The sequence below is a fragment of the Callithrix jacchus genome, chromosome 9 (genome assembly GCF_049354715.1).
Source record: "Callithrix jacchus isolate 240 chromosome 9, calJac240_pri, whole genome shotgun sequence".
Taxonomy (NCBI): Eukaryota; Metazoa; Chordata; class Mammalia; order Primates; family Cebidae; genus Callithrix; species Callithrix jacchus.
The window spans coordinates 113,267,548-113,495,526 of record NC_133510.1 but is presented as its reverse complement, the minus strand read 5'-3'; the positions used below and the strand labels follow the sequence as shown (position 1 = coordinate 113,495,526).

Sequence of the window (227,979 nt, the reverse complement as noted above, 5' to 3'; positions counted from 1 at the left end):
GTACAAACCTGTAGTTTCAACTCCTCTGGAAGCTGAGGCAGGAAAATCACTTGAACCCAGGTGGCAGAGGTTACAGTAAGCCAAGATCGTGCCACTGTACTCCGGCCTGGGCGACAGAGCAAGACCCCGACTCAAGAATAAAAAGGCTGGGCACAGCGGCTCATGCCTGTAATCCCAGCACTTTGGGAGGCCGAGGCAGGTGGATCACGAGGTCAAAAGATCAAGACCATCCTGGTCAACATAGCAAAACCTCATCTCTACTAAAAAATGCAAAAATTTGCTGATCATGGTGCCGCACACCTGTAGTCCCAGCTACTTGGGAGGCTGAGGCAGGAGAATTTCTTGAACCCAGGAGGCGGAGGTTGTGGTGAGCCAAGATCACGCCATTGCACTCTAGCCTGGGCAACAACAGCGAAACTCTGTCTCAAAAAAAAAAGAAGAAGAAAGAAAAGGTATAAAAAGGTTATATAAGAAAGGGTGAAGCTTTCCTTAATTGGAAAAACAAGATGAGGTTGATTAATTTTGCAGAAAGCGAAAAGAGAAAATAGGTGTTAAACTTGCATTGAAATTGACTGTATTGTCCTCAGGATTTAGCAATTCTGAATAATGCCATTTCACCTATTCCCTGCAGATGGCAGCCTTTGTCACCAAAACTTGGTTCCTCTCACAGGCTTGACCCTGAGGAGAGGAGACAATGCTATTCTTTCACTGGCTCTAGATCACTCAACAAATATTTATTGAGCACTTACTATGCACCCGAACCCAGAAACAGCAGTGGTCAAGCAGACACCAGCATTGCCCTCTCAGAACTTCCAACAGTTCTAGAGCTTCGTTCCAAGGAGCTGAGGGGTCCTCCCAAGAAAAGCTTCCATGAGAATGGGCTTCAATTACAGAAGACTTAACAAGAGTCAGAAACAGAATGCCTTCTCAAGCAAAAACGATGTTGCAAAGGACATCACTCATCACCAATTGCTTTCCAGGCCTACTTGCACTTAAAAAGAACCTTTCATAAGTTCTACCCTCAGAGAAAAGAGCTAGGATTTTTAAAAATTATTATTTATTTATTTTGAGGTGGAGTCTCATTCTATTCCCCTGGCTGCTGTGCAGTGGCACGATCTAGGCTCACTGAAACCTCTGCCTCCCGAGTTCAGGTGATTCTCGTGCCTCACCCTCCTAAGTAGCTGGGACTACAGGTGCCTGCCACCATGCCTAGCTAATTTTTGTATTTTTAGTAGAGAGGGGTATGCCATGTTGGCCAGGCTGGTCTTGAACTCCTGAGCTCAGGTGATCCACCCACCTCAGCCTCCCAAAGTTCTGGGATTACAGGTGTGAGCCACCATGCCTGGCTGAGAGCTGGGATATTTTATATGTGTGTGTGTGTGTATACATATATATATATATATATATATATATATATATATATACCTGAGCCCTGGAGTTGGAAGTGTGTGTGTGTGTATATATATGTATATGTATGTGTATATATGTGTATATATACATATACGCATATATACATATATGTGTGTGTGTGTGTGTATATATATATATATACACACTTCCAACTCCAGGAGGGTATATACCTGGAGTGCATATACACACACACACACACACACACACACACACGTGTGTGTGTGTAATTGAAGGCCCATTCTCATGGAAGCTTTTCTTGGGAGGACCCCTCAGCTCCTTGGAATGAAGCTCTAGAACTGTTGGAAGTTCTAAGAGCGCAATGCTAGTGCCTGTGTGTCTATATATATATATATATATATTCCTGTTAGATGGAGTTTTGCTCTTGTTGCCCAGGCTGGAGTGCAGTGGCACTATCTCGTCTCACTGCAACCTCCATCCCCTGGGTTCAAACAATTCTCCTGCCTCAGCCTCCTGAGTAGCTGGGATTACAGGCTTGTAATTACAGTGCTTGACAACTGCTGTTTCTGGGTCTAGACACACCTGCCACCACGCCCAGCTAATTTTTGTATTTTTGGTAGAGACGGGGTTTACCATATTGGCCAGGCTGGTCTCAAGCTCCTGAACTCAGGTGATCCACCTGTCTCAGCCTCCCAAAGTGCTGGAATTACAGGCGTGAGCCACCACACCCGGCCAGTGGGATATTTTAAATTAAATGATTCAAACTTAAAGCTCTTGGAACTTTCTTCTGAGCCTTGAGAGGAATGTGGTCACATAGTATGCGGTAGCAACTTCTGCTCTTTCCCGCACGTGATTATGACCCAGTAGGCAGGGCGCGGCGGCTCACACCTGCCATCCCAGAATTTTGGGAGGCTAAGGCGGGTGGATTACCTGAGGTCAGGAGCGAGCTGGAGACCAGCCTGGCCAATATGGCAAAACCTGGTTTCTACCAAAAATACAAAAATTAGCCTGGTGTAGTCATGGGCACCTGTAATCTAGCTACTCAGGAGGCTGAGGCAGAAGAATCGCTTGAACTCAGGAGGTGGGGGTTGCAGTGAGCCGAGATCATGCCACTGCACTCCAGCCTGGGCGATAGAGTGAGACTGTCTCAAAAAAAAGAAAAAAGAAAGAAATTACCCACTAGGACCAGAGATAAGACCCTCTAAGGACATTAATTCTCTTCACAGAATGCTAAAGCATCTTCCTTGAAATGTAGCGAGCTGTTTTAATCAAATCACTATAACATATGTAGGGACGTTATATGGAAAACATTGCAACTCAGCTGAAACTGTTTCCATCCATGTAAATGAAACCTTAGCTTCCCCCTGTTTCCAACACTGACCCCATTTCTTTGGAGTCTGTGTTTCCAGGTGACAGTCCTCAAGCCTTGCAGTGGAATAAACTCTATACTTAATCATATTTTCTGAATCTCGTTATTCAAGTTTGACAGATACTAAGAGGCATTGTCGCCAATGCAGAAAGAAGTGGCTGGGTTATGGGTGAGTGAACAGGAGGATTTAGGAAATACAGACCAGGGATAACAGTTCAAAATGCACCAGTTTTTAAGCCAAACATCCTTTTTAAGAAAAATTATCACAATTTTGGAAATAAGACCAAGAGAGGGCACTGTAGTCCTTTCAATGTCATCTAGGACTTTGTTTCACAAGCTCACCCAAAGATTACTTAATTCTCTAGCAGGGATCAGCAAACTCTGTAAAGGTCCAGATAGTAAATATTTCAGGCTTTGTGGGCTGTCTCCTATCTGTTGACTCTATCGGTCATCATGGTCCTGAATCTCTGTACAGCAAAAGCAGCCTCAGGTGATATAGAAATAATTGGGTGTGGCTGTGTTCCAATAAAACTTTATTACAGGCCAGGAGTGGTGGCTCACACCTGTAATCCCAGCACTTTGGGAGGCAGAGGCGGGAGGATTGCTTGAGGCCAATAGTTCAAAATCAACATAGTGAGACTCTATCTCTTATTTTTCTTTTCTTTTCTTTTCTTTTCTTTTCTTTTTTGAGGCAGGGTCTCGCTCTATTTGCCCAGGCTGGAGTGCAGTGGCACAATCTCGGCTCACTGCAACCTCTGCCTCCCGAGTTCAAGAGATTCTCCTGCCTCAGCCTCCTGAGTAGCTGAGATTATAGGCGCCTGCCACCATGACCGGCTAATTTTCGTACTTTAAGTAGAGACGGGTTTTCGCCATGTTGGCCAGGTTGATCTTGAACTCCTGACCTCATGATCTGCCTGCCTTGGCCTCCCAAAGTGCTAGGATTATAGGCCTGAGCCACTGCATCTGGCGTCTTATTTTTAAAAATAATAAAATAAAAAATCTTATTACAAACACAAGCAGCTAGGCTTGATGTGGCCCACCAGCACTCATATAGGCCAGGGAATGTTCATTTGTTTGCATAGGTATTGATTGATTAGAGGCCCAGATTTTTGTTCAGTAGAGTTTCTGGTTGTTTTTTGTTTGTTTGTTTTTCAGATGGAGTCTCACTCTGTTGCCTAGGCTAAAGTGCAGTGGTGTAATCTCAGCTTACAACAACTTCTACCTCCCAGGTTCAAGCAATTCTCCTGCCTCAGGCTCCTGAGTAGCTGGGACTACAGGCATCTTCCACCAGCTAATTTTTTAAAAATATTTTTGGTAAAGATGGGGTTTTACCATGTTGGCTAGACTGATTTTGAACTCCTGACCTCAAGTGATCTGCCTACCTCGGCCTCCCAAAATGCCGGTATTACAGGCATGAGTCATGGTGCCTGCCCTTGTCCAGTAGAGTTTTGAATTATTTCTCTAGGACAAAAGAGACTCCCATAGCTTATAGTTCTTATTACTCTGCAGAAGATTAACTAGTTTTGTATCTAAATTTCCCACTTCCTCAAGTACCTACTTCCTCAAACCATTCCCTGAACCAACTTCACTATCCGACTGTTTCCTCTTTGACAAGTTGAATACATTTCTGACATGTCTATTCCATATTTGTTTGTTTTGTTTTGCTTTTTGTTCTGTGTGAGATGGGGTCTTACTCTATAACCCAGGCTGGAGTTCATTGGCGCAATCTTGTCTCGCTGTGACCTCCACCTCTGGGCTCGTGCCATCTACACACCTCAGCCTCTCAAGTAGCTGGGACTACAGGCACACACCACCATGCCCTGCTAATTTTTGTATTTTTTGTAGAGACAGGGTTTCACCTTATTGCCCAGGCTGGTCTCGAACTCCAGGGCTCAAGCCATCTGCCTGCCTCAGCCTCCCAAAGTGTTGGGATTACAAACATGAGCCACCATTCTCAGCCCTCCATTCTGTATTTGAATGAGTCATGATTTATTTTTATTTTTTGAGGTGGAGTTTCGCTCTTGTTTCCCAGGATGGAGTGCAATGGCATGATTTCAGCTCACTGCAACCTCCACCTCCTGGGTTCAAGTGATTCTTGTGCCTCAGTCTTCCAAATAACTGAGATTACAGGTGCATGACATTATGCCCAGCTAATTTTTGTATTTCTAGTAGAAACAGGGTTTCACCATGTTGGCTAAACTGGTCTCAAGCTCCTGACCTTAGGCAACGCACCCACCTCTGCCTCCCGAAGTGCTGGGATTAGAGGCATGAGTCACTACGTCCGGCCCTCTGCCCACCTTTTTAACTTCATTTCCTACCTCCCCATCATTCCCTACACACTTTAGCCACACTGGCCCTTTTCCTACTCCTCTAACAACTCAAACTTTTTTTTAAAAAGTTAATTATGGTAAAATATATATAACATAAAATTTCAGAAACCATCTTGAGGTGTACAGTTCAGTGGTAGTAAGTACAGTTCACACTGTCGTGTAGCCATCAACACAGTCTCTAAAATGCTTTCCATCCTGCCAAACTGAAACTCTGTACCCATTAAATGATAATTTCCTATTCCTCTTCCCCACAACCCCTGGCAACCACCATTCTACTTTCTGTCTCTGAATTTGACTACCCTAGGTTTCTCCTATAAGTGGAATCATAAAGTGTTTGTCTACTTGTAACTGGCTTATTTCACTAAGCATTATATCCTTTAAGTAGGATATCCATGTTGTAGCCTGTGTCAAAATTTAAATTTGCTTTTTTTTTGCTCTGTCACCCTGGCTGGAGTGCAGTGGCACGATCTTGGCTCACTGCAACCTCTGCCTCCCGGGTTCAAGCAATTCTCCTGCCTCAGCCTCCCAAGTAGCTGGGATTATAGGCATGTGCCACCATGCCCAGCTACTTTTTTTTCCTTTTTTTTTTTTTTTTTTTTTTTTGCCAAGTCATTGAGCAAAAAGTCTCCTTTTTTTTATTTTTTTAACAGAGTTTTGCTCTTGTTGCCCAGGCTGGAGTACAATGGTGCAATCTCGGCTCACTGCAACCTCCGCCTCCCAGGTTCAAGCAATTCTGCTGCCTCTGCCTCCTGAGTAGCTGGGATTACAGGCACGCACCACCATGCCCAGCTAATTTTGTATTTTTTTAGTAGAGATGGGGTTTCTCCAGGTTGGGCAGGTTAGTCTCAAACTCCCGACCTCAGGTGATCCCCCCACCTTGGCCTCCCAAAGTGCTGGGATTACAGACATGAGTCACCACGCCTGGCAATTTTACTATTTTTAGTAGAGATGGGGTTTCACCATGTTGGCCAGGCTGGTCGCAAACTCCTGAACTCAAGTGATCCACTCACCTAGGTCTCCCAAAGTGCTAGGATTATAGACGTGAGCCCCTGTGCCCGCCCCCTCTTTTTTATTTTTGTTTTTAGAGACAGGGTGTCACTCTGTCACCCATTTTGGGGGGCAGTGGCACAATCATAGCTGACTATAATCTTGAACTCCTGGACTCAAGTGATCCTCCTACCTCAGCTTCCTGAGTAGCTGGGACTATAGGTACATACTGCTGTGTCAGGCTTTAAAAAAATTTTTTTTTGAGAGATGGGGTCCCTACACTTAGATCTCACCACTATAAAAATTTTAAAAAAGAGAGAGAGAGAGAGAGATGGGGTCTTGCTATATTGTCTAGGCTGGTCTCAAACTCTTAGGCTCAAATGATCCTCTTGTCTCACCCTCCCAAAGCGCTAGGATTATAAGCATGAGCAACAGCACCCAATCAGAACTTCCTTCCTTTTTAGGACTGAATAATATTTCACTGTATGGATGGACCATATTTTCCTCATCCATTCATCTGTCAAAGGACACTCAGGTTGCTTCCACGCCTTGGCTATTGCTAATAATGCTGCTACAAATATGGATGAACAAATATCGTTTGAGTCCCCAATTTTGTGTGTGTGCGTGTGTGTGTGTCTATGAGACAGTGTCACTGTTGCCCAGGCTGGAGTGCAATGGCACGTCTCAGCTCACTGCAACCTCTGTCTCCCAGGTTCAAGCCATCTACCCGCCTCAGCTTCCCAAAGTGCTGATATTACAGTTGTGCGCCACCACGCCTGTCTAATTTTTGTACTTTTAGTAAAGATGGGGTTTCACTATGGTGGCCAGGCTGGTCTCAAACTCCTGACCTTAAGTGATCTCCCAAACCATTCTGTTCATTGGCCTCCCAAAGTGCTAGGATTACAGACAAGCCACTGCACCCAGCCAAGTCCTTACTTTCAATTCCTTTGGGTATATACTCAGAAGTGGAATTGCTAAGTTATATTGTGATTCAATTTTTAACTTTTGAGGAGCCACCATACTGTTTTCCATAGTGAGACTGTACCATTTTACATTTCAACTAACAAAGCACAAGGGTTCCAATTTCTCCACATCTCACCAACACTTGTTACTTTCTGTTTTTAATGGATGTGAAGGGGTATCTCATTGTGATTTTGATTTGCATTTTCTTTCTTTTTTTTTTTTGAGACAGAGTTTCGCTCTTGTTTCTCAGGCTGGAGTGCAATGGCGCGATCTCGGCCCACTGCAACCTCCGCCTCCTGGGTTCAGGCAATTCTCCTGCCTCAGCTTCCTGAGTAGCTGGGATTACAGGCACGCGCCACCATGCCCAGCTAATTTTTTGTATTTTTAGTAGAGACAGGGTTTCACCATGTTGACCAGGATGGTCTCGATCTCTTGACCTTGTGATCCACCCACCTCGGCCTCCCAAAGTGCTGGGATTACAGGCGTGAGCCACCGCGCCCGGCCTGATTTGCATTTTCTTAATGACTAGTGATCTTGATCATCTTTTCATGTGCTCCTTGGCCATTTATATATCTTCCTTGGAGAAATGTCTATTCAAGTTATTTGCCTGTTTTTCAGTTGGGTTTTTTGTTGTTGAGATGTAAGAGTTCCTTATGTATTCTGTTTTTTAGTCTGTTTGTTTTTGTTTTGTAAAGACAAAGTCTCCTCTGTCTCCCAGGCTGGAATGCTGTGACGTGATCATGGCTAAATGCAGCCTCGTCCTCCCAGGCTCAAGCAATCCTTTCACCTCAGCCTCCCAAGTATCTGGGACTACAGGTGTGTGTCACGACTCCTGGATATATATTTTTTTATTTTTAATAGTGATAAGGTCTTGATAAGTTGTCCAGGCTAGTCTTGAACTCCTGAGCTCATGCGATCCTCTGTGCTCAGCCTCCCAAATTGCTGGGTTACGGGTGTGAGCTATATTATCTGGATATTAATCCTTTATCAAATATATGACTTGCAAATATTTTCCCTCATTCTGTTGGTTGCCTTTTCACTCTGTTGATTGTGTCTGATGCACAGAAGCTTTAAATTTTGATATAGTCCAACTGATTTATTTTTTCTTTTGTTGGCTGTGCTTTTGTCGTCATATCCAAGAAATCATGGTCAAATCCAATGTGATGAAGCTTTCTCCCTGTTTTTTTTCCTAAGAGTTTTATAGTTTTGGCTCTGACATATAGATCTTTGATACATTTTGAGGATTTTTTTTTTTTAAACAGGATCTCACTGTGTCACCCAGGGTGGAGCCTCAACCTCCTGGGCTCAAGCGATCCTCCCACCTCAGCCTCTCAAGTAGCTAGGTCTATAGGTGTGTGCCACCATGCCTGGCTAATTTTTGTATTTTAGTAGAGATGGGATTCTTACCACATTGGCCTGGCTGGTCTCAAACTCCTGGGCTCAAGCAGTCCGCCCACCTCAGCTTCCCAAAGTACAAGGATTACAGGTGTGAACCACTGCACCCAGCCAAACTGTTATCTTTTAATGTGGTCAAGTTGATCTAAATTTTCCTTAACAGCTTATGCACTTTTATATATTATTGAAGCTGTCATTTCTTTTCCCAATATTTTATGTTTTCTCCTAAGACTTCTCAACATTTCTTTTTGCTCTTGGAATTTTTTTTTTTTTTTTTTTTTGAGACAGTCTCACTCTGTTGCCTAGGCTGGAATACAGTGGCACCATCTTGGCTCACTGCAAACTCCACCTCCTGAGCTTAAGCAATTCTCCTGCCTCAGCCTCCCTAGTAGCTGGGACTAGAGATGTAAGCCACCACACCCAGTTAATTTTTGTATTTTTAGTAGAGATTGGATTTCGCTATGTTAGTCAGGCTGGTCTGGAACTCCTGGCTTCAAGTGATTTACCTGCCTCGGCCTCCCAAAATGCTGAGATTATAGGTGCGAGTCACCATGCCCAGCCCCCAATTTAATGTTTTAGAGTGATAACCAATGTTCTCATACCATTTAAAAAATAATTAATTTTTTTCTAAATACAAAAACAAAAATAATAATAATAATTTGTTTTTGGGACAGCCACGGTGGCTCACACCTGTAATTCCAGAACTTTGGGAGGCTGCAGCAGGTGGGTTGCCTGAGCTCAGGATTTCAAGACCAGTCTGGGCAACATGGTGAAATCTCGTCTGTTAAAAAAAAAAATGCACAAGTTAGCCAGGTTTGGGGGCACACACCTGTATTTCCTGTACTCAGGAGGCTGAAGTGGAGGATCACATGAGCCTGGGAAGTAGAGGCTGCAGTGAGGCGAGATTGCACCACTGCACTCCAGCCTGGGTGACAGAGTGAGACACTGTCTCAAAAACAATAAAAATAAATAAATGTCTGTGTGTGTGTGTATAATTTTTTCCACTAATTTATAATATTACTGCAGCTTCCTTTCAAGTTTTTATTTATTTGTGGATCTCTTCTCTTAATATCTACCTAGTAAGCACTCCAAAATTCATTTCCCTTTCACATCTGTTTGGCTTGTCTACTAAGATCACAGTTTACCTCTTTAAAAAAGATCCCAATACTTTGGCCGGGCGCAGTGGCTCACGCCTGTAATCCCAGCACTTTGGGATGCCAAGGCGGGTGGATCACGAGGTCAAAAGATGGAGACCATCCCGGTCAACATGGTGAAACCCCGTCTCTACTACAAATACAAAAAATTAGCTGGGCACAGTGGTGCGTGCCTGTAATCCCAGCTACTCAGGAGGCTGAGGCAGGAGAATTGCCTGAACCCAGGAGGCGGAGGTTGCAGTGAGCTGAGATCGCGCCATTGCACTCCAGCCTGAATAACAAGAGCAAAACTCCATCTCAAAAAAATAAATAAATAAAATAAAATAAAAAAGATCACTGTAATCTCAGCACTTTGGGAGGCTGAGGCAGGAGGATTGCTTGAGCCCAGGAGTTTGAGGTTGCAGGGAGCTATGATTGTGCCACTGCACTCTAGCCCAGGTGACAGAGTAAGATCATGTTTTTAAAAAAACAAATCTCTGCCTTCCTTCAGTTTGGTCAACAGATTTTCCTTTGTCTTTTACTCTTCTGCTGGTTCTGTCCTGGTAGCACAACAGAAGCATATTTTATTTTAATTAACTAATTTATTTATTTACTTACTTATTTTTAAGATGGAATCTCACTCTGTTGCCCAGGCCAGGCTGGCATGATCTCAGCTCACTGCAACTACCACCTCCCAGGTTCAAGGGATTCTCCTGTCTCAGCCTCACGAGTAGCTGGGATTACAGGCATGCACTACCATGCCCGGCTAATTTTTATATTTTTAGTTGAGACAGGGTTTCACCATGTTGGTGAGGCTGGTCTCAAACACCTGACCTGAGATAATCCACCCACCTTGGCCTCCCAAAGCACTGGGATTACAGACGTGAGCCACCAACCCCGGCTCAGAAGCATATTTTAAAACACAACCCAGGTCAGGTGTAGTGGCTCATGCCTGTAATCCCAGCACTTTGGGTAGCAGAGGCTGGCGGATCATTTGAGGTCAGGAGTTCCAGGCCAGCTTGGCCAACATGGTGAAACTCTGTCTCTACTAAAATACAAAAAAAAAAAAAATGGCTGGGTGTAGTGGCACACACCTATAATCCCAGCTACTCAGGAAGCTGAGGCATGAGAATTGCTTGAACCTGGGAGGCAGAGGTTGCAGTGAGCCAAGATTGCACCGCTGCACTCCAGCCCAGGTGACAGAGTGAGACTCCATCTCAAAAAAATAAATTAAAAAAAAAAAACCACAACCCAGGCCGGCCGTGGTGGCTCAGACCTATAATTCTAGCATTTTGGGAGGCTGAGGTGGGCGGATCATTTGAGCTCAGGAGTTCGAGACCAGCCTAGCCAATATGGCAAAACCCCATCTCTACAAAAAATAAAAAATTATCTAGGTGTTGGTGGCTTGTGCCTGTAGTCCCAGCCGCTTGAACCTGGGAGGTGGAAGCTGCAGTGAGCAGAGATCGCACCATGTTCTTTATACACTCCACCCTGGGCAACAGAGTGAGACCTTGGCAAAAAAAAAAAAAAAAAGGTCAGGTGTGGTGGCTCACACCTGTAATCCCAGCACTTTGGGAAGCCGAGGCGGGTGGATCACGAGGTCAAGAGATCGAGATCATCCTGGCCAACATGGTGAAACCCCATCTCTAAACAAATAAATAAATATATAAATATAAATAAAAAATTTTAAAAACCCAGGTTATTCTTGATTTCTGAAGAATACCTGTTTCTCAGAGAAAAAAGTTTCAAGGCATAAGCCTCACTGTTTTCTTACCTTATGGGTCTTATTCAGTTTCTCAAACTCTACCCCCAAAGAACCAAATCTCCTATACAATAAGGGCCCTATCCTTTTCATTTGTTTTCACTAATAGAATATACCCCCATTCCATGGGTAAAACCAGAGTCTGAGCTCTCCAAATGCAAAACCGTAATCAAGGTTCATGCAATTCACAAATCAAAGTCAACTTGCCCAGCCACGACTGTTGCTGAAAGAGGTGTCACAAGAAGCAAAAATCTACCACTGGAGCCTACAGGTTGGTAAACTAAAGTTCTGCTTTCTTTAAGGTAAGCCTTTTCTGGGACAGAAAGACTTTTCCCCCCATAATAGTATCCCTGTCCCAGCTGCCTGCTGTATTCACAATAGTTAGGTCAAGGCCTGCCCCAGAGGCCCTTGTACCCAGGCTCCAGCCAGTTAAAATCCTGTGGAACCACTGTAGCTGCCACAGACTGGCCCGGTCAAGAACACACTTGACCCATAATTACCTTTAAGCCTGGAGCCCTGACAAAACCAGAAATTTGATCTCCACAGGTTATTTTAGACCCCCAAATGTCAGTCCTTATTTGAGGACTGCCTCTTAAAGTTTTCTAAAGAGAAAACTTAACATGGTGGGGTTTAATGGGGCTGATAATTAATTGTACCCTTCTTAGCCTTTCCACATTCCAAACCCACTGAGAAGGAGATCTATGAATCGGGAAACTAAAACTCTAGAGTTTGTTTTCTGCATAAGGTTGATTGGAGAATGTGGCTTAGCGGTGCAAACAATTTCCCTCTGGATTAAACTAATTTACCCAGCCACAGGCTCGGTTTCTGCAAACGTCTTCCACAGGGACAGGCTCCCCACAGTGGAGGCAGAAAACAGGAGTGTCGAAAGATCAGGCCATAGCAAAAAGAAAAAAAGAGAAAGTGATTGGGCAGCAAGCTCAGCATCTTCTCCCAAACCCACCATTAGGCAAATCACTCCTCATCTTGTGGAGGTACCAAAGAAAGGGATCAGAAGTTTTCCTTCAATAGCTTCTCTATTGAAGAGTGGAAGTTCCCTCTCCCCTTATGTAAATAAATGGAGGATAAATTCCCTTCTAACATTTGCTTTTGGTTTCGAGACTTGTTTTTGATTCAATAACTGTAGTCATGGTACTTAGATCACATGATGTGTTTGTTAGGATTCATTGCATTACAAGGCAAAATCAAAGTGGCTAAAGCAACGTAGGAAACTCATATTAGTTCAGAGACTGATCTTCCCTCAGGCAAAGCTGCATTTGGGGTTTGATTGACATTTACCAGGCCTCTGTTTCTTACCATCTCTAAGCTCTGCTTCTTTCTGTATTGACTTCATTCTCAGGCTGGTTATTCTTAAGTAGCAGCAAAAATGGCCATCAGGCTGGGCACAGTGACTCATACCTATAATCCCAGAACTTTGGGAGGCTGAGGCGGGCTGATTACTTGAAGTTAGGAGTTCAAGACCAGCCTGGCCAACATGACAAAACCCTATCTCTACTAAAAATACAAAAATTAGCCAGATGTGGTGGCAGGTGCCTGTAATCCCAGCTACTTGGGAAACTGAGGCAGGAGAATTGCTTGAACCCGAGAGGCAGAGGTAGCAGTGAGCCAAGGTCGCACCACAGCACTCCAGCCTCTGTCCTGGGTGACAGAACAAGACTCCATGTCAACAACAACAACAAAAGAAAAGGGAAAAAAAAGGCCATTAGCAGCTCCAAGCTTGCCTTCTACCAGCTTAGAAACAAACCTTGGTGATAATTTCTCCTTCCTAACACTTTCAGCAAAATCCCATAATGAAGTTTCCTTGGTCTGGCTTGGGTCATGTGCCTTCTCTCTGTCCTAACCACTGCCAGCAACAGAATATAATGCTGTGATTGGCCAGACCTAGGCCACATGCCCATCCTTGGGGCCTTGGTCCAGTTCCACACAAATTGCATGAATCTGGGGGTGGTGTTGGATTATTCCTCCAAGGAAAATCAAAATACTATAATCAGAGAAGCAGAAGAATGGATTCCAGGTGGGAAAAACATGACCATCACACATGATGCAAAGCAAAATGAGTTAAATGGAAAGAAGATAGCTAGTGACTTCAAAAGGGCTTTGCAGTGAAGGCACTAAGTATCTCAGGGACACTTCTCCCGTTCAGCCCAGCTCTGCCTAATGAGATGAACATATCACCCCTTTCTTCAGGTTGTTGCTTGTTACATGTGATTTCCCAGGTTTTTGTATTCAACAGCATTTGCTTGTTGGGTTATTTATTTAGCACCTATTATATGCCAGACACTATTTTGGATACAAGATGAAGTCTTTTTGTTGTTGTTTTGAGATAAGGTCTAACTCTGTGGCCCAGCCTGGAGTGCAGTGGTGTGATCACAGCTCATGGCAACCTCCACATCCCCTGGCTAAAATGATCCTCCCATCTCAGCCTCTTGAGTAGCTGGGACTACAGGTATGTGCCACCGTGCCTGGCTAATTTTTTTTTTTTTTTTTGTACAGACAGGGTCTTGTTATATTGTCCAGGCTGGTCTTGAACTCCTGGCCTCAAGTGATCCTCCTGCCTCAGCCTCCCAAAATACTGGGATTACATATGTGAGCCACTGTACCTGACCTAAAGTCATGAATAAAATAGACAAAATTTCTTGCTCTCATGACATTTATCATTTAGTCAAGGAGGAGACAAATATTCAACAAAATAAATAAGTTCTATGTTTTATGAAGAAAAATGCAGATGCCACTGTTGGGTTGTTTAAATAGGTGATCAGAGGTGAGGATGGAGGCCACGTGCAGTGGCTCATGCCTGTAGTCTCAGCACTTTGGGAGGCTGAGGTGGGCAGATCACTTGAGGCCAGGAGTGTCTCAAAAGGAAAAAAGAGAGACAGAGGGAAGAGGATGCAGGCAAAACACATGGTACATGCTTAATCCATGGGCTCTACTGCTCTTATTCTTGTTACTATCACCACCACTATTTTATACACACACACACACACACACACACACACATATATATGTTTTGGTTTTTTTTTTTTGAGATGGAATCTCACTCTACCGCCTAGGCTGGAGTGCAGTGGCGTGATCTCAGCTCACTGAAACCTCCACCTCCCAGGTTCCAGTGATTCTCCTGCCTCAGCCTCCTGAGTAGTTGGGATTACAGGTGTGCGCCACCACACCCAGCTAATTTTTGTATTTTTAGTAGAGAAGGGGTTTCACCCTGTTGTCCAGGACGATCTCCATCTCCTGACCTCATGATTCACCTGCCTTGGTCCCACCGCACCCAGCCCATTACCACTATTATTATCTGGCATATGAAAGGCATTTGGTGACCCCTTGCTGTCTCCAGCATTAAGTACCCTCAGCTCAGCATATAAGACCCCCTGCATTAGGTCCTAAATAATAATAATAATAATAATTATTATTATTATTATTGAGACGGAGTTTCGCTCTTGTTACCCAGGCTGGAGTGCAATGGCAAGATCTTGACTCACTGCAACCTCCGCCTCCTTGGCTCAGGCAATTCTCCTGCCTCAGCATCCTGAGTAGCTGGGATTACAAGCACACGCCACTGTGCCCAGCTAATTTTTTGTATTTGTAGTAGAGACGGGGTTTCACCATGTTGACCGGGTTGGTCTCGATCTCTTGACCTCGTGATCCACCCGTCTCGGCCTTCCAAAGTGCTAGGATTACAGGCTTGAGCCACCGCGCCCCGCCCCTATTATTATTATTATTATTATTATTATTATTTAAGACCCCCTGCATTAGGTCCTAAATTATTATTATTATTATTATTATTATTTTTGAGACGGAGTTTCGCTCTTGTTACCCAGGCTGGAGTACAGTGGTGAGATCTTGTCTCACTGCAAACTCCGCCTCCCCGGTTCAAGCAATTCTCCTGCCTCAGTCTCCCGAGTAGCTGGAATTACAGGCGCCCGCCACCATATCCGGCTAATTTTTGGATTTTTAGTAGATATGGGGTTTCACCATGTTGTTCAGAGTGGTTTTGAACTCCTGGCCTCAAACGATCCTCCCACCTCAGCCTCTCAAGTAACTGGGACTATAGATATGCACCAGTATACTCAGCTAAATTTTTGATTTTTCGTAGAGAAGAGGTCTCACTATGTTGCCCAGGCTGGTCTTGAACTCCTGGTCTCAAGCAGTCCTCCTGCCTCCGCCTCCCAAAGTGCTGGGATTACAGGTGGGAGCCACCATGCCTGGCCATATTCACATTTTTGAAGTGTACAGTTCAGCAGTTATTCATATATTTGTAAACTTGTGCAACCGTCACCAATATCTAATTCCAGAATATTGTCATCACTCTGAAAAGAAACTCTGTACCCCTGAGCAGTCACTCCCCATTTGTCTCTCCCCCAAGTCCCTGACAACCACTAATCTACTTTCTGCCTCTATGGATTTGCCTATTCTGGATATTTCATATAAATGGAACCACAATATGTGGTCTTTTGTGTCTGACTTCTTAAAATATTGATTTTGTTTGTTTTAGAGATGGGGTCTCACTACATTATCCAGAGTGGAATGCAGTAGCAATTCACAGGCTTCATTGTGACACTCTATAGCCTTAGCCTCCCAAGTAGCTGGGACTACAGGCACCTGCTGCCTTGCCCAGCTCTTAGCCCACCATTTTTTTTTTTTTTTTTTTTGAGACAGGATCTCACTCTGTTGCCCAGACTGGAATGCAGTGGCATGATCTCGGCTCACTGCAACCTCCAACTCATAGGCTCAAGCGATTTTCCTGCCTCAGCCTCCTGAGTAGCTGGGATTACAGGCACAGGCCACTACTGCCCGGCTAATTTTTGTATTTTTAGTAGAGATGGGGTTTCACCATGTTGGCCAGGCTGGTCTTGAACCTCTGACCTCAAATGATCCATCCGCCTGGCCTCCCTACGTGTTGAAATTACAGGCATGAGCCACTGCACCCGGCCCAGCCCCACCATTTATTATTATTCCTTTTTCAAATCTTAATGTTGCATTGCTCTTCTCTAATCACATTCTTCATTCACTGAATATCCATTTCCTCCTCTTGAGCTGGTTATGCCCCTTCCTCAGACTCACAAATGTCATGTCTTCGTGAAGTGCCCTGGGTGTTTTCTAACCCCAGAGGGTCTCATTTTCCCTTCCCAACTCCTCCTTTATTTCAACTTACGGTGCTTCTTATTATTATTTTATTTATTTATTTATTTAGAACCAGAGTCTTGCTCTGTTGCCCCAGCTGGAGTGCAGTGGTGTAATCTCAGCGTATTGCAATCTCTACCTCCAGGGTTTAGGCAATTCTCCTGCCTCAGTCTCCCAACTAGTTGGGATCACAGGCATGTGCCACCATGCCCGGCTAATATTTGTATTTTTAGTAGAGACAGGGTTTCACCATGTTGGCCAGGCTGGTGTTGAACTTCTGACCTCAAGTGATCTACCTGCCTTGGCCTTCCAAAGTGCTGGGATTACAGGCATTAGCCACTGCACCCAGTCTATTATTATTTTTAATAGATTTACTTAATTTTAACCTTCTTACTGCACTGTGACTGCCACAAAGTCACCAAACTTTTTTTATCCTTAGACTAGAGCCTTGAACATAATAAGTCCTCTACAAATATTTGCTCATTTGCATGGCATTGCCGTAACACAGTGGTTCTAAGCCAGAGGGCAATTTTACCCCCCAGGGGACATTTGGCAATATCTAGAGACAGTTTTGGGTGTCCAGGGGGCATGGAGGTGGCATGCTTCTGACATCTAGTAGGTAGAGGCCAGGGATGCTGGTAAGCCCCCTCCAATGCATGCACAGGACAGCCTCACAGCAAAGAATCATCCTGCCCAAAATGTCAGTAGTGCCAAGCTTGAGAAACCTTGCCATAAGCTAATTAGTGCTCATTGTGAATGGGTTAGCAAAAAGAAACCCAGAGAGATCAACATACCAGTCTGTCAGAAAATCTCACTAGGAAATGGCATACCTTTTTTTTTCTTTTTTGTTTTTTTTTTTTTTAGGATTTGAGGGTGACTTTAGTGCAAAGCCCTTTCCTAATGTCATAGAGGTGCCCTGGGAGCCCAGATGGTATTTTCACCACACTTGTTCACCTTTGAGAGTGGCAACTGACCTCTCAGGAATCCTTGAAGTGCTAGGAATGTAACTCTGTTAAGGAAGAAAACCCAGGGCTTTTTAAGTCCAGCAAAATGTCAAATGTGAATTGTGCTCCTGGGTGAAGGAAGAGGAGGGGGGGGTGTTTGTAAAGTACCCTCTCCTGGCTTTCCCCCGGTGATGAAACTTCTGAGCTGGCTCTGGAATAAATGATTCAAGGGAACCTGAGGCCCTATCTCCTGTTCTTTTAAAACCTGCAAAGGAGCTTTGAGAAGCATTCTCTTCGCCGCATGCTTCTGTGAGCAACTGATTTGCAGGAAACTCATTTGCAGGAAATTCATTTGCCGGAAACTCAAGGCACTGGTGTCAATCGTGAATACAGCAGCCCCATCAGAGCAAAGTTACTGGCTTTAGAATCATATCTTAGGTTCCTACTCATCCCATCCAACCGGTTCTTGTGACTGATATGGAAATTAGGTAATATATGCCCTGAAAAGGAAAAGTAGGAGCAATCTGAAAGAGTTTGATGAGGCAAGAAATAGGGTTTACATGCTATTTTAAAAAGTTTGTCCTTGGGGTAGAGTTACCACCAGGCTGACTGGGATCTTGTAGTGGTGTGTGTGCTTTAAAGAACAATGTTTAGCACAGCTGGCAGAAATATAAATGCCAAGTAGAGGATTCCGAGAGGCACTACCCCCTCTTCTGGGCACTCTCCAATTTTGCCATAAAAAAAAAGCAAGGTGTGAATGCATTATTGTCATTGCTATACCATTTATCCAGTAAATGAACATTTTCCAGGTTCTGTATATTTGACAAAATGCCACTACATTAAGTCATTTCTTCAGTCCAATCTTGATGGAAGAAAGCCCTTAAAGATAGAAACATTTAGAGAGTACTTGGCACACTGTGAACTGCAAAAGTGTTTAATGATGATAGTAATTAGGATAACAGAATAATGTGTGTTGAGTTGATAGTTGGCAGCATTTTAAGTATATTAAGAAAGCATAAAAAAAGACCATTTAAGAACAAGATTGGAATCCCCAAAGAAACAATGGTCTTGTCAAAAGTGAACTGGAAAAGGAGTGCTGTTTCTGAGAAACATGTTTTAATAAAACTAAAAATTTTTCCAAATTGGATTACTTGCCCCAAAGCTCATTTTCTGTTGTTTGTGAACCCCATTCACTTAATCATTCCTGTATTCAACAAACATTATTTTCTTTTGTCATTTGTGGTTCTTATTCCATTATTCCTTTTTTTTTTTTTTTTTTTGCTTTTTTTTTTTTTAGATGGAGTCTAGCTCTGTCACCCAGGCTGGAATGCAGTGGTGCTATTTCAGCTCACTGCAATCTCTGCCTCCCAGGTTCAAAGGATTCTCCTGCCTCAGCCTCCTGAGTAGCTGGAATTACAGGTGTGCTCCACCAAGCCTAGCTAATTTTTTTTTTTCAGTAGAGATGGGGTTACACCATGTTGGCCAGGCTGCTGTCAAACTCCTAACCTCAAGTGATCTGCCTTCCTCAGCCTTCCAAAGTGCTGGGGTTACAGGTGTGAACCACCAGACCCAGCCCATTATTCCTTCTTTTATTCCACGTTTACATACTCTCCTACTGTGTGCCAGGCATTGCCTTAGATTCTAATAATACAGAAACAAATGATCCTTGTCCTGGGGAAACTTAGAATCTAGTGAAATATTTATTCATTGTTTCATTCATTTACATATTTACTGTGTGCTCACATGTTCTGGGGATACAGAAACAGAAAACACAGGACCCTCAGATAAACGAATTACATTCTAGAGGGAAGAAGGGAAAGCAAGGGCAAAGGTCGTGAGGCAGCTGTGAGCATGGCTAGAGGCCAGTTAGCAAAAGGGACATGACACCACCTGTGTCCCCTCCCACTCTGATAGAGACACATAACATTTCTTAATTCTACCTAAAAGACTGTACAAAAAGTCCCTTCTTTCCAGTATATTTCTTGGGAAGCTGTCACTAGATCTGTGTACCTCTGTTTCTCAATAGGTGACTCCATTCTGGTTTCTTGCAGGTTTTTGTTTAAAGGAATGGTGGCGTTATTTATTTAAAACAGGCTTTAAAAGATACCGTTAAAACAGGGGAGAAAACCCTCACGTAGCCCACCTGCAATTTCTATTAACTTAACCTAGGTCCCGCGTCTGGGGAACCCTTCAAGGTCCTAAATCTTTGGCAGTCAAGTCAAAAGTGACTACAACTATAGGACTACAATTCCCAGGAGACACTGTGTTCGCATCCTCTGCGCACGCTCAACCTTGGTGACGGCATAGGGCAGCGAGCCCGAGGGGCGGGCCTTGAGCCGAAGCCGCGAATCGGGGCGGGGCTAGGGGCAGGGCCACGGAGGGGGCGGTGCTGCCGGCGGGGCCCGGAACACGCTAGTGGAGCGGAAGATGGCGGCGGCAGCAGCGGCTGCAGCCGGGACCTCAGTTGGGCTGAGGCGGAGGAGCCGCCGGCTTTGACCTCGCTCTGGCTCCGGTTCGCGCGGCGGAGCGAGTGCGAGGCCCCGCGCGTCGGGCAGGGGCGGCGGCAGCCACTGCGCGCCGCCCTGAGGAGCGCCCCGGCGGCGGCGCGACTGCGGCTGAGGAGAGAGCCGGCTCCGGGCCTCCGCGTCCTCCTGCTCCCCCGGCCCCCCGCCTCCTCGGGGGGGCGGCGGCGGCGATGTTCTCGGTCCTCTCGTACGGGCGGCTGGTGGCCCGCGCCGTGCTCGGCGGCCTCTCGCAGACCGACCCCAGGGCCGGCGGCGGCGGCGGCGGCGACTACGGGCTGGTGACGGCCGGCTGCGGCTTCGGCAAGGACTTCCGTAAGGGCCTCCTCAAGAAGGGCGCGTGCTACGGGGACGACGCGTGCTTCGTGGCCCGACACCGCTCCGCGGACGTGCTCGGTGAGTCCCCGGCCCGGTCCCCCGCCCCAGCCTCGGATCCGCCTCCCGGGGACTCCCCTACGCGGGGCTTCCCCAGTTCCTCCCGGCGGCGAGAGGAGCCAGAGCACTCACATGGAGGGAGCGCTTACTATGCGCCAGGCGCCGTGCCAAGCGCTCCGAGGCGCGTTTTCCGCTTGAACGACCCCCGTTTTAGAGAGGAGGAAACTGAGGCGCAGAGCGGTCAAGCCGTGTGTTCAAGGTCACAACCCGAGAGTGTGACCGGTTTGTCCGAGTCCAGAGCCACCCTCTCGGTCTCATTCGGCTGTGCCAGCCCCGGGCGACCTCGTCCTCTCCCTGGGCGACACCTGCAGGCACCTAACCTCTCTCTGGTTCCGTTCCTCCGCGTGGCCCGGGGATCCCTGCCTCTTCGGGGGCTCCCGACACCACAGCCTGGCCCAGGCTGCGGGATCGCCGGCAGATGGGCAGTCCTGAGCCCCTAGACAACCTGGCCGTATTCTTTCGCCGCCTGGATCGTGACCAAATCTTCATCCTTTTCGAAGTCTGGCGGTGGGAGCTGCTGGCTTGGCGAAGAAACCCTCACAGCGTGTTCTCCCAAATTGATCTTGTCCACTTGCGGTCACTTGGGGGTTGGCGGAGTCTCTTTGATCCAAAATAGAATGGTCGAGCCTACTTGTACACTGCAGTCGGGAAAGCTTTGAGAATTGGTCATAGCCTTTTCAGGGCACAGGTGCTTCCTGAGGCCTATTCCAGTTACACGTTTGGAGGGTGGGAGACGGGGGAGAGAGCTTGCAGAAAGGGCTAAATATAATTCACAAGCAATCGGAAACTTTAACATAATGTACGCCTTTGGAGATTTTGTGTATGGCATGGGATAATGTGCTGTTAAAACTCTATCAATGAATAAAGCACTCACTTGGAAATTGAAGGACGAGTTGTCATTGAACTTGGGTTCAAATGTCACTTTGATTTCCCTTCCTAGGTGAGACTGAGTTTTTGGTTACTTTAAATTTCATAGGCCGAGGCAGAATGCGGCATTGGAACAAATGATTCTGTAACTTTTTTATGACTGTAATTATTTTTTAATCTGATCTTAGAATAATTGCCTAGTATCTTTGGTTCTGCCACAGTTAATGTTTGTGAATATGGGACTGGAAAGGCTGTTCTCATTTTAATTTATTAGTGACCCCATTACTTGGATTGGAAAAAAAAAAGCATTTAATGTTTAGGCAACGCTATTGATATTAACCTAAGAGGGAGACTTAGAAAGGTCCTGCAGCTTGCAGTTGAAATTGTACAAATCCACTCAGAAGTCAGCTGTTAGTAGCTATCTTTTCTCTGATACATTTAGAAGTGCTTCACTCAATGAGCTTGGACCTGTGCTGCATTTTAAAGTTGCGTTAGTGACGGAGGATAGGGGATAATGAACCTCTAAGGTTCACCTTATAAATCTGTATGTTGGCTTTTATGAAAAGGTCCATGACTTGATTGATGATTTGGGGAGTATTTAAATGTATCAAATCCTATATTGAACATTGATTTTAAAATTTTGGAAAGCTACTTTCTTAATGGAGTGGGATATTTACAAGAATTTGGGAGATTTTGGTCAAACACATTTTAAAAAAACTATAAACATAATTTTATGTCCTGACATCTGGTGGAAACCAGTGAACTTTGATGCTCAGCTTTGCCACTTGGTAGCTTTGTGATTTGTGGTCTTGTGCAGAGCCTCTTGAGTCTCCTTTTCTTTTCTTTTCTTTTTTTTTTTTTTGAGACGGAGTTTCGCTCTTGTTACCCAGGCTGGAGTGCAATGGCGTGATCTCGGCTCACCGCAACCTCCACCTCCTGTGTTCAGGCAATTCTCCTGCCTCAGCATCCTGAGTAGCTGGGATTACAGGCACGCACCACCATGCCCAGCTAATTTTTTGTATTTTTAGTAGAGAAGGGGTTTCATCATGTTGACCAGGATGGTCTTGATCTCTTAACCTCGTGATCCACCCGTCTCAGCCTCCCATAGTGCTGGGATTACAGGCTTGAGCCACTGCGCCCGGCCAGAGTCTCCTTTTCTTTATCTGGACTAGGGGATGAAGGGAATGGACGACCTGACCCTTAGTGACTATAGCTTCTGACCATCAGATCGTATTTTCTTCTTTTCTTTTTTGGGGGGTACTGAGGGGAACGGAGTTTCACTCTTGTTGCCCAGGCAGAAGTGGTTCTTAGCTTTCCTTGGTTCATAACCCCTGAGGATCTTTTGACTGTCCAAGAGCTCACTCCTCTGTACACTGCACAGAGACAAAATTTTACATAGGCTCTTAGGAACTTGGTTGACTCCATGACTCCTGATAACCACCTAGAGGTCCATGCATAGGAATCACATCAAGAACCCCAGCTCTGTACCTTTCTTGAAGAGAATGCCAGCAGGCACAGTCAGATAGTGGTTGCTGATGTGACCAAAGGGTGGTTGTTAGCCATATTTGACAGAGATCAAGCATGCACATGTGCAGGTGGTGAGGGATGGTGGCAGTGAAGGACAGGTTCACCAGGACTGTCCTGTTGTGGAAGACCTCTTCAGGACAGCAGTCTTTTGAGCCACCTGAAATAACTTCATGAGTTGGCCTCATTTGATCCTTGGCTGTTCTGAACCAGTTCATATGATGGTGACTTCTATTTTATTGATAGCGTAAAAGGTGATAACTTTTTTTTTCTTTCTGTGGGCTTGTGTCTAGAAAAGGGTGATGACTTTTATTTTTTGAGACAGAGTCTTGCTCTGTCGCCCAGGCTGCAGTACAGTGGCGCAATTTCGGTTTACTACAACCTCCGCCTCCTGGGTTCAGGTGATTCTTGGGCCTCAGCCTCCTGAGTAGCTGGGACTACAGGCATGTCCCACCACTCCCAGCCAGATGTTTGTTTGTTTGTTTGTTTGTTTGTTTTTGAGAGGGAGTCTCACTCTCTCACCAGGCTGGAGTGCAGTGGCGCAATCTCGGCTCACTGCAACCTTTGCCTCCCCAGTAGCTGGGACTACAGGCGTGTGCCACCATGCCCAGGTAGTTTTTGTTTTTAGTAAAGATGGAGTTTCACCATGTTGGCCAGGATGGTCTTGATCTCTTGATCTCATGATCTGCCCTCCTCGGCCCCGCAACGTGCTGGTATTACAGGCATGATTGTTTGTAATTTTTTTAGTAGAGACGAGCTTTCACCATATTGCCCAGGCTGGTGTCGAACTCCTGACCTTAATCCACCCGCCTTGGCCTCCCAAAGTACTAGGATTACATGCGTGAGCCATGGTGCGTCTGGCTAAGGTGATGACTTTCAGTGAGTAATACTGCTGTCTACTCTAGAGGTTGGAGTTTCAGACTGAGTTACATTAAAAGGCTATGTTGAGTAATAACGGTATGTTGAACTTAAGTGCTTTTGAACCTTTTAGTTCTGTAGATAATTCATTTTCTTTTAATTGACACCATATATATTACTCAGTATCCATGTAACAGATTATTTACTGTGGTCATCTAGGACTCCTTGACTGGAATGAAAGTTGTTTCTTTTTATACAAGAAAGAGAAAGCCCTTTTGTTTCTTTAATTTAAAATTGATCTGTCCTGTTAGTCATGCAATGACTAATAGTACTTGGTGCTTTACAACATTTTGTATATTCCCGGCTGGATTTCTTTTCGGAAAAACAAAGTATGGTGGGTGTGGTGAGACATAGGAACCACTCCTATCATTCTCTGGAAAATTGACAAAGGTGCTTTCTCTTTACTAGGTCCAACAGGAGTAAACCAGTACTAGTGGGAGCTATGTACACTTTTCTTGTTCCTTCTTCCCTGTGGCTAATTTGGAGTTCTCTTATTATTCTATATGGCATGGCTTCCTAGGTGCACAAAAATATGAGAGCTACATGGTGTGATCACTGGGCTTCCCACAGCCTTAAGCTACTTAACAATAGAATAAAAATTGTAAGACTCAAAAACCTTGGAGATTGGGTTTTTTCACCTCTCTGATGAGAAAACAGGCCTACAGAGTCAGATGACTTCCTCAAGGTTACTCTACTAGTTATTGGTGGAACTGAGGCTGACACCTATGTCAGTCTCCCAACTGAGACTCCACTTCCCAGCCCTCTCCCCGTTAGACTACTGGTCAGGTTTTCTTGATTTATGTGAATTAAGAACCAGTCAGTCTCCTGGTACTTTTGTCCTTTGAATGCTTTTCCTGGGTGTGTGTATGTGTGTGTGTGTTTATAACTTCTTAATTTGCTCTGACTCATAACTGAAGTGCAACAAAAAACTCCTCTGCATACTAAACCACAGTTTACAGAAACCACTTATTTAAAAAATGGCAGCCTGGTCTGTGCCATGTAAATTCTGACCTCTGAATATTGAGTTGTAAAGTATTTCTTATAAAATTGTGGGATGTTTATTTAAGCTTGTTTAAACTTGAAACCTAAAAATGAAATTAAAATAATTTAATATCCCAGCTTTTGGATCTGATTTTGATTGTGGTCAGGATTTTGGAGTGTTTTTGTGAGTAATGTCAGTCTTAAAAGTAGATGTCTTAAGGTATGAAGATCATGTGAACAAAATTAAGATCTAAATTATATTTAGGAAGTGAATGGATGAGGTAGAACTTGGTGTGCTCAAACAGTCATGGTAATTTTAATATACTTACAGAACCTCTATTCTGAAAGTGAATTGTCCGTTTGAAATAGTCACCTTGAGAGTGTGTGTGCCTGCTAATGGAATTTTTCTCGGCTAGATTTCAAGCCATGTCAGGACACCAGTCTCATTATTATATTACATAATTTTCTTTCTTTTCTAAATTTTAAGTTCCAGGGTACATGTGCAGGATGTGCCATAATTAAAGTCAGATTCCAGCTTTGTCTACCTGTTGATAGCAAATATGACCTTGTGAGTTTTTTGGTTTTTTTTTTTTTTTTTTTGAGACAGTCTCACCCTTGTGCCCAGGTTGGAGTGCAGTGGTACGATCTTGGCTCGTTGCAACCTTCTCTTCCCAGTTCAAGGAATTCTCTGGTCTCAGCCTCCCGAGTAGCTGGGAGTACAGGCGCTCACCATTATTCCTGGCTAATTTTTATATTTTTTGTAGAGACGAGGTTTCACGATGTTGGCCAGGCTAGTCTTGAACTCCTGACCTCAGGTGAACCACCTGCCTCAGCCTCCCAAAGTGTTGGGATTACAGGCATGAGCCTTGTCCCAGTCCCTTGAGTGAATTTTTCAAAAATTGAGATGTATAATTCACATTTCATAGCATTTATTCTTTAAAGTGTACAGTTAAGTAGTTTTTACATTCACAGAATTGTACAGCTACTGCCACTATCATTTGCATAATGTTTTTCATCACTCCACAGGAAACCCCCTACCCATTAGCAGTCATTCCCTACCCCCAGTTCCTGGCAACAGAAAGCAGATTCTGTCTGTGGATTTGTGTTTGAGACATTACATATAAATGGATTATGTAATATGTGGACTTTCCCTTAGCATGTTTTCATGTTGTCCCTTAGCATGTTTTCAGAGTTCTTCACGTTGGAGCATGTGTCAGTACTTCCTCCCTTTTTATGACTGAATAATGTTCCATTGTATGAATATACCACACTTTGTTGATCCATTCATTTGTTGGCCATTGGGTCCTTTCCACTTTTGGCTATTGTGAATAGTGCTATGCACATTTGTGTACAAACTTTTGTATGGACATATGTTTTTAATATATACCTCGGAATGGAATTGCTGGATCATATTTTGACCCTGTTTTAGCTGTTTTTTAATGTATCTGTATAGTTTTAATAGACATATTATTTTACATAAGGGAAGATATATTTTAAATTGCAACAATCAAATATACAAATGCTAAGATCAATCAGTACTTTAAATATGCCTGATTTCATAATGAGCTGTGTGCTTCCACAAGAAAATTGTGTGATGTTAATAAGGAAGTGTGTCTGTGGGTTTAGTAAAAGAGCCATCTACACCTAATGGAATAGCAGGGTTTAGGAAGCCACTGAGTAGTGGCTTTCTGACTATTCTGAGTGTTCTTTCATTCTAATAAATAAGTTTACAAGGTTGATGGATAGAGGAGGTTTGCTGTTTGCTTTTTAAACTTCTGTTCCTTGATATTTTTCTCATTTTGCTATATAGGTATATTGCAGGTTTATGAGGTACTTATAAGATACCTTTATTTTTGAAGTCATTTCCTCATTTGTTATAGTTTCAGAGCTACTTTTCCTTTGTTTACAGATCTTTTGAGATTTTCTAGCTTAGTTTAAAATTTTCTAACTTGCAGCTTCTCTCTCAATTTGTTAATAATCTCTTTAAAGGATTCTAGATGAATCCTTTTGTAGTGCAGGAAATTGAATTTTAGAAGCATAACTGTTTACTTTTTTTAAGTGCATTTTTTAAGGAGGTTTTAAATTGTAGCAGAAGGTAGTAGATTACAGGATGGAAGCTGTTGTGGAGGTTTTTTTGTTTTCGTTTTTGTTTTTTTTGAGGGGTGGTTGCTGGGTGGGAGGAGGCTGTACCCTGAACTTTAGCACTGCTTTGTGAAACTGGGCAATGCATAACCTGAATGGTTGCAACAGTAATGTGACACCAGAAGCACTACACCAGGTTAGAATGTGACCTACAGTCATGTCCTTTGAGTAGCCCAAATGCTTAAGTTCAAGCTAGATGTCAAATTCATTTTATGTAGGTTCCCATGCCTTTTAGAGAGAGGCCTTGCCTGGGGCTTTAGGTTTAGAAGTTTCAGGAAAATGCTTTGCAAAAATAAGTTAGCAGTATTTTATTTCTAAAGAAATTTGACTTTTCAAACAGCAAGTTTTGGTTCATTAAAAATAGCGGGACTTTGCCTTTCAAAATTAGTTGTTAACTTTTGGTCTCTTTAGGAAATGGTGTCCTGGATCCTAATTTTTGTTGTTAGTAATAAAAGTTATGAATTGATCTTGTTTGGGAGTTGCCATATATTTTAAAAATCTGATGGGGGCTGGGCACAATGGCTCACAACCTATACTCTAGCACTTTGGGAGGCCGAGGCAGATGGATCACTTGAGGTCAGAAATTCAAGACCAGCCTGGCCAACATGGCGAAACCTGGTCTCCACTAAACATTAAAAAAAAAAAAATTAGCCTGGCATGGTGGTGAGTGCCTATAATCCCAGAGGCTGGACACAAGAACCCAGAAGCAGAGGTTACAGTAAACCCAGATGGCACCACTGCACTCCATTCTGGACAACAGAGTGAGTCTCTTTCTCATTAATAATAATAATCTGATAGGGAGTTTTCTCTATCCCTGAGAACTAAAATCATTTGTTTCCAGCGGTTCACAAAATTGCATGTCATAAATCAAGACTTTTTGTAAAACCTGACTTACTGCGGAAGGCATTAGGCTAACACTCAACTTACTATTCAACTTGAGTTGACAACTGGCACAGCCCTTTCAATTTAGTTTAAAGTTTTTAAAGAAGAAAAAAGTTGCTAAATGCTTTTGAATAAAATCCCCAACAGGAAAAGTCCACAGCAGGATTGGGGATTGGGGATTGGGGAGTGGGGAGCGACAGAAGTTTTTCTTTAAGGAATAAAAATGATTCATTCTTTTTTTTTTCTAAGCCAGTTGTTTGATATCTAACACAAAACATGATTCTCTCATACTTCTGGTGCTTTATATAGTGCCTTAGAAGTTGCAAAGCATTGTTATGTTTTACCTTATTTAATCTTTGTAACTAGGAAGCTGCTGCTCTTATCAACACTTAATCTGAATCTGTTCCTTATCTAAAAGTTGACTCATCAAATAACGGTGGTATAGTTAGTATTATATTGGGACTTGAACCTAGGTCTCTTGCTTGCATATCTAATGCTTTTATTTATTTATTTTAATTATTGTAGTGACAGGGTCTCTCTGTGTTGCCCAAGCTGGTCTCAAATTCCTGGGCTCCAAAGATCCTCCTACCTCAACCTCCCAGAGTGCTGGGATTTTTTTTGTTTGTTTTTTGACACACAGTCTTGCTCTGTCACCAGGCTGGAGTGAACGGTGCTATCTCTTCTCACTGCAACCTCTGCCTCCTGGGTCAAGCCATTCCCCTGCCTCAGCCTCCCAAGTAGCTGGGACTACAGGTGCGTGCCACCACACCTGGCTAATTTTTTGTATTTTTAGTAGAGACGGGGTTTCACCACGTTGGCCAGGATGGTCTGGAGGTCCTGACCTCCTGATCCACCCGCCTGGGCCTCCCAAAGTGCTGGGATTACAGGCGTGAGCCACTGCACCCAGCTGAGTGCTGGGATTTAAGGCATGAACCACGTGCCCAACTTGTGTAGTGCTTTTATTTATTTATTTTTGAGATGGAGTTTCGCTTTTGTTGCCCAGGCTGGAGTGCAGTGGCACCATCTGAGCTCACCACAACCTCTGCCTTCCAGGTTCAAGCAATTCTTCTGCCTCAGCCTCTTAAGTAGCTGGGATTACAGGCATGTGCCACTATACCCGGCTAATTTTGTATTTTTAGTAGAGACAGGGTTTCTCAATGTTGGTCAGGCTTGTCTCAAACTCCTGACCTCAGGTGATCGAGCCACCTCAACCTCCTAAAGTGTTAGGATTACAGGCGTGAGGCACTGCGCCCAGTCTATGTAGTGCTTTTAAGTAAATGTCTGTTTAGTGCTTATAAAAGTAATACGTCTTCAAAAAAGCACCGTATAAAACACCTGTAACTCATAACTCAGCTATAGTCAACATGGTTCCCTCCAGCCTTGGTATGTATAACTGTATATATATTATTAAATAACATAGTATACACATTGGATTAATATGCATTCTACTCTGTAAAGCTTTTAGAAAGTTGCAACAATATGCAAATGAAGTTTGTAATAGTGTGTGACCCCAGAAGCATGTGTGAGTGCATGTTTTCATACTGGTAGGTGTAACTACATCATATTCTCCTGCATGTATAGCCCCCATCATTTGCTAAACCAGCCCTCTATTTGTAGTTATTTAGGTTGTTTCCAATTTTTTTTTTTTTTTTTGGAGACAGAGTCTCAGTCTGTCACCCAGGCTGGAGTGCAGTGGCGCGATCTTGGCTCACTGCAACCTCCCCTGCCCCAGGGTTCAAGCGATTTTCCTGCCTTAGCCTCCTGTGTAGCTGGGATTACAGGCACCTGCCACTGCGCCTGGCTAATTTTTGTACTTTTAGTAGAGATGGGGTTTCACCATCTTGACCACGCTGGTCTTGAACTTTTGACCTCATGATCTACCCGCCTCTGCCCCCTAAAGTACTGGGATTGCACGTGTGAGCCATCCTGCCTGGCCCAATTTTCTGTTATAAATAATACTTGAATGAGTATCTTTGCATCTAAATATTTCCTCAGGGTAAATTTCTTGAAGAGAAGTTCCTGGGTTAAAGCCTGTGAACATTTGCAAGGCCTTTGATATAAAGATTACCATAGGCCTGGGCGTGGTGGCTCATGCCTGTAATCCCAACACTTTGGGAGGCTGAGGTGGGCAATCACCTGAGTGAGGTCAGGAGTTAGAGACCAACCTGGCCAACATGGCGAAACCCCTTCTCTACTAAAAATACAAAAATTAGCTGGGCGTAGTGGTGGGCACCTGTAATCATCGCTACTCAGGAGGTTGAGGCAGGAGAATCACTTGAACCCGGGAGGTAGAGGTTGCAGTGAAAAAAAAAATTAAAATAAAAAAAAGATTACCATGGTTCCTCCAGAAAGGTCATATATTACTTTATACTTTCCCAACTGCTGTGAAATTGCTCTCAACAAGATTATTGTTGATCCTGAGTCTGTCTCACTTAAGAATTTATAAATTTACTAGGTTCCTAAATAGCTGTTTTTGAGGTGAATAAGTGTATAGGTGATGAACTGTTCTAGAATGGATTGAATTGTTGGTATGAATTTTAAGGACTACCAAATGACTGCAAAAACTTTGCCAGAGATTACAAAAGTGACTTCTACAAAGAGTGCTTTCTGTTGAAAGGCCCAGTACTGTTTTTACTTGGCTAATTCCAACACATTTTTGCACTAATTTTTCTCTTACCCATTAACAGACTATTTTGAAAAGAAAGGGAATTTCTTTTTGGACTACTCTGTATATTGTTATCTTTTTTTTTTTTCTCATTTTTATTTTGTTTTGTTTTGAGACAGAGTCTCACTCTGTCACCCAGGTTGAAATATAATGGCATGATCTTAGCTCACTGCAACCTCTGCCTTCAGGATTCGAGCGATTCTCCTGCCTCAGCCTCCCAAGTAGCTGGGACTACAGGCGCGTGCCACCGCACCCAGCTAATTTTTGTATTTTTAGTAGAGACGGGGTTTCAGTACGTTGGCCAAGCTGGTCTTGAACTCCTGACCTCGTGATCCGCCCGCCTAGGCCTCCCAAAGTGCTGGGATTACAGGTTTGAGCCACCATACCACATTGTTATTTTCAAGGATGCTGTTATGTAGCAAGTTTTTTGACTTACCCGAATTAGTCTATGCTATTATTTGAGGTAAATGCAAAAGTTTAGCAGTACTGAATGAAGCAAACAAAAAGTGCTTCTGTTTTCACATCTGCTGTGTTTGAATAGTAGTCTGGGGCAAAAAAAGTAAGATTTAAGGCTGGGCACGGTGGCTCACGCCTATAATCCCAGCACTTGGGGAGGCCGAGGCGGGGGGGATCATGAGGTCAAGAGATCGAGACCATCCTGGTCAACAAGATGAAACCCTGTCTCTACTAAAAATACAAAAATTAGCTGGGCATGGTGGTGTGCGCCTGTGGTCCCAGCTACTCGGGAGGCTGAGGCAGGAGAATTGCTTGAACCCAGGAGGCAGAGGTTGCGGTGAGCCGAGATCGTGCCATTGCACTCCAGCCTGGGTAACAAGAGTGAAACTCTGTCTCAAAAAAAAAAAAAAAAAAAAAAATTTTTTAAGCTATTTCCGTAAGGCTTAGAAAACTGTTTATGTCCTCTAGGTTGACCACTTATTGGTGATGGAATCAGTGTTTCTGTGAAATGGGAAAGTTTAAAGTATGTCTAATGTATGCATTGTTTTTAGAAATCCATTTCTCTTGGTTTTGAGAGATCGTTTTGATTCTGTCATTGTTTTTCCTTTTTTTTTTTTTTTTTTTTTTTTTTTTGCCAATCAGTTTGAGCTTATAAGGTTGCTCAGGTTAGCCTTGAACTCATGACCTCGCCTTCGCAAGTGCCACGACCTCCGGCGGGAGCCACTTTGGACCCCCATTGTTTTTCTTATTAATATACACAATTCACTGAATAATCAATGGTCTTTGAATAGCAAGATTTGTATGTTTTGTGGATGCCTGAAACTGCATTAATTATCAAACCCTATATACCCTATGTTTTTTTCTGCACGTACATACCTGTGATAAAGTTTATAAATTAGGTACAGAGGTGAGCAGCAGTAATTACTGTACAGTTCTATGCATGCATATTTATAGATCATTTGACTTCAGTGAAGTCAATTAATACTAATTTATAACTGTCTTTTTTTGTTGTTGTTCTAGGATCTTGTGCTTGGTCATCACCTTTTATTCTTTTGTTAGGATTTCAAATTGAAAAGTGGTTGAGCTGTTTGTTAGTGGCTTAAAAAAGAAAACCTTTACCAACATTTTTGTTAGGTGTTTAAAGTAAAAGGACAAGGGGCAGTGTTTTCGCTCTCTAAATTATTATTGAAATTTTACTGGAAATATCCATGTGGCAATGCAATAAAGACGAGATAAATTGGGAAGCCTGAAGTGGCGCCTTTGCTTCAAAACTAGTTTATGCAGTAAATGTAATAGTGTATGTGAAATGCAAAGTATAGCCCTATTTGTTTTGTTTTCTTTCCTAAGTATATGAAGACAAGATAACCCTATTTGTTAGTCTTTATTTTATAAAGAGTTTCTTAAACTGGCTCTTTTTTCTTGCAGTATGACTTAAAAGTCCTAGTCTTGGACCCAAAAGAGGAACTCTAGAGAGAATATGTCCTCCTGCCCCTCATTTCACGATAAAGAAACTAAAGCTTAGAGAAACAATTTGACTAGTGTCTTAGGTCCAGTTAGTGGCAAAGAAAGCTGGGAGCATTGTTATCTCCAGACTTTTTTAAAAGTGTTCTTTCCATCAGCTCAGACTTCTCACTCTTTTTTTAATTTTTATTTTTTGAGATGGAATCTCACTCTGTCACCCAGGCTGGAGTGCAGTGGCATCTTCTCCACTCACTGCAACCTCCGCCTCCCAGGTTCAAGCAATTCTGCTGCAGCCTCCTGAGTAGCGGGGATTACAGCTGCCCGCCACCACACCTGGCTAATTTTTGTATTTTTAGTAGAAACAGGGTTTCACCATGTTGGCCCGGGTGGTCTTGAACTCCTGACCTCAGGTGATTCGCCCACCTCAGCCACCCAAAGTGCTGGGATTACAGGCGTGAGCCACTGCACCCAGCTCTTTTAGGAGAGGGTCTTGCTCTGTTGTCCAGGCTGGAGTACAGTGGCTCTTCTCTACACAGGTGCAGTTGTAGTGCACTGCAACCTCAACCTCCTAGACCGAAGCCATCCTTCTGCTCCAGCCTCCCAAGTAGCTGAGACTGCAAGCTTGAGCCACCTTGCCTGGCAGCCTTCTCTTTGAATGGCCTGTTAGAAGAACATCTTATATCAAATTCTGACCCACAGAATGACACCTTGTGCAACGCTAGGATCCGCTAGAAGGTTCAATCCCTTTTTAGAGTTTTTGGCTGAAAGTTTGTATAACAGATGACTGGTGGTCTAACTTTTCAGCGTGGTCAGCTGAATTCATTGTTTATTGGTTGCTTCCTGTTAGTCATTGACAGGTGTTTTGAAGAAGACCAATGAGTGAAACAGACTTCAACCCTAATTTTTCATAGTCCTGTGGGGAAGGCAAACATATGCACAAGCCCAGTGTAAAAGAATACACATAAGATTGTAGGAGCAGAGTCAGACCTTAAGAGATGGCTTTTTCAGTCAGCTGAAAATGAGAAGCAAATGAGAAGAATGGGAATACTTCAGATTGAGGGCTCAGCAAAGGCAAAGTAGGTCTCAAACTACAGCTGTTTCATGGCCAGTAGGGTTGGCATAGAGGGGGCACTGTTGAGAATTGATGTTAGAGTGAGACCAAATTGTCATGTTAAGGAATTGGGTGTGTTTTCTTTGTTTGTTTGTTTCTTTAGTTTGGTTTGGTTTTTGGCAGGGAGGTGGGGAGGAAGCTATAGAAGTCGCTGCTTTTGAAGAGACAGCACATTCAAATGATACAGAATTTAAAAGGTGTTCAGAATTCAAGAGTGCACAGTGAAGTCTTTCCACCCTTGTCTCCAAGCTGCAAAGTCCTCTCAAGAGACCAGTGTTATTAGTTTTAGTGTATCCTTCTAAAGACTATTTCACATACACAAGCAAATAAATATATATACATGGAAGGTATTTGACTAGAGGAGTAACATGGACAAGGCCGGGCACGGTGGCTCATGCCTGTAATCCCAGCACTTTGGGAAGCCGAGGTGGGCGGGAGTTCAAGATCAGCCTGACCAACATGGAGAAACTCTGTCTCTACTAAAATTACAAAAGTAGCCAGGCGTGGTGGCACATGCCTATAATCCCAGCTACTCGGGAGGCTGAGGTAGGAGAATTGCTTAACCCCAGGAGTCAGAGGCTGCAGTGAGCTGAGATTGCTGCAGTGAGCTGAGATTGCACCACTGCATTCCAGCCTGGGCAACAAGAGTGAAACTCCGTCTCAAAAAAAAAAGGGGGGGTGGGAGGGTGGGGCGGGGGTAACATGGACATTGCAGTGTTGTAAAAAACAAACTGATACAGAGGGTGTAATGGGAGAACAGGAAGCCAAAGACCAGTTAGGAAGCTACTGAAATAGTCTGAGCTAGAAAGGGCTTTACCTAGGGCATTGGGAAGTAGTTGAGCTTCAGACAGACTCATTGTAGACTTGGTGATAATTGGTCAGAGGGGTGAAAGAGAAAGAGGAATGGAGATTGATTTAGAGGTTTTGCACTTGGAAGATAACTAAGGTTTCTAAACCTGGAAGTATGGGTAGCTGGGCTGCCATTAATTAGGCTGGGAAATGCAAAAGGAAGGATCAAGTTTGGGAACGGAAAATGGATTGCTTGGTACAAGGGGCATTTTATAAGCAGAACCATCAGGCTTGTGGAATGCTTCCATCCAGCTGGACCAGTGGTTCTCATTAGAATCACTTGTGCTGAGAGGCCCAGGCCCACCCTCGCCACACCGACTCAGGGAGTGGGGCTGGGGTTCCATAGGTAATCTCAGTGTGCAGCAAGGGTGGAGAAGCTTTGTGCCAGGTACTAGGCCAGCCAGTGTGGATGAAACGATGGTTAGCAGTATGAGAGACTCAGCCCTCTGCGGGCTCACAATATACAGGGGAAGAAAAGAGAATGGAAGATCATTATAAAGGCACTGGTATTAGTGTAGTAATGAAGAAAATGGTTAGGCTCATGTATGTATTCCTCATAGTTTTAGGGTTTCCCATGTAAAATGAGAAATCTCTGAGTTGGAATCCTGACACAGAAGAGGCAGCAGGCACTGAAGAGATACTTGTTAAATAAGGTTACTTCAGAATCATTCTAGGGAAAATACTCTTTTCAAAGTGGAGGTAAAGCCTTTTTTCCTTGTTATTTTTGGAGACAAATATATGTTTATTTCTTAGTACTTGAAAATTTTACTGTTGAATGTTTAATGGAATACCGAATGGTGGTGGATGTGTGACTGGAAGAGCTGAATGGACTACTCATCTTTTATGCATTATCTGAGTGGGCATTGTCTTTTGGTTGTGACCACAGATTAGTGTTTGTAGAGCAAGCAGCCTATAAACATGGGTCAAAGATTCTTTTGTTTTTTTTCTGATTGCTACAGTCTAGGCTGGTCTGTTTGCTGGCGGTTTTTTGTTTGTTTGTTTGACCCAGACTTTTGCTTTTATTACCCAGGCTGGAGTGCAGTGGTGCAATCTTGGCTCACTGCAACCTCCACTTCCCAGGTTCAAGCAATTCTCCTGCCTCAGCCTCCTGAGTAGCTGGGATTACAGGCCCCAGCCACCACGCCCAGCTAATTTTTTTTTTGTAATTTTAGTAGAGATGGGGTTTCACCATGTTGGCCAGGCTGGTCTTGAACTCCTGACCTCAGGTGATACACCCACCTCGGCCTCCCAAATTGCTGGGAGTACAGGCGTGAGCGACCGTGCCTAGCCGAGACCTTTCTTAAAGATAGGCATAACTCGGCCGGGTGCGGTGGCTCACGCCTGTAATCCCACACTTTGGGAGGCTGAGGCGGGTGGATCACGAGGTCAACAGATCGAGACCATCCTGGTCAACATGGTGAAACCCCGTCTCTACTAAAAATACAAAAATTAGCTGGGCGTGGTGGCGCATGCCTGTAATCCCAGCTGCTCAGGAGGCTGAGGCAGGAGAATCGCCTGAACCCAGGAGGTGGAGGTTGCGGTGAGCCGAGATCGCGCCATTGCACTCCAGCCTGGGTAACGAGTGAAACTCCGTCTCAAAAAAAAAAAAAAAGATAGGCATAACTCTCACTTACTACATGTCTGCTGTGAACTCTGAACAGGTTATCCTTGTTCCTCACACCAACCCTGTGAAATCGAGGAGATGACTCCTGTTCACAGGTGAAGCTGCTGAAGCTGCCCAAGGCCACACTTAGCACATCGTATTCTAGGTGGACTTTGAACCCAGATCTGCTTCCAGAGCCTGTGTCCTTGCTCAGTATCCCACACTGCCTTTCCAGTTAGAAATTATCTTTTTAGACTTTCTTTTAGGGAGGTGATTTTGACTGATTCTGAATTCTACTTAGTTATTACCTTTGTTTTAATTAAGGGGTTTTGTTCAACTCTTAACTGTTAGTTAAATAAAAGTTTCACAAGCCTTGTTGAATTTGGTAGCCTCAGGCCAGCCTTTCCTTCCAGGGACCTACTAAATGCCTTAAGCTCTGCACTGCCTTTTTTGTGCTGATTAATGGTGAGAGGTTCCTGGCATCAGTATAAAACACATTTACCTGAAGGTCAGGTTTCTCTGCTATTAGAAATCTCACCTGCTGTGACTTGTACTTTATTCGTGTAAGTCAGAATCCTACAGAATTGCTCAAAATGCCTGTCTCATCAACCTCCTCTCCTACAACTCATGTTTTCTTTTATCCTTCAAGGCTCATTTCAGACACTTCTTCATGAATCCTTTTGATTCCTTCAGCTATGCATAATATGACCTTCTTTGTTTTTGTTTTTATTGGTGCATGTTTTGCTTTATTATAGTCATATATCTTGAATCTCTTTAAACTGTCCTCCCGAACCAAAATCTTCACTTCATTTTAAGTTCCCATATGCAGGAAATATTTTATCACATGTAAGTCCATTTAGCTCCCTTTACCACAGTGTCTTACATATAGTACATGTTTGTTAAAATGTGTTGAACAGTTTTATTATTAAATGCAAATATGGAATGTAGTTTTAACCTGATTTACATAGTTCTTGTCATCCTTCCCATACAAGTAGCATTACTCATTATTCATTACTAAAAAATGGGAAAGTATAGGCCAGGCACAGTGGCTCATGCTTGTAATCCCAGGACTTTGGGAGGCTGAGGCGGGTGGATCCACGAGGTCAGGGGTTCAAGACCAGCCTGGCCAAGATGGTGAAACACCGTCTCTACTAAAAATGCAAACATTAGCCGAGCATGGTGGCAGGTACCTGTAATCCCAGCTACTTGGAAGGTCAAGGCAGAGAATTGCTTGAACCCGGGAGGCAGAAGTTGCAGTGAGCTGAGTTCGCTCCACTGCACTCCAACCTGGGCGACAAAGCAAGACTCCGTCTCAAAAAAAAAAAAAAAAGTATTAAAAAGAAAAACAAAAAAATTACTAATTGTCCTAATACTCAAAGATCATCACTTAATTGAACAATATATAGAGTAAAAATAAAAGCTGGGCACAGTGCCTCATGTCTGTAATCCTAGCACTTTGGGAGGATGAGGTATGTGGGTCACCTGAGGTCAGGAGTTTGAGACCAGCCTGGCCAACATGGTGAAACCCCATCTCTATTAAAAATACAAAAAAAATTAGCCAGGTGTGGTGGGGGGTGCCTGTAATCCCAGCTATCCAGGAGGCTGAGGCAGGAGAATCTCCTGAACTGGTGGAGGTTGCAGTGAGCCGAGATCACGCCATTGTATTATATCCTGGGCAACAAAAGCGAAACTCCATCTCAAAAATACATACATACATATATATTTATATATGTGTGTGTATATATATATAAATATATATATAGTTTGTGTTCAGAAATTAAGAGACAGTTCTCCACTTGGCAGGCTATTCAAAGGAATGATGTTTTCATTTAAAGAAAAAAAAAAAAAGGTACATTTGTGCCAGGCTGCATGTGACTGTAGACCTCTCCCAGAGGATTCCTGTTTTAGTCAAGGCCAGCCCTTATTTTTATAGCGGGTGAAGAAAGCAGTGGGTAAGTAGTATTTTCTTTGGGGTTACATCAAGGATATATGGCTTAATTGTCATAAATATCAGGTTGACCAGAATTCTAGATCTAATTTTGTAAATTGTAAACAGAAGGAAAATCTTTTCCTCAGCCTAAAGGGCCAATCCAAGTAGGCACATGTCAGATAGCTGGCCTTTAATTGCTCATTGCTTCCATACGTAAACTTTGAATTATTTGGTATTATGTAACATTTTCTAACACCTGAAACAAACTGAAGCCACAGCTGTAATAGAGGCTCTTAATTCTGTAACATACTTAGTGCCCTGCCTCTACTGTTTGTACCTTAATGATAAGTATGACCTCCCAGATGATTTGTTTGTTGCTTCCTCCTGTCCAGAAAGCATTGCTAACAGCGTTTGGCATTTGAGAAAGATACTGTTGTGAAGTGACCTTTTCAGTGACTTAACTTTTAACTTTGCAGTTTGTGGAAGGCAGGCCAGTGATTCATACCAAGTCTGTAAGTTGCACAAGTTCCTCAAGCCACAGTTGAGCCAGAATTGATAATTCCACATTAAGTGTTTGGTATTTAAACAGAATTATTAAAGTTAGAGGAAGAACATTTTTATTTTTAAAAGGTTGACTTTAAGTTTCCTTGCCTTCACACTATTGTTTCTTAATCCTCATGTCAGTGCTTTTCACTGCTTTTTAAGACAAGGCAACTGCCTAATAGTCTGGAAATTATCTTCTCTAGTTAATGAAGTATTCTAGACATAGCTGTAAGTGTATGTGGAGACTCATTAATTTGATTAATTATTAAGTAGTCTCGTATTTACTAAGCAAGGAATAGCTAACTTTGTTTGGAATTCTCAAACACAAAATGAACCACTGCTTCCAGCTTTGATTTGTTATTTGAGTTTTGCCTGTAGGTTCCATTTTTACACTTTTTTTTTTTTTGAGAGAGTCTCACTCTGCCACGAGGCTGGAGTGCAGTGAAACAATCTTCGCTCACTGCAATCTCTACCTCCTGTGTTCTAGCAATTCTCCTGCCTCTGCTTCCCGAGTAGCTGGGATTACAGGTGTGCGCCACCACACCCAACTAATTTTTATATTTTTAGTAGAGATGGGGTTTCTCCATGTTGTCCAGGATGGTCTAGATCTCCTGACCTTGTGTTTCACCCACCTTGGCCTCCCAAAGTGCTGGGATTATAGGCATGAGCCACCGTGCCTGGCCTTTATTTTTATTTATTTATTTTCATTTTCAGACAGTTTTGCTCTTGTTGCTCAGGCTGGAGTGCAATGGCACAATCTTGCCTCACTGCAACCTTTGCCTCCCAGGTTCAAGCGATTCTCCTGCCTCAGCTTTCTGAGTAGCTGGGATTACAGGCATGTGCCACCATGCCCTGCTAATTTTGTATTTTTAGTAGAGATGGGATTTCTCCATGTTGGTCAGGCTGATATCGAACTCTTGACCTCAGGGGATCTGCCCAACTTGGCCTCTCAAAGTGCTGGGATTATAGGCGTGAGCCACTGCACCCAGCCATTTTCACGTATTTACGATAGGGTTGAACCTTTCCATCCTTTGAGCTTTGTTACCTTCACTTTTGAATTAACTGTTCTGCTTAGAGATCTTAGAGATCTTGTTCTTAACGTTAGTCTTGGTCTCTGGAGAATCAAAAGATGCAGGTTTCATTGTGATTAACGCAGAATGGAAACTTCTATTTTTCTTTCTCTTCTTTTTTTTTTTTTTAAATGGAATCTTGCCCTTTGCCCAGGCTGGAGTGCAATGGCCTGATCCCTGTTCACTGCAACCCCTGCCTCCCAGGTTCAAGCAATTCTCTTGTCTTAGCCTCCGGAGTAGCTGGGACTGCTACATCACACACAGCTAATTTTTGTATGTTTAGTAGAGATAGTATGTTGGTTAGGCTGGTCTCGAACTCCTGACCTCAGGTGATCTGCCCACCTCGGCCTCCCAAAGTGCTGGGATTACAGGTATGAACCACCGTGCCCAGCCAGAAACTTCTTTCTTCTTTTTTTATTTCTTTATTTTTTTTCCCCCGAGACAGTCTCACTCTGTTGCCCAGGCTGGGGTGCAGTGGCACCATCATGGCTCACTCCAACCTCTGCTTCCCAGATTCCAGTGATTCTCCTGCCTCAGCCACCCAACTAGCTGGTATTACAGGTATTCGCCACCACGCCCAGCTAATATTTGTATTTTTAGTAGAGGTGCAGTTTCACCATGTTAGCCAGGCTGGTCTCAAACTGCTGACCTCAAGTGATTTGCCCACCTCGGCCTCCGAAAGTGCTGGGATCACAGGTGTGAGCCACTGTGCCAGGCTGGAAATTCTTGAAAAGGGAATATTTCACTTGCTTGTTAAAACAGGAAGTGCAGCATAATCTATGTAATTTTACCTTCATAGAAGTGAAAGGACTGTTGTTAGTCAAAAAGCAAATGGCATTTTTCTGTATAACTTGACAGAATACATTTGTTGAATTTTTTTTTTTTTTTGAGACGGAGTTTCGCTCTTGTTACCCAGTCTGGTGTGCAATGGCGCGATCTCGGCTCACCGCAACCTCCGCCTCCTGGGTTCAGGCAATTCTCCTGCCTCAGCCTCCCGAGTAGCTGGGATTACAGGCACGCGCCACCATGCCCAGCTAATTTTTTGTATTTTTAGTAGAGACGGGGTTTCACCATGTTGACCAGGATGGTCTCGATCTCTTGACCTCGTGATCCACCCGCTTTGGCCTCCCAAAGTGCTGGGATTACAGGCTTGAGCCACCGCACCCGGCTCCCTTTGGATTGTTTAAAAATTTATTTTAAAATAAAACAGTGTCTCACTCTTTCATCCAGGCTGTATTGAAGTAGCACAGTGATCACTCACTGCAGCCTCAGCCTCCTGGGCTCAAGCAACCCTTCCTTTGGGATAATTATTTACAGATACAACATTTCACAGTCCTGAATCACAGGGGAGTGTTTTTTGTTTTTTTGGGGGGAGTCTTTTTGAGATGTGTTTTGCTGTGTCATGCAGGCTGGAGTATAGTGACACGTTCACAGCTCCTAGCCTCAAGCAATCCTTCTACCCCAGCCCCCAAGCTGCTGGGACCACAGTGGTATGTCACTGTGCCTGGCTAATTTTTTGTATTTTCAGTAGAGATGGAGGTTTCACCATGTTGCCCAGGTTGCTCTCAAACTCCTGAACTCAAGTGATCTGCCTGCGTCAACCTCCCACAATCCTGGGATTATAGGCCTGAGCTACTGCACCTGGTTGGGAGTGTTCTTAAGTTCCCAAATAGTTGAGTTTTAAGAAATACTGATTAAAAAAAAAGAAAGAAATACTGATATAGGCCATATGTGGTGTCTCACGTCTGTAATACCAGCACTTTGGGAGGCCGAGGCGGTGAGGGGTGGTCACTTGAGGTCAGGAGTTTGAGACCAGTCTGGCCAACATGGCAAAACCCCACATCTCTACTACAAGTACAAAAATTAGCCAAGTGTGGTGGTGGGTGCCTGTAGTCCCAGCTACTCAGGAGGCTGAGTTAGGAGAGTCGCTTGAACCCAGGAGGCGGAGGTTGCAGTGAGCCAAGATTGCACCACTGCACTCTATCCTGGGCCACAGAGTGAGACTCCATCTCAAAAAAGAAAAGAAAAAAAAAAAGAGAAATGTTGATATAAATGTGATCTGTTCCATTTCATAGGAAATTGAGTTTCTACTCTGATCTCTTTTTTTTTTTTTTCTAGTTATAGTGCTTTGTGCTGTGACGTTTTTAGACAAATGAGGTTGGCTCTGAGAACACTATAGTCTTTGAAAAGCCTCAGCATCTGTAAAGAAGATGGCTGTCGTACTGCAATAAATACTGCTTAGCCCCCTTTCTCATTACATGGCTCCTTGCTGCAGAAAGTCTGTAAAAGCACATATCCTTATTCCTTAAAGTGCAGAGGGTCTCCTGATAATTTTGTTATTCAACTCTTGTGATCCTGCCGGATTCTTACTCAGTTTCTCCTCTAGAGTTTGAATTCACTATCAAGTACCCATCCTAATAGGCAGGAGATGTGTTTCACTGATGGAAAGACAATCCGTGTAGAACCAGTATGCATCTTTGGAATGTGAGGTTTGATGTAAGATGCCTTGAGGTCATCAAAGATGCAAGGAATAAAGCCATTACCTTTGGGTACAACTTAATATTTAATATTCTGCCAGAGTGTACGTTAAATACATTTTTGGGCAACATGAAATTGCTGTTTTTCTTCATTGATGTTTATATTAAAATTGAAATGTAGTATTCTTTAGGCATCACTTTCTTCTAGAAGACATTTGCTTTGTAGGTAACTACATGTCTGAAGATGAGTGCAGTAGGAGGGGTTTAAAATAATTGCAACATCATGCTGATGGCTGACAGTGGAGGATATAGTACTGGAGAGGCTCCTGCTGATTTTGACTGATTCAGAAGTCTTTCTTACAGTGAGCCTTTTGCAATTACACAATTAGGTGACTAATTGGGAAGATAGGATTTTTAAGATAGATAGCTATCATTTCGTTATAACTATCTTTTTCTTTATTTTGAGACAGGGTCTTGCTCTGTCCCTCAGGCTGAAGTGCAGGTAGTGTGATCATGGCTTATTGCAGCATTAACCTCCTGGACTCAAGCAATCCTCCCACCCTCAGCCTCCTGTTTAGCTGGGACCACAAGTGTGTGCCACCATGCCTGGCTGATTTTTAAATTTTTTTGTAGAGACGAGTTTTGCTATGTTGCCCAGGGTGGTCTAGAACTCCTAGGCTCAAACGATCCTCCTGCCTCAGCCTCCCAAAATGCTGGGATTACAGGTATGAGCTACCATGCCTGGTCATAACTACCATTTTACATGGTTATACCATTTTGGCAAAGACAAAAATGTGTTAATTAGAAAAATGAAAATTGCACCGGGCGCAGTGGCTCACGCCTGTAATCCCAGCACTTTGGGAGGCCAAAGCGGGTGGATCACGAGGTCAAGAGATCGAGACCATCCTGGTCAACATGGTGAAACCCCATCTCTACTAAAAATACAAAAATTAGCTGAGCATGGTGGCGCACACCTGTAATCCCAGCTACTCAGGAGGCTGAGGCAGGAGAATTGCCTGAACCCAGGAGGTGGAGGTGGAGGTTGCGGTGAGCTGAGATCGTGCCATTGCACTCCAGCCTGGGTAACAAGAGCAAAACTCCATCTCAAAAAAAAAAAAAAAAAAAATGAAAATTGCTAGGGTCAGGCATGGTGGCTCACACGTGTAATCACAGCACTTTGGGAGGCCAAAGTGGGCGGATTACCTTAGGTCAGGAATTCAAAACCAGCCTGACCAACATGGAGAAACCCTGTCTCTACTAAAAATACGAAATTAGCTGGGCATGGTGGCACATGCCTATAATCCCAGCTATTTGGGAGGCTGAGGCAGGAGAATCGCTTGAACCTGGGAGGTAGAGGTTGCAGTGAGCTGAGATCACACCATTGCACTCCAGCCTGGGCAACAGGAGTGAAACTCTGTCTCAAAAGAAAAAGAAAAGAAAAATGAAAATTGCTTAAGAATTTTCTTCTTGGCTGGTCTCAGTGGGCCATTCCTGTAATTCTAGCATTTGGGAGGCAGAAGCAGGAGGATCACTGGAGCCCAGGAGTTCAAGACCACCCTGAGCAACATGGCAAATTCCTCATCTCTACAAGAAATAAATGAGTATGGTGGCACGTTTCTGTAGTTCCAGCTATTCGGGAGGCTGAAATGGGAGAATCTCTTGAGCTCAGGAGTCTGAAGCTGCAATGAGCTATTACTGCACTACTGTATTCTAGTCTAAGGGACTGAGTGAGACCTCATTTCTTTTTTTTTCCTGAGGCGGAGTCTTACCCTATCACTCAGGCTGGAGTGCAGTGATGGCAATGTTGACTCACTGCAATCTCCATCTCCAGGTTTAAGCAATTCTCCTGCCTCAGCCTCCTAGGAAGCTGGGATTACAGGCGCATGCCACCATGCCTGTCTAATTTTTGTATTTTCAGTAGAGATGGGGTTTTACCATGTTGATCAGGCTGGACTTGAACTCCTGAGCTCAAGTGATCTACCCACCTCCGCCTCCCAAAGTGTTGGATTATAGGCATGAACCACTGCCCTGGGCCCAAGAACCCATTTCTTAAAAAAAAAAAAAAAAATTTTCTTCTAATAAAAAGATACACTTAATGATGGCAGACACCCAGAATTACACTTTTTGCGTCCCTTTTAACCCTTAACTGTAGAAAAAATCAGTCTTTGAGACCAGGCATGGTGATTTTTGCTTGTAATCCCAGCACTTTGGGAGACTAAAGCAGGAGGATCACTTGAGCCCAGAAGTTTGAGACCAGCCTGGGCAACACAATGAGCCCGCATTTCTACAAAAAATTTCTTTTAAAAATTAGTTGTGTGTGATGGTTCACTCCTATAGTCATAGCTACTCTGGAGGCTGAAGTGGGAGGATCTCTTGAACCCAGAAGTTCAAAGTTACAGTGAGCTGTGTTTACACTACTGCATTCCTGCCTGGGTGACAGAGCAAGATGCTATTAAAAAAAGAAAAAGAAAATAATATTAGTCTATGGAAAACCTAATAAAATACTTAGTAAAAACATGAATACTGTAACTATTTTCTAGTTGCTCAATTCAATTCTTAAAACTGACAATTCCATTGAAAAGATAAAGGATTTTTCTGTACCATATGGTCTTTTCTCAACCTTTTGCTCAGCTATTTCTGATATGTAATCATTATCTTAATCTAATAATGGTTTTAATTGGATTGTGGGTCAAAGGAAACACTTAAGCTAGATGTGTGCTCACAGAATGTTATTAATGGAGACATAAGATGATTACAGTGAATCAAAGGAAATAGCTTCTATATTCAGTGCAACCTCTTTATCGTGGCATTCAAGGCCTTTCTAGTTATTAATTCAGCCTACTTTTTAGCGTTACTTCTCTCTACCTCCATGGAGATTATATCATTCTGACAAAATGGATACCCTACCTGAGCGTCTCATTCACCACTAAGGTGTCAATTATCAGATTTTCCAGCCCCAACTGGCCTTGCCAGCTGCAGACTCATACTTCCTCACTTTATATACAACACTTCCACAAAAATGCCCTGCTGGCACCTAAAGTTTGACCTACCCAAGACAGAATTAAATGTCTTCTAAAGGCATTTACACACCCTTGCCAACTGTAGAATAATCTAATCAATACTTTCTCATTCCCCAAATCCAGAAACAGTAGTTCTCCCTTATTTGAGGTTTCAGTTACCCACTGATGTGGTTTGGCTGTGTCCCCGCCCAAATCTCAAATTGTATTTTCCATAAACCCCTATGCTGCTATCATTGTGATAGTGACTGAATTCTCATAAGGTCTGATGGTTTTGTAAGGGGCTTTTTCCCTTTTGCTCAGCACTTCTGTCTCCTGCCACCCTGTGAAGAAGGATGTGTTTGCTTCCCCTTCTGCCATGATTGTAAGTTTCCTGAGGTCTCTCCAGCCATGCAGACCTGTGAGTCAGTTAAACCTCCTTCCATTATAAATTACCAGTCTCAGGTATTTCTTCATAGCAGCGTGATGAGAATAGACTAATACACCCACAGTACCTAACAATAATATAGACAGAGACCACATTCACACAATATTTATTATAGTATATTGTTATAATCGTTCTATTTTATTATTGAGACGGAGTCTTGTTCTGTCACCCAGGCTGGAGTGCAGTGGCGTGATCTCTGCTCACTGCAACCTCCGCCTCTCGGGTTCAGGCGATTCTCCTGCCTCAGCCTCTCCAGTAGCTGGGACTGCAGTCATGCACCACCATGCCCAGCTAATCTTTGTATTTTTAGCAGAGACAGGGTTTCACCATGTTGGCCAGGATGATCTCGATGTCCTGACCTTGCAATCTGCCCGCCTCAGCCTCCCAAAGTCTGGGACTACAGGCATGAGCCACTGTGCCTGGCCAATTGTTGTTTTATTATTGTTGTTAACCTCTTAACTATGTCTAATATGTAAATTAAACTTGGCCAGATCCAGTGGCTCATGCCTATAAGCTCAGCACTTTGGGATGCCAAGTTGTGAGATCACTTGAGCCCAGAAGTTTGAGACCACCAGCCTGGGCAACATAGTGAGACCCTGTTTCTACAAAAACTTACAAAAAAAAATAGTTGGGTGTGTTGATGTGCACCTGTAATCCCAGCTACTAAGGAGGCTGAGGTGGATTACATGAGCTCAGGAGTTCAAGGCTGCAGTGAGCTATGATTAGGCCACCAGTCCAGCCTGGGCTACAGAGTGAGACCCCATCTCTTAAAGGAAAACAAAATTTAAGGCCAGGCGCTGTGGCTTACGCCTATAATCCCAGCACTTTGGGAAGCTGAGGCGGGTGGATCACGAGGTCAAGAGATCGAGACCATCCTGGTCAACAAGGTGAAACCCTGTCTCTACTAAAAATACAAAAATTAGCTGGACATGGTGGCGCGCGCCTGTAGTCCCAGCTACTCGGGAGGCTGAGGCAGGAGAATTGCTTGAACCCAGGAGGCGGAGGTTGCGGTGAGCCGAGATTGTGCCATTGCACTCCAGTTTGGGTAACAACAGCGAAACTCCGTGTCAAAAAAAAAAAAAAGAAAACAAAACTATTACTAAGTCATTTTACAGTTTTTCTGTTGTTGGTTCTAAGTTTTTGGAATCCAGAATGTATTTTACACTTCATAGCAAGCACTTCTCAATCCAAACAAAGCAACATTTTAGACTCAATAGCCACATGTGGCTAGTGGCTCCCATGTTAGACAGGGCAGGTCAGTAGCATAAAGAACTTCAGAGTTCTTGAACTGGGATTCTTGGTTTTCTATATCCTCTGCTACTGCCCTATGTTTTTTCAGCTTCTCCCTGCTCACCCAAGACCCAGCATCTAGTTGTCTGCCTTTCTTTTCCTCTTGTTATCCTTCCCTGGCCAGGAAATCTGGCTGACCCCCACAGGGCCTATCCGAATGCCACTTTCAGAGTAGGCTGGCACTGTTCTTGAGGCGCTTCCATTCTTGTGTCGGTAAGCACTACCCACTGTGGCTGTTGACCTTCCCACAGCAGCATTTATGGGAGCCATTTGTCTGGTTTCTCTGTGAGAAATCTATCTCCCTACTAGCAGGGGAGCTTCTCAGAGACTGGCTTTCTTTCTCTCAGTCCTCTTGTTTCCTAGCGCAGTGTGTACAATGTGGTGGTCACTATGTGACCTCCATTTGCTCCTACTATTTTGCTGTTTGATAGCTGTGTTCTTGACATCTTTGGGATCTTAAGCAATTTCTCCTTTAAACAGTTGTTTTCTTTACCATTGAAATGTATTCTGAATGAAATTTCCCTTTATATCTGGATCAGTTCTACTGTTTAAAAAGTATTTTGCTTTTTGTAGTCTGAAGCTATTGTTTATGCAATAGAGGACGTATTAATTTCTGTATAGAAACAACCACCTAATATCAATAAAATTAGGCTTCATATATATGTGTAGTGACTTACTCTATTTTTAGCCTGGATCTTATCCCAAATACAACTCTTCCCCTTACATAACTTGTTCTTTGTAAGTAAGTTATATGTATGTACTGTATTAAGGATTTTTTCCCTACAGCTTTATTGAAAAGTTTGTACGCTTTTTGAGTTTCTGTCTCCCCTAAAGAGATTCGGTCAGTGGTGTTTTGCCTGGCGTCCTGTGCCCGTGTTAAAAAGCAAACAGGTGCCTGAAAGATTTCGCTCTATTCTGGGAGAAATCTGATTAATGTTGAAGGGCTGTGTCAGGTCAGACTCAACCTGCTGACAGATTATTTAGTGAGTGCCAGGATCGACTCAACATTATCTTAGATTTTAATGGTTTTCTTGTGAAGGGCATTTGCAGATGAAACCAATTTGTATTTAAAGTTAATTGTAGTTGTTGAACCAGAGACTAGTTAAGAAGAAATTCTTCCCTGGAGCAGGCAGTGGTTTGCAAAGAATGATTCATCAGATAGTGTTGCAAGGCTTATAATTGTATGCTGTGTTTTAACATAAATTGTTGTGTTTTAAATTGTGATGAAATCTTACTCCTAGTAAACTAAGAATTTATCCAAAGAAGTTCCTATTTAAATGATAGGAAATTCTCTGAATATAAGTTGCCCAAATTTCCTCGCAACTCCTTGAAAAACTGAGTGAAATATGCTATTCCTTTTAAGATAGATCCCTAGTTAGCCCTACTGCTTATCTTTCACTCACCCTCACCCCTCAATCCACGTGTCCTGTTTCATAGATCCCAAATGTTTGCATGCCTCTAACCACACTGCCAGCACAGATCACTCAAACTTCTTCCGCTCTTGCTCTCCACACAGCAGGCAAAAGGGCCTTTTTTCTTTTTAAACTTATTATCATTGTTATTATTTAAATACTGTGTTATGAAAAATTTCAAATATATATCAAAGTAGAGAGATGGGTGTACTTCCTATTCAGCTTCAACAGCCATCCATTCATGGCCAGTCTTGTTTTATCTGTGCCTCTATCACTCCCCCTTTAACTCCTTAATTATTTTGAAACCAATCCCAGACTTTTTATCACTTTAATTAACTAATTTGGAATTGCCCTGTAGTGAAATTTGGCTTATTGGTTGGTCACATAGGTGGGGAAAGTTGCTGCCCCAGTGGTGATAAACTATTTGTCACCTTCCATTTCTGTTTCTTCTTACTTTTTCAGTATGTGTTCCCTTTCTGTTTGATAACTGCCATCCCCAGGGAAATAGAGTTTCGTGTGTCCAATTGATGTTAAGTCAGTTTTTCAGGGATGTATATATAGGCATATATATATATACAGCACGTATATATGGCAACCTCCTCCTCCTGGGTTCGAGTGATTCTCCTGCCTTAGCCTCCAGAGTAGCTGGGACTACAGGTGTACACCACAATACCCAGCTAATTTTTTTATTTTTAGTGGAGACAGGGTTTCACCATGTTAGCCAGGCTCGTCTTGAACTTCTCACCTCAGCCTCCCAAATTGCTGGGATTACTGGTGTGAGCCACTACGCCTGGCCTGTACCAAATACATTCTTAAAAGAAAGTTGAATGTATAAAAAAATGTGTATATGGGAAGGATGTTTCATGCTCAGAAAGTTTAAAAAATTATCAAATTCCTGTTTTAAAAAATCATATGATACATCCTCATGATAAAAATAAAATTAAGGCCGGTGCAGTGGCTCATGCCTGTAATCCCAGCAGTTTGAGAGGCTGAGGCAAGTGGATCACAAGGTCAGGAGTTCAAGATCAGCCTGGCCAAGATGGTGAAACCCCATCTCTACTAAAAATATAAAAATTAGCCGGGCATGGTGGCAGGCACCTGTAATCTCAGCTACCCACAAGGCTGAGGCACAGAATTGCTTGAACCTGGGAGGTGGAGGTTGAAGTGAGCCGAGATTGCATGACTGCACTCCAGCCTGGGTGGCAGAGCGAGACTCCATATCAAAATAAATAAATAAATAAAATTAAAACAATACAGAATGGTATGAAGTAAAAGGCAAAAATTTCCATTTTGTTCATGGATCATTTTTAGTTACTTATTTCTGAAGCATCCATTGTTAATATTTCTTACAGATCCTTCCAGAAAGGCTGTTTAAAGCCTTAATAATGTATGTTTTTGACATTTTCTCTCAGTGTCTTTGAATTTAGTAGATAGAAGTTAGTTTTAGTGTTGGAAAGGGTAGCTTGGTGTTTTGCAAGTTTGAGTAAAAGATTGTATGATGGCTTTGATATTTTAATTGACTTTCTTAAACACTAGTTTCCTCCTGATAAAGGAGTCTTAAGCAGACTGAACTCATCAGCACCTCTTTGGGCCTATGAAAATCTCTATACTAGTACTATCCAATAGAAATATAATGTGAGTCACATATGTAATTTTAAATTTCCTGGTATTCATGTTAACTAAAAATAAAAAGAGGCCAGGCATGGTGGCTCATACCTGTAATCCCAGCAGTTTGGGAGGCTGAGGCAGGAGTATCACTTGAGCCCCACAGTTCAAAACCAGCCTGGGCAATACAGTGAGATCCTGTCTCTGTATTGCCAGACAGACAAAAACTAGCTGGGTGTGGTGGCATGACCCTGTAGTCCTTGCTCCTCAGGAAGCTGAGGTAGGAGGATTACTTGAGCCTGGGAGTTCAAGACTGCAATAAGCTCTGATTGTACCACTATGCTCCAGTCTGGGCAAAAGACTAAAAATAATAATAGTTGTTTTTTTTAAGACAGGTGAAATTTGGCCAGATGCAGTGGTTCATGCCTATAATCCCAGCACTTTGGGAGGCCAAGGTAGGCAGATCACTTGAAGTCAGGAATTTGAGACCAGCCTGGCCAGTATGGCAAAACCCTGTCTCTACTAAAAATACAAAAATTAGTATGGGTGTGGTCCAGCACCTGTAGTCCTAGCTACTTAGGAGGCTGAAGCAGGAGAATCGGTTGAACTCAGGAGATGGAGGTTGCAGTGAGCTGAGATCACGCCACTGCTCTCCAGCCTAGGCGACAGGCTCAAAAAAGAAATAAGTAAATAAATAAAAGGGAAATCAGTCTTGATAATGCATTCTCTTTGGTGCATTATATCCTATATCCAAAATACTCTTTTTTTTTTCTTTTCCTACTTTTTTTTTTTTTTGAGACTGGGTTTTGCTCTGCTCCCATGCTGGAGTGCAGTAGTACAATCATGGCTCACTGTAGCCTCAACCACCTGGGCTCAAGCAGTCCTCCCACCTCAGCCTCCCGAGTAGGTGGGACTACAGGTGCACACCACTATGCCCGGCTAATTTTTTTTATTTGTAGTAGAGTCAGGGTCTCACTGTGTTGTCAGGTCTTGAATTCCTGAGCTCAAGTGATCCTCCCGCCTCGGCCTCCCAGAGTGCTGGGATTATTGGCATGAACCACCATGCCCCTCACCAATATGATTTCATTATGTAAGTAATGAATACAAAAATTAGAGATTCTACTTTTTTTAATACCAGTGTGTGTTTTATACTTAGAGCATGACTCAAGTTGGGCTAGCCACATATTAGGTGCTCAGTAGCCTCATGTGGAATGGCTGTTGTTGTATTGGACAGTGCTGCCCTGTACAGGGTAAAAGGAGAGGGGATGGGATATGTTCTCAATTTTGTTCTTTATTTCTCAGTGATTGACCAATGTTTGGAGTTAAAAGATTGCCACTTTTGATGTTCTTTGTGATCTCCAGTTCTGACTTAATTGTATCATCACTAGCATCAGCACTTTCTTTAAAATCAGTTTTCATTCTTATAAAAGACAGCAAAGTATTAACGACACAAATATATCTATACACAGATGCTAATCCTGCTGAAATTGAACTCTTGGCTGGTAGACAATGCCACCCTGTGGTAGCTCAAACATTTATTCGTCAATATATGAAAGACCAAATTCTAAGTAGAGAAAGTGGCTTATGAGTGATAGTGTAGAATACATTAAATGCAAGTGCTATTTATTCTGAATTTTGGTGTAAATAGATTTAGTGGCATGTAGTGAAATTAGCTGTTAGGAGAAAACAGAGGTAAGAATTCCTGCGAAGTTGGTAAGATTCTTCTTTGAATGTAATTTTTTTTTCTTCAGGGGTTGCAGACGGTGTAGGAGGCTGGAGAGACTATGGAGTTGATCCGTCTCAGTTCTCAGGGACTCTAATGCGGACGTGTGAACGTTTAGTAAAAGAAGGACGATTCGTACCTAGTAATCCCATTGGAATTCTCACCACAAGCTACTGTGAGTTGCTGCAAAATAAAGTACCTTTGCTCGGTAAGTGAATCTCCTGTGGGTTTTCCTCTAAAGAAGCCCCCTAGAGAGTTAAAAACAAAACCGAGAAAATCATTTATCAGCCCAGCTTTTTTCTGGGGCTCTTCCTACTAAACAGAGTGTGATAGAGAAACTATAGGCTAACCAGAATACTTAGTACTTCTTGGAGAGAATGTGGATAGGTACAGCCACTTTGAAAAACAATTTAGTGTTAAATACGAACACATAGTATGCCCTAGCAATTGCACTTCTAGGTGTTTACCCTAGACTAGAGAAACTCTTGCATGAGAGTGTTCTCAAAATGTTGCCAATAATAGCAGAAAACTGGGGACAACCTAAAAAGTCTGTCTGTTGCAGAAACATTGTGAAAAGAAACAACTTAAAGCTGCACGCCGTACTTAGAAACACGTTGTGAATGGAAGAGAGAAAATTGCAGAATTCCACCTAACAGTCTGATTCCATATATTTCAAGTTTAGAAACATAAAAAGTTAAAACTATATGAGGGATTTAAAATATTGTAAAAGAAGAAAGAAGAGCAAGAGGAAAGGAAGGAAGGATCTAGCCTGCAAACTCATCACAGTTGATTACCTGTGATGAGTTCAAGTTGTGTTTGGTCACCCCACACTGCTAACAGGTGATTAGCCTGGTGAAATAACTTGGCACAGATTAGATCCCCAATAATCCTGTATTTGAAAACTAAAAACCAAATACCTAGGATTTGTTTATCTGATAGGCTAATGGAGCATCCTTTGGCCAAACCTCTCCATTTGTTTGTTAAATGGTTTCCTAGGAACTTTTACCCAGCCTTCTAAGCAGACTCTCAGAAAGGGTATTATTAAGTTTCTGCTAATTGCCAACATCTTCCTGGTTACTAGAAGGCCTTCCTCCCAGTCACCATCCACATTTAAAATCAGTCCCTGTTCAGTGTTAATGGAGATCACCACAGTTGTAGAATTGCCTTCAGTTTAAGTCCTTTGTGAGAGTTCTTTTTATCACTCTGCAGTCTTCTGTCTTTGTGCTGTGATTAACTAACTTGTTTTCCTTCTAACTGCAGAGGGATCTTGTCTTACAGTTTCAGTATGTACTGTTTTGTCTTAATCCCCTGTTTGGACATGCAGTATGAAGCTTGCCTGGCACAGTGAGACAGTCTAGATTCTATTTCTAGCACCTCTCTGTCAACTTGCTGTGTGTCTTTGGGCAAGCCACTTAACCAGTGATCTTACTTCACACTTAAATGGAGAGAGAGCCCCTAGACACACATTCCAGGGACCCGCCTCCTGCATGTTCTCAAGAGTGGCTGTGCTGACCCCCGACCCCACATCATTTACTTTGACTTCAGATAACTGGTTAGAAAACATTAACTATCCTGATTTTACACTTTAAAAGCTTTGGGTTTTGCAACGTTTTTTTTCTTAGTCCTACTTTCCCTTTCTGCCTGTTCACCTTCATGTAACTGGGAGATATTAATAAAGTGCATTTAAATATTAGAGAAAATAATATTTTCTTACATTGAATATTGTGCTTCCTATTTCCTACTAAAAGGCAGCTGAAGTAATCCTTCACCATGTTTGACACACACCTCTTTTTCACAAAATGTACACATCCCTAGGCTGTTTATCATAAGGCTCAAGCATGTTTTGGCAAAGACAGGCTGCTGAGTTTTACTGAACTTCAGCTAGATATAATTGTAAATTGTGACAACTTTACAAGATTAGTTAGGTAATTTTTTTTTTTTTAATTCAGCAACTGCTGAAAAGCCTACAAAGCAATTCCAAAACAAAAGGAAGCTAGTAGCTGTAACCACTTATTTCTTTGATTTTCTAGCTGCATTTGGGTCTAAGGGCATTACAGGCTAGTTGTTGACATGTATTATTTCCTCAGAAACCCTTAAATGGATTGATAAGATCCTGTGCAGCTAGCATATCTTAACTTGGGTTTGTCCTAATAAGGTTATCCCTTTTCTGCCACACAAAAGGCTTAGTAGTAGTTTACAAAATAAGGAGCAGGGTGATAAAAAAACCATTTGAGCGTGAAGAACTCTCCTGGGTTCCTGTCTGTATGGGTCATTTGTCTGAACATCCAACACTGATTCTCAGCACCACTTTTCTTATTCATCTTTGCCTGCTTGGTCCTCTCCAAACACATGAGAATGATGAGCTCTTCTCCCAATGTTAGGCTGCCGGGGCCTGAGCCACATGCACACATCAGGAATTTGAGGAGGCAAAGGAGGAGGGTATATTCCAAGTCCATATGGTTCTGTAAGGCTGGGCTCATACTCGTTGGTGCTGCTTTGGATAGTGAAGCTCAGCCACTCCTCAGGACCATTTTAATTCCAACTCAGCGAGTTACTGCTACAGAGTAGCAAAGGATAGCCTGGCTTCATCATGAGTAATAATGAGTCACATGAGTCCTTCTTGCAGCAGAATTTTCAAGACTCTGCTACTCAGGTTGTTTTTCTTTCTCAGAATATCATCCTATGAGTTTTCAGAAAATGTTTTGGGTAGTGATCTATTCATGATAAATGGTTAGAGTTGATGTGCACTGAGTTAGGAAGGAAAAGGTAATGGACAATCTTTACTGTAAGCTGTGGAGCGGGTTATCTAGCAGCATACCAGTGAGTTACAGTTACTTTGCTTTTCATTGACACTTAGTAGCTAGCATAGAATGAGGTTAGTACTAATGCATATACTGTAGATAACAAGGAAATGGAATTTCTGAATATTAGCATGAGAAAGATATGTATATTTAAGTGTTTTTAAATTACTTTGTTGGGACAAACATTAATTAGCCATAATCCCACTAAAAAAACTATTAATGTTTGAGTGATTATGCTTTCAGATTTTTTTCTGTGTATGTTTGTGCATAGAATAATGGTAGCTTGAATTGAGTCTAGTGTGTGCTCACAGCAGCCCCATGAGGTACATAGGTACTTAATTGTATTTTCCTACAACTTTTTCTTTTTCTTTTTTTTTGAGACAGGGTCTCACACTGTTGCCTAGGCTGCAGTGCAGTGGCACAATCTCAGCTTACTGAAACCTCCTCCCGGGTTCAAATGATTCTTGTGCCTCAGCCTCCCAAGTAGCTTGGATTGCAGGCTTGTACCACCATGCCTGGCTAATTTTTTGTATTTTTGTAGAGAGGGGATTTCACCATGTTGGCCAGGCTTAGTCTCAAACTCCTGGCTTCTAGTGATCCACCCACCTCAGCCTTCCAAAGTGCTGGGATTACAGGCGTGAGCCACCAAGCCCTACCTATTCCCCCCATGCCTTTGTTTTTTTTGAGACAGAGTTTCCCTCTTGTCCAGGCTGGAGTGCAGTGGTGCCATCTTGGCTTACTGCAATCTCTGCCTCCTGGGTTTAAGCAATTCTCTTGCCTCAGCCTCCTGAGGAGCTGGGATTACAGGCACTCGCCACCACCATGCACAGCTAATTTTTTTTATTTTTAGTAGAGACAGGGTTTCACCACATTGGCCAGGCTGGTCTCAAACTCCTGACCTTAGGTAATCCACCCACCTCGGCCTTCCAAAGTGCTGGGATTATAGGTGTGAGCCACTGCACCCAGCCCTATTCCCCATTTTGTTAGGAAGAAACAAGTCTGGAGAGCATAAGTGACTTGCTATGGTCACATAACTGAAGAATGATGGCCCATTGGGATTTAACACAGCTGGTTCCATGGTCCACGTTGTTTTATTTTGATTTTTTTTTTTTTTTTTTTGAGATGGAGTCTTGGTCTGTCACCAGGCTGGAGTGCAGTGGCACAATCTTAGCTCACTGCAACTTTTACCTCTGGGTTCAAGTGATTCTTCTACCTCGCCCTCTCAAGTAGTTGGGACTACAGGCGCGTGCCACCACACCCAGCTAACTTTTCTATTTTTAGTAGAGATGGGGTTTCACCATGTTGACCATGATGGTCTTGATCTCTTGACTTCATGATCCACCTGCCTTGGCCTCCCATAGTGCTGGGATTACAGGCGTGAGCCACCACACCTGACCATGTTTTGCTTTTAATCATCATTTCAACAATTTAGACTTTGCCTATTGTTGCTTTTTTAAGAAAATTTACTTCTAGTAAACTTTTTTTTTTTTGAGACGGAGTTTCGCTGTTGCTACCCAGACTGGAGTGCAATGGCATGATCTCGGCTCACCACAACCTCTGCCTTCTGGGTTCAAGCAATTCTCCTGCCTCAGCCTCCCAAGCAGCTGGGACTACAGGCGCGCACCACCGTGCCCAGCTAATTTTTGCATTTTAGTAGAGACGGGGTTTCACCATGTTAACCAGGATGGTCTCGATCTCTTGACCTCGTGATCCACCCGCCTCGGCCTCCCAAAGTGCTGGGATTACAGGCTTGAGCCACCGTGCCTGGCCTTCTAGTAAACTTTTTTTAGTGTACAGTTCTTTTAAGTTTTGACATCATCTTTTTTTTTTGTTAAGGAAACTTTCATATAAGTTTGTAATCTACTTATTTTACTTAGTTATCACCTTTCCTTTCAAATACATTGCTTTAACATAATTTTAACGGCTGTCAAATAGCTAACACTATCTGTTATGGGTTTGACATGACTTAACTAATTTTAATCCTTAGAAACAATTCTATGAGGTACTTACTGTTATCCCTGTTTTTGTAGATGAGGAAACTGGGGCACAGAGAGGTTAAGTAGTTCACCCCAAGTCACAGAGGAGGGAAGTGGCAGAGCTAGGATTCAGACATGGGCAGGCTGACTCCAGAGCCTGTACTCCTGAGTCTTACATGATGGTATATCTTTACACTGTATCGATGTACTGTAATTTATTTAGCCAGTCCCTTATTTTAGATGTTTAGATTGTTTCTAGTTCTTCATCTTAAGCAGTGTTTTTGTATTTAAGTCTTGTTTGCCCCTCTAATTATTTTCTTAGCATAAATTCTCACAGATGGAATTGCTAGATCAATGGACATACAGTTTTCAGGGTTCTCTTGTCCTCCAGAAAAGTTGTTTACTTTTACTTTTCACTGCTGCAGAATGAATTTTCTGTGCAGTGGGTATGTTCCCTACACTTTGCCAACACCATGCATTACCTTCTTTTGACTCTTGTTAAACTAATAGGTGAAAAGGGTTACTAGTGAAGTGGTCATTTTTTCACACTTATTTCTTTGTCAACTGCCTATTTTTCTGTGTTGCCATTTTTCTGATGGAGGTAGGTATAGGTTTAACTGTTAGGACTCGAGAATAGTCTCTGCTAGTTGTGCTGTTAGCCTTTCAGTCTAGGGACAATTCTGTGGCCCATGCACAGCAAAGCAATGCAGAGCTCTTTGCTCAGAGTCTCTGTCAAATGAACAGGTTGATTCCACAAGCTGCCTGCAGAAATTTGGTCTTGTTACCTCATAGTGAGTAGGTCATTAGTCTCCAATGAAAGTTCTTCATGACCTCAGCAGATGGAAATCTGGTTTAAAATTGTGGTTATGTGCCCTGTCTTAAATGTTAGTGAATTTTGTGGAGAAGGTTTCCTGCCAATGACTAATAAGAAATGTTGGGAAAATGTAACATTTTCATTCTGGCATTTAATTATTAAAATTTAATGTCTCAACAACATGCTTTTGAGCATTTGGCATAGATGACAGTGCTGTTGAAATGAAATAGTGTGATTAAATACCAGTCATTATTGCTTTCTATATCTGCAAATGGAAGAATTCAGATCATCAGTGACCCAATTACTATGTATAATACAAATCCTTTTTCTTTCCCCACCATGTTAACCCTGATCAGGATATTACTGACATTCATAGAGGATGTGGAGCATAAGAAAGAAAGGTCCTGTTTAGGCAGGAGATTCAAATTATGGTGTGTGCCCTTTAGGGTTACGTGGTTAAAATGTGTGTGCAAAGTCAGCCTAGGAAGAAAAAATAAATGGAGATGATTTTTGTTTCTAGGTAGCAGCACTGCCTGCATTGTGGTGCTGGACAGAACCAGCCACCGCTTACACACGGCGAACCTGGGCGATTCAGGCTTCCTGGTTGTCAGGGGTGGTGAAGTTGTGCACCGATCAGATGAGCAGCAGCATTACTTCAACACTCCATTCCAGCTCTCAATCGCTCCCCCCGAAGCTGAGGGAGTCGTCTTGAGTGACAGGTAATCTCCCCTCTCAGCCATTAAGCGTGAGCAGGACGTGGCTCATTCATAGTCCCCTCCTGTCCCCCTTGAATGCAGTGGGGTAGACATGTCCATGAAAAGAAGACACTGAGAATGTTCTCATCAAGAGGACCTTTTAGTTTGACTTCGGAAGATATTTTGCTGGAACCAGATAATTTAGCCAAATGGAATTCTGATAAACACCCAGTAATTTGACAAGACTGTCAAAATACTATTTCAGGCTTACAGAATATCAGTTTTTCATATCAACACCACATGATACATACAGTACATTTATTGTGCTGGAGAAATGAGTCATTGTTCATACATGCCATTGCTTGTACAAGATTTTGCATACATTGTTAGGGAAGAGCACAAACAGACATCTGCATTATTTGTCAGAATACCTTCCTGATTCTCTAGACCTCTTATACATGCATCAAATAGAACTTTTAGGAAACAGAATCAAAATGGTCTTGAGTGGCTGGGTGCAGTGGCTCATCCTTATAATTGTAGCACTTTGGGAGGCTGAGGTGGGCGGATCACTTGAGGCCAGGAGTTCAAGACCATCCTGGCCAACATGGCGAAACCCCGTCTCTACTAAAAATGCAAAAATTAGCTGGATGTGGTGGCAGGTGCCTGTAGCCCCAGCTACTCAGGAGGCTAAGGCAAGAGAATTGCCCGAACCTTGGAGGTGGAGGTTGCAGTGAGCCAAGATCACGCCACTGCACTCCAGCCTGGTTGACAGAGTGAGACTCTGTCTCAAAAAAAACAAAAACAAAAAAACCAAGATGGTTTTGAGCTGGGCACAGTGATGCAGGCCTGTAGTCCGAGCTACTCAAGGGGCTGAGGCTTGAGAATTGATTAAGTCCAACCTGGGCAACATAGCGAAACCCTGTCTCTTAAAAAAAAAAAAAAAAAGTGGTCTTGGATATGTTCTTTGACAATGTTATTGAGGTGTTCTCTATTTCTTCCTCACATTCTTACTCAGTTCATTTTTAAATTGTCAAGAATCTTCCAATACAGTCCTTATTTTATTTTATTTTTTGAGACGGAGTCTTGCTCTTGTTGCCCAGGCTGGAGTACAATGGCACGATCTTGGCTCACTGCAGCCTCTGCCTCCTGGGTTCAAGTGATTCTCCTGCCTCAGCCTCCTGAGTAGCTGAGATTATAGATGCCCACCACTATGCCTGGCTAATTTTTATATTTTTAGTTGAGATAGAGTTTTGCCATGTGGGCCAGGCTTGTCTTGAACTCCTGACCTTGTGATCCGCCTGCCTTGGCCTCCCAAAGTGCTGGGATTACAGGTGTGAGCCACCATGCCCAGCCAAAATGGTGCTTTTTTGAGTTGACTTTTAGTTTATCTTTTCTTAGATGAGTGTCAGAAGAAGGCAAAGACAGCCTCAGATTTTAGTGTGTTTAAGTCTTACAGCTTTTAGGACCTGGCACAAACATCGATTTGTAGTTCATAAATGTCGATTAACGGACAATGAACCTTTTGTAAAAATAGAAGCATTCTAGCAAGTACTTGTCTCTACTTAATAACTCTCATTAAACCAGCTCTTAGGTCCAAACTAAGATAAAATGAATTATCAGTACCATCTTTTAAACCGGAATGAGCATGTTATATAATTAAATATTCAGTATTGCCCATCTAAAAAGTAACTTTAGCGGTAAAAGTAACTGTTACCAGTAAATATTCTTCCAATTATGGTCACCCACCTAAATCTGAAAGTAAAAAGTAAAAGTAGGTGGGTGACCATAATTGGAAAAGTAATTGATTCTAGGCCCTTCTTAAGTTGGCTGTAATCTACATTATTAGCCACACTGGAGTGGGGAGAACATTGAATGCCAAGGCCTCCGTAGAGACCAAGCTCAGATCACAGTTTTTGGAGACAGGTCCTATAATTTTTTCTTCATTTGATTCTTCTTGTTGGGCTTCCAAGGGCCGGAGCAGTCCTGCTGTATCTCACACGCTGTCTTTGGGACAGACAGGTCGGGGCAGCACTCTGCTGGCATGCCAGCAAGGTGGAGGTGGCCTCCCCTGGAGCCCAGAGACAGCTCGCTAGCATGTGATTTCAGCTCATGTTTCAATGCAGTCAAAAGTTTCCAGCAGCACAGTATGTTCAATCAAAATGGGCAAAACTGCAGCTGGCGGAACACCAAGCTCATGGGTGGGAGTGTTAGGAGAGGACGAACTGTCCAATGGGAGCAAGACTTTCACAGACAGAATAGCAAAGGACGCTCCTGGGGAAAGAAAAACCTCAGCATAAAACAGAGCTTCAGTGCCGGTCTGGTCATTAATCTACACTTCTAGAATCTGATTAGCTTTCAAAGGCCAAGCAGATGAGAGCATCTTGCATTGTTTTCTCTTTATTCCACAGAAAGAATTGACCTAATTTCCCTCAGTTTTACAGTCTTTTTTTTTTTTTCCGTGCTGCATGTGTCTCCTTAGTTACTGGTCCCTCTTATCTACAGAATATTATTTTAACTTCAACTTACAGGTTTTCCTTTAGTAGACGTTTTTACAAAATGTTGATTATCTAAATGTGTAAGTGAAAGTTGGTTTCCTGCAGCAGCACATGGCAGAACTTTACATGTGCCACCTTTTTTCCTCAGTCAAGTGAAGATGAACCAGAAATTTTCTGATTGCACTTAGTGTGAATCCCCTAGGCATGTGTGCTTTTGTTCATTTTTACACTCTTTCTTCACAAATCTTGTCACATTGCTTACACAAGTGTTGGGGTTTTTCCATCAAGCTCAGGGTGCTTTTGAGTTTGGTGCCTCCCTTCCAGGTCAGTATCTGATTTGTTTTCCTGGCTCTTATTCCTTAATTACAGGTTAAGGCAGATTATTAGATCTCACCTTTCCCTCCCCATGGAGGCCTGAAGCAGTGAAACTGGCCTTAAGAAGTCGCCAAGGATCAACCTCAGGAGGCCATGATCTCTGAATATATGATCTTTTCTCTCCACCCATTTTTATGTCTGTTTTCATCACGAATTGTCAGAAAAAAAGATCTCCCATCTGGTTTTGTTTTGTTTTTTAAGAGTTGTACACAAAAAAGTTTAGTGAGACATCTGCCTCCTGTTCCTGCCCTCACCACATACTCTCTCCTCAAAGGTAGCCGCTATGAGCAGTTTCTTTTTATTTTGGAGACAAGAGTCTTACTCTGCCACCCAGGCTATAGTGCCATAGTGCAATCTTGGCTCACTGCAACCTCTGCCTCCCAGGCTCAAATGATTCTCCTGCCTCAGCCTCCCAAGTAGCTGGGACTGCAGGTGTGCACCACCACGCTCTAAGTTTTTGTATTTTTTAGTAGATACAGGGTTTCACCATCTTGGCCAGGTGACCTCAAGTGATTCGCCTGCCTTGGCCTCCCAAAGTGCTCCCATAGCCACCACACATGGCCTGCTATGAGCAGTTTCTTTGATTTTCTCCAGATTTATTCTCTGCATATAGAAGCATCTCTGTGTCTTTCTGCCTTTTTAAAAAATGGAAATGGTTGCACATACTACACACCTAACACACCGTCTGCACTTTGTTTTCTTCAACAGTATATTGAAACGTTTTTTTCTCCAATTTGGAGAGTCATCTGTTTTGCTGCTTCACTCAGTTACACAACAGATATTCTTTCTTTCTTTGTTCCTTCCTTCTTTCTTTTTTCTTTTCTTTCTTTCTGAGATGGTGTCTCACTCTTTCGTCCAGGCTGGAGTGCAAGTGGCACCATCTCAGCTCACTGTAACCTCCACGTCTGGGGTTGAAGCAAGCAATTCTCCTGCATTAGCCTCCTGAGTAGCTGGTATTACAGACATGTGCCACCATGCTTGGCTAATTTTTGCATTTTTAGCAGAGATGGTGTTTCACCATGATAGCCAGGCTGGTCTTGAACTCCTGACCTCAAGTAATCCGCCTGCCTCTGCTTCCCAAAGTGCTGGGATTACAGGTGTGAGCCACTGTGCCCGGTTAAGATATCAAGATATTTTTTGAGGACCTGTTATGCCAGGCACACTAATAAATATCCATGCATGATGAGCATTTTGGGGCCTGAGGAGACACACAGTCCTTACTATGCCCGAACACGGTTGATATTTCAAGTGAATGAATTCTTATAGGATTGGCATGTCGTTCTCCATGGGTACTCATCATCGCACCCTCACTATGGCATGGGTCCCTGAGAGCCAGATTCAAACGTACAAGGAAACTGATGAGTGAAAAATGTGAATAAGAGAGGGTGGGCTAGTCCAGTGGCTCATACCTATAATCCCAGCACTTTGGGAGGCTGGGGCACACTGATCACCTGAGGTCACGAGTTTGAGACCAGCCTGGCCAATTCGGCAAAACCCTTTCTCTACTAAAAATGTTAAAAAATAATAATAATAAGCTGGGCATGTTGGTGCATACCTGTAATCCTAAAGGCACTATCTTACGTGCCTGTAATCCTAGCTACTTTGGAGGCTGAGACAGGAGAATTGCTTGAACCTGGGAAGCAGAAGTTGCAGTGAGCCAAGATCACACCATTGCACTCCAGCCTCGATGACAGAGTGAGACTTGTTTTCACAAAAAGAAAAAAAAAAAAAAGGAGAGAGTGGAATTTGGCTGTAAAGAATTAGGAATAAAGGCTCATTTCTGCTAGGATTTTAGAGGTATGTTAGATCTAACTCAGAAGAGAACCCTTCCCCCTTCTCAGCCACTTGTGACCAATTATCAGACTTGGTTTTACTTGGTAGTTTCAGTTAAGATTTTGAAACATTAATATTAGAGTTTTCAGTTAACTGTTTTCAGGGTTGGGAGTTTCAGAATGACTTTTTTAAAAAATTGACTCCATTGGGAGGCTGAGCCAGGAGAATTGCTTGAACCTGGGAGGCAGAGGTTGCAGTGAGCAGAGATTGCACCATTGCATTCTAGCCTGGGCAACAAGAGCAAAACTCTGTCTCAAAAAAAAAAAATTGACTCCATTATTATAAATCAGTTTTTCTTGCAGAAATCTTATTGCATTGGAAAATAATACCTGTAGGACATTTTGAACCCATCTCTAAAGGGCCTTCTTAACTTTGTCCTTCCTCTGTCCTTGCCACAGTCCGGATGCTGCTGATAGCACGTCTTTTGATGTTCAGTTAGGAGATATTATCCTGACGGCGACAGATGGACTCTTTGACAACATGCCTGATTATATGATCCTTCAGGAGCTAAAAAAATTAAAGGTAATTAACTCAAAGGTTAGCTCTTGGGAAGAGTGACCTTCTCTGGAGAGCTGAGGTTAATTGATTCAGTTGCATTAGCTCTTTATAGTTTTGGAAAGAACTATTTTGTGAATTCCAGGAAAATAATAATAGCTCTGGTCTTTCAAACAGTTGTAAATGGAAATACTCATAATTGGAGTAATTGGAAAAAGAAGCTTCCTACTCAGGTTTTTCATAGGCTGGTAAAAGTAGGAAAAGTCTAGATGAGGGCATTTCTTGTTTGTATCTTTATTTGTATTTTAATGGTGTCTAATGGTGTTGGGTCCTGGTTGTCTTTTTCTTCTTTTATTCTAACACACCAGCAGGTGTTCAATCAGGCAGATAAGAAATAGTCATGCCAGAGCCCACCAAGGGCAGTAGGCCGCTAGAAGCCTCAGTGTGACTTGAGCTGCCACCAGTAAGCAAATAGTTAGGCTTGTCCCATAGAGAGAGGAAGGAGGTGAAAACTAGGCTTTCCATTTTTTCCCGGCTTTGTGAAGTGGACCTCGTGTTCCCATTCCCATTTTGCAGATGAGGAAGTTGGAGCAGCAGGGATAAGGGTGTGGCCCAAGATTACATAGCTAGACGGGAATATCCTCATGATATAAAATTCTGAAGGTATCTTCACTAGAGCAATTGGCAACTCTTACTTGGAGAGCAAACTGGGGTTGGCCAGCATGTGTTCCTAAGCAGGGAGACTTTTGAGGTCATCCTTCAAAGGCTATCAGAAGCTTCCATTTCAATTCATCCTATTTTAGCAAGACTACCTTTAGAATTTCAAATGGGGAAAAAAGCAAAAATGAACATTCAAACTTTAGGGCTCAAGGCCACCATAGCAAAGGAGTTACTGATATCTTGTGTAGGCAGCACTGGTGTCTTGTTCATATTAGCCAGGGCATAATGTTTTAATGTCTTTTCTAACTAGAATAAAACTTAAATGATGGAAAAAGTGGTTAGATAAATGTTACTGTCTCGAGCATTATGGTAAAATAACTTCCTCATGCTTTATCTTAGAATTCAAATTATGAGAGTATACAACAGACTGCAAGAAGCATTGCTGAGCAAGCTCATGAGCTGGCCTATGACCCAAATTATATGTCACCTTTCGCACAGTTTGCATGTGACAATGGATTGAATGTGAGAGGTAAGCATTCTTTGGGAAGGTCATAGGGACTGGCTAGGGACATGGTGTCAGTAGAGTGGAGCATTGTGAGCTCTGTGTGAGACTGTGGAGGTGTTCTCTCCCAGCCAAGCTGTGCACTGGTGGCTTTCAGCAAGGTCAGGAGGGTGAGAGCAAGTGCATGTCGTCACGTCTTCCCCACACAGGATGCCCTTCAGAACCAAACCTCATTGGCTGCAGAGGAAGGTGGAACCTGAAGCCTTTTATTGCCACCACTGCAATGCTTGGACCTGAGCCCAAAAGGCCTCCAAGCTATGGCCAGAGTGCCTGGACATTCCTAACAGTTTAACATTCTGCCTTTCACGTGGCTGACATTTCACTTCTCCCTTCCTCTGGCTTTGTGGGACTCAACAGTATTTGCCTGCCAAATTGCCACAGCAAGATTTGAAGAGGGAAGCAATGTGAAACTGCCCTTGATTGAAGAGTTGTCCTATCTACTGCATGGTGTGTGACTTTGGGAGCAGGCCAGTGGCTCTGTCTTAGGGCTGGGATGACATGTTGGTGCTAGTGTATCAGAACTAGTAGAATTAGTTTCTTGTTGATAAAATTTTATGGTATGTAAAACATTTCTTAGCCCTCCAGGAAATGTTAAAATAGAAAAGTGCATGCCATAGCTGTTTGGCAGATTAGAATACAAGGCTATTCCTAGTTTCAAAACATTGGATATGTTTGTCTAAATTAGGACTGTGGGTAGAAGCATGTAACTTTCTCGTCAGATTCATTGTGATTGATGGGAACAGAGGGTGTGGTGGCCATTTGACAGAGGTCCTGTTGTAAAGGAGCAGGGAAGATTTTTTTTTTTAAGCTTCAGTTTCATGTAATTTCTTGGCATTTTGTTAAACTGCTTATCAAATATTTTTTTCTTTATTCTACTAGGGTATATTGACAAACCAAAACTGCCTGGAATGCAAACATTTGTCTCCCAGGACTTATTTAAGCCCACATTTTTAATTGACTTTTCCTTTGAAAATACACTAACAGGCTGGGCGTGGTGGCTCATGCCTGTAATCCTAGCACTTTGGGAGGCTGAGGTGGGTGGATGACCTGAGGTCAGGAGTTCAAGACCAGCCTGGCCATCATGGTGAAACCCTATCTTTTTTTTTTTTTTTTTTTTAATTTAAAAAGATAAAATAAAGGAAGAAAAAAAAATACATTAACAGGTTTTCATTTTCATTGTAGGTGGAAAGCCAGATGACATTACCGTCCTTCTTTCAATAGTGGCTGAGTATACAGACTGACTAGCTAAAGTGTCAAGTCCTGCCTTCCCTTTCATCGTCCCAGATTTTCCCTGCCATGTGTGCTGATCCTGCTGGCAGGACCACATTTCTTTGCCACTGATCTCAATGGCCAGTGATGTAAGTCTTTTGCCCGTCTTTTTGAGACCCGTTGAGATCTTTATTGAGAACCACTACTATCATTCACTAGCTCATATCTGCCGGCAGCAATTGAAGAGATCCAAGATTTGAAGATTGGCCTTCATTTCTCGATGTTCTTTCCATGATGGAGATGGAGGTGTTCAGCGCCACCATGGCTGTTACTTTTCAAAAGTAGTTGAAGTATTGGAAATTAGTCATGTTGGTAAAGTGTATTCAGAATCCTAGTGTGCTAAAGGGATCGTAAAAGTCCAACGCAAATTGTGCGAAATGATACATCTAGTAGAAACATACATTATTCATCAAAAGAAATGTTACACGTGTACTCCACAGGCATCGTCTTTGTTATGATGATTGGTGTGGCTTTGTTTCTGTTATAAACTCCTATTTTTCAGGGGCTTATAATTCTGCTCTAAAACATGCTCTGGGTTATACAGTTTTGATCCCAGAACTTTTTTGTTACAAATCGGGAGAAAAATCCATTTTAGTTCTATGGGTGCAAATATTTCATGCTTTTAAAAAGATGTTTAATTGTGTTCCTGTGGTTAAAGTTTGGCAGTTTCTTGATTACTCCACATCACAGGCTGAAGCCTGATCTCCAGGAGGGGTCGGGGAGACACTTTACCAATATTTTTTTATGGAAATACTATTTAAGATTGTAAAACCCCTCAAAGCCTAGAAATTTAATGTTATGGCCAAAATTGCTACCTAGTTGTCTGATAGGATGCCCCTGAATGAGAACTTTAGGCCCAACGCCTGAAGAGTTGAGAACAGACAGCTGTAACTTTGAATTTTGTTGGCTTTCAGTGGTTATGCTACCTACCCATACTCGTACTCTCAGACCTTTTGCTTTCTATAGAGCATGCACCAAATCCAGTGAGTCCATGTGGAGAGAGCACTGTGTGCAGCGGCAGCAGCACAGATGTCCATGAGGAAAACTCCCAGTGATGATCTGACATTTACAATTACCCCACACAGAAATTTAGGGGTTTCTGAATCAAGCTTAATGTTTACAGTTTCCGAATAGCCATTTTGCAGTGTATAGTTTCCTTACAAAACTACCCCGCATTCAGTTTTCCCATTATCTGCAAGTTCAAACTTATTTTTAAGGTTTGTGTACAAGTTGACTGCTGTAAAGATATATATTTTTGGGTCAGTTTTTTCCTTCATTAACTTGGTGGTAGAAAAAAATATATACTTAGAAATCCTTAAATTAAAGCCATGTTTTATATATAAGTCAGGTAACATTGGTGTATAGATGAGAATGCAATTAAACCTGATGAGAATCTACTTGAGGAGAATATAGAAAGTCTTTTTCTCTAAAGGAGATACTGACTCCCTGGTTTATTGCATTAAAATTTTATGTTTGAGGTTACCTCAACTTGTTTTAAAAGATTTTGTTTTGTGAATTTGTACTGTATATTTGAGTAACTGTCAAGCTTTTATTTAAAATTGTTTAACATGTACCATGTACATGTCATTACTATATTTCAATGCATCATGCTTGTAACAGGCATTTCATTTATAATAAGAATGAGTTATTCATTTGTAAGCCGTTCAGTAATTTATCTACTATTCCTAAATTGGCATAATGTTAGATAATCTATTTTGAATCACCTTTAATTACATGTCAGAATGCCTTAACTACCCTAACTTGACAAAACAGAATTCTTTGGTAGAGGAGGTGGGGGTGGGTGGGGGGCGTGGAGGAAGACTCTATTTAAGGAGAATCATCATGCTATGATAAAACACAGAAGCATGAGTGGCAAGTGGAAGAGTATTTATTTTGCACAAACTATTTGCAGTCTCTGTGTATTTAAGAAATAAAGTTGCATCCAGAAGGGTTTTGTTAGAAGGAACACATTTATATTAGGACTGACAACTTCAGCTCTTTTGTTTAGGTTTTCAATTATTTTTGGTAAGAGGTATGTAGCCTTATGATCTGGATATATTTTGCATTCATTTTCCAACGCCCACATTTAATTCCTGGTAAGAGCAGTGCTCGTCAAGTTTCTGGTTTTTCTCTGCTCTCATTTAACCTGTCAGACACAATCTCTGTAAAGCTAGATTGGTAGCATTTTATACAACTCATTTACTCAGCTTACCTTTTTGAGAAATGATTGTTAGAAACTGACACTGTGTTCCAGTGATACTGAAAGTAGTGAGGCAAGAATTGAGTTTCACAGTGGAACTGACTTTGGATCTGGCCTATAGATAGTGAAATAAAATATTTTCTCTATTTTCCCCTGTTCTTTTTGTGTTATGCACTTAATTTTATGACTGCCGGGGGCGGGAGGGGGGGTCAGTTGGAGCACTGCTTAACAAGTATCTCTCCTCTCAGTGGTCAGAGGCTGTGTTGGACCCATAGAAGAATTTTCTAGGTCACAGACCCAAGCCTCCCTGGGTTGTTACTGTGCTGTACCACTTGGTGGGTCTGATTCTGAACCTGATGTGTGTGTTAATGGTATTTTAAGTCAAGCAGCGTGCACACGCATGAATGTGCACACACACACACACACACTTGCCTCATGTATGGACTTTTATAACAAAAGATAAAATTTGGATTTCTAATTTACAAATGGCAAATTACTTACCCCTCTCTGGATGCACCAAAGACCAGTAAAGTTTATAGCTTTTCCATCTATATTTATAAAGCAATACTGTATTATAAAAATCAATATTTTTATCACATGCTTGAAATTTTTATTTTGTTCTGTTTTAAAATGTGCACTCTAAACATATCAGAACCTTATTTCTTCCTATGAACTTAAGCTGCCTGCGCACAAAAAAAAAAAAAAAATTTACCAAATGGAGATGCAGTAGAGTCCATAGGCTCTAAAAACTAAAAGAAGAAATGGGATGTGGGGGGAACAAGTTATTTGTCCTGAGTTACTGTAATTGCTTGACATGGTTGATGGGTACTAAATCACAAAAGAATCCATTCCAGGTGTGTATGTCTTGGGGTTGGGCCGTGTCTACATTAGAAACTTGGTTTCAAACTTTGCATGATGGGAGAGTGTCTTTTCCTATCAGCTGCGTGTGTTCTGGATGGGACAGTAGTCCCGAGACAGAAACCACCTTCAGTACCACTAGCCCACCACACCAAGTAACAAGGCAGGAATCGTGGGAATTTATTGAGTCAGCTTTGAGTGTTTGGGAGAATGTAAACAAGATTGGCTAGAACTGTAAACGTTTGTACTTTTGGACAAGTTCATGGTTCCTTGTCACCTTATACTAGCTGTCTTTGGTAGAAGCTACAGCGTTCAGTTTCTCTGGAAACTATCACATTTGTGCATTTAAAAAATTTTACAGTATCAAAAAAACCAAAATCTGCTTATAAAACAAAACATGAAGCAGAACATATTTGAATCCTATTTTTTTTTTAATTAGATTCTTTGCAAAATTGAACTTCTCAATTAAAAAGTGTCCGTGTCAAAATTTTAACTGTTAGGAGGTAGTTTGTGGCAAAGATGGCTAAATAATGAAGAAATTAGAATCTGTGTATACTAATGAGCTGCTTTTTTCTGTTGAGACTATCATTATTTGTCTTATTACCCAAGAGGCAATTACCTGAATTTGGATGTCTGAATTATAACTTATGCAGGAATAGTTCTGTAAATACATTTAAATAAACTGTAAAGATATTTAATAAATATAGTATTTATACTAATCTGTGTACTCCTTTTGGTTTTAGTAGTAACTGAGACACCAGCCCTTGACATTGAGTTTGTTGGTCTCTATCAAGTCCTCATTTCCAAGCCTCCTAGTCTTCCCAGCAGTGAATATGTACTACTACTTTAACTGCCTCCAACTGGTTCACTATTCACTACATCAGTTTAGCTTCCTCAAAAATTCATTAAGATGGACTGACAACTGAATGTAAAATATTAGAAGTTTTTCCAAGCTGAAGCTTTGCACCTTCCATATAGTATTGAGGGAAGCTACAAAAAAATTTTGGTGTACAATCGTGTTGTTTAACAACAGAGATGTTCTGACAGATGAATCCTTAGCAATTTCGTCGTTGTATACTGACGTCAACAAGCCTTGATGGTCTAGCCTACTACACATCTGGGCTATATAGATAGCCTGTTGCTCCTAGGCAACAAACCCGTATAGCATGTTACTGTACTGAAAACTGTAGGCAGTTGTAACACAACAGTATCTGTATATCTAAACAGAAATGGTTTAGCAAAACTAGTATGAAAGAAAAAAGGGTACACCTGTATAGGGCAGCTCCATTGTCTTATGGGACCACCACTGTCTTGTGTGGTCCGTCATTGACCAAAATGTTGGTATGCAGCACATGACTGTATTTCAACTTGGCACTCTGTATCCAAATTCCAAAATCCAAAGTGCCTGGCTAATTTTTGCATTTTTTGTAGAGATGGAATCTCGCCATGTTGCCCAGGCTGGTCTTGAACTGCTGGGCTTAAGTGGTCTGCTTGGCTGTGTGACTCCCAAAGTGCTGGGGTTACAGGTGTGAGCCACCACAACCTGCCAGTGTCACCCCTGTAATCCCAGCACTTTGGGAGGCCAAGGTGGGTGGATCACCTGAGGTCAGAAGTTCAAGACCAACCTGGCCAACAACGTAAAACCTCATCTCTTAAAAAAATTAAAAAATAAATAGTCCAATGCTGCATCCAGGCTATTACTGATGATGATGCTTTCAAGACCTAAACCCCTCTGATGAATGAATCAGAAACTTTATCCTCAACAAAGAGACCTACAGAGTTACTGTTGTGTATAAAAGCTCTCTTTGAGGCTGGGCAGTGTCTCACACCTATAATCCCAGCACTTTGGGAGGCCAAGGTAGGCAGATTGCCTGAGATCAGGAGTTTGAAACCAGCCTGGCCAATGTGGTGAAACCCCATCTCTTCTAAAAATGCAAAAATTAGCTGGGCATGGTGGTGAGCACCTATAATCCCAGCTACTTGACAGGCTGAGGTAGGAGAATTGCTTGAACCTGGGAGGTGGAGGTTGCAATGAGCCAAGTTGAGGTCGCTGCACTCCAACCTGGGCAACAGAGCAAGACTCCGTCTCAAAAAGAAAGAAAGCTGTCTGTGTAGGCATCTGCATCTGTTAGAAGTATCAGAAGTTTAGTGTTAATTCATCAGTGTAAGCATGAGATACATAAATCTTCAACCTACAATGTGAAGGACTTAGTTGAAACTATGTGGGCATTGCCAATTACCATAAAAAGCTTGGTTAACACTCATTTTCATTCACTAAGGAACATCTTGGGATGAACTTGAGTTTTTATTATGTTATTGTGGGTAGCTATGACTCATTACTAAGCTACAAGAGCCAAATTCATTCTGGTTTCAGTTAGAACCCTATTCACAGTGCTAAAGCATGCTAATCTACTCAGCCACCTTCATGAATTTCTCACAAAGTCTAAAGTACAATTGCTTGCCAGTTAACACTTCCTTAGGGTTTGAAGGTTGTAGAAAGAATTAACAAGATGTTACAAAAGTCTCGTTTGTCAGGTTATAATTGACTGTAAACAGGTTTGGAGGAGGGAGAGGCACATATCACAAGACATTACATAACAATGTTTTGTGCCAGATTTTTTAGTCCATTTGTACAGGTAAAAAGCTAACTCTTAAAGGGCCAAAGAACAGACATTTGTCTTCCACCTTATTCTACTCCAAACTCAGCTGTCTTGGCAGTGGAGGATACTGTTCTATGTCAGATAATACAGAAATATTTGGCATCACTTCCATTAAATTCTTTTCTGCATCACACTGCAAAATCAAAAATCACATCTGAAAATCAGAACAATTTGAGGTTAGGAAGTAAAATTTTACAATCTATAAAAACACTCAAGGCTGGGCACGGTGGTCAAGCCTGTAATCCTAGCACTTTGGGAGGCTGAGGTGGTGGATCACTTGAGGTCAGGAGTTCAAGACCAGCCTGGCCAACATGGCGAAACCCTGTACTAAAAAGACAAAAAATTAGCCAGGCATAGGGTGCACACCTGTAATCCCAGCTACATGGGAGGCTGAGGCAGGACAATCGCTTGGACCCAAGAGACAGACATTGCACTGAGCCGAGATTGTGTCACTGCACTTGAGCCTGAGTGACAGAGCAAGACTCATCTAAAAAAAAAGCGAAGGTAACCATGTAAAATTTTTGTTCTTGATCTTTTTTCCAGGGTTTATTCTACTTAAAGTCTTAAAATAAAAACAATGGACAAAAAAAAGGCCATGGTATTACATGAAAAAACTAAAATCCAAATGTTTGCAATCAAATACAAAAGATACCTGACGACAAATCACAAAATTCCATTTCAAGCCATCTTGATGCACTCCAAATGGCTGCCGAATAAAGTTTAAATACCTTTATAAAACTAGCAAAGATGTTAAAAGTGCTAGGGTGAAAGTACACTGAATTGAAGAACTCTAATGGGCATTTTTCTTTCATAGAAAACTTTTCTGCCTCCGAAGTAGCATAATGGATTTAAAGCAAGTTACATACACTTGACAAGCAGCTATTTCTAGATATGGTTGTTGTATAAGATGATGTGGTTCTGAAGCCCATCTCCATTCCAAGGAAGTCTGGAACAACCTCTTTAAGACACTAAACATGCAAACTCGTGCTTGAGGGGCAAGTGAGCCGGTCATTGGGCTGGGGGCCAGCTCAGCCATCATTAAGCATTAAGATAAAGAGAACCTGCCATTATTCATGTCCTCTTCACTGTCACTTGCTCTTGCCAGACTGTCGAAAGGGTGGTTGAAGTGTTCTTGCTGATCAGAAGAAACTGCTCCAAAGAACATGCAAGAAAACTGGAGGGAAAAAGGAACTGCAATGTTGATTCCAAAGAGAAAGTTTGCTCATTAAATGCTCCAGGCGACAGCCTCCCTCAGAAACCTGACCAGTGTTATATCCCTGTCTTTGCTACTGATGGTTCACAGAACACCCAGAACCTGCATTATTGGTCCAACAAGTCCTAAAACCAAACCCTTCCCTGACTTCAAAGGCACGCAACAATCCAGTTTGGGATCAGTGGTCTGCTGTTGACTCCCTTCCTGAGCCATCAAAGCTTCCCCCACGATGTGAGAGGCAGAGGTCAAGGAAGCCTCTATAGGCCACTGGATGAATTAATCCATCTTCCCTTCCCCTCCTGCTACTGCGGTAAGCCACATTTCCAGGTTAAAGCCAGTCCTTCCCTCCCTGTCTGCATCCCAGCCCCCTAGGATTATTAGCATTTCCAAATGCTCAAATGCCTCTCATCTCTACTTTTTTATTTGTGATCAGGTCTTGCCCTATTGCCCAGGCTTCAATTCAGTACACTTGTGTGATCATGGCACACTGCAGCCTCAAACTCCTGGGCAATCCTCCCACCTCAGCCTTTAGAGTAGCTTTAACTACAGGCACGCACCACCATGCACAGCTTTTTTTTTTTTTTAAAGATGGGGTCTTGCTATGTAGCCCAGGCTGGTCTCAAACTCCTAGCTTCAAGCAATCCTCCTGCCCTGGCCTCCCAAAATGCTAGAATTACAGGCATGAGCCACTGGGCCCAGTCTTCTTATCTTTAAAATACAGAAATAGCTGGGTGCAGTGGCTCACACCTGTAATCCCAGCCCTTTGGGAGGCTGAGACAGGTGGATTGCCTGAGGTCAGGAGTTCGAGACCACCTGGCCAGCATAGTGAAACCCCATCTCTACTGAAAATACAAAAAATTAGTTGAAGCCGGGCGCAGTGGCTCACGCCTGTAATCTCAGCACTTTGGGAGGCTGAGGCGTGTGGATCACAAGGTCAAGAGATCAAGACCATCCTGGTCAACATGGTGAAACCCCATCTCTACTAAAAATACAAAAAATTAGCTGGGCACGGTGGCGCGTGCCTGTAATCCCAGCTACGCAGGAGGCTAAGGCAGGAGAATTGCCTGAACCCAGGAGGCGGAGGTTGCGGTGAGCCGAGATCGCGCCATTGCACTCCAGCCTGGGTAACGAGCGAAACTCCATCTCCAAAAAAAGAAAAAAAAAATTAGTTGAGTACGGTGGTGGGTGCCTGTAATCCCAGCTACTAGGGAGGCTGAGGCAGGAGGATCGCTTGAACCCGGGAGGCAGAGGTTGCAGTGAACCGAGATTGTGCCATTGCACTCCAGCCTAGGCAACAAGAGCAAAACGCCATCTTAAAAATAAATAAATAAAACACAGAAATAGCCTAACTCATCCCGTTTCTCCCTTCAGTTACTGGTTTATCTCTACTGTAGAGTTGTCTAAACTCACTGTCTCCATTTTCTTATTATCTTACTCTTTAATTCTACTTAAAAGCTTCTCTAGGCCGGGAGCGGTGGCTCACGCCTGTAATCCCAGCACTTTGAGAGGCTGAGGCAGGTGGATCACCTGAGGTCAGGAGTTCAAGACCAGCCTGGCCAACATGGTGAAACCCTGTCTCTACTAAAATACAAAAAGTTAGCCAGTATGGTGGTGCATGCCTGTAATCCCAGCTACTTGGGAGGCTGAGGCGTAAGAATTGCTTGAACCTGGGAGGCAGAGGTTCCAGTGAGCCAAGAAAGCACCACTGCACTCCAGCCTGGGCGACAGAGTTAGACTCTGTCTCAAAAAAAAAAAAAAAAAAAATGCTGCTCCCTCACTGACCCCCATGTCACAGAAACTTATGGTCACCAGAATTTGCCACATCCTTAAAGTCAGGACCCATTTTCAATCTTCCCCACCTGATACTCATTCTCACACATCTTTCTCATGTTACACTCTACTGGCTGCTCTCAGCCAGCTCAGCCAGCTTGCCCTCTTCTAAGTAGCCTCTGAACTTAGGTTTCTTAACCTCAGCGCTGCTGCCATTTGAGGCCCTATGAGTCTTTGGTGCAGAGCTGTCCTGCAGGGAGGAAGATGGTGGGCGGCCCTGCAGGTCTTTACCCACTACATGCAAGTAGCACTCCCTTAACAGATCCAAAACATATTCATGATCTTACTAAGCCCTGAATCTACTTCTCCAAATCAAAGTCCTCCCCAGATACCTTTTTCCTTAACCCCCATAACTATCCATCACCAAGTCCTGCTAGTTTTGCCTCCTAAATGAACTATTTCAGCCGCCTCTCTCCATTTCTCATCTAAGGAATCACCATCTCTCAGATGCTACAATTGGGCAACTATTGCCTCACTGAAGCCCGTTTTTCACATAACACTAGCAGCTAGAGTCATCTGGTAAACATGCAGCTCTGGCAGCCCTCCCTGGTAAAGCCATTCAAATATTTTAAATACCCAGCTACTTTGGCTGCCTGCACAGCTTCCAGGACTCTCCAGTATGATCTGGCGCTTAACCTAGCCTCCCCTTATGCCATTGTCTCTCTCTGGCTCTGACTTCCAACCACAGTGCCCATCCCTCAGCCCTTTCAAGCCCCCAAGCTCCCTCCCCTGCCAGGGCCTTTGCACTAACGCCCTCCCTGAGCTCCACCCTCACCCCCACACCCTCATCCTTTCCAACTTAGCTCAAACACCAGTTTCAAGGGGAAGACTTTCTGACCTGGATTAGGGCAGTACATACCATTAAATCTGCAAGCACCCTGAACTTCTCCTTTATTGAATTAAACACAGTCTTTTAAAAATTATATATTTAGTCATGTAACTCTGTTATACCTATACCCTAGTCCCAATACCTGATACCTGCCCTAGTCTTTAAACGAGTTGAGGAAGCTTATTTTGTTCATTGTAGTATCCCTCAAATGAAATGGCTGGCTGTCTAGGACACAGCCCTCAAGAAATACTTGGAGCTGCACAGTACCACAAGAACAAATGAATGAGCCCTGTTCTTGGGTCATCGTCACATCTCAGAAGGTGAAAATGCCCTCTGCAAGGATTGCTTTGCAGCTGTTGAACGTGCACCCCAGATAGCTGTGATACTGGCTGTCGTAGGCAGGATAATGGCTCCCAAAGAGGTTGACATACTAAGCCCACGAACCTCTGAATATGTTATGTCACACCGCAAAGGGGAATTAAGGTAGCAGTTGGAATTAACGTTTCTAATTGCTGAAGTGGAATAGCCAGATAGGCCCAATATAATCACAAAGATCCTTAGAAGTGGAAGATGGAGAAGAGTTAAGGTCAGACCGTGGCTGTGTGAAAAAACCGGCCGTTGCTGATTTTGAAGATGGAAGGGAACTACAAGGCAAAGAATGCAAGTGGCCTCTAAAAGCTGGAAAGGGCAAGAAAACAATCTCCCCCAGTATCCTGAAGGGAACACAGCTCTGCTGACACCCTGATTTTAGCACAGTGAGACCCAATTAGGAATTCCAACCTTCAGAATTGTAAGACACTCAATGTAAATAGCATTTAAGCCAGTAGCAGATTCAGGGCAGCTCTCAAAGATTAAAGAAAACCTCAGCTTTCAAGTCTCATGTAGCACCATAAACATTATCAAGAGCTATTTGCATGTGATGATATACACTGAACAGCCACAGGTGCTATATTTAGGTCTTTTCTAGCCTTAGAATCTTGACCTTGGTGAAGACTAGACTCTTTTTTTTTTTTGAGACAGTCTTGCTCTGTTACCAGATCACTTGAGGTCAGGAGTTTGAGACTAGCCTGGGCAATACAGTAAAGCCCGTCTCTACCAAAAAATACAAAAATAAGCTGGGTATGGTGGCACATGCCTGTAATCCCAGCTACTTGGGAGGCTCTGACACAGGAGAATTGCTTGAACCCAGGAGGCAGAGGTTTCAGTGAGCCAAGATTGTAACCCTGCACTCCAGCCTGGGCAACAGAGTGAGATTCTGTCTCAGAAAAGGAAAAAAAAAATTCACAGTGGAAAAAGCCACTGGTTATTGTTTGAAATATAGTGATACCTATCGTAACTTAATTTTGATACATAGTATCAAAGTATCTCTCCATGAAATACTTACTAGTTCCTAACAGAAAAACAGTAACTTTATAGTAGAGAGCTGGCAGACACCACATTGACCACATGAGAAATTAACACCACCAATAAGGAGAAAAATCAATCTATTCCTCCAGATATGATGTCCAAAGAGAACTCAACATTATTACTCTGTTGAATTCTCATTAATACTCTGTTGAAATACACAGTCTAATTTTAATCATGAAGACAAATAAGAAAATCCCAAAGTTAGGACATTCTACTAAAATGTCAAGGTAAAGAAAGACAAAGCAGGCTGGGCATGGTGGCTCATATTTGTAATCCCAGCACTTTGGGAGGCCAAGGACGGTGGATCACCTGAGGTCAGGAGTTCGAGACCAGCCTGGCCAACATGGTGAAACCCCATCTCTACTAAAAATACGAGAATTTGCTGAGTGTGGGGGCAGATGCCTGTAATCCCAGATACTCAGGAGGCTGAGGCAGGAGAATCTCTTGAACCCAGGAGGCGGAGCTTGCAGCGAGCCAAGATCGCACCACTGCACTCCAGCCTGGGTGAAAGAGCAAAACTCTGTCTCAAAAAAAAAAAAAAACAAAAACAAAGGATAAGACAAAGCAAGACTTAGAAAATGTTCCAGATTAAAGGAGATGTTAACCTAAGATGTTAACATTTGAGGTATCTGGCTACTACGGGAATTCTTTGTACTATTTTCAACAAGTAAGTCCAATTAAAAATTTTTTAAATTAACATTTAATGTTCATGTAAATATATTTTTAATAAAAAAAGTCACTGGGCTTGGGGGCTCATGCCTGCAATCCCAATACTTTGGGAGGCCAAGGCAGGCCTATTGTTTGAGCCCAGGAGTTCAGAGATCAGCCTGACAACATGGTGAAAGCCCATCTCTACTAAAATTACAAAAAAAAATTAGCTAGGTGTGATGGCACGTGCCTGTAGTCCCAGCTACTTGGGAGGCTGAGGTGGAAGGATGGCTTGAGCCTGGAAGGCAGGGGTTGCAGTGACCCGAGACTGCACCACTACACTCCACCTGGATGACAGAGCGAGACCCTGTGTAAAAATATAATAAAAGAAGAAGAGACCAGTCTGGCCAACATGGTGAAACCCCATCTCTACTTAAAATACAAAAATTAGCCAGGTATGGTGGCAGGAGCCTGTAATCCCAGCTACTCAGGAGGCTGAGGCAGGAGAATCACTTGACCCTGGGAGGCAGAGGTTGTAGTGAGCCGAGATACTGCTATTGCACTCTAGCCTGGGCAACAAGAGTAAAACACCATCTCAAAAAAATAAACACACCAAAAAAAGGAGGAAAAAGTCTTAAAGGCAGAAAAAAAATCAAAATATTTGAAGCGATTATCTCTTACTTGTATATTCTGACTTTTGTTCAATGAAATGATCATTGTACTGTCGTATCAAATATTAAATGTGGAGGCCAGGCACGGTGGCTCATGCCTGTAATCCCAGCACTTTGGGAGGCCGAGGCGGGTCTTGAGGTCATAAGTTTGAGACCAGCCTGGCCAACATGGTGAAACCCTGTCTCTACCAATAATACAAAAATTAGCCAGATATGGTGGCATGAACCTATAATCCCAGCTACTCGGGAGGCTGAGATAGGAGAATCATCGCTTGAACCCAGGAGGTGGAGGTTGCAGTGAGCCAAGATCACTTCACTGCACTCCAGCCTGGGCAACAGAGCAAGACTCTATCTGAAAAAAAGAAAAAGGAATATTAAATGTGGAGAGTCTAGGAGAAGGGCATATAGAAATTCTTTGTACTATTTTTGCAGCTTTTTAAAAATCTGAACTTATTTTAAAAGGAAAAGTTAACAAACAAAATGATTACACAAATAGGGCAGGCCATATTAAAATAATGTTATTAGCATAATACAGCTATAGCTTTAGTCTAGATCATGGCAAACCCTGCTAATTGAACAGAGTCGGAGCTTTGGAGTCATTCTCAACTCAGCTTGCCCAGCCAAATGATTGGTGTGGTTACTAGAGATGAAATCTATCTGCCATTTTTGGCATAGGGAACATTTTGCATGGGGGAAGTGAAGATAAAAGGAGGAAGCCAGGCAAAGACTATATTAAATAGCCTAGTTCCTGCATGTCATTCTAGGGAGTTTAGGCTTAATCCTATGGGAGAAGCGTAACAATCTACGAGTTTTAAAAGCAAGAGAATGATATATAATAATAATAGTTTTTGAGTTTTTTTTTTTTTTTTTGAGACAGAGTCTTGCTCTGTTGCCCAGGCCAGAGTGCAGTGGTGTGATCTTGGCTCACTGCAACTTCTACCTCCCGGGTTCAAGCAATTCTCCTGCCGCAGCCGCCTGAGTAGCTAGGATTACAGGTGCCCACCACCACGCTCGGCTAATTTTTGTATTTTTAGTAGAGACAGGTTTCAATATGTTGGCCAGGCTGGTCTCAAACTCCTGACCTCATGATCTACCCACCTTAGCCTCCCAAAGTGCTGGGATTACAGGCATGAGCCACCACATCCGGTCAATAACTAACTTTTATCAAGCACTGACCATGTGCCTGTTACATCATAAGCTCAATTTTTACAATCCTATTTAGTGGGTATAATTATTACCCCATTTTACTAAGGAAACTGAGGGAAAAAGAAATAACTTGTCCAAGTCACACAGTTAAAACGTGGTGAGAGAGGTTTGAACCTCAGAATGTGAACTCTAGAGCCAGAGCTCTCAAACTCTGGGTCTCATTGTAGACCTAGGGTTTGAACAAAATCTATGAGTACACTGTGGAGGAGAAGCAGGGTGAAGGAGAATAGAGCATAGAGGCCAGCCAGAAGCCCATGGAAGTTCAGGTGGAACATGATAAGGGTTTACATCATTTATCCATAATGTAATTTCACCTTTGCAGGAGTTTGCCACATTAAAGCAAATAATTTCCTTTTAAAATAGAGCCTTCTTTCCAGAATTTAGCAACATAATAGGAAATTTGGAGTAGAGTGCTGCAATGGTGCTCATGGAGCTTAAAGTTCTAAATGTCATTTTATCTAGCAAAGAAACTGGCCATCTTAATGAATTTCAGGGGCATGAAGCAGCAGGAAAATGATTTATGTTGTTGCCTGTGAAAAAGTAAGTAGAATATGTGTGACCAGAAAAATAGGAGAGGACAATACTTTTGTACAATGAGAACACAGTAAAATCTGTGTTTTCACTTTATGGCCAACTTAGTAACATACAGGAAGAGAAAATTGCCCTAAGTATTGGGCATATAAATACTCAATAAATACCTATGGTATCAAATGGGTTACATCCAGTTTACTAATCAAATTCTGCCCTAAAAATCTTATACAATGTAATAGGGTGAATTTTTTTTTTTTTTTTGAGAGAAGGAAAGAAAAAAAAAAATAAGTAAAGGAGAGGAAGAAAGAGGAAGAGAAAGAGGGAGAGTAAATGGAAATATTGCTTTATTTTGAAAAAAATTGAGTATTAATAATGGCCAATCAATGTTTCATTTAAACTTATGGGTAGGTGTGATGTGGTATTGACAAGAATGTATATTTTGTGTATTTGAAGTGGAGAGCTCTATGAATATTTATTAAGTTTACTTGTTCCGGATCTGAGTTCGAGTCCTTGATATCCTTATTAATTTTCTGTCTCATTGAATCTAAGTCTCGTATCTGGGTGTTAGGATCGTTAGCTCTTGTTGTTGCATTGATCCTTTTACCACTATATCTTTGTTGCTTTAAAATCTATTTTATCCGATACGAGAATTGCAACTCCTGCTTTTTATTTATTTATTATTTATTTTTGCTCTCCATTTGGTTGGTAAATCTTTCTCCATCCCTTTGTTTTGAGTCTTTGTGTATCCTTGCATGTGAAACAGGTCTGGATGTAACATGCCATTGGGTTTTGGCTGTGTCTTTTGATTGGGGGATTTAGTCAATTTAAATTTAGGGTTACTGCCATTTGATGTTGACTGGCTGTTTTATCCATTCGTTGGTGTAAATTCTTCTTTATGTTGGTGCTCTTTACTTTTTGGTGTATTTTTAGAAAGGCTAATACTGGTTGTTTCTTTCTGTGTGTAATGCTTCTTTCAGAAGCTCTTGTAAAGCAGGCCTGGTGGTAATAAAATCTCTGAGTTCTTGCTTGTTCATAAAAGATTTTATTTTTCCTTCAGTTGTGAAGCTTAGTTTGGCTGGATATGAAATTCTGGGCTGAAGGTTCTGTTCTTTGAGAATGTTGAATATTGGCCCCCACTCTCTTCTGGCTTATAGAGTTTCTGCTGAGAGATCTGCTGTAAGTCTGATAAGCTTGCCTTTGTGGGTAACATGACCTTTCTCTCTGGCTGCCCTTAGTATTTTCTCCTTCGTTTCAACCCTGGTGAATCTAACGATTATGTGCCTTGGGGTTGCTCTTCTTGAGGAATATCTTTGTGGTGTTCTCTGTATTACCTGGGGTTGAATGTTGACCTGCTTTGCTAGTTTAGGAAAATTTTCCTGAATAATATCCTGAAGGGTATTTTCCAGCTTGGATTCATTCTCTCCGTCGCATTCAGGTACACCTATCAAACGTAAGTTTGGTCTTTTCACATAGTCCCACATTTCTTGGAGACTTTGCTCATTCCTTTTTATCCTTTTTTCTCTAATCTTTTCTTCACGTTTTATTTCATTAAGTTGGACTTTGACCTCTGATATCCCTTCTTCTGCTTGAACAATTCGAGTGTTTAAACCTGTGCATACTTCTCGGAGTTCCTGTATTGTATTCTTTAGTTCCATTAATTCACTCATACTCCGCTCTAAGTTGTCTATTCTCAATAGGATTTCATCAAACCTTTTTTCAAAGTTCCTAGTTTCTTTACGTTGGGCTACAACATGGTGTTTTAACTCACCGAAGTTTCTTATCATCCATTCCTTGAAGAGTGATTCTGTCATCGGGATGCGCTCGTTCTCCATCAAGCCTTGTTCCATTGTTGATGTGGAACTGTGATCATCTTTAGAGGGAGAGGCGTTCTGACTTTGAGTATTCTCAGCTTTTTTACGCTGGTTTCTTCCCGTCATTGTAAATTTATCCTCCTGTCTCTTTGAAATTACCAACTTTCAGATTAGGTCTCTTGAGTGGGCGTCCAGGTTGTTAGTTCCCAGGGCCAGAGCAGCGGCGTTAAAACTGATGGTGCTTTTCTGCCCAGGATTCTCCTGTCGGGCTTCCTTCTTGTGTCTGTAGTAGGCGACTCTGCCTTCCCGGGACTCCAAACCTTGGTCAGAAGGGAAACCGGTCCTGTTTACTCTGCGCCGAGCGCTCTCGCACCGAGGTGCCGTCACAGCGGCTGCACCGGGCTCTGGTGTCCTGCTGGGGACCCGTGCAGGTCCTCCGAACCTGTTTACTTTGCTCCGAGAGCTGCCGCGCCGAGGTACCGGCAGAACCGCTGCACCGGCCACAAGAGTCGCGCTGGCCACCCGTGTGTTTCCTCCACTGGGGGATCTCCTGCTCCGTGAGCGACCAGAATTTGTCTGAAAGTGTGGCGTCCTCTAGTTCTTCACGCCTTCCCTGAGAGCTGCAATCCCGGGATGTTAGCGATCGGCCATCTTGGATCATCTCCAATTTTTTTTTTTTTTAAGAGACAGGGCTTCACTCTATTGCCTGGGCTGGAGTCCAGTTGTGTGATCTTAGCTCACTACAGCCTTGAACTACTGGGCTCAAGAGATCTTCCCACTTCAAGCTCCTCAGCAGCTAGGACTACAGCCACCACATCTGGCTAATTTGAAAATATTCGTAGAGATGGGATCTCACTCTTGTTGCTCAGGCTGGTCTTGAACTCCTGGCCTCAAGAGATCTTTCCTCTTTGGCCTTCCAAAGGGCTGGGGTTAAAGGTGTGAGCCACTGTACCCAGCCAAGATGGTGATGGTGACTTTCAAAAATATTATTTCTACTTTCAAATGTCTAATTCTAACTAAGAAACTCATATTTCCAAACCAACAATAACAGCAAAACAAGCTTGAATAAAACATTAACAAGTACAATTAGAATTATCAATATTTGAGATACTTCAGTTTCTAATACATTGCTTACCTTTGGTTCAGTAGATTTCATAAGGTTTAACAGTACAGCATTTTGTGAAGCTTATCATCTATCTTATAGAATAAGATGTTATTAACTGGGACTCCATTATGAAGGAATTTGTAGTATTTGTTGGAATGAAATTTATATTTGTACTATTATGAATATAAGATTTACCAACCAAATTTGAAAAATAAAATTAGATGGAAACTTATTTTAGGAAATAAATTATTTATATGACTTCAGCATATTATTGTTATTCAAAGATAGAATATACTATAAACAATCATAATTTATTCTTGGAAACAAGGGTCCCAAATCTCTTTGTTTTTCTTTCTTCTTTTTTTTTTGCATGTAATGTGCCCTTCTGATGGGACCCAAATCTCTACTTGAATATGCTTTGTTAGAAATTACTGACTGAACAATTTAACTATTTTCTATTGATATTCTGTAAAAAAGACTTTTCTCTATCAGACTTTTCTTTATTCTGTAATTCAAACTAGTTTCACTTTTCCCTTATCAAAAAATAAGAAAATCACGCTGGGTGTAGTGGCTCACACCTATAATCCCAGCACTTTCGGAGGGTGAGGCGGGTGGATCATGCACAAGGTCAGGAGATCAAGACCATCCTGGCTAACATGGGGAAAACCTGTCTCTATTGAAAATACAAAAATATTCAGGAAAATTTGTGCTCAGTAAAAAAGTTTAAAAAAAGAGAAAAAAAAAATAGAAAAAAATTAGCCAGGCGTAGTGGCACGCACCTGTAGTCCCAGCTACTCAGGAGGCTGAGGCAGGAGAATCGCTTGAATCCGGGAGGTGGAGGTTGTGGTGAGCCAAGATCACACCATTGCACTCCAGCCCGGGCAACAAGAGGGAAACACCATCACAAAAAAAAAATCAATTTTCAGAACATGGCCAGGTGGGGATTTGAAAGGAAGACTGCACTGGAAGACAGATGAGAATTCTTGACTAAGATGTGGTTCAGTCTCAATGCTTTTCTTTTACCTTTCTGAGACACCGAGACCCCGGCACTTCCTCTGTGTTGCTGACACTGCTTTCTGATACTTCACTGATGTCTCCATTCGCTCTTTTCATTCCAGGGCTGCCACAGTTTTCCAGTGCAGAGATGTTTGTGAGAGTCTCCTTAGGATAAATCCTTCTTGGTGCTGCTTTTCTTGATATACATTCCAGGGTCTGGCCAGTTACATTTTTACCAGCCTTTTTTTTAATCAGATCTGACCTGAGGTATTAATAGACATTAAATGAATGAACTGTTTACTGTGAAATATATTTTTTATGTAACTAATAGACAATGTGAAATAACAGTGATGGCACTGGGTTAGGGAATATATTGAAATACATAGACTAAATTGTTGAATGTTAAAATTTATATATATGATCATTTATAAATTCTCTTGATAGGCAGACCTTTCAGCAAAGCAACTCTGCGTGCATAGAATATCTTGTGATACAGTGACAGAAGCAAGTTAGGGAAAAAGTCAAGTAAAGTACTATACATCTAGATGATAAAATTGTGTGCAGTCATTAATCATGTTTTTGGCCAAGCGCAGTGGCTCACGCTTGTAATCCCAACACTGTGGGAGTCCCAGGTGGGTGGATCATGAGATCAGGAGTTCAAGACTAGCCTGGTCAAGATGATGAAACCCCCTCTCCACTAAAAATACAAAAAAAATGGCCGGGCAAGGTGGCTCAAGCCTGTAATCCCAGCACTTTGGGAGGCTGAGGTGAGCACATCATGAGATCAGGAGTTCAAGACTAGCCTGGTCAACTCTACTAAAAATACAAAAAATTAGCCAGGCGTGGTGGCACGCACCTGTAGTCCCTGCTACTTGGGAGGCCGAGGCGGGAGAGTCACTTGAACCCAGGAAGCGGAGGTTCCAGTGAGCCAAGATTGCCCCACTGCACTCCAGCCTGGTCGGCAGAGCCAGACTCCTTCTTAAAAAAATAAAAATTAGCTGGGTGTGGTGGCGGGCGCCTGTAGGACCAACTACTCAGGAGTCTGAGGCAGGGAATTGGTTGAACCCAGAAGCTGGAGGTTGCAGTAAGCCAAAATCGAGACACTGAACTCCAACCTGGGTGACAGAGCAAGACCATCTCAAAAAAAAAAAAAAAATCACTTCAAATCATAATCAGTGACATTGAAACATGCACACAATACTAAAACTGCATACGCTATATGATCCCAATCTTGTTTTAAAATACAAGTATAGGCCAGGCGCAGTGGCTGACATCTATAATCCTAGCACTCTGGGAGGCCGAGGCAGGCAGATTGCTTGACCCCAGGAGTTAGAGACCAGCCTGGGCAACATGGTGAAACCCCATCTCTACAAAAAAACACAAAAATTAGCTGGCCAGAGTAGCAGGCACCTGTATTCCTAATTACTCAGGAGGCTGAGGTGGAAGGAAGACTTGAGCCTGGGAAGTCGAGACTATGGTGAGTCATGATTGTGCTACTGCACTCCAGCCTGGGTGACAGAGTGAGACCCTGTTTCAAAAAAAGTAATAATAAATAAAAATAAAGTATACATAAAATTGAAAAGTCCAAAAGAAAATCAGTGAGCCAGAATGTTAACAGTGGCTATCTCTGGGTGGTGTAATTATGAGTAAGTTTTATTTTCTTCTGTGTACTTTTCTCTATTTTACAAATTTCCCAAAATAACTTTTATAATAAAGCATGTTTCTTCCCCGAAAAGTTATTAAAGAAAATGAAAAGAAAGTAAACAATGGCTATCCCTATATCTGAGTAAAAATTCTAAGGAAGTGAATAGACTTACCTGTGAAAACACTGTACTACTCCTAAAAAAAATAAAAAATAAACAACTAAAGCCCCAATGTGGTGACTCACACCCGTAATCCCAGCACTTTGGAAGGCTGAGGCAGGCAGATGGCTTGAGCCCAGGAGTTTGAGACCAGCTTGGGCAACATGCCGAAACCCCATCTCTACAAAAAAAAAAGTACAAAAAAACTAGCCAGGTATGGTGGCACATGCCTACAATTCCAGCTACTTGGAAGGCTGAGGTGGGAGGATCACTTGAGCCGGGGAAATGGAAGCTTCAGTGAGTCAAGATTGTGCCACAGCACTCGAGCCTGGGCAATGGAAGTTAGAAGCTTTCTAAAACAACAATAACAAGAAACCCTAAAAATTGGAATTGAATTTTGGAAAACAACACAGATAAACCAGACAGTCAGTCTTGTTCAGTTCTAGTCGGAACAGAAAAAGCAAATATCCGACACAAGACTGATGATGTTTCTATGCTACAGGTAAGTTTCACTATAGCTCTTCCGTATTCAGTTAAAATTTCTGATCTAATATTTCACTCCTCAATTGTTTCCTAAGGGAATGCCAGTGAATTATTTCAGAATAAGATCATGATAGCTTGTCCCAATCAATAAAGAAGTTAAAGCACAGTCTTACCTTTTTCGTTTCTGTGAAAGACACAGTGACTGTGGTGAAGATGCTCTACTTGGCTCATCAGCTAATGTGGCCAAAATAAAGTTAGCTTCCACTAACATATCATCAATACTTAAAGCCAGAGGTCTAAAAAAGCAAAGTCAGAGCAACAGTGACACTTATGTTCTGATGGACATTAGGAACACAATAGAAATGATCCTTAATTTTGGAGTAAAAAGAAACAGTAGAAGTAAATGTTCTTTTTGTGTTTGCACAAATTGCCACAGTCCTGAGAGCTGAAAGTACCCTTAGAAATCATCAGATTCAATTTCATAAAACACAACCCAATCTCATTTGAAATTTTACTTCAGAAATATAATAAGTATCATAGTTTCCTAGAGATCTAACTTGTTTAGGCCATGTATAATTTTGTAATTAGGCAATATATTCAGTACCATGTCAAACTTACAAATGTTTCACTCTGTAGATGAATATATCTTTCTCAATCAAGTTACCAATTAAAAAATGCCATGTTAACCAGGTGTGATGGCTCACACCTAATCCCAGCACTTTGGGAGGCCAAGGTGGGCAGATCACTTGGGGTCAGGAGTTAAAGGCCAGCCTGGCCAACATGATGAAACCCTGCCTCTACCAAAAATATAAAAATTAGCCAGGCATGGTGGTAGGTGCCTGTAATCTCAGCTACTTGGGAGGCTGAGGCAGGAGAACTGCTTGAACCCAGGGGATGGAGATCACAGTGAGCCAAGATCGTGCCACTGCACTCCAGCCTGGAAGACAGAGTGAAACTCCGTCTAAAAAAACAAAAAATTAAATTAAAACATCATGTTCTAGCATCTTTCAAACTTTTAGTTTGATAAGTAGTAATAGTAAAGTTAAGGTATCCCTGAGGTATTAATTTCAAAGTGATCCAAAGGGTGTTGTTATTGATATAAAACAAAAGAAAAGAAACAAACTCAGAAAAATTCTCAAAGACCTACTTCCCGGGAAAATCAAAATAAATGGATATAGGAGCATGTGTCACTTCTGAAAATGTCAGTATTCCCTGAAAAAAGAAAAGGAGAAAAAAAACTTGGAATCCTTATATAAACTTTCAGTGAAAATTTCAATTTTAATTTGATACAAATCTTTATTTACCTTCAATTCTTTGAAGCAAAACGTTATCTCAGTGTTCATTCCAATTTGAAAGAAATCAAAGTCATCTGAGCCAACAAACATCTCACTGTACACAGCATTGCTCAAATCTGCTTAATATTATGGGAAAATAAAGAATAAAATTAGTTCCAGAGGTATTTGTTAAGTTTTAATACAAAAGTATAATTGGCTGGGCACTGTGGCTCACACCTGTCATCCCAGCACTTTGGGAGGCCAAGGTGGGCAGATTATTTGAGCCCAGTAGTTCAAGCCAGCCTGAGCAACATGTGAAACCCCATCTCTACAAAAAATATAAAATTAGCAGGGTGTGGTGGTATGTGCCTGTAATCCCAGCTACTCAGGAGGCTGAGACAGGAGAATAACTTGAACCCGGGAGGTGGAGGTTGCAGTGAGCCAAGATCACGCCATTGCACTCCAGCCTGGGCAACAAGAGTGAAACTCCATCTCAAAAAATAAATAAAATAAAATAAGAAATACAAAAATTAGCTGGATGTGGTGTCATGCACCTGTAGTCCATCTACTTGCAAGGCTGGGGTAGGAAGACTGCTTGAGCCCTGGAGGTTGAGCCTATACTGCAATGAGCTGTGATCACACCACTGCGCTTCAGCCTGAGCGACAACATAGGACTCTGTCTCAAAAAAAAAAAGTACCAAAAAACATAAGAAACAAAAGATAAACAGATAAGTTGGACTCAAAATTTTAAACTTTTCTGCTTCAAATGATGCCATCAAGAAAATAAAAAGATAACCCAAAGAATAGGATAAAATATTTGCAAATCACAGATCTGGTAAGGGGCTAGTATACAGAATAATCAAGGCAAATACTCAAGTGAAAAATGGGCAAGGCATTTGAACAGACAGTTCTCCAAAAAAGATATGCAAATAACCAATAAGCACAGAAAAAGATGCTCAGTATCATTAGTCATTAGAGAAATGCAAATCAAACAATGAGATACTACTTTATACCCACTAGGATGGATTTGATCTATCCAAAAGACAGATGATAGACACTGGAACCCTCATATACTGGTGTTAAGAATGTCAAATGGTGCAGCTTCCTTGGAAAACAGTTTAGCATTTTTTCAAAATGCTGAACATAGGGTTCCCATATGACTCAGCAATTTCATTCCTAGGTATATACCCAAGATAAATGAAAATATATGTCCACACAAAAACTTGTACATAAATGTTTATAGAGCATTATTCATATGAGCCAAAAAGTGAAACAATCCAGATATCCATCAAGTGAAGAATGGATACCTAAAATGTGTCATAACCATTCAAAGGAATTTATTTAGCAATAAAAAGAATGAAATACTTGACACATACTACAACATGAAACAAGCTTGAGAGACAGCCAGCCCCTGAACCAGCCACACCAACTGTGGCTGTCCCAGCACCAATAAACGTGCTGCTGTGTCAATGTCCCAGGAGACAACACTGGTCTGGAACTCCCGTCAGGCCACATGGAGTGGGGAGCTGCTGTAGGAAGGTTGTTTAGACGAATTATCTGGGCTATTCAAGAAGGAGGCAGACACAGGCCTGATTAGACCACTGGTACAACAGTGAAACAGAGCCAGAGAAATGAGTAATGCTCTGGTGATCTGCATTTTTTCAGTCTCCCAGCTTTAGCCTTGGTCTCAGCACTCAGCTTCCCAATGTTTCTATTTTTAGTAGAGACGGGATTTCACCATGTTGGGCGCTGGTCTCAAACACCAGACCTCAAGTAATCCACCCACCTCAGCCTCCCAAAGTGCTGGGATTATAGGTGTGAGCTACAGTGCCTGGCCCCATTTTCCTCATTTTAAAACCATATGAATTTCAAAGCTAAATATTTTAATTGCTGATTGTGTTAAACTTGTTGGATCTCTTAAAACTTTTTCCAACCTTTCTACATCTTACTGCTTTTTAGACAGGAATTATGCCACTGATATTTGCAGTATGATTAGTAATCAACAATGATAGGAAGTAATAATCCATCAAAACACCATTTCAGATATAATCCTTACCCATTGATTCCTCATTAGAACTCTTGAGGCAAAAATTCAATGGAGTAACAGCAAGAGTAACTTCCTCTTGACTTGATGTAAAAAGAACAATGGCATCAGCAAGCAATCTATGAAATATAAAAAACAGTATTAACATTATTTGAAAAACATAAAGAAAGACATACCTTATTAACTGGGACTCAAATCTCTAATCTGGAAATACATAATTTCTTGGCTTGGGTTTAGAAAAATTTACCCAAACTCATATCTTCTTTCTTATATATAGCTGCTATATTTTTAGTATATTTTTAAGTTATAACTTCATTTGAAGGCCAACAGAACAGCAAAATATATCCTTAGTAAAATACATGGAAGCTGTAGTACTAACAAAATTCTAGAATAAAATATCTTTAATTCTATGTTTTTGTAAGCCCAATCATTTTTTTTAAATTGGTCCTAGATCATACTGTGAAGGAAGATACTGGAAAATGAAGCTGTTAAAAAACAACTCAGGTAAATTATGCTGGAGACTCAGATGAGGGGACAGAGGTTTCTAAGCAGCCTGTTACCTATATTCTTTCCCTTTATTCCTTTCCTCGACTATTACCCATTGCTTTCAAGGTTCTCTTGACATCCCAAATGCCCTTTTATTCTGAGTTCTTTTTTCTCTTCTTTTTTTTTTTTTGAACTCTGTAGTTCAATCTGACTCCTTTTTTTCTAAACAACTTTATTGAGATATAATTGCCATATGACATAATTCACAGATTGAAAATTGTTGGATTTGCATTTCCCTAATGACTAATGATGCTGGGCATCTTTTCAAGTGCTTATTGCCATTTGTACATTTGCTTTGAAAAAATGACTATTAAAATCCTTTGCTTATTTATTATAGCTGGGTTATCTTTTTATTATTGTATTATAGGTTCTGTACTCCTTTTGACATTGAGGTATTATTAAGATAAAAACGAGGCCGAGCACCATGGCTCACGCCTGTAATCCCAGCACTTTGGGAAGTCAAGGCAGTTGGATCACCTGAGGCCAGGAGTTCAAGACCAGCCTGGCCAACATGGTGAAACCCTGTCTCTACTAAAAATACAAAAATTAGCCAGGCATGGTGGCGGGCACCTATAATCCCAGCTACTCGAGGTGCTGAGGCAGAAGAATTGCTCGAACACAGGAGGCGGAGGTTGCAGTGAGTCAAGATCCACCACAGTACTCCAGCCTGGGTGACAGAGCTCTGTCTCAAAAAAAAAAAAAAAAAAAAAAGATAAAAACGAAATTCTTAGAATTTATGTAATCATGGTGTTATCTGATGTTACACATTGGTTGAGCAGTGTTACTTGATATCAAAATGTCAGGAACACCTAAAAAATTCATTTGGGAACTTTTCCAGTGTTAAGCAGGGGCAGTTATACAAGATACCAAATAACTTGACACAGAAAAAATGACAATATGAATGTGCAATTCAAAAAGGAAAGAAGGAAGGGCCAGGTGTGGTAGCTCATGCCTGTAATCCCAGTACTTTGGGAGGCTGAGGCAGATGGATCACTTGAGCTCAGGATTTTGTCTCAATCAGCCTGAGCAACATGTCGAAACCCCATCTCTACAAAAAATATGAAAATTAGCTGGGCATGGTAGCTTGTACCTGTAGTGCTAGCTACTTGGGAGGCTGAGGTACAAGAATTGCTTGAACCCAGGAGGTGGAGATTGCAGTGGGCCAAGATCACATCACTGCACTCCAACCTGGGCCACAGAGGAAGACTTTGTCTCAAATAATAATACTAATCATAGTAATAATAATAAAACAATATGGATAAAATATCTTTGGGTCACAAAATAACGTTAATTAATGTTTAATGCTACAGCTTAATTGAAAACTGGATGCATTTCAAATAACAAGTTTCAAGTTTCAAATTTCAAGACAAATATGCCTCACTCATTATCTAGAGGAAACAAAAACTGTTAATACTTGGGGCCAAAATCATTTCACATAAAAAAATGTTAAAATTTCCTCAAGCTCCGTGTTCTAAGATTCAGACAGGTACCATATAAATGCAACTTGATATAAAAATCCACTGATGGGAGATTTTTAGAACTTTCTTGGGTCACTAAATTAGTATTGCTACCATTAGTTATTATCCACTATTATCTTTTTTCAAGGTTTCCTCTTGCCCCTGAAGGGTAATCTTTCCAAGTCAAATTTTAGCTTAAAAATATATATATATACTGACTGAAAAGCTCTAGGGCATTAATTCTTCACTCCCTGACCATACTATATCCAGGAGAAAAGAAATTGACAACAGAGAACTCATTACCTTGGTTGAATCATTAGTGTATTAGTACAAACATTCTTGTCAAAAATAACTTGCAAAGGCTGACTTTCTTCAAAACATATATTATGAGTTCTTTTAATACCTTAAAAGGAAAAAAGCCACCTCTTAATAACTTTAAGTACAAAATTAACAAATCAAATAAGTCTTTAAGTTTCACAGCCAAATTAAAATAATCAACTTAAAAGTAACATCTATTATCTGGGAAGTGCATACAGCTTGGAGCAGCACTATTCCTTAATGAAATGTGTTTATCGCTCCCTGGTGGACACCAAACAATATGTCACTGCCTTGACCAATCAGGCAGGAGAGTTCCCAAATTCCTTTGAAATACAGGCAGTTTCCTTTTTTTTGGTTAATATTTTTTTATTGATACATGCTATTTTAAAATATTTATGAGGTACATGCAGCTGGGCACGGTGGCTCACGCCTATGTAATCCCAGCACTTTGGGAGGCCACGGTGGGTGGATCACTTGAGGCCAGGAGTTCAAAACCAGCCTGGTCAACATGGCATAACCCTGTTACTACTAAAAATACAAAAATCAGCCAGGTGTGGTGGCACACACCTGTAATCCCAGCTACTCAAGGCTGAGGTATGAGAATTGCTTGAACCTGGGAGGCAGAGATTGCTGTGAGCCGATCATGCCACTTGTACACTCCAGCCTGGGTGACAGGGTGAGGCTGTCTCAAAAAAAAAATTATGGATTACATGTGATATTTTGTTACTTGCACAGACTGTGTATTTACCAAGCCAGAATATTTGGGGTGCCCATAACCTCAAAAATGTAACATTTCTTTGTGTTAAGAACATTTCAAGTCCTCTCTCCTAGCTACTTTGAAACATAGAATACATTGCTACCAACTACAGTCACTCTACTCTACCCAATGTTAAAATTTAGTCCTTCTACCTAATCATATGTTTGTACCCACTAAGCAACCTCTCTTCATATCACCCACATACCATTCCCAGCCTCTGGTATCTACCATTCTACTCTCTACCTCCATGAGATCAACTTTTTTAGCATCCACACTGTGAGTGAGAACATGATTTCTTTCCTTTCTTTCTTTTTTTTTGAGATGGAGTCTCACTCTGTTGCCCAGGCTAGAATGCAAGTTGCATGACCTCAGCTCACTACAACCTCTGCCTCCTGGGTTCAAACAATTCTCCTATCTCACCCTCCCAAGTAGCTAGAACTATAGGCATGCGCCACCATGCCCGGCTAATTTTGTGTTTTTAGTAGAGACAGGATCTCTCCTGTTGATCTCAAACTCCTGACTTCAGATGATCCACCCGCCTCGGCCTCCCAAAGTGCTGGGATTATAGGCATGAGCCATCACGCCAGGCCTGATTTCATTATTTTTATGGCCAAATAGTATTCCATTGTGTATATATACTACATTTTCTTTATCTATTAGTCCACTGATGGACACTTAGGTTGATTCCATAACTTTGCTATTATAAATGGTGCTGCAATAAACACAGGGGTGTAGGTATTTCTTTAATATACTGATTTATTTTCCTTTGGATAAACAGTAGTGAGATTGCTAGATCATATGGTAGGTCTATTTTTAGTTTTGTGAGAAATCTCCAAAATATGGGTAGTTTCTTTCTTTTTTTTTTTTTAATTTGAATTCATCTTGGGGGAAGTCATCTTTGACTAAGGTAGTTTCTTAAATTGTGTGTAAAATAGTGATTGTCATCAACAGATCATATTGCTATTACTCTGTTTTAGTACCTTCCATCAAGGACTGGTATTTATTTATTTATTTTTTTTTTTGAGGCGGCGTTTCGCTTTTGTCACTTAGGCTGGAGTGTAATGGCACAATCGCGGCTCACGGCAACCTTTGCCTCCCGGGTTCAAGCGATTCTCCTGCCTCAGCCTCCTGAGTAGCTGGGATTAGAGGCATGTGCCACCATGCCTGGCTAATTTTGTATTTTTAGTAGAGATGGGGTTTCTCCATGTTGGTCAGGCTGGTCTTGAACTCTCAACCCTGCCTGCCTTGGCCTCCCAAAGTGCTGGGATTATAGGCATGAGCCACCGCGCCTAGCTGCCTAGAGTTTTATTCATTTATTTTCTTGCTATCTCCCCTCTCTAAAATGTGAGTCCTGTGAAGACAGATTTTTGTCTGATTTGTTCTCCGCTAGTTCCAGCTCCTAAAATAGTCCCTTATGTGGTAGATCACACACATTTAAAAAAATGGTCAGGCTTGGGGCCCGGCGCGGTGGCTCAAGCCTGTAATCCCAGCACTTTGGGAGGTGGAGGCGGGTGGATCACGAGGTCAAGAGATCGAGACCATCCTGGTCGACATGGCGAAACCCCGTCTCTACTAAAAATACAAAAAATTAGCTGGGCATGGTGGCGCGTGCCTGTAATCCCAGCTACTCAGGAGGCTGAGGCAGGAGAATTGCCTGAACCCAGGAGGCGGAGGTTGCGGTGAGCTGAGATCGCACCATTGCACTCTAGCGTGGGTAACAAGAGCGAAACTCCGTCCCCAAAAAATAAAAAGTCCTGACCTCGTGATCCGCCCGCCTTAGCCTCCCAAAGTGCTGGGATGACAGACGTGAGCTGCCGTGCCTGGCCTCCTGTGACCTAATTTTGAATTTTCTGTTTACATGAACCAGTACTTCTCTTTATTCCTCAAGCTAGTTTGAGTTGGACCATCTGCTTTTATTTGTTACTTGTAAGCCAAAGCATCCTATCATATAACTACCCTACAAAAACTATTAAAAAATTAACCAATCACAAATACTTATTGGACATTATTCAAGCTATTTGAGAGCTACTTCTAGAAACTGAATACTTGGTTGTCTAAAATCTAGTTGGAGATAAGGGAAGAGGAAAATTATAGTAATAGCAGTCACTATCAAGTACTCCCTATGAAGCAGGAACTGTGGTATGTGCTTTACATGTGATCTCACTTCATCCTCACAATCACCCTATAACTTGAGGGTATACAAGATCATCCCCACTTTACAGTAGGGAAATGAAGATTCAGAGAGCTTATGCACTATCCCAAAGCTAGTAAGAACTGGAAGAGAATTTACACTGACATCTTTGTGATGTCAAGGCTTGCTATGCTTTCAATCATTCTCTTTGAATCATTTTGCTGTTAAATGAACAGAAGTTCAAAGAAGGAAAAAATAATGTTAAATTATTGGTATTTTATAGGAAACAATTCAAAGAATATAAATATATGCTGAAATAAAAATATAATAAATGTAAGATTAAATTAAGAAATACAGGTGGAGCTGGACCATCCTGGCCAACATGGTGAAACCCCGTCTCTACTATAAATACAAAAATTAACTGGGCGTGGTGGTGCGTGCCTGTAATCCCTGCTACTCAGGAGGCTGAGGCAGGATAACCACTTGAACCAGACAGAGAGTCAGAGGTTGCAGTGAGCCAAGATCATGCCACTGCACTCCAGCCTGGTGACAGAGCGATACTCCATCTTAAAATATATATATATATATGGCTGGGCACGGTGGCTCATACCTGTAATTTGGAAGGCTGAGGCAGGTGGATCCCCTGAGGTTGGGAGTTTAAGATCAGCCTGACCAACATGGAGAAACCCTGTCTCTACTAAAAATATAAAATTAGCCAGGCATGGTGGCACATGCATGTAATCCCAGCTACTCAGGAGGCTGAGGCAGGAGAATCACTTGAACCTGGGAAGTGGAGATTGGGGTGAGCTGAGATCACACCATTGCACTGCAGCCTGGGCAACAAGAGCAAAACTCTGTCTCAAAATAAATAAATAATAAATAGAAAAATAAATGCTGAAATAAAAATGTACTATAATAAATGTAAGATTAAATTAAGAAATCCAGCCAGGTGTGGTGGCTCACACCTGTAATCCCAGCACTTTGGGAGGCCAAGGCAGGCAGATCACCTGAGGTCAGGAGTTCAAGACCAGCCTGGCCAACATGATGAAACCCTGTTTCTACTAAAAATACAAAAAATTAGCAGGGCATGGTGGCGGGTGCCTGTAATCCCAGCTAGTCAGGAGGCTGAGGCAGAAGAATCGATTGAACCCAGGAGGCGGAGGTTGCGGTGAGCTGAGCTCACACCACTATACTCCAGTCTGGGCAATAAGAGTGAAACTCCATCTCAAATAAATAAATACAAAGATACATACATACATACAAGATAAATTACAACAGTAAGATAACCTTTCATAAAACCAGCCCACTACAAAAAAAAAAAAAAATTTGGACCAATATCACAAGATTTTTTTTTTTTGCTTCCTCAAATTTCAACTTCAAAATATACAACTTATCCCCATTTTACATATATTAGGAAAGTGAGGCACAGAGATGTACAATAATTTGCCCATGCTCTCACCATGGAAGGAGCAGAACCAGATTTTATCCTATTCCTTTTGGCCTTCAGGTTCCATGCTCCCTTTTTTTTTGAGACAGTTTCTCCCAGGTGGGAGTGTGCAGTGGTGCCATCACTGCAGCCTCCATCTTCTTGGCTCAGCCTCCAGAGTAACTGGGACTACAGGCATGCAACACCATGCCTGGCTAATTTTTTAATTTTTTGTGGAGACAGGGTCTCATATTTTTCCCAGGCTGGTCTCAAACAGAGATTAAGAGAGTCCCCGCTCTTGATCTCTATGCTATACATATTTAAGCATAGAAAAGTCCCGTTATTACATTTTTTTTTTTTTTTTTTGGAGACGAAGTTTCACTCTGTTGCCAGGCTGGAGGTGCAGTGGCACGATCTCAGCTCACTGCAACCTCCCACTCCTTGGTTCAAGGGATTCTTCTGCCTCAGCCTCCCAAGTAGCTGGGATTACAGGCACATGCCACCACACCAAGCTAATTTTTGTATTATTAATAGAGACGGGGTTTCACCATGTTGGCCACGATGATCTCCATCTCCTGACCTCATGATCCACCCGCCTCAGCCTCCCAAAGTACTGGGATTACAGGCATGTGCCACTGTGCCTGGTGATTATGACATTTTAATATCTAGCATGCATGGCTAAGAGTCAGGAAATCTGTTTTAGAGCTTGGTGTAGCAGAGAGAATGAATGTAGACTTTTGCTCCCACTCTCTTAGGCATGGACTCAAATCCAGGCTCTGCATCTTACTAGCTCAGTCACCTTAGGCCAGTCATTATGCTTCTTTCAGCCCCAGACAATATAAACTGCCTCCTAGACTGCTGTCAGTATAGGCAAGCATTATTCTTTTCTGTTCTTACCAAGGAGCATTTGTGGTTAAGTCAACACATATAAAACACTCTTTAAAAATATCAGCAAGCAGCTAGTAAATTTTAGAACAGTCAATCGTTTGAATTCACATAGATATTTCAAAAACTTAGGCTGTATGCTGGCAAAGCTTTTGCCACTGACAAGTCAAAAAAGGAAATAATTAATACCAATCATCTTAAAATAGTTCTGCAGTGACAGGTAAGGTAACACTTCAGGCTGGGTGTGGTAGCTCATGCGTGTAATCCCAGCACTTTGGGAGGCTGAGGCAGGCAGATCACCTGAGGTCAGGAGTTCGAGACCAGCCTGACCAATATGGTAAAACCCTCTCTCTACTAAAACTACAAAAATTAGCTGGGCATGATGGCAGGTGCCTATAACCCCAGCTACTAGGCAGGCTGAGGCAGGAGAATTGCTTGAACTCTTGAGGTGGAGGTTGCAGTGAGCTGAGATCACACCATTGCACTCCAGCCTGGGCAAACTGTCTCACAATAAATAAATAATACTTCAAACTGCCCTCCTGCTTAACTATCCACACTCTAAGCAATAATGTAATGAGAAGTCTTGACATGAAATCTGAATGTTCTAAACATGAAAACTATTGGGAAAAAAACACCACAATATTTTTAACCACCTTCAATTACACCTACCATGTCTGTAGAAGAATTGAATAACTACTTTGCATTTATCAGATCTGGTGAATATTTTGCACTTCTCTATATTTCTTTCAAGGGAATTCAGACATCTAAAGATGGGCAAAATTGACTGTAACACAAATATACATATTAAGCACATACTTAACATGGTCAATTCATTTTAAAAACAAAACTATATGCATTCATAAATGAACAGACTTGGCCAGGCATGGTGGCTCATGGCTGTAATCCCAGCACTTGGAATGACGAAGTGGGCATATCACCTGAGGTCAGGAGTTCAAGACCAGCTTGGCGAACATGGTGAAACCCCATCTCTACTAAAAATACAAAAATTAACTGGGCATGGTGGTGAATGCCTGTAATCCCAGCTACGTGGGAGGCTGAGGCACAAGATCACTTGAAACTAGGAGGTGGAGGTTGCAATGCCAAGATTACACTACTGCACTCTAGCCTGGGTAACAAAGCCAGACTCTGTCTCTAAATAAATAAATAAAAATAATAAATGAACAGACTTGTCCTGAATGCCATTTAAGCTATTAGGTATAGAATACAGGTTATGTTCTATATAATGAATATTTCTACAGAATAAGAGAAAACCAGAGCTACTCATATTTACCTTCATTCCCAATTTGCATTTTAAATTCAATGTTGTGTCATGTTCATTTTCATTCATTTTCACTAAAGTTGACCATTGGTAATGTTGAAAAAACACAGGGGAGAACAGAACACATCCATATGCTGACCGAGAAGAGTTCACAGATCTTAGAGCAAGCTAGAAAAATAAGATAAAAACTATTTAGAAGTTGGGCACAGTGGATCCCATCAACCTGAGCACTTTGGAAATCCAAGGCAGGAGGATGACTTGAAGCCAGGAGTCTGAGACCAGCCTAGGCGACATAACAAGACCCTACCTCTATTTTTTTATTTAAAAAAAAATTAGGGGAAAATAAACTTTCTTTAAATAATAGCTTGATTCAGGAAACTTCATTATGTTTAACAGTTAAATGTGTTCAAATAGGAACAAAGGATGTTAATTATGGACTGCCCTATACAGTCTGAATTGAATTTGCATATGTATATACATATGTGTACATATCTATTATATTGAATACATACATTTGTTAAATCTGAAAGTTTGCATGTTGAAAATATAAAATAGCAAATGCCTACAGGAGCCTTAACGTTCTTTTAATCTCCTTTTTACTTTTTTTTTTTAAACAGACTGTTAGCCAGGCTGGAGTACAGTGGTACCATCACAGCTCACTGCAGCCTCCAAACACCTTACCTCAACGGATCTTCCCTCCTCAGCCTCCCAAGTAGCTAGGATTACAGGCACACAACACCTCACCTGACTAATTTTTTTTTATTTTTTTGTAGAGACAGGCAGGGTCTTGTTTTGCTGCTCAGGCTGATCTCAAACTCCTGGGCTCAAGTGATCCTCCCGTCTCAGCCTCCCAAAGTGCAGAGATTACATTTGTGAACTACCATGTCCAGCCATGGGCCTTAACTCTAATGTGCAAAATGGCAGAAGGCAATATATAAGGGAGTTACAGTATATTGGTGGTCTCATACCATATATAAGTGGGGAAACCATTACTGTTTCAGCCAGCTACTTCCACTTGGGAATGAATGCAGGCCCAAAACTGTCAGGTCTTCTGAATTTTCAAGAGAAGCAGGAAAAATTGGACTCTCTCAATTTTAAATGCTAGAAATTACTTCAAATTGAAAAAAACAACACAGTGCAGCCCAATAAAACATTCCTGCAGACCATATCTAGTCTCTTGACTACCAGTTTGTGACTTCTGGTTTAAATTAATTAGGTTTATCTGCATATTTTCACTTTACTATGCTCTAAATGTATTCAGATATGTAAAATAAAGATAAACAGTGAAGGGGATAATTATAATTTCTAGATTTTCTAGTTAACATTCAATCTGGACTGGAATCTTTAAACATCTCCTCTTGCCTCAATACAGGGTCTATTAACTTTCTTACTTACACCTTTTCTAGATGGATCTAGCCATAGCTGGTCACTAATTCGTGATAGAGATTGAACTGCTTTCCCAAATACTATGGAGAAAAAGAAAGGTGATGCTTATATTCTTTCCTTCTAACAACAAATCACAAAACTAGTTCAGCATTCAGAGGACTCAAGATAAATTCATAAAGAACAATATCTTATAGACTCACTACATCACTTTAATACAGTATAACACCCTTGGCAAAATGCCAGACACATTGTAAGGCCTCAATAAATTTGCAGAGTGTCAAAAATGATAAAACTGAAATTCTTCCTTCTATATGTTTACAGTGTTGCATGGAGTTACTGTGGCAAACCAATTTCCATACTAATACATTTTACAAATTGATTTAGATAAATGTATTTGACCCCCCCCAAAATTATGAAAAGAGTATATGGAGAAGATGATTTGAAGTGGTTTTAACAGCTCGATAGACAGCGAAGTCACCACAAATCATGAGAGAAATTACGGATGTTTTAGGGTAGCCAGACTTCCCCACCACAAAACACATTTAGGGCTGGGAAACACACTAGTCTGATCCCATAGGACACTGTTTATGTTCTTTTTTTTTTTTTGAGACAGAGTCTCACTCTGTCACCAGGCTGCAGTGCAATGGCACAGTCTCGAGAAGCCTGAGCCAGACCGAGAGCCACCTCCTCTCCCAGTGTTGTCCCTGGAGGAATGCCTGCTGTTCTACCAATACCAGCCAGGAAGCCCACAAGGATGTTTCCTACCTACACAACTTCAACTGGAACCACTTCGGAGAGATGGCACCTGCCTGCAAACGGCATTTCATCCAGGACACCTGCCTCTATGAGTGCTCCCCCAGCTTGGGGCCCTGGATTCAGCAGGTGGATCAGAGCTGGCGTAAAGAGCGGGTACTGGACGTGCCCCTGTGCAAAGAGGACTGTGAACAATGGTGGAAACATTGTGGTACCTCCTATACCTGCAAGAGCAACTGGCACAAGGGCTGGAATTGGACCTCAGGGTCTAACAAGTGCCCGGTGGGAGCTGCCTGCCTACCTTTCCATTTCTACTTCCCCACACCCACTGCTCTGTGCAATGAAATCTTGAGTCCCTCCTTCAAGATCAGCAACTACAGCCAAGGGAGCGGCCGCTGCATCCAGATGTGATTCCACCCAGACCAGGGCAACACCAACGAGGAGGTGGCAAGGTTCTATGCTGCGGCCATGAGTGGGGCTGGGCCCTGGGCGGCCTGTCCTGTCCTGCTCAGCCTGGGCCTGCTCTGGCTGCTCAGCTGACCCCTCCGTTTACCTTCTGATACCTGGACATCCCTGTCCTGTTCAGCCCCATAGCTCCCAACTATTTGGTTTCTGCTCCATGGTTGGGCCTCTGACAGCTACTTTGAATAAACCAGACACTACACACACATACACACACACACACACACACACACACACGCAATCTCGGCTAACTGCAACCTTCGCCTCCTGTTTCAAGCGATTCTTCCGCCTCAGCCTACCGAGTAGCTGGGACAAGCATGCACCGCCACGCCCGGCTAATTTTTTTTTTTTTTTTTGAGACGGAGTTTCGCTCTTGTTACCCAGGCTGGAGTGCAATGGCGCGATCTGGGCTCACCGCAACCTCCGCCTCCTGGGTTCAGGCAATTCTCCTGCCTCAGCCTCCTGAGTAGCTGGGATTACAGGCATGCGCCATCATGCCCAGCTAATTTTTTGTATTTTTAGTAGAGACGGAATTTCGCCATGTTGGCCAGGATGGTTTCGATCATTTGACCTCATGATCCACCCGCCTTGGCCTCGCAAAGTGCTGAGATTTTAGCTGTGAGGTTTTTTTGTTTGTTTGTTTGTTTTTTAAATTTGAGACAGAGTCTCACTCTGACATCCAGGCTGGATGGAGTGCAGTGGCGCGAGCTCAGCTCACTGCAACCTCGACCTCCCGGGCTCAAGCGGATCCTCTCGCCTCAGTCTCCTTAGCAGCTGGAATTACAGGCGCCCACCACCGTGCCCGGCTAACTTTTGTATTTTTAGTAGAGACGGGGGTTCGTCATGTTGGCCAGGCTGGTCTCAACTGACCTCAGGTGATTCACCCGCCTTGGCCTCCCCAAGTGCTGGGATTCCAGGCGTGAGCCACTACACCCAGCCAAACTTCCACTTTGAACGCGCCGTTTACAATACTAATAGTTCTTGTTCATTCCATCTATTGCAGGGCTCTTTACATTTCCATTTCATTACCTCCAAACAAACTGTGACGAAGGTGCGATCATTACCCCCATTTCCATTTTGGAAACTAAGCCAAAAAGATTTAGTGACTTTTCCAAAAATGGTAGAATTTGGAAAAAAAAAAAAAAAAAAAAAAAAAAACAGGTAATGCTTTTCTCTCGGCACAAAAATACTTTACTGTCCAAGCACTATCTTTTTCTCCCAGCTCCTCCCCGTGCAGTCCTCAGGAACCTGAGTTTGTGGCCCAATGGTCCAACAGTATTTTCTGGACACCACCCATATTACATATACGTTTAAGTAACGGGAGATGGGCCCTCATCCTCCCCTTGGAAGCTAACAGGACCTTGAGTGAGTGGGGCTGTGGCCAGGGCATGTGTCCTCAGTCCTTGTGCATAAAGGCAAAGAGGAAAAATAAGACGATGGTGGGGACGACCTATTAACGTCTGCTTTTCTCTCTGCTACATGGGAAGACAACAAACGCCGACCCAACCTTTCGCTTGACTGCCGGTCATCACGCACTTCAGCATGGCTGCCAACCGACCTAAAAACCAGGCTCGGAAAGCGCGCCTCAGCTCGACGACCCAGGTGCCCGGATGTGGCCCGCGCTTTTCAAAGCTTCGCGATCTGGTCTCTCCACCGTACCACCCGCCTCCACGAGTTCCCAAAGCGCAGGTTCGCTTTACGGCGGGGAAGAGCCCTTACGAGCCCCCGTACGGCAGTTTCTGTCGACCTCTGCTCTCATTGGTTGCGGGCGAAGTGGGCGGGTCGCCGAAGAGTCTGAGGAAGAGGGCGGCGGCGGTTGTGGTGACTGAACGGAGCCTGGTGACAGGATGGTGAGGGCTGCAGCTGCGGCGACCGAGGCTTGGCTCTCGGCTGGAGTGCTGCGTTGTTGGGAGCTGCGGGTAGTCTCAGGGCGAGGGATTGGGAGATCCCGGAGGCCTCGGCGGCAGGGCCGAGGCGCTGGCCTGGGGAAGGCCCAGGAAGTGGGCTAGGGAAGAAAGGGAGCGGTCACCTCTGGGTGCGGCCGGCCTTGGTCTCATATGCCGGCCTCAAGGGGCCAGAGGCCATCCAAGGGCTAAAAAGATCCCTCTAAGCTGCCCGACATGTCACGAGACCCGCACGCCGGAGCCAGGGAAGGCCCTTGGCCCCGTACCTCGAGCATTCCGGGGATAGGGGCAACGTCCTCCTCGGTTTCCAGAGGTTTCCTACTCGTTTCCCGCAAAAAGTACCTCCCGCTGGTTGGGGTGTAGTGGTTACCACCCGCCATGTGGCGGAACCTGGCCTCTCGGATGCAGAACGGGAAGTAGCGAGCAGAATTCCTTACCCGTTTAAGTTTGCCATGTAGGGAAAGGGAATAAACGACCCTCTTCGCCCCTGAAATAACATGCAGCTGCCATTGAAAGGAGCAGGTGTGCTCTCAGAGGGCGGGATTTGGCGCTTGCAATTGCTGGAACTACTTCTTTCCACGGGTTGCTACACCCCTTTAGGGTAGGATTCCTTCATGATCTGTGAACTTGAAATTGTTGGGAAATTTTTATGAATATACACATTTTTTTGGAGGGAGTTCCGGTGTTGACTTTCCTAGTCTCCCCTAGCCACCTTCAAGCAATCACCCTTTCACCCACAGTAGGTTGCTACCCCTCAGACCTTCCTACCTAAAAAGTTGGGGCCTCCACTAGAAAGGACTCATATTTGTAATCTTTTTTTTTTTTTTAAATGGAGTCTCGCTTTGTCGTCCAGGCTGGAGTGCAGTGGCGCGATCTTGGCTCACTGCAACCTCCGCATCCCGTGTTCAAGCTCCAGCTCCTGCTTCAGCCTCCCGAGTACCTGAGATTACAAGCACCCGCCACCACACCTGGCTAAATTTTTGTATTTTTAGTAGAGACGGGGTTTCACCATGTTGGTCAGGCTGGTCTCGAACTCCTGACTTCAGGTGATCCATCCACCTCCGCCTCCTGAAGTGCTGGGATTACAGGTGTGAGCCACCGTGCCCGGCCTGTAATCGTATTTTCAAAGGTGCCTTTGACTAAAAAGGCAATTTCCATTTCACTTGTTGTATAAAATAAATGTAATCATATTTTCAAAGGTGCCTTTGACTCTAAAAGGCAATTTCCATTTCAGTTATTTGAAATGGATCTGTGATTATCTTGATATTTGTGTTGATGGAGGTTGGCTGTAGAGAGACGTTTATCTCTGATAAGCATTTATTGCATTCTTTTTTCTTTTTACAAGGAAACCAAAGAAGCCATGCATTTTTAAGATTATTACTATTGCATAACACACAGCCTTTTCAAGAGGAGACTTACAGATGTGGCAGCCAAAGATTATGGTGCATGCTTCTTTAAAATCTTTAATCTCACTTTTAACTTTTGCTTCTAAACAGACTCCAATTTAAAGTAATTCAGTTTACAGTAATTTTGAGACACCTATCCATGGGAGAAGACATAATTATTTGCCATGATTTCAAAATATTAATGTTTCTCAAGTTGTTTTGAGAGGTGAACCCTCTTATTTAGGGTAGTTGTACTGGACCATCATTTTTCATATGAAATAGAACTGGGAAAAAATTTAGCATTCGCCAATTCTTTTATGATTGAAAGCATTTTACTTGGCAAAGGATACAGATGTTCAACACTCAATACAGTGTCCAGAGTGTGGGCAGCAAATTCAGGTGTGGAAAGGTCCAGTTTTAACTGAATAAATGTGTTTGTTTTTATTATTTTGTCTTCACTTTTAGTTGATTTGCTCATCACTTGATAATGTATTCGTGGTGCTATGTTGCATCAGCTACAAAAAATCACCCAGCTGCAGTGTAATTTTCCAGCTACTAGAATTTTGAATGTAAGATAATTAAAATCCGTATACTTGAGGAATAATTAGACCCTAAGAATCCAGAAAATGTTAGCCTTTAAGCTATTACTGACATTTTCCGAAGTGTCTGTAGAAATCTAAATTCATTATTTTATAAAACCTTATAAAAATCTAAACAGAATGGAAAACAAAAGAGATGGAAGTCAATATACAGAACAAGATTAGGAAAAGTGGAAGAAATTGACAAGGCAAATTTATTAAAAAGTGTGCGTCACATTTAAAAATACAGCAAATGTTTCTTTTGGTATTGTTTTGAGCACAGCTGATTTTTAACATTTTCTTTCATAACACTCAGAAATCATTAACAATTGTTTGCTCATTCGGAATGGGTTTTTTGTTCTTTTTTGTTTGTTTCTTTTCGTTGCTTTCTTTTAACATTGGTCGTGTTTCACCCTTTTTTTTTCATCCCCCCCTGTCTGCAATCAACTTCTTCATTCCACTAAGGCTGGGCACAGAGTAAGTTTCTTCACTTAGCTCCTACTAACAATGGTGGTTGGGTGGCTGATTACTGACTGGATTTCTCACCCTTTTAAAGTCTGTTGAAAGGAAGTAACTGAATTTCCATGCTTTGATTGGGTTGGTTCTTTATTTGAATTTAATAAGACTGCCATTTCCAGGATCTTTTTTTTTTTTTTTTTTTTTTTGAAACGGAGTGTTGCTCTGTTGCCCAGGCTGGAATGCAATGGTACGATCTGGGCTCGCTGCAACCTTCACCTCCCGGGTTCAAGCGATTTCCCTGCCTCAGCTTCCTGAATAGCTGGGAGTACAGGCGCACACCACCATGCCTGGCTAATTTTTTATATTTTAGTAGAGATGGGGTTTCACCATTTTGGCCAGCATGGTCTCAATCTCCTGACCTCATGATGTGCCCACCTCGGCCTCCCAAAGTGCTGGGATTACAGGCATGAGCTACCGCACCCAGCTTTTTTTTTTTTTTTTTTTTTTTTTGAGACAGAGTCTTAGCCCACGGCAATCTGTAGCCCATACTGCAGTGCAGTGGTGCGATCTCGGCTCACTGCAACCTCTGCCTCCCGGGTTCAAGCAATTCTACCTCCTCAGCCTCCTGAGTAGCTGGGATTACAGGGTTGTGCCACCACGCCAGGCTAATTACGGGGTTTCACCATGTTGGTCAGGCTGATTCCAAACTCATAGCCTTGTGATCCTCCTGCCTTGGCCTCCCAAAGTGCTGGGTTTATAGGTGTGAGCCACCGTCCCTAGCCAGGATCTTTTGCTTTCTTAAAGGACTTTCTAATCTATGTCTATCCCCATTTGTCAAAGTGTGGAATTTGGGCAGGGACATGCTTCAAAGTATGATACATGTTTTGTGACACTACTTCCCCATAACTTTGTCATCAGCAGGAAACCAGAGGATTCTGTCCTAGTAAGGATCCCTACTAATTTGAAATCATTTCTGTGTGATCATTCCTACAATTGTATCTTTAGACTGCTGATAGTCTTGAATATACTTGGGGGAAATCCACAGTACTTTACAGAATTAGGTCATCAATCATTATAAAGTACCACGTCTTACTAATGTTCTTATTAATGTTCTTTCTGGTACATTCAGATTGAACAGTTCATTCATTATTAGTATCAACCATTTTCAACGTGTTGTAGACCTATACCCTTTTATGAGTTTGGGGTTGTTGTTGTTGTTCTCCTTTTTTTAAATATAGAAATCTATTATTTTACCTTTTTCTCAAACCCAGCTTCCCATACTAACTATGTACTTCAATCCATGTCAGAAGGAATCCCCCTCTAAAATGAAGATTGTTCTATATCCAGGTACTTTTATGTTGATTACCAGTGAGGGTGGAAACTTCATAGTGGTTTTTAGTTTTACAGAGGGTTTGTCCACTGAGATCTACATTGAAACAATATAGGCATAGAACAGATACCTGCCGAAACTTGTCTTTATGAAGAAGAATCTTACTTAACAATTTAAAGTTTGCTTATTTTATAACCTTGTGTTACTTTGAGATTACAAGCTATGTCCTGATAATTCTGTGTCCTGATAATAGTTCCTTTTCTTTGCAATAATTTTAATTTTGTTGCAAGATAAATCAAGCTTCTTTTGGTAATAATTTTAATTTCACACATTTTGGGTTTTTTTAAATTAATTTTCATTTACAGAGTCTGTGGTGGCAAAACTATTTTGTTTTATCCTATTAACTATTTAATGATTTCTTTGATAATAAAGAATAGACAACTTTTAAAAATAGTTGAAGGGCATGTAGATTTATGGGTGGAATGTCTGTAAAGGAAAACATCTTGTATAGAATGAAGGTGCTTATACTGATCAACATAAAGAAATTGATCACATTGTCCTTTGGAGGACAGATTTTTTTTTTTTATTTTTGAGACAGTCTTATTCTGTCGCCCAGGCTGGAGTGCCAGTAGCACCATCTCAGCTCACTGCAACCTCCACCTCCTGGGTTCAAGTGATTCTCCTGCCTCAGACTCCTGAGTAGCTGGGATAACAGGTGCCTGCCACCACACCTGGCTAACTTTTGAATTTCTTTTCTTTTCTTTTTTTTTTTTTTAAGTAAAAACAGGGTTTCACTATGCTGGCTAGGCTGGTCTCGAACTCCTAACCGCATGTGATCTGCCCACATCAGCCTCCCAATATGCTGGGATTACAGGTGTGAGCCACTGCGCTCGGTCAGACAGATACTATTTTTAAATGATATTTCTACTAGTACTCTGTTAAATGGCTAAATTACTGCTGTTTCTCAAATCTTGAAATTTTTAAAATAAAATTTTACAGGGTTGGGGTTTATATTCTTTTATATTTCATAGCAAAATTTCCTTTTGTCATCTGAGACTAATTTGCAACTCTAAATCACCTTATGCTAAATTTATCACTTATTTAGCTGATCTCTTTATTGTTTTAATGCTCTCATGTACATGAAAGATTATGAAAAGTTATTTAAGTTAGTGGGTAACTATACCAAGGGTACATGAGCAATTTAATCCAGACCATAAAAATATGACAGTGACGACTTCTAATAATGAAGGAAAGTAAAGATAATCAAAGATTATAATTCAAAAGCACACCTTTACCTAATGAAACTGAAACACAGGCTGTTTGTATATCTCTGCAATGTATACCTAATAGTTTGAAGTAACAAACATGCCAAATTTTCGCTATTATACTTCCAAATAGTTGTCAATCTAGTACACATAAATTACAGAAATAATTTTTTTCTCTATTAACAATTCCCTTCAATAATTTTTCTGGGATTAATCATTTTCATATTACAACTGCAGAAATAAGAATTACCATATCAGTCTTTTAAAATGCCACATTCCATAGGGCCCAGTAGTATACTTTTCATTTTATAATTTTTAAAATTCAGTGTATTCATAGGTCTCTAAATCACTTTAGAATGTTTGATTTCATTCTTGGTAAATAGAATGATTACCTGTATTATATATACACAACTGTTTATAACAAAATAAGATTGATTTAGAACAAAGTACATTACCATATGTATGTCTGTTTAAATTGTCATGATACAATCAATGATGAAACCTATCTGAAAGCTGATAACTTGAAGAAAAATATGTACAGATTCAGCTTCTGAGATTAAATAAATAGTCATGATAGGAACTTTATGAATAATTTGTTTTGTGGGATTTGGGATCTCTTATAAGACTTAAAAGGGAGCTTACAGTTGGAGACTATTTTGTTTTTACATTATGTTTAACATTATGCTTTATCTTACCTTGACACTTTAAAGTTGGTGTTGGTATTAGGAGATCTGCACATCCCACACCGGTGCAACAGTTTGCCGGCTAAATTCAAAAAACTCCTGGTGCCAGGAAAAATTCAGCACATTCTCTGCACAGGAAATCTTTGCACCAAAGAGAGTTATGACTATCTCAAGACTCTGGCTGGTGATGTTCATATTGTGAGAGGAGACTTCGATGAGGTGATGTATAATATATTTCCCTTTCTTTCCTCAAATATCTCCCATTCTTGATTCTTACTTACATAAGCTTTATCATTAGACCAAGATTTCTCAACTGGTAAGGTCTTTTTTTTTTTTTTTTTTTTTTTTTTTTTTCATTTTTCTTCTCCAAATGTAAAATTACTATTCATGCCCCTCCCTTACTATTTGGAAATCACTGATTTAGACTACCTAGTGAACATATTAAATACTTATTCTTACTAAATAGAGACTGCATAAAAGTGGCTTTGTTGCTGTTTTTGGCTGTCATTTAGTTTATAAAGTTTTTTTCTTTCGTTTTTTTTGAGATGGAGTCTTGCTCTGTCGCCCAGGCTGGAGTGCAGTGGCACAATCTCGGCTCACTGCAACCTCTGCCTCAGGTTCAAGTGATTCTCCTGCCTAACCTCCTGAGTAGCTGAGACTTATAGGTGCATGCCACCACGCCCAGCTAATTTTTTGTCGTTTTAGTAGAGATGGGGTTTTGCCATGTTGGCAAGGCTGGTCTCAAACTCTTGACCTCAGGTGATCTTCCCGCCTCAGCCTCCCAAAGTGCTGGGATTACAGACATGAACCACTGTGCCCAGCCAAGTTTATATAAAGTTTTTGTTAGGAACTTTTCTCTGCCATTACCTCTACTACTTTATTCCAAGCCACCGTATCATTTTCTTATATTTCAACTTTCTAATTCTACCCTTGCTCCTTACAGTTTATTCTCCAGCTAGCAACCAGAGTGATCCTTTTTAAGTGAAGTAAGATCACACTACTTTTCTGCTGGCAACCCTCCTGTGGCTATGTTTCTCAAGGGTTAACTTTATAGGGGATGAAGGAGTTTTGAAGGAGTGATAGAGCTGCTCTGTATCTTCTGTGTGGCACTGCTTATACAGCCATGTGCATTTGTCAAAACCCATCATACAATACATGAAAAAGTATGATTTGCCAGGCGTGGTGGCTCACACTTGTGATCCCAGCACTTTGGGAGGCCGAGGCAGGCAGATCACCTGAGGTTGGGAGTTCAAGACCAGCCTGACCAACATAGAGAAAGAAACCCCATCTCTACTAAAAATGCAAAATTAGCCAGGCATGGTGGTGCATGCCTGTTATCCCAGCTACTTGGGAGGTTGTTTGAACCTGGGAGGTGGAGGTTGCAGTGAGCCGAGATTGCACCATTGCACTCCTGCCTGGGCAACAAGAGCAAAATTTCGTCTCAAAAAAAAAAAAGAAAAAGAAAAAGTATGATTTTACTGTGTGTAAATTATGCCTCAATAAACCTGACTTTAAAGAAAAAAAGGAGGCTGGGCGTGGTGGCTCATGCCTATAATCCAAGCACTTTAGAGGCCAAGGCGGGCGGATCACCTGAGGTCGGGACTTCAAGACCAGCCTGACCAACATGGTGAAACCCCATCTTAGAAAAAAAGGAGCTCTGGAGTTCCCATTAATTAATAATAGAATTTTTGGCTTTCTGATCCTTAGTAAATATGGCTGAAATGGATGATTTATTTATTTTGAGGTGGAGTCTTGCTCTGTAGCCAGGTTGGAGTGCAGTGGCGCGATCTCTGCTCACTGCAACCTCTGCCTCCTGGGTTCAAGTGATTCTCCTGCTTCAGACTCCTGAGCAGCTGGGACTACAGGTGCACACCACCATGCCCAGCTAATTTTTCTATTTTTAGTAGAGTTGGGGTTTTACCATGTTGGCCAGCATGGTCTTGATCTTTTGACCTCGTGATCCACCTGCCTCGGCCTCCCAAAGTGCTGGGATTACAGACGTGAGCCACTGCACCTGGCCTGGAATGGATGATTTTTAAGACACCTGCCAGTGCCAACATTGTATGATGTCACATAATCCTGATTCTACTTTGAAAATTTTATTTTGTTTTTCTGGGAATATATAGAAGCTTTGCATAAATTAAACTTGGTTGGTGTTCTTTAATGGGGTTCTTTAAACCAAACTGAAGGAGCATACTGTTTTTGGATAAATTAAAGGTGACATGGAGGTGAAAGATGGGGGAGATAAAAGGAAAGGACAACCAACCTCTTTGTGCCTGTTTTGTCATCCATAAAGTGGGAATCATAATAGAACCTTCTAGGATTGTTTGTACTAAGTTGGTATTTGTAAAACCTCTACAGTAGTGCCTGCCTCATACTAAGTACTATGTACTTTATCAGTATTAGCTCTCATTATTTTAAGCCATCTATAAAACTATTAAACTATTAAGGCTATATTAAGCTATAATTTGAACACAACTTACATGCCTTAGGTAAAGGAAAATCACAAGTTTTCAGGGAATATTATTCTTTACAGCATGCACAAAAGAACCCATATTCTTTAGAAATAAACACAGTAAAGGGATTGCATGATAAATTCCAGTTTATATTAAGTAAGTTATGTTTTAAATATAGTTGCAGCTTTAGAGACTGAGAAGAAAAATATTTATAAATGTGGGCTGGGCACAGTGGCTCACACCTGTAATCCTAGAACTTTAGGAGGTCAAGGCAGGTGGATCACTGGAGGTCAGGAGTTCAAAACCAGCCTGGCCAACATGGTGAGACTCTGTCTCTACTAAAAATACAAAAAAATTAGCTGTGCGTGGTGGTGGGCGCCTGTAATCCCAGCTGCTTAGGAGGCTGACGCAGGAGAATTGCTTGAACCTGGGAGGTGGAGGTTGCAGTAAGCTGAGATCATGCTACTGCACTCCATCCTGGGAGACAGAGCAAGACTCCATCTCAAAAAAAAAAATTATAAATGTGTATGTCGTGGAGTACTACATCAAAACATATGAGATTGAATGTTTAAGCAAACTGACATTTAAAAAATACCAGCATCTCTAAAATACATATTTTCTTATGTCTCTCTCTTTCATTAGAATCTGAATTATCCAGAACAGAAAGTTGTAACTGTTGGACAGTTCAAAATTGGTCTGATCCATGGACATCAAGTTATTCCTTGGGGAGACATGGCCAGCTTAGCCCTGTTGCAGAGGCAGTTTGATGTGGACATTCTTATCTCGGGACACACACACAAATTTGAAGCATTTGAGCATGAAAATAAATTCTACATTAATCCAGGTTCTGCCACTGGGGCATATAATGCCTTGGAAACGTGAGTAGTATAGAATTTGGGAATTTGGGGGCTTTAGTAAAGTAATTGCATGTATGACATTTCATAAAAGAAATGTGTCTGGGCACAGTGGTTCATGCCTGTAATACCAGCACTTGAGAGGCTGGAGCAGATTGCTTGAGCCCAGGAGTTTGAGACCAGCCTAGACAATATGGTGAGACCCTGTCTCTACAAAAAAAAAATTTTAATTAGCTGGGTGTGGTGGTGCTTGCCTGTGATCCCGGCTACTCAGAAGACTGAGGTGGGATGATCACTTGAGCCCAGGAGGTTGAGACTGCAGTGAGCCACGTTGGAGGCTCTGTACTCCAGCCGGGGTGACTAAACGAGAAACTCAAAAAAAAAAAAAAAAAAAAAGGTAAAAATAAAGACAGAGTCTTGCTCTGTCACCTAGGCTGCAGTGCATTGGTACGATCTTGGCTCATGGCAACCTCTGTCTTCCAGATTCAGGTGATTCTCATGCCTCAGTCTCCCAAGTAGCTAATTCTTGTAATTTTGGTAGAGACAAGGTTTCACCATGTTAGCCAGACTGGTCTCGAACTCCTGACCTCAGGTGATCCTCCCACCTCGGCCTCCCAAAGTGCTGGGATTGCAGGCATGAGCCACTATTCCTGGCCACATGTGACTATTTAAATAAATCTAGCCATTTTGGTAGTCTTTTGATAACTGTTCATGTGACATATAACAGATTTCTCTTTGAATCCAAATTGTCATCTTAAATTTATGGGCTGCTGCTTTGTGATACAAAACACTGATATTATTTGTTTTTTCTTCTAGAAACATTATTCCATCATTTGTGTTGATGGATATCCAGGCTTCTACAGTGGTCACCTATGTGTATCAGCTAATTGGAGATGATGTGAAAGTAGAACGAATCGAATACAAAAAATCTTAAAGCCAGGCCTCTCTTGATGATTTTTTTTCATTGTCCTTTGAAATCAAGTAATTAAACATTTGTGAGCCACGAAACTGTATCACCTTTATAATATTTTGCAGTAAAATAAAATACCATCTTCTCTGTTAATACATAATTGCTCTAAGCTTCCTGTAAACTATAAGAATACGTTTAGTTTACAGTATGGATTCTATGAAAAAATGTCCATGACACAGTAACTGGTCACTTGTTAAGAAAAATTTATCCTTGTAAATATCTTCAAAGTTGATATTTGGAACTTTATTCCAAAAGTAGTGCATGTGGAGAAAGAATCTAGACTTTCTTGTATACACTTCTCTTCACCAGTAATAAACAATTACCTTTCATTTATACTTTCTTGATAACCTGATGTTTAATTTTAAGAAACATAAAAATGAGAAACCAAGTGAAACTACAGATGTAAATATTGAAGTAGATGAGATGACTTTTCAGAGCTCTTTTCTCTTACACTATGTCATAATGTTGAATTCAGATTTTATTTGCTAAATAATATACCATATCGACATTAAATGAGCAATGATTCTTCAAACTGTTGCTACTTCTATTTTTAAGGTTTTATAACATTTTTAAAAATACAAATTTAGGGGCCAGGCTCACATCCATAATCCCACCACTTTGGGAGGCCGAGACACACAGATCTCCTGAGGTCAGGAGTTCAAGACCAGCCTGGCCAACGTGGTGAAACCCTTTCTCTACTAAAAATACAAAATTAGCCATGGTAGCATGTGCCGGTAATCCCAGCTACTCGGGAGGCTGAGGCAGGATAATCCCTTGAACCCAGGAGGTGGAGGTCGCAGTGAGCAGAGATCACACCATTGCACTCTAGCCTGGGCAACAAGAGGGAAATTCTGTCTCAAAAAAAAAAACCAGAAGCTTATTAGCAAGGAAGCACACTGGAGTAATATATCATGTAAAGAATCCTCTTGTTAGTGTAAGTACTCCCAACTTAATACTGAGAGTCCAAGTATTTATGTGGCAATTTCATAATAGGGCAAATGTGTATTTACATTTTGAAGTTATATTCAAATAGCAAATATTTATTGAGCACCTATTTTGCAAGTCAGAGCATTGTCTCTGTCAAATGCTACTCTGTATCTGGATATTTCAAAGCTTTCCTTAGCCTCTCGCTCTATCACCAGGCTGGAGGGCAGTGTCGCAATCTCAGCTCACTGAAACCTCCGCCTCCCGGGTCTAAGCGATTCTTCTGCCTCAGCCTCCTAAGTAGGCAGCACCACCATGCCCAGCTGATTTTTGTCTTTTTAGTAGAGGTGGGATTTCACCATGTTGGCCAGGATGGTCTCAATCTCTTGACCTTGTGATCCACCCACCTCGACCTCCCAAAGTTCTGGGATTATAGGCGTGAGCCACTATGCCCCGCCCTTGTAAGATACTTCAATATTATTGTTTTAGGACTTACTGTGAACAGAGAAAGAAAAAATTACACAATGCATTTGTCAGATTTAAAGAAAAATAATTCAATGTTGAATGCAAGAAAAGTTTTAATTATATCTAGCTAGAAGTACAAGTATATTACATGTATATTTTCTTACATAAATGTCACTGGTACATGGAACTACATCAGACCAGTTACACTGTTGTAAAAATTTCTGAACAAAACAAAATTACTTAATGATTTAAGAAATAACAATACCAACTTAAACAGAGGACACAACTCACAACCCCTTACCCTCACCTTTGGCACGAATTCAATACACAAGACAAGACTGTCAAGTTAACATCAGATGTTCTCCCTGTTCTTCAATTGACATTGATTGCATAAATTTATTTAGTAAATCTTCTTCCTTTTTTTCTTCACTCATGTATGATTCAGAATCATTTGAAGAAACTGAAGGAAAAATACGAATTTTTAGTTGTCTGTTTTGGAAATAAAGCTCTATAAGATTCAAAATGACCTGGCTTATTAATAAGCCTGTAGTAAAGACAAATTGCCTGCAATTTTCTAGGCTCTTAGTCACCTCCCCTTTGCCCCAAATTTCTTACTCTTTAAGATACAAAGTACTGTATTCTACCCAAGTTACTGTATAGCAAATTCTGTTACTAAGTCCTATATTACCACTGATTTTCAGAATCTTTTTGTTGGGGGAAATTACAGTGGTCAGCTACATCTTCAGAATCTCTGCATTTACCTTTAGTTCCTTCTCATCTCTTCCCCCTACCTGGAGTTTCCTCTAACTGTTCCTTTTGGAACCTGACTTATCCTCTCTCCTGCCCTTTCCCTCATTGCTTGGATAGGCATGGTACAATATTTATAGCAGAGGTGGCTAACACTGTCATACAGTGAAGGGATATCAGTTCAGAAGGCCTAACTTCCCTACTTCTTTTTCTTTTTTTTTTTTTTGAGATGGGAGTTTTGCTCTTGTTGCCCAGACTGGAGTGCAATGGTGCAATCTCAGCTCACCACAACCTCTACCTCCTGTGTTCAAGTGATTCTCCTGGCTTAGCCTCCGGAGCAGCTGGGATAACAGGCATGCACCACCACACCCGGCTCATTTTGTATTTTTTAGTAGAGATGGGTTTCACCATGTTGGTCAGACTGGTCTTGAACTCCTGACCTCAGGCGATCTTGAGTCACTTGATCCCAAAGTGCTGGGATTACAGGCATGAGTGACCGCACCCAGCCAACTTCCCTATTTCTTACCCACCTCCCTACTTCACTATACTAATAACTAGGAAATTACTTAGTATGATTTAACATTATCAGTTCTGAGGAGCACTTCTGATCATTCGGTCTGTCTTTCCCTTTTTCATTTTGCAATATTTTGTACTTGTGGTAGAAGGATCCTTTATGTTGATCCTTCCAAAGTCTGGATTTGTCTAAGTTGCAGCTGTAAAATTTTGAGCTTGAATATCAAACAAAATGATATACACAGTCCCTTCTTTTTTTTTTTTTTTCCGGAGACGGAGTTACGCTCTTTCAGGCAATTCTCCCGCCTCAGCCTCCTGAGTAGCTGGGATTACATGCACGCACCACCATGCCCAGCTAATTTTTTGTATTTTTAGTAGAGACGGGGTTTCACTATGTTGATTGACCAGGTTGGTCTTGATCTCTTGACCTCATGATCCACCCGCCTCAGCCTCCCAAAGTGCTGGGATTACAGGCGTGAGCCACCGCGCCCAGCCCCCCACACAGTCCCTTCTTATTCACACTTTTGCTTTCCAAGGTTCAATATAAGCTATTTTGAGAGAGACCACATTCACGTTTTATTACGGTATATTATGTGTTCTATGTTATTTATTGTTAATCTCTTTATATGCCTGATTTATAAATTAAAACTTTATCATACATATGCATTTATAGGAAATAACAAAGTAGCTGGGTGCAGTGGCTCACACCTGTAACCCCAGCACTTTGGAAGGCCAAGGCGGGTGGATCACCTGAGGTCAGGAGTTCAAGACCAGCCTGGCCAACATGGAGAAACCCCGTCTCTAGTAAAAAATACAAAATTAGCCGGGCATGGTGGCAGATGCCTGTAATCCCACCTACTCAGGAGGCTGAGACAGGAGAATCGCTTGAACCCAGGAGGCGGAGGTTGCAGTGAGCCAAGATCGCACCATTGCACTCCAGCCTGGGCAACAAGAGCGAAACTCAGTCTCAAAACAAAAAAAAGGAAATAACAAAGTATATAAAGTATATATAGGGTTCAGTACTATCTAGGCTTTCAGCCATCCACTGGGGGTCTTGGAACATATTCCCTGTGGATAAAAAGGGCCTATTTAAGAGATACAGCTCTTTGCTATACTATACAAATTTGCTATACAAAATATGTTGTTCATCCAAAAATAGCACTACCTCATAAAAGAAGTGCTACTGGTTGAGAAAGTCATGTTTGTGGTTCTGGGTTCTAACAAATTCATTCTCTACTAGACCTTGGTATTAAAAATACCTTGAATCTCACTTCTTTGAGCAGTATTTTTTTTTTTTTTAATTTGAGACAGAGTCTCACTCTGTCACCTAGGCTGGAGTGTAGTGGCATGATCTTGGCTCACTGCAATCTCCACCTCCCGGGTTCAAGTAATTCTGCCTCAGCCTCTCAAGTAGCTAGGATTACAGGCACCTGCCACCACGCCTGGCTAACTTTTGTATTTTTAGGGAGTTTTGCCATGTTGGCCAGGCTGGTCTCAAACTCCTAACCTCAGGTGATCTGCTTGTCTCAGCCTCCCAAAGTGCTGAGATTACAGTCATGAGCCACTGCACCTAGCCCACTATGTTCTTTTAATTGCAAGCATAAACTATATTTTATGTTTGATTTTTTTTATTTGCAACAATAAAAGCAAATCATATTCTAAATTTGTTAATATCTGCCTAATGGAAATGAAATCATATTTGGTATAGTAGTTTTAAGCATAAGATTTTCAAAAATGCATATTTTTAAAATTTCACATTTACCTGGTTGCATGAACAGTTTCCTTGGTCTTCTAAAAATCTTCAGTGACTTACATCTTGTTTTAGATGCATACCTCGTTTTTATCCTATAAGAAAGGAAAGTATCTTAATTGGAGCCAGCTGCCTAGAGCATGTGGGAGACCACATAAATTCGTTTTATTAGCTGCATCATCACCAAAAACACACTTTCAGCACCCAGATTCTGTAATTTCTTAATCTTGACATGTAAAACTGCTACAGTGCAATTTCAGTACTCATGCTTCTTAATCTTTTTCCTCTCCCTGTTAGATAGTATTCCCCCGTGCAAAACCAACCATATGCTTCTCCCTTTGAAAGTGTTTGCATTATTTTGAGGTTGAGTGGGAATCACATTGAAAAGGGCAGTTATCCATATCTCTATCTGATGAAGAAATGTTTATAATTCTACAAAATACATTCTAAAAGAAGTGCAGTAAAGAGAAAGTATGATAATCTCTCTCTGCTTTTTAAAAGTCCAGCCTATTCTGAATTTAGCAAAGTGAACGTACTATGAAACACAAGTATTAATAACACTTAGCTACCCTTCAAAAGAGATGGGGAAGGCTGGGCACAGTAGCTCACGCCTGTAATCCCAGTGCTCTGGGAGGCAGAAGTGAGAGTAGCCTGGCCAACATAGACACTGTCTCTACAAAAATTTTTTTTAATTAGTAGGGCATGGTGATTTGTGCCTTTCGCCATAGCTGCTTGAGAGTGTAAGGTAGGAGCATTGCTTGAGCCCAGGAGTTTGAGGATACAGTTAACTGTATGACACTACTATATTCCAGCCTGGGTGACAGAATAAGACCCTGTGTCTCAGGAAAGAAAAAAAAATTTGAACTGAGATACATAGATACATTTTCTGCCTTTTACACACTCAGAAACAGACCCTTCTTTGTTTCTCACTGGTCGCCAAAGGGAATGTTGTAGGAGCATTTCAGGTGCAGATGCAGCTGCAGTATCAGAAGGCCCCAAGTCCTCTCTCTCCAGTTGGTGTCGCCATGTAGTGCAGGGGTAATGCTGTTTCTGTGAGTAACGAGAGCTAAGGCGGCTTCTGTGATGAGTGAGGACACCTGTCATACAAACCACCTCTGTTAAAACACCCTCTCAAAAAAAAAAAAAGAAAGAAAGAAAAAGACCCTCTCACTAATTGTAAAAAACTAGTGAAAAACCAACTGGAGGTGCACCTGCCTGGCTTTTGTGAGCTGCGCTGAATTACATGCATGTACTGCCTCTTCATTAACATCTTCAAATAGTTCGCATTATAGATTTTAGCAATGCTGCACAGATAACGCTTCTGGCCTGTGGTGAGGTCTGGATGCTAAAAGACAGAATAAGAGGATTTATAGTCTGCATTGTTAAAGAGAAGTTGGCAACATTCCTTATCTGAAGAGATGAATGTTCAGGAGAATTGTACAACTGTATTTTACTTAAGCAAATTCAACTATGTTAACTGGACCAAAAGAGAAAGAAATGGCCATTTAAACAGTGCAAGTGCCTCTGCTTGCCATTCCACTCAGGTGATTCAGATGCCCTATGAAGTTTGAGAACCCACTGCTCTAGATGAACAAGGAAGGAGTGAATCTGCTGTTCTGTCAAGTGTTACTTGCTGTGCACCTCTCAGTGTAGGCATCTTGCCTTCTCAAAATGATTTTTGAGCTATAACATGGTATCTAAAAGCAACCCAATTACTTAGTCTCAAATGAAGAAACATTCCTTTCCAGCACCAGAAGAATAACTGTCTGTGATAGACATTCTGAAGGACAGTATGCTGGTCTCTAAGTAATTTTGACTGAGATTTTCATTGTACTTGCTGATTTTAGAAATTAATGCTCACTTAAGATGTAAGATTCCACTATATATTACTTTACTGAATACATGGTAAATTCAAAGAAAAATCAAAATTAACCCTAATTCACATTGCTCTAGAGATACTTTTAGCAGTTATGATCATTAATGGGATACAGATACCACTGTAAAATCCTTATTGCCATTTCCTTTTATTTATTTTTCTTTTTTTAAAACCCTATTTGCAAGCTAATTACTGCAATTTTCTTTACCTGCTTTCTTCTTAATTTTGTAATCCTTGAGGTAAAATCTGTATGAAGTTGGGTTTCTGTTTCTAGGATAAAACTTTTCTTGAGTATCTCTATAATTGGGGCATTAAGCTTCCCGGCAGTAAGGATACATTAGATATGAAATATCATAAAATCCTGAAAAGAACTCTTATGACTAAGAATGTATAATCTTTACATTCATTCATGAGTTTACCCAAAGATATTTATTGACTCCTAGACAATATACTGCACATGACTTGTCATCTGCAGTACCTCACCCTCTAAGCAGCTGATTGTCAGTAAAAAGTTCGGCTCTGAATACAAAGAGTATTGGAATTTAAATATATCCCTGTTAACATACCTTGAGAAAGGATACATCCATCATTGATTTCGGGAAGTGGATTATTTGATTTTGAGGAGTTTTCCATAACTCTTGCAGTTTAGCTATGTGTGAGTTCACTTTGTATCCTTCTTTGATTCCATCTGTAGGCAAAAACATTATCGTGTGAATTTCAGAGGCAAAGATCAGTTCAAGAGCTAGATATTTACAGGTGTCAGTGATGATCCTGTAGTATTAAATATTTTAAGTCAGACTTAAATTTGAAGAGACTATATGCCATTTGGTGTTAGAGCACATAACATCTAAAATACTTCCATATAACTATTTTATATACAAAATTATACCTCATATGCATTATTTTGAACTGAGCTGAGATGTAAAGTGTTGACAGTAACTTTATCATGTCAGAAACATACCAAAAATATACACGATTTGTACTTTAAAGATTTACAGTAATATTTTATTATCATTTAACTTTAGTATATGGTTTTCTAAATCCTTTTTTAATAGATAGGATCTCACTCTGATGCCCAGGCTAGAGTGCAGTGGCATGATCACAGCTCACTGCAGCCTCAAACTCCTGGGCTCAAGCAATCCTCCCACCTCTGCCTCCTAAATAGCTGGGATTACAGGCGTGAGCCACTGCACCAGGCCTTAAAATTCTGTTCTGTATTAGACTAAAGTAATACAAATTTTATCCTTTGAAATGTAGTATTAACGTGAAAGACTGCAGAAATTTATCAAAATGTATTTGCACATGGTTTATTTCATTTTTTGTTGTATTCTATTTGTTTTTAGAGATGGAGTCTCACTCTAGCCCAGGCTGGAGTGCAGTGACACGACCTCAGCTCACTGCAACCTTTGCCTCTTGGGTTCAAGCGATTCTCCTGCCTCAGACCCACAAGTAGCTGGGATTGTAAGTGTACACTATCATGCCCAGCTAATTTTTGTATTTTTAGTAGAGATGGGGTTTCATCATGATGGCCAGGCTGGTTTCGAACTCCTGACCTCAGGTGATCTGCCTGCCTTGGCCTCCCAAAGTGCTGGGATTACCAGCATGAGCCACTGGGCCCAGCTTATTTCATTGTTTTAAAAACAGCTGTGGACAGAATAAAAGAATAACCTTTTAATAAAAATAAAAGTTGAAACATACTCCTGGAAGAACGGGAACTAGTTTTCATTTTCAGACATACTGAGACTAGCAAATTAGGGTATAAGCTTCATTAGCAACTTGGGGAAAAACAGTATCTGACAATTAAATCATGAAATGCCTCTTTTCATAATAATACATCTCTCCTCCCTACACACGCCCTTCTCCAGGCAACCACTGATGTCCTTTCTATTACTATAGATTCATTTGCATTTTCTTGAGTTTGATATAAATGGGAACACACAGTATTCAGTTTTTGTCGAGTTTCTTTCACTCAGCGAACGATTTTGAGATCCACTCAATGTCACATGTAACAAATAGTTAATTCATTTTTATTGTTGGGTTATCTTCCATTGTATACATGTTTATACCATTATTTGATTATCCATGTACCTGTTGATAGACGTTTGGGTTGTTTCCAGTTTTTGTCTCTTTCAAATAAAGCTGGAAGAACATTTATTTTTATTTTTATTTTTTGAGACAGCGTTTAGCTCGTTACCCAGGCTGGAGTGCAATGGCGCCATCTTGGCTCACTGCAACCTCCGCCTCCTGGGATCAGGCCATTCTCCTGCCTCAGCCTCCCGAGTAGCTGGGATTACAGGAGTGCGCCGCCATGCCCAGCTAATTTTTTGTATTTTTAGTAGAGACGGGGTTTCACCATGTTGACCAGGATGGTCTCGATCTCTTGACCTCGTGATCCACCCGCCTCGGCCTCCCAAAGTGCTGGGATTACAGGCATGAGCCACTGTGCCCCGCCGGGAGTTTGTGGTTTTTTGTTTTGTTTTTTAATTTTCTTTTTGAGACAAAAAAATTAAAATTAATTTTGTGTTGACCAGGCTGGTCTCAAACATCTGGGCTCCAGCGATCCTCCTGCCCTGGCATCCCAAAGTGCTGGGATTACAGGGATGAGCCACTGTGCCCACCTGGGAGTGTTTTATGGGTATGGAGTTTTAGTTTGGGAAGATAAAGACTTTCTGGACAGGGATGGTGGTGATGGGTGCACAACAGTGTGAATACACGTAATGCTACTGAAATGTATACTTAAAAATGATTAAAATGGCCGGGCACGGTGGCTCATGCCTGTAATCCCCGCATTTTGGGAGGCTGAGGCAGGTGGATCACCTGAGGTCAGGAGTTCAAGATGAGCCTGACCAACTCGGAGAAACCCCATCTCTACTGAAAAAAAAAAAAAAGATTAAAATGGGCTGCGTGCAGTGGCTCATGCCTATAATCCCAGCATTTTGGGAAGCTGAGGCAGGCAGATAGATCACTTGAGGTCAGGAGTTCACGACAAGCCTGGCCAACATGACAAAACCCCATCTCTAATAAAAATACAAAAAATTAGCTGGGTGTGGTGGTGCATGCCTGTAATCCAAGCTACTTGGAAGGCTGAGGCAGAAGGCTCGCTTGAACCTGGGAGGTGGAGGTTTTGGTGAGCTAAGATTGAGCCATTGTACTCCAGCCTGGGCAACAAAAGCAAAACTCCATCGCAAAAAAAAAATTAAAAGTGACAACTGAATATATACATAAACTTGGATTTCTTTTTAATTTTTGGCTATAAATAATATTATTGAAACAATAAACAGTATCTCCTCAATAAGGTCTATAGAAAATAGTATTTCAAATTTTTTAATTTTGATAATTATTTTGAGATAAATAAATGCAGTTAAAATAGGCCAGGTGTAGTGGCTCATACCTGTAATCCCAACACTTTGGGAAGCCAAGGTGTGAGGACTGTTTGAACCCAAGAGTTGGAGACCAGCCTGGGCAACTTGGCGAGACCCCCCCATCTCTACTAAAAATACAAAAATTAGCTGCATGTGGTGGCACACACCTGTGGTCTCAGCTACTCTGTAGGCTGAGATGGGAGGATCACTTGAGCCCAGGAAGTGGAGGCTGCAATGAGCCATGATTGCACCCCTGCACTCCAGCCTGGGGATACAGTAAAAAAAAAAATAGCTAAGGCTGGGTGCGGTGGCTCACGCCTGTAATCCCAGCATTTTGGGTGGCCAAGGCAGGTGGATCATGAGGTCAAGAGATTGGTACCATTCTGGCCAATGTGTCGAAACCCCATCTCTATTAAAAATACAAAAAATTAGCAAGATGCGATGGCATGAGCCTGTAGTCCCAACTACTCAGGAAGCTGAGGTAGAAGAATGGCTTGAACCTGGGAGACGAAGGTTGCAGTTAACTACATATATATATTTGTGTGTGTGCGTGCGTGTGCACGCGCACGCGTGCACACGCACGCACACGCACACACACACACACACACACACAGAGTTAAGATAAATACTCCCAATCCCAATTTTTTTTTTTGGCCAGATCGATGGCTCATGCCTGTAAGTCCCAGTTACTTGGGAGGCTGAGGCGAGAGGGTCACTTAAGCCAGGGAGGTTGAGGCTGCAGTTAGCCAAGATTGTGCCTCTGCACTCAAGCCTAGGCGACAAAGTGAAACCTTGTCTCAAAATAAATAAAGAAAATACATACTTGGTAGTATTTAAGAATAAAGAGGTCAAGGTGTGGTGGCTCATGCCTGCAATCCCAACACTTTGGGAGGCCAAGGGAGGAGGATCACCTGAGGTCAAGAGTTCAAGAAAAGCCTGGCCAACATGGTGAAACCCCGTCTCCACTAAAAACAGAAAAATTTGCCAGGTGTGGTGGTGGGTGTCTGTAGTCCCAGCCTCTGGAGTCTGAGGCAGGAGAATCACCTGAACCTGGGAGGTAGAGGCTGCAGTAAGGTATCATGCCATAGCATTCCACCCTGAGCAACAGAGCAAGACTCTCTCCCCCCAAAAATAAAAAGAATAAAGAGACAGTATTTCTGCAACTTACTCTTTTTTGAGACAGGGTATCACCCTGTTGCCCAGCCTGGAGGGCAGTGGCATGATCATGGCTCATTACAACCTCGACCTCCCAGGCTCAAGCAGTTCTCCAGCCTCAGCCTCCTGAGTCAATGGGACTACTGGCTCTTGCTGCCACACCCAGCTGATTTGTATCTTTTTGGTAGAGATGGGCTTTCACTATGTTGCCCACGCTGGTCTTGAACTCCTGGCCTCAAGTTATCTACTCACAATTGCCTCCCAAAGTACTGTGACTATAGGTGTGAGCCACTGTGCCTGGCCTCTATATACTATTTTCACAACTTTTCTGTAAGTCGGTAAACCAATTTTTTTTTAAGTTCAAGTTATTAAGCCAGGTATGGTGGCTCACGCCTGTAATCCCAACACTTTAGGAGGCCAAGGTGGGCAAATTATGAGGTAAAGAGTTTGAGACCATCCTAATCAACATAGTGAAACCCAGTATCCACTAAAAATACAAAAATTAGCCAGGTGTGATGGCATGCACCTATAGTCCCAGCTACTCAGAAGGCTGGGGCAGGAGGATTCTCCTGGAACCCGGGAGACTGAGGTTGCAGTGGGCCGAGATGGTACCACTGCACTACCACTGGGAAACAGAACAAGACTACGTCTCAAAAAAATAAAAGTTGGCCAGGCGCGGTGGCTCACGCCTATAATCCCAGCATTTTGGGAGGTCGAGGCGGGTGGATCACGAGGTCAAGAGATCAAGACCATCCTGGTCAACAAGGTGAAACCCTGTCTCTACTAAAAATACAAAAATTAGCTGGGCATGGTGGCGCGTGCCTGTAGTCCCAGCTACTCGGGAGGCTGAGGCAGGAGAATTGCTTGAACCTAGGAGGCGGAGGTTGCGGTGAGCCGAGATCATGCCATTGCACTCCAGCCTGGGTAACAACAGCAAAACTCCATCTCAAAAAAAAAATAATAATAATAATAAATAAAATAAAAGTTTAAGTTACTAATTTTTTGTTTGTTTTGAGATGGTGTCTCGCTCTGTCACCCAGGATGGAGTGCAGTGGCGCAATCTCAGCTCACTGCAACCTCTACCTCCTGCGTTCCAGTGATTCTCCTGCCTCAGCCTCCGAGTAGCTAGGACTATAGGCACACACCACAATGCCTGGCTTTTTTTTTTTTTTGAGATGGAGTTTCGCTCTTATTACCCAGGCTGGAGTGCAATGGCGTGATCTCGGCTCACTGCAACCTCCGCCTCCTGGGTTGAGGCAATTCTCCTGCCTCAGCCTCCTGAGTAGCTGGGATTACAGGCACGCGCCACCGTGCCCAGCTAATTTTTTGTATTTTTAGTAGAGATGGGTTTCACCATGTTGACCAGGATGGTCTCGATCTCTTGACCTCATGATCCACCCACCTCGGCCTCCCAAAGTGCTGGGATTACAGGTGTGAGCCACTGCGCCCAGCCCTAATTTTTGTATTTTTTAGTAGAGATCCGGTTTCACTATGTTGGCCAGGCTAGTCTCGAACTACTGACCTCGTGATCCACCCGCCTCCGCCTCCCAAAGTCCTGGGATTACAGGAGTGAGCCACCACACCCAGCCTGTCCTACACTGTTATAGAACTACAGTTTACTAATCAATTTTTGAAAAATGTGTTTTACTCTTTGCCTTGAAGGTTGTTAAATTACATTTATTTATTTTATTGAAATTTAGAATCTCACTCTGTCCCCCAGGCTGGAGTGCAATGGTGCAATCTCAACTCACTGCAACCCCCCGCTCCTGGGTCAAGCGATTCTCCTGCCTCAGCCTCCTGCGTAGCTGGGATTACAGGCGCACACCACCATGCCTGCCTAAGTTTGTCTTTTTAGTAGAGATGGCATTTCACCATGTTGGTCAGCCTGGTCTCAAATTGCTGACCTCAAGTGATCCACTTGACTCAGCCTCCCAAAATGCTGGGATCAGGTATGAGCCACTGTGCCCAGCTGAAGGCTGCAAAATTGTAGTTAGGGTAAACCATATTAAAAATACTATCTAGGCCAGGCGTGGTGGCTCATGCCTGTAATCCCAGCATTTTGGGAGGCCACGATGGGCAAATCACTTGAGGTCAGGAGTTCAAGACCAGCCTGGCTAACATGGTGAAATCTCATCTCTACTAAAAATACAAAAATTAGCTGGGCATGGTGGCACATGCCTGTAGTCCCACCTACTTGGGAGGCTGAGGCACAAGAATCGCTTAAAACTGGGAGACTGAGGTTGCAGTGAGCCGAGATGGCACCACAGCACTCCAGCCTGGGCAACAGAGTGAGATTCCATCTTTAAAATAATAATAATATCTAGAGTCACTGCCAGTATTTGGCTGTAGTGTTTATTTTAAATAATAGAATGAGTCCTCAAGTTCAAAATAGAGGAAGACAACCAAACACTTGCTGAATACTCGCCCTTTTCTTCTCCAATTATAAACAGCAATACACTACACATTGTTCACTGGAGATTGGTGAAGTAATCTAAACGTATAAAAAGAAAAAAAAGGCCAGGTGCGGTGGCTCACGCCTGTAATCCCAGCACTTTGGGAGGCCGAGGCAGGTGGATCATTGAGGTCAAGAGATTGAGACCATCCTGGTCAACAAGGTGAAACCCCGTCTCTACTAAAAATACAAAAATTAGCTGGGCACAGTGGTGCGCGCCTGTAGTCCCAGCTACTTGGGAGGCTGAGGCAGGAGAATTGCCTGAACCCAGGAGGCGGAGGTTGCGGTGAGCTGAGATTGCGCCATTGCACTCCAGACTGGGTAACAAGAGTGAAACTCCGTTTCAAAAAAAAAAAAAAAAAACCCTTTAATCTCACAATCTAGTAGTAATTTTTTTTTTTGAGATGGAGTCTCCCTCTGCTACCCAGACTAGAGTGCAGTGGCTCTATCTCAGCTTACCACAACCTCCACCTCCTGAGGTCAAGCGATTCTCCTGCCTCAGCCTCTCGAGTAGCTGGGACTACAAGCATGTACCACCACACATGGCTAATTTTTTAAATATTTTTAGTAGAGACAGGTTTTCACCATGTTTGTCAGACTTGTCTCAAACTCCTGACCTCAAGTGATCCACCTACCTCAGCCTCCCAAAAGTGCTGGGATTACCAGTGTCAGCCACTAAGACCCAGCCTTGTAGTAATTATTTTAAAAAACTTTGATATATTGCCTTTCAGAGATTTGTTTAGAAATATTTCTTTTATATAACTGAATCAATCTGTCTCTTACACTGATCATTGTTAATATTTCTTTTTTCCCCACTATATCTGGAATGTATTATTAATAATTATATTGTTTTGTGTTTCTTTTTTACAGTTAACTGTAATTCAGTAAGAATTCTGATGAGGAATCTAAATTAATGAACCCAGACTGAACACATTTTTTTTTTTTTGAGACAGTGTCTTGCTCTGTCACCAGGCTGGAGTGAAGTGGTGCCATCTCAGCTCAATGCAACCTCCCTCCACCTCCCAGGTTCAAACGATTCTCTTGCCTCAGCCTCCTGAGTAGCTGAGATTACAGGCATGTGCCACCATGCCCGGATAATTTTGCATTTTTAGTAGAGACAGGATTTCTCAAACTCCCAACCTCAGGTGATCCGCCCGCCTTGGCATCCCAAGGTGCTGGGATTACAGGCGTGATCTACTGCACCTGGCCTGCAACACATTTTTTAAATGACCACATTATTTATTTATATATGTATGTATGCACAGGTATATGTCTGAATATTTTTGTCCTAGGTAACTGTAGGGACTATATAAGTACCAAGGAAAAGCAAAGTAAACCCACATTTATACATCATTGAATTTAAATGAAACATTTAAAACCTACTGTAACTACTATACTTAAAATGTATACATACACACACACTCCTAAAGTCAGTTAATTCCAGCTCCAAGGGAAAAAAAGCAATTAGTGAGAGACCTTAGGGGCTTGTTTTACTCACTCTCTTAACTCTGGCAGAGAAGAGGTGTACTTTGAAAGCTCTATCCTTTCTTTCAAGTGAGAAGAAAACATCAGCACTGAGAAATATTTTCTATTCTTTGAAGCTATTCAATTTAGAATTTTTTTCTTCTATCCATGTATAAACCTCAGGCTGTGCTCTGTGCTTTTCAAACAACATCAGCTATAAATACAGTTCTTTTAGGATTCACTGCTAATTTTAAAAATGCTTGATGTAAAATATACTATACCAACAGACAAGAAAAAACCTTCCTGGTTGCTCTTTGAAATCTTAAAGACTAAGTTCACCAGAGATACTAATATAATCTATTTTAAAAACTTGTGGGCTAGGGACGGTAGCTCATGCCTGTCACCCCAGCATTTTGGGAGGCGGAGGTGGGCGGATCACATGAGGTCAGGAGTCCAAAACCAAAATGGCCAACATGGCAAAACCTTGTCTCTACTAAAAATATAAAAATTAGCCAGGCATGGTGGCACACACCTGTAGTCCCTACTACCCAGGAGGCTGAGACAGGAGAATCACTTGAACCCAGGAGGGAGAGGTTGCAGTGAGACGAGATTGTACCACTGCACTCCAGCCTGGGCAACAGAGAGAGACTCCGTCTCAAAAAAAAGAAAAAAAAAAACAACTCTATTTTGTAAGTAGTTACAGAAAAATTGGCTTCTCTGAACCATGTTACTTATAGGTATTATTTGCTTTATGTGTACTACTCACCAGAACCTTTGGAATTCTGGTAATAAGAATTTTCAGCTGATCTGTTGAAAAAAAAAAAAGCACATAAATATGTAATAATTACAACATTACAAGCAGTTAACAACATATTTCAATTTTTTTTTTTTTTTTGAGACAGGGTCTTGCTCTACTATCCAGGCTGGAGTGCAGAGGCATGATCTCGGCTCATTGCAACCTTTGCCTCCCGGGTTCAAGTGATTCTCCCACCTCAGCCTCCCATGTAGCTGGGACTAGCGCCGCTACGCCCAGCTAATTTTTGTATTTTTAGTAGAGACAGGGTTTCACCATGTTGGCCTGGCTGGTCTTGATCTTATCTCAGGTGATCTGCTTGCCTCGGCCTCCCAAAGTGCTGGGATTAAAGGCATGAGCCACTGTACCCAGACAACATATTTCAAATTTTAAAAAAGAATAGTATTGAATATGATTTTTACTTTTCATATTTCTATCAGAAATCATGTCTGGTAAATTTTTTCCTATAATTCTGGTTAAATCCTAATGACGCCAAGATTTTTCTTTTTTTAAAGAGGGGGTTTCACCATGTTTGTCAGGCTGGTCTTGAACCCCCGACCTCAGGTGATCTGCCTGCCTTGGCCTCCAAAGTGCTTGGATTACAAGCGTGAGCCACCATGCCCAGACAAGATTTTTCTTTTTTTCTGTTTTTAGAGATGGGGTCTCCCTCCTTCACCCAGGCTACAGTGCCGTGTCATGATCATAGCTCACTGCAGCCTCAAAATCCTGGGCTCAAACGATCCTCAGCCTCCCAAGTAGCTGGGACTATAGGCACTTGCCACAAAGCCTGGCTAATTTTTGTACAGCCCTGAGCCACCACGTCTGTCCTGGTCTTAATTTTATAGCTTCCTAATCTCATTCCTACAGTGAGCTCAATAAAGTAGTTGGGACTCCTGGGCTATCCATGATATTTTCTTATCTTTATTTTTAATGAACTGATTTGGGTGTTGAAAAGACTGTTCCTTGAATAGCAATTAAGGTGTGCTAGAACTGATAAGTTGGTCTGTAACGTTTCCAATTTCATACAAGTTCTTTTTTCTTTTCTAAACTTAAGACAAAACACCCTTCCTTTCCTCATCCTGCAATTCATTAAGTGACCAAGAGATCATGGGTCAGATGTGGTAGCTCACGCCTGTAATCCCAGAACTTCGGGAGGCCAAGGAAGCATATTACTTGAGTCCAGGAGTTCGAGACCAGCCTGGGCCAACATGGCCAAACATAAATACAAAATCTCTACTAAAAATACAAAAATTAGCTGAGCATGGTGGCACACACCTGTAGTCCCTGCTACTCAGGAGGCTGAAGCAAGAGAATTGCTTGAACTCGGGATGTGGGGGTTGCAGAGAGCTGAGATCACTCCACTGTACTCCAGCCTGGGTGACAGAGTGAGACCCAATCTCAAAAAAAAAAAAGAAAGAAAGAAAGAAAAAAAAAGTTCATGTGTCTCCTGATATACTAGGATCCAGCAGTCAGCCAAGGAGTTCAAAGAACAGAAAAGAAACCCACAGGCAGGGCGCGGCGGCTCACGCCTGTAATCCCAGCACTTTGGGAGGCCAAGGCGGCACGAGTTTGAGACCAGCCTGGCCAACATGGTGAAACCCCGTCTTTACTAAAAATACAACAAAAAGACCGGGCGCAGTGGCTCACGCCTGTTATCACGAGTTCGAGAACATGCTGGCTAACACTGTGAAACCCCCATCTCTACTAAAAATACAAAAAATTAGCCACGTGTGGTGGCACCCGCCTGTAGTCCCAGCTACTCGGGAGGCTGAGGCAGGAGAATCGCTTGAACCTGGGAGGAGGAGGTTGCGGTGAGCCAGGATCACGCCACTGCACTCCAGCCTGGGCAACAGAGAGAGACTCCCAAACAAACAAACAAATAAATAAGCAAGCCCAGCGTGGTGGTGGGCACCTGTAATCCCAGCTACTTGGGAGGCTGAGGCAAGGAGAATTGCTTGAATCTGGGAGGCAGAGGTTGCAGTGAGCCGAGATCACACCACTGCACTCCAGCCCGGGCGACAGTGCAGGACTCCATCTCAAGAAAGAAAAGAAAGAAGAAACCCAAGACTCCATCCCATCTTTAAGAAGTCTTCAACAGCACCAGATATAAAAAGGATGGCCATGCATGCAACAGGGGCCCTGACTATGGGTTGTTTTAAACGGTAAACACATCTCAGTTCTTGCTTTTAGGGAGAGGTAGAGCCCCCAGCAGTGACTTCAACAGCTTGTTGTCTTCACTACCTAGGAAACAGGTGTAAAACTCGGCTCAAAACGGAATGGATTTGCAGAAAAAGGAACTTGAGTGTGAAGAAAATGTCAAGATCAAAGCACTTTGGATAGTCATCCGTCTCACTGGCGTTTAGAAACCCTTGTTTCAGGTAGGGCGCAGTGGCTTACCGCGTAATCTCAGCACTTTGGGAGGCCGAAATGGGCCAATCACTTGAGGTCAGGGGTTTCAAACCAGCCTGGCCAACATGGTGAAACCCCATCTCGACCAAGAACACAAAAATGAGCCAGACGTGGTGGCAGGCGCCCGTAATCCCAGTTACTCGGGAGCCTGAGGCAGGAGAATCACTTGAACCTCGGAGGCGGAGGTTGCAGTGAGCCGACATTGCGCCACTGCACTCCAGCCTGGGCAACAGAGCGAGATTCCGTCTCAAAAAAGAAAGAAACCCCCGTTTGACAGGAAGGGGGCTCGCGTCACAAGCGGGAAGTAACTGGTTTACGGGCCTGGACGCCCCGGGTTGAACCGGGGACATCCTCCTCAGCCCCCGCCGCCTCGCCTTTTGGTGGACACATAGTCCTGTGCCAGACCGCAAACGTCCCAGCAGGGCTCGTAGCGCCCCCTCGGGGCAGAGAGATGCAGGCGAGCGACTGTCGCAGTCACCGCTTGGCCACTGCACCAAACGCTCCTCCGAAGCTTCCCTCAGAGGCAGTCCCTCAACCGCGAAACAGCCCTCCCCTCTTCCCTCCTGTCCACAACACAACTGCTCCCGGCCTCTCACTTGAGGGCACCGGGGCCAGGCCCCGAGACGCGGGGCAGGCCGGAGCCCTCCTCCACGGGGCTCACCACCGGAGGCGCCACACTGCCCCCCACCCCCACCCCGGGGCCCTCAACCTCACCCGCCGCCGCCGCCACCCTGGGTCCCGGCCACTGCGGGCGGCTCTGCAGAAGAGCTACGCTCCGTCCAGTCGGACCCCGGACCGTGGTCCGGCATTTCCGCGGCGCCGGGAAGCGCGAGCCGTGTGCGGGAGCAGCTGTCCACGCACCCCTCCCACGAGAGAACTCGTGAGTCAAGCGGCTGGTATCACTGAGAGGCGGCTCCAACGCCGGCTTCTCGCCCCTCCGAAGCCGTTCGGACACTGCCCGAAGAGCTTCGGGAGAGCGGGGCGGGCAGATCCGCGACCCTAGAGTTACGGTGGGGGAGGGGCGGGAGCGCTGCAGTCGCTGCGGGTTTACACCTCTTTCTGGAAGCGGTGCGTCACGGGAGGCAAATATACATGTTCCCCAAAAGAAGAGGTGCCTTGCACTTCAGTATTCCAGATCCTTAGCACATTTGCAAATCGCGAGGGTCATCAAGCAGGTCAAACATTTACACGCAAACCACGGACTGAAGCACGTGGCGCAAGGATGCGGCGCGTTATCCGTTATTACCTAGGCAACGAGGCTTAGGCAGCATCCGAAGATTTCCAGCAACTACTTCTGCGCACGCGCAAATTATCTCCGTTTTCCGCAGAACGTGTTTCTCACGGGATTTGGCCCGTGGGCTGCCCCGTAGTAGGAGGTGTGGTAGAACAGGAGTCGTAGAAAGAAAGTGGATTGCGATTGGTTCCTACTTCATTTTCCCGGAACTCAGTGGGCGTCGCGCCAGGGCTGCTGGAGTGTAGCAGGCGGCTGCCGTATCTCCGAAAGCCGGCATGCCTCGGTATGCGCAGCTGGTCATGGGCCCCGCTGGCAGCGGGAAGGTGAGGATCTAGGGGGACAGGGAGAGGAGAGAAAAGTAGGAGTTCGTGGCAGGCGGGAGGGTGGGTCCTGAGTGAGCCGGCGGGTGTACGTATTGGAAACCCTGAGACCCTACGCAACTCATTTCAGCTCTCTGGCTTCACGTTCTATTTTGTTGTTTTGAAAGGGAAATGATGGTAGTTGTTAATATCTATTGGATACTTACGCTCCAGGCAGCAGATTAAACGCCTCGCTTATTTCTACAACAGCCCTGTAAGAGAGATAGCATTATTCTCATTTTACGGAAAACGAGACACAGAAAGGTAAAGGTTGTTTGTTTGTTTTTTTTGCCCAGGATCGCACAGCTAGTAAGTTACAGCAAAAATTTAAATCTAGTTTTGTCTAAACTCTAGAATCCGGCCCTGTCTCGTTCCCAGGAGGGTAAAGTGGGGTCTCGTTAATTACTCTTTCTCAGAACTTGGGACGTGGACTTTTGGTATTTAGGGATTTAAAGGGCATTTAAGTGGTACATGGACCCAACATGAAGGAGCATCGGATCATTATTGAGGAAATTGTTCCTTTTTCATTTCTCTTTCAGTTCTTCACTTTGCATGTAGGAGAAATTGTGTTCAGTGCTAGTGTATCTTCAGCACTTTTTGGTCTTGAACTCTCGACCTCAGGTGATCCGCCCACCTTGGCCTCCAAAGTGCTTGGATTACAGGTGTGAGCCACCACGCCCAGCCATCTTCAGCACTTTTTAAAACTCCAAGTCTTTTCAGAAAGCAGTTCTTAGACTCAGAGCTTTTTTTTTTTAAATTGGCTGAGACGGGAGTCTGGCTCTGTAGCCCAGGCTGCAGTGCAGTGGCGCGATCTCGGCTCACTGCAATTGCCTCCGGTGTCCCCGGTTCAAGCAATTCTCCTACCTCAACCTCCCAAGTAGCTGGGATTACAGGTTTGAACCACCATGCCCAGCTAATTTTTGTATATTTTAGTAGAGATGGAGTTTCATCGTGTTGGCCAGTCTGATCTTGAACTTCTGACTTCCTGATTCTCCCGCCTCGGCCTCCCAAAGTGTTGGGATTACAGGCATGAGCCACCACGCCTGGCTTAATTTTAGCTAAAATTAAGAGCATTTAAAAGTTTTATATAATTTTATGTCTGACTTCACGTTATATCACATATAACTGGTTTTCAGTTTACAATAGGGATAAAATTTTTTCTTGTAAACAATACTAAGGGAATGTTAGCAACATTCAAATACAGTGGGAATGGTGAAGATATGGATCAAATAACATGTGTGGGAAACATAGCCAGGCGTAGTGGCTCACGCCTATAATTCTATCACTTTGGGAGGCAGATGTGGGCGGATCGCCTGAGCCCAGGAGTTTGGGACGAGCCTGGGCAACATGGCAAAACCCTGTCTCTACAAAAAAATGCAAAAATTAGCCAGACCTGATGGCAGTCACCTGAAGTACCAGCTTCTCAGGAGCCTGAGGTGGAAGGATCACTTGAACCCAGGAGTTTGAGGCTGTGGTGAGCTGTGATCCTGCCACTGCACTCCAGTCTGGGTGACAGAGTTACTGTCTCAAATATAAAAAAGAAGTGAGGGAAACACTAGAGTCTATGGAGGTGTCATGTGGCTGCAGTCTTTAACAAACACATTATTCTAAGCTGTTGCCTTATTCTGGGTAAAAGACATGTACATGTAACTAAGATGTGGCTTTCATCTTACCCAGAGTCTGTAGTCTTTTGGGGAAGACAAGTAAATAACCTGTCAATTAAGATACAGTGTGATGTGGCCAGGTGTGGTGGCTTAAGCCTGTAATCCTAGCACTTTAGGAGGCTGAGGCCAGGAGATCACTTGAACCCAGGAGTTCAAGACCAGCCTGGGCAACATGGTGAAACCCTATCTCTACCAAAAATACAAAAATTAACTGGGCGTGGTGGCGAGAGCCTGTAGTCCCAGCTACTCTGGAGGCTGAGGCTGGGGAATCACTTGAGCCTAGGAGGTCAAGGCTGCAGTGACCTATTCCAGACAGAGACAACAGTATTTGTAAAGGCACTAAGAGAACAGCCACCTCCAGACATTTTTTTTTTTTTTTTTTTGAGACAGAGTCTCGCTCTGTTGCCAGGCTGGAGTGCAATGGTGCAAACTTCGCTCATGGCAACCTCCGCCTCCTGGGTTCAAGCGATTCTCCTGCATCAGCCTCCTGAGTAGCTGGGACTACAGGTGCACACCACTACACCCAGCTAATTTTTGTATTTTTAGTAGAGACAGGGCTTCACTATGTTGACCAGGATGGTCTCGATCTCTTGACCTCATGATCTGCCCGCCTCGGGCTCCCAAAGTGCTTGGATTACAGACATGAGCCACTGTGCCTGGCCCAGACTATTTATTGACCTTGATGTTCCTTCATCTTGGAATGCTCTTTTCCCCTTGGGTTGACAAGCTCATTCTCATATACTCAGATATCCTCTACTCAGAGACATCATCCCTGACCATCCTACCTAAACCTTTGTTTGTACTGTATAAATCCTGGTAGAGATACTGTGTTAGGTATTATACTATGTAACCAGAAATCTTGCCTATAAATACCGGTTGTCACATGTTAGAGCAGTAAGGAGCCTTAGTGATTATGGAGGACATCCCAGTTAAAGACAAGAAAGTTGAGGGGCAGAGTGGAGAAGTAACTTCCCCAGAGTTACCCATGAGTCTAAGTCAGGTTTGTATCTGCAGCCCAGTCAGGTGTCTTTTCCCTTGTTTTCAGTCAGCCTCTTGGTTGTTTTGTTTGTTTGTTTGTTTTTTGTTCTCTTGGTTGTTGAAGGCATAGTTTTTACTTTAGTGGATAGTATTCCAGAGTATGGAGGGTAGTCCTACACTACCTATTGCTTTAACCTCTCACAATGCCTTGTATGTTACAGAGTACCTACTGTGCCACCATGGTCCAGCACTGTGAAGCCCTCAACCGCTCTGTTCAAGTTGTAAACCTGGATCCAGCAGCAGAACACTTCAACTACTCCGTGATGGCTGGTAAGTCCTGACTAGAGGCTTCTCACACCTTCAGGAACAGTAAGGACTGGGGAGGCAGTGAGTGAGTACTGGCTGCTTAGCACAGAAACTGAGAAATTACTTCTTATAGTCTGGATCCCTGGTTTTATGGTAAATAGCATGAGCTTGTCATTTGGTTATATCTGTTCATGGTGATGTGTGTGACAGTATCCTTTCTTGGTCTTTGACACAGATTTTAAAAGTAAATGGAAGCCTCCCTCATCACCCCTTCATTGTGTCCCTTTCATGCTTAGTCCTTTTGTAGTGAATCATGTGGTATATTGCTGATCTCTGTAAGTCAGGATCCTGGGTTTGTTTGTTTTTTCAGTTCTTTTAATTTGTTCATTTAAGTGTCTGTTGAATACCTGTTTTATGCCAGACACCAGAATTATAGCAGAGAATAAGACAGACACTATCCCTGCCCTCACCAACCCTTTAGTGGAGGAAATAGCCAATAAACAAAATGATAAACATGTTACAGAATGTGATGACTGCAGATAGGCTCATGAGAAGGACTCATTGGGAGAGGTTGCTTTAGCTAGGGTGGTCAGGGAGGATGATGACTCTGAGGAGGGGATTTTTTTTTTTTTTTTTTTAGAAATAATGTAATTTAAAAGAACTATTTATTGAACTCTACTAATTGTATTTTTTCCCATAGAGTATTGCCATATAAAGTTGAATTTTCAGACTTTGCTTTTTTTTCTTCTAGCCTTTTTATTTTTAATTGCATTTTAGATTTGGGGTTACATGTGAAGAACATGCAAGATTGTTGCATAGGTACACACATGGCAATGTGATTTGCTGCCTTCCTCCCCATCACCTATATCTGGCATTTCTCCCCATGCTATCTCTCTCCCCAACTCCCCACCTCCCGCTGTCCCTCCCCTGTTTTCCCCCAACAGACCCCAGTATGTGATGCTCCCTGAGGAGGGGATCTTTGAGCCTAGACCTGAAGGATGGTAATACGCTCCTCAGACTGGGAAAAGGCCTTCCAAAACGAGGGAACATTTAGATCAATAAATATGCTAAGCTGGTTATGGGAACATGTACCTATAGTCCTAGCTACTTGTAAGGCTGAAATGAGAGGATTGCTTGAGCCCAGGAGTTCAAGTCTAGCCTGGGCAACATTGCAAGATGCATCTCTGAAAAATAAAATACAAAAATAAATAGCCTGGGGTTAGAAAGGGTTTGGTATGCTCCAGGAAGGCCAAGATGTCAGTGAGCTGAAACATAATAACTGAAAGAAAGAAGTGGGTAGGGGCTAACAGGACATGAGAAGATGGGATTTTATCCTGTTGACAGTGGGCTGCCACTAGAGGGTTTTAAGCAGAGGAAAGGATTGACATCTGATACATGTTTTGGGGGTTTTTTGCCTTTTTTTGAGACAAGGTCCAGCTCTGTCACCCAGGCTGGAGTGCAGTGATGCAACTTCTGCCTCCTGAGCTGAAGCCATCTTCCCAGCTCAGCCTCCCAAGTAGCTGGGACTGTGGGCACATGCCACCATGCCTGGCTAATTTTTGTAAATTTTTTTTTTCTGGTAGAGATAGAGTTTCACCATGCTGCCTAGGCTGGTTTCAAACTCTTGAGCTCAAGCAGTCTGTCTGCCTTGACCTCCCAACGTGCTGGGATTAGAAGCATGAGCCACTGCACCCAGCCTTGGTTTTGTTTGTTTGTTTGTTTGTTTTCTTGAGACAAGGTCTCACTCTGTCACCAAGGCTATAGTAATCATAGCCCATTGCAGTCTCAACCTCCTGGGCTTAAGCAATACTTTTGCCTCAGCCTCCCAATCCCGAGTAGCTAGAACTATAGGCACATACTATCATGCCCACGTAATTTTTATATTTTTTGTAGAGGTGGGGTTTCACCATGTTTCCCAGGCTGGTCTGAAACACCTGGGCTCAAGCGACCTACCCACCTTGACTTCCCAAAGTGCTGGGGTAATAGGCGTCAGCCACCGCACTTGGGCTGATTTATGTTTTAAAAAGTAACTCAGAGATCCAAGATGGCTGATTACTAGCAGCTCAGGATGTAGCTCCCAGTGAAAGCGCAGAGAACCAGAGGACGCCACATTTTCAGACCAATTTTTGTTGCTCACGGACCAGGAGATTCCCAGCAGAGGAGCCCCATGGGTCGCCAGCATGACTCTTGTGGCTGGCGCGGCAATTCTTGGTGCAGATTAAATGGGACTGGGTCCCCTTTTGGTCAATGTTTGGAGCTCCAGGAAGGCAGAGTCACCTATTCAGCTGACTGAAAAAGGGACTCAAGAAGGAAGCCAGACTGGAGATTCCCCCGGCAGAAAAGCACATGAATCTTAACACCGCTGTTTTAGCCGGTGCAGTGGGTTGCTTAGACTCCGGCACTGAGAATGAACAAGTTGGACATCCACTCAGAGACCTAATTTGAAAGTTGGTAATTACAAAGACCACAGGTAGATAAATTTACAATGACGGGAAGAAACCAGCATAAAAAGGCTGAGAATACCCAAAATCAGAATGCCTCTCCCTCTACAGGGGATCACAGTTCCTCATCAACAAGGGAACAAGGCCTGATGGAGAATGAGTGTGTTCCATTAACAGAATTAGGCTTCAGAAGGTGGATAATAAGAAACTTCTGTGAGTTAAAAGAACATGTTCTAGCCCAATGTAAAGAAACTAAGAACCTTGAAAAAAGGTTTGATGAAATGCTAAAGAGAATAGATAATTTAGAGAGGAATATAAGTGAATTAATGAAACTGAAGAATACAATATGAGAACTCCACAAAGTATGCACAAGTTTTAACAGTCGAATTGATCAAGCAGAAGAAAGGATACCAGAGGTTGAAGACCAACTCAATGAAATGAAATGTGGAGATAAAACTAGAGAAGAAAGAGTTAAAAGCAAAGAGCAAAATATCCAAGAAATATGGGACTATGTGAAAAGACCTAATTTACGTTTGATAGGTGTACCTGAATGTCATGAAGAGAATGAATCCAAGCTGGAAAATATTCTTCAGGATATTATTCAGGAAAACTTTACTAACCTAGTAAGGCAGGACAATACTCAACTTCAGGTAATGCAGAGAACACCACAAAGATATTCCTCAAGTAGAGCAACCCCAAGACACATAATCATTAGATTCACCAGGATTGAAATAAAGGAGAAAATTCTAAGGGCAGCTAGAGAGAAAGGTCAGGTTACCCATAAAGGGAAGCCTATCAGACTCACAGCAGATCTCTCAGCAGAAACTCTACAAACTAGAAGAGGGTGGGGGTCAATATTCTATATCCCCAAAGAAAAGAATTTTCAACCCACAATCTCATATCCAGCCAAACTAAGCTTCATAAATGAAGGAAAAATAAAATTTTTCATGAACAAGCAAGCACTCAGAGATTTCATCACCACCAGGCCTGCTTTACAAGAGCTTCTGAAAGAAGCACTATACACAAAAAGGAACAACCAGTATCGGTCATCCCAAAAACTTACCAAAAGGTAAAGAGTATCTCCATAATGAAGAATCTATATCACCTAATGGGCAAAATAGCCAGCTAGCATTAAACAACAATATTAAACTCACAAATATCAATATTAATCATAAATTTAAATGGATTAAATGCCCCAATCAAAGACACAGGCAAATTGAATAAAAAGTCAAAACCCATTGATTCGCTAAATCCAGATCCATCTCATAAGCAAGGACACACAAAGACTCAAAGGGTTGGTGGAAGACTTACCAATCAAATGGAGAGAAAAAACAAAACAAAACAGGAGTTGTAACTTCCGTCTCTGACAAAATAGACTTTAATAGTAACAAAGACTAAAAGAAACAAAGAAGGACATTACATAATGGTAAAAGGATCAATGCAACAACAGGAGTCAATGATCATAAATATATATGCACCCAATATAAGAACACCCAGATACATAAGACAAGTTCTTAATGACTTAAAAAGGGACTTGGACTCCCACACAAAAATAATGGGAGACTTTGACACCACATTGTTAATATTCGATGGATCAACGAGATTGAAAATTAACAGGGACATCTATGATTTGAACTCAGACCTGGAACAAGTAAACTCAGTAAATATTTATAGAATTCTTCATCCGAGGTCCACAAAACATACATTTTTCTCTGTATCACATTACACCTATTTTGAAAATGACCACATAATTGGAAGTAAATCACTCTTCAGCATTTGCATAAGCATTTGCATGACTTAAGTGACATATTGGTTGGCTGTTTGTTTGTTATTTTCCTCCCTTATTCCTTCCTGTCTCCGCTGTTAAGCACAGTTATCAGCATAAAAGAGGTTTTTTGTTTTGTTTTGTTTTTTTTGAGATGGAGTTTTGCTGTTGTTACCCAGACTGGAGTGCAATGACACGATCACTGCAACCTCCACCTTCTGGGTTCAAGCACTTCTCCTGCCTCAGCCTCCCAAGTAGCTGGGACTACAGGCGCGCACCACCATGCCCAGCTAATTTTTGTATTTTTAGTAGAGACGGGGTTTCACCTTGTTGACCAGGATGGTCTCAATCTCTTGTGATCCACCCACCTTGGCCTCCCAAAGTGCTGGGATTATAGGCATGAGCCACCGCGCCCGGCCAAAAGAGGTTTTTTAATACCTATTTTTAGATTGCACTCCAACCTGGGCAATAGAGCAAGACTCCTGTTCTCTCTCCCCCTTTCTCTTTCTCTTTCTTTAAAAATAAATAAATAAAAAGTAACTCGTGCTCAGATGAAAAATGGACTGTAATGGGTCAAGAGTAGAAGTACAACCTGCACAACTGGGCGCAGTGGCTAACGCCTATGATCCCAGCACTTTGGGAGACTGAGGCAGGTGGATCACCTGAGGTCGGGAGGTTTTTTTTTTTTTCCCATATCTGTCAAATAGCCACTGCACAAATTTTTTTTTTTTTTTTGAGAAAAGAGAAAGAGAAAGAGGGAGAGAGAATGAGAATGTTGCTTTATTGCCCAGGCTAGAATGCAGTCTAAAGATGGGTATTGAAAACCTCTTTTATGCCAATAATTGTGCTTAACAATGGAGACAGGAAGGAATAAGGGAGGAAAATAACAAACAGCCAACCAATATTTCTTTTAAACCTGTGAAATGCTATGCAATTATTGAGGAGTGATTTACTTCTAATTATGTAGTTACTTTTAGAGTAGGTGTGATGTACTGATAAGAATGTATGTTTTGTGTATTTGGGGTGGAGAGTTCTATAAATGTTTACTAAGTTTACTTGTTCCGGGTCTGAGTTCAAGTCCTGGATATCCTTGTTAATTTTCTGTCTCGTTGATCTGTCTAATATTGACAATGTGATGTTAAAGTCTCCCACTATTATTGTATGGGAGTTGAAGTCTCTTTATAAAGTCACTAAGAACTTGTCTTATGTATCTGGGTGCTCCTGTATTGGGTCCGTATATATTTAGGATCGTTAGCTCTTCTTGTTGCATTGATCCTTTCACCATTATGTAATGTCCTTCTTTGCCTCTTTTGATCTTTGTTGCTTTAAAGTGTATTTTATCAGAGGCGAGAATTGCAACTCCTGCTTTTTATTTATTTATTTATTTATTTATTTTTGCTCTCCATTTGGTTGGTAAATCTTCCTCCATCCCTTTGTTTTGAGTCTTTGTGTATCCTTGCATGTGAGATGGGTCTGGATGCAGCATACCGATGGGTTTTGACTTTCCATCCAATCTGCCTGTCTGTGTCTTTTGATTGGGGGATTTAGTCAAATTTAGGATTAATAATAATATATGTGAGTTGAATACTGCCATTTGATGCTAGCTGGCTGTTTTGCCCATTAGTTGATGTAAATTCTTCATTATATTGATGCTCTTTATTTTTAGGTTTATTTTTGGAAAGGCTGATACTGGTCGTTCCTTTCTATGTGTAGTGCTTCTTTCAGAAGCTCTTGTAAAGCAGGCCTAGTGGTGATGAAATCTCTAAGTACTTGCTTGTTCACAAAAGATTTTATTTTTCCTTTGCTTGTGAAAATTAAGTTTGGCTGGATATTAAATTCTGGGTTGAAAGTTCTTTTCTTTAAGGATGTTGAATATTGGCCCCACTCTTCTGGCTTGTAGGGTTTCTGCTGAGAGATCTGCTGTGAGTCTGATAGGCTTCCCTTTGTGGGTAACCTGACCGTTCTCTCTGGCTGCCCTTAGCATTTTCTCCTTCATTTCAACCCTGGTGAACCTGATGATCATGTGCCTTGGGGTTGCTCTTCTTGAGGAATATCTTTGTGGTGTTCTCTGTATTCCCTGGAGTTGAATATTGTCCTGCTTTGCTAGGTTGGGAAAGTTTTCCTGAATAATATCCCGGAAAGTATTTTCCAGCTTGGATTCATTCTCTTCGTCACATTCAGGTACACCTATCAAACGTAGATTAGGTCTTTTCACATAGTCCCATGTTTCTTGGAGACTTTGTTCATTCCTTTTTATCCTTTTTTCTCTAATCTTGTCTTCTCGTCTTATTTCATTGAGTTGGTCTTTGACCTCTGATATCCTTTCTTCTGCTTGATCAATTTGACTGTTAAAACTTGTGCATACTTCACAAAGTTCTCGTGTTGTGTTTTTCAGCTCCATTAATTCACTTATATTCCTCTCTAAATTGTCTATACTCGTTAGCATTTCATCAAACCTTTTTTCAAGGTTCTTAGTTTCTTTGCATTGGGTTAGAACATACTCTTTTAGCTCACAGAAGTGTCTTATTATCCACCTTCTGAAGCCTGATTCTGACAATTGATCACACTCGTTCTCCATCAGGCCTTGTTCCTTTGCTGATGAGGAGCTACGATCCCCTCAAGGAGTAGAGGCATTCTGATTTTGGATGTTTTCAGCCTTTTTGCGCTGGTTTCTTCCCATCTTTTTGGATTTATCCACCTGTCCTCATTTTAATTGCTGACTGTTTCTTTGTTTTCCTTTGGTGGGCGCCCCTCCCCCACAGATCTGGACCTTCCCGGGTTCAGCTGTGCTTGCTGTGAAACTCTCAATCGTCAGTGTTTCCAATTGCTGTTTTTTTGTGGGGGTGGGACCAGCCGAACCTGATCACCTGGCTCCCGGCCTCGGAGCCCCCTTTTTTTCTTTTCCTAATTGAAAGGATGATTCTCTCCCAGGTGCCCCAGTTGTCCACCGAAAAGGCACCGGGATCTATGCAATTTCCCGTGTGGTGACCGCGCCAGCTGAAACAGCTGCGCTGAGATTTGTGGCGCTTTTCTGCCCAGGAGTCTCCTGGGCTGGCTCCCGGCTTCAGTCCCCCTCCCAATCAGCTGAATGGGTGACTGCCTTCTCGGAGCTCCAAACATCAACTAAAAGGGCACCCAGTCCCGCATACTCTGCACTGAGAACCACCGCACAGGGACGCCGGCAAAACAGCCACGCTGGTCAAAAGAGTCACGCTGGCGACCCGTGGGGCTCCTCCACTGGGAATCTCCTGGTCCGTAAGCAACAAAAATTCGTCTAAAAGTCTGGCGTCCACTTAGTCCCTGTGCCTTCACTGGGAGCTGCAACCCTGAGCTGCTGCTAGACAGCCATCTTGGATCTCTCTCCGAGGTCAGGAGTTTGAGACCAGCTTGACCAACATGGAGAAACCCCATCTCTACCAAAAATACAAAATTAGCTGGGTGTGGTGGCACATGCCTGTAATCCCAGCTACTCGGGAGGCTGAAGGAGGAGAACCGAACCCGGAGGCGGAGGTTGCGGTGAACTGAGATGGTACCATTGCACTCCAGCCTAGGCAACAAGAGCAAAACTCCATCTCAAAAATAAAAAAAAGTACAACCTCACTGGGGCTGTTGTAGTTAACTAGATATAAGGGTGGTCATGGTGAAGATATAAGTAAGCAGACGGATTCAGTATATTTGCAAGTTGAATTAACGGCATTTTTGTGGGGGATTGAACCAAAAAAGCATAGGAAAGTAAGGAATCAAGGATGATTCTTACAGCTCTGTTGAGCGTGTGAAAATCATTTCCTGTGGAGGGAGACCGGTCATTTTAGGTTTGAGGACGTTCTCTTTGCACTTACTAAGTGCAAAGAAGAGGCTTTTGATTTCTGTTAATGAGTGAGCAGGTTGCAGGGAGGCACGTTGAAGGGAGAGGAGGAGATGTGAAATGCCTATCTTTGAGGAAAAAAAAGCATTGTAATACTTTGCAACCTTTTGGTTGAAGCAAAGGGAAAGCACTCTAAGCTAGCTTAGTTAAAAAGAAGGTTTAGGATGAGCAGTGTGACTCACACCTGTAATCCCAGCACTTTGGGAGGCCAAGGCAGATGGATGGCTTGAGCCCAGGAGTTCAAGACCAGCCTAGCCAGCATGGTGAAACCCCACCTCTACAGGAAATACAAAAATTAGCTGGGTGTGGTGGCACCTGTATTCCCAGCTACTCAGGAGGCTGAGGTGGGAGAATCGTGTGAGCCTAGGAGGTCAAGGTTGAAGTGAGCATTGATTGTGCCACTGCACTCTAGCTTGGGCAGCAGAGTGAAACTATCTACAAAGAAAGCCAGATTTATTGTCCCAATTTGGATAAGTTAGTTATCGCTGGGGAGGAGTAGGAAGGTGTTATCATTATAAATGTGTCTATGAATGAAGCTCAGTCCTTTGTGAATGGAGAATGTAGGTTTAAGCACAGAAATAAATAAAAACATAAGGTAGAAAATTCTGTTTATTGATTCCCAAAAATTAATAAGAGAATCATACCGGGATTTGTTGAACCCCTCTTGTTAGTTTTTTTTTTTTTTTCTTCTTGAGACTGAGTCTCTCTGCTGCCCAGGCTGGAGTGCAGTAGCACCATCTCGTCTCACTGCAACCCCCGCCTCCTGGGTTCAAGCAGTTCTCGTGCCTCAGCCTCCTGAGTAGCTAGGATTACAGGCACATGATACCACACCTGGCTGATTTTTGTATTTTTAGTAGAGACAGGGTTTCACCATGTTGGCCAGGCTGGTCTTGATCTCCTGACCTCAAGTGATTTGCTTTCCTCAGCCTCCCAAAGTGCTGGGATTACAGCCGTGAGCCATCACGCCCAGCCCCTGTTGGTGATTTTGATACATTATCTCATAGTTCTCATCCTTCTACCCCAGGATGAGAAGGGTGAGACTCCGGGAGATGAAGTATCTTCCCTAGGGTCATTGTGGTAAGAAATTATAATTGATTTTTTTTTTTTTTTTTGGTTTTGTACTTTTTTGGAATAGGTAATACATATTAACATGGTTCATAACACAAAAGTACTGAAGAGTAAGTATACAGGAAAATATCTCCCTCTCAGCTCTGTGTCCCAGCAATCAGCTCCCCTCCATGAGGGCAGCCAGTGTTAACCAATTTCTGGTGTGTCCTTCCATAGCCTGTGCACATAAAATTCAAGAAGTATATGTATTGTCTATGTAGTGAATTTTTGTTTTTTATTAACACCAGTGATAACACTCTTACACAGTTCTGTACCTTGCATTTGTCACTAAACAATATGCCTAGGAGGTTGTATTATTATTAATACTTAAAGAGATTTCCCCCTTTTATGGCTGCATAGTATTCCATTGTCTGGCTGTACAATAATTTATTTGCTCAGTTCTCTATTAATGGACACTGCTACAGTGAAAAACCATGTACATAATTTCCTGCATATGAGTTTTTTATGTAATTGTTAACTTTTATGTTCTATTTCTAGTAAGGATAACAATTGTTGAAGGGACACATGTATAATGGGCCCTATCCATTCTTTTCAGACATTCGGGAACTGATTGAGGTGGATGATGTAATGGAGGATGATTCTCTGAGATTTGGTCCCAATGGAGGATTGGTATTTTGCATGGAGTACTTTGCCAATAATTTTGACTGGCTAGAGAACTGTCTTGGCCATGTAGAAGATGACTATATCCTTTTTGATTGCCCAGGTGAGTCAACAATTTGAATGCATTGTCTTCGTTAAAGTCTTGATAGTTCCATCCTTAGTAGGTGAGACAGGGTTTCACCATGTTGGCCTTGCTGGCCTTGCTGGTCTCGAACTCCTGACCTCAGGTGATTCCCAAAGTGAATCACCTGGGCCTCCCAAAGTGCCGGGATTATAGGTGTGAACTACCATGCCCAGCCCAAATTGTGAATTTTCAACTTGAGCCTAACCTGGCTTTGATCATTTATGACCCTCACTTTTTTCCCCTTGCTTTTAATTGACCTTATATATCCCCACAGAAAAGTATATGTATCATTAGCGTACAGCTTGATGAATGTTCCCAAACTATACTTATCTTTGTAGCACTTATTAATTTTTGTAGAGATAGGGTTTCACTGTATTGCCCAGGTTGGTCTCAAAGTCCTGGGCTCAAGCTATCCTTCCACCTTGGCCTCCCAGATTGCTGGGATTATAGCTGTGTGAGTCATGGCATCTGGCCAATAACACTCATTAATTGGCAGAAAACTAAAATGTGAAGAACCTTAATTTTTCTTTCCTTTTTTTTTTTCTTTTTGAAACAGAGTCTTGCTCTGCTGCCCAGACTGGAGTGCAGTGGTACGATCTCAGCTCACTGCAACCTCTACTTCCTGGGTTCAGGTGATTCTCTTGCCTCACCCTTCCAAGTAGCTGGGACTACAGGCACGTGCCACCACGCCCAGCTAATTTTTCGTATGGTTAGTAGAGGTGGGGTTTCACTATGTTAGCCAGGATGGTCTTCATCTCCTGACCTTGTGATCTGCCCACCTCGGCCTTCCAAAATGCTGGGATTACAGGCATGAGCCACAGTGCCCGGCCTTGTGGTTTTTTTTTTAGACATGGTCTTACTCTGTTGCCCAGGCTGGATTGCAGTGGTGTGATCTCAGCTCACTGCAACCTCCTCTTCCCGGGTTTAAGCAATTCTTGTGCCTCAGCGTCCCAAGGAGTAGCTGGGACTATGGGCGGACACCACCACATCTGGCTAATTTTTTTTTTTTTTTTTAATTTTAATTTCAATTTTTGTTGAGATGGAGTCTCACTCTGTCGCCCGGGCTGGAGTGCAATAAATGGCGCAGTCTTAGCTCACTGCAACTTCCGCCCCCCAGGTTCAAGCATTCTCCTGCTTTAGCCTCCCAATTAGCTGGGTTACAGGTACCCACCACCATGCCCAGCTGATTTTTGTATTTTTAGTAGAGAGAGGATTTCACCATTTTGGCCAGGCTGGTCTTGAAATTCTGATCTCATGATCCACCCACCTCCCCCTCCCAAAGTGCTGGGATTACAGGCGTGAGCCACCACGCCCAACCATTTTCCTGTGTTTTTAGTAGAGATGGGGTTTCACTATATTGGCCAGGCTGGTCTTGAACTCCTGGCCTCAAGTGATTTACCCACTTCAGCCTCCCAAAGTGCTGGGATTATGGGCATGAGCCACTCTGCCTAACCCATAGAACCTCATTTCCTACGTAAAACTGAATAGTTTGCTTGGGATTCCTATGGTGGCAGTACCTTAGGTTTTATGATTGCGTTGAGAGGCTGTGGGCTCCTTAAAAATGTGTTGGCTTTTATTTTTATCCATCTTATGGGGAAACTCTGTTACCTCTAACATATTTGCTGTTTCTTAAATTCTTGCAATACTCTTTATGTAGGTCAGATTGAGTTGTACACTCACCTGCCTGTGATGAAACAGCTGGTCCAGCAGCTCGAGCAGTGGGAATTCCGAGTCTGTGGAGTTTTTCTTGTTGATTCTCAGTTCATGGTGGAGTCATTCAAGGTCTGAACCTAATTCTCTTATAGATTTTTTTTTTTCTTTGAGACAGTCTTACTCCATTGCCCAGGCTAAGTGCAGTGGCATGTTCTCAGCTCACTGCAAACTCTGCCTCCCAGGTTCAAGTGATTCTAGTGCCTCAGCCTCTCAAGTAGCTGAGATTACAGGCATGCGCCATCATGCCTGGCTAATTTTTGTATTTTTAGTAGAGACAGTGTTTTACCATGTTGGCCAGGCTGGTCTCAAACTCCTACCCTCAAACCTCAAGTGAGCTGCGTTCCTCAACCTCCCAAAGCCTCTTACAGATTTTTTTTAACTATGAGTACAAGCAGATGACAATTTCCTTTAATTATTGTGTGATTATGGATATTTCACAAACAATTCCAGAATTACTTAGTATCCCTTTGTTATTAAATTATCATGATAATATGTTATAACTCAAAAGTAGTAAATTAAGGTATCGTAGAGATTTAGGAGGAACTAAGAGAAGATACTGAGGTGGCCAGGCACAGTGGCTCACACCTGTGATCCCAACACTTTGGGAGGTCAAAGTGGGAGGACTGCTTGAGCCTAGGAGTTCCAGTCCTGCCTGGGCAACAGTGAGACCCTGTCTTTACAAAAAAAATACAAAAATTAGCCAGGTGTTGTGGCTTGGGCCTGTAGTCCCAGCTACTTGGGAAGGAGGATTGCTTGAATACAGGAAGTGGGAGGATCGCTTGAGTACAGGAAGCAGAGGTTGCCATGACTGAGATGGCCAAGATAGCACCATTGCATGCCAGCCTGAGTGACAGAGCAAGAAAAAAACTGAAGCAGATAACTATTTAGCTATTTTATAAAAGTCTATTTTAATTTTCTGAGGACTTTTTGTCCAGTTTATGAACTATCTAGATCAAATTTTATTTTATTAGCTCTTAAGGAATATTAGATGGGAAAAGAAATTAAAATGCTGTCTAAATTGACATTTGTGATCACTGTATGTTATCTACATCTTCCCTCACCTTTGGGAACCAAGAGTCAAACACCTAATTAGGGAACATTTTTTTCTGTATGGCTAGCATTTCTTTTAATAAAGTACAAATAATTTTGCCTTTTCCACATGTTCTGAACTAGAATTTCTTTCTTTTTTTTTTTTTGAGACTGAGTTTCACTTTTTTTGCCCAGGCTGGAGTGCAGTAGCATGATCTTGGGCCACTGCAACCTTCACCTCCTAGGTTCAAATGATTCTTCTTCCTCAGCCTCCCGAGTAGCTGGGATTACAGGCACTTGCCATCACACCTGGCTAATTTTATATTTTTAGTAGAGACAGGGTTTTGCCATGTTGGCCTGGCCGGTCTTGAACTCCTGACCTCAGATGATTGCTCACCTCAGCCTCCCAAAGTGCTGGTATTAAAGGCATGAGCCACCATGCCCAGCCTGTATTTCTTTTATTTAGGCCAATTCTGTTTCAGTGAGGAATAGAAGCCTCTTTGTGCAAAGACCAGGTAACTTTGTTGGCAACAGTCAGTTCATCTTCCCTTTTCTGTTTCCTCCTTCAGTTTATTTCTGGCATCTTGGCAGCCCTGAGTGCCATGGTCTCTCTAGAAATTCCACAGGTCAACATCATGACAAAAATGGATCTGCTGAGTAAAAAAGCTAAAAAGGAAATTGAGAAGTGAGTTCACTGTTCTTCCATTATTATCAGATCTCAATTGCAGAGATGAACCTTCTGTTTTATTTAGATGGAAAATTTGGTTGGTTTATAAACCTAGTCTCCTAAATTCATCAGTCTTTCTATCTTTTAAAGGTTTTTAGATCCAGACATGTATTCTTTATTAGAAGATTCTACAAGTGACTTAAGAAGCAAAAAATTCAAGAAACTGACTAAAGCTATATGTGGACTGGTAAGCTTTTAAAGTTTGGATTTTTTGGCCAGGTACAGTGGCTCATGCCTGTAATCCTAGCACTTTGGCAGGTCAAGGCGGGAGGATTGAGTCTAGGAGTTCAAGACCAACCTGGGTAACATAGTAAGACCCTATCTCTTAAAAAAAAAAAAAATTAAAAATTAGGCCGGGTGCAGTGGCTCACGCCTGTAATCCTAGCACTTTGGAAGGCTGAGAAGGGTGGATCACCTGAGGCCAGGAGTTTGAGACCACCCTGGCCAACATGGTGAAACCCTGTCTCTACTAAAAATACAAAAAATATATACATATAGCTGGGTGTGGTGGTGCACACCTGTAATTACAGTACTCAGGAGGCTGAGGCAGGAGAATTGCTTGAACCCAGGAGGCAGTAGTTGCAATGAGTGGAGATCACACCACTGCACCCTTGGCAACAGAGAGAGACATTGTCTCAAAAAAAAAAAAAAAAAAAAAAGTCTGGGCTCAGTGACTCACCCCTGTAATACCAGTACTTTCGGAGTCTGTGGTAGGTGGATCACCTGAGGTCAGGAGTTCAAGACCAGCCTGGCCAACATGGTAAAACGCTGTTTCTACTAAAAAATATAAAAATTACCCAGGTGTGGTGGCAGGCACCTGTAATCTCAGCTACTCAGGAAACTGAGGCAGGAGAATTGCTGGAACCCAGGAAGCAGAGGTTGCAGTGAGCCGAGATCTTGCCAGTGCAATCCAGCCAGGGCTGACCACAAGACTCCATCTCAAAAAAAAAAAAAAAAAAAAAAATTAGCCAGGTATGGTGCCTGCACACCTGTAGTCCTAGCTACTCTGGAGGCTGAGGTGGGAGGATCCCTTGAGCCTGGGAGGTCAAGACTGTAGTGAGCCATGATCGTGCCACTGTGTTCTAGCCTGGGTGACAGAGAGACCCTATCTCATAAAAAGAAAAAAAAATTTTTTCCTAAACATCTGGTCGAGTGTTTGTTTGCCTGTGTCCAGTCATTAGCCACCTTTATAAAAAGCACAGTCCAACTCTATTTTCTACAAAGTGGAGGAGGGAAAAGGGCTGTGGGCTGGTCAGTCAGAAGTTTAATTTAGAAGTAGTTATTGGTGATGGCCAATAAATTAACTAACATGTCATTATTTCACATTATTTGGAGAGTTCAGGACTGTTTGTATACCTGTGAAATTTCCGGTGGTGGTTGAATTCAGATAAATACCCATAAAACAGTGTCTAGTTAAAGTAATAAGCTAACAAGTATTCTAGCAGATCAGAAGTCAAAAAAATCAGTGATTTACTGTGTCTAGCTGTCCCTCCTCTCCTTCCCCTAAACACATCACTGTTTTTAATTAGAAGTACAAATGGTTATAAAACTCAAATATAAGTTGAAAATTATGTATTTTGCCCAACTTCAGAATGGACTTTTCTTGAAATCCCCACCTTGTAGATTGATGACTACAGCATGGTTCGATTTTTACCTTACGATCAGTCAGATGAAGAAAGTATGAACATTGTGTTACAGCATATTGATTTTGCCATTCAGTACGGAGAAGACCTGGAATTTAAAGAACCAAAGGTAATTTCTGATTGGGGATGTTTGTTAGCTTTTGATAAAACTATTTGTCAGCACTCACTGGACTCTTGCATATACAAGTGACTCCTTAAATTAGTTTTTTGTCTTATTGATAGCAGTTACCTGGGCTTTTCTGGGTGATCTCTGAAATTGACACTGTCCTCTACAAGTGGTATCACGTTTACTCTACTTTTGTTGAGGCAGAATGATGAAACCTCTGTGTACCCAGACCTTGGGTGTATGTTTAAAGAGGAGGTGAAATTGGGCTGCCTTCACATAAGTCATTGAGAAGGCTAATGACAGTATCAGCAAAGCATTTTTGTTTCAGTTTTTTTCCTGACCACCAGGCTACCAGGGAGGTAAAGCACTCTCACGGCAAATTAGCCGAGAATCATTGTGAATGTAAATTCAAATGAGAAATGCTTCTTAGATAGAAGCACATTAATTTACTACATATCTGGAAAAACTGTCAGTCATGACTTTTCTTACTATTAATAGTTACCTATAAGCAACACCTGGAGCTGGTGCTGGATAATTAGTTCCACATAGGATATTACCTGAAAAATATTTAAACAACATACTAGTTCTAACTGAAGGGAAATTAATATATTTTCTATTTTGTGTTTCCATTGTGTCAGGAACGTGAAGATGAGTCTTCTATGTTTGACGAATATTTTCAAGAATGCCAGGGTGAATGAAGAGTTTACTACAAAGTAACCATCTATACATGAGGAGCTTGTGGCGAAACAAGCAGAACATTCTTCTCTTCAAAGGGTGCAAGAGTAGAAAGCTACCTATTTTAATGAAAAAAGTAATACTTCATTCTTTATCAGCTGCATGCCTGAATCAAGTTTTTAATTATCCTGAAACTGCTGCTGTTTAAAGTGGAATATTTTAGTAGTATTATAACAGCATCACTTGAGATTTTGTAAGTCAAAATTGAAATGAATGCACATAGATTTGTGTGTAATATAAATCTGCACCTGAACTAAGGGTAAGGCTAGTCTAACGTTTTCACTTTTTGTGTTGTTTTTGAGATGCAGGAATTACTGTAACAAAATATGTATGTCTGAAGGGGAAAAGTTGGAAGGATATACATAAGACATTGCTTATCTGTACCTTCCCATTTTCCTATATTGAAAATGTATAATATTTATATAACTTAAAAAGGAAAAGTAACTGTTTTGAGATACTTATGTATATATATATAAAAGAAACAAAGGTTTTTAATCATTCTTGGTCCTAGATAACAAGTACACCACAGTGTCTAACTTGATTCATTTTAATTAAAGAAGCAAAGTGTGACCAGGCGTGGTGTCTCACGCCTGTAATGCCAGCTCTTTGGGAGGCTGAGGTGGACGAATCACCTGAGGTCAGGAATTCAAGACCAACCTAGCCAATGTGGTGAAACTTCATCTCTACTAAAAATACAAAAAATTAGCTGGGCATGGTGGCTTATGCCTGTAATCCCAGCTACTTGAGAGGCTGAGGTGGGAGAATCGCTTGCACCCAGGAGGTGGAGGTTGCAGTGAGCCAGGGTCACACCATTCCACTCCAGACTGGACAACAGAGCAAGATTCCATCTCAAAAACAAACAACAAAAACGCAAAATGTAAGGACCAAGGACCTATAGGCATCAGTGGTAGCTTATGCCTGGGGGCCCAGGCTAGAGGGAAGGGCCAGGTGTCTACACCACTGCCCACTCAACGAGGAGCATGATGAGTGGGCAGCATGAGGATGTGCTGTGCTACTTGGGGACTTTCCTGTGACCCTTACAGGATGGAGAGTGGAAACAGCCTGATCTCCCAGGGTTGCTAATTCTTAGAAACTTAATTGTCACATGGAAGGGGAAGAAAGAAGAGGCAGCTTTTTAGTTGCCCTCTTCCTTGATCCTCCCTGGTTTAGCTTCTAGAGACTATGGTATGTGCCTATGGGGAAAAGTGAAGGGCCGATTCCAGTGCCTTCCCCACTGGACACTGGGGTTTCATAGATTAATCTGACAATTCCAGTCCTCAAGGATTTCACTATCTCATTGGCAGGGCTGACTTGATACACAAATTTACTGAACTTTGTGCATGCCAGGCACTGGGGATAGAATGGGGATCCACAGTGCAGGCAGGGCCTTGCTCACGTGGGGCTGCCATGCTGGCCTATGAGACTGTGAGGAAGGAAACCTTGGAGAGAGGATGGAAAGAAGAGCAGAAGTGAAATGGAGAGTGAGTATAGGGCTGCTTTGGACTGTTTGTCAAAAAAGGCCCTGCCTGAAAGGTGCTATTTGGCCAGTGACCTGAATGAGAAATCGATGTGGAAACAGGGCATTATTCCAGGCAGGGAACTGGCAGAAGAAATGGCTCTCAGGCAGCAATGAACTTGGCTTTTAACATAAGAAGCTTTTTAGTAATAAATAGGTTTGGCCGGGCAGGGTGGCAAGCCTGTAATCCCAGCACTTTGGGAGGCCGAGGCGGGTGGATCACGAGACCATCCTGGTCAACATGGTGAAACCCCGTCTCTACTAAAAATACAAAAAAGTAGCTGGGCATGGTGGCGCATGCCTGTAATCCCAGCTACTTAGGAGGCTGAGGCAGGAGAATTGCCTGAACCCAGGAGGCGGAGGTTGCGGTGAGCCGAGATCACGCCATTGCACTCCAGCCTGGGTAACGAGCGAAACTCCGTCTCAAAAATAAATAAATAGGTTAAAAACTCCTGGGCTTTCTGTATTCTCCAAGCTTGCAAGTTGTAAGCATTTTACATGTAATTCATTTCGTCCTTACAAAACTTTGAGGTAGATAGTGTTACTGCCATTTTCAGGTGAGGAACTGAGGCATAGAGAGGCCAGTTAACTTGCTCAAAATTACACAGCTAGTATGTATTGGAGCTGGGATTCAAACCTAGAGACCAGTGCCCTTCAGTTTCTCCGTTGTTAGGTGCAGTGCACTAGGTTCATTCACTCAAATACTTATTGATGCTTCCTACATACGATCACTGTTATAGGCGCAGGGGACAAAATGGATGAATTGCTGCCTTTTTGGCATTCACAGGGATAGGGAGACAATCACCAAGAGTAAAGTAAAGATGAGGGAAAAAGCGGGAGAGAAGGATAAGGCATGGGACTGGAGTCGGGTGAATTGAAAGTAGAATGACCCGCGAATGCTTCACAGGAAAGGTTTTTTGTTTGTTTTTTTTTTTGAGGCAGTCTCACTCTATTACCCAGGCTGGAGTGCAGCCGCGCGATCTCGGCTCACTGCAACCTCCACCTCCCAGGTTCAAGCGATTCTCCTGCCTCAGCCTCCCGAGTAGCTGGGATGCCACCATGCCCGGCTAATTTTTGTATTTTTAGTAGAGACGAGTTTTCACCTAACCTCAGGTGATTCGCCCGCCTCGCCCTCCCAAAGTGCTGTGATTACAGGCGTGAGCCACTACGACCGGCCCTGAAAAGGTGAAATTTGAAAAAAATACGAAAGGTGATTGATCTCTGGGATTCTAGAACCTCAAGCCAAGAGCCACTCTCAGGACCTCTGCCTAGTGCTCTGGCGCCCCCTTCAGATCCGCGCGGCCGCAGCAACCAGAGACGGAACAGGAAGGCCGGAAGCTCCTCGTCCTCCCCCTCCCTCGCCCGCCCCTTCCGGCTCGCTTCCGCCTACTCCACCCGGGCTGCCAGACCGGAAGCGCACCGCTGGAGCTAGATCCTGCTCCTCTGGGTTGAAACTCGGGCGCCGCCAAGATGCCGGTGAGGGTTCGATCCATGATGTGGGGAGACATCGGGGATTACTAAGAGCAGGGAAAAACCTTTGTGTGCTGAGAGAAGCGGGCGGCGGAAGGCAGGGAGGAAGCTGAGGCCCGAGAAGGAGAGAGGCGAGGGGTGGGGGCCGGTCGCTGAAGGATTGGGGAAGCCCGAAGGTGTCAGTCGTGGGAGGCGGAGGCGCGGCAGGAATGGGCCAGGGGTACAGCGTGTGTGAGGAGGCCCTCTTCTCTTGCCCCTTCTACTCCCTCCGACTGCGGCGGGGTTCCCAAAGCCTCACTAGAGCGCGAAGCCAAGGGATGTGCTTTTTATTTTTCATTTTTCAAGCCCAGAGTCTGGCTTCTCCTTTTTCTGTCAGGCCCACTTCCTCCTCCCCACCGGGGGCAGGTTCTCTCTGCTGTTTGTCATTTGCCAGAACCCACTTCCCGGCAGCGGCGGCCACCCCGGAGCCAGCTGGGTTTAGGGCCCTCACAGACTCGGTCGGCGCCTGACTTCCAAAGGTTTCCTTTTTCGTGTGCATCAGAGTGGGAGTAAAAGTTTATGACTGTCTGGTTGTACTTAATTTCTGGCGGCCCGTCTGTGGGGTAGATTTATCACCATCATGGTCTCCATTTTGCAGATTCAGGAAAAGATGGTTCAGTTATGTGATTGTGTGTCACACTTTTTTGAGACAAGATCTCCTTCTGTAGCCCAGGCTGGAGTACAGTGATGCGATATCAGCTCACTGCAGGCTCCGCCTCTCGGGTTCAAGCATTCCTTGTGCCTCAGCCTCCCGGGTAGCCGGGTTTACGGGTGCGTGCCACCAGCCTCAGCTAATTTTTTGTATTTTAGTAGAGACGGAGTTTCACCATGTTGGCCAGGCTGGTCTCAAACTCCAGACCTCAGGCGATCTGCCTTCCTCAGCCTCCCAAAGTGCTCGGATTGCAGGCATGAGTCACCGCACCCAGCCTGTTATTTTTAACAAACGTTACCCAGCACCTACTGCCTTCCAGGCTCTATTTACAGCAGCACATAAGTTCAACAAATCCCTAATCTTAAAGAGTATACATTCATATTGGTAGACGAGACAATAAGTGTGTAAACTTGGCCGGGCGCGGTGGCTCAAGCCTGTAATCCCAGCACTTTGGGAGGCCTAGGCGGGTGGATCCACAAGGTCAAGAGATCGAGACCATCCTGGTCAAATGGTGAAACCCCGTCTCTACTAAAAATACAAAAAATTAGCTGGGCATGGTGGCACGTGCCTGTAATCCCAGCTACTCAGGAGGCTGAGGCGGGAGAATTGCCTGAACCCAGGAGGCGGAGTTTGCGGTGAGCTGAGATCACACCATTGCACTCCAGATTGGGTAACAAGAGCGAAACTCCGTCTCAAAAAAAAAAAGTGTAAACTTAAAGGAGATACAGTAGTTTCAGGTAGTGACAAATGCTATAAAAAAGCTAGATGGAAGCAGAATTAAAAACAATAACAACAAGAAAGAAGCTAGATGGGTGGCGGGGCGCAGTGGCTCACACCTGTAATCCCAGCACTTTGGGAGGCAGAGGAGGCAGGGGCGGATTACGAGGTCAAGAGATAGAGACCATCCTGGCCAACTTAGTGAAACCCGTCTCAACTAAAAATACAAAAATTAGTTAGGTGTGGTGGCGCATGCCTGTAATTCCAGCTACTTGGGAGGCTGAGGCAGGAGCATCGCTTGAACCCAGGAGGCAGAGGTTGCCGTGAGCTGAGATCATGCCACTGCTTGAACCCGGGGTGGAGGTGGCAATGAGCCGAGAATGTGCTACTGCACTCCAGCCTAGCGACAGAGGGAGACTCTGTCTCAAAAAAAGAAAAGAAAAGAAAAGAAAAAGCTAGATGGGTAACAAGACAGTTACTGGTGAGAGGGAAGGTGGAGGCTGCTTTAGATAAAGGATACCTGTAATGAAAAGGAGCAAGCCATAGTTATAAATACACATGTGTATGTGTATATACATATATATATATATATATATATATATATATATATATATATATACACTTTTTTTTTGAGACAGGGTTGCACTCTGTCCCTCAGGCTATGTTTTTAATAGAGATGGGGTCTCACCATGTTTCCCAGCCTGGTCTCAAACTCCTGGGCTCAAGCAGTGCTCCTGCCTTGACCTCCCAAGTGTTGGGATTACAGGCATGAGCACCGTGCTAAACCCCACAAATACATATTTTATGAATCGCATAATTATCATTTGACTCCTGAGCTCTCGGGTTCACACTTTGTAAATTATCCTGTTTAATCATCATAATGACTCTATAAAGTGGGTGCCATGATTCCTATTTTACAGAAGAGGAAACGGAACATCAGAGAGGTTAATTTGGACAAGGTTGCATACTAATATACTAATGGTAAAGCCACATTTTAAGCCAGGACTCTAGGCTGGGTGCAGTGGCTTATGCCTGTAATCCCAACACTTTGGGAGGCCGAGACGGGAGGATCACTTGAGCCTAGGAGTTTGAGACCAGCCTGGGCAACATGAGACCGTGCCTATACAAAAAATAAAAATAAATTAGCTGGATGTGGTAGTGCACCTCCTCCCAGCTCAAGAAGCTGAGGTGGGATGATCACCTGGAGCCTGGAGTTTGAGGCTGCAGTGAGCTGTGATCATGCCACTGTATTCCAGCCCTGGTCAGAGAAGGAGACTCTGTCTTGAAGAAAAAAAAAAGGACTCTAAAGCCCTATGTTGGTTCCGATTTTATGTAGAGCAGCACCCTGGATTCGCCCTGTTTTTTTGGGGGGTTTTTTTGTTTGTTTGTTTTGAGATGGAGTCTTGCTCTGTCGCCCAGGCTGGAATGCAGTGGCATGATCTTGGCTCACTGAAACCTCTGCCTCCCAGGTTCAAGCAATTGTCCTGCCTCAGCCTCCAGAGTAGGTGGATTACAGGTGCCTGCTACCACACCTGGCTAATTTTCGTATTTTTAGTAGAGATGGGGTTTCACTTTATTGGTCAGGCTGGTCTTGAACTCCTGACCTCATAATCCACCTGCCCCTGCTCCTAAAATGCTGGGATTACAGGCGTGAGCCACCGCCCCTGGCCTTTTGTTTTTTTTTTTGAGACTGAGTCTTCCTCTGTCGCCAGGCTGGAGTGCAGTGGCACGTTCCTGGCTCACGGCCACCTCCACTCCTCATCCAAGCAGTGGCGTGATCTCAGCTCACAGCAACCTCTGCCTCCTAGGTTCAAGCGATTCTCCTTCCTCAGCCTCCCAAGTAGCTGGGATTACAGGCACATGCCACCATACCCAGCTAATTTTTGTATTTTTAGTAGAGATGAGGTTTCATTTTTGTATTTTTAGTAGAGATGAGGTTTCATCATGTTGACCAGGATGATCTCAATCTCTTGACCCTGTGATCCACCCACCTAGGCCTCTCAAAGTACCAGAATTACAGGCAGGAGCCACCAGGCTGGGCCCGGCCCACCCTGTTATTGTTTTATGTCTGCCTTCTCTACTCTTCAAGGACCAAAACTGTACTACTTTGTATATTACTTACTATATCAGTGTCTTGCACATAGAAGGTGCTTAGCAATCGTTTGCTGAATGAACGAATATGTGAATGGGACCCATGTTGTCTTATAAAAAGCCAGACGACTTATAAAAAGCAGAACTAAGAATCAGCATACAAAGTGCTCTTAGAAATGTGATTTTTTTCTCCCTTCCTTTAACTCACACCTACCCACTGAAGGCAATATATATCTTCTCATTTTACAAATTTGGAAACAAGCTAAGAGGAGAAAAATGATGTCTTGGTCAAAACCATAAAGCCAGGAAGTGGCAGAGCTGAAAAGATAGTGCTTGGGTCTTCATTTAACTTGGGGGTGGGGACCCTGATTTGTATGATGTTTGCCTTTCTGTAGTGGAAATACTTTTACCAGATACCAATATGATGTCACTGAACATAGAATGGGAAGAGTTGCACAGCAGCACCCCATTATCTAGTATTTCCTTAATAATAAACTTAAGAACATAGACAAAAGTAAAATGTAGTTTTTAAAAATTAGGAAGTAGGCTGGGCACAGTGGCTTATGCCTGTAATCCCAGCACTTTGGGAGGCCGAGGTGGGTGGATCACCTGAGGTCGAGAGTTTGAGACCAGCCTGACCAACGTGGAGAAACCCTATCTCTGCTAAAAATATAAAATTAGGTGGGTGTGGTGGCGCTTGCCTGTAATCCCAGCTACTCAGGAGGCCGAGGTAGGAGAATTGTTTGAGCCCAGGAGGCGGATGTTGCAATGAGCCAAGATCGCGCCATTGCACTCCAGCTTGGACAAGAGTGAAACCCTGTCTCAGGAAAAAAAATTAGAAAATCAGGCAAGGTGGCTCATGCCTGTAATCCTAGCCCTTTGGGAGGCCAGGGCAGGAGGATCACTTGACCTTAGGAGTTTGAGACCATCTTAGCCAACATAGAGTCTTTCTCAAAAAAAAAAAAAAAAAAAAAGATGAGTACTTAAGTGTCATTGTTATTAACATCATTTACTTAATTGTTTACATAATTTGATATTTGAGAACAGCTGTGTTTAACAACCAGCTTGCAAAATGCCTCAAAATTTAACAATTGGTTTTCTTGAGCGAGAAAGAACCAGCCCTAGCACCTTGATGCTGTCATCCCTTCTTCCTCCCCTACTCTTTTTTTTCCTTTAAGGGAAGGTGGTTTGCCCCAGTGACATTTGCTGTCTTTCTGCTTCTGTGTTGTTCCTGCGCTTGTCGCTATAGGCTTACCACTCTTCTCTCATGGATCCTGACACCAAACTCATTGGAAACATGGCACTGTTACCTATCAGAAGTCAATTCAAAGGACCTGCCCCCAGAGAGAGTAAGTCTAAACTCATTATTTTCATATTTTGGTATGAAATGATCAAATCAGGGAATCCTCTGAAATGATCAAATCAGGGAAATTCTTAGCTCAGTCTTCTCTCTCAAATTGCTCTTGTACTTTGCTTGGTAAATATTGTGGTCTAGACCTTTCAAGATAGTGGTTATATGTTGCATTTAATAGGATTATTATTTAATTGTATTATTGCTTTGGACTTCTCCAGGAAACTCTTTTGAGTAGAGAAAATATGCTTAATTCTGGACACTGTACCTGTAATCACTATCAGTTCTTTCAAATTAATCTAATGCTATTATGTCTAGAATGCCATGTCCCCATCCTTTCTCTGTCATCATCAACAACAACAAATATTTTAACCTCTTCCCCATCTAAATCTACTTCCTTTATTCATTCTTCAGGGTCTTCATTTTTAGCAATACCTTAACCTTATATCTTTTTTTTTTTTGGAGACTGTCTCTGTCACCAGGCTGGAGTGCAGTGGCACAATCTCAGCTCAGTGCAACCTCCACCTCCTGGGTTAAAGCAATTCTCGTGCCTCAGCCTCCCAAGTAGCTAATGTGCCACCATGTCTAACTAATTTTTGTAATTTTAGTAGAGACCAGGTTCATCATGTTGGCCAGGATGGTCTCTATCTCCAGACCTTGTGATCCACCTGCCTCGGCCTCCCAAAGTGCTGGGATTACAGGCATGAGCCACCATGCTGGCCAAGACCATGATTATAATTACCAATTTGGTACTGATCACATTCCCATGTCTCTGCCAGATTGTTTGAATTGACTTTTTTTAAACTTAATTTTGTTTTCAACACCATTTGAAAACTCAGTAAACTTAATATGTATGGTGAGTCACTACAGTCTCTACTTGATTCTGAGAAAAAGGAACAAGGAAGAAGATAGCCTGGGAAAGAAAAAAAATAACATAAAATCACAGGGCTGGACATGGTGGCTCATGGCTATAATCCCAGCACTTTGGGAGGTTGAAGCCAGTGGATCATTTGAGATCAACAGTTTTAGACCAGCCTGGCCAACATGGTGAAACCCCATCTCTACTAAAAATCCAAAAATTAGCTGAGCATGGTGGTATGCACCTGTGATCCCAGCTACTCAGAAGGCTGAGACAGGACAATCATTTGAATCCAGTGGGTAGAGGTTACAGTGAGTTGAGATTGAGCCACTACACCCCAGCCTAGGTAACAAATGAGACTTCATCTCAAAAAAAGATAAGAGAGAAAAAAGAAAAGAAAATTGCAATGCAAACAAAAAATAAGAATCAATGTTGGGGCCAGGCATGGTGGCTCACACCTGTAATCCCAACATTTTGAGAGGTTGTGGTGGGTGGATCACCTGAGATCAGGAGTTCGAGACCAGCCTGACCAACATCCAGAAACCCCATTGCTACTAAAAATACAAAAATTAGCCAAATGTGGTGGTGCATGCCCGTAATCCCAGCTACTTGGGAAGCTGAGAGAGTAGAATCACTTGAAGCTGGCAGGCAGAGGTTGCAGTGAGCCGAAATCCTGCCATTGCACTCCAGCCTGGGCAACAAAAGAGAAACTGCGTCTCACAGAAAAAAAAAAACAAAACTCAATAGTGGGGCCAGGTGAAGTGGCTCACACCCGTAATCCATAATCCCAAAACTTTGGAAACCTGAGGCAGGAGGATCATTTGAGCCCATTAGTTCAAGACCAGCCTGGACAACATATAGTGAGACCTCATCTCCTAAAAAAAATAAATTAACAAGGAAAAAGTGTAGAGACCAATGACAGAACAAGGTAAACAAAAGAAAAAAGTAGAAAAAAATACTCATGTTAGCCCAGATTCCTTGAGAAGAATACTTTTGAGTTGGTTACAAATATATGGTATATCAGAAAATATGATTGACTAAAGATGGAATAAATCCGTCACCTTTGCAATATTTGAGCCCTCAAAGGAGAATGAGACCCTAATAAACCAGATCTTTTGGATTCTGTAGAAAAGGAATGACCTTGTTGCTCCTCAGCAGGGGACTGAACTGGGGGGCTGGGTACGGTAGCTCATGCCTGTAATCCCAGCACTGCTGAGGCAGGCGGATCACAAGGTCAAGAGATTGAGACCAACCTGGCCAACGTGGTGAAACCCGATCTCTACTAAAAATACAAAAATTAGCCAGGTGTGGTGGCACACGCCTGTAATCCCAGCTACTCCAGAGACTGAAGCCAAAGAATCCCTTGAACCAGGGAGGCAGAGGTTGCAGTGAGCCAAAATTGCACCACTGCACTCCTGCCTGGTGACAGAGCGTGACTATATCTCCAAAAAAAAAAGAACTGGAATGGAAGCCTGTGCTGTGAGCTAAATGACAACGTTAATCATACTTTTCATTTATATTCAACAAATATCTGTAGAATGCCTTTTATGTGCCAAGTACTCTTCTAATTTCAGAATCCTGTGGCCTCTGCCCTCTTGTCATTGCATTGAGAAGAACTAGCTGGTTTTTGTAAACAATATTGAATCCTCCAGGAAAGTTTCCTTTCACAGATAAGAAAATCAATTGTGGCCGGGTGCAGTGGCTCATGCCTGTAATCCCAGCACTTTGGAACGCAGAAGCGGGTAGATTGCCTGAAGTCAGAAGTTCGAGACCAGTCGGGCCAACATGTCAAAACAATGTCTCTACTAAATATACAAAAATTAGCTGGGTATGGTGGTGGGCGCCTATAGTCCTAGCTACACAGGAGTCTGAGGCACAGGGAGAATCACTTGAACACAGCAGGTGAAGGTTGCAGTGGGCCTAGATCACGCCATTGCACTCTAGCCTGGGTGACAGAGTGAGACTCCATCTTAAAAATAAAATAAAATAGAAAATAGATTATAAGGAACACAAGTCTACAGTTAGAGTTCTGTTGAAATTCTTCCACAGGGCAATGAGCTGGGATAAAGACAACTGAATTGCAGAGTATGAAAGCTTCAGAATTACTTTGCATTTCTGCTGTGTGAGAAGGTTAACAGTCATGACAAGAAATATAAATAACTGTCTCAACACTGCTGAAACCAGCCTCCAGATATCAAGACCGTGGGATTTTGACCTTTTTAAAATAAAAGGAAAACAAAAAATTGCCAAGGAAATTGTGTCATGAGATCTGTCTGTGTCAAGACAGTATTTCTGGCTTTTCGCCATCTAGAGCCACCTAGAACAGCTTGTACAAGTATATTTTAAAGAAAGATGTGTATCTGAACTCCAACATGTCCTAAATAATTGAGTTTTTTCTTGAAACTACAGTATGTAAATTCAAATAAAATTATATCGAATACTTTCTATTTTTTTATTTTTTGAGATGGAGTCTCACTCTTGTGCATGCTTAAGTTCAATGGCACAATCTCAGCTCACTGCGATCTCTGCCACCTGGGTTCAAGCAATTCTCCTGCCTCAGCTGCCTGAGCAGCTGGGATTACTGGCACATACCACCATGGCCCACTAGTTTTTGTATTTTTAGTAGAGATAGGGTTTCTTCATGTTGGCCAGGCTGGGCTCAAACTCTTGACCTCGGGCGATCCACCTGCCTCAGCTTTCCAAAGTGCTGAGATTACAGGCATAAGCCAATGCACCCGGCCAAATACTTTTTAAGAAGTGCTTAGTCTATCTATGTCTCCGTCTTTTTTTATAAATACATTGAGAGAGGTCTTGAATGATGTACACCAAATGCTAATGGGAGTTATTTTTGGATAAGTGGGAATTAAGATGACAATTTTTTAAAGACTTTTTTTGGCCTGGAGCTGTGGCTTATGCCTGTAATCCTAGCTACTCAGGAGGCAGAAAGATCACTTCAGGCCAGGAGTTTGAGGCCAACCTAGGCAACACAGAGAGACTGCATCTCTAAAAATGCTTTTTTTTTCTTTGAGACAGAGTTTTGCTCTTATCACCCAGGCTGGAGTAGAGTGGTGCAATTTTGGCTCACTGCAACCTCCACCATTCAGGTTCAAGTGATTCTCCTGCCTCAGTCTCTTGAGTAGTGGAATTACAGGTGCCTGCCACTATGCTCATCTAATTTTTTGTATTTTTAGTAGAGACAGGGTTTCACCATGTTGGCCAGGATGGTCTCAATCTCTTGACCTCGTGATCCACCCACCTCGGCCGCCCAAAGTGCTGGGATTACAGGCGTGAGCCACTGTGCCGGCCTTGAATTTCATTTTCTTATGAGCATGTATAAGTTTTACAAAAACAATAAAGCCGTAAAAGTAAACCATGTACTATTTTTCTATAAATATTTTCTGAAAACTTTATATTTCAGTAGGCCCATTTTATTTTATTCAATTCCGTAACTGTTGACAGTTGAGCTTGTGTGTGTTTTCTCTTTGTAGCTTTTATAGGTGTTATGTTTTTTATTTGACTAATGTACTCTGTGCTCCTTCCCTTGTGTCCTGCTTAGCAAAAGATACAGATATTGTGGATGAAGCCATCTATTACTTCAAGGCCAATGTCTTCTTCAAGAACTATGAAATTAAGGTAAATTACAGAGCTTCTAATATTTAACTTAGTTTTCTGCTGGGGATAATACCAACCTTCCTATCCAGATTGCTGTGAGGAGAAAATAAAATGAAATCAGCATGTAATTTTTAAGTTCCAGAACAGTGCCTAATGTTAGCCTCTGTATAAATATTAGTTTCTTTTTTTTTTCCTCCAAATTCTATACCAGGAGTTGGCAAACTCTAACCTGAGGGCCACATTTGGCCTGCTGCCCCTTTTTGTAAATATACCTTTATTGGAACACAGCCACAACCATTTATTTCTATATTATCTATAGTTACTTTCCCACCACAACAGCAGAATTGAGTAGTTGTGACAAAGACTATATGGCCCACAAAACCTAAAAATACTGCCTGCCTTTTACCGAGAAAATCTGCCAACTCTTTGCTAGAAATATCTTTATTTGGGCTGGGCGCGGTGGCTCACGCCTTTAATCCCAGCACTTTGGGAGGCCGAGGCGGGTGGATCATGAGGTCAAGAAATCGAGACCATCCTGGTCAACATGGTGAAACCCCGTCTCTACTAAAAATACAAAAAAATTAGTTGCGCATGGTGGCGCGTGCCTGTAATCCAAGCTACTCAGGAGGCTGAGGCAGGAGAATTGCCTGAACCCAGGAGGCAGAGATTTCGATGAGCGGAGATCGTGCCATTGCACTCCAGCCTGGGTAACAAGAGCGAAACTCCATTTCAAAAAAAGAAATATCTTTATTTATTCATTAGTTAAGCAACACCTACTGTAATGTGTCAGTCCTGTGTTTTATTTTGTTTTAAGACAAGGTCTTGCTCTGTCACCCAGGCTGAGGCTGGAGTGCAGTGGCACAGTTACAGCTCACTATACCCTCAACCTCCTGGGCTCAGGCAATCCTCCCACCTCAGCCTCCTAGCTAGCTGGAACTACAGGCATGCACCACCACGCTTGGCTAATTTTTTGTAGAGACAGGGTTTCACCATGTTGCCCAGGCTCATCTCAAACTCACCGGCTTAAGCAATCTGCTCACCTCACCCTCCCAAAGTGCTAGGATTATAGGCATGACCCACTGCAGCCAGCTAAGCCCTGTGTATTTGTTTAGGACTAATCCACAACCAAAATGTCCTATGTGCTATGTTATTTTTTATGTACTTCTGTGTCCTGGACCTGAGAGAGAAATGAAGACAGTTGAATGACCTTGAATCTTCTCCAAACCACTCTCTCTCCTCTTCTGCTCTTAGTTCCTGTGAAGAGAGTGGTCAAGGGGAAGTAGAAGTGGGTGGCCGAAAGAAGATGGGAAAATGGGCTGGGCGTGGTGGCTCAAGCCTGTAATCCCAGCACTTTGGGAGGCCGAGGCGGGTGGATCACCAGGTCAAGAGATCGAGACCATCCTGGTCAACATGGTGAAACCCCGTCTCTACTAAAAATACAAAAAATTCGCTGGGCATTGTGGCGCGTGCCTGTAATCCCAGCTACTCAGGAGGCTGAGGCTGAGGAGAATTGCCTGAACCCAGGAGGTGGAGGTTGCGGTGAGCTGACATCGCACCATTGCACTCCAGCCTGGGTAACAAGAGCAAAACTCCATCTCAAAAAAAAAAAAAAAAAAAGGAGTGGGGTGGAATGAAAAACAAAAAATTCTCTGCACTCTCACTATGAGCAAAGTGACAAGGAATATCAGCAATTTCCTTGATGGTATTCTAAAATACGGAATTTCAACCCCTCCTTGCCAAACTCTGAACTTCCGGAATCAAACAGGGTGTGAATTCTTTATTTGTAGACTCTTTGGTTTATAAATTGTAGTCTGAACATTCTGTGATGTTAACAGAATGTTTTCTTTATCTAATGTGTGGGCTAAGTTTATAGTAGATATAAATGTTATAATTCTCTGGGCAGATTGCTTGAGTCCAGGAGTTTGAGACCAGCCTGGGCAACCTGGTGAATCCCCATCTCTACAGAAAATACAAAAATTAGTGCATGGTGGCTCATGCCTGTAAACCCAGCACTTTGGGAGGCCGAGGCGGGTGGATCATTGAGACCATTTTGGCTAACATGGTGAAACCCCATCTCTTAAAAAAAAAAAAAAAAAAAAAAAAACACTGACAGATTTCATTCTTTTCCAGATATTATATTGTTTTAAAAACTGGGAAATGTGTTGTTTGGGTACAGATTTTTTGTTTGTTTTGAGATGGAGTCTTACTCTGTCGCCAGGCTAGAATGTGCAGTGGTACAATCTCAGCTCACTGCAACCTCTGACTCTGGGGTTCAAACTATTCTCCCGAGTAGCTGGGAATACAGGCTTGTGCCACCACGCCTAGCTAATTTTTGTATTTTTTACTAGAGACAGGGTTTCACCATGTTGGCCAGGATCATCTCAATCTCCTGACCTCATGATCCACCCACCTGGGTTTCCCAAAGTGCTGGGATTACAGGTGTGAGCCACTGTGTCTGGCCTTTTTTTTCTTTCTTTCTTTCTTTTTTTTTTTTTTTTCTTAATTTGAGACAGAGTCTTGCTCTGTTGCCCACACTGGAGTGCAGTGCTGCAACCTTGACTCATTGCAACCTCCACCTCCTGGATTCAAGCGATTCTCCTGCCTCAGCCTCCCTAGCAGCTGGGATTACAGGCTCCCACCACCATGTCCAGCTAATTTTTGTATTTTTAGTAGAGACAGGGTTTTTCCATGTTGGCCAGGCTGGTTTCGAACTCCTGACCTCAAGTGATCCACCCGAATTGGCCTCCCAAAGTGCTGGGATTACAGTCCTGAGCCACCACGCCCGGCCTACGGCCAGTTTTTTTTACTATAGATAATTGTTTTAAAAAAATTTTTTTTGAGACAGGGTTTCATTCTGTCACCCAAGCTGGAATGCAGTGACACCATCATAGCTCACTGCAGCTTTGACCTCCCAGCTTACGCTATCCTTCCACCTCAGCCTCCTAAGTAGCTGGGATTACAGTTGTGCGCCATCATGCCCAGCTAACTTTTGTATTTTTTGTAGAGATGGTATTTCACCATGTTGCCCAGGCCGGTCTCAAACTCCTGGACCCAAGCGATCCATCCATCTCAGCCTCCCAAAGTGCTGGGATTATAGGCGTAAGCCAGTGCACCTGGCCTAAATATGTGTAAAATTTGACCCAAAGTCCTTGCCACATTTGATTAATATTCATTTGTCTTCTCCACATTTTCCTTTTGGTTGAGTCAAGACATTGAGATTATGGAGTTCTTTGGGAGCAAGTCAAATGTGAAATACTTGCTTCCTCCTTTAGAATAATGACTGTTTCTGTTCTTGGCAGAGACCCTGAAGTGAAAGGGTTTTTAAAAATTAGCCAGTCGGCTGGGCGCGGTGGCTCACACCTATAATCTCAGCACTTTGGGAGGCCGGGGGGGCAGATCACAAGATCATCCTGGCCAACATGGTGAAACCCCTTCTCTACTAAAAATATAAAAATTAACTGGGCATGGTAGCACGCACATGGAGTTCTAGCTACTCGGGAGGCTGAGGCAGGAGAATAGCTTGAATCCGGGAGGCAGAAGTTGCAGTGAGCTGAGATCGTGCCATTGCACTCCGTCCTGGGCCACAGAGTGAGACTCCATCTAAAAAAAAGAAAAAAAAATTAGCCAACCATATGGAGCAGCTCAGACTTTCCAGGCAGCTGTGATGCTTCTCCTTCCTAGACAGTGAGGGGCTGCTGACACAGACCCTTGGGAGCCCTGGGGCAAGGGGAGCCAAGAAAAACAAGAGAGAACAGCTGCACAGCCAGGCATGGTGGTTCATGCCTGTAAATCCAGCATTTTGGGAGACTAAGGTGGGCAGATCACTTGAGGTCTGGAGTTCAAGACCAGCCTGGCCAAAATGGTGAAACGCTGTCTCTACTAAGAATACAAAAATTAGCCAGGCATGGTGGCACATGCCTGTAATCCCAGCTGCTCAGGCGGCTGAGACAGGAGAAACCCTTGAACCCAGGAGGTAAAGGTTGCAGTGAGCTGAGATTGTGCCACTGCACTCCAGCCTGGGCAAAAGAGTAAGACTCTGTCTCAAAAAACAAAAGAGCAGCCACACAGCTCAGGGTGGGGCTTGTGCCTCCCTCCCAGGGGCAGATGGAAAAGGAGACTGACTGGACTGTGCATTTGGAGAAAGGGAATTTTGATGTGATAGTGGATATCCTACCACCACATTTAGTAGATAATCAAAAGACAAAGATGGAATTCATTCATTGCACATGATTGTTATGTTTTGATAACTGTTAGTTTTCTTTTTCTCCCTGTAGAATGAAGCTGATAGGACCTTGATATATATAACTCTCTACATTTCTGAGTGTCTGAAGAAACTCCAAAAGGTAATTAAACTTGGATGATTATATATCAGGAAAACAAATTGTTGAGAGGCATTTACCCTCCCAGTCATCTGGAATTTGTTGAGACTTTAAAGACAAGTAAAAAATATTTCCTCTGACTTACAGCATGGATTTAAGAGAAAAATTTGAATTTAGTTCTCTGAACTTGTAGTGAAATTGACTGACACAAAGATAAAAATTTGAATATAGGTGGTTCATGCCTATAATCCCAGCACTTTGGGAGGCCAAGGCGGGCAGATCACAAAGTCAAGAGATTGAGACCATCCTGGCCAACATGGTGAAACCCCATCTCTACTAAAATACAAAAATTAGCTGGGCGTGGTGGCACATGCCTGTAGTCCCAGCTACTCCGGAGGCTGAGGCAGGAGAATTGCTTGAACCCGGGAGGTGGAGATTGCAGTGACCCAAGATCACGCCACTGCACTCCAGCCTGGTGCCTGGTGACAGAGCAAGACTGTCTCAAAACAAAAAAAAAGCCAAGCGAAGTGGCTCACACCTGTAATCCCAGCCCTTTTGGAGGCCGAGGTGGGAGGATCATGAGGTCAGGAGTTCAAGACCAGCCTGGCCAACACAGTGAAACCCCGTCTCTACTAAAAATATAAAAATTAGCTGGGCGTGGTGGTGGGCACTTGTAATCCCAGCTAGCTACTTGGAAGGCTAAGGCAGTAGAATCGCTTGAACCCGAGAGGTGAAGGTTACAGTGAGCCGAGATTGCGCCACTGCACTCTAGCCTGGGTGGCAGAGCCAGAAATATATTTGAACAGAAATCTTGACAGAGAAATTCCTTTAAGCCCTTGGCTCAAGGGTTCTTAACCTGGAGTCCAAGGGTAAAATTCTTCTTTTCCCTATAAAATTGTGTGTGTGTGTGTGTGTGTGTGTGTGTGTGTGTGTGTGTGTGTATATATATTTTTTTTTTTTTTTTTTTTTTTCAGTGCAATTCCAAAAGCCAAGGTGAGAAAGAAATGTATACACTGGGAATCACTAATTTTCCCATTCCTGGAGAGCCTGGTTTTCCACTTAATGCGATTTACGCCAAACCTGCAAACAAACAGGAAGATGGTAAGAACAGGTTTCCATCCTCTCTCAATGGCGCAGGAAGATTTTCTCTATTTGACTTCCTACCACCCCTCCTTTTCTTGCCTTGATTCATGTACAGATGGAGAGTGAAATCATAGGAAGTACATTATCTTATTAGTCACTTTCACAAGTGATTCTCAGCAACAAGGATGACATGCAGAAAATCTTTTGAACCAAAACAAATGTTGTTATAAAACCATTTGGAATGTCATTTCTATTTTGTATCCTGTTCAAATGTATAAAAATGTATTGCCACAGCAAGAATGCAGACCTGCAACCAGTACATTTGGGATGTGTTTGCAAATACAGTTTTTTAAAATTGTTCTGTTTTAGAAGTGATGAGAGCCTATTTACAACAGCTAAGGCAAGAGACTGGACTGAGACTTTGTGAGAAAGTTTTCGACCCTCAGAATGATAAACCCAGCAAGGTAAGACCGTCTTCTTTGCCTGCTTAATTGGTAAATTACCTTTTATCCTGTAGCCACCATTGAACACACTTTAAGGTCTTCCATTGCAAGAATACTTTTAGTTTCTGTATTGCAGTGTTGCTTAACTTTGAGTATATGTCTAGTATGTAATGTAAGTTCACTGAATCACACTAAATAATGAATTGCAGGCCGGGTGCAGTGGCTCACGCCTGTAATCCCAGCACTTCGGGAGGCCGAGGTGGGTGGATCACTTGAGGTCAGGAGTTCAAGATCAGCCTGGCCAACATGGTGAAACCCCATCTCTACTGAAAATACCAAAAATTGGCCAGGCGCAGTGGCTCACGCCTGTAATCCCAGCACTTTGGGAGGCCAACATGGGTGGATCCTGAGGTCAGGAGTTCGAGATCATCCTGGCCAACATGGTGAAACCCTGTCTCTACTGAAAAATACAATTAGCTAGGCATGGTGGGTGCACACCTATAGTCCCAGCTACTCGGGAGGCTGAGGCAGGAGACTTACTTGAACCCAGGAATCGGAGGTTGCGGTGAGCCAAGATCGCGCCCTTGCACTCCATCCAGCCTGGCATCTGGCAACAGAACAAAACTCTGTCTCAAAAAAAAAAGAAAATACCAAAAATTATTGGCACTTATTATAAGGCATGGTGGCGCTTACCTGTGCTCCCAGCTGCTCAAGAGGCTCAGGCAGGAGAATTGCTTGAACCCAGGAGGTGGAGGTTGCAGTGAACCAAAATCATGCCATTGTACTTCAGCCTGGGCAACAGAGTAAGACTGTATCTAAAAAAAAAAAAAAAATGCATATAATAACATTTTAGTTGTGTTCTTATTTTGTGCATTGTAAATCCATAGAACAGGTTTTTTTGTGTGAGATATTTTTGATGTATTAAATTACTTTGTCATAATTTTGAGTGACCTGTGAGTCTAGAAAAGAAAGTTTTACATGTGCCTTCAAAGAGTTTATAAGAGATTCCAGACTAATACAAAATTTCATTATTAAGTAAATGTGGACCCTATTGTGATTTGACCCCCACTATTCATTCTGTGTTGTCTCCTCTTGTTAGTGGTGGACTTGCTTTGTGAAGAGACAGTTCATGAACAAGAGTCTTTCAGGACCTGGACAGTGAAGGGAGCTCGGGCAGCCACCATCTCCAGATTCCTGGGCAGCATTTTCCAGCAAGATATACACAATCTTTTGCCTTTATTTCATAAAGTTTTATACAGAAGAGAGAAGAGCATGTCTTTACTTGAGAAACTCTTGATCAAGAATTCGGGTAGGAGAAAAGAAAGTGTGTTATCAAGGGTGATTTGAAATTTTCTGCAGTATTAAGCTGGCGCTTAATAAGAATACATAATAATAAAGAAATTTCTAACATTCCATGTCAGAAAAACTTTATTGCCTGCCTTTGACATTCACTTACAATTCGTTTTGAGATAAAATTCACATTCCATAATACCCTTTTAAAGTGTACAGCTGGCCAGGCACGGTGGCTCAAGCCTGTTATCCCAGCACTTTAGGAGGCCGAGGCGGGTGGATCACAAGGTCAAGAGATCAAAACAATTCTGGTCAACAAGGTGAAACCCCGTCTCTACTAAAAATACAAAAAAATTAGCTGGGCATGGTGGCACATGCCTGTGATCCCAGCTACTCAGGAGGCTTAGGTCAGAGAATTGCTTGAACCCAGGAGGCAGAGGTTATAGTAAGCCGAGATCGTGCCATTGCACTCCAGTCTGGGTAATAACAGTGAAACTCCATCTCAAAAAATAAAAATAAAGTGTACAGTTAACTTTTTTTAGTATATATATAAAGTTATGCAACCATCACCACTAATTCCAGAGCATTTTCATCACTCCAGTACCTGCTCTCTAGCAGTCACCCTACCCCACATTCCTCCCTAAGCCCCTGTCCCTCCCACCCCTTTTTCCAGTATTAATCTATTGTCTCTTTCTGTGGATTTGCTTATTCTGGATAATTCATGTAAATTTAATTTTTTATGCAACATGTGGCCTTTATGTCCATTTTCTTTCACATAACATTTTCTGAGTTCATCCATGGTAAAGCATACATCAGGGCCGGGCATGGCAGCTGACGCCTGTAATCCCAGCACTTTGGGAGGCCAAAGTGGGCAGATCAAGAGATCGAGACCAGCCTGACCAACATGGTGAAACCCCATCTCTACTAAATATACAAAAATTAGCCAAGTGTGGTGGCTTGTGCCCATAGTCCCAGCTACTTGAGAGGCTGAGGCAGAATTGCTTGAACCTGGGAGGCAGAGGTTGCAGTGAGCCGAGATCATGCCACTGCACTCCAGCCTCACAACAGAGTGACTCTTCATCTCAAACAAAGAAAAAAGGATATCAGAGCCTTCTTTTCTCTTTTTCTTTTTTTGTTGCTGTGTATATGTATGCAATAAAATATATATAATATTTACCACCATATTACCCATTTTTTAAATTGTACAATTCAGCCCTTTAATTTCATATACCATATTGTACAACCATCACCACTATTTTTAAAAGTTTTTGTTGTTTTCTTTGAAAAAGGGAAGGGAAGGGTCAAAGCTTTTTAATTACACAAAATGGAAACGATAACATTTAAGTCTGGTAATTATAACCTCCAGCCTCTAGTAATCTCTGATTTACTTTCTGTCTGAATTTGTTCATTCTAGATACCTCATATAAGTGAAGAAAGACAATGTTTGTCCTATTGTTTCTGGTTTCTTCCACTTAGTATAAACAGAAACACGTTCACCATATTGTAGCAATGATCAGAACTGCATTCTTTTTTTGTGGCCAAATAATATTCTATTATGTGGATGCACCACAATTTGTTTATCCATTTTTCAATTGACAGACATTGAAGTTACTTCCATTTTTTTACTTAAGAACAGTATTGCCAAGAACATTCATGTACAAATTTTTGTGTGTACTTAAATTTTTCTTTTGGTATATACCTAGGAATGGAATTGGTGAGTCATAGGGTAACTGTTTAACTTGTCTAAGAACTGCCAGACTCTTCTGTAGCAGCTGCATTATTTTACATTCCCACCAACAATCTAGGATCTCATTTCCCCACATCCTCACCAGCACTTATTTTTTGCTATACTAGTGGGTGTGAAATGGAACCTCATTGTGGGTTTTGTGTTTTTGATTTGTTTCTCTAATGACTAATAATGTTGAACGTCTTTTTTTTTTTTCTCCAAGTCTTGTCCTGTCACCCAGGCTGAAGTACAATGGCTAGATCTCAGCTCACTGCAACCTTTGCCTCCCAGGTTCAAGTAATTGTCCATGCCACCACGCCCAGCTAATTTTTGAATTTTTAGTAGAGATGGGGTTTCACCATGTTGGCCAGTCTGGTCTTGAATTTCTGACCTCAAGTGATCTGCCCAATTCAGCCTCCCAAAGTGCTGGGATTACAGGCATGAGCCACTACATCTGGCCAGTGTTGAGCATCTTTTCATGTAGATATTGCCTATGTATATATCTTTGGAGAAATGTTCATTTAAATCATTTGCTCAGTTTTTACATGGCTTGTCTTTTTGTTGAATTGCAATTGTTCTTTATACATTCTAAATATTAGACCCTTATCAGATATGATTTAGAAAAGTTTTCTCCCATCCTGTGGGTGGTTTTTTTCACTTTCTTGATGGTGTCCTTTTAAGCACAAAGGTTTTTCATTTTGGCAATGTTCCATTTGTCTATTTTTTCTTTGGTTGCTCGTGCTTTTGGTGTCATATCTAAGAAACCATTGTATAATCCAGAAGTGTCAATTTATGCCTGTGGGTTTTGTTGTTGTTGTTGTTGTTGTTGTTGTTGTTGTTTTTGGAGACAGAGCCTTACTCTGTTGCCCAGGCTGGAATGCAGTGGTGTGATCTTGGTTCACTGCAACCTCCACCTCCTCAAGCAATTCTTCCATTGCAGCCTCGCAAATAGCTGGAATTATAGGTATGTGTCATAACACCCAGCTAATTTTTATATTTTTAGTAGAAACAGGGTTTCACCATGTTGGCCAGCCTGGTCTCGAACTCCTGACTTCAGGTGATCCACCTGTCTCATCCTCCCAAAGTGCTGGGATTACAGGCATGAGCCACTACACCCCGATGCCTACAGTTTTTTCTAAGCATTTTACACATGTAGCTTTGACGTTTAGGTTTTTGATCCATTTTGAGTTAATTTTTGTATAGGAAGTGACATGTACAAGGGCAGCTTCAATTTTTTTTTCCTTTTGGACAGTTTTTTTTTTTTTTTTTTTTTTTGACAGGCTTGCTGCAACCTCTGCACTTGAACTTGGGTTCAAGTGATTCTCCTGCCCCAACCTCCCTAGTAGCCGGTACTACAGGTGCGTGCCACCATGCCCGGCTAATTTTTTGTATTTTTAGTAGAGACTGGTTTCACCGTGTTAGCCAGGATGGTCTCGATCTGACTCCATGATCCGCCTGCCTCAGCTTCCCAAAGTGCTGGATTACAGGCATGAGCCATTGCATTGACTATGAATTTGTAATTTTAATAAATGCTCTTAAGCATTTATTTAAACACTTGAATTATGGGCTAGCTAAATACCACAGTTCACATAGCCAAAAGTATGAATATGTGAAAACTTACTCCATAGATAAACAAAAGGACAGTCCCGAAGCCAAAAGAGTGGTGGTGATGGGTTGTAAAGGTTTTATTTGTTTGTTTGTTTAATTAAAATTTGTTTGTTTGTTTTTGAAACAGGTTATCACTGTTGCCCAGGCTGGCGTGCAGTGGCATGAACATGGCCCACTGCAGCCTTGACCTCCTGGGCTCAAACAATCCTCCCACCTCAGCCTCCCCTGTAGCTGAGACTACATGCACACATTACCAGACCCAGCTAATTTTTGTATTTTTTGTAGAAACGGGTTATCTTTTTTTTTTTTTTTTGAGACAAAGTCTCACTCTACCTCCCAGGCTGGAGTGCTGTGGTGCAATCTGGGCTGACTTGAACCTCTGCCTTCAAGGTTGAAGCTATTTTCTTGCCTCAGCCTCCAGAGTAACTGGGATTATAGGCATGTGCCACCATGCACAGCTAATTTTGTATTTTTAGTAGAGATAGGATTTCACGATGTTGTCCAGGCTGGCCTCAAACTCCTGGACTCAAGTGATCTACCCACCTCAGCCTTCCAAATGTTGGGAGTACTAGCATGAGCCACTGTGCCCGTCCTAAATTAAAATTCTCTAACCCAGAATGAGAGTTTTGGTGTTTGGACTGCCACAGGGGTTAACAGACATGTCAGAAAGAAGGAGAGAAAGCCACGCTAATTTATTTCAAGATTACAGGTTTGGGGCCAGGCCTGGTGGTGAGAGGTCGAGGCTTCAGTGAACCATGATTGTACCACTGCACTCCAGCCTGGGCAACAGAGTGAGGCCCTGTCTCAGAAAAAGAAAAGTTCATTTCAATTTTTTTTTTTTTTTTTTTTTTGAGATGGAGTTTCGCTCTTGTTACCCAGGCTGGAGTGCAATGGCGTGATCTCGGCTCACTGCAACCTCCGCCTCCTGGATTCAGGCAATTCTCCTGCCTCAGCCTCCTGAGTAGCTGGGATTACAGGCACGCGCCACCATGCCCAGCTAATTTTTTGTATTTTTAGTAGAGATGGGGTTTCACCATGTTGACCAGGATGGTCTCGATCTCTTGACCTCGTGATCCACCCACCTCAGCCTCCCAAAGTGCTGGGATTACAGGTGTGAGCCACAGCACCTGGCCATTTTTTTTTTTTTTTTTTTTTTTTAATTGTGGAACCATCATGATAGGAACCCAGCTTACTCTGGGACCTGTTCCCAGTCCATTACTGCCAGCAGGGGGCACACGGGCCACAAACACTGGAAATGGCTTCTGGACCATTTCCCTTTGGGACTTTATGATGGTAGGTGTTTTGTTTTGTCATATTTTGTTTTAAAATATATGCAAGAGGACAATTTCCAAAGGATTTATAATAAATTGTACATAAAGTATAGTATGAATTTTTTTTTTGACAGTATTGCCCTGTCACCCCGGCTGGTGAGCAGTGGTGCATTCTCAGCTCACTGCAGCCTCCACTTCCTGGGTTGAAATGATTCTTCTGCCTCAGCCTCCCGAGTAGCTGGGATTGCAGGCACCCGCCACCCTGCTCAGCTAATTTTTGTGTTTTTAATAGAGACTGGGTTCACAATGTTGGCCAGGCTGGTCTCAAAATCCTGACCTCAGGTGATCTGCCCACCTAAGCCTTCCAAATTTCTGTGATCACAGGCATGAGCCACCATGCCCAGCCAGCAGTATGATTGATTGTTTAATTGATTGATTGATTTGAGATGGAGTCTGGCTCCATCACCTAGGCTGGAATGCAGTGGCACAACTCAGCTTATTGCAACCTCTGCATCCCACGTTCCAGCATTTCTCCTTCCTCAGCCTCCCTAGTAGCTGGGATTACAGGCATGCCTGGCTAATTTGTGTATTTTTAGTGGAGACAGGGTTTCACCATGTTGGCCAGGCTGGTCTCAAATTCCCGACCTCAGGTGATTTACCTGCCTCAGCCTCTCAAAGTGCTAGGATTACAGGTGTGAGCCACCACGCCCATTCCAGTAGTATGAATTTTAAAATACAGCTTTAATCAAAATGTGATTAAAGCAAAATACAATTTAATCAAAATGTGACATTAGAAACAATTATAAAGTATGACTTTTTAGACAAGGTAATTTAATAATAATTCTCAGATTTTTATTTTTATTTATTTTCTTCTCCTTTTTTTAAAAAACAAATAAAGATAGGGTCTCACCATGTTGCCTACACTGGTCTCGAACTCCAGGGCTCAAGTGATCCTCCTGCCTCAGCCTCCCAAAGTGCTAGGACTACAGGCATGAGCCACCACACTCAGCCTCCAGATTTCATTCTTTTTGATCGAGCAACTCAACTTCATATTGTTGAATGCTGGGGAAACACACACACACCCTGAAAATAGTTCAGCCATCTCTCAATAGGGACTTTGATAAATAAATTATGGTCCATCCATAAAATTAAATATGGTTCAGTCAGGTAAGCTCTATCTATCCTGTCATGGTAAGATATCTTAGGATACATTATTGAGTTTTAAAAAAAGGTGAAGACAGTATTATAGTATGATCCCAATACAATGTTTATTTCACTGTCTGTACTCCTCAAAAAAGTAAGAGCACATACAGCAAACTTAATGATTATCACCGGGCATGGTGGTTCATGCCTGTAATCCCAGCACTTTGGGAGGCTAAGGTGGGTGGATCACAGGGTCAGGAGATCAAGACCATCTGGCTAACAAGGTGAAACCCCATCACTACTAAAAATACAAAAAATTAGCCGGGCATGGTTGGCACATGCCTATAGTCCCAGCTATTCAGGAGGCTGAGGCAGGAGAATCATTTGAACCTGGGAGGTGGAGGTTGCAGCAAGCTGAGATTGAGTCACTGCACTCCAGTCTGGGAGACAGAGCAAGACTCTGTCTCAAAAAAACAAAACAAAAAAACAACAATTATCTTGGGGCAGGAGAGTACAAGACTTGTGCATTTGGAGTCGTATATATCTATAATTCAGTAAGATATGCATTCCCTTAATAACCAGGAGGAAAGAAACTACTTTTTAAAAAAAGACTGGTACAAAATCAAATCTTGGCTGGGTGCAGTGGCTCACGCCTACAATCCCAGCACTTTGGGAGGAGAATTGCTTGAACTCAGGAGGCGGAGGTTTCGGTGAGCCGAGATTACGCCATTGCACTCCAGCCTGGGTAACAAGCGAAACTCCATCTCAAAAAAAAAAAACAAAATCAAATCTTGGCTAGGTGCAGTAATCCCAGCACTTGGGGAGGCTGAGGCAGGCAGACTTGAGGTTAGGAATTCGAAACCAGCCTGGCCAACGTGGTGAAACCCTGTCTCTTCTAAAAATTCAAAAATTAGCCTGACATGGTGGGGCACACCAGTAATTCTAGCTACTTGGGAGGCCGAGGCAGAGGAATCACTTGAACCAAGAAGATGGAGGTTACAGTGAGCCAAGATTGTGCCTGCATTCCAGCCTGGGTGACAGAGGGAGACTCCCATCTCAAAAAAAAAAACAAAAAAACAGCCGGGCGCAGTGGCTCACGCCTATAATCCCAGCACTTTGGGAGGCCGAGGCAGGTGGATCACGAGGTCAAGAGATCGAGACCATCCTGGTCAACATGGTGAAACCCCGTCTCTACTAAAAATACAAAAATTAGCAGGGCATGATGGTGCACACCTGTAGTCCCAGCTACTTGCGAGGCTGAGGCAGGAGAATTGCTTGAACCCAGGAGGCAGAGGTTGTGGTGAGCCGTTGCACTCCAGCCTGGGTAACAAGCGAAACTCTGTTTCAAAAAAAAAGAAAATCTTTTATAAAATCATATTAGCCCAAAACTGTGTGAGGACAATGGTCACCTTGTTCTTTTTCCTTAAGCATCCTGTTTATATTCATCATTGCCATATGCCACTAATTACTGTCATGTGTGGAAAGATTACAGTATATGGAAATACATTAACAAGATCTATGTGAATTGTTTGATTTGACATTTTCCTTTTCCCAAAAGTATTAGTACTGAAGACCTTCATAAAAAGTTTGGAGCTGTGTCCAGAAAGGGATGTAATACTATTCCACCAAAAGCCATTTGGTTTGTTTCCTCCTTCATTTTTGTTTATAGATGTTTGGAAGACCATGCTATTAGGAAAGTGTAATTTTGGGGCCACATCTGCTCTGTGTTGATGTTGAGATAAATCATCCATCATGATTTTCCACTTTACTTCAACTCTGCAGCTCCAATTTATAGGTGATCTGGCAGTGTGCTATGCATTTTACAGTTTTAAATCCTATTTAACCCTAGCAAAAAAAAATTGTGGACCAGGTGCTATGGCTCACGCCTGTTATCCTAGCACTTTGGGAAGCCAAAGCGGGCGGATCACTTGAGGTCAGGAGTTTGAGACCAGGTTGGCCAATATGGCGAAACCTTGTTGCTACTAAAAATACAAAAATTTTTAGTAGCATGGGAGGCATGGTGGCTCACACATGTAATCCAGCACTTTGGGAGGCCGAGGTGGGCAGATCACCTGAGATCAGAAGACCGAGACCAGCCTGGCCAACATGGTGAAACTCTGTCTCTATTAAAAATAGAAAAATTAGCTGGGCCAGACCGGGCTCAGTGGTTCTGCTCAGACCTGTAATCCCAGCACTTTGGGAAGCATAGACAGTGGATCATCTGAGGTCGGGAGTTTGAGACTAGGGTGATCAACATGGAGAAACCCCGTCTCTACTAAAAATACAAAAAAAAAAAATTAGCCGAGTGTGCTGGCACATGCCTGTAATCCCAGCTACTAGGGAGACTGAGGCAGGAGAATCACTTGAACCTGGGAGGCAGAGGCTGCAGTGAGTCGAGATCATGCCATTGCACTCCAGCCTGGGCAACAAGAGCAAAAGTCCATCTCAAAAGAGAAAAAAAAATTAGCTGGGCCCTGTGGCAAGTACCTGTAATCCCAGCTACTCAGGAGGCTGAGGCAGGAGAATTTCTTGAACCCTAGAGGCAGAGTTTGCAGTGAGACAAGATTGCACCACTGCACCCCAGCCTGGGCGACAGAGCGAGACCCCATCTCAAAAAATAAAAATAAAATAATAGGATTTAAAAAACCAAAATTAGCTGGGTGTAATGACTCACACCTGTAGTCCCAGTTACTTGAGTGACTGAGACAGGAGAATCCCTTGAACCTGGGAGGCAGAGGTTGCAGTGAGCCAAGATCTTGCCACTGCACTCCAACCGGTGACAGAAGACTCTGTCACCAACACAAAAAAAAGGGCCAGGTGTGGTGGCTCATGCTTGTAATCCCAGCACTTTGGGAGGCCAAAGCAGGCAAATAATGAGGTCAGGAGTTCAAGACCAGCCTGTCCAATGTGGTGAAACTCCATCTCTCCTAAAAACACAAACATTAGCCAGATGCAGTGGCTCACGCCTGTAATCCCAGCACTTTGGGAGGCTGAGGCAGGTGGATCATGAGGTCAAGAGATTGAGACCACCCTGGCCAACGTGGTGTAACCCTGCCTCTACTAAAAATACAAAAATTAGCTGGGCATGGTGGCTTGAGCCTGCAGTCCCAGCTACTCTACAGTCCCTCCTTTGGGAGGCTGAGGGCAGGAGAATCGCTTGAATCTGGGAGGTGGAGGTTGCAGTGAGCCGAGATTGTGCCACTGCGCTCCAGCCAGGTGACAGAGCAAGATTCCGTCTCGAAAAAGGAAAAAAAATGTCAGATGCTGTGGCTCATGCCTGTAATCACAGCACTTTGGGAGGCTGAGGTGGGCAGATCACCTGAGGCCAGGAGTTCAAGACCAGCCTGGCCAACATGGTGAAACCCTGACTCTACTAAAAGTACAAAAAATTAGCTGGGCATGGTTGCAGGTAGCTGTAATCCCATCTATTTGGGAGGCTGAGGCAAAAGTATGGCTTGAATCTGGGAGGCAGAGGTTGTAGTGAGCTGAAGTCACACCACTGCACTTCAGCCTGGGCAACAGAGGAAGTCTCTGTTTCTTTTTTTTTTTTTTTTTTTTTGTGGGGGACAGAGACTGTCGCCCAGGCTAGAATGCAATGGTGATATCTCGGCTCACTGCAACCTCCACCTCCCGGGTTCAAGCAATTCTCCTGCCTCAGCGTCCCAAGTAGCTGAGATTACAGGTGCCTGCCACCGCACCTGGCTAATTTTTGTATTTTTAGTAGAGACTGGGTTTCACCATCTTGCCCACACTGGTCTTGAACTCCTGACCTCATGATCCATCCGCCTCGGCCTCCCAAAGGGCTGGGAATTACAGGTGTGAGCCACCGAGCCCAGCAGGAAGTCTCTGTTAAAAAAAAAACAAAAAAACAAAACCCGGCCGGGCATGGTGGCTCACACCTGTAATCCAAGCAGTTTGGGGGCCAAGGCAGGCAGATCACCTGAGGACCAACCCCGTCTTAAAAAAAAAAAAAAAAACCCTTTATGGCATATGGGAGATTATCCCCTTTTCCAGATGAAGAAGCTGAGGCTACAGAAATTAACTTGCTGAAACTCACACACCTGGAAGTTGGCTAAATTGGTAATTAAACCTAAATTTGTCAGAATCCAGAGCTGGCCCACACAGCCAAAAGGTGGTCACTTTGCAACAGTGTAATTTTCAGTAACCCATTCATGCAGCAGTATCAGTAGATTGCTCTGTTGGGTGCACTATGCCAAATATTGAAAGGATGCACAAGAGACGTCAGTGTGGTCTCTGCTCTCTAGGACCATATTGGTCTGATGGGAAATGTGTATAAGAAGATAGATATGAATAAACACTGCAAGGTTCACATGACTGCCCAGTTCTGTAGAAGCCCAGAGAAAAAGAGGCTTTGTTGAAGTCAATTGGAGAAGATTTAGCAAAGGTGGCTCTCAAACCAACTGAGCGCTGAAGTGAGCCAAATTGGGCAGACTAGATCCAAAAATGATATATATTGGGCCCAGGTAAATGACATGGTCAAGCCTGGCATGAAGGCAACCTTAGGGCCTAGAATATGATGGGGAGGAAGCTGCCCCAGCAGGAGGGAATGCCCTACATTTTTTTTTTTTCTTGAAAGCTAAGACTGATGCTGGGTGCGGTGGCTCAAGCCTATAATCCCAGCACTTTGGGAGGCTGAGGTGGGTGGATCACGAGGTCAAGAAATCGAGACCATCCTGGTCAACATGGTGAAACCCCGTCTCTACTAAAAATACAAAAATTAGCTGGGCATGGTGGCGTGTGCCTGTAATCCCAGCTACTCGGGAGGCTGAGGCAGGAGAATTGCCTGAACCCAGGAGGCGGAGGTTGCGGTGAGCCGAGACTGCGCCATTGAACTCCAGCCTGGGTAACAAGAGCAAAACTCTGTCTCAAAAAAAAAAAAAGAAAAGAAAGAAAGCTAAGACTGAGGGAATGCCTCACATTTTTGAGAACCAGAGTCAGACTAGGAATTTTAACTTTATTATGTCAACAGGGCAAAGGATATGACAGATTCTCCACACGGGCACCTTTCTACTTTTCCTACTTCTGAGAACCATTTGCCTGAGCCATCATCACTTTTTTTCTTTCCAAGCCATTCCACAGTTTCTGTGCTCAACTCTTGTGGGCTTTTTTAAAAACAGCTTTGTTGAAAAATAATTCACATACCAAATAGTTCACCCATATAAAAATGTTAAGTGGTGTTTAGTGTTTTGCACTACTTTCATATGTGACATAAACTTTGTCATTTTAACTATTTTAAGTGTAAAACCCAGTGACATTAATTCCATTCAAAATTTGTACAACCTACCTCTGTATAGTGCTAAAGCAAGAAAAGAGGAATAAAAAAAAAAAAGAAAATGTACAACCATCACCCCTATCTATTTTGAAAACTTTATCACCCCAATAGAAACTCTGTTCCCATTAAACCACTCCCCTGCTTCCATTCAGCCCCTGTAAACTCTAATCTACTTTCTGTCTGTATGCATTCACCTCTCCTGGATATTTCATATAAATGGAATCATATGAGCCAGATGCAGTGGCTCACACCTCTAATCCCAGCACTTTGGGAAACCGAGGCAGGCAGATCACTTGAAGTCAGGAGTTTAGACCAGTCTGGCCAACATAGCGAAATCCCATCTCTACCAAAAACACAAAAATTAGCCAGGCATGGTGGTGGGCAGCTGTAATCTCAGCCACTCAGGAGGCTGAGGCAGGAGAATCGCTTGAACCCAGGAGGCAGAGGTTGCAGTAAGTGAGCCAAGATTGTGCCACTGCATTCCAGCCTGGGTAACAGAGGGAGACTCTGTCTAAAAAAAAAAAAAAAAAAAAAAGACTGGACACAGTGGCTCATGCCTGTAATCCCAGCTCTTTGGAAGGCCAAGGCGGGCAGATCACCTGAGATTAGGAGTTCAAGACCAGCCTCACCAACATTGTGAAACCCCATCTCTACTAAAAATACAAAAATTAGCCAGGAGTGGTGGCCAGCACCTGTAATCCCAGCTGCTCAGGAGACTGAGGCAGGAGAATTGCTTGAACCTGGGAGGCAGAGGTTGCAGTGAGCTGAGATGGTGCCATTGCACTCCAGCCCGGGTGACAAGGGTTAAACTCTGTTTCCAAAAAAAAAAAAAAAAGAATCTTATGACATTTGTCCTTAAGGCTTTTTTCACTTAATGTAATGTTTTTGAGATTCAGTCATATTCATCCATGTTGTAGCATGTATCAGAACTCAGAACTTCATCTTTTTTTTTTTTTTTTTTTTTGAGACAGTCTCGCTCTGTCACCCAGGCCAGAGTGCAGTGGTATGATCTTGGCTCACTGCAACCTCCACCTCTCTGGTTCAAGCAATTCTCATGCCTCAGCCTCCTGAGTAGATGGAATTACAGGGTTTTACAGGTACACACCACCATGCCCCGCTAATTTTTTTTTTTTTTTTTTGGAGACAGAGTATTGCTCTGTCACCCAGGCTGAAGTGCAGTGGCGCTATCTTGGCTCACTGCAGCCTCCGCCTCCTGGGTTCAAGTGATTCTCCTGCCTCAGCCACCTGGGACTACAGGCATGCACCACCACGCCCAGCTAAGTTTTTGTATTTTTAGTAGAGACAGGGTTTCACCATGTTGGCCAGGATGGTCTTGATCTCCTGGCACACGTCTTGGTCTCCCAAAGTGCTGTGATTATAGGTGTGAGCCACCACACCCGGCCCATGCCCAGCTAATTTTTGTATTTTTAGTAGAGATGGGGTTTCACCATGTTGGCCAGGCTGGTCTCGAACTCCTGACCGTAGGTGATCCGCCTGCCTCAGCCTCTCAAAGTGCTGAGATTACAGGTGTGAGCCACCATGCCGAGCCCTTCATTCTATTTTATAGCTGAATAATATTTCCTTGTATGGACCACATTTTGCTTATCCATCTGTTCATGGACACTTGGGTTGTTTCCACCTTTTGTGAAGAATGCTGCAATAAACATGGTTATACAAGCTGAGTTCCTGCTTTTAGAGTGCTTTTAAAAATTCACCCACTGCTATTTTATCACAAGTCCCCTTGAGATTTATCTGTAAACCATTATCTGGCTGTTTTATAGTGCTATTTAAGGTTTTTTAACTTGTCTGACTATCTCATAAATAAAAATGCCCATCTGGACATCTTAGAACCCCCTTTACTGAAAAGAGGGAACATTGGTTGGGATGCTGGTGGTATTTATTCCCTCTGGTTGTTCAGGCAAATTCTTTGTCCTGATGTTACTTTTCTACTGAAAGGAAACCTGTCATTGCCAGGAGACACTTAGGGATGTTAAGTAATGTTTCCCTTAGAGCAATTTATAAGTGTTATGTTTTCCCCTTGTACAGAAGACAGATCTAAGAAAAATGTCTAATGCATCTGGGAAAGATTTTCATTCTTAGGAGGCTGCTGGACATTTAGAGATGAACTTAAGTGGAGCAAAACATTTATATTTATAAATTGCTTTTGACTCAACCCTCCACGTTATCCACGTCATTCTGCATCTGTTACGTGGCTGACCTAACGATTCACAGCCAATTACCATCCCAGTACTTCCATTTCCTCACATAAAATGAAGATAACCTCTAACATGCCCTCCAGCTCCAAAATTATCCTTTCTAAATATGACTCCATGAGGAAGAGGAGGCCTAGTCCCCTGGGACATATCTCCTGTATGCCCCAAGTTGTTTTAACACCATACATGCCCTTTGAATACTGTTGCAATCAGTACAATCTGGCCAAGCATGGTAGGTCATGCCTTTAATCCCAGCATTTTGGGAGGCCAAGACAGGTGGATCCCTTAAGCTCAGGAGTTCAAGACCAGCCTGGGCAACATGGTGAAACCCTATCTCTACCAAAAAAAAATTAGCCAGGTGTGGTGGCAGGCACCTATATTCCCAGCTTCTTGGAAGGCTGAGGTGGGATGACCACTTGGCCCAGAAGGTGGAGGTTGCAGTGAGCCATGACTGTGCCATTGCACTCCAGCCTGGGTGATAGAGTCAGACATTGTCTCAAAAAAACAAACCCAAACAAAATCAGTATGATCTGAATTACATCATATTAATGGGATCTAACCATAGAACCTATCTTCTCTTTGGTTAATTGATTTTCAAGGTGAATATTTTAAAATTTCCATATTAGCTGGGCATAGTACTGCATATCTGTAGTCCCAAGTACTCAGGAGGCAGAGGTGGGAGGATTGTCTGAGCCCAGGTCAAGGCTGCAGTGAGCTATAATTTCGCCACTGCATTCCAGCCTGGGTGACAGAGAAAGACCCATCTCTAAAGAAAAATAAAATTGGGCACAGTGGCTCACACCTGTAATCCAGCACTTTATGAGCCCAGGGTAGGAGGATTGCTTGAGCCCAGGAGTTTAAGACCAGCCTGGGCAACATAGCAAGACCCCATCTCTACACAAACAAAAAAATTTTTTTATTTAGCTTGGTGTGGTGGTGCATGCCTATAATCCCAGCTACTTGGGAGGCTGAGGTGGAAGGATCACTTTAGAGGCAGGTCCTCCTTTGCCTCTAAATTTTTCTCTATAAACATTTTTGCTTCATACATTCTTTGTGTGAGTTTATCAGTATCACAGGAGTGTTTTAGCTCTATTTCTTTATAGGAATTATCAACAGTCTCCCTCCGTCACCCAGGCTGGAATGCCATGGAGTGATCTTGGTTCACCGAACTCTCCACCTCCCAGATTCAAGTGATTCTCCTGCCTCAGCTACCCAAGTAGCTGGGATTATAGCTGTGAGCCACTGTGCCTGGCATGAATGTAAATTTCTGCTCCACTTTGCTGCGGGGGGCTGTTCTGTACATTACAGAATTTTTAGCAGCATCCCTAGTATCTATCTACCGATACCAGAAGCAACCCCCACCCCACCACATATGTCTGCAGATATTGCCAAATGTCCCCTAGGAACACAGTCATCACCCTGCCTCCACCACAGGCTGAGAACTTTCTCTGCAGCAAAAAGAATTATCATTTGGGCAAAGTGCCTCATGCCTGTAATCCCAACACCGTGGGAGGCCGAGGCAGGTGGATCACCTGAGGTCAGGCATTCAAGACCAGCCTGGCTAACATGGTGAAACCCATTTTGACTAAAAATACAAAAATTAGTGGGGCACAGTGGTGTACGCCTGTAATCCCAGCTACCGGGGAGGCTGAGGTGGGAGAATCGCTTGCACCCGGGAGGCGGAGGTTTCAGTGAGCCAAGATCGTGCCACTGCACTCCAGCCTGGGCGACAGAGCAAGACTCCATCTTAAAAAAGGCTGGGCGTGGTGGCTCATGCCTGTAATCTCGCACTTTGGGAGGCTGAGGCAGGCAGATCATGAGGTCAGCACGTTGAGACCATCCTGGCTAACACGGTGAAACCCTGTCTCTACTAAAAATACAAAAAATTAGCTGAGTGTGGTGGCATGCGCCTGTAGTCCCAGCTACTAGGGAGGCTGAGAAAGGATAATCGCTTGAACCCAGGAGGTGGAGGTTGCAGTGAGCTGAGATCACGCCGTTGCACTCCAGCTCCAGCTTGGGTGACAGAGTGAGACTCTGTCTCAAAAAAAAAAAAAAACAAAAAAAACAGAATTATCTATCTGCACTGTCTCACATTTGTCTCCTCCCACCTTCTCTTTACCAAACCGCCACTGAAAATGTTCTTGTCAAGATCCTCAATGACTTCCATTTTGCTAAATGCTATGGCTATTTCTCCATAGGAAGATGAATTTGTTTGTTTTGTTTACTGCTAAATCTCCATGGTCTAGAACAATTTGTGGCACACAGTAGGTGCAAAATAGACATGTTGAATGAATGTACAGTGAAGATGGAAGGAGAGTAAGGGGGAGAGAAGAGTCCAATTAACAATGAATATGCCATAATTGTGATTTATTCCGTTTATATAGTGCTTCATGATTTATAAACCATTTTATATATAATATGTCAAACCTTTTAATTAAATGAGCTATGACATAAGGTCATTGATTCATTCACCACACCCGGCCATAGATGTTTATATTTTAACAGTTTTATTGAGATATCATTTATTTTTTTGTCTTATCTTTATAAAAAAACTAATTCATGGCCAGGCGCAGTGGCTCACACTTATAATCCCAGCACTTTGGGAGGCCAAGGCGGGTGGATCACGAGGTCAAGAGATCGAGACCATCCTGGTCAACAAGGTGAAACCCTGTCTCTACTAAAAATACAAAAATTAGCTGGGCATGGTGGTGCCCACCTGTAGTCCCAGATACTGGGGAGGCTGAGGCAGGAGAATTGCTTGGACCCAGGAGGCAGAGGTTGTGGTGAGCCGAGATCATGCCATTGCACTCCAGTCTGGGTAAAAAAGAGACTGAGACTCCATCTCAAAAAAAAAAATTTTTAATTTATTTCGGCTGGGGGTGGTGGTTCACTCCTAAAATCCCAGCACTTTGGGAGGCTGAGGCAGGCAAATCACTTAAGGTCAGGAGTTCGAGACCAGCCTGGCCAACATGGTGAAACCCCATCTCTACTAAAAATACAAAAATTAGCTGGGCATGGTGGTGGGTGCCTATAATTCCAGCTACTCAGGAGCCTGAGGTGGGAGGGTTGCTTGAACCCGGGAGGAGGAGGTTGCAGTGAGCCAAGATAGCACCACTGCACTCCAGCCTGAGTGACAGAGCAAGACTCCATCTGAACAAAAAAAAAATAAATTTATTTATTGCAAAATTATACTTCTACCAAAGTAGAAGTATATTTTATGTAAAATCAACTTCCCCTATTTTATGCATACAATTCAATGATATTTAGCTGCCAATTTACAAAGTAATGCATTGATCATTACAATCCAGTTTTCAAACATTTCCATCACCTCCACAAAGACCCCTCCTATCCAATTGTAGACCCTCCCATTTCCATCCTTTACCCTGAGCAACAATTGATCTACTTTCTGTCTCTATCAGTTTGTCTTTTCCGGAAAGTTCATACAAATAGAGTCAGATTATGTAAACTTTTCTAGTCTGGCTTCTTTCGCCTAGCATAATTTTATTTTTAGCATATATTTGAGATTCATTCATGTTGTTTGTTTTTTTTAAAATGGTGTTCATTGTATGAATATGCCACATTTTGTTTATCTGTTCATCAATGAACATTTGAATTGTTTCCATTTTTGTGAACATAGATATGGTTTTAGAAAAAAAGTGTAATAGCAAACATTTGTACAGTGCTGCAAGGGAGCCAGAGATCACATCCAACCCCTCTTTTAGCTCTTAGTGGGTTCTTGAGCTGGATCTAGAAAACAAACTGACACCAGAAAGATTAACAAGAGAAAAGTGTACAAATTTTGTTCGTTTCACATGTACGGGGTGGCGGGGGGAGGTGCTACACAAGAATCTGAAATCTGAAGAAGTGGCCAAATGTGGGCGCGGTGGCAATCCCAGCACTTCCGGAGGCTCAGGTGGACGGATCACCTCAGGTCAGCCCACTGCTTCTTCCACGGAGGAATTCCAGACCCTAAATGAATTTAATACCAGTCTGGCCAATATGGTGAAACCCCATCTCTACTAAAAATGCAAAAATTAGCCAGGCTTGATGGCACATGCCTGTAATCTCAGCTACTCAGGAGGCTGAGGCAAGAGAATCTCTTGAACTTGAATCAGGGAGGCGAAAGTTGCAGTGAGCCAAAATCGCGTCACTGATCTCCAGCCTGGGTGATTGAGCGGGACTCCATCTTAAAAAAAAAAAAAAAAGTTTGGCCAGGCACGGTGGCTCACCCTGTAATCCCAGCACCTTGAGAGGCTGAGGCGGGCGGATCACCTGAGGTAGGGAGTTGGAGACCAGCCTGACCAACATGGAGAAACCTCTTCTCTACAAAAAATACAAAATTAGCTGCGGGTGGGGGCGCATGCCTGTAATCCCAGCTACTAGAGAGGCTGAGGCAGGAGTATCGCTGGAACCCGGGAGGCAGAGGTTGCGTTGAGCCAAGATTGGTCCATTGCAGTCTAGCCTTAGCAGCAAGAGCGAACCTCTGTCGCAAAAAAAAAAGTAAAAAAAATGATGCAGCTGGGCGCGGTGGCTCACGCCTGTGATCCCAGCACTTTGGGAGGCCGAGGCGGGCGGATCACAAGGTCAAAAGATCGAGACCATCTTGGTCAACATGGTGAAACCCCGTCTCTACTAAAAAAGATACAAGAATCAGCTGGTGCTCGCGCCTGCAGTCCCAGCTACTCAGGAGGCTGAGGCAGGAAAATTGCTTGAACCCAGGAGGCGGAGGTTGCAATGAGCCGAGATTGTGCCACTGCACTCCAGCCTGGCGCCTGGTGACAGAGAAGGCTCTGTCTCAAAAAAAAAAGATGTCCACCAAAAGCAAATTGAAGGTTACATCCAGGAAACGAGAGTAGGGGATGAGATGGGAAAAGGATCTGCAGAGCTTCGACTGTGACAAAATGTAAGAACTGAAAAAGTTGACTGGTGAAGATACACTGTGATTTTTTTTTATAGCATTTCTTTGCATGTTACTGTAAAAATCAAACGAAAACAAAATATAGACCAAAACGCCTGTCTCCTTCAAGAAAGGAGCAACAGGCTATATCTGAGAGGGTGATTGTGCAGAATATTCGGACTCTGCTTCATTCGCTGTTACCTCCTTGGTCCCTGTATACACTTGATTTTGCGATGCAACATATTTAACCACTCGATGGGATTCCAAGTCAACCATTTAACAACCTGAGCACAACATTTAAGCAGGCGGTTTCTTGCCCTGTGAGAAGGGAATGACAACTTCGACTTTATGGATTGGCTTGTGAACATCCAATAACTCGTGTAAAACTTCTGTAAAACGTTAACTGTGCTAGGCACATGCTGGTTTATAGGGGTATCAGCTCATTCCTGGATCCAGCCTTTATTTCCACGGATCTAGGGAGTCATTTCATAGGGTAAAATATGCCCCTCGAAACAAGGAGTTCACCCTAGGCGACAAGCCTGATTGTGACACAAAACATCTGAGGAGGGGCGCGGCGGCCCCTGCCTGGTGCGCATGCGCAACTGTAAAAGCCGTTAGGTCTGTCCCTGGCGCCCGATTAGAATATTTCATTCCAGTTGCAGCGTTTTTTTCCTCACCATTAATATATTTCTGGTACATGCCCACAGATTTTAATGTCTGAGAGGCACAAATTCCTCTCAGACGCATTCAAATTGACCGAGTAGTCTTATAAGGTTCCTTTTGCCTCATTGTAAATCCGCAGTAAAGTTTGCAGTTTAGGATGTGACGTAGTTTTTACGTAAAACTCACAACTCATTCCACCTGAAAGGAACCACGACGGGAGTAGAAATTCGAGTTTCTTTTTATACGGGCACTTCAGTAGTTACCTCTTACTTGGGGGAGGTGCCGCGTGTGGACCCGATGGACCCCGACGCCGCCGCCATTTTGGAGTTTTCCCTAAGGATCCTCTACCGGCTTTTCTAGTCACAGTTGCCGCCGCTGCCCGCGGCCTTGCAGGGCAGGATGAATGTGATAGACCACGTGCGGGACATGGCGGCCGCGGGGCTGCACTCGAACGTGCGGCTCCTCAGCAGCTTGTTACTTACAATGAGTAATAACAACCCGTGAGTTGAGGCGGGGAGCGGCCTGGGGCTGAGGAGAAAGCGGCGGCGGTCTGGGAGCGCGGGCTGAGGGCGCGTGGGAACAGGCGGGAAGGAGCGGCCGCCGGCGCCAGCGGAGGCTCCGGGGTCAGCGAAGGGCCTCGTGGAGCGGAGCGGACTTCGGAGCGCAAGTTGAGTTCATTGGGTGCCGGCGTTTTTGCAGGGCCCCGGCGTCAGCTCTCCGCGGGGATGTTGGCGAGCGGCGGCTTTGAGAAATGGAGGGCGGAGGCTCTGAGGACGACCCTGGCGAGGGTTTCCCGAGGCACCTGTCGCGGGGCAGCGCGACTGTCAAATCGCTAGGCTGAATCCTCCCTTCTTGGCTCCTTCCCGAAGAACTTTTTTTCTCGTTGCAACTCAGGGACCCAGCCTCCTGGTTTTGATGTCCTGGCCCCGCGTCTGATATTGGTACCCCCCGTTAAGTGTGTCAGGAGGATCTACTTTCTCGCCCTGGGAAACCCCTGAAAACGGGGCCTGGTGCGGTGGCTCACGCCTCTAATCCCAGTACTTTAGGAGGCCGAGGCGAGAGGATCGCTTGAGCCCAGGAGTTCAAGACCAGCCTGGGCAGCATAGGGAGACCCTGCCTCTACGAAAAACAAAAATTAAACAATTAGCCGGTGTGGTGCGCGTCTGCGGTCCCAGCCATTCGGGAGTCTGAGGCAGGAGGAGCGCTAGAGCCCAGGTAGTCGAGGCTGCAGTGAACTGTGATGGCATCACTGCTCCCTAGCGTGGGAAACACAACGACAGCCTGTCTTAATAAAAGGAAACAGGGCTGGGCGCGGGGGCTCACTCCTGTAATCCCAGCACTTTTGGAGGCCGAGAATCATGAGCTCAGGAATTCGAGACCAGCCTGGCCAACATGGTGAAAACCGTCTCTACTAAAAAAATACAAAAATTAGTCAGGTGTGGTGGGCGGGCGCCTGTAATCCCACCTACTCGGGAGTCTGACGCAGGAGAATCGCTTTAACCCAGGAGGCGGTTTGCAGTGAGCCAAGATAGTGCCACTGCACTCCAGCCTGGGGACAAGAGCAAGATTTGTGTCAAAAGTAAAATAAGAAACAAAGTGACGGGAGACTCCTTTGATGGGTGGGCGTGGCACCTTTTCGTATCCATGAAGCATGGGGCTGATTCCAGCCTCTGCATGTCCATCCTCTGCTTAAAATCCTTTGTTACACACATGAAAATTCTTTCCCGTGACCTCTGAAGGCAAACATCTGCCCTCCGCTCTCTGCAACTTCATCTCATTACTCTGTTCACTGTTCTTCAGCCTCCCTGGCTATTCTATTTTGTTTTTATTTATTTTTAGTTTTTTAGACAGATTTTCATCTCTCGCCCAGGTTGGAGTGCAGTGAGGCGATCTCAGCTTACTGCAGCCTCTGCCTCCCGGGTTCAAGTGATTCTCCTGCCTCAGCCTCCCGAGTAGCTGAAACTACAGGCCAGCGCCACCTTGCCCAGCTCGTTTTGTTAATTTTAGTAGAGACGGGGTTTCTCCATGTTGGTAAGGCTGGTCTCAAACTCCTGACCTCAAGTGATCCGCCCACTTCAGCCTCCCAAAGTACTTGGATTACAGGCGTGAGCCACCTAGCCTGGCCTCATTAGTGTGTTTTGTACCTCATTAGTGAGACCCATCATTTTGCCAACATCCACTTCATGTTGACAGGAGCCCTGGTCTAGGTCAGCCTTCTGTGTTTATCCCGGAGTCTTTCTCTTGGTTCTGAGTGATTTGTCAAACCATACAGTTTCCATGTTACTCTTAGTAGGCCCCAGTTACTCTTAGTTCTCAAAGATGTTACAGGATAGTTTGAAACAGTTTAATTTTCTGGCTAGACCAAGTTTAGCCCATGCTTTTTCATACTAGGTTAGATGGGCAGTTTCCTAGTTTCAGGACATGTTTAAGTTCTGACCTTCATAATTTATACTTTAAAATTTCTTGTGGAATAGTCAGTAGACACTTAAATTCAAACAGTGGAGAAGGGGCATGCAGATCAGAATCTTTCCCTGAGTCTTGAACCTCACCCCACCATTTCTCCAGAGGCAATAACTTTTTTTCTTTTTTTTGAGGCAGAGTCTCGCTGTGTCACCAGGCGCCAGGCTGGAATGCAGTGGCACAGTCTCACTGCAACCTCCACCTCCCAGGTTGAAGCAGTTTTCCTGCCTCAGCCTCCCGAGTAGCTGGGACTACAGGCGTGCACCACCACGCCCAGCTAAGTTTTGTATTTTTTAGTAGAGACAGGGTTTCACCGTGGTCTTGATCTCTTGACCTTCTGATTCACCTGCCTCAGCCTCCCAAAGTGCTGGGATTACAGATATGCGCCACCATGTCCAGCCGGTGCCTGTATTTTTTTTAAGAGGTGGGATTTCACTATGTTGACCAGACTTTAGGCTCAAGCAATCTTCACACCTCAGTGTCCTGAAGTGTTAGGATTACAGGTGTGAGCCACTGTGCCTAGCTTGTGGAGAAATTAACTATCTACAGAATTATTTGACTCACTTTGTTCTTTCATTATAAGCAGCTATAGTTTTTACTTGTCAAAGAAAAACAGTAAACTTCAGCCAGCTGTGATGGCTCACACCTATAATCCCAGCACTTTGGGAGGCCGAAGCAGGTGGATCATGAGGTCAAGAGAAATTAGCCAAACCTGGTGGCACACACCTATATTCGCAGCTACTTGGGAGACTGAGGCAGGGGAATTGCTTCAACCCCGAGGGCAGAGGTTGTAGTGAGCCAAGATCATGCCACAGCACCCTAGCCTGGCAACAGAATAAGACTCCGTCTCAAAAAAAAAAAAAAGAAAAACAGCAAACTACTTTCTTTTATTTGGGAAGGAATGAGATTGGAATTGAAAATATGAGTTCCACATTAGAAATAGTGACCAACTTCTAGTCACTTATAATTCTTTTTTTTTTTGGAGACGGAGTTTCGCTCGTTACCCAGGCTGGAGTGCAATGGCGCGATCTCGGCTCACCACAACCTCCGCCTCCTGGGTTCAGGCAATTCTCCTGCCTCAGCCTCCTGAGTAGCTGGGATTACAGGCAGGCGCCACCATGCCCAGCTAATTTTTTGTATTTTTAGTAGAGATGGGGTTTCACCATGTTGACCAGGATGGTCTTGATCTGTTGACCTCGTGATCCACCCGCCTCGGCCTCCCAAAGTGCTGGGATTACAGGCTTGAGCCACCGCGCCCGGCTCACTTACAATTCTTGACTAAATACTCAAGTTTTAAAACATTTGTTCAGGCTGGGCATGGTGGCTCATGCCTGTAATCCTAACACTTAGGGAGGCCGAGATGGGCAGATTGCCTGAGCTCAGGAGTTCGAGACCAGCCTGGCCAACATGGCAAAACCCTGTCTCTACTTAAAAAAGCCGGGCGTGGTGGTACATGCCTGTAATCTCAGCTACTCAGGAGATGAGGCAGGAGAACAGCTTGAACTTGTGGGGTGGGGGTTGCAGTGAGCCAAGATTGTGCCACTACACTCCAGTCTGGGTGACAGAATAAGACTCCGTTTCAAAAAAAAACGGCAGCGGCCTTGGATTGAAGGGGAAGAAAAGATGTATTACATTTTCTCTATGTACCTCCTACTGCATTTGATTCATAGGTATCATTGCTTTTATGTTAAGTAAAGAAAAATTGTATTGAACAATAGATATGTTTATCATATTAGCACAGAGTTCAGCTTCCACCTTTCATGCCTCTTTAGGGACTAGCACTTGACGTACATTGACTCTTTTGTAAACTGTCATTATACAAGGCTTTGTGCTAGGCTTATGTAGACACTAACAGTGTTCCTTCTAAAATTTCAAAATAACCCATGTAGGGGATATACTTTCTTTGTTTTCTAGTGAGTTATTCTCCCCATCTCAGAAGTACCAGCTTTTGGTGTATCATGCAGATTCTCTCTTTCATGATAAGGAATATCGGAATGCTGTGAGTAAGTATACCATGGCTTTACAGCAGAAAAAAGCCCTAAGTAAAACTTCAAAAGTGAGACCTTCAACTGGAAATTCTGCATCTACTCCACAGAGTCAGGTAATTGAAGATAGGATTGTGTGATTTTTTTTTTTTTTTTTTTTTTTTTTTTTTTTTTTTGAGAACGTCTCAGAATTTAGAATGGGGTCCCTAGGCCCCAGTGTCTGGTTTCTTAGGAACCAGGCTGCACAGCAGGAGGTGGGTGAAGGGTTAGCAAGTATTACTGCCTGAGCTCTGCCTCCTGTCAGATCAGCTGTGGCATTAGATTCTCATAGGAACACAAACCCTATTGTAAACTAGGCATGCAAAGATCTAGCTTTTGTGTTCCATATGATAATCTGACTAATGCCTGATGATCTGAGGTGGAACAGTTTCATCCTGAAACCATCCCCTCTCCCCCCATCTGTGGAAAAATTGTCTTCCTGTTGCCGAAAAGGTTGGGGACCACTGATTTAGACGATAGCCGTTTAGATGTAGAAGATGAGACCAGGCACAGTGGCTCACACCTGTGGTCTGAGGTGGGAAGACTTGAGGTCAGGAGTTTGAGACTAGCCTCAGCATTTTGAGACCCCTGTCTCTACAAAGTTGGGCGTGTTGGCACACACCTGTAGTTGTCCAGCTACTCAGGAGGCCAAGGTGGGAGGATCGCTTGAGACTAGGAGGTCAAGGCTGTGGTAAATTATGTTTACACCATTGCACTGCAGCCTAGGCAACAGCGAGACCCTGTCTCAAAAAACAGTTGCTGGGCCATATGATAACTATATTTAATGTTTTGAAGAACTGTCATACTATTGGAATAATGTTTCAAAAAGATGTTTTCATTGTCTCTTAGTGTCTTCCATCTGAAATTGAAGTGAAATACAAAATGGCAGAATGCTATACAATGCTAAAACAAGATAAAGATGCCATTGCTATACTTGATGGGATCCCTTCAAGACAAAGAACTCCCAAAGTAAGTTGAATGTTTATGTGTTTTTATCCTCAGCCCTCCTAACCCTGTTCGCTCCGTGTTTTCTCAAATTCATGTAAACATTTTACCCATGACTCTAATTCTCATTTTCTTCCTCTGTTCATGGAGTAGGGGTGGGGGTTCAGAGAGAGATGAATGACTTTTCTATGATATCCTGAAAATTCAGCTGATGAAAATGATAGCTGGAGAATACTACAAATGCTTATTCTTTTTTTTATATATATTTAATATTTTTTTAAGAGTCTCACTGTCACCGAGACTAGAGTGCATTGGTGTGATCCTGGCTCACTGCAACTTCAACCTCCCAGGCTTAAGCAGTCCTCCCACCTCTCTTAAATAGCTGGTATTACAATTGTATACTGCCACACCCAGCTAATTTTTTTAAATTTTTATTCATTTTTTTGAGACGGAGTCTTGCTCTGTCGCCCAGATTGGAGTGCAGTGGCGTGATCTTGGCTCATGCAACCTCCGCCTCCTGTGTTCAAGTGATTCTCCTGCCTCAGCCTCCTAAGTAGCTAGGATTACAGGTGTGTGCCACCATGCCCAGCTAATTTTTGTATTTCTGTTTAGTAGAGATGGAGTTTCACCATGTTGCACAGGCTGGTCTTGAACACCTGACCTTGTGATCCTCCCACTTCAGCCTCCCAAAGTGCTGGAATTAATGGTGTGAGCCACCACACCCAGCCTTGATGTTCTTAAATGAGGATCTGTTTTAAAAGTAACTTACTCTTTCCTCCCCTCCCCTTTCTTCCTTTCTTTTTTTTTTTCCTTCTTCCTTTCTTAGAGCCTCACTCTATTGCTAGGCCGGAGTGCACCGGCACAATCTTGGCTCACCGAAACCTCTGCCTCCTGGGTTCAATTGATTCTTCTGCCTCAGCCTCCCAAGTAGCTGGGACTACAGGCGTGTGCCACCATGCCCAGCTAATTTTTTTGTATTTTTAGTAGAGATAGGATTTCACCATATTGGCCAGGATGGTCTGGATCTCCTGACGTCATGATCCGCCCGCCTCAGCCTCCCAAAATGCTGGGATTACAGGCATGAACCACCGCTCCCAGCCTGACTTTTTCATTAGGTATTCTTTTAAATGACAGTCAAGTAGCTTAAAAGAAATGGTGATATTTGTTGAGACAGTTGGTCTGTCAGTCATAGTTTGTTAATATAACCAGCAGTTGGCTGGGCACAGTGGCTCACACCTGTAATCCCAGCACTTTGGGAAGCCAAGGTGGGTGGATCACAAGGTCAGGAGTTTGAGACCAGCCTGACCAACATGGTGAAACCCTGTCTCTACTGCAAATACAAAAATTATCTGGGCGTGGTGGCGTGTGCCCGTAATCCTAGTTATTCAGGAGGCTGAGGCAGGACAATCACTTGAACCCGGGAGGCAGAGGTTGCAGTGAGCTGAGATTATGCCACTGCACTGCAGCCTGGGCCGTCTCAAATATACATGTACCTCCAGCAGTCAAGAAAGGATCCTAAATTTAACTTTTTATTCTTTACAAGTATTGACAGCAATCCTGGAGTTCTCCTTTAAGAACTTTTCTTTGCATTTTCAAATTAGCCTAATATGGAAAACCTGAGGCCAAGTAAAAAATAGTTTTATTTTTAGTATTTCATTATTCCATTGTTTGAATTATGGTATATTAGATTGTTTTATATAATGTAGCTCTACAATTGGAACAGATATTCTTTATCTTCAGCGTCACTCTTTCCTGTAAATATTTGGCATACCAAACCACAGATAATTGAAGAGATTGGGGTTCTTTTTTTTCTTTTGTGCCCTCACATTGACTGCTTTCTTAGTTAATAATCTAGCAAATAGTATTGTGTTTAGAACCTACTAATTTTGCCAGGTGCAGTGGCTCATACCTATAATCACAGCACTTTGGGAGGCCTAGGTGGGTGGATCACCTGAGGTCAGGAGTTCAAGACCAGCCTAGCCCCAATATGGTGAATCCCTGTCTCTACTAAAAATCCAAAAAAAATTAGCTGGGCTTAGTAGCGTACACCTGTAATCCCAGCTACTCAGGATACTGAGGGAGGAAAATCGTTTGAACCCAGGAGGCAGAGGTTACAGTGAGCTGAGATTGTGCTATTGCACTCCAGCCTAGGTGAAAAGAGCAAAATTCTGTCTCAAAATATATATATATAATTTTAAAGTGGAATATTGTGTTTATCTCTGTACTATTAGGAAGGTTTTTTTTATCACTTTCCTATAACTTCTGCATTCTTTGGAACTTTTAGATTTTTTTCAGATTTTTCTCAGTTACATGTTAGGTAGGATTATTTTTATTTAGCTTTAGCAAGTTGCATGTTTAAATTATGCTAAAATGCAGCTGCCTGCAGTCACTGGATTTAAATAGTATAGCCGATTTTCATAGCATTATTTTAGTGAATTAGTACCTAGGGGCCAAAGCCTTAAGTGTTTGAAAGGCTAGAGTCCAGCCCCAAGTCGAATTCTCAGAGAAAAGCCCAGTATTACACTGCTTTATCTGTCCTTCTGTATCATTTCCTTTTAGGGGAAAACTCATCTGATCCTTCTTAACTAGCTATGTCAAGAGTTTCTCACTTTCTTATGTGAGGTAGTTCATCTTCTGTTTTAAGATCAAGAAAGAATCGAGTTAACTAGCATTCTCTACCATTTCTTAAAGAATGTTACTCCTGTTTCCAGAGGCAGCGTCTTTTGTCCCGATATTACTGGGCCTTGTGGGAAGGTAATTTTACTTTCCTCTTAGGGATGGGAAGTACTAGGGAAAGCAAGGGTAGTGATTTCTTCTTGCTTTTGAAAAATGGGGTCAGTCTCCCTTTATTTGCACAGGGTTATGGGTAGATTTTCCAGTAAAAAGTAAGTAGCTGGTAATGAAAATTAGGACTTCTTCATTGTGAGAGATTTTCTTTGCAGTATACACTTATTTTACTGTCTGTTGTTTGTGTTTATACAGATAAACATGATGCTGGCAAACCTGTACAAGAAGGCTGGTCAGGAGCGCCCTTCAGTCACCAGCTATAAGGAGGTGCTGAGGCAGTGCCCGTTAGCCCTTGATGCCATTCTAGGTAGAGATATTTTCTGCCTGTTTTCATGGCATGTTTACTGTCAGTGATAGTAGTTCTCAAAGTTGGCCGTACATTAGAATAACTTTTCTTTTTTTTGAGACAGAGTTTCGCTCTTGTTACCCAGGGTGGAGTGCAATGGCGCGATCTCGACTCACCACAACCACTGCCTCCTGGGTTCAAGCAATTCTCCTGCCTCAGCCTCCCGAGTAGCTAGGACTACAGGCGCACACCACCATGCCCAGCTAATTTTTGTATTTTTAGTAGAGACGAGGTTTCACCTTGTTGACCAGGATGGTCTTGATCTCTTGACCTCGTGATCCACCCGCCTCGGCCTCCCAAAGTGCTGGGATTACAGACGTGAGCCACCGCGCCCGGCCTAACTTTATTTTTTAAAGTTCCCCTCCAGAGAGTGATTTAATAGGGTTTCTATTGTCACATATTCAATCAAGAAATACTTAATAATGGTTTTTGGCTGGGCTCGGTGGCTCACGCCTGCAGTCCTAGCACTTTGGGAGGCTGAGGTATGTGATTGCCTGAGCTCAGGAGTTTGAGACCCTCTCTCTACTAAAATAAAAAAATTAGCTGGGCATAGTGGGGTTCGCCTGTAGTCCAGCTACTTGGGAGACTGAGGCATGAGCATTACTGGAACCCTGGAGGCGGAGGCTGCAGTGAGCTGAGATCATGCCACTGCATTCCAGCCTGGGGGGGGACTGGAATGCGAGATTCTGTCTCAAAAAGAAAAGAAACACTAAATGATATTTTTTCTGTCATATATCTCACTTAGAATAGGAAAGCAGTTGTCTTTTAGCCGAGGGAAAATGTAGCCCATTGCTCCTTGCATGTGGAAGAGAGATGTTGTGCCTTACCTTCTTTCTCCTGCTTTCTGTTGGTTTAGGCTTGCTGTCCCTTTCTGTAAAAGGGGCAGAGGTGGCATCCATGACAATGAATGTGATCCAAACCGTGCCTAACTTGGACTGGCTCTCTGTGTGGATAAAAGCATACGCTTTTGTGCATACCGGTGACAACTCAAGAGCAATCAATACCATCTGGTGAGAGCCACAAAGTTAATTCAGTGTTTTTGAGGCCCTGTCCTTGTCTAGAAGTCTGATGTATCTGAAGGAGCAAAAAGAAAAATAAGATGCTTCTCTCTTGTTGCTGCAGCCAGTCTCTGGGCTATGTTAGTCTTTTATACTGAATGGTCCCAAATGTAATCATGTTTTCATGTCTGTTGGGGACCAGTAAAAATGTAAATCTGACTTAGTTTAGTTCTGCACATGCACAGGTAGTAACCCTTGCAAAGCAAAGCAAAGCAGTCTACCTTGGTGTATCATTCTTTTTTTTTTTTTTTTTTTTTTTTTTTTTTTTTTTTTTTTTGAGACAAGATCTCTCTCTCTCTCACCCAGGCTGGAGTGCAGTGGTGCAGTCACAGCTCAGTGTACCCTTGACCTGTCGATCTTCTGGGCTCAAACCATCCTCCTGCTCAGCCTCCTGAGTAGTTGGGACTACGGGTGCATGCCACCACACCCAGCTAATTTTTGTATTTTTTTTATAGAGATGGGGTTTCACCATGTTGCCTAAGCTGGTCTTGAATTCCTGGGCTCAAGTGATCCTTCCACCTGGGCCTCCCAAAGTGCTGGGATTATAGGCATGAACTACCACGCCTGGCTTTAGTGTGTCATTCTTTAACCTGGAAGAAAATCATTTTGCACTCCCCAGAAGCATAGTTTATTGCAGCATCTAACTTGACTTGCCTTCTTAGGACTGGGGATTTTCTTTCTGTTCAGCTAAAGTTCAAGAACAAGAAGAGGCTTTGGTTTTTGTTATGCAAAGTCATTTAGTTGAGTAATAAGTAGCTGTCAAATGTGAATGACATTACCTTTAACACCATGTAGTGTGTGTTGTGTTCTGAAGAACTGCAACCAGAAAGTTACTTGTTGGTACTGAGTTCTACTTTATTCTGTTTTTGCTATCCTGTATAACTTTTTTTTAAAGTTAGAAGCTTAAAGTTTTTATTAAAAAGAATTTTATATTTACCCAAAAGAAAATAGCATCTGGATGACCAATCATCCAGATTCAACAACTAAGAGGATTTATCATAAATTTAAAGGTTCAGTGTTTAATAAATATCTTAAAGTTCACTAGAGAAAAAATCCTTATTGCGAGATAACGTGGACCTACTGGGAAGCTTAGCAGATCTGTACTTCAGAGCTGGAGACAATAAAAACTCTGTCCTCAAGTTTGAACAGGCACAGATGTTGGATCCTTATCTGATAAAAGGTAAGTAATTCTTGGGACAGGAAAACAGTGGCTGTTGCAGGGTGGGAGGGATTGGAGATAATAGGGAGAAAATGCAGCATGAACTCTTGATACCAAGTTTCGTAGACATAGTTTATAAAACTTATTACAGTAGTCTTTTACTTTTTTTAGGTCTTGACACATGTCTCTAACACTTAGGTAATTCCATTTGAGCAGTTTTTTGTGCTTGAATTCAAGTGTCTTCTCCCCACAGATCATTATTTGGCTTTTTTTCTTTTGAGGGGGATCATAGCTCCTCCTTATGACTTATAAATTTATGATGTGCTTGACTGAGAATTTGGATGGCATCCCTAAAACCATAATATCCTTTTTAGGGAATTTTGTTTTACCCTGTCCTTAGTATAATTAAAAAGGAGTAAGTGTACAGATGTTCAAGATCTGTACACTTGAACAGGGATAAGGAGTATTTAGGCAGTGATTAGATCTGTACACTTGAAAGGGATAAAGATTATTTAGGCAGTAATTAGGAGTGAACAGCAGAAACATCATTGATTTTAAAGAAGTTAGTAGGTGAAGGGTAATCTTCACAGGGACCTCCAAGAGATGGCAGTTGGGACACTGGCAGTGAGTGCTCAGGAATAGTGGGAAATAAAGTGAGATAGATAGGCTATCTATTTGTAAAGGCCTAAAAAAGGCCATCAGAAAAATAGGGCCTTGTAACAAAAAATAGTCTTGTGAGCTTCTTAACCCAGGGGAATGGTGGAGCTGGAAGGAGCTATCCCAAACATTTAGATGAGGAAGCAGATCTAGAAAGATGGATTTGTTTGCACAAGATTTCCCTCTTCCCTAGTGCTTATTCCTCTTCTCCAAGCTGCCTGCACCCATGATGAAAATGGTGTTTTAGAAATACCAGTCTGGCAGTAGCTGGCAGCTTAAATGAGAATGGCAGCTCTGAATCTCAGATCCAGGCCCAGGGGCCAGCAGGAGCATTGCAGTAGTCTTGGTTTGAGAGGAATGTTCGTGGGAATCTGAAGGAATAGCAAGGGATGGAAGAGAATGGTGGCAAAAGATGGGTGATTGAGCATAGGGCCCTTTTTATAGAATGTGGGTAAGAATAAAGTGGGGGCTGGGGAGAGGCAGTGAGGTTTTTGTTTGTTTTTGTTGGTTTTTTTTTTGAGATGGAGTTTCACTGTTGTTACCCAGGTGGGAGTGCAGTGGCATAGTCTCAGCTCACTGCAACCTCCGCCTCCTGGGTTCAAGCGACTCTCCCACCTCAGCCTCCCAAGTAGCTGAGATTACAGGCACTCACCACCACGCCTGACTAATTTTTGTATTTTTTAGAAGAGACGGTGTTTTACCATGTTAGCTAGGCTGGTCTGGAACTCCTGACCTTAGGTGATCTGCTCTCCTCAGCCTCTATAAGTGCTGGGATGACAGATGTAAACCACCGTGCCCAGCCTGATCTTTAATGAACTGCATTCTGGATAGCACTACAGGCTGTTTTCTGGAGCAGGCCAACTTTTTCTGAGACTGGTTGGCTTTTCAGCAGCATACTCAGTGTGTATTTCTGATGGCCTAGAGCTCTTGGAAAAGAGACCTTACTTGATGCCTTTTTTGGGCCTTTTCTGGTTGGATTCGGGTAGCTGTATATCATGCCACAGGATAAAGGGACAAATAGTTCCTGAAAATCGGAGGCTTTCAAATTGTGAGGTAGGTTGTTCTGCTCCTTTGGTTTTTGTTTTTGTCGTTTGAAACAGGGTCTTGTTCCATCACTCAGGCTGGAGTGGCACAAACCACTCGCTAGAGCCTTGACCTCCAGGGCTGAAGCAATCCTCCTGCCTTAACCTCTTGAATAGCCGGGACCACAGGCATGTGCCACTGTGCTTGGCTAATTTTTAAAAATTTTTGTGGAGACAGGGTCTCACCATATTGCCCAGGCTGGTCTCCTAGGCCCAGGTTATCCTCCTGCCTCTTCCATCCAACGTGCCAGGATTACAGGTGTGAGCCACCATGCCGTGCTGGGTTTTGCTTTTTAATAGTCACTTTGGAAAAAGAAAAAAAAATAGTATCACATGACACTGGAGAAAAAAGAAATTAGTCACTTTGTAGGAAACCTGAAATAGTAGTGGGAGGAGCCTGTGATAGTGGAAAGGGCTTAGCCCCTATGGGAGCTGGGGCCTCAGCATGGGGTCTGATGTTGGGCTCTACTCCTGTATGTGGGATTCCTCCTGCTCTGCTTAAATCACCTCTTCTCACTGTGTCCTTCCTTTCTAGGAATGGATGTATATGGCTACCTCCTGGCACGAGAAGGGCGGCTAGAGGATGTGGAAAACCTTGGATGCCGCCTTTTCAATATCTCTGATCAGCATGCAGAACCGTGGGTGGTCTCTGGGTATGGTTATGCATTCCCCTTTCTCCCTAGTTGTCAGTAGATTAAGAGAAGTGGTTCCTTCTGAAGAGAATGTAAGTTGAAAGCACAGGTTTAAGAGGTAATCACCTGGCCTGGCACAGTGGCTCATGCCTGTAATCCCAGCACTTTGGGTGGCTGAGACAGGTGGTTCACTTGTGAGACCAGCCTGGCCGTCGTGGCAAAACTCCCATTTCTACTAAAAATACAAAAATTAGCCAGGCATGGTGGTGCACCCCTGTAATCCCTGCTACTAGAGAGGCTGAGATGGGAGAATCGCTTCAAGCTGGGAGGTGGAGGTTGCAGTGAGCCAAGATCAAGCCACTGCACTCCATGTGGGTGGCAGAGTGAGACTTTGTCTCAAAAAAATAATAAAATAAAAAAGTAATTACTTGAATTCAGGAGTTTGAGACCAGCCTGGGCAACGTAGCAAGATTCTGTCTTTGTGTGTGTGTGTGTGTGTGTGTGTGTATATGTATGTATATTTTTTAAAAGGATAATTAGTCCTGGATTGAAATCATGATTTAGGACTCTGAATGCATTATTTACCTATCTAGGTCTATATTCTCATTTGGAAAATTGGCTAATAACTTCTCCTTCTAGGGTTAAGCATTAATTGAGTCAGTGAATGTATTGTGCTTAGTACTGGGCCATCAGTGATAGGACCAGAAGATGCTCCTTTGTTACTAACCTGGCTTTACAAATTCTCCAAATGCCTCTCTGCTAATAACTAGTATCCAGATTGTAGGTTCTTTTCCATAATTTTTCCTTTCCATATTAAGATTTCCCTCTAAAAAGAAATATTTAGTGGATTTTTTGGTTTTGCTTTTCCATTAATAGCTTAGGTTAAAACTAAGTGTGGGACTGGGCTCAGTGACTTACGCCTGTAATCCCAGCACTTTGGGATGTTGAGGCAGGCATATCACAAGGTAAGGAGTTCCAGAACCGCCTGGCCAACATGGTGAAACCCTGTCTCCACTAAAGATACAAAAAAATTAGCCAGGCTTGGTAGCAGGCGCCTGTAGTCCCAGCTACTCGGGAGGCTGAGGCAGGAGAATTGCTTGAACCTGGGAGGTGGAGTTTGCAGTGAACTGACATCATGCCATTGCACTCCAGCCTGGGTGACAGGGCGAGACTCTGTCTCAAAAAAAGCAAACAAGCAAAAACCATGGTAAGTTTGGGTTTGGAATAAGGATTATGTACAGGACCTTCAGTATGATTTTTGGATGAAGTTTCTTTGTAGTCCTTTTGGATAACTTCTGGGTTTTGTTTTTGTTTTTGTTTTCTCCAGTTGTCACAGCTTCTATAGCAAACGCTACTCTCGGGCCCTCTATTTAGGAGCCAAGGCCATTCAGCTGAACAGTAATAGTGTTCAAGCTTTGCTACTTAAGGGAGCAGCACTTAGGAACATGGGCAGAGTCCAAGAAGCAATAATCCATTTTCGGGAGGCCATACGGCTCGCACCTTGTCGCTTAGATTGTTATGAAGGTAAGATAGAAAATAAAGGTGAATGGTGTACATCTGTGGGTGTGGCATCGGCCCTAAGGTGGAAGGTTTCATTAGGCCAGCACTTTCCAAACTCTGTTAGAAGCATCTGGCAAAGCTTTTCAAAATCCTGTTATTGGGTATCTCCAGTGTAGATGGAAATATACGGGGTTGGGAATAGACATCAATATTTCTGAAGATACCCAGGTATTAGCAATATGCAGACAAGTTGGGGAACCACTACACTGGGCATTTTACATATATTTAGGGCTTTCACTGGATTTGTTACCTCATACTTTCAGAATCAATTTTTTCTCATTTTTTTTTCTTCTGGTTTTGGTGAGAGGATAGTTGGGATGGGGTGGTTGTTTTTGTCCTCCCACCCCTGCCCCGACCCATTGTGGCATACTCATTAATATGAATCTCTCTGTGTGAGGCACCATGCTAGATCACTTAGTTTACCTATTTTTATTATTTTTATTTTTATCTGAGGTAGAGTCTTACTCTGTTGCCCAGGCTGGAGTGCAGTGGTGCAGTCTCAGCTCACTTCAACCTCTGCCTCCTGGGTTTAAACGATTCTTCTGCCTCAGCCTCCCACGTAGCTGGGATTACATGCGTGTGCCACCATGCCCAGCTAATTTTTGCATATTTAGTAAAGACGGGGTTTTGCCATGTTGGCCAGGCTGGTCTCGAACTCCTGGCCTCAAGTGATCTGCCTACCTCAGCCTCCTAAAGTGCTGGGATTACAGGCATGAGCCATTGTGCATGCCCTGTTATACCTGTTCTTTTTTGTGGCCATCTTACCTTAGGCCAGAGATAGTACTCATAGGATAACTCCACGTCCATATGATACTGTTGGCTTTGGGAATGGGTCTGTTCATTGTGACCTCCAGAGTGGGCACAATTGGGGTCCAACTGTTTTGTTATGTCATAGTTTAAGTTCATGTGAACTGACCCCTAGGAGTTCAAAGGAGCTATGCCAGCTTCAGCAACGTTTGGTGACTCAGTCACAGACATTAAAATAGATCTTACAAGATGCAGTTCCTCCAAAACATATTTTTGTAAGCATTTAAAAATAAACCCAGGAGTCTAGGAGTGATTTGCTCTTAACAGGAAGATGAGTTCAAATTTGAGAAATAAAATTTGGAAGTTGGGAGGGAGAACAAATCTGCTTAAATAGCCAGAGAGTATGCCTCTGGTGGATTTGTTGTGGGGAAAGAGGATTGTCTTTGTTCTTAAAGAAGCTCCAGCAAACCAAGTTCTGGTTTCAGATTAACTTCTTGATCCTGAAAGTGTAACTTCTCTTTCTTTCCAGCTGTTGTTATGCTAATTCCATTGTACTTCACGCTTATTTCACTGGAGCTCAGGGATGCAGTTGAATAGCCCCTCCTATAATATCTGGACACCAGATGTTTCCCAGTTGGCCAGTGAGGCTTTTCAAGCTGCCATTTGGAGATTTGGCTCAGGGCAACCCTTGTTACACCCTTTAATGTTTCTTAGAGTTCCCATTTGGAGCTTCCTTTGCTGGTAGAGGTTTAGGTTAGGCAAGTGCATGCTCTTTTCTTCTGAAGTTCCAGTGGAGCTTTAGCAGGGAAGTAAAACTATTCAATAAGTAATTGCATACAACTGTATTTGGAATCCAACATGGTGCCCTTAAGAGTTAGGTAATTGGCTGAGCACGGTGGCTCACGCCTGTAATCCCAGCACATTGGAAGGCTGAGATAGCCAGATCACCTGAGGTCAGGAGTTTGAGACCAGCCTGGCCAACATGGTGAAACCCCATCTCTACTAAAAGTAGAAAAAAAAAAATTAGCCAGGCATGGTACACATGCCTGTAGTCCCAGCTACTCAAGAGGCTGAGGCAGGAGAATCACTTGAACCCAGGAGATGTAGGTTGCAGTGAGCCAAGATGTCACCACTGCACTCCAGCCTGGGTGACAGAGCAAGACTTCGTTTCCAAAAAAAAAAAGAGTTAGGTAATTTCTGGTTAAGTAACCATAGTGTGTGGAAGGGTGTGCATGAATGTTATAAATGCTGCTAGGGTGGAGGAGTATGCAGAGAAAATCTGCCAAGGATTGTGTGGGTTTGGGGTTTAAGCTGTTTTTCTGTTTTGATGAGCACTTTGTGCCAAAAAGTTATTCCTCTGTTCTCCTCAACTTCTTGGCATGAAGAGTTGAGAGTTGACTGTTCTCAAGGTGGTCCCATAGGGCGTCTTGCTGTGGGTGTGGAAAGAGGCAAGGGCTGCCAGTGACAGTCTTTTTGTTGGATCTGATAAAATACTGTCATCTAGTTTAGGGAAGCCCTCAGCAAGTGCCTTTTGAGACAGCTGTTATGTTTCAAATGAAAGAGTCTTACTAGATTGCTTGACAATAAGTCCTATAGTTTGTTGAACTGGACTTTCAGTTTAAGACTTTAGGAGCCAGGTCAGGTGCGGTGGCTCATGCCTGTAATCCTAGCACTTTGGGAAGCTGAGGTGGGTGAATCACCTGAGGTCAGCAGTTGCAGACCCGCCTGATGAACATGGAGAAACCCTGTTTCTACTAAAAGTAAAAAAAAATTAGCCAGGTGTGGTGGTGCATGCCTGTAATCCCAGCCACTAGGGAGGCTAAGGCAGGAGAATCACTTGAACCTGGGAGGCGGAGGTTGCGGTGAGCCAAGATCACACCATTGCACTCTAGCCTGGGCAACAAGAGTGAAACTACGTCTCAAAAAAAAAAAAAAAAAGAAAAATTAAAATTAGGCCAGGCATGGTGGCTTACGCCTGTAATCCCAGCACTTTGGGAGGCTGAGGCGGGTGGATCATGAGGTCAAGAGATTGAGACCATCCTGGTCAACATGGTGAAAACCCGTCTCTACTAAAAATAGAAAAATTAGCCAGCCTTGGTGGCCTGTGCCTATAATCCCAGCTACTCAGGAGGCTGAGGCAGGAGAATCACTTGAACCTGGGAGGCAGAGGTTGCAGTGAGCCAAGGTCACGCCACTGCACTTCAGCCTTGTAACAGAGCAAGACTCGGTCTCAAAATAAAAAAAAAAAAGATTCTAGGAGACTTCCCTCTTAAACATAGGCCTGCAGGTGACTGAATGCAGCTGGAGAATAACAGCTTGTTAAGAGGCAGCAAAACTTTAGGTTTTGTTGGAACATCATCTCTCACTACTTTAATTTCTTGGCCATATGACAGACTAAACATTAGCGTCACATTTGTTCTTCTAGCGGTCAGATGGGGTGCTCACATGCTGTGAGTTCCTTACACGTGCTTGTTTCCTTCCCTAAACTGAAGGTGCCTTTGAAGGCAGTCTTTTTCCACATCCATCAAGTGCTCTGGAATAGCACTTCTTAGCTATTCCATCAACACTTGCCAGTCTGATCTCACCATCAGTTTCCCCTGGCCTGCCGTTTGAAGCTTTGAACGTTAGCAATTTGGACAGCTGTCAGAGTGGAAGCATGGGTTGGAATGGTAATGGCATTGAATGTCTTCATGTGTTTTACTTTTTTCAGGTCTCATAGAATGTTACTTAGCCTCCAACAGTATCCGAGAAGCAATGGTAATGGCTAACAACGTTTACAAAACTCTGGGAGCAAATGCACAGACGCTTACCCTTTTAGCCACTGTTTGTCTTGAAGACCCAGTGACACAGGAGAAAGCCAAAACGTTATTAGATAAAGCCCTGACCCAAAGGCCAGATTACATTAAGGCTGTGGTGAAAAAAGCAGAATTACTTAGTAAGTGTCTTAATTTCTGCCCTGTTCATCATTAATTTTAATAAATCCTGACCTCAGTTGGTGGTCACCCTTGTCCCAGCTAGTTACAGATGACCAGACAGGTGTGTGCCTTTTGCAGCAGGTCTGAGCCTGCTTGGATTCGTTTGTATTTAGTCCAACCAAATGTAGCTGGCTTAGACCTGCTTGGCTTGGTTCAAACCATCTATTAGTTGGTATCTGTTTGGCTCACTATTATCTGGTTTGATTTATCCTGAATTAGTTTGAGCTGAATATAACTAACTTGTTTTAGCCAGTTTGACCTGTTCAGAGCCATCTGGATTATTTTGTGACTTCGCTTTTAGCCCTGTTTTTGTTCAGTCCTGACTTATGATGAACTCATAATTTGGTTCATCAAATTTGGGTTAGTTGGCAAATAAAATGCAGTTTGGCTTTTTAACGTTAAGAGCCCATTTAAGGCCGGGCGCGGTGGCTCAAGCCTGTAATCCCAGCACTTTGGGAGGCCGAGGCAGGTGGATCACGAGGTCAGGAGATCAAGACCATCCTGGTCAACATGGTGAAACCCCATCTCTACTGAAAATACAAAAAATTAGCTGGGCACAGTGGCGTGTGCCTGTAATCCCAGCTACTCAGGAGGCTGAGGCAGGAGAATTGCCTGAACCCAGGAGGCGGAGGTTGCGGAGAGCCGAGATTATGCCATTGTACTCCAGCCTGGGTAACAAGAACAAAACTCTGCCTCAAAAAAAAAAATAAAAAGCCGGGCACGGTGGCTCAAGCCTGTAATCCCAGCACTTTGGGAGGCCAAGGCGGGTGGATCACGAGGTCAAGAGATCGAGACCATCCTGGCCAACATGGTGAAACCCCGTCTCTACTAAAAATACAAAAATTAGCTGGGCATGGTGGCATGTGTCTGTAGTCCCAGCTATTCCGGAGGCTGAGGCAGGAGAATTGCTTGAACCCGGGAGGCGGAGGTTGCAGTGAGCCGAGATTGTGCCACTGCACTCCAGTCTGGTGCCTGGTGACAAAGTAAGACTCTGTCTCAAAAAAAAAAAAAGAGCCCATTTAAAACATAATTCAGACTGCGAATTTCTTAATTGACTAAAACCTCAGGTGTGCTTGCCCCTCGCTTTGTGTTGCACCAGTATTCTCTTGAGGATGTCTGCAAAGAGATTGTCAGAATGATAGTTGTGGTTTTTTGTACATGACTTAAGATGAGAATGTATTTTTTAAATGTTAATGTAGGACAGTGAGGGTCTTTTTTATCCCCCCAGGTAGAGAACAGAAATACGAAGATGGAATTGCTTTGCTGAGGAACGCACTGGCTAATCAGAGCGACTGTGTCCTGCATCGGATCCTAGGAGATTTCCTTGTAGCTGTCAATGAGTATCAGGAGGCAATGGACCAGTATAGTATAGCACTAAGGTAGGCACTAGCCTCCCGTGGGGGAAGGCCACTGAGGAGGGTAGAGGAGGCAGTGAGCTGCGTCACAGGAGTTATGGAAACACATTCACAGTTTGTGTCTGTGGTTGAAAGCAGAACAATAATAGTAATGATAGAAGAGTTATTTGTGAATTCATGACTTCTAAAAATTTTTTCTTAAAATATATTAACAACATTAAGGAACTGTTTCACTCATAACCATTCCACACCACTATAACATCTGTGTTCATTTGTATAGATCATCTTCTGTCCTTGCCCACTCACATACATATTTTTATAGGGTTGTACCTAGTATATATTTTATATTCTTCTTTTTCAAATCAAAGTATTGTAAGTACTTTCCCATGTTTCTATCTACTGTAGTAGTTAAGAACTTGAGGTCTGAAGTTTTGAATACTACTTTCACCACCTGTGATCTTGGGCAAGTTACTAACACATTTCCTTGTCTATATCTATCTACCTATTAGACATTAAATGATTGAATGAGGGTTAAATGATTATAACATGTAAGCTCTTAGCCCTGTGCCTGGTACATAGTAAATACTAAATAAATAGTGGTCTTCTTACTGTTTAATACAGAAGTGGTTTATTTGAGGGTTGTCCGTGTGTGTGTAAGATTATATGGTGAGGGGCTGTCTTTAATAGAGTCTGATCACATTCAGTTGTTCAGCACACAGTTGAGCACCACTTGTGTGCTTATCATCTCAGTGACCATTGGAGATGATATGTTTTGGGAGCTGTCAGTCTTAGACATGCAGACTGACCATACCACATGCTAAGGGCTTTCATAGCAGTCTGTAGAAGGGAAGGTGTGAGTCCAGAGGGCAGGAGCCCTGGGTATGGGTGAGAGCTTCAGAGTATGGGTGTGGAAGGGTTCAGCAACTAGGAGACCAGGAGATATTACAGATCGGTCCGCATTTACATTGTTAGAAACAGAATGCCAATGTGGGTTTTGGCTGCTTTTTAGAAGCCCAGAAGCAAGAGAGAAAAAAAAAATACTAGACTTTTATTAGAGATGGAGTTTACTAGGCGTGGGACACCTGCTGGCTTGGGTGATGGTCACCAAGGCAAGATGAAAGATTGCTTAGGAGGCAAACAAATGAATGTTCTAGAGGCTCTGAACTCTGGGGATGGGGGTGGCACATTTACTGACTCCCAGCTACTAAATGTGAATGCTCGGGTAAGGGTAGCCTTGGGTCCTGGGGTCTAACCTAGGTGTTTACAAATCTGTTCCATGGTACAGCATGATGTTTTTGGTTGGCTCCTGAAATGCTGATATATTTAATTACATCATAAGAACATGGAACACCTCTACTCAGAGAAATTCCTATTTTTTTTTGTAACCCCATAGCTCAAAAACCCAACTTTCTGGGAATTACGTTTGAATTTACCTGTTAATGTTTGTTTACCACTTTTTCATTTGTGTTATCTAGTAGCCACTAGCAGAATGCTAGGGGTAATAGGAATGAAAAAATTTAAGAAATTTGTAGAGAAAAACTCAAATTGAGAACTCTAAAAATTAGGAAAAGACTCCTTTTTGCCCTTCTCATGGTGGACTCCATCAACCCAGCCTCGGAAGCCTGAGTTGTTTGGAGAGGCCAGGCTTTAGCACTTTCTCTGGGACTGTGTGGTCATTTCACTGCTGGGCCAGGGAGATGACGAATCAGCCAGCAAGAGCAAGGCAGAGATTCAGGCCTCTCCTTTGTTTTGTTGTCCCCTAGTTTGGACCCCAATGACCAGAAGTCTCTAGAGGGGATGCAGAAGATGGAGAAGGAGGAGAGTCCCACGGATGCCACTCAGGAGGAGGATGTGGACGACATGGAAGGGAGTGGGGAAGAAGGGGACCTGGAGGGCAGCGACAGTGAGGCGGCCCAGTGGGCTGACCAGGAGCAGTGGTTCGGCATGCAGTGAGGGGGCGGCAGCTCCATGGCCGCACTGGCCTGCCCTGCTCTGAGCACTTCCGTGGACTGAAGGAACCGTAGGAGCCTGCTCTCAGGAGGACAATGATTCAGCATGTGATTGCAGCAGGGGTCTCTGCCCCCTTGCTCCTGATTCCTAGATGTGACTTCATTTCTAAAACAGAGCCTGACCAACCTTCCATGTATCTCCATCCTCCCCTGCTCCAGCCAGGGAGGACTGAGGGAGTGCCCTGAGACCCACACACATGTTGGGGCTTCTGGGCCAAGAGTACTTTTTATATAACTAATTTCTAAATCCAAAAGCTCAAGGAATAGACAGTGTTCTGTCAGTGATGTGGATGGGTTTGAAGGAGTGACCCACCATCCCAGCACGATAGTGTCACCTCCTAAGTTGGATGGCAGCACGATCTGGCCCTAGAGGGCTTCCCGTTCCCAGAAGTCATTGTCCTGGGCTATCCAGACATCCCTAGTAATCTTGCTTCCTTCTGCAATGTTAGTAATGCCTTAAGCTGACAGTTGCTATTTTGCAGAACAGTTTTCCTCTTTGCTTAGCTGGTAACTTGCCTCTCTGAGCCTGGGCTGATTTGAGAAACAGGTGTGATGAGAGCATGAACAGAGGTTCACCTGGGGCAGTTCCCTAATAAAACTGGTTTGTATAGTCATGGTGTTGGGTGATCAGAATGGAAGCTCTTTTTAAAATAGACTTAGTTTTTTTGTCTCTTATTCAGAATGCATTGATTTAGCCCCAGAAGTATTTGCCAAAAATAGACTTTTTTCCCCTAGTGTTGGGAGCCAGGAGGGTTGGAAAGCTCAGGAATCCTGAGCTGGTTCATCTGTTGCATATTGGGTAGGTAAGTTTCCCTGGAGCCTGAGATTTGGCCGGATTTCAGCTAAGTCTGCCTGGCTCTTCTGCTGCAGCTGTGAGATTGAGGTCTGGTTCCAGCAGTCTGTCACTGGTCAGCCTGAGTGTCACACCCTGAGCTCTGGGGCTGGGAGTTTCTTCCCCCACCCCCTCCCTTGTGTCTTAAGTTCCAGTGGCTCTGAGTATACAATTAATCAGAGGTGGGGGCTGGGTGTCACAGCTAATCCCAAATTCAAAAATTAGTCCAAGGTGCTACAAAATAATGAATTTGATGTCAATAGAAGAAGAATCCCAAAATGTAAAAACTTTAAGTGTTAAGTAGTTAATGAGCTTAGAACACCTGATAACTGCAATTTAAAATAGGCAAAAAGTTTCTGTGAGTCTTTCAGTCTGAGACCCAAAGCCTCCACAACATCACTTGATCTGAGCTGCTTCTAAAGAGACAAAAGGCCAGGTGTGCTCACATATATAATCCCAGCACTTTGGGAGGCCAAGGTGGGTGGGTCACTGAAGGCCAGGAGTTTGAGACCAGCCTGGCCAACATGGTGAAACCCTGTCTCTACTAAAAATACAAATATTAGCTGGGCTTGGTGGCATGTGCCTGTAATCCCAGCTACTCGGGAAGCTGGGCAGGAGAATGGCTTGAACTGGGACTTGGGAGGAGGAGGTAGCAGTGAGCCAAGATCGCACCACTGCACTCCAGCCTGGGCTACAGAGCAAGACTCCATCTCAAAAACAAACAAAAATTAGCCAGGCATGGTGGTACACACCAGTAATCTCGGCTACTCAATACTCGGGAGGCTGAGGCAGGAAAGTCACTTTAACCCAGGAGGTAGAGGTTTGCAGTGAGCCAGGATCGTGCCCCTGAGCAACAGAGAGAGTTTCAAAAAAAGCCCCACAGACAGTTGGGGTCACACCTGCCCCTTGGCCTAGGCATGGTCTCCCAGATGCAGCCTCACCTCATAGGCTTCCTCAGTTCTATGACCTGTTGGTACTGCAATGAGAGAGGAGAGGTGAAGTCTCTGCCTTTCCCCTGACTCCAGGAGGAAGCCCAGCCCCACCATGCGATCTCGTTCACTGCCGCACTCACATACCCCTGGATCAGGGTCCCAGAGCCCAGGTCCTATGTATCACCCTCAACTGGTGCCTTCCCACCTTCCCCTTCCATGGCATGCCCCTCAGCCCTGCTGAGAGCCTCTGTGTACTCCAGGCTCCTCCAGCCCAGCAGCTCACAGGACGGATCCTCACTCCTTGCAGCCTGCACCTCCAGCCCCAAGGTAACAAGTTGGAAGAGGCAGCTGAAGCTGTGAAACCACCACACAGGATTGAGAAAGCACTTGGTCCATATCAAAGAATGGTGCCCAGAGGGTGCTGAAGCTGTCACTTGGCACTGCCACTGTCACTTTCTCACAAACCAAAAACCTCAAGGGCAGGGAGTTTCAGGAGGCAGGGACAGAACCAGGCTGCTCAGCCGTGTGGCTGTCCTACTGAGCCACCTGCCAGGAGAGCAGCACCTGACCAAGGACAGCCCCCAAATGCCCAGTCACTACAAGTTCCTTGTGGGTTCTGGAGTCCCATAGAGCCAGTATGGGGGTGTTTTAACTGAGTCATTTCTCCACCTTCCAGATTGTTCAGAGACCACCTGGGTCTGGAAAGCCTCCCCTTCCCCTCAGAACCCGTGGGCTGTGAGGGCAGTTAGTTGTGTAGCCCCTGCTGCCTCCCAGGATGAGGACTAAATGAGCCCGTGGAGCATTAAGCATCTATTGTGACACCCTCACGGAGTGCCAGCTGGCCAGGCTTCCCTGAGGAGCTGGGAGTGGTACTGCCCTGGAATCCCTGGAGGACCCTCAGCCAAGCAGGGAGGCAGGCTCCAGAGTCAGGGTGAGCCCTGCCCTTCAGCGGGACCTCCCATTTTTCATTTCTGAACTCCTGCTGGTCTCCAGGGACCTGGTAGGTATGTCCCTACTCATAGGGCTGATGACAGGAGCTCTCCCTGCAGCCATAGCTTGGGGACCACTCTCCTGCCTCTGAACTCCTCAGAATGAGGCTAGCTTTTGCCCAGATCTGCAGTTCCCAAACTTGAGCATCCATTTCAGTGATGCAGGTTCCAGGCCCAGCAGTCTGCTGCTTTCACTCCCCACCCTGGCTTCCTATTCTATTCAGGTGTTCTTGGAAGTATTGAGAAACCTGGGAGAGGGGAGCTCAAAGATCCTAGGAGCTGCAGGCCTGACCGCAGAGAGCCCTTGGGGGTTTCCACTCTGCAGCTGCCTGTGGGTGGGAGGAACCTGCCTCCAAAGGCCTCACCTGCGCCTCCTGCCTTCCCAGCCCTGCACTGGCTCACCTGTGGCAGGCCAGGGCCTGCACAGAGCTGCTTCCCAGAACTCAGGCGAGCTCTCCCTGTGAGCAGCTCTCTGGGCCCTCAGCCCGGCATTCCCTGCTGACGAAAGGCAGTGAGTCCACACTCCACATGTAACTTACTGAGGACGGCTATGGCCAGGTCACCAGGAAGCCCTGCGCTGGTAGGGGCTTTTGAGGTAAGTGCCTTACTAAGGTTTTCCACTACCTGCAGGAGCCTCCCTGCCCCAGGGCAGCAAGAGGGGCCTCAGCTGTCACCTCTTTTCTTGGGGCACAGTGCAGATCTGCTGTCTAAACTCTCCAGGCCTGGGTGAACTTAGCACCCCTGCCCCTGCTGCACCTGGTCCACCACTGGCCTGGCCTAGGGTGTGGGGTTGTCCCAGATTGTTGTGAAAGGTCGTTGGCGTCACAGAGCACACGGCACCAGCAAGGTCAGGTACGAGCCAAGAAGCCCACAGTGCGGCCTCTGCAGCAGCCATGAAAAGAAAACATGAATTTAAAATAACAGAGTGCCCCTGCGCACTGCTGTAGGAGTGTAAGGTGGTGCAGCCACCGTGGAGAACAGTGATGATGATTCAGAGATTCAAACAGTATTATCCTAGGATCCAGCGTTTCACCTCTGGGTGTACACCTGAAGAAGTGAGAGCCAGAACTCCTACAGATTACACATCCGTATCCACACAGCACTGTCCACGGTAGCAAAAGGTGGAAACAACTCACGTGTCCTTAGATGAGTAGATAAACCAAGGTGCATCTTTTGGTACAATGAAATAATAGCCTTGAAAAGGCAAGTGACACATGGTACAACACGGAAGAACTTTCGAGAACATTATTCTGAGTGGAAGAAGCCAATCACAAAAGGTCAAATGATGTGTGACTCCATGAATCCGAAGTTCGCCTGGCACAGTCAAATTCATGAACAAAGTAGATTAGAGGCTGCCAGGGGCTGCAGGGAAGGAATGAGTTAGTGTCTAATAGGGATATGGTTTCGGCTTAGAATATTTAACAAGCTCTGGATGTGTTGCTGATGGTTGCACATTTTATGTTATTTATGTTTTATGACAAAAAAAAAACGAGGCCAGCCAGGGTGGCTCATGCCTGTAATCCCAGTGCTTTGGGAGGCCGAGGTGGGTGGATTACGAGGTCAGGAGTTCAAGACCAGCCTGGAAGAACATGGTGAAACCCCGTCTCTACTGAAGATATAAAAATTAGCCAGGCGTGGTAGCATGTGTCTGTAATAAGATAATCAAGAGGCTGAGGCAAGAGAATCGCTTGAACCTGGGAAGCAGAGGTTGCAGTGAGCCAAGATCGTGCCACTGCACTCCAGCCTGGGCAATAGAGTGAGACTCCATCTCAAAAAAAAAAAAAAAGTGAAGAAATGGCCTATAAACCTGCCATCTAGATAACCTCAGTGAACACATCTTAATTTATGTGAAATATGGTATGTATTTGTAAAATATATGTGTCATATAAAACTACACATGGTTTAAAAAATTCAGGCCAGGTACAGTGGCTGATGCCTTTAATCCCAGCAGTTTGGAAGGCTAAGGTGGGAAGTTCACTTAAGCTCAGGAGTTCAAAGCCAGCCTGGGTAACATAGTGAGACCCCATGTCTACAAATTTTTTTTTTAATTAGCTGGACATTGTGATGTGTCCCTGTGGTCCTAGCTTTAATGCACACGGGAGCTACTCCGGAGGCTGAAATGAGGATTGCTTGAACTCAGAAGGTGGAGGTTGCAGTAAGCGTGGTTGTACCACTGTACTCCAGCCTGGGTGACAAAGTGACACCCTCTCAAAAAAATAAAAATATAAATTAAACCATGAAAGGCTTAAAATTAGAAATACATCTACTTCCCAATCTACTGAATTTATTGTTTCTCCCCAAAATAAGTTTCTGGTTCTACCTTTATAAAAATAATTTTGTGCTTGTCCTTAACTTAAATATCATAAAAAATATTCTGCCAGGCATGGTGGCTCATGCCTGTAATCCCAGGATTTTGGGAGGCCAAGGCAGGTGGATCACCTGAGGTTGGGAGTTTGAGACCACCCTGGCCAACATGGTAAAACCCAACAGGGTGAAACCTGTCTCTACTAAAAATAAAAAAATTAGCCGGGCATGGTGGTGGGCACTTGTAGTCACAGCTATTGGGGAGGGAAGGGTAGGAGAATTGTTTGAACCCAGGAGGTGGAGGTTGCAGTGACCCAAGTGACCCAAGATCATGCCACTGCACTCCAGCAGGGGTGACAGAGTGAGACTTCGTATGGGGGAAAAAGAAACAACTCAAGAGGCTGTGCTGTACATAGAGACATTCCATGCAGCATCAGTGTACCCCTTAATCATCAGTGCTGTGGAATCCATTCTGCAGAAGGAACAGTTTTTGCTACGCTTCTGCTACTGGTGGACACTTGTTTTCCAGTTTTGTACATAATTATTTCAGTCTGTGCTGTGATTAACATACTTTGCCATAATATTCCAAGGATATGCAGCGGTCAAGTTCCTTGCAGTGAAATTCCTGCATCTCAGAGCCTGTGCATTGACATGACTCATGGGTGCTGTCAGGTTACTCTCCAACAAATAACAGGTTCGAGTGCCTGTTTCCCTGCCCCTGATCAGCAGCACTATCATCAAGTGCTTTCACTTGGTTTTTATTGTTTTTACCAACCTCAGATGTGATCAATACTCCCTTGCTTTTATTTGCTTTAGCTGCTATTCCTTTTTTTTTGAAACAGAGTCTTGCTCTGTCACCGGGCTGGAGTACACAATCTCAGCTCACTGCAACCTCTGCCTCCTGGGTTCAAGCAATTCTGCCTCAGTCTCCCGAGTAGCTGGGACTACAGGCATGTGCCACCATGCCCAGATAATTTTTGTATTTTTAGTAGAGATAGGGCTTCATCATGTTGGCCAGGATGGTCTCCATCTCTTGACCTTCTGATCCTCCCGCCTGCCTTGGCCTCCCAAAGTGTTGGGATTATAGGCGTAAGCCACCGCACCCAACCTTTTTTTTTTTTTTTTTTTTTTAAAGACAGTCTTGCTTAGTCACCCAGGCTGGAGTGCAGTGGTGCAATCTCGGCTCACTACTGCAACCTCCCCTCCCTGGGTTCGAGCAATTACAGGCATCTGCCACCATGCCCAGTTAATTTTTGTATTTTTAGCAGAGATGAGGTTTTGCCATGTTGGTCAGGCTGGTCTTGAATTCCTGGCCTTAAGTGATCCATCCGCCTCCGCCTCCGCCTCCGCCTCCGCCTCCCAAAGTGCTGGGATTATAGATGTGAGCCACTGTGCCTGGCCTAGCTGCTTTTTTTTTGAGATAGAGTCTTACTTTGTCACCTAGGCTGGAGTGCAGAGGCTCAATCTCCACTCACTACAACTTACCTCCTGGGTTCAATCAGTTCTCCAGCCCCAGCCTCCCAAGTAGCTGGGACTATAGGCTCACACCACTACACCTGGCTAGTTTTTGTATTTTTACTAGAGATGGGGTTTCAACCATGTTGGCCAGGCTGGTCTTAAACTCCTGACCTCAGGTGATCCACCTGCCTTGGCCTCCCAAAGTGCTGAGATTACAGGCATGAGCCACCATGCCCAGGCCCTAACTGCTATTTCTTGAGTGCTCCTCTGGGCCAGGCCATGAGGCATGGCCTTTGCCTGTGTTACCACATCTCAGCCTCACATCTCCTTGGAGAGGTAGAATTGGCCCTTTTCACAGATGAGCACACTGAGTCTCAGATGGACACATTAGGACAAATTTGTCTGTCCAGAGCCTCCTGTCCTGGAGCTTCAGTATGGTCTTAACTGCGATCTCTCCACAATTTTGTAATATATTCTGTTCCAGAGAAAACAGCCGCACTAAGCCTGCCTCACCGTCTGTCACTGTGGGCCTCAGCCTTGCTGTGCCTAAAGGCTGCAGACAGTCTGGCAAGGACAGTGCATCACGACGCAGCTCTCGCTGGCCACTTAAATCTTCCAGTGTCTGTCTATAAACAATCCTCTGGTGACCTCCTTTGTGCTATTTTTTTTTCCTTCTTTGGGTAAATTCTCAGCAGGGGGATTGTGGAGTGAGAGTATAATCATTTTTGGAACTTTCAAGGGGACTGGCTTGTCCTCTCTGCATGGCAAACCTGTACATCCAGATTGGCCTGGCAACCTCCTTGTCTACAGGGAGCCCCTCTGTGGGCTTCAGATTAGGGGCAAACCAAGAACTCTGCAATCTCTGAGTGCCTACCCTGCTTTCTCTTGCTGGAGCTGGGAGCCTGTGGTGTGTTCTGTGTTCCTCCCAGGCCTCCCCCTTAGCTTTCTCAGGCCTGTGGGATTTGGGGTCCTTCCCCGTTGCCTGGCTCTGCAGTTGGGGTGTTTCCTAGATTGAGGTCAGTTTCTCCCCTGTTCAGGGCTGAGGGAGACGGTGCTTGATGAGGTTTTGTGTGTGTGTGGAGGGGTGCTGGCTGCTTGTGTCATCCCTAAGTCCCTCTCCTTCCTTCAGTGTCACCTCAGATGTACCTACCCTCCCCACTAGGAGGGCTGAGGCCTAGGGGAGGGCCTCTCTATACCATCAGGGGAAGCCTCCACCTCATGGCCTGTCACTGGCTCTGTGGCCATGGGCAGCTCCCTTGGCTTCTCTGTGCCTCTGCGTTCCTTTTAGGACTCAGAGTTGGGTCTCAGGTAGGGGCATAACGTGAAAGGGGCTTTATAGCAGGGATGGCAGCACTTGGCGCCCTGGGTGCGGTGTATGGGTGGGGAGCAGCCTCTGAGGGCTAAACCTCAGAACTTGTCAGCATCCCTGAGGATGGGGACCTTGCCTTCTGCCCTGTGGCCTGGGACCTAGATCAGTAGATATGCCCTGAAACCCTAAGTGCAGGGCCTGATCTTGTTTAAGAAAAATGTCCACGGAAGTTATTGTTTTTCCTTTTTGGTCATCTACCCGTGACCTCAGTCGGCTAGCCCCTTGGCCCACTGGCCCATCTGCCCTATCAGTCCCCATGGGACAGTAGAGGTTTGGCCCAGGAATGGAGTGGGAACCACAGCCAGCAGGGGTCTGTCCTTCTTGACAAGGTGGTTCACAGACTGAAGCCCCAGCTTTGAAGGACCCAAATAAGCTGACCCCAGAACCCCTGCAGGCCCAAGCCACTCTCCACATCCATGCTGCTGCTGTTTGGTAAAGGCTACTAGTGTGATAGGAAGGGACAGAGGTATACCTTCCCCTTCTGGGGCTTGTTCCAGAATGCTGACCATATACACAAGACACACAGTGACCTGGGGGCAGCTTCTATCCTCCTAGGGGAGGCCACAGAGGGACCCCCTCTGAGTCAAGGCTGTGTGGAGACCCCTGAGCAGATCTGGGAGAGTGGTCCCTGTGCAGAACAAGCCTCCAGTCAGCCTAGGCCAAGGGCCTGTCTGGGGCCTGGCAGGGATTTCTTGATGGTTTTAATAAAAATGGAGCATTGGGGAAATACAGCATATATACAGAAGCATGCGAAAACAGTAGGACAGTTTACAAAACCACAGGAAAAATGTGCTGGGATTACAGCCATGAGCCACTGCGCCTGGCCCTTTTTTTATTTTTAAGACAGTGTCTTACTCTGTTACCCGGGCTGGAGTACAGTGGCGCAATCACAGCTCACTGCAGCCTCAACCTCCTGGGTTCAAACCATCCTTCTACCTCAGCCTACCACTTAGCTGGGACCACAGGTATGTGCCGTCACATCTCGCTAATTTTTAAAAAAAAATTTTGCCAGGGAGAGTGGTGTGCGCCTGTAGTTCCAGCTACTTGGGAACCTGAGGTTCGAGGATCACTTGAGCCCTGGAGTTCTGGGCTGCAGTGCATTAGGCCAATCAGGTGTTCGCACTAAGTTCAACATCAATATGGTGACCTCCTGGAAGTGGGGGGCCACCAGATTGCCTAAGGAGGGGTGAACTGGCCCAAGTCAGAATCGGAGCAGGTAAAAACTCCTGTGCTAATCAGTGGTGGGATCATGCCTGTGAATAGCCACTGCACTTCAGCCTGGATGACATTATCGAGACCCTGTAATTAAAAAAAACATTGTAAGGCTTAGGTGGGAGATGGATCACCTGAGGCCAGGAATTTGATACCAGCCTGGTCAACATGGTGAAGCCCTGTCTCTACTAAAAATACAAAAAATTAGCCAGGTGTGCTGATGCAAACCTGTAATCCCAGCTACTGGGGAGGCTGAGGCAGGAGAATTGCTTGAACCTGGGAGATGGAGGTTGCAGAGAGCCGAGATTGTGCCATTGGATTCCAGCCTGGGGAATGAGAGCAAAACTCCATCTCAAAACAAACAAAATTGTGGAGACAGGGTCTTGCTATGTTGCTTAGGCTGGTCTCAAACTCCTGGGCTCAAGTGATCCTCCCTCCTCAGCCTCCCAAAGTGTTGGGATTACAGGCATGAGACACTGTGCCTGGTTAAGTCTCAGTTTTCAATGGAATCTGTTTCTTTTTTTCTTTTTAGATGGGGTTTCACCATGTTGGTCAGGCTGGTCTTGAACTCCCGACCTCGGTGATCTGCCTGCCTTGGCTTCCAAAGTGCTTGGATTACAGGCGTAAGCCACCACGCCCAGCCTAGAATCTTAACAGGTTATGATTGATAAATACAAAAAAATATAAATGTTAATGTTTGTACATTTTTAGTCACAAATCAAGGCATTTTGAGTAATTTACAAACTTATAAACATTCATTCATTCATTTATTTGTTTATTTGAGACAGAATCTCTGTCATCCAGTCTGGAGCACAGTGACGTGATCTCGGCTCACTGCAACCTCCGCCTCCTGAGTTTAAGCAATTCTCCTGCTTCAGCCTCCCTAGTAGCTGGGATTACAGGTGCTCACCACTATGCCCAGCAAATTTTTGTATTTTTACAAAAATAGTACAAAGAATTTCTATATGCCCTTCTCCTAGAGTCTGCACATTTAATATTCCTTTCTTTTCTTTTTTTCAGACAGAGTCTTGCTCTTGTTGCCCAGGCTGGAGTACAGTGGCACGATCTTGGCTCACTGCAGCCTCCACATCCTGGGTTCAAGTGATTCTCCTGCCACAGCCTCCCGAGTAGTTGGTACTACAGGCACATGCCACCACACTTGGTTAATTTTTTTGTAGAGACAAAGTTCTCACTATGTTGCTCAGGCTGGTCTCGAACGCCTGGGTTCAAGTGATCCTCCCGCCTCAGCCTACCAAATTATTGGGATTACAGGTGTGAGCCACTGTGCCCAGCCTCTGCTTATTTTGATGGAAAACATTCAATTTAAACTTTACCAACACTCACTGGCTGACTACTGGTCGTGTCAGGGAGTCCTGTTAGAAGTACAGATTGCTGCCGGGCGCGGTGGCTCACGCCTATAATCCCAGCACTTTGGGAGGCTGAGGCGGGTGGATCACAAGGTTAAGAGATCGAGACCATCCTGGTCAACAAGGTGAAACCCCGTCTCTACTAAAAATACAAAAATTAGCTGGGCATGGTGGCGCGCGCCTGTAGTCCCAGCTACTCGGGAGGCTGAGGCAGGAGAATTGCTTGAACCCAGGAGGTGGAGGTTGCAGTGAGCCGAGATTGTGCCGTTGCACTCCAGTCTGGGTAACAACAGCGAAACTCCGTCTCAAAAAAAACAAAAAAACAGTTTACTGCCAGGCACCGTGGCTCATTCCTGTAATCCCAGTACTTTGGGAGGCTGAGGCAGGTGGATCATCTGAGGTCGGGAGTGTGAGACCAGCCTGCCCAACATGGTGAAACCCTGTCTCTAATAAAAATACAAAATTAGCTGGGCATGGTGGCACATGCCTGTAATCCCAGCTACTTGGGAGGCTGAGGCACAAGAATCGCTTGAACCCAGGAGGCAGAGGTTACAGTGAGCAGAGATCGTGCCATTGCACTCCAGCCTGGGCAATAGAGCAAAACTTCATCTCAAAAATAAAAAAAGGACAGATTGCTTTCCAAAATAGGAACGTCTCAGGCATGTAAAAATCATTCTCTTGTAATAGAGTAATAGGAATAACATATTTAGTATATTCTAAAAATGTTGTTATTGCTTATATTGGGTTTGGAATCTATCATCTTATCCTTTCTGGTCTGTAATTTTAAGTTCCTGTTTTCCTTCAGCTGCTTTGCGAGTCTTGCCTGCGTTTCTGTTCCTTTAGTGGTATCCTAGGAATTGCAATGTACTTATTTAACGTATCCACACCTGAAGTTAGCTGATGTCTTTACTGTCTGTCCTCTCAGATCATTTAAACTCTGTTTATCTGCAGTCCCATCTGGAGTTTCCCTTAGTGTGGGTCTGCTGATGAAGAACTCTGTTTCTTTCTTTTTATTTTTTTTGAGTCAGAGTCTCCTCTGTCACCCAGGCTGGAGTATAGTGGCGAGATCTTGGCTCACTGCAACCTCCGCCTCTTGGGTTCAAGCAGTTCTCCTGCCTCAGCCTCCCGAGTAGCTGGGATTACAGGTGCCCACCACCATGCCCAGCTAATTTTTGTATTTTTAGTAGAGATGAGATTACACCATGTTGGCCAGGCTGGTCTCGAACTCCTGACCTCATAATCCACTCGCCTCGGCTTCCCAAAGTGTTGGGATTACAGGCGTGAGCCACCACGCCCGGCAAGAACTCTGTTTATTTCTTTTTCTTTTTCTTTTTTTTTTTTTTCGAGACAAGATTTCATTCTGTTGCCCAGGCAGGAGTGGCGCGACCTCGGCTCACCATAACCTCTGCCTCCCAGGCTCAAGTGATTCTCCTGCCTCAGACTGCTGAGTAGCTGGGATTACAAACAGGTGCCTCTACTGCCCAGCTAATTTTTGTGTTTTTAGTAGAGATGAGATTTCACCATGTTAGGCTGGTCTCGAACTCTTGACCTCGAACTCTTGACCTCAAATGGTCCACCCACCTTTGACCCTCAAAGTGCTGGGATTACAGACGTGAGCCACTGCGCCCGGCTGGAAGAACTATGTTTTTGCCTGAAAATATCTTTATTTCCCCGTGAGTACTATATGCTTAAATACTACATACTCTTTCCAGGATGCCATTAATCGCCTTCAGCACATGAAGCTGTCATCCCGCTGGTTTCCGGCTTCTGTTGTTTGTTATTGTTGTAACGTCAGTCTCCTTTGAAGATGATACCTACCCCTGCCCTGACCTTCACTGCTCTTAAGATTTTCTTTGGTTTTCTGTAGTTTATTATACTATGTCTAGGGCTGGGTTGATTGATTGGCTTTTTTTTTTTTTTTTTTGGAGATAGGATCTGGGTCTGCCACTCAGTTGGGAGTGCAGTGGTGCAATCTCAGCTCCACTGCACCCTCTGCCTCCCAGAGACTCAAGCCGTCCACCCATCTCAGCCTCTAAAGTAGCTGGGAATACAGGAATGGACTACTACACCCAGGTTTTTTGTTGTTGTTTTTAGTAGAGGTGGGTTTTTGCTCTGTTTTCCAGGTTGGTTTTGAACTGCTGGGCTCAAGCAATCCTCCCACCTTGGCCTCCCAAAGTGCTGAGATTACAAGTATGAACCATTGTACCCAGCCTAGGTTTCTTTTTGTTTATCCTATTTGGAAGTTGGTAAGATTCTAGCATCTGTAGACTGCTGTCTTTTATCAGTTCTAGAAAATTCTCAGCCATACTCTGTTTTGTTATTATTTAGAGACAGGGTCTTGCACTGTCACTAAAACATTCACACATAACCTGGGCCGGTTACCCCTGCTTAGGCATCCTGGTGGTCTCCTGCTCCCAGGTTACCATATTGATGCTGAATTTAGTGTGGACACCTGATCAGCATAACACACTACAGCCCAGAACTCCTGGACTCGAGCAATCCTCCCACCCCAGCCTCCTGAGTAGCTGGGACTATAGGCATGCACCACCACACCCAGTAAAAACAATTTTTTAATTAGCCAGATGTGACATCAAGTGCCTGTGGTCCCAGGGCTGGAGTGTAGTCGTGTGCTCATGGCCACTGCAGCTTCCACCTCTTTGCCTCAAGCAATCTTCCTGCCTCAGCTTTCCAAGTAGCCAGGACTAAGGCATGCACTACCACATGCCTAATTTAAAAATTATGTTTCGCAGACAGGGTTTCGCCATGTTGCCCAGGCTGTTCTCATACTCCCGGGCTCAAGTGATCCTCTGGCTACAGCCTCACAAAGTGCTGCGATTACACGAGTGAGCCACTGTGCCTGGCCCTCTTTTGAAGGTACAGTGAAATGTGTACTTGACTTTGTCACTTTTCTCAGTCTGTCTTCTAGATATCTTAACCTTTCTTGCCGTTTTCCAGCCTTTCCCCCCTACTTTCGCCTTATGCTGCATTCTAGTTAATTTCTTCTCATCTATTGTTTCATTCATTATTTTGCTGTGTCAACTCTGATGCCACATCCAACCGTAAAGTTGTTGTTGTTTTTTTTTTGAGATGGAGTTTCACTCTTGTTACCCAGGCTGGAGTGCAATGGCGCAATCTCAGCTCACAGCAACCTCCGCCTCCTGGGTTCAGGCAATTCTCCTGCCTCAGCCTCCTGAGTAGCTGGGATTACAGGCACGTGCCATCATGCCCAGCTAATTTTTTGTATTTTTAGTAGAGACGGGGTTTCACCTTGTTGACCAGGATGGTCTCGATCTCTTGACCTCATGACCCACTCGCCTCAGCCTCCAAAAGTGCTGGGATTACAGGCGTGAGCCACCGCGCCCAGCTTTTTTTTTTTTTTTTTTTTTTGAGACAGGCAGGGTCTTGCTGTGTTCAGGCTAGAGTGCAGTGGTGCAGTCAGCTCACTGTAACCTCAAACTCCTGTGCTTATGTGATCCTCCCACCTCAGGCCCCTCAGTAGCTGGGACTACACAGGCATGTGCTACTATGCCAGGATAATTTTTAAATTTTTTGCAGATTTGGGGTCTCACTATACTGCCCAGGCTGGCTGCTAACCTTTTTTTTTTTTTTGAGACAGAGTCTTGCTCTGTCACCCAGGCTGGAGTGCAGTGGCTCAATCTTGGCTCATTGCAACCTCTACCTCCCAGGTTCAAGTGATTCTCCTGCCTCAGCCTCCCGAGTAGCTGGGATTACAGGTGTGCACCACTATGCCTGGCTAATTTTTTTGTATTTTTAATGGAGGTGGTGTTTTACCATGTTGACCAAGCTGGTCTTGAACTCCTGACCTCAAGTGATCCACCTGCCTCAGCCTCCCAAAGTGCTGGGAGTACAGGTGTGAGCCACTGCACCCAGCCCCATTCAGTTTTACATTCTGTGATTATGCTTTTCTCACTTTGCTGGTTTGATGACCTCAACAGTTTTGAGGAGTACCAGTCAGGGATTTTTTGTTTAGGGATTGGTCAGGTGTTTTCTTGGTGATTAGACTGAGGTTGTGTATTACAGGAGAAAGACTACAGAGGTAAAATGCTGTTTTCATCACTTCAGATCAAGGTCCCATGCTTTCAAGATGACACCACCTGGCTGAGGTAGCATGTCAGGTCTCCATGGTGACAGGTGCTTTCCCATCCCCACTGTATGTACTCTTTGGAACACTGTGCAGCCCACAGAGGAGGCGAGGCTCTACCTCCTGAGGGCAGTGTCTATGTAAATTACTTGGAATTCTGCATGGAGGGTTTCTAGTCACCCCCATTTTCTGTTTGTTTTTGAGATGGAATCTCTGTATTGCCCAGGCTGGAGTGCAGTGGCACGATCTCGGCTCACTGCAACCTCTGCCTCCTGGGTTCAAGCCATTCTCCTGCCTCAGCCTCCTGAGTAGCTGGGACTACAGGCATGCGCTACCATGTCTGGCTAATTTTTGTAGAGACAGGGTTTCAGCATGTTGGTCAGGCTGGCCTCAAACTCCTAACTTCGTGATCCACCCACCTCAGCCTTCCAAAATGCTGGGATTACAGGCATGAGCCACAGCGCCCAGCCTAGTTACCCCCATTTATTTATGTAGCCATTTGTTTATGTCAGTGTGGACATATGGATATTTATACTTCAGATTCTAGTCCAATTCTACTTTATTTTGCTGCTCACATTCTTTTGGCTTTGGCTGTTATGGCTTTTTCAGTTGGCTCTTGTGTCCCTTTCACATAAGCACATCTTTGATTGTTGTTTTTGAGTCCTTCCTTTCTGGCGGGCACTTCGGTATTCTCCAGGCATGTGCTGTGCATTTTCTGCCCCATCTCTAGAATCAGCCATTTCTCCAAGGACCCCTGATTTTTTTAAATTGGAGAATAGCATTAGAAACCTAATACTGGGAGCCAAGTGTGTTCTCTGCCTTCTGAGCTGACAGGACAAGGAAATGCATGATGTATGTAGTGACCTGTATATATACATATCATGATCAGCAGTTTTTCTTTTTTTTGAAACAGACTCGTGAGAGTCTGTGTCATGCAGGCTGGAGTGCAGTGGTGCAATCTTGGTTTCATTGCAACCTTGACCTCCTGGGTTCAGGTGATCCTCCTACCTCAGCTTCTAGAGTACCTGGGACCACAAGCATGCATCGCCATGCCTGGCTAATTTTTAAGTTTTTTGATAGATATGGGGTCTCACTTGCCCAGGTTGGTCTCAAACTACTGGGCTCGTTATACTTCTGCCTTGGTCTCCTAAAGTGCTAAGATTATAGGCGTGGGTCACTGTGCCTCGCCACTATGGTATTTCTGTATGAAACCATCCGTACATATGAAGCTAAACATGACTTCATCCTGATATCGCCAGCTCTAATTCATTACCACATGGATTATTCTAGCCTCCTCCCCTTGCTTATCTTAGCTTCTCCCCTTGCTTCCTCTGTTTCCTCCCACTCCAACAGAGAGAAACCTGGCTCCCACCATCTGCCATCTATATGCAGCATTTTGTTATTCTCAGCAACTGTCATTACTAGAAACTGTTAACTTCCTTCTGTTTTTTAAAAAGAGTGATAGATTATAATGCAAACTGCTCTGTAATTGAATATTTCCCTGGGCAGACAACATATACCAGACATCGTTCCTTGTTTGTACACACGTCTACCTTGTCTTTTTCTTTTTTTTTTGAGATGGAGTTTCACTCTGTTTCCCAGGCTGGAGTGCAGTAAGTAGTGCAATGTCAGCTCACTGCAACCTCCACCTCCTGGGTTCAAGGGATTCTCCTGCCTCAGCCTCCCGAGTAGTTGGGATTACAGGCATACATCACCCTGCCTGGCTAATTTTTTTTGTATTTTTAGTACAGATGGGTTTTCACCATGTTGGCCAGGCTGGTCTTGAACTCTGGACCTCCAGTGATCCACCCACCTCAGCCTCCCAAAGTGCTGGGACTGAAGGTGTGAGCCACTGTGCCCAGCCTACCATTGCACAGTATTCCATGGTTTGAATGCTCTCTAGCTTATTCACTTCTTGCCTCTTGATGAACATCAGGTTATTTCCAGTCTTCTGCTACAACAGTGCAGTAGGGATTTTACTTTTTTGAACATATGGGGGGATTTCAGGAAAGTGAAGTGCGTGATCAAAGGGTATAGATGTTTTACAATACGAGAGTTGTGTGTGGTGGCTTATGCCTGTAATCCCAGCGACTAGGGGAGTGGACACTGCAGGGTCACTCGAGGCTAGGAGTTTAAGACCTGCCTGGGTAAGTAGCAAGATCTCATTTCTACCAAAAATTGTAAAATTTGCCAGGTATGGTGGTGTGCACTTGTAGTCCTAGTCGAGAGGCTGGGGCAGGAGGATCGCTTGAGTCCAGGAGGTTGAGGCTGCAGTGAGCCATAATGGCACCATTGCACCCCAGCCTGGGAGACAGAGAACCTGACACCTCTCACCCTCCCAAAAAATGAAAAAAATCTGACATGCAAACAGGTATAATGAACACCTACATCTGTACCTTCCAAATGTTACTGGATAGGTAAAGCTCTATCCGCCCTTCCTCTTCTCAGTCCTTCTCCCTCACTGAATTAACCACTATTGATTCAGGCTTTCACAGCCTTCTGGCTGATGTTCACAAACTCTTTACCAGTGTTTGGTACTACTCCACGGTAACGTACATTCTGATGTACACTTTCTCTCCTCAGCCAGCCTGGCCCATGAGCCATGTTTAGAGGATATGAGGCGGTATTGTGCATATTGATATGTTGCTACACTTGGCTTCACTGTTTAGGATTTATCTAGGTTGATAATATAGTTCTAGCTTATTTCATAGTTGAGTATCATCTGAATGTGCCTGAATATAGTCACCCATTTTCCTGCTAGTGGTTTCATTTCTCTCCAGAAACTCTCCTGTGGCTCTTCCCCATGTGAGATTTTCTAGGCCTATCTAGGAGTGGACCTGAGAGGTAGGTGGGTGCTGAGAGCATCTCTAGGCTCACTGATGGATTTTGGTCACTCCCTAGAGTGCAT

General features: G+C 43.3%; 7 protein-coding genes, 1 long non-coding RNA gene, 1 other non-coding gene and 2 pseudogenes across 27 annotated transcripts; 8 read left to right on the top strand and 3 right to left on the bottom strand.

Annotated features, from left to right (window-relative positions):
• Positions 1 to 19,804: 19,804 nt before the first annotated feature.
• PPTC7 (protein phosphatase targeting COQ7) lies at positions 19,805 to 69,052 on the top strand. The gene is made up of 6 exons (XM_002753001.7): positions 19,805 to 20,308; positions 51,329 to 51,508; positions 57,412 to 57,610; positions 62,688 to 62,811; positions 63,844 to 63,973; positions 65,189 to 69,052. The coding sequence occupies exons 1-6, from the start codon at positions 20,086 to 20,088 to the stop codon at positions 65,245 to 65,247; spliced, it is 915 nt and encodes a 304-aa protein (XP_002753047.1). The 5' UTR covers positions 19,805 to 20,085; the 3' UTR covers positions 65,248 to 69,052.
• Positions 58,774 to 102,679, bottom strand: RAD9B (RAD9 checkpoint clamp component B). 13 transcript variants are annotated; one of them, XM_078337259.1, is made up of 11 exons: positions 101,751 to 101,936; positions 99,038 to 99,108; positions 97,655 to 97,810; positions 97,033 to 97,147; positions 91,150 to 91,249; positions 88,856 to 88,962; positions 86,830 to 86,936; positions 86,673 to 86,737; positions 85,699 to 85,821; positions 83,268 to 83,502; positions 58,774 to 59,857 (listed from the first exon to the last, which is right to left on the bottom strand). In XM_078337259.1, exons 1-11 carry the CDS (start codon positions 101,785 to 101,787, stop codon positions 59,831 to 59,833), a joined length of 1,143 nt encoding a protein of 380 aa, XP_078193385.1. In that variant the 5' UTR covers positions 101,788 to 101,936; the 3' UTR covers positions 58,774 to 59,830. The 13 variants fall into 13 exon arrangements, with proteins under 13 accessions (XP_078193385.1, XP_054094818.1, XP_035113463.1 ...); XM_054238843.2 differs by having other exon boundaries at positions 59,687 to 59,857; positions 86,830 to 86,939; XM_035257572.3 differs by lacking the exon at positions 58,774 to 59,857 and adding an exon at positions 70,618 to 72,167 and having other exon boundaries at positions 86,830 to 86,939.
• Positions 99,265 to 100,411, top strand: LOC103795412 (folate receptor alpha pseudogene; annotated as a pseudogene).
• Positions 102,023 to 112,659, top strand: VPS29 (VPS29 retromer complex component). The gene is made up of 4 exons (XM_002753000.7): positions 102,023 to 102,093; positions 107,875 to 108,066; positions 110,946 to 111,181; positions 111,974 to 112,659. Exons 1-4 carry the CDS (start codon positions 102,091 to 102,093, stop codon positions 112,089 to 112,091), a joined length of 549 nt encoding a protein of 182 aa, XP_002753046.1. The 5' UTR covers positions 102,023 to 102,090; the 3' UTR covers positions 112,092 to 112,659.
• LOC118144677 (small nucleolar RNA SNORD50) lies at positions 107,652 to 107,721 on the top strand. Its single transcript, XR_004729427.1, has one exon. It is a non-coding gene; the product is annotated as a small nucleolar RNA SNORD50 (small nucleolar RNA).
• A 952-nt stretch (positions 112,660 to 113,611) lies between the features above and the next one.
• On the bottom strand, positions 113,612 to 130,993 carry FAM216A (family with sequence similarity 216 member A). Of its 2 annotated transcripts, XM_054238848.2 has the most exons (7): positions 130,752 to 130,993; positions 127,602 to 127,642; positions 118,969 to 119,090; positions 117,742 to 117,871; positions 117,440 to 117,623; positions 116,539 to 116,621; positions 113,612 to 113,976 (listed from the first exon to the last, which is right to left on the bottom strand). In XM_054238848.2, exons 1-7 carry the CDS (start codon positions 130,844 to 130,846, stop codon positions 113,858 to 113,860), a joined length of 774 nt encoding a protein of 257 aa, XP_054094823.1. In that variant the 5' UTR covers positions 130,847 to 130,993; the 3' UTR covers positions 113,612 to 113,857. The 2 variants fall into 2 exon arrangements, with proteins under 2 accessions (XP_054094823.1, XP_078193393.1); XM_078337267.1 differs by lacking the exon at positions 127,602 to 127,642.
• Positions 130,994 to 131,483: 490 nt separating this feature from the next.
• Positions 131,484 to 150,949, top strand: GPN3 (GPN-loop GTPase 3). Its single transcript, XM_078337266.1, has 8 exons — positions 131,484 to 131,594; positions 134,494 to 134,602; positions 144,313 to 144,480; positions 146,159 to 146,283; positions 147,813 to 147,928; positions 148,061 to 148,157; positions 149,594 to 149,722; positions 150,358 to 150,949. The coding sequence occupies exons 1-8, from the start codon at positions 131,547 to 131,549 to the stop codon at positions 150,415 to 150,417; spliced, it is 852 nt and encodes a 283-aa protein (XP_078193392.1). The 5' UTR covers positions 131,484 to 131,546; the 3' UTR covers positions 150,418 to 150,949.
• A 2,405-nt stretch (positions 150,950 to 153,354) lies between these two features.
• ARPC3 (actin related protein 2/3 complex subunit 3) lies at positions 153,355 to 170,032 on the top strand. Of its 2 annotated transcripts, none has more exons than XM_054238850.2 (7): positions 153,355 to 153,446; positions 158,189 to 158,288; positions 162,706 to 162,782; positions 167,036 to 167,104; positions 168,055 to 168,181; positions 168,536 to 168,627; positions 169,706 to 170,032. In XM_054238850.2, exons 1-7 carry the CDS (start codon positions 153,441 to 153,443, stop codon positions 169,766 to 169,768), a joined length of 534 nt encoding a protein of 177 aa, XP_054094825.1. In that variant the 5' UTR covers positions 153,355 to 153,440; the 3' UTR covers positions 169,769 to 170,032. The 2 variants fall into 2 exon arrangements, with proteins under 2 accessions (XP_054094825.1, XP_002753044.1); XM_002752998.6 differs by having other exon boundaries at positions 168,533 to 168,627.
• Positions 169,028 to 189,188, bottom strand: LOC128928614 (uncharacterized). Its single transcript, XR_008473982.2, has 3 exons — positions 188,974 to 189,188; positions 169,300 to 169,421; positions 169,028 to 169,213 (listed from the first exon to the last, which is right to left on the bottom strand). It is a non-coding gene; the product is annotated as an uncharacterized LOC128928614 (long non-coding RNA).
• ANAPC7 (anaphase promoting complex subunit 7) lies at positions 189,026 to 211,120 on the top strand. Of its 4 annotated transcripts, none has more exons than XM_002807139.7 (11): positions 189,026 to 189,210; positions 193,085 to 193,271; positions 194,044 to 194,163; positions 197,122 to 197,233; positions 198,129 to 198,282; positions 199,368 to 199,510; positions 201,764 to 201,881; positions 203,188 to 203,384; positions 206,878 to 207,102; positions 208,371 to 208,521; positions 210,261 to 211,120. In XM_002807139.7, exons 1-11 carry the CDS (start codon positions 189,110 to 189,112, stop codon positions 210,448 to 210,450), a joined length of 1,698 nt encoding a protein of 565 aa, XP_002807185.4. In that variant the 5' UTR covers positions 189,026 to 189,109; the 3' UTR covers positions 210,451 to 211,120. The 4 variants fall into 4 exon arrangements, with proteins under 4 accessions (XP_002807185.4, XP_035113455.1, XP_017831860.1 ...); XM_035257564.3 differs by having other exon boundaries at positions 193,060 to 193,271; XM_017976371.4 differs by having other exon boundaries at positions 189,026 to 189,925.
• Positions 211,121 to 212,319: 1,199 nt separating this feature from the next.
• LOC128928613 (uncharacterized) lies at positions 212,320 to 214,742 on the top strand (annotated as a pseudogene). The gene has a single exon (XR_013522108.1). The product of XR_013522108.1 is annotated as an uncharacterized LOC128928613 (transcript).
• Positions 214,743 to 227,979: the final 13,237 nt, after the last annotated feature.

Excerpts from the sequence above, each read along its gene's own strand:
- PPTC7 (XM_002753001.7), top strand. The coding sequence starts at position 20,086 with ATGTTCTCGGTCCTCTCGTACGGGCGGCTGGTGGCCCGCGCCGTGCTC. Across the intron at positions 51,509-57,411 it reads AAATAAAGTACCTTTGCTCG|GTAGCAGCACTGCCTGCATT; the intron begins GTAAGTGAATCT and ends TTTTGTTTCTAG. Across the intron at positions 57,611-62,687 it reads GGAGTCGTCTTGAGTGACAG|TCCGGATGCTGCTGATAGCA; the intron begins GTAATCTCCCCT and ends TCCTTGCCACAG.
- RAD9B (XM_035257572.3), bottom strand. The coding sequence starts at position 101,787 with ATGCTGAAGTGCGTGATGACCGGCAGTCAAGCGAAAG. Across the intron at positions 97,811-99,037 it reads TAGATCCATCTAGAAAAGGT|CTTGCTCTAAGATCTGTGAA; the intron begins GTAAGTAAGAAA and ends TTATTTTTCTAG. Across the intron at positions 85,822-86,672 it reads TATTTTGATTTTCCCGGGAA|ACCTCTGGCTTTAAGTATTG; the intron begins GTAGGTCTTTGA and ends TTGCTTTTTTAG.
- VPS29 (XM_002753000.7), top strand. Across the intron at positions 108,067-110,945 it reads TGAGAGGAGACTTCGATGAG|AATCTGAATTATCCAGAACA; the intron begins GTGATGTATAAT and ends CTCTTTCATTAG. Across the intron at positions 111,182-111,973 it reads GCATATAATGCCTTGGAAAC|AAACATTATTCCATCATTTG; the intron begins GTGAGTAGTATA and ends TTTTTCTTCTAG.
- FAM216A (XM_054238848.2), bottom strand. The coding sequence starts at position 130,846 with ATGCCGGACCACGGTCCGGGGTCCGACTGGACGGAGCGTAGCTCTTCT. Across the intron at positions 119,091-127,601 it reads CCAGAATTCCAAAGGTTCTG|ATGGAATCAAAGAAGGATAC; the intron begins GTGAGTAGTACA and ends TTTTGCCTACAG. Across the intron at positions 117,624-117,741 it reads GCGCAGCTCACAAAAGCCAG|GTGTCCTCACTCATCACAGA; the intron begins GCAGGTGCACCT and ends TTTGTATGACAG.
- GPN3 (XM_078337266.1), top strand. The coding sequence starts at position 131,547 with ATGCCTCGGTATGCGCAGCTGGTCATGGGCCCCGCTGGCAGCGGGAAG. Across the intron at positions 134,603-144,312 it reads CAACTACTCCGTGATGGCTG|ACATTCGGGAACTGATTGAG; the intron begins GTAAGTCCTGAC and ends CATTCTTTTCAG. Across the intron at positions 144,481-146,158 it reads TATCCTTTTTGATTGCCCAG|GTCAGATTGAGTTGTACACT; the intron begins GTGAGTCAACAA and ends CTCTTTATGTAG.
- ARPC3 (XM_002752998.6), top strand. Across the intron at positions 158,289-162,705 it reads AGGACCTGCCCCCAGAGAGA|CAAAAGATACAGATATTGTG; the intron begins GTAAGTCTAAAC and ends TGTCCTGCTTAG. Across the intron at positions 168,628-169,705 it reads AGAATGATAAACCCAGCAAG|TGGTGGACTTGCTTTGTGAA; the intron begins GTAAGACCGTCT and ends TCCTCTTGTTAG.
- ANAPC7 (XM_035257563.3), top strand. The coding sequence starts at position 189,951 with ATGGCATCACTGCTCCCTAGCGTGGGAAACACAACGACAGCCTGTCTT. Across the intron at positions 197,234-198,128 it reads AGCCCTTGATGCCATTCTAG|GCTTGCTGTCCCTTTCTGTA; the intron begins GTAGAGATATTT and ends CTGTTGGTTTAG. Across the intron at positions 203,385-206,877 it reads TCGCTTAGATTGTTATGAAG|GTCTCATAGAATGTTACTTA; the intron begins GTAAGATAGAAA and ends TACTTTTTTCAG.